The sequence below is a fragment of the Hoplias malabaricus genome, chromosome 3 (genome assembly GCF_029633855.1).
Source record: "Hoplias malabaricus isolate fHopMal1 chromosome 3, fHopMal1.hap1, whole genome shotgun sequence".
Taxonomy (NCBI): Eukaryota; Metazoa; Chordata; class Actinopteri; order Characiformes; family Erythrinidae; genus Hoplias; species Hoplias malabaricus.
The window spans coordinates 27689459-27936988 of NC_089802.1; the positions used below are offsets into that span (position 1 = coordinate 27689459).

The following is a 247530-nucleotide window of genomic DNA, read 5'->3' on the forward strand; positions in this document are numbered from 1 at the left end:
AAATATAACATTAATAAAAGATAAATCTATAATTAAGTAAAAAAAATAACTAAAAGTGAAAAATGAAAATGAATACAGATTTTTTGTATATATATATATTTTTTCAAATGGTCAAAAGAACAAAAATGGAAATTTGTTTCTTTCCTGACAGTGACATTATGCATAAAGCCACCTTGGAAGCAAAAACTATGTAAATATTCTTTGGCATTGTATAATTCAGGACCATAACCCTCCTGTTATCTACAGTTTTCGGTCCTTTTTTATCCCATCGATGAACACCCCCTTAGAAAATAATTAATATGAAAATTGTTAGATGAGTTTAAAGCTCAGCACCTTTGTCTCTTTGTGAATCTCCTGAATACACTTTAAAGCAGCACTAAGTAAGATTTGGGTTTGTTGGTCATGGGGTCCCCCAACAGTTGCAGAGAGTAACTTTATTCTCCCTGTTACAGCTCAGTGGAGCATCATAATGATTTAATGCTGTATTTTTATGGTAGAAATACTATCTAGTGTTGCTTCAAATAAAGGAGGTCATGGCTCTAAAGAAGCAGGAAGGGTTTTTGTAGATTATAAAACTGCATGTCCACAACAACCAAATGTGTTTTATGAAGCTTAACCAGCCTTATTTCAAACTGACCCCGAACAACAGGACACTAACAACACACCATCTGGTAGTTTTATGTGTACACCATTTTCCATGGTGTTAAAACTTGAATGGGTTAAAATGAACTCCACCGTAAAAGGAGGGTAAACCATGTCTGGTTAAATATAACATAAAGGAGTGTGTCTCAGTTTCTTAGAGTGCTCACTTGCTCCCTACTCCCTGTAGAGGCAGTGTTGTAACCAAATCCAATTTTAAAAGCTGTCACTGCAGTTGCACAGAGATTAAATGAGTGGTCAGTTCAACCTCCTGCTCACGTACCTGAGGTCACATTGCCCACAAAGAGAACGTCCAGCAAGTACGAGGTAAAATGTTCACTAGTTTACTGGCTGGTTCAACCTGCAGCCAAAGAGAACTAGCATGACAGTCTACAGACACTGTACCCTCCGTCCACTAAGCTGAAGTATCGATGACATATCTCAACGAGTAACGGGGGAGGGGCCTATTCTTTAGGCTGTGTCCGGAACATGGCCGCCATCTTGAAAGGACCAGTTTTTACAATGGGAAGGGGGTCATGTACCATATCAAACAAGACTATTATTGTGGTTTGAAACAATCTATTGTGGTTTGAAAGTTATCAACCCAGAAATCTCTAAATGTTTGTTGTTTGTTACAGGTTTGACCAGACCCTAAACGCTGGGGTATTCAGATATTTAATTTTCCATTTTGCTTCTGAATGAAAAGTGTTCTGGACTCGGTGAAAGGGTCCCCAGGCTGTAGTTCTTCTTGTAACCTGTGGTTCTGCCGTGGTCTGATCTCACTGCACCTTGTTTTTAACCTGTTCTGCCATTTCTCTGGCCTTCTTCCTCTTTAGCTTCTTCTTCAGCAGCAGGAGGTTGATGTAAACGATTTGTCCGAGTGCCGCGGAGGCACAGAGAAGACCACCGTGAAGAGCTCCTACGATACCACAGCTGAACAAATCCTGACCTGGAAATTACACACACACACACACACACACACACACATATCAATGAATACAAGATCTCTGTTCTCAATTAATTAAGAGTAAAGCTGTGGCCACACTTTTAAAAATAAAAGTGCTACAAAGCCATAGTGATGCCATAGAAGAGCCACATTTGGTTCCATAAAGAACTGTTATAAGCCAAAGTGGCACCTTTTTATTTTTAAGAGTGCATTTTAAGGATTTGCCCATAGGGGTCCCACTTGTACGAGTGTAACACATTAGCACAACACCACCACCACGTCTACAGGGCTCCTGTGAGGGTCCTGACAGAGCAACTACACTCTGTAAAGTAGAATAACAAAGTGCTACTCTGTGAGTGCAGAAACAAGCAGGTGGTTCTAATGTTTTGGTGGACAGGTGTGTACCCACAGATCTTGTGGTACCTGAGATGTAGAGATTTTTGATAGGAGTATCACAGCGGTTCTTGGCCATAACTTCTGCTTTAAACCTGCCTAGGTTGTGGTCAGCTGAGTAAATGGCTCCTCTGTAAGAGTTGAGGTAGTGAGTGTTGGTCAGAGGAGTCGCCACGTCCTGATAAACCAACTGGGACAAACAGGAGAGGGGAATATGAGTAAACGGCATCTAAACTTCCGCAGAATCTGCCGTGAAGACTCACAGCACGCCACTCTGTAAAAATATCAGTTATTAACAGTCAATGTAATGTAAGATTTATTTCAAATTTACCACCAACGTAAAACATGGGAGTGACAGTGTCCTTAATACAGAGCACAGCTGAGCCCCCTCATGGTGCAGGTCCTAAATATGAGTGAGCAGTTAAGTAAATGAGTGTTGAAGTGAGTGAGTGAGTAAATATGTGAGTGAGTGTATATGTCATTGATTTTGTGTGTGATTGGGTGTGTGCTTATGTATGGGAGTTACTGAGTGAATGAGTGTGTGAGGATATAAGTGAATGTGTACGTTTGTGAGTGAATGTGTGAATATGCATGTGAGGGAACGAGTGAATGTGTATGTGCATTAGTGTGTGAAAGAGTGAGTTAGTGAGTGAATGAGAGAGAGAGTATGTTTGTGAGTAAATGAGTGTAAGTGAATATTTATGTATTGATATGCCTGTGAGTTTGCATAGATATTTTCATTCATTCATTCATTGTCTGTAACCCTTATCCAGTTCAGGGTCGTGGTGGGTCCGGAGCCTACTTGGAATCACTGGGCGCAAGGTGGGAACACACCCTGGAGGGTGTGCCAGTCCTTAACAGGGTAACACACACTCACACATTCACTCACACACTCACACCTACGGACACTTTTGAGTCTCCAATCCACCTACCAATGTGTGTTTATGGAGCGTGGGGGGAAACCGGAGCACCCGGAGGAAACCCACGCAGACACAGGGAGAACACACCACACTCCTCACAGACTGTCACCCGGAGGAAACCCACGCAGACTCCTGCTGCTCCAACGTGTGCCCCGTATGTTGTATGTTTATAATATTAATATCTGTGGTCAGTCTCCGTAACCCAGTAACCTCCGTGACCAGATGTGTATTACTTTTAAAAACTGTACCTTCTCTCTGAGTTTGGGGAAGAGGACGCAGGCCCAGTCGAACAGACACTTGCCGAATCTCGTCTTGTACTGCACGTAATCGTCCCCTCGTTTCTTCACAGTCGAGTCCTTCCACTCCTCGAACCACTCGTAGTTGACCATAGTGAGGATGGTCATGCAGGACTTACCTGAAACATTAACATCAGCAGCTGAGTGACCACAGAAAGTTCCAGAATAATCTCACGCTCTTAAACAAACACAGATCACCTCTGACTGGAGACCGTGGTTCTGTCAGAGTCTTACACCCCACACACACACACACACACCCCACCCTCCCCGGCCCGACCCTAAAGCTGAGCAAATGTCAGAGACCACCCTTTCGTTTACTTCATTCAGTTTCTGCAGCAATAAGCCAAGCGTTGCAACGGCAGAGGCTCTGTTCTCCCTATTACAGCTTAGAGGAGCAGTGTTCCTTTAAAGTTTTTACATGTTTGTTGTTGGCTTAATTAGTCTAAAAAAGTGCTATACTATTATAAATGTTTTGATTGGTTGTTTGGTACGTTGTTATTAAATACAAATTCAGGGTTGAATAAAAACACACATATAACAACAGGCTTTTACTCTTATCACATTTGTTTTTTTCCCTGCAAGTAGCCAGCAGCTTCTTGGTTAGGTTGATTCTTTTGTGTCTGTTTCCTTTTCTCAGTGCTGGCTTGTTCTCTCTAGTGCCACGTCCTTTCAGACCCACATTGCTGATTGTTCTCACAGTGAAAGGATCGGATGTTATCTCTCTGATAGTGACAGGTTTGGTGAGTCACTGGGTCTTGCGCGGTTGTTATGAGTCCTGTTTTATCCACAGCTCCAGGTGCCTAATAAAATCTACTTTTATTATCTTGATTAATTAATATCTTATTTTTAAAGATCAGGGTAGTACCTGGGTGACGGATCTGCGATGTGGGGTCTTTGGCTGAAGGGAATGTGAGGAACATCATGGGGATGTTTTCTGGCGCCTCGTCCTTCTCCAAACTGAAGAACTCTTCCATCCTTCACATAAACACAGGTCTGTTAGAGGTGTATACTCCTACAGCTGTCTGTCTCCAGAACTTTATACATCTGTCTGTGGTTTTTGATTAACGTCATTTAAACCATCTTCTTAATCTCTGTATTGGGTTAAAATGTCATGAGAACAACAGAAGTTGTCCAAAATGGAAGAACGGCAAAGGACCCAGAGCTGTGGCCGCCTCTGTTCTAAAGGTTTAGGCAACAGCGCCGCCCTGTGGGAGCTTTGTGTAACAACAAGTAGCGCTTGTAACAGTAGATCAGAGCAGACTGCTGTTTAGAACCCTCTCTGTTTTACTAGAGGGATAAAAAATAGAAACTCCTCTCCACTTCCTTCTTTTACTCATAAACACGTGTCTTTATTTTTTTATGTAATTTTAAATCTTTGATCCTTACGATACCTAAGTGTTATCCTAAGCTTTATCAACTTTTGGAAGTGAAAACAAATGTCTGGAACTAATCTTAATCTATCTAATCGAATCATCTGTCACCTCACAGCTTGTCTTCTCTTCTAGTCCTTCATCATTGGACACAGGACACTGTCAAGACGTTGTTTGCTGTATCTTTCTGGAGGGTGGATTATATTCCCTACTGCTAACTAAGTATGCAGAGACACAGGTGGACTACAGTCTGTAACTGTGGAACAAAGAGCTCCTGTGTGGTCAGGGTGTAGAAGGTGTGTGTATATTGTACATATGTGTACGTATATTTGGTCAGTGTATATAATAAGTATAAGTTAGTGTTGAAAGTGATTGTGAATGGAACCAGACGTCTTCCTCTAAAAGTTCCTCACAGAATGATATTACATTAAATGGTGGTGTGGTACATGCAGGGTGTTGTGAAGTAAATCTTATTGCGTTGTTGTATCTGAGGTTCTTGCGTTCTCACTGACATGCCGTCCATGTCGTTATTCTTGAAGACCCAGTAGCTGGTGGAAGTGATGCCCAGTTCTTCTGGAGTGGCGTCAAAGCCAGAGAAAAGTAACAGTGAAGCTCGTCCAGGTCTCACCATGTCCAGCCTCTGCTGAATCTCTGCAAGATGAGACCAGAGGAGGCTCAGAACAGATTCAGATGGAGAGCCACACAGCAGAGATCCTGCAGAAGTGATGAAGCAATATCTGACCTGGTTTGCTCTGTATTTCTGGGGGCAGGAGCCTCTTGAAGGTGTTGAAGAGTCCACAGTTGGAGATGATGATGGGAGCTCGCACCTCCACCTCTTCCTGCCCTTTTCTAACAGCAACACCTGTCAATAAACCACAGCACAACATACACTTTACCTTACAGACCTTTAGAGGTGGGGGATATAATGGTGCTATTGTTGTCACTGAACAATAAGCAGCATATGGTTTTCTGATGTGGAACCGAGTGTCAAAACACAAGAGGAATGTACACAAACAAAGACTTTACTGAGATTATATTAAGAAAAAGCACTGAGAGCAATTCATGATAACATGATAATTTTAGCCCACTGTTAGTGAACATTACACTTTAATCAAAGTGTAATGCTCACTAACAGTGGGCTAAAATTAGAGGCAAGTTAGGTCCCCAGGATGTGTGTGTGTGTGTGTGTGTATACTCATATACAACTCGTTCCGTCTCACCGTACGCTGCTCCCTTGCTGTCCACCAGGATGCGGCTCACAGGAGCTCGGACCAGGACATTTCCTCCATATTTCTGGATGACTTTTGTGATGTGGAATGGGATCTCACTAGCGCCCCCTTTAGGGTAGTATGCTCCACGCTTGAAGTGCTGCAGCATCAGAGCGTTGATCAGGCAGCTGGAGTCTTTTGGGGGGACCCCTGGTTCCAAAAGGAGAGAGTACAATGTTGCTCAAACCCAACTCACAGCTATGTTGAGCTCACTATTCACTGTAGTCACTGATCGCTTTTGAATGCTTGTTTCACTGCAAGGAAAGCACCTCACCGTAGAAGTAGTAAGCAAAGACAATCTGGAGGTCCTTGTTGGAGGTCAGTCTATTGACCACTTCTGTGGCACTGGTGCCAATGAGGCGGAAGACGGAGGAGCAGAGGTCAGCGATGCCACTCTTCAACAAAAACATCCCTAACCAGCAAGGCATCAGCTTCAGACTGGCCAGAAATGGGGTCCTCCTCGCTGACATCTTTAAGGACACAAGAACACACTTTACAGAGTCCTATTTACCCACGTAGAAACTCAGAAACCGTCCACCTGCATTGCCTTCCCTGGCCAGGTGTAGCTCCAGAGAGAGGTCACTCTCCAGGTTTTTCTTGTTCCCTGCCTTATGTGTAAGTACACTCTTGGTTTTTCAGTGTCCATCGCAGGTCACCAAACACTAACCCAGCCACGCTCACACCCAACACCTTTCATGATCAGGACTCTACACTACCTTCATCATCCTGAAGAACTCTCCCACAGCTCTGACATCAGCAGGGAACTGCTTCTTCAGATGCTCCTCCATCTCAGTTTTGCCTGAGTAGAGAGTGTACTGCCTTTGTTCTTCCCTGGTGCCAATCACCACGGTGTCGAAATGCTGGTCCAGCTCCACAAACTGCAGCTGGCCTTCAGTGATCTGGTCCATCACGACCCGAAACAGGCTGTTCTCATGCAGCTGGCCAAGGTAGTGAACGCCTTTAGAGACAGAAGGAAATCAGGAGAAATTTATAACTTCTCACTTAATGAATGATACTGCAGAGTGTCATATGGTCAGTGCTCAACAAACAACGATAACAGTGACAATAAAAAGAGGAGAGACCAGTTAAAGTGGAGCCAATAAACCGGCTTCACTGCAGCTTATGGTGCTTTTCCACCTACTCTACTCCACTCTACTTGCTTTTCCACTCCTGTACCAGGTAAATCAGGTCCTGGTTCTGGAAGCGGATTCTTGTTTAGTAGCTGTTCTCTCGTGGTTCAGTGCGAGCCGAGTAGGGACTAAACCGTGGCGTGTAAAATTTGCAGAGTGCTGATTGTCCAGAGAGAGTCGTCACTCTTCGCCACGCAGCGCAGACGTCCAGCACCAACTCTCCATCTGTAAAATCTCCATCTGCAGCAGAGATCACGTTTGTTTTTATCCGACTCACAATGGCAGCTCGTAAAATTACGCCGTAGTCTTTTGAAGATAACAACAACAACAACACAATACAGCATGAGTAAACACAGCTTAACGTTACCGCCGCCGTTGTTGTGGTTTGTGGCCCACTGTTCCCCTTAGAGACAGGGTTTTAGAGACGACACCAGATACATTTCAGAGGGAAGCTCTGGGAGTGGAAAATAGTACCATGCAGTGGAAAAGCACCATTAGTGTGGATATGTTTATAATACTGGAGCTGTACTGGGGGGATGGGAGAAACTTCCTCCACATATTTTCTCTCACTTTGCTTTAATGATGTCTTTAAGACCCCTGAAATTCCAGTAATGAGACCACTCCCTTAGAATGTATGATAAAACACAACACGGTGACAAGTAGGGCATATCTGACCACATCTCTTTAGACCAAGGCTTGTGGTTTGCTTGTTTGTGTTGATAATGAGGGGGTTTGCACTGTAGATTAGGTACTGCATGCTTAACGAAGGTTATCTGGACCTCTGCAGATGTTGTACAGGTGTAACTACACTGTGTTTCATTGGCCAGTGAGAAGCACATCTGGCTGAGGTTTGATCATAAGTCAAGTGCTGCTTGTTCAGATTTAACCAAGCGACAACTTCTTACCAACATCAAACTCGAAGCCTTTCTCCGTGAAGGTGTGACAGCAGCCTCCTGCCTGGTCGTGCTGCTCCAGAACCAGAACTCGTTTTCCCGTTTTGGCCATTGTAGCTGCAGCAGTCATCCCTCCAATCCCACTGCCGATCACAATGGCGTCCAGATTCTGTGGGACCTTCTCCCTGGTGAAACCTGAATTAACAAAGCATTGAGAACATGGATTATTATCGCTATGTTACTCCAAGGTCATTTTAGTCACTTTACAACTGTATTAACTTTATGATTTCTCTTTTTAAAAATATATTTTTCCTGTTTAACTATATTTTATTCTATTTTTGCTTTCATTATTATAGATGATTTTTTTTTATTTCTATGTACTGAATGTCCTGGAGGTTGTGGGTTTGAGCTCCGGGTGACTGTCTGTGAGGAGTGTGGTGTGTTCTCTGTGTCTGCGTGGGTTTCCTCCGGGTGCTCCGGTTTCTCCAAAAACACACGTTGGTAGGTGGATTGGAGACTCCGTAGGTGTCCGTAGGTGTGAGTGTGTGAGTGAATGCATGAGTGTGTGTCGCCTTGTGAAGGACTGGCGCAGTGATTCAGAGTAGGCTCCGAACCCACCACAGCCCTGAACTAGATAAGGGTTACAGACAATGAATGAATTAATGAAAAAGTGTTTAAAAATCATATTGTTGTTATTGAAACATTTTATATTGTGATATATATTGATATTGAATTATTGTCCAGCCCTAGTTATTATTAAAATAATTACCTATATATCTACTGTATTTCCTGCATGTAAAATATATTCAGGGACTAACAGCATCACAAAGATATTTACATATCATAAACTGTTGTTATTAATAGTGTCCTGATTCATTCTGTGGCTCTTTGTCTTCTGTTTGCCCTGTTGTAATTAGATTTGCAGATTGTCCACGAGTCCAGAGTCCAGAAAGACTCTTATCAAACGTGTTTATGATCACTGACCGTGGGAGGAAATGACAAGCAGTGAATTCCTTACGCTAAGCTAATACTACCTTGAACTCGTTATTACAACTGACTTTAAAGCTTAGAGACACGTTGTAGAGAGAGAAACTCTGCTGATTTTAAATCATCTCCACCTCAAATCTGCCATAAACTAATCAAGTATAAATCATGTTTTTCATTGTATTAACCAGGGCTTGGACACTCATAATACATTCATTCATTGTCTGTAACCCTTATCCAGTTCAGGGTGGCGGCGGGTCCGGAGCCTCCCCGGAATCATCGGGTGCAAGGCAGGAACTCTGGAGGGGGTGCCAGTCCTTCACAGGGCGACACTCACTCTCACATTCACTCACACACACAATTTTACAGTTAGTTTAAAATTATTAATATTGACAAAACCAAGAGGTTGTTGTCTGATGGTGACGTCATGTTTCTTGTTTGTTCTGTGCAGTTTTTCTGTGGCTTGTTGTTCATATCGATATCAGAATTATACTGTATCAACTGAAATTTAGAGATATATCGTTATCAATTTTGGCCGTATTGTCCAGCCCTAATATTAATAGAACAAATCCACAGCTTTGTAATGCATTTCCTCTGTTCCTGTTCTCTCTTACTTTCTTTAAAATGTATAGTGGCACTTTCCTTTGGGAGACTCTTATCAAACCCCAGTACTTACAGCCCCTAAAGGCACCTCTGAGCAAGAAGGTCTTAAATAGAACCAGCGGAACCAGAACAAATCCTTGTTTTGGTTATTTTGGAGTTCAGTGAGAACCAGGGACTAAACCTGTGCTCTTCAAATACTTCTAATGAAGTTACTGCTAGAGTAAAATCTTTTGTTGTATTTGATATTCATTGCTTTGGTTTGTGTACGTCCCTCTTTGCTGCAGAAGGATGGTGCTGCTGCAGGATGTTTAATGTATACAAAGCTTTCCTTCTTGTATGCATTGTGCACTTGGGTGAATGTCCTCTTTTTGGCCTGTTTTCTATTCTATCAGATAAGATGTAAAATTGCTCTAAGTGTATAAGGAAAAGCTGGACTGAGATTTGTTCTGATTGGTTTTCTGTGACATTTTCAGCATCCGCATGACTCTCTGCATTATCTATCATCTTAAGCACTTCCTGTAAAAGCTCACAGTGACTTGTTTGTCTCTTTTTGGGCCAAGTTCTCTAAAGCTTGACATCTGGGACACAGAGTGTTAAATTAAGGGACATGAATCTCATTGAACTGTTTACTGAAAATAAAACACAAAACACTTCTGACCACTGTGTTTAAGTATGAATATTTATTCTAATGTTACATTGTGTTTTTACCAGCACAAAACCCCAAATACTGTCCAGATTAATAGCTTTAAACAGTCACACAGGCTTCTAAAGACTTCAGCATGGTATTTTATAATCACTGTCCTTTTTTCAGGAACTCCCAGTGTCCTCCGAGCTTTTAATTTAGAGCGGTATAGTGAATAACACTGTGTCTTTAATCTGAGGGTGTAGATGTTCCTGATAAAAAAAAAGTGTACGCCCAGTTACCAGAGTTTCAACTGGTTCATCATGCACTCACCCTGCTTCAAAACTTTGTCTCTCTTCTTCTGGTCTAGTTCCATCGGTCCTGGGGGTCTCACTGACTCCTCCGTGAAGGGGCTTCTTCGGCTAAACAAGTACCAATAGGTTCCTCCAGCCCAGAGCAAGAACCACACCAAGAGCACCAGCGACCACATTTTGCCACCAGAACACGGAATAAAGGATTATTTCTTACACAACAAGCTCGCTGACCGAGTACAGTCACTGTAAATTCCGGAGCAGTGGTGGACACGCAGCTGGAATGGACTCAGAGGCGCTGCCTAGAGCTGATGAAGATCTGATCTGACCCAAAGTTTCACTTAGGACTTTTATCGCCAGCGGGTGCTAAAGGTCTCAGGGAGCTCAGGTTACTTTGCGTTTATTTATGCAATGTTGAATAATCTTTTACAGCCTGGTCCGGGGGGCGTTACGGAAACTCTACGAACTGCCCGTCCTGACATGTTTTACTACCTGACTAGTTCTGCGCATGCGCAAAATAAACGTTGCTAATGATATATCTGCTGCTGAGATTTGCTGTTTAATTTAAACGGATGCAGCGCTGTTTTGTTTTAAAGCAATGTTGATCCTACTGCGTTTGCTTTTTTTACGCTTTTAAGGTTTTATATGCCGGTTCTTAGTTAATAATAATAAAAACACTGCTACCAAGCACACTCAGTTATTTAGAGTTTTCTCACAAAACGCATTGATGACAGTGGACGTCATTATTAAATGTTTAGCATTCATTAAAAAAACAGGAATATATTGCTCTGGTCTTTTGTGTCTCGTTTCTCTGAGGTGGTCTCCACACACAATACACAACATTTTTCAAAATATAGCTAGAGTGAGCTCTGGGGCGTATTCCAGTAGCTTCCTCAGCTCTGTACCTATTGGATAGGCTTGACCTTGAGCTTAAGTTATCTGGCTAAACTGAGAGACTCTGTGTGGAATACCCCGATTTTCAGAATACTGCCTGATGATTTAAGTCAGTGATTGTGAAAAATGAACGAGCTTCCTGAGGTGAACAAGAGTTCAACTGCACTTCTGATGAACTGAAAAAAATAAATAAATGCCCTCAGCCACAGTACGGTACCGTAAGTACGGAGCCCCTAAAGGGACTGGGGGAAATATAAAAAAGAACAAATAGTTTTGCGTTCCCTCGCAAATACATTGCGCTCCTTTGCAAATGTTTTATGATACACAATTGTCTTTGTGGCTCAGTCAACACATCAGGGCACTGCAGTTTCCAGGGAAATCCAGCCACTTCAAACAGATATTATATATGTATTTATTTATCTCTACTAACACAGTGTAGTTGCCAGTGCGAATCGTTCATACATATATAAGGAACTGCCTAACATCAGAGGAAGCTGTAAACAACACGTTTATATACGTTCGGTAGCGTCCTGAAAGTGCAAGTCAGAACGCCATAGTTCCACGTATCTCCATAGTAACAGGTGTCTGAGACGCAGGCGACTTCGTGAAAGAAAGTAAAAGTGTGGACGTTTTTTTTTTTTGTTTTTTTTTTTTTGTCATTGACTGGGGTAGGGGTCAAGCTAAGAATCTTAATGAAAAACCTTTACCAAGCAAAGACTCTCTTAAAAATCCGGTCATTCAATAACAAGGTGGAGGGTGTAAGGTAGTGGCTTAACACACAGAGATCTCAGGGCACGCTGCGGACTGATTTTTACAGAGACGTGGCTCAGCGCGATGACTCGGCCCAGACACGGCTGTGGAGCTCGAGAACCGGTCGCTACACCATGCATTTCGTTTTATCTGGGAATTCTGTTTTTTAAAGCTGCAGTAAAAAAGGATACAATTTCCTGCCAGAAACTTTTACACACATACACACATTACTCCAATACACTACCAATAGCTACACATATATTCAGGTGTTCACTCTCCATACTCGCCCACTGTTTGGAAACTGTGTTCATTGTCTGTATCTCTGTACTGTTCACGTAACCTTTGTCCATGCGCTTGCACTTTAATTTGATCTTGGACTGAAATATAAAGACATAGCATCTCTTCTGAGCATAAAACATGGATGTGTTATTGGGGAGCGCAAACTGAAACATGTGTTGCTGTGTTGTTAACTGCTATGAAATGAGGATGAAAGAATTTAAAATTCAACGAGCTGCTCCACTGTTCACCTGACACGCACAGCAAGCACATAATCAACAGCAAGCACAGTACTACAAAAGTATTTGAGAACTTGTATTGCGAAGTATTTGGGAACGCAAAACTATTTGCGAGGGAACGCAAAATCAATAGTTTTTTTTATTTTTCCCCCAGTCCCTTTAGGGGCTCCGTACCGTACCACAGTCCATACAGAGTGTATCACAGTGTTTTTCCGTCAGATCAGTGTTTATTCACGAGGGATAGACGTAGCATAAATAATTCATTGTATATATTAATAATGAACTCAACATTTATACTCTTTAAAAGTGCTGAACAAACATATCCAAACTGTTCGTGTTTATTACAAGTTGTGTTTAAAAATTCGGTGTGTGCAACCGTTAAATTCTGCACATGCGCAGTCCAAATAAGTCGGGAGGGATTTTTTTTTATTAAAATTAGTACATACAACAAATAAAGGGGATGTACTTACACGTTAAATAAATCAAAATATAATTGCAATGTTTCTTGATTTCTATATATATATTTATTTAATATTATTATAATTTTTTTAAGTGGTGGCAATAATCACATGGAGGAAATGCATAAAATTCTGACCATATGTTATGTTAATGATATTTACCTATACAATTAGATGTTGTACAAAAGAAGTAAAAGTTTAAGTAGTCGTATACACTACTAAAACTCAGAGAGACCAGGCTGGTTTACTGAAGATGGTGACGGTCAGTGACCACAGGGGCAGAATTAGCTGGACATCAGGGCTACATCCCGAATTTGTTCCAGGGTCTTCAATGACCTCAGAGAGTAAGGACAACAAAATTGTACGTCCACGCAGAGCACAGGGACTGCATCCCCTGTTTGGAGAAGGGTATCTCTGCAGGTCGGAGGCAGCTCCAAGTGGGCCGTACAGCTCCAAGTGAGAGCGGAAGAACATTTTAAGCACGACTCAAGCACATCGCTGGCTTCGAGATATGTAGTTTGCATAAAGCCTCTGGAGATAACCCAGAGGCTAAAGAACCCTTTTTATTTGTTTTTGAAAACAGGGCTGATATCGAGCTGTTTCTAAAAGCTTGTGTTGATGAGCAGGGTCTCAGGGTCAATGCAATGTTTGTGGTTACGCCATCCCCCTCACCCCAGAATTTTTAAGGCATGGAAACTAGGCTGTAGCTGGCTCCTCACCTAAATTCTTAAAGCACAGAGACTAGACTGCAGGGCACCACAGTTCAGACAGTGTGTATAGTTTGATACTTTTAGAAAACTAGGCTGTCTGGTTAACTGTGATGTCCTGCTTTGTGTAAAATGCCCTTGCACAAAATAGGTATCCTAGTTATTTTCTTTCTTCTAACAAATTTCTATAACTAATGCAGTTCAAATTGCTCTGTTTGAGCATTGTTTGGAAGTTTAAGAGAATGTCAGTGAGTTCTTTGGTGACCATGTAATAACTGTTTTGTTTTCAGTATTAATATTGTAGTGGATATGATGAATGTGTATTAATTTCTAATAAGAAATTTTGACTTTCTGAAGATGTGATTTTAAATACCCAAGCTTTCGCTAGTTTTCAGAGACATCTCCAACAAAGATCGGAATGTGAGATTAGCATCCAGAACAGGCTCATAAAACCTCACTCCAGGACGTTTACGACCCAAGGCCTAGGGTCAAGAAGAGAATCTCTGCAAAATGCAGAGAGACAAACAGACTCAAACTTGATTAAAACTGTTCTTTCACACCTTTTGAAAGATTGTTAAACAAAACAATCACAAACCTTAATTCCCATTGGTTTAAAACAATTTGAAGTTTTTGTTTATATGAATTTATGTAGTACCAAGGTAGCCACATACTATGTGTTTAGCTGGTTAATAATTATATAGAACATGGTTGTCTTTTTCTTAATGATATTACTTTGTGTTAACATATAATCATTTATATTGCAAAGTATTCACTCAGGGATGGTAAAGTCTTTCTCTTGTCAAGTGTCATAAATTCTATGTGATGCCACTCCCAAGGTACAGGAAACAGCCAATCAGGAGCAAGAAAAGCTCCAATTCTCCCTCATTGAGGACGAATCAGGTATTCGGGGCGGGTTTTATAAACTCTGGTTAAAACTCTGTGGCGCCAAATGACACAGGTTTTTTTTTTTTTTCAGCTTTTTGGGCTTCTGCTCCTTTTTCTCCACTGACTCTTCACTTCAAGGCTCCAGATACTTGGGGCGTTATCTCGCTTAGCCCTTTTCAAGGCTAAAAGAGTAAAATGACCTGAGTTTTGGAAATGACTCTGCAGGCGTCAGACTTATGGCTTTCTTAAACAGTCTTGGACCTTTAAAGCGTGGTCCAGATAGAAACTACAGATAAAGAAAATCTATAGTTTAACCCTAGCAAAGTTTCAATGCCACACCCAGAGCATGAAGGCAACCTGAGACCTCTGACCCTCCAAACGACGACAACGCCACAAAGAGGACGGCTGCACGCACCCTCAGAATGACCTTCTGAGATGAGGAAACCTGCCCAGGAGAGACCTGCATGGATGTGTCTCTGTCTCACCAGGCGGCAGATCAGCGACGACGAAGAATCCCCACAGAGACCTTCAGAACACCACCAGCTCCGACGGCTGCGTCTGAAAGCCTCAGGAGAAAATGAACGCCCGAGGTTGGCAACCTACAAGGCCCGCGTCTGCAATTCTCCAGGAAGTCGTGCCGGAAGGCACCGTCAGCAACATGCTCCCTGTCGATCTCCGGATACATAAGGTCACATGGTCTCATGTTTCTCATAGCTCATGGGTTGGTACTGAAAGTGTGCTGGGATAAACAATAGCCTTTCTTAGACCTTACGGTAATAATTATCATAGAGAAATTCCCTCTTATATTAATCTCCCTGTTCCCTCATATATCGCTGTAATCCATTTTATTATATGAATGTCTAATTAATATTCATTATTTGATATTACAGTTAATAAACCAGCTGTGTGATAAAACCAATCCTTGGTTATTTGTTTGTGTGTGCACCTTTCTTGTATGGAATTATAATTTCTAGTTCAGATTCCATTTCAGAGTCAAGAACACACGGCAGGTCAATGAGCATAATTCATTAATAATAGTTAATTCTAGTTAATTCTGCTGTATAATATGTGAAGATGACCTACTTGTCTAAGCTAAAATTAAGACAGGTAAGGACACTACATATTAGTTAATGGCTCCCAAACATAGAGCTTAGCAAAATGAATTAAATAATTATTGATAAAATAATAATTAATTATCATTGACTCCGCTATGTAGTGCTAATGCCACCGCAACGTGTGCATACTATTTCCACTACAATATTGTACCTTGTAAACATTAAGTACGTTATATGAAGTATATTTTCAGCATTATGTGATTTACAGACTTGTTTGTGTTTGGCTTAATATGTGAAATTCTTGCAATAAAAAGAGAATAACCATTTAACTGAGACCACATGTACTGAGAATGATAATGTTTGCTTACATATAGGCTACTACTCACTTCCTAACAAGAGACATGACAGTAAATATGGGTTCATCAGCACAGCTCAGTACTGGGGTGCTATATATTCCTCGCCTGGCATTAGGTTCATGTTTCTCTACTTCAGAGAATCCAATTCTATTGTCAGTATAGAGATGCAGTGTGTTCACGTTTGCACAGCTGTGTTAGTAATGGGTGCAACTCAGAGGCGATTACTTTAAGACTGCAAGGGAAGCTCAGCATCCCCTAAAATGTAAAAAAAATATGTGATCAAATATATACTGTTGTTTGTACATGTCATTGAATAAATGTGCACTACAACGCGCTCAACTTTTGTTCAGAATCAGCTTCTTATCACTGGTAAATACGTGGCTTTCCTCTCAATCATTCCTGCAGCTTCACAGTGCTTTAAACAGTGTTCAATACTGAAGCAGCGAAGTGCAGCGAAACAAGACGAGTCATTGGATAAATGGTGGTCTTTGTCCCCCCCATCAGACGCTCAGCGTCTCTGGGGGTCTATGGGGCAGTGGGCTGGCCTCGGCTGGCCTGGACGCTCAGCTTCTGCATGATGATCTGTCTGAGGCTGAATCCCTTTTTGATTGACAGCGAAATGAGCAAATCAGCGATCCTTTAGTGTAAAGATCCGTGGGAGCGTTCAATTTTCATTCTGTTCTGAGTTGAACCGGAGACTTTCTTAAACCTCTTAGCGGCATTTTCTTTGTTAAAAGCGACTAGCGACAAATCAAGCTTCTATTTCTGGTGGGGTTTTTTTGTAGCTGCTTGTGTTTGGAGACTGACTTCTATCACTCTTTCTGACTTCTATCGCAGTTTCTATCCAGCGGGTGCTGCTGAGCCCCTCCACCGTCACAAAGCACTCACAGGCGGACACACTTCACATGAGCCAAGGCCGTTTAAGCAGCCTAGCTCTGCTGGTCATTGAGAGGACACTTTTCAAGTCCCTGGAAAAGACGCCTTGTTGGTACGACAGGATCATTTTCCCCTCCTTGAAAGACCAGCATCCGCCACTGGTGCAACTTAATGTAGAATACATTCATTACAAATTTGTCCTCAAATATTTGTACATATGGTGTTTTTCTGAAATAAATGAAACTGAATAAATGAACTGCATTAAAATAAAGTCATAGCCCTTCGGGCAGCACGGTGGTGAAGCAGGTAGTGGTACAGTTACACAGCTCCAGGGATCTGGAGGTTGTGGGTTTGAGCCACACTCCATGTGACTGTCTGTGAGGATTTGGTAGGTGGATTGGCGACTCATTGTTTGTTTGTGTGTGTGTGTGTGTGCCGCACTGTGAGGGACTGGTGTGTTCCTGCCTTGCACCCAGTGATTCTGGTTAGGCTCCGGTCCGGACCCACCGTGACCCTGAATTGGATAAGCAGTTTCAGACAATGAATGAATGAATTAATGATAGTCCTTCTACAAAGTCACATGCACAATCCAGGTAAGAAGAAAGGAAGGTTTTCTGACAGTCTAAGCCAGTGTTATCCAATTCTGATCCTATTCTACCTGTTCAAACAAACTTGATTCAACTAATTTTGTGAGTAGGACCTGGCTCTGATGCCAAATCAAAGCATATGTGATCATCTTAACGCAAAGAGTAATACATAATACTCTACAACAAGGACATGCTTCTTTAAAGAATCATTTAAAACCATGCAAAGGAACTATATGAAGTACAGTGAATTTCTCTGAATGTCTATTTATATTCTTAGTTTTAAGTTGAGCCAAATTTTTGAAAGGTTGCACCACTATCTTGGAATTTATTATTCCATAACTACATTACAGTGAATTTCCATCTTATTAAGTTCACCTAACTTGTAGCTACATGCACTGACTCTATTGTCATATACACTCACTGTCACTGAGTGCTCATGGTAGGTTTGCTGAATATTATGATTATTTGCAAATTATTAGCACCATTTCTCCCATGTTCATTAATGGAAAGGAGCTGTCTTAAATATTTATTTGAAAAGTTGGGCCATTTTTTATAGTGTTACTTAAGGGTTTACACATTTAAACTGATTATAATCCAATACTGTGCTGACTACAAAACAAACAATACAGTCATATAGTTCTGTAATCAAATTAAAATAATGATTGTAGACATGAGAGACCTAATGGATTTCATAAGTTTGCAGTTCACCTCATAATCAAATTACCATCCATCCATCCATCCATTATCTGTAACCCTTATCAAATTCAGGGTCATGGTGGGTCCAGAGCCTACCTGGAATCATTGGGCGTAAGGTGAGAATACACCCTGGAGGGGGCGACAGTCCTTCACAGGGCAACACACACTCACACTTTCACTCACACACACGGACACTTTTGAGTCGCCAATCCACCTACCAGCGCGTGTTTTTGGACTGTGGAAGGAAACCCAGAGCACCCAGAGAAAACCCACGCAGACACGGGGAGAACACACCAACTCCTCACAGACAGTCACCCGGAGGAAGTTATCTGGCTTTGAGGGACTCAAACCCACAACCTCCAGGTCCCTGGAGCTGTGTGACTGCAACACTACCTGCTGCGCCACTGTGCCAAAGTGCTATGTAGTTCGTTTTCACTGAAACCTAATATTTTAAACTATATAACTAGTAGAGGGTACCTAGTTCTGTTGGAGAGAAACTATGCTCTTTTTTCCTCCGGCTGCTTTTCCTACATTCGCCTTACCACAAAACATAGATAGATCCCTACTTGCTGGTTTCCGCCCACTTGCTGTGTATGCCCCTCCCACTTGCTGGCCTCCGGCCTGCAGAGATATGTAGTTGTGCCTGTTTGTCTCACCAACAGTACCTCCAGCAGCCACACATTCATTCATTTTGTGTAACCCTTATATATATGGAAGCAAATCTGTCTCATTAGACTTTGAAAAATTACCACCTTTGAATTTGTAGCACTGAAATTTTTTTGCACTGAAATTATGAATCTGAATATAATTGCTCTTGAATAGAACTCTTGAATTTTAAAGAACACGTTTTCACGGTTATTATTCAAGGTTAATAAATTTAGATAAAAAAAATTCAATCTTAAAAAAATTCAAACAACAATATATTATGAAGTTGCTATATATTGTGGAGTATGTCCTATGGCATTTTCCTTTTTTAGTTGTCAGATTATCAAGAATCTGAAATTGATTTTACAGAAGGTTTAATACAAATATAATATCCCAAAGTGCAGAGTTGTGTTTGCAAAGTTGTGTTTGTTTAAACACTGAATGTCGGTGTGTATATTAACAATGTCTGGTTATTATTTCTAATATTATTATAAATATTTATATATAACTTTGTGTTTGTAGATTATTTATTTGTTGTAACAATGCTTCTTGGTAATAAATCTTAAGCCGATGAAAAGCCTGTTAATTTCCCAATTTATAATTTGTAAGGAACATGCATTTGTGGGATGAGCAGTAGAGCTGAGTATGTGGGTTGCACCCATGAAAATTTTGCCAAATCCTTTCTGCGAAAGACAATTACATTGTACAACCTCTGTTTATAAGTAATTTCTTCAGTTTTATTTGAATAAGCTCCATTTCTTAGTGCTGTTCAAATGAAAGTCAAATGGACATATGTTTAAATATGTTTAAAAAGACAAAGGATTTCATGGGGTGTTGTAATTTTCACATGACTGTATCCCCACAGTTCAGGTTTCCACATTCTGTCAGATCACATGCTATGTTCACAGGGCCATTACAAAAAAAATTCCACAGTAAAATTTCTTCATCTTCAGAATATCAATAGTCTCTTTTTTTGGTATCTGAATTTCTTCTGTCGAATTTGAGCAACTTTGAAATGTATTGTTTGGATTTTTTTGAGCTTGATTGTTGTTTTATCTGAATTTATTAACCTTGAATAATAACAGTGAAAACGTGTCTATTCAAGAGCAATTATATTCAGATGCATAATTTCAGTGCAAAAAAAATTCAGATGCATAATTTCAGTGCAGGGCGGCACGGTGGTGAAGCAGGTAGTGTCGCAGTCACACAGCTCCAGGGACCTGGAGGTTGTGGGTTTGATTCCCGCTCCGGGTGATTGTCTGTGAGGAGTTTGGTGTGTTCTCCCTGTGTCCACGTGGGTTTCCTCCGGGTGACTGTCTGTAAGGAGTTGGTGTGTTCTCCCCGTGTCCGCGTGGGTTTCCTCCGGGTGCTCCGGTTTCCTCCCACAGTCCAAAAACACACGTTGGTAGGTGGATTGGCGACTCAAAAGTGTCCGTGTGTGTGAGTGTGTGTATTGCCCTATGAAGGACTGTCGCCCCCTCCAGGGTGTATTCCTACGTTGAGCCCAGTGATACCAGATAGGCTCTGGACCCACCGTGACCCTGAAATGGATAAGCGGTTACTTATAAAGGATGGATGGATGGATGAAAAATTCAGTGCTACAAATTCAAAGGTGGTAATATTTCAAAGTCTGATGAGACAGATTTGCTTCCATACTTATCCAGTTCAGGGTCGTGGTGGGTCCAAAGCCTACCCGGAATCATTGGGTGCAAGGCAGGAACATGGCCTGGAGAGGGCACTAGTCGTTAATCCACCTACCAACGTGTGTTTTTGGAGCGTGGGAGGAAATCCATGCAGATACAGGGAGAACACACCACACTCCTCAAAGACAGTCAGTCAGCTGGAGCGGGACTCAAACCCACAACCTCCTAGTACCTGGACAGAGACACTACCTGCTGTGCCACTGTGCTGCCCTAAAAAATCTACTTAGCGTTCCTTTAAAGCTTGTAATTTTCCTCTATACTTTATCTTTAAAGTGTTGAGTGTTGATAACCAGGTGTCAGTGTGGACACTGGCTGCAGGAAAGGCTGATGAAGCTCATGCTGTTTATCTTACTCTAATTACGTTATCTCCAAGCTGGCCCTGTAAAACAGATAATCCTCTTTCCAGCACTCTTTACCGGGCTGTAAACGATCCAGGACTGTTCTTTATCAGAACTGTGTCAAATCTTTTAGACTTTACACACACCATATCATCTGGAGGAATATTATACAAGAGCTGGAGTGTTGTTAAAGCTCTGGAGCAGACAAAGACTGGGAACTTGGTCTAAAGTCTGCAGAATGAACCTGAATTACATCAGAGAGAGCACAGGGTCATCACAGTTAGAAATCCTCATCAGTCACACTTATAAAAACATTCAGGTGTTTACAGTATAGACTGTGTATAATGTCAATTTTGGCACAAAAACTTTGCATCTCCCAAATGGATCTATATTTTAAAAAGGAACATATGTATTTTTCTGCTTAGTTTTCATGTAGTTTAATATAAACACATTTATCATTTTTAATCACTGTCCAAAATTGGAGGCAGCTGCGGCCTTAACTTAGCAGCTTAGGAACAGAAGGTCACCATTTTAATGTGCTGGGCCAACAGAAAATATGAGGGCGGGAAAAAGAAGAAACACTTTCTCCTCCATCAACATCCATGGTTAAAATGCCCTTGAACCAGACACCTAATTCCCAGCTGCTCCCCAGGTGCTAGTTGGCTGCTCCAGGAGGGCTCCTAGTGTGTTAACAAATATTGCGCACATGTGTGTGTGTATGTCTATGTGTGTAGTTAAAGCTTGTGTGTAAAGCCTCCAAGTGTTACCAACAAAGTATAATCTGTCTCTTTGGTATCCGTTACAGCATAAACCTTATTGTTTATTGCATGATAATCAAGAGGCTGAATCTGTAGCACACATCATGAACGGTTGTCCAGCTCTTAAAGGACTTTATATTCTTAGACATGACTGAATTGTACATTTATTAAGTAAGGAGTTTGTATCTATGTGTCGTTCAAAAACGGTAATTCATGTGAATGAAAGGGTTAAGGTAGAGTGGTTTTTATCTTTGAACCAGGAGAGGTCACAGGTCGTTTTTAGTAACTGTCCGAATTCTCCCGACATTGTTCTAGTTAATGAAGGGAGGAGGAGTGTGATGATTGTGGAAGTTGGATGTTCTTACGATGGATATATGGAGTTGTGTTACACCACTAAAGTTTTAAAATATCAGCCACTGATGGAGATTCGTAACAAGAGTGGCTATTCCTGTAAAGTAGTTGCCTTGGTGTTCGGAAGTTTAGGGCACGTTCACAGGCTGTGTGTGCGTGGCCTACGGATTGTAGGCCTGGGAAAGAAGAAGGCCAAGCACATAGTGAAGTATTGTTCTGTTTCTGCAGTTATAGGGAGCCTGTTTATATGGAGAAGACGCTGTCATCTGTCTCCATGAGAAATGCATACTGTGAATTTAATTATGAACTGTGCAATGACTCTGAACCATTATTTGGGATTTATATGATATTGTATTTTATATGTTAAATCCAAATAAAGTATTATAAATGTGTGTGTGTGTGTGTGTGTGTGTGTGTGTGTGCGTGTGTGTGTGTGTGTAAAACTCCCAAAAATGGGTTAGACGTGGAGTAAGATTTATTTATACTGCAATGTTAATAAAAGCATGTGTTTGATTTTTATATAAAGCAACCAAGAAATATTTATATGTAATGTAAACAAAGCACTTGCATGCTCTCAGAAATCCCATAGGTGTGCTAGCATAATCCTTTCCTGTCCTTTTTTCTCATTTAGGCTTGAATTTTGAAGTCTTGCCCAAACTGAAGACCTTATAATCTCAGTTCACCACTATTCTAACCATTGACTCAGTGGCTAAACGGCTGTAAACTGGAATACAGGATGGAAGAAAACCAGTGAGAGGGAAAATGAGCTAATAGGATGAAGAGTTTAGAGCTTAGTCCTGAGTTGAGGTTTGTGGAATGAGTTTAAAGTGATGGATGCGCAGGAAATAAGAAAACATGAACAGCTTATTACCATTATAGTTAGCATTACATTGTTTTGTGCAGGCAACATATACATGTTACTCTTTTAGAATTTGGTTAGAAGTGTGTCAGCTACTTCTGACACACTAATTTATCTCAGTCACCCGAGTATAGCATTAGCTATTTGCTGCAATAACTAGAGTAAGCTAAAAAAAGGCTATATTAGCCTTAGCCTAGCCTTAGCAACGTAGTCCTCAGTCAAAGTTATGTAGGTATATAACACTCTTATGCTTTATGATTAAGTGTATATGTAGACATGGGGTTTTAGCTTCTTCGTAAACTTTGTAAAGTTAGTAGTTTTGAGATTTGTTTGTTAGATAGCAACTTCATTTAAAATCCACTAGCAGTGTTAGCGCTACAGCTACCAGGAAAGAAGTGAGGCTTTTTTTGGACAGGTATGCTACCTAGAGGCATTTATTTTTTACAAAGTCACCAGGAAAAAAATATGTCACAGGGGACTTCAAATCTTATGGATGTCCCTCTCTTTCTCTAATATTTATATCGTGTATTTTCAATGGCTGTATATTAACATACATCCAAAGTACCCTCTAAACATTGATGGTTCATCCTGACTGCGGTTTGGAAAAAACATACATTTGAACATTCAAACTTAAAAGAATAAGCTCCATGAAGAACCGTGTTTGGGGTCTCTAAAATAAGAAACACATTGATTACAGGTTCTGTACAAAATAATGTAGATATGAAGAACCCAGGAAAAGGCCAAGCAAGTGGTTATAAAGGTTTTTATCTGGAAACAACTGCCCACAGAAACTCAGTACCCCATCCGATCCATCCAGGAGCTATTCTTTATAAGAGTGTGGCCTGATGAAGTGCCGTCGCTATGTTATGATGCAGCCTCCCTTCTCTTTGAAGGGGTTCTTATCTTCTGGAACTCCTTTAACCAGAGGATCTTCTGCGCCATGGGTCTCTGCATATGAGATAATCTCAGGAGCAGTGGTAGATATCTGAAAAAAAAAAAATAAAATTAATAAATAAACCAGTTGCTAAAGTGTTGTTCGCCATGTCTGTGGTGTTCCTGGTGGTTGCTAATGTGTTGCTTATCCCTTGCTACAGTATTCTTGGTATATTTATGTCTTACCCCTTTCCTATGGTTTCCATGCTGGTTGGTAAATTGATGGCTATCTAGAGATTTCATAGTCGTCGTCAGTTGTGTAAATGGCTGTGGATACAGAGTGAGATACTCACCACAGTTCTGGATATAGTGACCTCCTTCTTTAACTGATCCAGCTCCATCTTCAGGATGTCTTTATCTGACATGTCCCGAGCCATCTCGACTGTCAACAGAAAAGTGTATAGAGTTAATACTTCTCTTTCTGCTTTATCAGTGGTTCTCTGTAATGGAAACCTTTTTTTTTTTGGTGATATTTAAGGCTCATTCTAATATCTGCTACTTTATTCGCATATAGTTGGGCTTTTTTTTTTTTTGGCCTTCGGCACATGATAAACATTTCTCATTTGCAACCCAGGATGAAAGGTAGGTTACTGCCTGCTCTAGTCTGTCTCCATCTGCTGATTTCCTTCTGGATTTATTTGAAGCTTGATGATTTTGTTATAACATGTAGTCTTTAATTTCAAAGGAAATAACAAAATCAACAGTTAACATGAGTTGTCAATTCGAGTAGATCTTTGATAAATAACCAGCCAGAAATAAATTATCCCAAATAAGTATAAAGAAGGACTGGCACAAACTGGTGAAGGACTGGCGCCCCCTCCAGGGTGTGTTCCCGCCTTGCGCCTAATGAGTCCGGGTAGGCTCTGGACCCACCGCCACACTGAACTGGTTAAGGGTTACAGACAATGACTGAATGAATGAAAATAAGTTTAAAATTGTGTTTACTTTTTCAATAGAATGAAAAGGGCTGTACTTGGAACTCTAGCTGTTTTGCATGATTTGCATAAAGAATTTACATTTCAGTTAGTACCTGGCACTTCTTGCCTACTTTAGTCCACCTTTCCATCCATTCATTCAGGTTCATTAAACCATCAATCCATCCATCTATCATTTCATCCACAGAGAAGTGTAGAGTATCTTAACCTCATCCTCAAGTAAAAGTATGTTGGATCCTTTCTGGATCATTCTGGGCTAAAGCTCCAGAGTCTGTGGTGTGACCCAATCACAAAGCAGCACCTCCTCCTTTCATCACTCTACCCATTCCACCATCCATTCATCCATCTATTCCTGTATCTCTTACCTGTTCAATGAAGGGACACCCGGCACTCAGAGAAATGTTCTGATGTCTCCTAGGAGAACATCAGCAGTTCCTCTGGTCTCTCTCTCTCTGCCTCCTTCTCTCTCTTCCCAAGCAGACTGAGCTCCTCTCCCTCGTTCCTCTCCTCTTTGTCTCACATCAGGCTTTTAGGGCTGATCCTGGAGGGGATTGGGCTCTGATGTCATCAGTCCCATTGATCCCATTAGGGCAATCAGAGGAAGCAAGATGGCCCTGAGGGGCGACCTCTAAAGCCCATTTGGATGAAGGGACTGGAAACACAGAGGAGAAGGGCAATTTATGAAGGTCAGACTGTGGTGACCAAACGTATCTCATGGATGAAGCTTTTGCCCAGAAGATGAATCAAAATCCAATCATTCATTGAGGACCGTTGTTCTTGAACTGCTGGATTGTGCACTGACACCTGAAAGAACCCCAGACCACCCTCAGTCATAGGAGACTAGGCGTTTGGTGCTCAGATTATACCTAAGAATGAGTGCATTTCTTTATTTTTTTTAAATTTCACAACCTTCCTACTCATTCTAAATTATGGAATGCATTGCCCGGTATCCTCTGACATTATCACCACTGTCCAGTGAGTTTAAGTGGTGAGTTTGAGGGTCTGGCTGAGCTGGATAATCTATTTGTGGCTCGGGGTTCACCCATAAGCCGGTTTCTCTGGATTTAGGTTAGGCTTATTTATGCAGGATTAGTGACGAAGACATGGCATCCCTGATTTATGATGAGATCGACCACCTTGCACAAACAAACCAGACCAGAAACATATAGATGTCATGTTCAAACAGACTTGAACATGTTTATGTTGTTTCATACGCATTTAGTATCCATTTGATGATCTTTTACAGTTTATTATTATTATTATTATTGTTGTTGTTGTTGTTGTTATTTTTTATTCACATCTATTATGAAACCAGTACACAGTTATGAGACAGAAACTTAAGTGTAGACCCAGTTGTGACTCTTCAGAATTTAATGTGTTAATATTCCAGATGATTAGCTTTAGTTGATGCTGTGTATAATTTAAAGGGAAAGTCCACCAAATCTTTTAACATTTGCCAATAATTCCATGTGTGAGATGTAATCCCAGTGAGGTGAAGTGGTTGATTGTAGTGAAACATGTGCACCCTAATTTCTTTCCAAGGGTGATAAGTGGAACCAGACGTCTGATGATGATGACGATGATAATTCTCATCCTCATTTGTATTAAGACGAATTTCATAAATATATTTTGTCAAAACCCCTTCATAATCATCATGATACAACATACTTAGACATCGGCCAGGAATGATATACATAAAGTTTACTGAAGCTTATAGATTAAGACGTCTGGTTCCATTCACAACCACTGTGAACAACCCTGACTCTGTTATTTTCTCTCAAATGAAGCATTTATCATCACACCAAACCAAAACCATTCTACATCACTGTGTTTGTATCGTAACACTTTAAATATTCTGATGTCTGTTGAGGATGGGTATGATTCCCCTTTAAAGGAACACTAGGTAAAGTTGATATGGTGCACGTTGTACATTTATTAACATCTGTTCTCATCAGTGGGTTCCAGAAAATGGGACAGTCTCCCAGGAATGAGGTCGACTGAGGCTGTGCAGACTGAACACTTCCAAGCCCATGACAAACTTTAAATCACAGGTAATCGAGTTAATGAAAAGCAGTGCTGAAAGGCAGAGAGGATTATGAGTTAGAGGTCTGTCATCAGTAACGAACAGTTTGCCAGAGTCAGGCTCGCTGTCCTTTCACTATTAACAGGATCTAGTCCATCACACGATGCTTAACCTTGAGAATGATCAGAACAATTACAATAAATGAGTAGAATGAATAAGACCAGCCAAATTACACCCGGACATACCCAGACAGGACTTGCAGAGCTACATGCCTGTGCTCTAAGTGAGGTGAGCACTCTCTCAGTGGCACACTCTCCTGGTTCGCTGCGATGTAATTTGGTACAGAGGTAGAAATAGGACTTGTTTTTAGCTTCTCACACTTGCATTGCAGCTTTTATAAAGGAGAAGGAGACAGTTCACTGCTTGATAATATATTGGAAGAGCTATGTCAACATGAATGCATTCATTGATTTTCTGTAACCTCTTCATACTGATTAGGGCCACAGTGTGTTTGGAGCCTATGTAGAATCACTGGGCACAAAGCAGGATTTCATGCTGGACAGGGCAGCAAACAATCACCCAGTTACTCACACACTCATTTAGCTCACTTAAATAGTGTGACCAGATATGAGATGGTGAAAAAGAGGACACGTTTCGGGGGGTGGTGGTGGGGTGATGAGCTCTCACCCCTCGCTGTCGTATGCTTAGCTGAACCTATGTGTGCTTTCAGGTCCTTTAAACCTTTATTTGCTACACATGGGAAAACATGGGAATTTTATTTTTAATTCATCTGAGAATTTGCATTTCGGCATAGCTGCTCCAGATGAGGGTATCCACATGAGCTTTGTCTGACGTAAACAAGGACTACTGATGTGCAGACTGACCAATTAAATGTTTAAAAAAAGAGGACATGTCCGGGTAAAAGAGGACGTCTGGTCACCCTACCTAGTGTTGCTTTAAGTTAGGGTGACCAGACGTCCTCTTTTACCCGGACATGTCCTCTTTTTCAGACTTAAAAAAATGTCCGGGCGGAATTTCACAAACGTCTGGGTTTTGTTTTTCTAGGGCTCACATAGAATTTCGAGAAGTGTTTCGTTCACAAATGAGTCCAGCCCTCCACTACTCCGTTTGGTTCGCTTGAGTGAGAAGGGGGAGTGGTGAAGTAGCCTAAAATCTTCGGATTGGACGGTCTGACTGTAGAGCTACTATTGTTGGTCGATAACCTTCTCTGTAAACATTTAATTGGTCAGTCTGCACGTCAGTAGTCCTTGTTTATGTCAGGCAAAGCTCATGTACCTACCCTCATCTCGAGCAGGTATGCCGAAACGTAAATGTAAGTTCTCGGATGAATTAAAAAAGAAATTCCCATGTTTTGTGCAGCAAATAAAGGTGTAAAGGACCTAAAAGCACACACAAATTCAGCTAAGCATACAACGACAGCGAGGGGCTTAGGGCTTCATTAGGGACAGGGTTTCAGTGAGAGTGTAGAATCGATTCCCACGAGTCATTTAATAGAGTCGGTTCAAATGAAGGATTCTTTCCCGAGTGAAGATGGCGGCCCGGAGCCGTAGAGACGCTCTGCGGTTCCTCTGTCAGTTCGGGGTGTTTATTATCACTCGCTTCAGCTTCTTCAACTGTTTCTGTATGTTAATGCTCTTCGCAGAGAGGGCCGACATCAAGAGGTGAGAAATAAACACCATACACTGCGGGGCCGGTTACTTAAACTATACTCGTCATTATATCAAGCTCAAGTTTTTTTGGAAGTTTTTAATTCCACCTTAAATGGTGCAGAAATTACAGACTGGTGCCTCAAGTTTCTCACTTATTCTAACTTTTAGTTCCACCTTAAATAGTGCAAGAGATACAGTTTAATGTCTTCGGGGTTATTTTTCATATAACTTATATAGTGCAGCAGTTACATTCTGCTCTTCTGCTCCACCTTAAATGGTGCAGCAGTTACGTTGTGCTGCCCTTTTCCACGTTAAATGGTGCAGCTGTGACATTCTGCTAACCTTAAATGATGCACCTGTTCAGTTCTGCTTTCATGTTCCACATTAATTTGTGCAGCAGATACATTCTACTGTCCCGTTCCACCTTAAATAGTGCCGCAGTTATTACATTCTGCTAACCGGTTCCTCCTTAAATGGTGCAGCAGTTATTACTGCAATGTCTGCTACTACCATTTAAGGTGGAGCAGGAGATTCGAATAAGAACTGAAACATGGATCCTAGAATGCGACTACTGCACAGTTTGAAGTGGAACGGGCAATTACAAAAAGGAGGGAAATAAAAACTGCACAACTTCTTCACTTCACAGAATAAAAGTTGGATTATCAAGTGTCCACAAACCTTTAGTCACTGGGTCACTTATGTTTCATTCTGTAGACAGTGGGGCACTAGTTAGGGAAGGAGTAGTCGATTTGAGCCAAAGAATGGTGCCTCTGGCAACTAATGAATGGCCTGAGACCTGTGTGTAAAACATCTGGGAGTTTGTAATCTACACTCAGCTTTTTTTAAGGGCTCTAATTGAGGTATGTATGTCAAGAACTGATCCCAGATCATCTTCTATTTCGAGAGGTTGTATAAATAGCCCCTGATTGCAGTTAACCCACTGTGTGCTGCAGCTGTCTGGATCCAGAAGGGTGTGTTCTCCATTTCTTGCGTCTTTAATTATTTCTCCTTGCAGTTTCGGAGACAGAAACTTTAAGCCACCAGCTTCTTTTCTTGTTGGGTTTTGTTAGATGACACAGAAAAGGGTGGGCCGTCTGTCTTTAATACCTTTGTGAGTGCTCACATACAGCACAGATACATGACCTGATCTGCATTTTGTAGTTGTTTAAACTTTTAAATTAAATATTGACCTGCGAAGGTACATATTGTGTGTTCATCATGTTTTCTCCTCTTGTTCTGAGGATGATTTTCCTGTCAAAGTTGCCTCTGGGGCTTAGATTATGAAGATTAGAGCAGGACGATACGGCCTAAATTTATATCACAATATATTTCTTCATTTTGGTAGATACAATGTAATCTGATTTTGATATGAACAAAAAAAAAAGACACAGAAAAACTGGACGCAACACAACCTCATCTTCAAACAATAAACTCTTGGCTTTGTCAGTATTAATATTTTTAAACTAATTTTAAAATTGAGGGCAGTGAACTAATGACTGTCATTCAGTGACACATGCTGGAAATGTGTACTGAAATATTGAAAATGTGTATAAAAATCATACAATGGTTATTGAAACATTTATATTGATATTGAATTAAAAATTAGTGTCCAGCCCTGTTTTGTGTCACCATTTGTAAAGTGTGCTCTGGAAATAAAATCGAATTGCAGAAAGCTGTACAAAGTAGTTTGATCTTATATTACTTTGTGCTGTGGTGAATTTATTGATAATCGATAATTGATAAACAGTGGGAAACACAAATCTGATGGCAGAAAGATTCATGTAGACCCAGGGTGTTCTCTGTATCAGATTACTAATGGGCGTATAAACTCACAATATTAGATTCAACCTCTTTGATAAAAAGGGAGAGTAATCAGTCTTTCTGTTGATGCTCATGGATTCTCTGTTCATTTCAGAAAGCCAGACATCGAGGTGCCGTACCTATATTTTGATTTGGGAGCTGCGGTGATTTTTGCCAGTTTTATGTCTTTTGGAGTGAAGAGGAGATGGTTTGCTCTCGTCGCAGCGATACAGCTGGCCTTGAGCACATACTTCTCCTACGCTGGAGGACACGTCCATTACGGAGAATGGTTAAAGGTCAGTACGATGAAGGAGGTTATGTATAAAGTGTCAGATAGTGTAAATGCCCTGTCACTTTGGAGGTTCTAATGAAAAGGAGCTTGGGATGCCATTCATTCATTTATTCATTCATTGTCTGTAAGCGCTTATAATTGGGTGCAAGGCAGGAACACACCCTGGAAGGGGCACCAGTCCTTCACAGGGCGACACACATTCACTCGTACACACTCACCTACGGACATTTTGAGTCGCCAATCGAGGAGCTACCAACATGTGTTGTTGGAGCGTGGGAGGAAACCGGAGCACCCAGAGGAAACCCACGCAGACACAAAGAGAACACACCACACTTCTCACAGACAGTCACCTGGAGGAAACCCACGCGGACACAAAGAGAACACATCACACTCCTCACAGGCAGTCACCGGGAGCTGTGACTGAGACACTACCTACTGCTCCACTGCGCCGCCTGCTGGGGATGTCAGTTTGTTATTGTGAAATAAATATACAGATGTCAAAGGTGCTGTGGACTAGAGTTTACATAAAGTTAATATTTTTATTTTATTTATTTTGCTCCTGGTTTTCTCCTTGTGTAATTCACTTTTATAGCATTGTAATTAAATCAGTGTGGAGGGGGCTGGTTTCCTACCCTCCTCCAAAAGTTACATAGTGCATGTTCTGTAGTGCTGAGCCTGGAGTAGCAACAACTGAGGCTCTGAGTAGCTTACTGCTCAGTTTAAAACACAATTCAGTTTTATAACTCTGATGTATAGTCTTTACTCTTTATTATGTTGTAACTGTGCTGTGGTGCTAGATCTCAGTAAAGGTTATAAATGAATGCTTTTTGAATAATTTTTAGTCCTGTATATTTCTATACTTCTTAATGATTTTTGTTTTTATCTGTTTTTCCCCCACATCTGTTGTCTCTCTACTTTCTTGTTTGAATGACCTCAGTGTTTGAAAGGTGCTCTATAAATAAACCTGCCTTGCCTGTGTTTTACCCGAGTTCCTGAAGCGAACTGCCCTGCAGTGCTCCCGTCCGTAATGAGTGGAAGGTCATATTCGTCAGAGCTCAGCACTGAATTCTTACCATCTCGCACTTCCCTGTCTCCTCAGGTCAGGATGTACTCCAGAGCCATGGCGGTTATCGGAGGGTTTCTGGTGCTGGCCAGCGGAGCAGGGGAGGTTTATAGACAGAAACCTCGCACACGATCGCTACAGTCCACTGGACAGGTCTTCCTGGGGATCTACTTAATCTGTTTGGTAAGGCCTCCATTGGGATATAAAGAGCTCCATTCAAATATATCTGGACTATAAACTTTACAGAGGGCAGCAGAGGTTGTGTATTATGAAAATGATCCCAGACACTATATAAAGAATAAACAAAGCCTTTATTAACACACAGCATGTTTAATTTTAAAACTGCTGAAGCCAGTGAATCAGATGTATGCTGCTCAGCCATAAAATTAAAATGACCCTCTGGTTTCTATTTCACTGTCCATTCTCTCAGCACCACTGACCACACAGGAGCAGTGTGTAGTTCTACAATTACAGACTGTTTTCTTTGGTCAATAACTGCACTGAACAAACCCTGTGTCCACATTGTAGATGTAAAGTCAGAGACAGTAGTTCATCTGTCGCTGCACAGTGTGTGTCGGTCCTCCTCTAGTCCTTCATCAGTGACACAGGACGCTGACGGCTGGATGTTTTTGGTCGGTGGACTATTCTCAGTCCAGCAGTGACACTGAGGGGTTTAAAAACTCCAGCAGCACTGCTGTGTCTGATCCACTCGCACCAGCACAACACACACTAACACACCACCACCACATCAGTGTCACTGCAGCGCTGAGAATGATCCACCACCACATCACACCTGCTCTGTGGGGGTCCTGAGCTTTTGAAGAATAGGATGAAGATTTGTAAAAACCTGCAATCTGCATACAGAATAAAAGTGGTTTGAAATGACCAATAAAGAAAACAGATCACAGTGAGTTTATATGTTTTTTTTTTCCACTAGTGAAGCAGGCGTAAGTAGCTCATCACTGGTGGAACATGGATAGATCCCACATAATTTTTCTCCGGCTTTCTCCAGGTTTATTCTCTCCAGAACAGTCAGGAGGACCGCCTGGCATTCCTGGACCACATCCCTGGGGGAGAGGTCACTGTCCAGCTGCTAATACTGGTTTTTGGGATCCTCGCTCTGTCTTTTCTCTCTGGCTGCTACGTGCAGTTATCCTCTCAGATTCTGTCTGTCCTCCTCCCGCTGGTCATCCTCTTCATCGACGGAAACATTGGATACTGGCACCGTACACGGAGAGTTGAGTTCTGGAACCAAATGAAACTGATCGGGCACAATGTGGGCATTTTTGGGGCTGTGCTCATCCTGGCCACAGACGGCTGAGGACTCAGAGAGAGGACTTTTATTTTGTATCTTGGTAGAGAATGCAAAGTTTTGGCGATAGTGCTTATTAAAGGAACGGTTCACTGAAAAATGTAATGTAATGTAGTCAGTCAGCGGGGATTTTTCTGACAAAAAAATATCCTTTTTTTAATTGAATACATTTTTTTCTATTGCCAGCATCAGGGGGCACACGGGGTAAACACGTGTTTCTGCCAAGACCTGGGAGACCAGCCTGCTGCTTTTTTTACAGACTACAGGAGGAGAAAGCAAACTGTCCAGATCTGTCACATCACATATATATACAGTCCTAGCAATGATTAACAGTTTCATTTAGAAAAGTATAGTCTAAAACATAGAGGAAAGTCTCTTGTGCCTGCTTTATTTTAAAAACAGAGCTTTAAACAATGGTGTTTTAGGCTCAAGAAGTCAAAGGGCTCTATTGGTAAAGGGGATGTGTAACTTGGCTGCTCCACAGTGGAACACAGTTCTGCTTCTTAAGAAAACGTCTGTGACCTGCTTTGGTCCAAACCCCACGAGCTCCACAGCAGTGTTCTCCCCCTGTGTAAACAGCCCTGTTCAGAACGCCCGTTTTCAGCACCTGTTCCTTTAAATGATAATGAGCCGTTCGCTGTTCACCCCGACCCCGAGCGCACAGCAGTGAGGAGCAAGGAGCAGAAGCTCTGGTTTTTAGTTGTTTTTGCTTGGTTCTGTTTCTTCTCCGTTTTTACTCAGTGCTCTTATTTCTCCGCACTCGTGTCTGTTTTGCTGCGTTTAACCTCATCTTTGTGCTCTCACATAAACAACTCAGACGAGTGGGCGGGGCCATTCTAAAGTCACTTGACTTCTATTCATGTCGGAAGCGAAGCAGAATCAGAGCGGCTTGTTTTATCCCATGTTTTCTGGCTCAGACAGCAGGAAACTGACTGGGGTCTTGTTTTACAGTGTGTGGGTTGGTGGACTCCAGATCCCAATGATAATGTGAACATGCATCGAACAAGGGGTTTCTTCTAGGGCTGGCCCAGTATATTTGTTCGTTGGTATTCAGTTTTTAATTTTGATGTTTGGAGACATTGATATAAATGTACTGGAAATTAAATAAATTAAATTTTCCATGAACCGTTCCTTTAAGAACGATAAGAATTGCTGCCTGCAACTCAGGGGTTGGCTATAAAATAATATTTTCCACATACTGAGGGGCACAGTACAGAATTGCCTTGAAGAAGAAGATACAATCTCACCTCACTCCAGTTTTGTTAGTTTTTATGTTTGTTTTTCTTTGTTTGTGTCCAAAACAGATCCAGGAACAGCCATACCCATATAAGGAATTCTGGGCATAAGCCTGTTTTTTCTATGGGGAAAAGAATTAAAGGTTTTGTACATTTTCCTTTTGAACATCAGTGGTTTTAAAACTAATGGCTTTGGAGCATTTTCATTTACCACGGTAATGTCCAATGATCTTTCCCATAGAAGGAAACAGCTTATATGGGCATGATGCAGAATACTGGCATGATTTGCAAGGTCTATGGTCATGGTTCACATGACGCCATGTTTGCTGTTATACTTATTGTTTACATTCTGTTTACGCTTTTTTTTTTAATTTAAAACAGGAGAGTTTTACTGTGTCTAAACTGTGGCTGTTTGAATTGGGGTCTTGGCAGCATGGAGCTGTTTTAATGCTCTGTATTCGGGGCAAAAAAAAGGGAAGCTATTGCAGGACATCACTGCTTCTTTCTTAGATCTTAGCACTACGTTTTGTTTTTTTTTCTCATTCCTGACAACTGACCACAACTATCACTGTATCATCTATTAAACAGTTGTTTTTGTATTTAACACGTTGTGTTAATTTATATGTATTATATGTTTAGTTCAGCTGCCCCCCCCCCATGGTCCAGACTCACACATGTGCAAAGGTGAGTGAGTGATTGGGTGAATGTGACTTATTTAACCATGTGCTTTAATCTCAGTCCAGCGTCTCCTCGGAGGAGCTCCTCTTTGGGCTGACTGCATTAAATAAAAGAGTGGTTTCTGGGTTCAGGTCGGGTCGCTGGGTTTACAGTTGCAGGATGTAAACAAATCTTATCTGTGTGTGACCTCATGTACTCCAGCTGCCACTCCGCTTACGACTCACTGAGAAACTGGGTCTCGCTCTATTTTTCAGACCAAGAATCTTTGAAGGACCTGAAGAGGGGGTTGTGCCCAAAACAGGGTTTGAGTTAGCTACAGAATCCAGTTGTAAGAAATTATTTCAACTGAACATGTTTAACTTGAGACTACATTTATCTGGCTAACCTCTTCCAGAAGCTACATATAGCAGTTTCTGCAGTGCAGTCCATAGTGGCTACAACAGAGGCTCTTTTCTCCCTATTAAAATCTAGGGAGGAAGAAACAAATCAAAGACAAGCCCAATCCAGACGGAAATAAAATCCCAGAGGACCCCAGGGCCTGTGGTCATTAAATCCTGTCCCCACGTTGTCATTGAACTCCAGTGCCATCAAGGGCTTATTGAGCAGTGTTCCCAAACATCGAAAGTGATTTTCTTAGGAAAGCTTTCAGAAAAGCAGCCCCAGGAGTACCAAGTTCCTGAACAAATCCAGTGCATTCCTGATCTGGTTCCATGTTTCACTCCACTCCATTTTCCGTTTCACTTCACTCCTAGGCCATTGCTGTGTCATTTGCTGTGTACTATCTCAGGCTCGTTCCCCTGCTTCCCCAAGTTGAGCTTTTTCTTCCTGCGATTGCGTTCTGCCATCGCTATTGCGGCCACCACTGTCACCATGACTGTGGCGGTGATGACTAGCACAGTGGCAGTCTCTGCGACACACAGCTGGCTGTCCATAAGCACCAGAGATGCCCCGGCGAGAGGAGGAGGTCCGTGGCACGTGATGTTCCAGTAGTCGTCAATGTGGAGGCGCCGGACATGGAGGATTTTGCTGAAAACTCTGTGTAACTCACAGTCGCAGATCCACGGGTTCTCTGACAGCTGCAGATGAATGCTGGGCGTCTTTAAGTTCAGGAAAGTCTTGAACTTGAGGTTCTCCAGCTGGTTGGCCTCCAGACCCAGAAGAATGAGGCTCTGCAGAGGCGTGAATGCCTCTGCCTCTATGCTGGAGATGTTGTTGTGGCCCAGGAGAAGGACGCTGAGCCTCTGCTGCATGGTCAGCAAACCGCTCGGAAACACGGGCATCTGGTTCCAGCCCAGGTTCAGCTGCTTCAGGCTGGTGAGACCATGGAAAGCTCCACGTTGGATGACTCGGATGTGGTTGTGACTCAGGTCCAGCTTCTCCAGACTCTCCAGGTGAGCAAAAGAGCGTCTCTCCAGGCACTCAAGGGAATTGTGGTCCAGACGCAAGTCCCTGAGGGCCGCCAAGCCATAAGAGAAGTCAGATGCCAGGGTGTGGAGCTCATTGTTACTCAGGTCCAGCCTCTCTAGGAAAGAGAGAGCTGCAAGAGCCTAGAGAAGAGGAGAGAAAATACATAAGTAATTGTTTCTGTCTGAAATAAACCTCAAACTCTATGACTAAACTTTCTTCTGAAATGTAATGCGCAAATAGGAATAGTTAATTTATGAATGTGTAATGAATATTTAGATATTTTGACCGCACCTGGCCATTTCAGGGGGCGAAGGAAACCACCCAACAGTCAATATTGGAAGTGCTTTTGTTCGGACTGCATTTGACTTTAAAACATAAATGAAAAGTAGTCGTAGGATTTTAAGAGGTTTAGTATCTTTGGGTATGAAAGGAGAAACGTGCACAGCAGTACAATGTAATCTGACCCATGCATTTAACTCACTCATGGTAGTGAACACACACTACGGTTCAAACGATATTTTTGGTATTTAAACAGGTTCTTTAGTCTCCAGTCTATTAAAATCCCCACTGAAGTGGCTTAGAGCTGAGGATACACTAGAGTACACAACCCAGGGAGCCTTTTACACACAGAGACACAAATAAAACAAATATGCAGCAGGTATAAATAGATAAGTAAAGGTAAACAGGTGTTAAACATTCGCAACGTAATTCATAGGACAGAATTGTATAAGCGCAAGCTCTGTGCAGCAGTTGCAATTGTCTCCTGAGCATTAGGAATGAACTTAAAGCAAGCAGTTCTTCAGTAGCCAGTATCATAGTTAAAAGGGGTCGGCTCTGTCCCATAGAGACACACGCCTGCATACAGTTTGACACAGCCAGTCTATTGCTATATTTAAAGGGTTATAATATATTAATATTAATATATAATTAAATGAATATATTTAAATTAAGTTTTATTACTCAGCAACTGCATGGACAACAATGTAAACAGACGAGTGACTGTTAGGTAACGGTAAATAAATAAAGTGCAGCTCATGCCAATTTGTGGCATTTAAAGTCACAATGTGTAGTATTTTTATGTTATAATTAGAGCTTCAAAATCATTAGGTATGTTCCACTGTGTGGTAATAAAGAGAATAGAACCTCTCGTGATGCTACCCAGGGCTTAGCACTGCAGAAACTACATTATGTAAGTTTTGGAGGAGGGTAGAAAACAACGCCTTCATTCCCTCACCCCATTTATTTCAGTATAGTGCTGTAAAAATGACTATAGGGGGAGTCCCTGGAGCAAGGGGGAAAAAAAGACAAATCTTACCTAGTGTTCCTTTAATGGTTTAAACATGACATGTGACACCAAACTTTTGACCAGTGTGTTCTCTGAGCAGAGCTCACCTGAGGCTGCAGCACCTGCAGACTGCTGTTCTGGATCAGGAGGATGCGCAGGGCCCAGATCCCAGTGAAGGTGGCGCTCCGGAGCTCGGACAGCTTATTGTCACTGAGGTCCAGGAGCCAGGATCCATGAGGAATTCCGTGAGGGATGTGGGTGAATCCTCTCCCTCGACAGTCCACCAGCTCAGAGTTGCCGTGACAAAGGCAGTGATGAGGACACAGCTTAGAGCTCGCCATTGCAGACACGACCGAGCACAAGAGACACAGGAGTCTCAGCATGTTGAGTCCTCCACATCAGCCAGACCCTAACGCCCTCAGACTACCTGCTGTTCATCCTCCAGATCTCCAAGCTCATGGCTCTCGAGGGGATGCTGGAAGAGACACAGGAGACACGACCGTGATGCTCTTTTCCGAGCCGATAAACATCTGGCAACCCGAGCCCGAGCAGACGCTCCCAGGGACGGGATTTGTCTCAGTGTTACATAAAATAGGAGAAATTATATAAACAGCTTAATCCCTTAATCCGAGGACCATTTTGCACAATAAGTCTCGGTGGGGTCGGTCATTATACGCCACACACTGTACACGGACGCGCAGATGTGACCACAGCTAGCCAGAGGTTTAATTATAATGGTAATGAGCGCAGTTCATTAGCACTGTGTTTGATCATGTGTCAGGGACAACTATAACAGTACAATCAGCCAATTCAGAAACAGAGAGGGAATCTGTTCAACTCTGGACAAGGATTTTTGTTCCAAGGCGGCGTCACCAGTCTTTTTTTTTTCTGACCTGGAATACGGTTTTGAATCTCTTGCATAAAACATTTGAAGTGAATTTTGGCCCAAATATCCCCATGAATCTTATGTAAGGTGAAAAATCTCTACAGGAAATTTTACAGCCAAGGATCACAGTAAAGTCGTGTTGGGTCCAAAGATTATCCAGAATTATTTTTGCCGCCTGGATTGGGCGCTAGCCAATCACAGGGCATCTCTTTCTCTCACACCTGTGGTCAGTTTCACACACTCACCCAGTGTCTCGCACAAACCTGTGGACAGTTTCACAAACTCACCCTGTCTCTCTCACACACCTGTGGACAGTTTCACACTCACACACACCCCTGGACATTTTCACACTCACCTTGTCTCTCGTACACCCCTGGACAGTTTCACACACTCACCCTGTCTCTCACACACCCCATCTCTCTCACCCACCCCTGGACAGTTTCACACACTCACACACCTGTGGACAGTTTCACACACTCACTTTGTCTCTCTCGTACACCCCTGGACAGTTTCACACACTCACCTTGTCTCTCTTGCACACCCGTGGAAAGTTTCACACACACACCCGTGAACAGTTTCTCACACCAACACAGTCCTTCAGACATTTACTCAGTCATTCAGACGTGCAATTTCACACACTCACCATCATTCATTCGTTCACGCGCATACACAGTCCACCTACCAACGTGTGTTTGAACTGTGGGAGTAAGCCGGGTCACCCGGAGTAAACCCGCATGGACATAGAGAGAACACACCACACTCCTCACAGACACTGACCCGAGGAAAGGACCCCGAGACTTACCGTGGGCTCCATCTTCCATCCTCCAGACTTCAGAGTAAAGCGGCTGTAACCCACAGTGAATCATCCTCCGAGAACAAGAACCCCCCCAGAAGTGCATTAGATAAATATAACACACACTTCATTTCTTGTCTTCTGATGTCTCAGGGACACTGTGTCCTCAGGACATTTCTGACCAAGGCTACGTCCCGACACCGTTCCACTGACACCTCGTCACCCGAGAGGTTCCCCCAGTTTCACCCGCCCCCTCGACATTGACCGTGAAAATCTCCTAAAAGCCACGGGGCTGTAAGGTTCACCATGAGGGAAAACAAAGGGCCTTCAGCAGCACCACATCAATAAAACAACACTGATCCGATTCGCTGTAAATAAACTCACACCTGACAATGGAGAGATCATGACACAGCTTACACCCGTCACCAGGCTTTGATTTACACCACAGTGTATCTCCAGACGCGGAAATATCCAAGATCGGTGTCAGCGGTGATGCCATAGCCCAGATCGCTTTCAGCAGCAAGAGGTCAGGCTTCCTGACTTATTAATGAAGCATTAAATCATTAAACTAATGAGCATGTCAGCTATGGTTTTATCTTCTGAAGTAGCTTATCAATAATTCCTTATCCACCTCCATGTGATTAACGCTGCCATTGGGACCTCCGGATGTTCCTAATGAAATTTGAACCTGCTGTGTTTGTCCTTAAAAAGTTTTTTTAGTAAAAGGTAAGTCTTATATATAGAAGGTAGCTCAAATAAGCACCGAATTGTTTAAAGCAACAATAGGTAATGTTTTTACCTTAAAATTACAGCTTCAAAATCATTGTGATGCTCTACTGAGCTTTAGTAGGGTAAATAGAGCTTCTGTCTTTGCTGTTCTGAGCTTAGCACTGCAGTAACTGCACTGTGTAACTTCTGGACGAGGGTAGGATGTATAGGATATAACATTCCGAAAAACTTGTATATGGTCAAAAATCACAGCAGCAGAACAGGGATCTGACCTCGTAGTGAATTGTAAAACGTGTTTACACGTTAAGTGAATTTGAACGCGTTTCATCATGTGTTTTTAAATCGTCAGTGTGCAAACACACACACCTCATGAACAAATGTAGGATGCACTTCAAAGATATAAAATAGATATAAAAGAGGACCCACAGGTTCAGCCGGAGTTTTCAGAGCCTTCCTTCACCAGGCAGTGTTCAACCCCCGCCATGTTTCTGTTGTGTGAAAGTGTTCAGCAGAAAGTGTTGAAAAGCACAGGATTACAGTCAGAATTTTTGTTACTTTTATTTTAGAAAATGTCCGTTTGTTTTTTGTTTTTGTTTTTTTAAGTGTGGCATTTCAAGTCACGTTTTGTTTAAAATACAGAAAATACAGACACGTAGAACATGAAGACGGCAAAAAAGGAAAAACCTGGGGGAAGAAACAAAAGCTAACAACAAGCTTTTCTGACTGCGCTGTTTCTTTTTCCTTTTTTGACAAAAATGGAATTGAAGGCGAAGGAGGGAGAGATGAAAATGAAGAGGGAGGAGGAGGAAATAAGAGGGGGAGAATGGGCAGAGAGAGAATTTATATTGGAAGTTAGTCAGGGAACTATGGGCTGATTAATAGTGGGTATTTTAAATTATCTTTATAAATCTAATTTAGAATTAACTCTTTCCACCCTTTTTTTTTTTTGTAGTGTTTTTGTTGATCTTGCAGACCCTGGGGAGCTATGGTACCCTCGCCCTCTAACTGCGGCTCTGAGAGAGAGAGAGAGAGAGAACGGCGTTCTGGCATCTCTCTGGGCTCTGATGCCCGCTGTTCCTCTCCGGCCGATCCACGCCCGTCTCCCTCACGCCTCACGAAGATAACGACGAGTCCTTGTGTGTTTGCTGTGCTTGTGAACGCTGCTGCATCGACTTCTGAGATTCCACGTCTCTAAAATGTTTCTCCACCTACAACAGACAATGTCAGCATGTCATTTCAGAAAGGAACTCATCTTTGTAGCTTCAAAACAGAGAACGTTATTTTTCAAACCAATACTGGAGCCACTCGGTGCATTTGTCATGAGACGCTCCAGGTCAAGAGCAGCTGACCTTTTCAAACAATTTCAAACCATGAACAACAGTTGAAACCAAGGCAACAAATACGTACTTGTTTGCAGTCGACAGGTTTGGTATCGGAAATCTGTTTCTTTAATTTTGGACTGGAGAAAAGACTAACCATAACCAACAGAAGTGACAGGCCACAGGAACTAGGGGGCCACACAAACTCTCAATGCATTTGAAAGAATTTTTGATGAAATCTGACCCTTCATTCTTTGAGCCAAAATGACTAAATGAATAACAACTGCTCTTTAACGACCACATGAGCATTAGAGCTAGGGCTGGGCGATGTGGCCCTAAAATATTATCACGATATTTCAGGGTATTTTGGCGATAATGATATTCTTGGTCGATACGAGCAAAACACGGAAAAATACTTTTATTAATGTCGAGTACACACTTTGTAACAATATAATAACATTATATTAAATATATTAATAAAATTTAATGTGTTTATTTACTAAAATGTTTTATTTTACAACAAATGTATAAGTTTCAAACATTCAGAAATAGTGACAAAAAAGTCTTTAAACATTAGTTTATTTTGTAAACAGTAAATTTTGATTATATATATATACTCAGTAAACAATCATATAAAAAAAATAATAACCTTAGAGATTCACAGTAAATAAAACACACATAGAATAGTGTCTGTGCTGAATCAGTGGAGGTTATCTACTGGGATTAGAGCTCATTGGCTGTTGCACTCTTCTAATGATTTTCCCGTCCTCAACCAGGTGTTTCTGCTCGAGGAGGTGAAACAGATTAGTTGTGTTTCCTCCTTCTGTTGTTACGGACTTCTTTCTAATTATAACAATAAAATACACATTGTCAAGCTGAACTAAAGAAAAGGAGTTTGTTTATTTGGTGGTTCAGGTTCTACTTAATGTTATGACACAGAACTCTTTCTTCTTTGTTATCTTTAATCCAGTTGTGGTGTTTTCTTCCTCTAAATTGCCACATGACGACATAGTGGATGCAGATGATGAAACTTACTCTGAAGTGTCTGCTCATCACAGTCCCATCAAATCATGAATAAAAAAAAAATTAAATAAATAAATAATACTAAATAAATATATATCACATCCTGCCCAAATGGCTCCTTTCATTCGAAATATGTCACGTTCAGGAATTACAATGTGTTGTGACTTCCATGTCATTAAAACTTAACTCCTGTTTGGCGTCTACATGTCAGCACAGAGGTTTCAATAAAACCTCATAGATTATAACAAAATAATAATAATCTTTCCCACCAGCCCTGAACCTAGTAGGCATCCTGAACCCAGAACAGTTCTGAAACACCAAGCCTTGGGACTGGAAGAGAAAGTCGGAGGGACTTACAATTTTGCGTATATGACTTAAAGCACTTCCTTCTTTGCCTTTGCAGTTCTCCACCTGATACGGCGGTGAGATTACGACGTCATCCATCACAATAATGTTCTTCTCCTGCCATTTACAGTCTTTGATGCTGGAGAGGAGGGAAAAAGGTGAGTCAGAAATCTTTACATTTTAAGGTTTGTGTGAAAATGTCTCATTATCGTATTATATGAGTCAGTTAATGTTTAATAACACATACACTTTAAGGCCAAATGTTTATGGACACGTGCTCATCTGATATTTCTTCTGAAACGAAGGATATTAAGCAGGAGATTGCCAGTTTTGTGCAGTAACTGTTAATACTCTTGTTTGAAAGAGCATTTCTATTAAAATCTTATGGTATTCAGCCACAGGAGCATGAGTGAGGTCAGGTACTGATACTGGCACACAACTCATCCGTAAGGGTGCTGGATGGAGGTCCATCGATGAAGAGAGGACCAATTCTGGAAAATATCCTCTGGCCTTTGGCTCATGTGCAGCTGCTCCAGAGCATCTCGCTTCACTTTCTCCTTTTCTATAGCGAATATACACACTGCATATGTACCGATGACGCCTGGGTCCACAAATTAAAGCTGCAGAATTCACTCATAATTAGTGTCTACAGAATACAACATACAAAATAAGACACAGATAATACGTTTATATTTATGTACGTGTTATTACTCTGCAGTGTTCTTGAAAGAGCGCGCTTAGTGCAACAATTCTCCAACTAAATGCAATCTCATGTAACTCTGCGGCCTCAAAGACTACAGGACAAAAATATATCCGTCACACGAACATGGACATGGACATCCGACACCGAAACACGTCGGACACACAAGGGCACCAGAGCAGTTCAGATGACCTGGTCACTGGGACTTTGTCACTATAAAAACACAAAATATCATCTGTTAATCATTACTTTAAAATCCAGAAATGGAAATTAGCCCATTTACTGGGTCCCTTCTGCATCAGGCGTACTGACCAACACGTTTCAAACAGCATAGTCACATGAAATATCATAAAATAAATTATATATAAGTTGGTTAGTTTATTTTAAAAGGAGTTAAAACCATATGGACAGAAACATGTAGTTTTCTGCTAATTTAATATATTAACAAATATGAAACCTATAAAACAAATACGGAATCTATAAAAAGTACCATAACTTTCACACAGGACACATTTTAATCGTCCTTTCACCATTCCTTTTAGAGCAGAAAAATGTAGTTCTGTGAAACCGAATACATACTATTCATTCGTTCGTTCATTCATTTCATTGTCTGTAACCTCTTATCCGGTTGAGGCTCCCGGTCGGTCTGGAGCTGACCCAGAAACCAATATATTTAATTTGACTCACACTTTTACATTCGACAGGAAACAGTGACAGGCCCACAAGCTCAACAAAGGTCTGCCTGAGTTTTAAAGTGCAGCAATTTAACGGCTGTTGTGTATTATTTTAAAGTTCCTGCTGTGTGCCTAGTGATTCCAGAAAGGCTCTGCGACCCTGATCAGGATGAAGTGCTTATTGAAGGTGAATAAATGAATGAAAGAAAGTAAGTATCTCCAGTTTGGGAACAAGGTGTCTGGGATGTTTTCTGACACCGATAGTGAAATTATTTTCCTCCAGTGGTGTCTTACGTTTTATGTATAGTCTGGAATAATTGCTGGCCCTCGACTGAAACCCCAGCGCTGATTGCATAGGCTTGGGATAACTTGTCTTCCTTTTCCGTCCTCGCCCGATTGGCAAGCTGAGAGGAAAGAGAGAAAACAAACACACAGACAGCAGACTGTTACACAGAGGAACAATAGCCATGCATTTCAGGAGTGTGATTTTTGTGGCTCACAGTACAGAAATAACATGGCCCCGCAATGTCTCTCATTCTGTAAATAACTGGCAAAACCTTTAATTTACATTGTATGTTATACCACCATCAAAACCAATTGCATTATTAATTGGTGCACCAGTGTCCACATGGTTTATGACCCTGCTTTCCTGACCGTCTACAGGAGGTGCTGGCCAGTCGTGGCCATTCACCAGCTTCAGTGGTAAAGGGTAGACCTCAAAACACAGAGGGACATCTCTTTGAGTCTTCTCTCCTCCGTTCTTCAACCCACAACCCAGAAAACGACTGAAACCTGCCCACTTTAAGGACGAGGAGTGGAGGAGAGAGGGGGCTTCCACAGCGAGGACACTGGGAGCTTTCTGTAAATAGGTCGGTCCCTTTTTTATTTTGATTATTTAAATATTTTATAATCCAATTCAAATGTCTGAATATTCTTAATAACCAAGGTTTTGCTGAAAGTGAATTGCTCTTTAGGAGTATAATTAATTAATTACTTAATATGCTATTATATGGTCATAATATCAGTGACATAATACAAATTGTCTTAAAATGACAATTATATCATTTTTTTTTTAAACCTAAGACGCACTAAATTGGAGACACCCAACCTGAGTAGATAAGACCAGTGTGATATTACAGCCTTCCTGCTACTGTTTCTTTAAGATCATACGGCTCTTAAAGAGGAAAGGTTCTGACCTTACCTTGCTCACATTCAAAGATGCTAGAGGTGGCGGAGTCTCAGTTCGGTCGTTAATGATATCCACCTCTGAAACGTAGGCTAGGTTGACCAAGATGACGTCGTTGAGGTTGGGCTTTCCGCTGGAGGGAGCACATTCTGAGAGAAGAGTTAAGTTAAGGCAAATTATGGATATCTTTTTTTAATCAACGAAGCTTGTTAAGCCTGACACTGCAGTGTTAAATATTCTGGTGGGTCAATCTTCACTTTACATGTAGTGGAAGTTCTAAAACTGATAGAGATCTTTACAAGTAAGCGAACAGAGATATTCAGATAAGAGTGGACAAAAAGGATTAAGTCATGGACTTAATGAAGGAAAATTTAAAAGCAATTAGCAAAGTTTTGTTATTTTTTAAAAGAGAAACCAATCACACTCCAGGAATTTCTGTCCAGGAAACTGCCCCTGAACAAGTTTTAAATGTAAAAGAGATAGACGTAGGACATGTTACAACTCTATGCATGTTTAACTCTGACACCTGCCTCAAATGAATTAATTCTATATGCACAACCTTCCTCATCACCCATAACATCCAAAACTATCCACCTGGCTCATTCAATCTTTGTTTTTCTACAATAATCCCACTGAACAGACCGTCAAAACTGTCCCCCAGCATACTGTAACTTCTTGAACACAACACTGCATCTCATTTACTGAAGAAAGACTTTTTTTTCTAATTTTGTAATGAACAACAACGTACCACAGCTTTGTTTTAAGTCACAATGGGTCGTTTCTATTGCTGTTTGGTTTAAAATTTTAATGGCAGGCAGCATTACTGATGATAAAGAAAAATGGCAATAAAAGTTTTGGTTTTCTTCCAGCGACTATTTGTTGCACATTTATTCTTGTAGTGTGCAGATTAAGGACTGAAGGACTGATTTCCTCAAAGCAAATCTCAAGTCTCTGAACTTCAGAGTCGACTTATATTTTGAGATGATTTAAACTCCTGAATTAGAGGGCAAGGATATTTCAATTTTCATATTTATATATCACCGTTTAAGACATAAACTATGTAATTGAGTGCTTTTATATGAAATAGCTGATTGCGGAAAAACACTGACACATTCATTTCCAGGGGTGAGGAATGGGAACAGGATTCTCCATGTTTACAACACAAATATGGCTCCACCAACACCACCTGTGACCTCAGCCAGTTCCCTTACAACTCTCAGCTATAAATCAACTTTTTAAACTGCCAAAATGTGGTGTCAACCTACTGGCAAAAAAAGACTGTGTCACATCAATGTGTTCATAACCATTAAGATGGTAACAGTACTCGTACATCAGTTTGAAAGAATGCAGAAGAACTGCAGTTTTGTTTCTGCCCTGCGTTATCTACAACATCATCTTAACAATTTTAACAAAGATTTTAAACAAAAACATTTATCCTTTATAACAAGGTTATACCAATTGAGAGGCAGCTGGAAACTGCACCCCGCACATGATCACAAACATGACTGACTGACCACCTGGAGTTCTACATTTAGTGCTCAGAAATACAGCCAGATCTTATTCATTTTCTTTGCTATAACCAGGGGCCTAGATTAATCACAATATCCACAGATATTCGGCCCTCATACCCACGCCATGTATAACATTCCTAGCATAGAAGCGGAGCTTCTAGAAGCAGATGTCTGGTTCCATTCACCAACAACAGTGAACAAAGTTTAGCTATATTTAACAGTTAATATTAAACCACTGTTAATGACTGTTCAAAAGCTTATCCATTTAACACTTGATGAATTAGAGAAACCAGCTTAAGTGTCCTTATATGTCAAAGTTTAGAGACATTGATTCACCCAAACATCAGTAAAAACCGTATGTGGCTTTCAAATAGACGGAGACAGTAGCTACATAAACAGAAAGTAACAGAAATAACCTAAAGAAATCAGAGTTCACAGCAAGAAACCACAAAATAAGGCGACCACCTCTAACCGAGCTCCCACCCAGCACATGGGGTCTACAAGTGACATTTCCCTGTGTTACCTCGGATAACTGCCAAAGGAAGAGATTTTAATGGATAAACGCCTGCAGACAGCGAGTACTCGGAGAATTGACAATAAAAGCAGTGTATTTAATTATGGCAAACCATTTAAAGTAGGTAAAATATGAATAATTAGCTGCTATAAATGCTGGTAGCACAGCTAGCCTCGCCGCCTGAACGGCTAACTCTATAGATAATCGATAAACACCGTTATATGGAAATAAATACACGATATTTTTAGACATATTTTAGCTTTCCGTGCTTTTAACGCCGTGAGAGACTCTAGTGGGATATTTTAAAACCGTTCTCATCCGAAAACGAACAGAAAATGTTTATTATTCGCTGGGTACTTTTTGGATCTCTCCTTTCCACCTTAAATGGCCGGAGGCGCCAGAATGTGACTGCTGCACTGTTTAAGGTGGAACGTTAAAACTCGAATCAAAAGCTTGTCTAAGTTATCTGTGTGCGCAAAGCACGAATAAAATTTATTTAATCCGCATTCCCAGCTCCTACGGCAAAGCTAATTCAACATTTTTAAACCACTAACAGCGGAATTCAAATCTAGAGATAGCCGAAGCATATCGAGCCTGTGGTTGTTGCAGGAATTGTTCAGTCCACCTTAAAATTTACAGAAGCTACTTCTCCATCCTGGCGTCTGTGGTAATTTACATTAAAGCAGAAAATATAGATATAATGCTGTCTTTTATGAAGAAATCCAGATTTGAAGAACATTTATACAAAATAAATGTAATTGGGGATATTACGTACATTACAACTTAACAGTTTTCACTATTAAAAGCTTTTAGAAAATACTTCTATATATTAATATTTATAAATTTAATGCATTCATAGTAAGTTTCTGCAACTTATGTCAGTTTTTATACATTTTTAGATTGCCCATCATTTCATGAATAGTTCTCCTGCACCAGAACTGTGACATTAACGTAAATTCCTGAGCCATTTAAGGTGGAACGGAAAATTCGAAAGAGACCAGAGGATGAACCCATACATAATCATTTAGAAATTGTCCTGTGACACATTATTAAAAACTGTAGCTACTATAGAACTTTAAAAAAATCCAACCGAGCTCATACACAAGGCTGTCTATCAATCAAAGATAGCCCTACATGGAGTACCCAGAAAAAAACCAGTTAGCTGCTGCTACTGCAATGAACAGAAAGGTAACAGTGCTGCAACGTTAACTGGCGCACCATTTAAGGTGGAACTGGACAATTCGATATAGAAGCTAACTCCAGCTCCGTGTTTGAATGAGGACGCACACATTGCGCCGATCTGGATCGTTCCAGCTCCGTTGATTGCCGGTAAATGAAGGATACTGAGAGTTAACATCTTGGTGTGGTAGTCGAAGGCCACGACCTCCCCGTGGAGCCGCTGTCCGAGGCAGGTGAGGCAGGACACACTGCTGCCCACACTGAAATACTCCCCCGGTCCCGGAGCCGCCATCTTCTCCGCCTCGGACAGAGACAGCGCCGCTTTACGGACATAGAGCGAGGGTGCATTCCAAATGACTTCTTACTACCTAGGTAGGGTACGAGGCAGGTCGTCAAAATCAGATTCACTTTACTTTAAACACAAGCAATGTGGGTGTTTTGTTACTTTGAGTGTTGTAAAGAGTTTACCAATGAAAATTGCTTGTGTGAAAAAAAGACTCCTGGGATGCACCGGAGTCTCTGTTGGTTATTTAGGAGTCCAAAGAAAGTGAATCAAAATATAAAATGAATACTCAGAATGTACAAATCTAATATTTTACATAATTGTGTATACTGGAGCAAATATACATGTCTCACATAAAGCCAATTATATGCAGCTGTTCCTATCCTACGTTTAGTGCAGCAGTGAATATTAGTTATAGTCTTATGACCTATTGGAATACACTGCATAGGGAGTAGAGAGAAAATTGGAACACAGCCCGACAGCGCTGCTTTCCGGAGGGTGCAAGGGGCGGAGCACGGAGCAAAACAAACTCACATTCACACGTTCACTCTACTGTTTAACTTTACAGTTTTATATGTAAAGGCCAAATACGTAAAACACTGATTATTTAGGAATACAGCTGTGCGAAAAAAAAATTGGTTAGTATTATTAGCGTGTTTGTACGACGGAGTTTTAGGGCCACAGCGGTAAAAAAAAACAAGATTCCGAGATTAAAGTCAGAATTCTGAGAAAAAAAGTCAGAATAATTCTGAGAAAAAAAGTCGGAATAATTCTGAGAAAAAAAGTCGGAATAATTCTGAGAAAAAAAGTCGGAATAATTCTGAGAAAAAAAGTCGGAATAATTCGCTGCGTATAATGGAGCAGACAGTGTAACTGTGGAACGCAATGTGTTGCTTAAGTTATGCTACGGTATAGATTTCAGGAATAAACACTCTTCTCTTCCACATTAGGGCCACAGTGTGATTAGTGTTTAAACCCTGAATCGGTGCACGAACCCAGGGCATGTAGTTTCAAGATACAATTAATGATCACGAAAGTGATGGATACAGAATGAGTAGAACTCCGGCGCCCACGAAGCTCCATCGCGTTACGGCTCGGACTCGTACAAAAAACTAAAGCCTTATGCATGAATTATTTATTAAACGCATTCACAGACATGACGCAGCCCCTGACTGAGATGCATAAAGGCTTTAGTTTTTTGTACGAGTCCGAACCGTAACACGATGGAGCTTCGTGGGCGCCAGAGTTCTACTCTGTTACACTGTGTCTGCTCCATTATACGCAGCGAATTATTCTGACTTTTTTTCTCAGAATTATTCCGACTTTTTATCTCAGAATTCTGACTTTAATCTCGGAATCTTGTTTTTTTTTTACCGCTGTGGCCCTAAAACTCCGTCGTATGTTTGTCTCTGTGTGTGGAGGTGTTTAATTTTGTTCGGGTTTTACACTTTTTACTGTGCTTAGTTTGTTTGTGGCTATGTTTAGTCTTGTTATTGTGTGTAGTGTTTAGTATTGTGTGTGATTTTTAGTATTGTGTGTGGTGTTTGGTCTTGTTAGTGTGTATGTGGTGTTTAGTTTTGTGTGTGTGGTCTTTAGTCTTGTTTGTGTGTGTAGGATATTGTGTGTATTTGTGTGTGGTGTTTAGTTTTGTTAGTATGTGTGTGTGTTTAGTTTTGTTAGTGTGTGTGTCGTGTTTGTGCTAGGAGGCGTGTCCTAAGTGATTAAGCAGTGATGCCCTGTGGCTGAACATTGCTGCTTTAATATTGCAGCGTTTCAAACACAGTCTCAGAATCACAGATTCAGACAGACAGGATTTCTGACATCACGTATCTTGCAGGGATGGGCTTTTAAGCTGTAGGTGAGCGGTAGAGGAGTGGGTAGCAAGCACAAGCAGAAACTACAAATATTTATACTGAATGAAGGTGAACAATTTGAACAACTTTAAGGTGTTAGGATATTTCTAATCTATAAAATATCATACATCTGTAATCTCGATGAACAGAGACGAGTTTTATTAGTTTAAACTTTTAACTTTCAGTATCAAGCAAGTCCACATCGTACCGGTAGTACTACAGCGATCCCGTCTCAAATAACGCAAGAACTCTCTACCTAGTGCCCTAGATAGGGCACAAAACAATGACTTGTGACATTACCAATGGATAAGTGAACTACTACAAATTATTTGGGACTTGGCCACTGCTGCCGCTCTCCTACCCATACACACCTGATATAACTTGATGGTGATTTGGCTTTTCTGCAGCACACAGCTCTGTTTATTGTTGTATTTCATAGTTTGTCTACAATGGAGAGCGTTTATGTTCATGGTATCAGGGTGGCCGAGGTTCTTCAGGCGAGAACGAGGCAGTTTGAGGATGTTTTTCTCTGCGCCACTCATTTAGGAGACCCAAAAGCAGCTTTCCTCATCGTCTTCCCTTTCGCCTTCAATCTGCACCGGCGGACCGGGGTCGCTGTGGTGTGGGTGGCTGCTCTTTCCGAGTGGCTCAATTTAGTTCTGAAATGGTAAGTTAATAAAGGGCTAGTAGAGTTTTAATTAGTTTAACCTCTGAAGGGTCCTGTGCAGGACAAGAACGATCACTACACGTTAAACCCCCTTAGAATTAAATTAGCCTACACTGTTAAAAGCTACTACGACCTGTGCACAAACATTAAGTCTTTAGTCCCTTAAAGTCCTAAAATATTCATAATGTCTGACACATTTCCATTATTTTCAGTCGTTTTGAGCCTGGTCTCAGAGAACTATCTTTGAAATGAGTGGGAGTGTTAGGCTATGACCATCCATGTCTTTAAAGAACTCTTCTACATTTGTTTTATTTTATTGCCTATCACACTAAACTATTATATTATTATGTTAGCCCTAATGTTCATTTTAACCATGAGTTACTATCCATCCACAAGTTAGAAATACCTTTAAAGGAGTGACTTCATTATTTCAAAGACCCCTGTCCAAATCAAGTGTTTATCCTCATTAGCATGATTATGTATTGATTATACACTAACACGGAGCATGTTTGAATAACTCAAAGGCTCACAGGCTCAAACACACAGATTCAGGCAGTCAGGGTTTCTGACATCACACACCTAAGGAACCAATCCTGTCAACTTATGGCCTGTCACTGGCTTTGTGGCAGGCCAATGGAGGAGTGGGTGGAGATAGAGGCATGGCTTTTTGCATATTCATATATTTGTGTTCTGAATGAAACTGAAAATACACAGAAATCGCTTTGTAAATCTTTAGGGGATTTTACTTTATTGGACAAAACGTCTACAACTGTAATTCTGAATAAAGAGCCGTGTTTAGGGGTTTTCTTTTCTCCATTGTCAAAAACATGGCCCACGTTAACAGGGTTTTTGAAAATATCCCTGTTCTCCCCCAAAAAAGACTCCAAAACACTACCGAGACCACTCAAAGTCATGACTAATTTATTCCACAATATCCACCAACCATCTGCTGGCTTGACTGGACCTGGCCTCTGTTCTCAGAAAGGTTTGCACCTTTGAGAATGTGCATGAAGAAGTACAGAGAGCAGTGCCATCTTTTGCCTCTGCAATGCAGGGTGATGTACAAGTAAAATCAAGTTTAAATGCTGCTGTGGTGTGGACTGGAGGACAGCAGATAAACTACATTTTTCAAAAATAACAGAATTTGTGAGTGGAATTAGTAAGCTTCATTAAAACTGAAATGAAAAACACAGCTCACTTTTAAAAGTGATGGATCACTAGTATCTTTCACTAAATATCATTTGAGATTAAAACCATAGGTTTGTAATAATTATTATTATTATTAGACAAAAGACTAATTCAGACATTATTATCTCTTAGGATCCTGTTTGGACAGAGGTCGTACTGGTGGATCGGCCAATCTGGTTTATTTCGTAAAAACACACCTGAAGTCCAGCAGTTCCAGTCCACCTGTGAAACAGGACCAGGTTAGACAACAGATGATGTTTCACAACGCACCTAATGGCTGATCCTGTAGAAATATCTCTTACTGTGTGTAATTATAACAGCATTTTAAAGGGCTGTTAGCTGAGTTAATATTTCAATTTGAATTTACCCCATTGTTTGTTTGTGTACATAGTTAAAAATATAAAAAATATATATTAAATGTATTATATTTCAAGACACAAAGAATACAGAAATGGTTTGCCAAAATGTAGAATAAGTAACTGCAGTAAATACCAAATTTCCTCTTGAATGTTAGGGCTGGACAATAATATAGAATATCAATATAAAATGTTTCAATAACAATGATGATTTTTAAATACATTTCTATATTTCAGTACACATCATTTACAGCACCTGTCACCGAGTGGCTGTCATTAGAGGGCATTGTCATCAGATAAGCACTTAGTTTTAAAGTTAGTTTAAAAATATTAATATTGACAAAACCAATTAGTTTGTTTGATGGCGATGTCATGTTTCTTGTTCGTTCTCCAGTTTTTCAGTGGATTTTATGCTGTTCATATACATATCAGAATTATATTGTATCCACTAAAATTAAGAAATATAGCATTTTATATATATATATATATATAGGCAGTATCATCCAGCCCTTGTGAACGTTATGACTCCTAAATCCACAAGAGGGCGCTGAGCACACAGATCAATCACCATCAAAGATGGTGTCATAAATCAGCATTTGCAAAACATGTAATGTTTATATCTGCACACTGTTATTGAGATCTAGTGTCATTACCTTTTTCATGAAATACAATATATCTGCAATACAAAATACAATATATCTGCAACACAAAATCTGCAAAGACTTGTGCTATGAAAACATGTCTTTGCTTTTGTTACTTGGAGTGAAAATAAAAGGGGAGTAGAAGTGTGCAGTTTATTCTTATTTGCTTTATATTACTAAAAAGAAGGTGGATATTTAAAGCCACTTCCCCCATTAATTTATGTTCTGTGTGTTTAGTGGTGAATGAACTCTGAAGTGGCGCAGTGAGAATGACACAGGTTTTGTCGTTGGAGACATTTTTATAATAGTTTATTTCTGTTAGATTTGTAGTAGGTGGGACTAAGTTTGTCACATGATGTCAAGTCTGCTATTGACCCAATCAAAGTTAGAGATGTGTATATATATCCCTTCCTCGATAAAGACACTACTTTCACCACAATCTGCCTCTAAACTCCTGCTAGGAGTGAAGTGTCGTCAGACATAGATGTGCTACGTCTGGGCTGTATTATAATCAGTGCAAGACCAGCCATCTTCCAGAGACAAGCTGCAGCACCCTCTTGATCTTACCACTGCCAGTAAAGAAGCAGTGTAGAGCATGGGGGTACTCAGTGCAGTCTTGTTGCTGGCTTTGTCTCAGCTGTCATCTGCTGCAGGGGCGTCCAAACCCTACTACTGAGGCTCATTTGTTTACATTTTGATGGCAGTGCTGCTGTCAAACGTTTTGAGATTTGACCCTCCCTATCAGCTCAGAGCAATGCAGATAGTGTTATTTTTTTTTAAAAGCTTATTATTACGTTATTCAACTGCTTTACTGTATAAATATACATTTAATATAAAATTGAGTTCTGTGTTTATACTGTGGTCTATGCTTAACACACTTGCATTTTTGTATACTTAAAAACAGGTGGACAGTGAAATCACTAATAATGTCGAGTGTCTGCAGATTTTTAGACATAAATAATGTACTTTTTAGATTTTAAAAAATGTGTCAGATTGCTTACATTACAAAATGCAAGTGAAAAATACATGGAGTTTACATTTTTAAAGGACTGGTTATATTCTGTAAAAGGCAGAAGTTGCTATTAATTTGCCTGTGTGTTGAAATTATAATAATCTACATCTGAGTAAGCAGCCGTCTCTGAAAGGTCAGACGATGGGGATTTGTGCTGTAACATTTCTACATTTGTTTTTGTGAAATTGTGCCTGCTGTCCAGGGAGCCCCTCGGGTCATGCCATGGTCAGTGGAGCAGTGTGGTGGGTGGTGGCTTCCTCGCTGGCCTCCTTCCTTCACTCCCGCACCGGAAGGTTAGTCAGAAAGCTATGGAGCTTCTACTTTAAAGATCAACTTTAATTGTGATGTATCTTACACGTATTTAACACGAATGTGTGTCTGACAGTAAGGCTCTGGCTGCGATTCCCTTCTTATTCTACGCTCTGCTGCTGGCGGTGGTTGGCCTCTCTCGGATCTTCATCTTGGCGCATTTTCCTCACCAGGTTGTTGCTGGAATTCTGGCAGGTTAGTGTTTGATCCTATTCTTAACCACACCTTGACCCTCAGGGAAAAAAAACAGTTCCTGTTTATAGAACCATTTTTAGGAGTTGAAAATACTTCATTATAAAACAAATAGTTCCGGCCTTAAAATCTGATTGGCTGAGCCACGTTCGAAGCTGTTGCTTAGCTACCAGAGTTTACATTAGTGAATAAATTGTTATTACAAATACTACTCGCATGTGATTTATGAATTAAACATTCAAGTTCACTGTCAGTTTTATTAAATTATTCAAGAACAGCGTAAATTTAGGAGACAATACAGTGGTTAAGCTAATGCTACTTAGCCAGTTTCTTGAGCTAAAGGCTAAAAACACAGCCCAAGACTAACCCTAAACTTCCTGCAGCTTCTCCTCTAAAGTACGAGTACCTTCAGAAAGAGGACAGAAAAGTAAGCATTTCTACTCAACTAAAAAACCCTGAATATACGTTAACATATTTTGTTCAATGGAGTGACCTCATGTTAGCAACAGTGCTCACCATTAACGGACTACACTGTGTGGCGGAAGAATACTGTATTGTGAATGCTTGTTTATGAATGGAATATTTGTGTATTGTATTTTATTTTCACACTGTGCCAAAACCAACTTTCCCTGTGATAAAATTGCAGTAATGCACAGCCTCTCGTGGCTTATTGCTTTATTATCAGAACAAATGAGTAAAATCACCTGAATGGGAAAGGATGCAGGGATACGTGAAAGTTCTGTATAAACTTCATCTAGGTTAGTGTTCCCCGAAGTGGGGGAGTTATTGTTGGGGAGTCGTAGCAAGGTAAATGAGATATGTAATGCATGTCACTTGTAAATTTCCAGTATAAAGGTGGTTTGTTACTTTCGTTTAGTTCAGTAAAAAATTGCAGTTTTGTATGAATTATAGTTTAAAATTAAATTAATTGGAGTCTGGAAACAAGATGGGTGTGTTTCCGAGTGTGTGTGTGTCCCTCACCTAAAAAAAAAAAAAAAAAAAAGAGGGGCACTGCAGAAACAGTTTGGGAACCACTGATGTAGGTGAACCTTGGAGCCAGAAACCGAAAAATCATTTTTCCATATAATCTTTAATGGATTTTGCACAAAACCTGGTTGTTTTTAAATATTTGGTGAACATCACAGAAAAACATTCCTTGTATTTGGTGTTTATTCATGAGGTTATTATCTTATTACTCCCTCCCCTAGGGGTGATTTTGGGAGTCTTCTTAAACCGCACGGTGCCTGAACAGCGCCTCCTGGTGTTTTTCCTGGTCTCCAGCATGGTTCTGCTGTTGGGAGCACTGCTGGTGTACGCTGGACTGGAGAAGATTGGGATTGATGTCTCCTGGTAAGTGATCTGACCGCTGAACCACAGCGTTACACTCTCTTTTCTTAAGGTGTTTTAGTTAGACAGAGGGCGAAAGACGTGTGCAGGAATCAGGGTTGTATTACAGTATTAAGAAATTATATTACATATATATACATATTGGTCACTGTTATTTAAACTGGCAAAACATAAATGATCAAATAAATGTAAGACGTAATGTAGAGTGACATAGTTTACAGAAAAACTGATCTTTCATAATATGACACTTTACAGTCTCAGTTTTAATTGTGGAACAGAAACACATTGCCTGGAAGTACAATTGAACTAAAGCAAATAATAACAACCACAATATTTATAAACTACATCATACATTGTCATAAAAACTGTCACTTTATATATTCATAACTTAAATTCTATATTAACTGTAGAATATGTGTTGATGTCATTCACCTCATTAAATCTCCAGGACTTTTATTGTGTAATTTCATTTGACACCGTTGTTTAATGAAAGATTACAGAGATCCCCCTCTCCTTCTGGAGAAGAGAATGTAATGAACCTTTAGGGAACACAACTGGACTATAACACCACTGCTGTACTTTTAAAGATACGCTACACTGTTTATAGCTTTTTTAAAAAAAAAACAGTACTTTTTACCTTTTAGTGACAATAATACACCTCTAATGTACCTTTTCTCTGAGAGTGTATGAGTGCGTAAGAGATGTCATTGTGGCCTGTGTTTAGTGTTTGATATTATAATAAACTGTTTGTAGATTCCTAGTAACTGGTTTAATGCCACCTTTTAAGTGCTCTAGAAATAAAATTATTAAAAGAAAGGTACAGAAGAGCTTTTCTGAGGTTTAACCAAAACAACTAAAACAGACAAAATGCACATCAGCACCGCTCTTTTACAAACAATGACAACGCGTTTTTTTTTTTTTTAAAGTAAATGATGAACCTACACAAGCAAACAACTTGTAAACAGTGAATCAATTACCGCTGTAATGTTTATTTTAATATTCATAACGTGTCATGTTGCCCACCCCTGCCTCCAGGTCCATTTCCCTGGCTGAAAAATGGTGCTCCAAGTCTGAGTGGGTCCGAATGGACACGGCTCCGTTCTCGTCTCTGACCCGCGATGCTGGATCTTTACTCGGCCTGGGGCTCGCTCAGTTCTGGAAGCCTGGAGGATGGACCCTTCCCTGGGTCCCAAAAACCCTCTGCCTGGCTCTCTCATCCCTGGCTCTCTTCCACATCAGCAGGTTCCCTCTGCCCACCATCCCAGCGTCGCTCTTTTACTCTCTGTTCTTCCTCAAGTACACCATCGTGCTGCAGGTCGTGATGGTGTTGATACCGGGCTTCGTTCATCTCCTCACGGTCAAACCCAAGAGGGACTAGAACCAAATGTTTCATAATATTCGGGGCCTTTTGTTGTTCCAAGTGAAAATAAGTTAAAACGTCCTCTACAGGGAATAAATATATTACGCTGACACCTAGTGGCCTGAGTCCCAGTGAGGAACCCGCTCTATGGAGCATAAACGGGCTCAGTCAGAGACTGTGAAGCAGTTAGTTTTCCCTCCCTGTGAGCTAGCACTTTTATGAAAAAATTATAGTGACTTAAGAGACATTAAAAATGCTTTATTCCTCTTTCCCCTGTATGTTAAAGGTAGCTGTAACAGTACGCAGAAGTGAGTTCCCTGTAGAGGACGCCTTAACTTTTCACTTAGAAAATAGTCATCAAAAGGTCTCTCAGCCAGAACGTTTGCATGCGATTGTGTTCGAAAGGTCACCAGCCACAGCTTGGCTTCAAAGCAGAGACATGGAGGCTGAGGATGATTTGTCCTTTGTGTTATTGTTCCTTTCATTCCTGTTTGGACTAAGAAAGACTTGATGAAAATGAGTCTGCTCTGTGTACGGAGAGTCGAGTAAAGTACACTCCTCCAGACTAAGATCACAGTCAGTGTTGATCAGACAGCAGCGCACGCCTCAGTAGCTGTTTAATCTCATTCTGCATGTTGTTCGGAGGAGGATTCTGGCTGTGATGACTTGTCAGACTGGATTCATTTAAATTTAAACGGACTTCATAAGTTCAGCTTTCTCACAGTGCTCTGTACAGGATATTAATTTGCTACCATTTATTTTCTTATCCTGTGCTTGTTTTGTTGTTAATGGCTCAAAGTTTACCAGATATTTGCAGATAACTCCATTCCCAAATATCCTTCCTTCTCCTCCAGTTTGAACTCTGGAGAGGCTTATGGCTTAGAGCAGATTAATAACAAAGTTATCATTCATTCGGCAGTGTTTTCTGTTGCCGGCCATAAATTACTCGCGTCTGTTTTTACCTTCATTCTTCTTGCTCTGTTCGTCCATCTTGAATCCTCTGTAATACCTGAAAGTCCATCTTGGTGCTCAAATCATCCTCCTTTCTTTATCATCAGTGTTTCCATTCTTTCTGCCTGTTGATTTGTTTGTTGTCTTGTTGAATAGAAATACTGTTTAAATCTAAAAAGGGATCAGCTGCGACAAAGCAGTTTTAATCCCTCATGGTAGTGTCTCTGTCACAGCTCCAGGGTCCTGGAGGTTGTGGGTTCAATTCCCGCTCCGGGTGACTGTCTGTGAGGAGTGTGGTGTGTTCTCTCTCTGTGTCTGTGTGGGTTTCCTCCCACGCTCCAAAAACACACACTGGTAGGTGGAGTGGAGACTCAAGTGTCTGTAGGTGTGATTAAATGTGAGTGTGTGAAGGACGGTGCCACCTCCAGGGTGTGGACCCACCGTGACCCTGAACTAGATAATCGCTTACAATGATTGAATGATGTTTCTTTAAAGAATAATTTTTGAGTGACAATAAAAAAAAAAATCTCCACATCAGGTACATGTCCTGTACCAGTGTTTTTAAACATACATTTTCCACTCCAATTATTTTTCATGAGTAGAAAGCTGATTGTGCGCCTTAAAATAAAAAATGCTATATTCCTAAAAAGTCTTTGAAGATGCGTTTGTGTTCAGACGTATACATCCTTATGCATAAGCCTTAAAGTGCTGTAGGACGTCACGTGGAAAGTTCTTTTTAAAATCAAATCTCTTACTAAAGTGATTCTACTGAGGAATTGCACCAAGACCTCTTCATTTCTTTTCTGAAAATAGTGCTTTTGAAAGTATTTGCATAAGTCTCAATGGGGTTAAAACGTGGAAAGAAAAGATATACCCTATATTTTCCACATCCATAACTTTGATTGTTAAAATCCATGCATTATGCCGCCTTTCAGATGACTTCAGCGCTCGAGTAGCTTCGAACGTGAACCTCTTTGAGACGGCAGAATAATACACACATTATTCCACGGCGCCACCTTAATAATTAGTCGTCTGAGGAATTCAAAACAGATCACAGTCCCCAATATGATTAAAAACACATTCTGTTTTATTGTCATCATTGAACTTTGTCACAACGCTCTGAAAGCTCACAATTTACAGACAAGAACTCAGCTCAGCAAGCAGGTACAGTAAAAATCAACTCGAAGGCAAATCAAAATCCAACTCAAAAGAAAGATCTATTCAACCGCTCGGAGGTCAGGAGTGTGTTTGTTGGTTAACTTTCGGAGAAATGAGGGTGGAATGAATGATCTGGGCAACGTCATTCGTCCTCTGGCTTCAAGTTAACGTCAGGTTCACTGCAGCCGGCACGCGTCCGCTCACGGGTGGAAAAAACAAAACAAAACCTGCATCTGTATTTACAGCAAAATAATCTACACTTATAAAGACATCTTCCTTTATGGCCCTCTGTTCCCTTTAGTTTTGAATGCCATCGTTGTACAGATCTGACACTAACACACTAGCACCTCTTGGTTGTGGCAATGCTGCGTGAGCTGGGGTTACTTTATCCCTGTGTGGGCATCACCAGGACAGCCCCCTTCTCGAGTGCGTTACAGGGAGAAAATCCGACCAAAGCCACAGTGTAAACACTGTACGTTGGATATATTGCGTTTCGCTGCAGAGATTGTGTTGTTTAATCAGTACTTCTCTTGTATTTAAATGCTACTGATCCACTGCCTCCTCTGTTGTCTGTTCACTCTTAAAACATTAGGCTCCAAAACTGTAGCTGTAACCCTGGAACACTGAAGAATTAGCCATGAGGGTAATGAATTAATCCATATGCATAAACACATCTGGCCAGTATCTACAGCAAAATACAACGCGCTCTATAAAGGCTATTATATACATGTTTTCATCTTTTTAAAAACATAATCTCGCTTTTTAAATTACTGCTTATTCATTTGCTCAAAGAAAAAAAAAATCAGAATTGCACCAAGGACAAGAACGGCTATTTTGTTGTTGGGTTTTTTTTTTTTTCCCTTTTTTTTTCTCTAGGAGGACACCTAATTCACAAATAGTTTTCCAGTGTTTACTGTTTACCTTTTTCCGTTGTATACCCATCCTCCTCACCCCTCCCTCCCCCATAAAATGGTTCACAATCATCAGCGAGAAACTAATAAAGTGCTCTTTCTTCTGAACTTTCACAGGCAGACAGTGCAGCAAAAAGGAATTTAAAATGTTACTGAAATGTTTAAGGTTAAAACAAATGTACTGTAGCTAAATATACTACTGCTTTTCATATGAGAACAATACAGTAACAGTTAAAAATCTCAACTATCAGTTTTCTGTAACTCCCCTGCAGCAGTGTGGAGCGGGGAATGTACAACTTTTGAGTCACTTATAAAACGCAGGTTTAAAACTGAGCAGCCAATTTTTAAATTGTTCTTTAACGGTGTTTCAACTTTTCCACAAATGATTACATCCTCTGTTTCCAGTAACTCCCACAGAAACCAAGATGCATTCTCAATGGAGGGGGTACGTCTGAATTTTAAATGTTAAAACACCTCTGTTCTAATTATCCTCCTCTCGTAAAGAGGCTTTTGAAGTCTTCTCAAAGTGTGTACATTCCCCTCTCTAGTTCCATAAATTCTTAAAATGCGTTTTTCCAAAATATTAGGTACCATTTCTCAGGAAATAAAAAGGAAAAAATAGAAAGAAAGATACAAAAATAAAGGCAACTCAAAATAAACCACGGAAACTGTTAATATTTTAATATTTCTATACATAATCTTAGTCATAAATATTCCTTTGTGTTCCTTCTGCAACTACAGCTTAGTGGTTAGTTATTTCAGAGGTTTTTTTTTCTTTAGACAGCTTTAAATAATCAACGTTATATATGCTGTGGAAGGCCTAGCAGTCCTGTTTTGAATCGTCTAGCAGAGAGGGAAGAAGCTGAGCACGTAGGTTCACTACAAGTCCCTGACTCTCAGTCATGTCCAATTCAAAATACGCACTGTTCCTCAGTCTGTGGCCTTGATTCAGGGAAGGTTCAGAAGTGTGCTTTCATGTAATGTGCAGAGCTGTAAAGAACATTCAGTAGTTAGTATCGTATTCAAGGTATTCTTAAAATCCCAGTGTCTTTTAAGTCTTTCGCACTAGCGCTAAACCTTAACCTCAATGCTAGAACAAGCTGATGCCCCAAGTACGTCCGAGTTAGGCACAGATTGAGGCATCAGCTGTACTCTCTTTGTTTGGTAGATTCAAATACTGACTTGTTACTCGCCTTCACCCACCAATGTCTCACACACACTCCACATCCTGCCTGCTTCTCTACACGTTCGATTCCACAAAGGGTCTCTTTGGTTTGATGGGCGAGGTGGGGCCTTGCCTAGGGTCGCGTGACAGCTGGCGGTACATGTTCTCCTGGTATGCTTGAGCAACAGGCATTGTCCGTGCCACCTTCACGTCCTGGTACGTTGGCACCTGACTCACTCGCTCCAGAAGATCCCGATCCCGGGCGCCCCCGTTGGCCAGCTTGCCCAGGGATGAAGGCTGTGGCTGCACGTAGTACTCGTCCTCCAGCATGTGCCCATTCTGGGCGTTGTTGGTCTTGTTGTAGTAGGCGATGTTGCCTAGAGAAGTGGGCGGACTATAGGAGGAAGCCGTGGACGCCTGGTGAATGAGGTTCCCCGGTGACGTGGGGCTGGTGACGACGTTGTCCAGGGGCCATGCTCGAGACGGCTGGTGCAGATACTGCTGCTGAGTCCGTGCCGTCTTGTCAATGACGCCCATGAAGGGTGTGGTCCTGGAACGCGTCGGCTCTCCGGGGTAAAGCCCGCTCTGTGAAGGCGAGAGCGAGGACGGCTCGTCAAAACTGCGCTCATACGCCACCTGCAGCGGGATCTCCATTTGAGCCACGGAGGACGAGGCCCTGAAGCTGGAACCCAGGGGAGGGTTGGCGCCTGAGCCTGCCGAGATGTTGCCACTGGAGGGAGAGAAGCGCAGGCCCACGCTCTGCGAGTGGATAAGGGGTCTGGGGGTGGGCACATGCTGTTTCAGGTCTCCTGTGTTGGCACTGATGGGCCGACGAACAAGGTGTGGAATCTCAGGTGAGCCTAGCTGGCAGGGGGTAACGGAGGACACTGCCACTGCTCTCTCGAGCTCATGCTTGGAGACAGGGTAGTATGCTGCAGACTGGCTGCGGCTGATCTGCGGTGTCTGGCTGAAGCGCATGCCTCCAGGGCCTCCAGTTGCAGAACGGTAGGCTGAAGCCGGGCGTTGAGGGACCTCATCTTTCCCCACTCCAGGATCGAGAATTCCACCTCGTCCCCCGTGCTGGCACAATGCTCCCACACTCAGGCTGGACTGCACCTGAGACATAGACCTTCCGTCCAAGGAGGGCTGGTACACAAGCCTGGGCTCGCGTTCTCTGTCCCGCTCGATGTCTATGGAAGTGCCTTGGTATCTGCTGCTGAGGGGGCCGTAGATGCTGCCCCCCTGCTGGCTAGTGCGCACAATCTGGGCCACGGAGGGTTGCAGGCGGTGTCCCTGGGCCGTGTGATGGTGCTGGGAGGATTGTGAGCACTGTGACGGGAGCTGGAACGACCGCTGGCTGCCTATTTTGGACAGAGGTGACTTGGGACGCCCGGGCAAAGGCTCTTGTTGGTAGCGGACAGGAGATCCTGACTGGGAACGATAGAGACACACACTCTCTAAGGGTGGGCTCGCTCTGTACGGTGCCCCACGACGAAGAGGGGATGGTGGCGGGCTTTGGTAGTCCATCCCTTGGCCCCCGCCTCCCATAGAAGGAGGGCTGAAGCGGTACGAGGCCTGATGGTGTGCAGGAGAAGTTTGGGGTGGACTGTGGCGGTAGTGGGAGTTCTGGTGAGTGGGAGAGACGCAGGGCGAATTGGACTGGTAGCTCTGGTGAGTTGGGGATGACATGGAAGTGGAGCTGGGGTGGAACTCGAAGGCCTGACCTCCTGTTAAGTAGGCAGACTCGTGAGTGATGGGGGAAAGAGGTGGGCTGTGGATGAGCGTCAAGCTGGAGGGGTTCGAGCGTGGTTCTGGAGGAAGGCCAACGGACACACCTTCAAGCTCCTGCTCCAGAAAGTCATCGTCCTCAAACAAATCCTGAACCGGCTCCATGTCGTCCAGTCGAGGCTCGGGAGGTGGCGTGTGATGAGGAGGCTCCTCCTCTTCCTCCACGGGTAACGGGGACGGCGGTGGGGAGGGTGGGGGTTCCAGCTCAGGTTCCTCAGGCTGTGTGACCTGTCTGCACTCTTCCTCCACCCGCTGCAAGAGCCGCACAATCTCGCGGTTGTTGGGACACAACTTCATGGCTTCCCTGAGGTCCTCTAGAGCTTCGGAGAACTGCCTGCAAGGCAGAAGAACATCAGGTGAATAGGTAGTACCAAAATATTGTTTTCCTATTTGTCTTCCAAAAGTTACACAGTGCAGTTTCTGCAGTGCTGAGCCTTGAGTAGCAATAACAGAGGCTCTATTCTCCTTATTACACCTCAGTAGAACATCACAGTAATTTTAAAGGTAAAAAAAATCAAAACCTAGTAGTGTTATAAATAGCACCCGCTTGTGGAGCAGTTCTTAAACGTGAGTGAGAATGTGAGGTACAGCCAGTTCCATGAGGTTAGTAACATCTAAAAAGCTTGGTTTTGTTGACTTCACGTGAATCCTACCTGCTGCTGCGTTTAGCACGGGCTCTAGCGTAGTACGCCTCGTAAGATTTGGGTTTCAGCTCCAGAGCTTTGGTGGCAAACTCCTCCGCCATCCCAAAATCCTTAGAGGGGGAAAGAATACAAGACAATAAAACAAGTGGTGGAAGCTTGAGTGAATTAAGTAACTTTCCTCAACAGGGTTTGCATATAGATTACTAAGTGTTTTGAATGTTTATTTACTGCGTTTACTTAGTTCATAATAAAGTCCTGTTCTTTGATTACACATCTCTGTATAATCTACCTGTTTAAATGTTAATGTAAAACATCAGAGGAAACATGCCTCCTCAGAGTGGTGCTTCAGGGTACGAGGTGTATTATTTATTAGACTCATACCTGAGCATGAGATGCTTCTGTGCCCTATTTAAGCGGAATTAAAAATCTTTTCTGAAAAATGATTATACATTCAGGCTCTTTTTGCTGACTTCGTGAGTGTCCGAGAAGATCCTACTGCCTTGATTTTGTTGAAACACTCATGGATATACAACCATTTTCTTTACTAAAAACTATCATTTCAAAGTGTGTAGTATGCCATTTACAACCCAGCCATGTCAAGCTCTGAGGAGAAGCAGTGTGACCTTTATTAGGCAGGGTCACATTAAATGTTGCATAAAACATGTCACATTTTATGCCATTGTTGGAAATCCAGGACTTTACCTATGAGTCTAAGACACTTTGTTAACCCACACTCACCTGATTTTGTTACGTCTTGCAATCTTGAATTTAAATGTTAAATAACTGTGTCCTTTGTTTAAGGAATTACTAAAGGTTTTTTTGCCCTGGCACAACAAAGGACCGTTTGAACTCACATTCATTTTCCTGCGACAGCGAGACAGGTTGAGGAACAGAGACACTTTGAGCTCCCGGAAGGTCTTGAGGTCTTCACTGAAGCCTTCACGAGGAAACTTCTTCAAAGCGTACTGATAACGCTGAGCTGCCTCCTTCACTTTTCCTTTCTGAACCACACACACACACAACAACGACGGCTGAATGCAGGGATAACGAACATATCCTAAAATGTCACATCATGTTTTGTGAAGCATAATGTCGCTGTAGGAACCAACCCTGGCCTCTGTTTTTGACATGGTTTTGAAAATGCCAGCTGCGCTTTATGTGGCGTTAAAGCGTCTTATTTAATGAACTGCTTTCAATCAAATTTGATTTCTACATTCTTTTAGATTTAAATGTATGTTAGTGTAAAAAGACAGTTCTGGAGGATTGAACAGGGCCATAAACGAAGAAACATGAACAAAATGTAAAGCTGGCATTTGGCACTTTTGACATTTATAAAGTGTGTTTTTTTTCCCTTCAAACAGTGACCATAAAAACAAGGTAAGCAGACCTTGTAGAAACCATCCCCCTCCTCGATGAGTTTCCTCAGCAGGATGATCATGATGTCAGGTTTGGAGGTTGCCATCGCCCAGGTCGCTGGACCTACGGTCAACAGGATGCATGATGGGTAAGAATGAAGAACAAAAGGCTCGGGAGAGAGAGTGAGACAGCGCAGGGTGGACGACCGAGAAGAGGGACAACCAGACACAAGATGAGGAGAGAGACAGATGTCTTCTGCACTGAGACATTTTTCTTCAGTGATATTTAACCCTTTAGATGACACTTGTTATAGAAGGATTACCTAGACTTATGAGTCAATACCGATTGAGAACCACAAAAACCTACACAGTACATAACACTGATGAAACACTGAATAATGACACAGGGAAACAGTCTGTAACCAATTAAAGATACAGCTTTTAAAGGAGCAATCAGTCACTTTTTACACTGCTGCCTCTTCACTTTATGAAACAGCCATTATACTGACACCTAGTGGCCCGGGTGTGTCAGAGATTCTGTAAAAAAAAACCTGTTTCACAGCATGTCTAACTCGATCTGAGGAGGAAAAACAGGTTCATTCATTGACTACAATGCAATCTGTTAAAAATAATAATTACTTTTATAACTATTGTTTGTGATAAATGACTGACTGCTTCTTTAAATTCTGCTGATATTTCAGCTCATGTTTTACTTCTATAAAAAGAGGGAGATGTTTTCCTGCACCATGCTGTTGTGTGAGTCACCTCACAAACTGGAGAAATAAAAGCAAATGGAGACAGCGGTGGCAGGCAGACAGACGGATGAACTGCTGACAGGCTGAACTTGGTGGACTGGATTAACTTTGCTGTAACTTAGACCTCCACTAAAACACACACTCCATTAGAGGTGAACTTTTGAGAGAAAGGGTCACTGATCTAACCTTGTGTTGTGGCGAACTCTGTTGTTATGGTTCATCCCCATGAATCATGGCTGCTTCAGTTATCGCGTTTATGTTATAGCTGTGCCATTCGCTATCCGATGGCAGTGGTTAGTTAAACAGGGACATATATAAAGCCGAGATTGTGGATTCGAATTCACGATCCTGATCAACAGTCAGAGCCGGCAGTCACCGGCTGCTCTGTCTTTGCCCTGTCTGAGCCGCTATGGTGGCAGCGCTGACAGCTGCCGTTTCAAAACAGTAGATTTTAAATACATATTTCATGCAGATTACAAATTACAACACAGCGAGAGTCACACTATTCCCCAGTGTTCTGTTGAGTTGTGCTTCCTTATCAAAATATGCGACTATAGTTTACCTTTATAAGTACAGCCACCTAAAAAAAACAGTGGGCGAGTAGGTGTCTGTAACCCTTATACAGTTCAGGGCGGTGGTGGGTCCGGAGCCTACCCGGAATCACTGGGCGCAAAGCGGGAACACACCCTGGAGGTGGCACTAGTCCTTAACAGTGCGACACACACTCACCACTTTTGAGTCTCCAATCCACTTACCAACGTGTGTTTTTGGAGCGTGGGAGGAAACTTGTGGTATCCATGTATTTTTATTGTTGGTAGGTGGATTGTTGACTCAGAAGTGAATATGTGAGTGTGTGTCGCCCTGTGAAGGACTAGCAGGATGTGTTCTCGCCTTGCACCCAGTGATTCCGGGAATGATTCCGCCCTGAACTGGATAAGGGTTACACACAATGAATAAATTGATTTTTAATAAAACACACAGTCACCGTAAAATGACAAAAGAGCAGGAGTATGTTACAATTCATTGTAACATTTTAAAACTTTTTACACTCTTAATAAATCAGCTCCTTCCTAAAATGTTCATATAAAATAAACCTTTATAAATGTGGCATTTAAACAAGTTTCTCACTGACTCTAAATGTAGGTAAATCCAATTCCAAATGGAACTAATGCGTAGCTGGCGTCAGGTTACAGCAGGAAGCTAATTCCACCAGCCACCAACGAAGTGAGACCCAGAGACACGCAACACACAGAGAGGGAGGAAGGAGCTGTCAGGAAGCCTGAAGGGACGCGAAGCCTTAACTTCCCGACCATGGGCTTTACCTCCTCTGTGCCGACTCGGCAACGTCTGACATCCTGCAGCCGGCGTGGCAGGGGCGCAAAGGGCAAAGAGCAGGAGCAAGGGAGGAGTGGCATGTGAGCGAGATGGGATGGAGTGAGCGGCAGGTGTGAGGAACAGAGAAGAGAGGAGGGTGTGAGTGAGTGTTCAGGTGAGTGAAAGAATGAGGTGAGAAAAAGTGGAGGAGGATTGAGAGAGAGAGAGATGATGGTGGTGGTGGTGGTGGAGGAGTGGGAGAAGGAACACAAAAAGAAGCAGCTGTGAGAGGCAGGGAACAACAGCTCCAGCCAAAGAAAGAGAAAGAGAAAGAAAGAGACAAACAAAAGAGCAAAACACCAGCACTGTGACAGTCACCTATTACACAGCATCCATCAAGAAAAGCACCATCAGAGAGAGAGAGGGTGACAGAGCAGGGAAGAGCATAACATAAAGCTAGAATCCCTCTCTGCTTTAAGTTGGAGTTTGTGTGATATTCATGACAAGCTGGTGTCAGGAAACCACCCATTTTTATTGTTTATTTTATTAGAGACTCAATTTTCTGAGAAAAACATTTTGGGGAGAGATTTATCATCAGACACAGAAGCTTTAATGAAGAAAATTAAAGCTACAGCGCAGCTCGAGTCTCAAAAAATGGAAACGAGGTGTGTGTACATACGGCCTCTTGCCCAGCTTTCTCTAATCTGGCTCCAAATCACTGAGAATACAGTGATCTGTGACTGTTTTGCCCAGTGGAGAAATTCCTATAATCATTAGAGCTACGTTGGTGGAAGATCCTTTTCTCCTATTGCTGCTAAACTCTGGCACAGATTTACAGAGGACGTTTAGACTCCAGGCCAAACAGGTGTTTTTAAATCCAGATTAAATGCACTGGCCTAGACTACCACACGCAGAGACTATTCAGTTTTCTCCCGTTTGTAATCGTGCCGTTGGTAACTGGGGTCAAAGAGACTGCATTTGGATTAAAGGAACATTTTGTACACTTGATTTATTATATTTTTTTACCAAACTATTTCCTTAAGTCAGCGAGTTTACTTCCTACTTTAACAAGAATTCAACTCCATGCCTTAAAAATCTAGCTTTAAAATACACTACCCTGAGGTGACAGAAAGAGAGAGATCCAGAAGCAGTTGGAGAGAAAGAGACACATCATCCAATATTTTTGTTTTCTCTGACTTTGAGATGCAGACTGATAGAGGACCCATGAGCAGCTGCATCTAACAGTGCTACAGAACCACAGAAGCCAAATTTTTAACAAACAGTGAAAGCAGAATTGCTGAGACACACACACACACACACACACACACACACACACACACACACATCCGCAGTTGCACAATAAAGACTGTAGAGGGCAGCAGACGGGGGTGTAAGAGACAAAGGCAGGCTTCAGTTCTTTCAACAGAGGAGTAAGACGGGACTGGACAAACGCATTTCTTTGTACTACTTCATCTCAGTGATCTCAGACTGTACCTTTGACCCTAAACATGCCTCTAAAACAGCTCTTCGAACCACTTTAAAAGACAAGACTAAGCTCCATACCGATCTTGGCTCCTTTCTTGAGGAGGGCCACCACCACGGACGTGTTCCTGCACCCCACGGCCCGGTCCAGGGGCCGCATCCCGCTGTAGTCCACGTGTTCAATCAGCGCCCCCTGATCCACCAGGAACTGAACCTGAGACGAGAGACAGAGCAGAGGATTTACCGTTGGTAACTGGAGGCTTCTGACAAAGTGGCCAGTGTGTTCCTGCAGTCGTGACAGACACTCACCACGTCTGCATCTCCATAGAAGGCCGCCAGATCCAGAGGTGTGCGTCCGTTTTTGTCGGCATGGTCTGTGGCCGCACCCCTCTCCACCAGACACCGAACCACAGGCAAGTGTCCCTTCAGACACGCCCAGCTGAGAGCGGTAAGACCCTCCTTATCCATTAGAGGCAAGGAGGCACCTGCAGAACAGGCTGTGTTTAGCGCTTCTCATACACTGAGGGGTAAATGAAACCCATTTAAGAGAGTGGTAAATAAGATGGATATAAAATGCAGGTAAAAGAAACGACACATCTTATTTCCTGTTATTTAACGTGCCCTGGCCACACTGTGTTTCACCTTGAGCGAGCAGGTACTCCACGGTCTCCACGTGTCCCTCTGAGGCTGCCATCATGAGGGGAGTCCGGCCCTGCTTATCAGCCATGTTTACGGCTGCCCCGTGATTCAGCAACAGATCAACAACCTGTGGGAGACGGTACGGGTCAAACCTTTCAGAAACGTCCAGAGAGTTCAGTTCAAATGATTAGTTTAGCGCTGCTCGCTACAAAGCTTTACAGGAAACACCCTCTGAACCAGAAGAAGAACCACTGAGTGGAACCAAAAGCAGAAGCTTTAAATAATGAAGCTAAGTAAGTGTCAGTTTATAGCTTTAGATTTAACCTCAAGGTCCTTTTAAAGGTCATGGTAAATGAAGCGAACTTTCAATAGCCAGTAATATTTAAGTTTATTTATTTGGAATAACTAATCATTTTTATATTTAAAACTATGAAGACATAAATTTCTGTTCAGATTGCACATATATGAGGAGTAAAGCCTGGTCTCTCAAACATGAGGAGAACATAAACGTTCTCAGTGTTCAATTTAATGTAATGTAACTACATTTTAGACCAAACGTTTTGTTTCATTTCCATTGCTCTGTTAGTTGTGAAAGATGAGGCCGGTGGTATTTTCAAATTCCATAAAACAATGTAATGAAATACAAGCTCTGAGATTAACGACCGGCACCAGGGATGCTTTGTCCCGTTCTGGGTTGTGTACCTGCCAATGTCCTTGGCGTACAGCGCTGAAGAGAGGCACGAGTCCGCGGCGGTTTGGTTGAGCCACAGATGAACCCTGTTCCAGAAGGAGACGACACACATCCAGCTTCCCCCGGCCTGCGGCTGCGGTCAGAGCTGTGGACGAGGCAGCAATCGGGTCACTCTGACAACATACTAACTACATTTAACTCTGATATCTGAGACTCTCTGTAACTCAGCTCACCTGTCTCACCCCACAGAGTGTCAAAGGAATTGATCTGAGCGCGCACAGTCTCCTCCTCATCCTTCTCGGGCAGGTCCAGCAGGTACGACACAATCTGAGAGAGAGAGAGGGACACAGACAGAGAGAGAGAAATGGAGACAGAGGTGAAAGAGATATAAAAGTGAGAGCGAGAATATTTCTTTCCACCACATTAGACAGAAGGGAGATGCATTCAGTGTTTACCTCTATGTAGCCCATGCTGGCTGCAGCTACCAGAGCCTGTTGCACTGCGAGGCTCTTATTAAAAGCTGAAGGAGACTGAGGCTGTGGCTGAGTTGGTGTCTGCTCTGGAGCTGGAGGCGGCGGAAACTGTTGCTGCGATTCCTCCTCGTCCTCTGGCTGTTGTGAAGCTTCCTCTGACTCTTCCTCCTGCTCTGGACTCTCCTGCTCATCTGTCTGTGGTTGCTCAGGGCTAGAGGCCTGCGACTGCGGCTGTGATTGTGTTGGGGACGGCGTCTGCAGCTGCTTCTTTCCCATCCCCCAGTAGCACTGCAGCAGGAACTTCACCACCTCCATGTGTCCCCGCAGAGCTGCGTGCACCAGAGCGCACTGACTGTTCCTGTCCACGTGGTCCAGCTGTGAGGACAGACGTATACAGAACGCAAATGTTTCAGCTCAGAGTGCTTACAGCACCACCTTGTGGAGAATCTTTAAGCTGCTAAACATGAGTGAGTTCCCCCAAAATGTTCCCCCCTCAGTCAAACGGTTTGTTTTAGTTTTATGTGGAAGCTACACAGTGAATGTCCTGAAAGTAATTCTAATAAACACATGTAGAAAAGCAAATCTGTTGTGAGAATGTTGTACCTTGGCCCTCTTCTTGTAGAGAGTGCTGACTATACTGAGATGTCCGGCAGCAGCAGCGTAGCACAGTGAGGTCATCCCGCTCTCAGAGGGAGAGTCCACACTGGCTCCGAACTCCAGCAGCAGGTTCACCATGTCCATGTAGCCCAGGTGAGCGTGAACACACAGCACTGGAGCGTTGTTCAACACCTCAGTACGATAGTTCACGTTCGCTCCTCCCATCATCAGCAGCCGAGACACCTGCACGTTACAGCGACACGGAGCAATCGCAGAACAGAATTAAAACCGGACTGGGTCTCAAATCCAGGACAATCTGATAATAACGGGACTGGCGCTTTAATCAGAACACTAAATGTATTGGAATGTACTAATTTTAAATAAAAACAACAATCATATTAATTCACAAATGTGGAAAAGAAATATTTGTAATGTATAGAAGTCATTTTTAAATGTGTAAAAATTATTTGCAGTTGTGAATGTGTGATTCAGTACCTTCTCAAACGACTCAAAATATGCCAAAGTAAACATTTCTGAGGTTCCAAATGTGACAGTGGGAGTTTTTGAATGTGGTGGAAAAAAAATGCACACATTCACCTTCTCTGCTGCGTGTGCGAATCTCTTTTTGCTGTTGTGGATTTATGACCCTGGTTTGACGGCCAATTGATAGACCAATAGGAAAGCTTTACCTGGACCAATCAGATCGCTAGGTTTGTTTAAGCAATTGGAACATTGATTTGTTGCTGTCAACCATAGCGCTTTTCCATCAAATGAACTCCGGTTCTTGAACCGGTTCCGTTCCTGATTCTTTCCAGTGGTTTATTCTAATGTTAGGGTTTGTTTTTGTTTGTTTTTACTTTTATTATTTTTTAAATCTCATTTTCCTCAGGGGCTTAAGACTTTTGCATGGTACTGTCCCATGTTCACCATAATAGCGTATGATCTGAGATCTGACCTACATTACGGCATACAAAAGCATACAGTACATGAATCGCAACACATGATCCCGTTAATAATAAAGCATATGTACGAAAGCATATGTATGAAAGCTGGTATTAATCCTTATTAAAATTCTGCTAAGCGACCCCTAGTAATATTCCTACATTATTCATATTTTGGAATGGTGTTGTACCTTAATGTTAGGAGTGTAAAGGTTTCTCAGGGAGGACAGTGCAGTGGATAAACTCTCAGTGCTGTAAGACACCCACAGCCCCTGGAGAATGGACGAGGAAACTCCCACCTTCTTACTCAAGCCCTGTAATCCAGAAAGTTTATAACGGTCACCATCCTAGCAGTGATCTCACACTCGGACGAGCCATCCTTTATGGTCTGCTTAACCTTACCTTAAATATATGTGCTTTGAGTATGTGGTGTCCTAGTTCTATAGTCTGCTGTCGGTTGAGTTTGTTCTCCTGTCTGGAGAACCAGAAGGCCAGCAGAGTGTGGCCATTCCTGTAACAAAGGCGAAATAAAGAGAAGCATGCGCATAAACCAGAGTCGGACGAGGAGGGTGAAAACACAGTGCATTATATCACGCTGTTGTGCAACACCTCTTTGTTAAAGTCTGTTGCGCGGTGGTTATCTAACACAAGTATATAACAACAAACAAAAGGATAAGTTCTCTCACATTCATCCAGCACAAAGATCCAGAAACTAAACCACAAATTTCATCCTTTTCTTTATAACAGGCTGCAGCTCTCGATTATTTCTTAGCCATTAATCTTTTATTAGATTCCTTAGCTACTTAATTAAACCATTAACAGCCATCTTCTGTTATCGGTCATTTTGCCTATTATTATTATGATTATTATTCAAAATCTGATTTGTCTTTTATAATGGAGTGAAGCAATGTTGCAATGACATCCCCTATACTTCCTGTAGCGTATTACACTCAGAATGATGTAGGGGCGGCACGGTGGTGCAGCAGGGTCCTGGAGGTTGTGGGTTTGAGTCCTGCTCCGGGTGACTGTCTGTGAGATGTCTGGTGTGTTCTCCCTGTGTCTGTGTGGGTTTCCTCCGGGTGACTGTCTGTGAGGAGTGTGGTGTGTTCTCCATGTGTCTACGTGGGTTTCCTCCGGGTGACTGTCTGTGAGGAGTGTGGTGTGTTCTCCATGTGTCTGCGTGGGTTTCCTCCGGGTGACTTTCTGTGAGGAGTGTGGTGTGTTCTCCCTGTGTCTGCGTGGGTTTCCTCCAGGTGACTGTCTGTGAGGAGTGTGGTGTGTTCTCCATGTGTCTGCGTGGGTTTCCTCCGGGTGACTGTCTGTGAGGAGTTGGTGTGTTCTTCCTGTGTCTGCGTGGGTTTCCTCCGGGTGCTCCGGTTTCCGCCCACGCTCCAAAAACCCACGTTGGTAAGTGGATTGGCGACTCAAAGGTGTCCGTAGGTGTGAGTGTGTGAGTGAATGTGTGAGTGTGTGCCCCCTCCAGGGTGTGTTCCTGCCTTGTGCCCAGTGATTCCGGGTAGGCTCTGGCCCACCGCCGCCCTGAACTGGATAAGGGTTACAGACAATGAATGAATGAGGTATTTATTTTTTTATTTTATTTTATAATAAATAGTCGACATTAGGGTCCGGTGACAAGTGTAGCATCATGGGGTTTAGGGGCTGATGGACACCTGGATGAGGAGAGAAAGCCCCCCCAGAGCAGGTCTCTGTGTCCTGTTCATATGAGCAGGAAATAAGAGAAGCTCTTATTGTCATGTGCTCTTTTTAGATTATTTACCACCAGTTAATAATACACAATAAAAGTCCTGGAAAAAAGGGAGGAATTGACCTGATACCAAGGTTTACCTATTGAAGAGTTTGTACAAATTTGAATACCTTTGTTAAAGAGTATTATATATTGCTTTTTAAAGTAAACAAATGAGAGAGGTTCTGTTCTCCCTGTTACAGCTCAGTGGAGCATCACAATGATTTTGAAGCTGTAATTTTAAGGTAAACATACTACCTAGTGTTACTTTAAATAATGTAGTAGAAGATAAGAGAGAACGGGGAAAGTATTTCCTGTTTCTGATATGAAATCAATAAACGGCTCAGTCCTACCTGGGATCACACAGGAACTTGGTCTTCTCCCCCTCCTCCCTCCAGATGAGCCACTCCCTGAAGGAGGGGTGGATGAACATGCGCGTGTTGTCCCGTCTCTTGACGAGGAACACGGACAGGTTGTCCATTCTCTGCTGGAAGTCGTCCCAGTCGAGCGTGCCCTGCAGGGAGCCGGCGTTTATGGCCTGGTAGATCTGCTCGTCCGTGAGAGGGTGGAGCGAGGCCAGGGAGACATTCAGCAGCGGCAGAGCCCTCTCGAAGGATGACTGCGTTGGGAAACGCATGTTACACTGCAGCAGGTAAACCTCCGCCAGGCTCACCGGCACCACCTTGTACCCCGAGCTCTTCAGCACCAGGTAACCGCGCTCGATCAGGTCAAAGGTCAGCTTCAGGTACAGGTAGGAGCCCTGGCTCAGGGCCTTCAGGTGGGAGCTCAGCTTCCCGAAGCTGGTGTTGTCCATCTTGCCATTGAGGGAGATGTTGTTCTGGATCTCGGCGCTGCTGTGTATGCGGTGCAGGATGTAGCCCTGCAGGTCCTGGTCGATGGCGTCATTCTCCTCCAGGGCGTCCAGGGAGATTCGGTGGAACGGCAGCGACTTGGTGATGTCCTGGAAATGGATGGATGAAATAAGGGTCAGTACTGAAACGAGGGTCTGTACTCGCACTATGTTTTTATTTTTTATACTCAATTTACTTTTTCAAGATACAAGGGTTTTTTCAAAAGAAGAATAAGAAGTTGGAAAAAAAAGGACATTAGAGAAGAGAAATTAACTATATTGTAATTTAAAATAAAATAAATATAGAATACAAAATGGAAACAATAGCAGTAACAGTATTAGTATATAATAGGAATATTAGGAATAAAAATCACAATAATAAGCGAATAGATAGATAAATTGTGTCCAATATCTAGGAAAAAAGTGTTCAGGAATACTGCAAAAAAGAAGGATATCGTGATCGCAGGTTCGAACTAAACTGACAATACACAGAGCAATTTATCTCTCAACAAACATTTATTTATTAATCATCAGATAAATAGACAACAACAAACCTACACTAAAATGTTGCCAATACTTTCAACACAAGAATTAAGGACACTGTTATGAAGCGTGTCACCTGCAGCGACGTTCGTACAGTGACGATCAGTTTGAGCCACGCCGGGAACCTGCTGATGGTTTTACACAGAAACGAGACGATAGTGTCTCCGAAATCCGGTTTGTGAAATTCAGCCTCATTCAGACCGTCGATGAGGATGATGAGGTCCTCGTCCACTGTGATCTTCCTCTCTGAGACGAACACAAACACAGAGATTCACCTCTTTCATGATGAAGAGACCAAAAGAATCGTCTAAACCGATTTTCACAGGGGAGCACAGAAAAATATCCTTCCTCAATAAAGCAGTGAAGAGTAAAGGAGGAGTGTGTGAATCGCTGAACTGAGAGCAGCTGTGTGAATGTATGACTTATTTCCTGAGATATCTCTGCATTGATTTTTGGACTGGTAGTGAGGACACAGGGGACCCATGTGAAGGACTTGTCTTTTAGATTTTTTTAAATATATGATTTAGGAACTTGAAGGTAAACTGTGCACAAACGTGAACTTTAATAAAGCCTAACCCCACACTAAAATGATTATAGGAAAGTGATTCTGCGCCGTCCACTACAGTCCTAGAGCAAGCTCAATTCATCCATGGGTAAAAAAATTATTAGTTAAAATGATTAAAATATTTCTGTTCAGAATACTGAAGTCTTCTAAGGATAAGCACTTTATTTTTGAGAGCTGCTCTATGGACTGGATCTGTGTTGTTTAAAAAGTGCACAGATGCACAGCAGATTTATCAGAACAACTGTTCTTTTATCTGAATCAGTTAGAATATGTATAAAGGGAAGGTACGACTAAGTATCAAAAATTATGCATAAGTTATATCCAAATAAATGCCAAAAAAAAAAGCATTCACCTTTGTAACTGAAGAGGAGTTGAATCATGTTGATTTAAGCAGTTACTCATGTTTGTTGCAGTTGTGTTTGGGATTCTGACCTTTATAGAGCATGTCGAGGGGCTGCAGGACCCCCCGGGTGAAGGCGGTGAGGGGGTCCTGGACGCAGGAGCGGAGGCTAAGTGTGCTCTGGACGTGTGGCTCTCTCAGCAGCAGCTCTCTGAAGGCGCTGAGCTGCGGAGAGCGACACAGCAGCGCAGCAACGTTGTGCACAAACTCTGGCACCAGGCATGTGTACGCATTATCAGCCTGGCAGTAATGATACGCCACCACCTGCAGGGGGCAGCACAGAGCGCATCACTCAGATTCCTATTACAGTGATAAAGTACAACAAACTGACAACACAATACATTTATGATAGTGGTGTAGGATATAAACATTAAGGTTCATTCCAATTACATTATGGAGATTAGACAAATTGTGTGTGCACTTTCACACACGCAAAGAACATTAGTCCATGTTTATATTGGGTGTACAAAGAGGTTTAAAGAGTTTTTGTGAAGTGGTATTTTGGTAATTCAAAGTTCAAACCTTCTCCCGCTCTTTTGTCATTATACAGTGACTGTGTGTCGTATTAAAAATGACTAATGTGATATTATTCAACAACAAAAAAATCACCTAATAATTAAGCAGTGTGAAAAGTGAAGAGTTTATTGGGCGCTGCATTCGGTCTGAGCTCCATCAGGAAAAAGCTGCAGAAGTTTGTTTGGGGATAATACTGTGTCCAAAAGCATGTGTGAGTTGGAAAATGGGAACTTACCATTTTTATACTTAATTTTTAGGTTATTCTTTCATTCATTCATTTTCTGTAATCCTAATCCAGTTCAGGGTGAAAGTGAATGCGTGAGGCGGGAAAACACCCTGGAGGGGGCACTAGTCCTTCACAGGGCGACTCACACACTCAAACCTACGGACACATTTGATTCGCCAATCCACCTACCAACGTGTGTTTTTGGAGTGTGGGAGAAAACCGGAGCACCCGGAGGAAACCGGCAGACACAGAGAGAACACACCACACTCCTCACAGACAGTCACCCGGAGGAAACCGGCAGACACAGAGAGAACACACCACACTCCTCACAAACAGTCACCCGGAGGAAACCCACGCAGACACAGAGAGAACACACCACACTCCTCACAGACAGTCACCCGGAGGAAACCCACGCAGACACAGAGAGAACACACCACACTCCTCACAGACAGTCACCCGGAGGAAACCCACGCAGACACAGGGAGAACACACCACACTCCTCACAGACAGTCACCAGGAGGAAACCCACGCAGACACAGGGAGAACACACCACACTCCTCACAGACAGTCACCAGGAGGAAACCCACGCAGACACAGGGAGAACACACCACACTCCTCACAGACAGTCACCCGGAGCGGGACTCAAACCCATAACCTCCAGGACCCTGGAGCTGTGACAGAGACACCACCTGCTGCAACCCCCCATTATAGGTTTTTTTTTTTTTTAAATAAACTGACAAGTGCCATTTTTAATTTTACACAACAGTTTCCATAAAATGACAAAAGAGCAGGTCATGTTTGAATTCTGAATTACAGTCATACCATATATACAATATATACAAATAGCACGCTAAAACTTATTTGTACAATTAATCCCTAACATACAGTTGGAGCAGCTCTAGCGGGGCAGAATATTTCAGTTGCACCCCCCAGTTTTCTACCCCAGTGTTTTATATGCAGATTAAAAGATTTATGTCGGGTCTCTACACATCTTTGGCCAAGTTGTATTCAGGAGAGTGACAGGAAGAGAGTACAGAGCAGAATTGATTATTAATGCCTGGGTTTAAACAGATCTAATCGCTTGGAAGGGAAACGTTCTGCGTTCTGCACGTAATGAAAATTTCATGTTTGCTCTGTGGCAAAGCTGTTTTTGTCCCTTTCTTTTTAAAGACATCTGCATAATGCAGCGACCTGGGGCTGAGCCCGTGTGTCTGGACAGGTGGTAGACCAATGTGTGTGTGTGTGTGTGTGTGTGTGTGTTTTCATGGTGTGCCTGAGGGAGTGGGAGGGCATCAGTGAACTCGTCTCTGACTGCGTGTGTGTTAGAGAGTGGAAGGCTGAATGGGTTTAATGCGGTTTATTAATTAATCTGATAAACGTTTAAATCTGATAAACGAGTAAAGTTTTCAAACTCACTGTTAACAAAATGTGTGAGTTCTAACCTTTAGATGAAATATTGTACACATTTCTTCTAAAAGATATTTACTACATGGCCACACTTTTCAGTTCACCTTCTAAAACTGAAGGGTATTAATCCTGCTTTTTTTATTACACTTAAGAACCTCAACACAATCAATCCACCCTCCTCCAAATGATACACAGTGCAGTTTCTGCAGTGCTGAGCCCAGAGTAGCAATGACAGAGGCTCTGTTCTCCCTGTTTACAGCTCAGTGGAACATCACAATAAATTTGGAGCTGTGCTTTAAAGAGAAAATTCTACCTAGGGTTCCTTTAAGCTACATTTCTTCAAATGTATTTATCACACCACAGATCAACACTGAGATATTGCATTAAAAAGTGAAGCCTTCTTTCACTGTCAGATCAGGGCTAATGTGTTGTGTTGTTGAGGATTAGTGTCTGTGTCTGTACCTGAGCCGCGAGTCTCCTCATGGCCTCCTCTTGTCTCCTCCTCATCTCCGGAGTCCCGGGACAGCTCCCACTACCCAGAGTTCCATGTGAAGGCTGAGGCTGAGTGAGAGGGAGACTCCCATCTCCGTCTGAATTAAACAAGACAGGAGTTTGGATTATACAGAGCCTCTTTAATACACAGTGTGTCAGAAGTGCTTTATGAAAGGGGGAGGGGGTGGGGGGTGAACACACACTCCCTCAGAGATGCGCGAGACCAGCCCTCTACAACTTTTCACACTGAACAGAGGAGACCGCAAACAGGCCAGATCTGTCACATCAGCTGACAGACACGTGGTGGTGGCGGGGGGTTGTCATACCCACACAGAAAGAGAAAGAGAGAGGCCATGGTGACAGGGCAATGCTCGTTTATATTTTGTTTATATTTGTTCTCATTGGTAGGTAGATGGCGCCGAGGATGGCAGCCACGGTGACGAGCTCCTCCGTGTTATGTTTGTTTTTGTTAATTAATGTTGTCTATTGTACCTCAAACTTGGTCAGCTGGAACAGAGAACAGTTATTAACCGCCAGGGACAACATTTCTCCTGATTTTATGCCGGAATTTATTCAAAAACCTTCAGAGTGTGTGGAAATCTTTACAACGGCCGCGCTGACACTGCTCGGCCTCGCAAGGAGACGCTGGAGTCGCAGACGAAGGGGCAGACGCGCGGGCGCGCTCGTGCGTCTCAGGCGGAGCGGGCCTCGCACACCTCTACCATCATTATTTCTGTCCAACCTCCGATCTCTCAGCAACAAAACTGAGGAACTACTCCTGCTCCACCGGACCAACAAGGACTTCTCCTCTGCTTCTGCCCTCTGCTTCACGGAGACCTGGCTGAACGAGCTGATCCCGGACAGTGCGCTGGACGTACCGGGCTTCCAGCTACTGAGAGCGGACAGAGACGTGGAACGTAGCGGGAAGAGTAGGGGAGGAGGAATCTGCTTCTACATCAACGAGCGCTGGTGTAGTGACACTACAGTATTGTTAACATCATGCTCTCCTCATCTGGAGTCTCTCTTCATTAACTGTCGGCCGTTTTACTCTCCCAGAGAATTCAGCTCCTTCATTCTGGCCGGCGTGTACATCAGGCCGAGCGCGTGCACCAGCGACGCGCAGAGACAACTGGCCGAACAGATAATGGAACTAGAGAGAGATCATCCAGACTCGCTGCTGATCATTCTGGGGGACTTTAACAGCGCTAACCTCACGAAGGAGATGCCCAAATACAGGCAACATATCGCGTGCGCTACACGTGAAGGCAACACACTAGACAAATGCTACACAAGCATCAAGAATGCCTATCGCGCTGTTGCGCGCGCCGCTCTCGGGCTCTCCAATCACAGCCTCGTTCACCTCATTCCCACGTACCGGCAGAAACTTAAAACCAACAAGCCGGCCATTACAACAGTGAAGAGGTGGACCAGTGGAGACATAGAGAAGCTGCAGGGCTGCTTCGAATCCACAAACTGGGCTGTGTTTGAGGAGGCGACAGACGGACTGGACGAATACACAGACGCTGTGACGTCATATATAAGCTTCTGTGAAGACAGCTGTATTTCAACTAGAACATGTGTTAAACACAGTAACAGCAAACCCTGGTTTTCTATAGAACTGAAACAGCTTAGGCGAGAGAAGGAGGCCGCATTCAGGAGTGGAGACAGAGCTGTCTACAAAAAAGCCAAGTACAGATTGGAGAAAGGGGTTAAAGCAGCGAAAAGAAAGTTCTCAGAGCAGCTGGATAACCACATCACAGCTAACGACCCATCGTCAGCCTGGAACAGTCTTCAGCTTCTCACTGGCTACAAGGTGAGAAATACCCCCCTCCACCTGAACGACCGTCAGCTCACCAACGATCTGAATGAGTTCTTCTGCAGATTTCAAACAATAGACAATCAGCAGACTCTCTCACCCCATCATCAACCCACCTCCTCCCCCACACTGGCTCTCACACCTCCACCCCCAGCTTGTCTCACCATCAGCCTGCAGGACGTCCACAGACTCTTCAGCAGACAGAAGGTGAAGAAAGCCCCGGGACCTGATTCAGTTTCTCCATCCATCCTAAAACACTGCTGTGACCAACTAGCACCAGTCTTCACCAGCATCTTCAACAGATCACTGAAGCTTCGTTGTGCTCCAGCCTGCTTCAAGACCTCCACCATCATTCCAGTCCCCAAGAAATCCACCATCACTGGATTTAATGATTACAGACCTGTCGCCCTGACATCTGTGGTCATGAAGGTCTTTGAACGCCTGGTCTTAGCCCACCTAAAGACCATTACAGACCCCCTGCTGGACCCCCTGCAGTTTGCATACAGAGCAAACAGATCTGTTGATGATGTGGTCAACCTAACTCTCCACTTCATCCTTCAGCATCTGGACAGCTCTGGAACCTACGCTCGGGTTCTGTTTGTCGACTTTAGCTCGGCTTTCAACACCGTTGTGCCGCAGCTACTTCAAAGCAAACTGTCCCAGCTGTCAGTGCCGGACTCCATGTGTCAGTGGATTGCAAACTTCCTCACAGACAGAAGACAGTATGTGCGGCTTGGGAAACACACCTCAGACCTTCGAACACTCAGTACTGGAGTTCCACAAGGGTGTGTTCTTTCACCCCTTCTCTTCAGCCTTTACACCAACGACTGTGTCTCCAAGGAACCAGCTGTAAAGCTCCTGAAGTTTGCAGATGATTCCACTCTGGTGGGCCTCATAGCCAATGGTGATAAGTCTGCTTACAGAAAGGAGGTTGGTAAGCTGGTGTCCTGGTGCAGTGACAACCACTTGCTGCTGAACACAGACAAGACTGTAGAGATGGTGGTGGATTTCCGACGCAACCCACCCCCTGTATCCCCCCTCTACATCAATGGCACCGCAGTTTCCACTGTAGAGTCACTCAAGTTCCTGGGCACCACCATATCCAGGGACCTGAAGTGGGAGAGGAACACCGTCTCCATCACCAAGAAAGCTCAGCAGAGAATGTTCTTCTTGAGACAGCTCAAGAAATTTGACCTGCAACAGACCCTGATGAGTCCATCATCACCTCATCCATAACCACCTGGTTTGGTTCCTCTACCTCACAAGAAAGAGCCAGGCTCCAGCGCATCATCAGATCAGCAGAGAAGATCATTGGATGTAACCTGCCAACGCTTCAGGAGATCCACACCAGCAGGGTGAGGAAACGCGCTCGCAAAATTATGCTTGACCCCTCACATCCTGGACATCACCTCTTCCAGACTCTCCCTTCTGGTAGAAGACTAAGGATCATCAAAACCAGCACAACACGACATGCTAACAGCTTCTTTCCTAGAGCTGTAGCTCTCCTCAACCACAGTGAACACCTCTGAGTCTCCAAACCACTGAACTAAACCGACTGGACATAACTGCACTGAACAGGACACTTTACTCACTTGCACTATGCTATTTTGCACAGCTGTACAGAAGTTCTATTTCTGTACTTCTACAACAATATATAATATAACCTACTTTAGGAATATCTGGAAATATTTATATTCATACTCATATCTGTACAGTATAGATTTTATATTTTATGTTATCTAATTTATGTCTTAACGCTCTTTTTTTTTCTAGTACTTAACTGTATTTTTTTAGTCTATTTATTGTTTATTGTACCTCTTTTAGAGTTTTTGTTAACAGTCTGTGTACGTGTTACATGTCATACATGTGTTGCTGTCACCAAGACAAATTCCTAGTATGTTTAACATACCTGGCGAAATAAAGAGATTCTGATTCTGATTCTGATTCTTCACATTATTAAACAGCCACTGTACTGACACCTAGTTGCTGTATGTGTGAGAAATGTCCTAGACCTGGTTCATTCAGTTACAACAAAGCTATTTGAAACTATATTATCGTCACTGTCCAAAATAAAAACATATCTCCAAAACAGTAACTTTACAGTAACTTCCAATTAAAGTCAATGTAAAAAATTGTATTCAGAGTAATTCTGGAGGATTTCTATTGGTCTCTTCATCATGAAATGTTCACAGTGTGAAGGACTGATGTAGTAAGTAAACGTCCTCAAACGGAGGATACACGGAGATATTGGTTTTTCGTTGGACAGTGACAGATATTTTTTGTTAACTCTGACTGAGTCAACCCTTACGTTTTGGAGATGCCTGTGGACTGTCCGAGGCGATCTGTCTCATGCGGTTACCGTGGCAGCTGAGAGCCACCAGACGAGAGATGATGGCCGTCTTGCCGAAACCGATGTTGCCCACCAGGACGACCCCGTGGTTGGTGGAGGGGTTGGTGCTACAGAGCTGAGCATCAATCTCCTGAAAGAGCCAGTCCCGCCCCGTAAACACAGAGTCCATCGTTATACTGGGCACCTCAAACAGCAGCGGCTTCAAGGCTATGTCCTGCAGTCGGTACGGAGCAAACCTCACTGAGAGAGAGAGAGAGAGAGCGAGAGAGAGATATTCTCTTACAAGCATGTCCAGCATTGATTATCTTCCAAAATGTTGTCTATAATTAAATGGAGAATAGTTCACAGCGATGGTGAATGGAACCCAACGTCTGTCTCTTTAAAAAAAGACAGACAAAAAATTATTACATCAATGTAAACAAACATACTTTTGGACACAGTACTATCCCCAAGAACAGAACATACACATCACAGTCTTCTGCAGCTTTTTCCTGATGGAGCTCAGAATGAATGCAGCGCCCAAAAAACTCTTCACTTTTCACACTGCTTCATTTTTAGGTTCTTTTTTGTTGAAAAAAAAAAAGTCAACTGTCTTTTTTATTACAACACAACAGTTTTAAAACTTTTTAAAACACCATTTTATAGCTTACTTTTAAACCTGATATATAGATATGTCCAGATATACATTATATAAAACAAGCATGATATTCAAAGGCAAAATATTTCCCAAAGAAAGTTGAAATTTTCCACAATTTACATCATCATGTTTCCATATGAAGCTAGTGGAGGTCACTGCTGATGGTGGAAAGGGAATAAAATGATCAGTCTGTGGTGTAGACGAGACGTCTGGTTCCATTCACCACCACTGCACAGTAAGAGTCTCTACAATCAACCGCTTCACCCCAGAACACTCTCCGTTACTGTGTTTACGTCTCAGACACTGAACTGTGGAGGTATTTACAGAAACTGGGAGGCTTCACATTTAAACAGAAACCGCATACCTCAGACAGTCGCTGGCCACTTTATTAGAAACCTCTAGCTAGTGTGGACAGCTCTGGTCATTTTTAAATGTTTGTACATTTCCAATTGTGTGATATTAGCATGAATAGATTTAATAACTGAGTAATTATGAAGGTAATAATTTGGCATTAATAACATTATCGGGCTCAAGTTTGGGCCCTTTGAACAAAACAGAACTAAAAAGTAAACACTATCCAAAACCCTGTGGTGTACAAAGTAGCCAGGGACTAAACATGAACAGAGGAATGGCACATATACATAAAAGTCAATTGCAAATGACAGCAATACACACATCACAGACAGAGTACTGTGCAACAGTCAGAGACCACCCTGCATTTATTTAATTTCTGATTAAAACAGCCAATAAATACATGTCATTCATTCTTCAGAAGACTTTTTTGGAGGTTTGATGTAAGATCGCAAGAGATTCCAAAAAACCTTAGAAGATTTATTAGAAGATCATGAGACTCCAACAACAGAGAGAGACCCGGCGTCTCACTTACAATAGCCCTCTCAGGTAATCAGCGCTTAAAGACTAACTACTTCAGGGAGCATCCTCCACAGCTTCCACCCTGAGAACAGCTCAATACTGTGGGTCTGAAAGGACATGGACCAGTTGAGAAGGAGCCCAGAACGAGAGAAGTAACCAGACCTCAACGATCTGGCCCCAGAACCCAGAGCTTAGTTTTAAATAAAGGGTTTGGGACGGAGCAGGACATGAAACCAAAGCCTAAAACTGAGGTTGGAGCTGTGGCTGCACAGTTGAGAAATTAAAAGTGCTTCCTGAGAAGAGAGAAGGTTCGATTGTTTCTCTGTTAGTTCTCTGTCTCTCCTGTTAGTTTCTGTTGCTCGTGTTTTTTTCTTCCTGAAGCTAAAAAATGAGTGACTTGTATTTAACGGCTGCTCTGAGTGTAAATAAAGAAAAGACAAAGTACTGTCCAGTGAAGTTACTGAGCTCTGATACGGCAGGAGCCAGCATTAGCAGGAACTTACGTGACTGAGACTGCCAGGCAGGAGCGTTAGCAGAAGCTGATACACACACACACACACAAAACAAAAGGGCAATGTTGAGAGAGCAGCTGCAAAACAAAACTGAAACAAGAGCTACTTTGCAAGAAAAAGGACAGTGTACATGAGAAGAAGAAGGGTGATCTGGCAACCTCTGACAAGAAGAACAACAAAGCTAAACACAAAACAAATCAGAAGCCAGCAAGATGATAAAATAACCAGCTGCAATGGCTATTTAAGCAAAAAATAAATAAAGAAAATATCAATATGTAACTTCATACACATTAAAGCTGCACAACTGAAGTTTTACAATTTGGCGACCTCTCTGGCGGAAACGTGTAATTGCATGAAACGAGGAAGAACATGTCATAATGGGTGCTGTGCTGAGCACGGTCAGACAAACTCCTGCTGGATCCTGGCAGGAGGTTTTCTTTCCATTCGTTTCAGTTTTAACAAACATTGTTTTGCACAAACACAATTTTACACAGTGCAACAAGTATAACGTGATAAATACCTGCTGTCACATGAAAAACCCCAGATTACTGGGAGCACATGCTGATCAACATCAACTCACATTGTTTCTCCTGTTTTCGCAAAGGTAAGTATTCAGACACTCAAAGCAGTGTAATCTGATTACTATTGAACTTTTAAAATTGTGTAATTAAATGCAGACAAATGAACAATTTAATAAAAGGGAGCAATTCAACAAGAAAAAGTGAACACAAGAAACAAGAAAGTTGCACTGATTTATGAAACCCAGCTGCTTCAAAAGAGCCGTTAAGGTCTATAAAGAAGATTACACTGCTCTGATTTCAGCTTCCCTCATTTCCCTCACTTCAGAACTGATTTTATTTCTGATTTATTAAGCTCTGCATAATCCCACGACTCCAAAAGCACCTTAAAAGAAATGAAAGCAGAATCCAAAGAGGACAGAGGTTTTAAATCACTTTAAAGATTATTTTTTGCAAGTTTTCCTGTTTTTTTTTTTTTTTATTTTTTTTTTTTTTTAAGATGCCACAATTGTTTCATCACAGTGCCACGCTGCAGAGCACAGAGATTACATCAGATTTCACTTTCACTTTTCCTCTCTCCCTTCTTTTCCCTCATCCACCTTCTTTCTGTCTTCTTCTGTCCCCCTCTTCCCCCTCCCTCTCGCCTTCCTTTCTTTTTCCCTCTCCTTCCTCCCCTTCTCTCCCGATGAAAAACGTGTGAGCCGTTTTAATTATTCAGCCGGTGAGAGTGACTCAGCAGACAGACCTGGTGTGTGTGTGTGTTTGTGGCCACATTACAGGTTCTAGCTGAACGTGGAACCTTTTCCCTCCCTTCAGTATGAGGCTAGAACCCGACTGATACTGAACTTGGTGCTGATGCTGATTTCAGGGACTCGGACAGTTTCACTGAGACAGATTCAGACTTGATCACAGTCCGGTTTTCAGATCTGATGAGAGCACCACCGCACCGTGACAGGAAACGTACAGCTACAGGACATGAACACTAGAGCAAAACCGTGCATCTCCATCTCTGTCATTTTCACAGCAAACAAAACAATCAGATACAGAGCAGACAGCGGAGACAGACAAAGAGCAGAATGAGAGAGCAAACAGAAAGACAGAGTATGCACATAGAGCAGACAGAACAGAAAGAGAGAGCAGAAAGAACGGAAAGGCAGAGAGCAGATAAAAAGCAGATAGAGCAGACAGCACAAGCAGATAGAGCAGACACCACAAACAGATAGAGCAGACAGCACACACATGAAGAGAAAGCAGATAGAGGAGACAGCACACACATGGAGAGAGAGCAGATAGAGCAGACAGCACACACATGGAGTGAAAGCAGATAGAGCAGACAGCACACACATGGAGAGAGAGCAGATAGAGCAGACAGCACACACATGGAGTGAAAGCAGATAGAGCAGACAGCACACACATCGAGTGAAAGCAGAAAGAGCAGACAACACACACGGAGTGAAAGCAGATAGAGCACACAGCACACACGGAGTGAAAGCAGATAGAGGAGACAGCACACACATGGAGTGAAAGCAGATAGAGCAGACAGCACACACATGGAGTGAAAGCAGATAGAGCAGACAGCACACACATGGAGAGAAAGCAGATAGAGACAGCACACACATGGAGTGAAAGCAGATAGAGCAGACAGCACACACGGAGTGAAAGCAGATAGAGCAGACAGCACACACATGGAGAGAAAGCAGATAGAGCAGACAGCACACACATGGAATGAAAGCAGAGAGAGCAGACAGCACACACGGAGTGAAAGCAGATAGAGCAGACAGCACACACGTGGAGTGAAAGCAGATAGAGCAGACAGCACACACATGGAGAGAAAGCAGATAGAGGAGACAGCACACACATGGAGAGAGAGCAGATAGAGGAGACAGCACACATGGAGAGAGAGCAGATAGAGCAGACAGCACACACATGGAGTGAAAGCAGATAGAGCAGACAGCACACACATGTAGATAGAGGAGACAGCACACACATGTAGATAGAGGAGACAGCACACACATGTAGATAGAGCAGACAGCACACACATGTAGATAGAGCAGACAGCACACACATGTAGATAGAGGAGACAGCACACACATGTAGATAGAGCAGACAGCACACACATGTAGATAGAGGAGACAGCACACACATGTAGATAGAGGAGACAGCACACACATGTAGATAGAGCAGACAGCACACACATGTAGATAGAGCAGACAGCACACACATGTAGATAGAGCAGACAGCACACACATGGAGTGAACGCAGATAGAGCAGACAGCACACACATGTAGATAGAGCAGACAGCACACACATGTAGATAGAGGAGACAGCACACACATGTAGATAGAGGAGACAGCACACACATGTAGATAGAGGAGACAGCACACACATGTAGATAGAGGAGACAGCACACACATGTAGATAGAGCAGACAGCACACACATGTAGATAGAGCAGACAGCACAAACATGTAGATAAAGCAGACAGCACACACATGTAGATAGAGCAGACAGCACACACATGTAGATAGAGCAGACAGCACAAACAGAGAGCAGAGTGGACACAGCTAGGACTCAGAACATGTCGTTAGTGTGTGAAGGACTGTAGAACCCACAACGGCAGCAGTTCCAGCTCCAAACGACTGAAGCAAAGTGGAGTCCCACAGAGACTCAGCTCAGACTCGTTCACGCGGGGCCTTACCTCTGAGGTCCTGTCCAGAGCGGCCCCCGGCCATGCTGCTCTGCCGGCCCATTCGCAGGGAGGTGCGCAGAGGGGTGTGTCTCTGATCGTCCAGGTACGCCAGGTCCTCCAGGTGAGCCGAACTCGTCGCTGCACAAGGGGGAGGACAGATGAAAGGGGGTGAGTTACAGTGAATTTGGAGGATGTTTATATTCTCTCTCATTAGGACAGTTTCTGTCTCCTGAACCTCTCCAAGGCTCTGTGCGTACAGAGCAGAGTTAGAGAATTTAACAAATACACAGCTGTGCACAGACTCTCTGAGACATACTGAGACACTCAGAGAGATACTCTGGGACTTTTTGAGAAGCTCTGTGTCACTCTGAATATCAATCAACAAAACACACACACACACCACAGCGTCAGTGTCTACCACACAGATAATGTCAGGAAAACAGCGCTCCAGTGGTCAGCAAATGATCAATGAGCCTGCAGGACAAGTGTTTCTAATAACTTCTAATAACACACTTTGCAGAAGTGTTTGTTTGTGTGTGTGTCTGAGAGTGCAGAGAGGAATGTCTGAGAGGGAAAAGGGTGTGGCGTGATCTCTCCAAGAGAAAAGGGCAGTTACGCTGCTGTAACCAACAAAAACATGGTCTAACGAATAACAGACCATTAATAACAAAATTATTAATGGTGTAACTAATTAACAACAAGCTACACAAACACCTTATGGTATCAGTTACGATCAGTAATGAAACTACACACAGTTGTGTAACAAATGAAGGAATGAATAAATAAACTAATGAATATTAATCAGCGGTGTGGCTAATAATTAATGATTAATATATTTGAGTCCCCAAAACCACCAGGGGGCACACTCCCCATTTTGGGAAGCACTGAAGTAACCAATGGTGAAACCAACACTGTAACTAATGGCACAACTAATAACTAATAATGTAATCAATGCTGCTGTGTCCAACAATAAACACTGCACCTACAATCTAGCGCAGTAACCAGTGCTTCATCTACAAACTACTGCTCTGATCAATAGCTACTGATAATTAAAAAACAGATACTGAGGGTTACATCATACACAATAACAATAATCCCTCCACAGTCAGACGCTGTGCGCTGGTCAGGAAAGTCCTGTCATTTAACCCAGGGTGCAGGGCACTTGAGTGTGTGAGTGTGTGTGTGTGTGTGTGTGTGAGAGAGAGAGAGAGAGTGGAGGTAGTTTTACAGAAGAATGCTGTAGTGGTTTTAATAAGGTTCTGTATGTTGTAAGAAAGCGCAGATCAGCTTCTCCTGTATCTGCAATGCAGCACAGAGCCAGTACACACTCAGAGGAGGTCTCTCAGGGGTCTCTGAAAAATGCTGTGTGTGTGTGTGTACTGTCATAAACGTACTTTACACTCACACCACACATACACACAACAGCATGACCTTCCACGAGGGACAGTGTCCAAGACAGGCCCAGATGGGACGGTCCCCACCAGGCATTTAGTCTTCCTCCTGTAGTTTGGTGTCTTTCTTATTATCGAGGGCTTTGAATTGTCACTGTGTGCTCTATAAATAAACTTGCCTTGCCTTATTTCAGCAACTAATGTGCAGCACGTTACACATGGTGTGTCTGTTTGTGGACGGATCTGGACTTTGGCACGAATACTATCCCCCTGCTGCTTTTACATTCACCTTCAGAAAAGTCCTCTATTCTTATCCAGAGCAGTAAACCCTCACCTCCACTCCTTCGTTAGTACTTCGTTAACACCAGCGATGAAACTATTGACAGGGGCAGCAGTAATTAGCTATATTCATTATATCTATGATGGTCTTCACAAATACAACAAAACCAGTGTGTGTGTGAGAGAGAGAGAGATGTCTGTAGAGAGCAGAGTGTAGTATAAAGTCATTTGAATGGAACAGAATGGAACATAACTGACTCTAAATTTCAGTAACAAAATGTACAAGGGGAATTTGTTCTCTTCATTAAACCCAATCCGTGCAGTGAAACACACCTTTACACACACCAGTGAACACTAGGGGGCAGTAGCACTTACAGCCAGTATTTAGTACAAAAGTAATTCATATTTGTACACTTCTGATTTTGTCTTTATACACCACATTAAGCAAGGCTTACCATCTCTCTCTCTCTCTCTCTCTCTCTCTCTCTCTCAGCTGTGAGGGGTTGATTGCATTCTGCCACATGATCAATATAAGAACTTAAACAGGAATTTTCTCTCAGAATTCTGGACCTGCCAGTTTCAGCAAGAGGGCAATATTGTAATATTTTAACACATTTAACCCACTCTCCTGTTGATATTCACCAATTCTCACCCCCTGAGCATCATTCTTCTCCCTGACATGTCATCTCTAATATCATTCCCCTGTTAGAGAGCCCTTTCCCCTCCTCCTAAAGCAGCCAAATCACTCCTAAATCCCCCAAACACTCAGAACTCAAGCTTCTGGCAAATACAACAGCACTGATTACCCACACAATAAGTCAATCAGAGAGGAGGGTGGCGCACGAGGGACTTCATTATAATGTGGCTGCATGGGTTTGGGCTTTTCTTTAGGAAGACGGTGATTGCTGCTCTTAGGCGCCTTTTGTCCTTAAAGCTCAGTTACCAACACTCGAATGCTCTCATACACACACTCTGTGTGTGATCTGTGTGCTGGTGTCATTAAGCTTTGATTGAATGTCATGAGTTTATAAGAGAGCATCACCAACTTTCTGCTAGTGCCCTTCATTTCAAAGGAGACATTACCACTGTCTTATGATGTTTACCCTATTTTCCCCCAGTTCTGTCAGTATCAGTTTAGCACTGATACAACACGCCTGGAAGTGTGGAGCACATTCTTCCTTAGAGACATATGAAGCTAAACATAGTTCTTTTTCAAACTCCTGCTAACAAGGTGCACTTGGAAAACACTATGATCATCCACTCGTCTTTTCTCCTCCTCCACCAGGTAAATCAGGTCCCGGTTCTGGAAGCGGGTTCTTGTTTTGTGGCTGTTCTCTCGTGGTCAGAGCGAACCGAGTAGGGACTAAGCCGTAGCGTGTAAACCTTACAGAGTGCTGATTGTCCAGAGAGAGTCGTCACTCTACGCCACGCAGCGCAGACGTCCAGCACCAACTCTCCATCTGTAAAATCTCCAGCTGCAACAGAGATCACGTTTGTTTTTATCCGACTCACGACGACAGCTCTTAAAATTATGCCGTGGTTTTTGAAGAGGTTCAAACGCTCCTTGGATCGGTGGCCGACGAAAGAATCCAGCGAGAGCTGGACGCTGCAACAAGGAAGGAACAAACTCTACTGATCTGTCTGAACTGATGACGAAGCTGTGTTTAGTCCCAAACAACAACAACAACAACAACAACAACAACACGCCAATACACCATGTGTAAACACTGCTTAACATTACCGCCGCCGTTGTTGTGGTTCCCAAAGCCCACTGTTTCCCTTAGAGACGGAGTTAGAGACGACAACATATACATTTCAGGGTCGAGCTGTGGGAGCGGAAAACCAACCAGGGACCAATCAGAGAGTAGAGTCCAGTAGAGTCAGTACCATGCAGTGGAAAAGTGCCATTGGACTCCCAGCCTCAGACGGCTCAGGCATCGACACTTTAACAGCCAATCTAATGTTGTAAACATAACTGCTGCTTGTGGAGAGGGAACAAATGGTTAAGTGTGTGTGTGTGTGTGACAGAGAGAGAGAGAGAGAGAGAATGTTTGTGTATTAGAAATCTGGTTCCATTCACCACCACTGGAAAACAATCTTTAAAGTCCAGGAGTTTCTCCATCACCAACTTCTACACACCAGACACAATAAGAAAAAGGGGTGGAGCATGACTCACCTGCCACAGAATTGGGGCGGGGCATGAGGTACAGGGGGGTGGGGTGAGAGAAGTGGTGGGAGGAGCCGGGCTCAGGGATCTTGTTGAGGCTGTGTGTGGAGGCAGCCATGTTCTCGTCCACTCGGTAAAGGCTGGAGTCCAGTGTGGCGCGGTGGGAGTGCCACAGCTTCAGGCTGCTGGCCCTTGACCCCTCGCCATGTTTACGATCCACAGCCTCGGAGTAACTCGTCAGAGTGGCTGAGGGACGGGGAGCGGGTGAGGGACGGGGGTAGAGGACAAGGGGTTAAAAACAGAGGAGAGTACGGCTCCTTACACTGATGTACATAAAACTTACACTTAGACCACACTCTCCACAGGGAACACGTTTCAGTGTGACGTTCTCAGCTCTGAAAAAACATGCACCTCCGTGTTCGTGGATATGTAGTTTACTACATCGTTGGAACACAGCACCTGCCCTACACAGTGTGTGAACGTTACATGAGGAATGGACCAATAGGAACGCTTCAAAATTACTCTGAATAACATCTTTTACATAGGTTTTTTTTTCTTCTCCTTAAAAGTTACTATTTTGGAGGCACAGGGTTTTCTTTGGACAGCGTTTATGTTTGATAAAAATATGTTTGATTTGTTCCCGTTTATTACATTCTGCTAAATGTGCATCAAAATGGTTGAAAAAGTGGGCTCCATCCCCATGACAGGCAGGAAAACTAGGTTTGTGTGTGTGTGTGTGTGTGTGTGTGTGTGTGTGTGTGTGTGTGTGAAGGAACAGTGCTGTCCTCCTCCCTCAACATCCACAGATGAGCTGCCCTTGATGTGGCTGTGTGTTGTACGTTCTCTGTGTTCAGTTACTTTCGCTGAGACAATCCACACAATCTTTTCATTTGACCAGAGGCACTACAGTGTTTCTACACGACTGCAGACACTGCAACTGCACCCTGTGTCTAAAACATTCCACAGCTGAAGCCACGGGTCAGCTCTGTCCTGTGTGGAGTTAAGAGGTTGTGTCAGTGTAAGGCTGCAGTTTGAGGAGCAGCTGCTGGTTTATGATTATTCATTAACATACTCCAAAAGCAATGTAACATATTTGAAAATATAACTAGTATTCGCGTGCGTGTGTGTGTGTGTGCGAGAGAGCAGCATCAGGTGTGTGTGTGTGTGAGAGAGAGAGAGCAGCATCAGGTGTGTGTGTGTGTGTGTGAGAGAGAGAGAGAGAGAGAGAGCAGCGTCAGGTGTGTGTGTGTGTGTGTGTGTGTGTGTGTGTGAGAGAGAGAGAGGGAGAGAGAAAGAGGAAGCAGCATCAGGTGTGTATGTGTGTGTGTACTCACCTATAATGCCGCTGTCTCTGCTCTCCAGTGTGGACGTGGGGCTGTTGAGGGGCTTCTCCGAGGCTGTGGGGGGCAGTGTGGAGCAAGGGCTGCAGCCTGGAGGAGACGCTGTGCTGCTGGTCAAAGTGGAGCACGGACTCATTCTTCCACTCACTCCTACACCCTACACACACACCCAAACACACACACACACACTCAGCATGAAGTGTGTTTACATACAAGCAGAGCAAAACTGCAACTGCGTGTGTGTGTGTTAGTCTAAATAATCAGCACAGGAAATCCACTGCACGCTAGGAGCCCACCTCCTCCCCTCAGCATGCACTCCTCCCTATGAGCCAGATGCTGGGAGACGGGGTTGTCGTGGTGCCCTGTTGCCGTGGCGCCTTGTTGCCATGGAAGCTACAAGCTCAGCTGGTGTTGGCTTGGTCAGGCAGAGAGGGTTTAGTGAGAAATGGCTTTAAAACACACAAGGTCTAAGCATGTTTATGCCTTCACGCACGCACACACACACGCACACACGCATACACGCATACACGCACACAGCTGAAAGAACAGCTAAGAGACAAGAAAGACAGAGGAACAGAAAGAGAACTGGAGAAAGTGACAGAGACAGACAGAGGAAGGGGAGAGAGGCAGGGAAATAGGGACAGCGAGAGAGACAGAGAGAAAAACTGCTGCCCACAGAACGCCACCAAAAAGCTGAGCGACGGAGAGGGGAACGGACTCCTGTTACAGACGGCTGTGGCATCACCGCACTTATGTTTTTATTTTATTTCCTTTATTTAACCCCTATTTAACCAGAAAAGTCATTAGGAACAGCTCTGAATTTATGATGGTATCCTGAGCCTCGTAAAAACACAACACTTGGACAGTTCCACTACTCGGTGAGCTTTGGGTACTTTATGCCTTCTGCGGAGCTTCGAGACATTTACCTGTGTATCATCAGACTCCTCCATGCTGTACTGTGGCCCCTGGGGGCCCTCGCTCACTTTGTCTCCAAGCAGGAAGCCCAGCCGGGTCATCAACGTGTTGGCAGCCTCGTCCACGGAGGGAGGGGGGCCGAGCTCCTGACCTAACCCCCCTGAGAGAAAGAGAGAGAGAGAGAGAGAGAGAGAGAGTTTTAAACTGAACTTTATTAATCCATCATTTCACATTATTCCCCTAGTTAACACAGACCCACAAGAAAGATAACAATAAATTCAGATTGTCACTCAGTTCACACCAAATTTAGTATAAAAAATGTAAACAAAATTAATTAATTCATTCATTCATTCATTTTCTGTAACCCTTATCCAGTTCAGGGTTGCGGTGGGTCCGGAGCCTCCCCGGAATCACTGGGCGCAAAGCAGGAATACACCCTGGAGGGGGCGCCAGTCCTTCACAGGACGACACACACTCACAGATTCACTCACACACTCAAAAATATAATAATAAAAGGTTGGTAAAAGTTAAGCGACTCCCAGAAACATTGCTCAAAGCCTCGCCATAACCCTATACACTTTCAAATCCATCCACATTTACACACACCCTCCTGTTCAGCCTCCTGCAGCGTAGCCCCGCTCATTCCCACTGAGGTCATTAATGCCCCGGGGCAGTTTAGTGAAAACACTGCAGGAGGAGGGGTGTGTTCATGCTATTATTTTGGTTTTGAAGTTCAGGGCTGGGAGCTGTTACTGGATGAAGGTGTGATCACTGAATCAGTTTCAATCTCTAAAACCCTGTTCGGACAGGATTAGTTTGACCTGTGGACACCGCGTAAAGTGATTATTACCCAAGTATCTCAGTAGTTTCAATCCTGTCTGAACATGTATTGGTTATAATAATTGTGTGAAGGATTAGTAAAGCTTTTTGCCACCTTCTTATCTGTTATGAAGGACTAGAAGACAAAGTCGTTGAGGGCTGGATGGTTTTGCTGATCTTAGAACAGTTGTGATAGTCTAAAAACTTCAGTAGCCATGCTGTGTCTGATCCACACTGTGTGATGGCAGTGTGTGAATCGAATAGCCCCTCCCACCTCTTATATTTTTACTGAGATTTCTGATCCAGTGCAAATCCACCATAAACACTATTGACATCTTGAGGAAAAATTACCCCAGCTCCCCACATGAAACTAATCCTGTCCAACATTTCTACCTTTAAATCACATATACCTAACATTATCAACATTCTGCACTTCACACTCCTTTAGATTTCAGTGTAAAACATACAACTCTCAAATTTCTTTTTGCAAAACAAGACACAACAGTAAACTCTGATGTAATGAATTAATAAAATTATTTAAAAAAATGTACTTACAAAATAAAACGTGTTCAGAAGAGCACTTTATTATTCAGACTGTTCTGTTTACTCACGTAATCTCAATTCCTCAATCCAGAAATAGCTTTAGTTAGACTGGCTGAACAGCGTTGCTCTGAGTGTGTGAGTGTCTGATAGCATCTACACTCTTAAATGGCATAGCAGATCACACAAAACAAATCACATGGATACTGATGACATCAAAAGCCTTATTATCTCTCAGCCGCACCCTGAAACATCCTTCTGTTTCTCCACTGCCTCGTCAGGCTCAGGCACACACTGTTCCAGCAGAAAGGAGACGCTTGGAGGAAAAAATCCACCTCCTGTCCCACTGTCTTTTACTGGAGCTATGAGGCTAATGAAGCTAACAAGCAACAGTTAGCATCATGCTAACCATGAGACTATAGCAGCCCACATTTACTCAGCAGAGTCCAGCTGCTGAAGAGATATTCTTTAAATGAACAGTGCTCTGTTCTAGAGTCACAGCAGTGGACAGTGGAGGTGAATGGAAGCAGACGTCCTCCTCTAAAAGCCCCTCACAGAAAGGTTCCATTCACCTCCACTATAAAGGAGTCTGCATCCTCAAGTCTCACTATAATCCACCGCTTCAATTTTCAACAGCTCCAAGAGCTGTAACCTCACAACCAAACACATCCATGTTCTGAACACTGCTACAGTTGCTAATACTGAACTGTGCTAATACACTTCATTCCATGTTTGCATCAGGTGTACAATTAAGTGTACAAAGCATTTTTGTGTAACGTATAATTCATTCATTCATTGTTTGTAGCCCTTATCCAGTTAAAGCCGGCGGTGGGTTCTACTTGGAATCACTGGGCGCAAAGTGAGATCACACCCTGGAGGGGGCGCCAGTCCTTCAGAGGGCGACACACACTCACACCTACGGACACTTTTGAGTCTCCAATCCACCTACAAATGTTTGTTTTTGGACGTGCCGCCCCCTTATCATTTTATTCAACAAAAATCACCTAAACCTGAAGCAGTGTGAAGAGTGAAGAGTTTATTGGGCGCTGCATTCGTTCTGAACTCCATCAGGAAAAAGCTGCAGAAGACTGTGATGGATGGGTTCTGTTCTTGGGGATAATACTGTGTCCAAAAGTCTGTGTGAGTGTTGGTTTAGACCATTTACTGATGGATTTAGTGTTAGAGTCAGGAACGCAGCACAATAATACTTCTTTTTTTAAATTTTGTTGAATAAAATTACAACTGTATATACACACACACACACACACACACACTACAGCCTCAGTCATAAAAGAAAGGATAGAAGGATGTTGTGTGTCAGTGTGTGGGGATGAGTCTATGTATAGACCACCTCCCTGCCCACACAATCTCTCTTTCTCTCTCTCTCCCTCTCTCTCTCTCTCTCTCTCTAAACGTGATCCTCCAATAAACTGAAGAGTCAGGTGTGACCAACCGAAAAACAGCTTGACCACCCCCCCCCTTTTTTCTTTTTTTCATCCTTCTCTCTTCCCTCCATGTCTCTCTCTCTCTGTTGCTCTATCTCTCTCTTCATCCTTCCATTTCTGTGCTGCTGGGGTGGGGGGGGACAGATTGTTGCTATGGCAACAGGCTGTGCTGTAATGTGTAGAGTTTCCTATGCTACCAAGAGAGAAAGAGAGATAGAGAGAGAGAGACAGGAAGAGGTACACAGAGGTATTCAGAGAGAGAGAGGGGGAGAGAGACAGAGGGAGAGGGAGAGTGGGTGAGAGAGAGACAGAGACAGGGAGAGAGACAGACAGAGGGAGAAGGAAAGAGACAGGGAGAGAGAGAGGACAGGAGAGGGGTATAATGTAGTTTTTAACAACAATGCTCTCTAGGGTTTGATGCCCATCTCGGGTGGGAGAACTACTCTACACCAGTAAGAGTCCCTGCTGGCTCCTAAAGACACCTTCTTCCTCTGTGTTTATAAAGATATGTACTGATGTCGCCCTCTTGTGGAGAATCTTCAGCCTGCTAAACATGAGAGAGTTCAAATTCGTGATTAGAGAGAGAAAGTGTCTCTGCCCTGGCGGCTGAGTCATGAGTGTAAATGGAGACAATCATTACACAGACACACACACACACAACAGTCTGTAATACAGTGTCCTACAGTACCAGTTTAAAGGGGCATTTCACAGAATTTTCATTATTTCCCGTACTGTAACATATACTATATATCATAAATATATATAAGATGTAAACAAAGAAAGGCAAAAAAAGAGCAGGAAAAAGAGATGAGAGAGAGAGAGAGAGAGTAAATCTATTAATCTAAGGCTAGTAAATAGGAATATGAATGAAATTCACACAGACAGTGAATGAGTGAATGTGTGAATGAGTGAGTGAAGGGGGGTCCGGCCGGTTCTTACCGGGCCGTTGGGGGTCCGGATGGTGGTTTCGGCCGGAGGGAGGGGTGAGGGTTGTGGAGCTGAAAGCAGACTCGGGGATACGGGGGCTCTCCACAAACTTAGCTTTCCGCACCGGAGCTGAGAGCACACACACACACACACACACACACACATATATAGAGAGCATGACTCATGGAGGGGTCAGGGTCAAGATGTGGACATAAACATACATCACAACATATGATACATAACAACAGACGGTGTAGTAGCGCCACCTTAAGTTCTCTCTGTGAAATACAGCTGAACTAACAGTTGCTAATCGCACATGTGCCTTCCAACATTAAGAATCAGTCAGTGAAAATGCCTCTTCTAATCCGGCCCAGTAGTGATCTAAACGCTGTCTCGGTGCTGGAAAACTTCTCACACCTGCGAAAACAATCGCCAGAACCTTCAGCTCTTACTTCCATTATTCTTTCCTTTCACTGGCACTGCAATTTAATAAAAGCCAACTGATCACCTCAAATAGAAAAAAAAATAAGTTAATCAAAGGAAAGTGTCCCATCTCTGTGACTCACCGCAGAGACAGCACAGAGCTGAATGGACGGATCCTGAGTCAGCGATATTCCACTGACGCCACTCGATCTCAACTAAACAGAGTCTAAATCACTGCGCAGTGACACTTTCAGACATCCAATCTCACACTCTCTCTGTCTTTCTTACTCTCACACACACACACACACACACACACACACACACACACACACACACACACACACACACACAGGGTGACTTTAAAGCTGTGGAGCTGTTTGTGGGGATGGCTTTAAAATGTCTCTAATATTTGTGGACAGAGCCGTATTGTACATTACGCTCAGCCTCGGAAACATCTGTTCTGTCTTCAGCGGCATGGAACAACTGGCCCACGTGTGTGTGTGTGTGTGTGTGGTGGGGGTCATTTAAGGACAAGCACAGTGTGCATTGTGTCTTCACTCTGGAACAGCTGACCTCATTTGACCTTATTGGTTGGTTAAAAGTCCACATGTAATTTTCCAGGTATTATAATTAGAATCAGGCTCTACACAAGAGGTGGCAACACTCCTGTGAGGATTTGATAGCATTCAGCATTAAGACGTCGTCAGTACCGGGTAAAGGCATGCTGGCATCTGCCTGGTGACTGCCGCTTCTGCCTGTGTGTCACTCGTGATTTGTTTGTTCAGTCATTTTGTGAGTGACCTGAGTGTGGTGGGGTTTTCTCCATTGCTACTGTCTCACAGTTGCCTGCCTGTCTTCGCTGCCCTGTCCACTAGGACTGTAGACCGAGAAGCCTGCTGCCGTAGCCTGTACCCGGTGTCCTGCTGTGGCTGCTGCTGGCTTTCCCTGGTGTCGACCGAGGGAATGTTTGCTAACAGGAGGAGGTGAGGAGTGTGTCCCTGTGTCGGTACTCTGCAGTGAGATGGTTTTTCAGGTGCTGCTGACTGTGGCTAGTGACCCGTGGACTCTGCTGCTGTGTCAATGGTGGTCCATATCCATATACTGGCCGCTACAAATCTGCTACTATTTACAATGACTTTGAATTCTTGCTTTACCTTGCCAATGCTGGAGGCTTCAGACCATCTCTCTTAGTGCACACTTAGCATGGAGCTTGGTGAATGTAGGCTCATGTGCAGCTGCTCCAGAATCACTCTCCCCCAGCAGATAATTTCAGAGGTCGGCTTGATGGATGTTTGCAACAATATGAGAGTTTAATGGAAGCATAAACACACAGATTTGATTTGCGAGTGTTTATGTATGTGCAGGTCTCAAGTGTGAACGATGAGGTACGTGGAAACTTCATCAAAACTGTCCTAAAGAGATTTACAACTGTACAAACACGCTTCTGCAGCATCCTGCATCCAGCGACTCGTGTCTGATCTCAGTATCAGTATGAGACTAGTAAAGAAGTAAAATATCAGTATACACACCACGACTTACACAAAACCACAGCTTTCATTTCAGTGTAGCTTTTAAATGACCAGCAGCCCACCAGCAGATCCATATATTCATTACACAATTCTATAATCGACGAGAAAACGAGTTAATTAAAGAAAACACCTTTATGAACTTTGATCACACTGTAGTCCACGCAGTTACTGAATAACAGACAGAAACACAGTGCTGTTCAGATCACAGGGAACAGAGAATCTGAGCATTTTCACATTAGAAAACATTCTAGGAGCTTTACTTTGGCCAAAGACACACTTCATAACCTGCACTCACTGCAGGAAGAACTACTCCCAGGAGTAAAGGATAAACTCTGATGCCTCACATGAACTCTGAAGAAATTCTAGAGAAACTTAGGAGTATTGGGTCTGGAGTTCATACATGCAGTGCACATCAGGAGGTTTTCTGCATCAAACAGGAAAACAAGCAGGAAATTAAACACGTGATTTAGACGTGGGGGCGGAGCCTGTGCAGCGCATGCAGGAGAAACTCCGGAACATTTCCGGCTCTGTTCTCACATGCGCTGACTTCACACTGAGTCTTTACCAGGGCACGAGGAGGATAGAGAGGAAACAGGATCCAGAAGAAGCCACTTAGAACAACATTTCAGAGAAATCAAGACTCAAAAGAACCACTGATGGGAACTAGGAAACATTGAGAGGAACCAAGATGTAGAATCACTCTGAGACTAACCAAGAAACCATTGAGAGAAACTGAACTCAGAAGGAGAATTAAATATTTCAGACAAGTCATTCAAACAGTCCAGCGCTGAGGTCTTTACACGCCTCCAGCAGACTGTCGTCATTGGGCATGTTGGCTGAATTTCTGTCTCAACACTGGATGAATCTCACACTCCAAAGCCCTGGTGATGCGTGTGATTATAATCCACAGTCTCCCCTCTCTCCACATCACAGCAGGTTCATCTTCACCAGAGAAGAACCAAGAGAATTCTGAATAAACCCAGCGCTTCTGACGTGTCTTGTACTTTGTGGAGTTCCACAGCAATGGAGGTGACATGATGGATGAGGGTGAGCTTATCTAGAACACGGACGAGTGCAGGAGCTTGTTGAGCGGTTGTAAAGGGAAGAATGGCTTTTTGTGTTTTTGTTTAATAAACATCGTTATTCCGCTCCAAATCTGTTTTTTTAAAAAACGTCTTTGACTCCAACTCCTCCCAGAGGCCCTGGACAGAGCTCTGTCTCTCAAGAGAACACAGTTCCACTGATCTGCTGCTTCGCTGCCCAAAACAGGAGGGCTTTATACGCCTCTAGCCCACAATTTTCTTTGGGCTTGGTGACATTAGGCTCAAGTGCCGCTGCTCAAAGCCGGTCTGTGGTCCAGAACTCATCGTCCTACCATCATATCCTGGTCTCACTTGTGTTTATGTCGCCAGAATACCATCCAATCCTCACAGAAATATTCCAGGAGCTGGTGTGAAGCCCTCACAGATGGGCCACTGCTGGAAAAAGGGGCAAATGTTCAATAAACACCCTTCATTTATGAAGAGAAAAAAGAGAAGCAGGTGTCCACAAACTTTTGGTCATATGGTGTACTACAGTACACATGCTGCACAGAGGAGACACAGGGACGTCTGTGTGTTATCACCAAACAGCCTGCACCTTTCTGCAACATGAACACACACACACACACACACACACACACACACACACAACACATATCAGGCACAACAAGCTGGTGAACGTGCAGCCCACATCACCATGACAACCAGGGTGAGAACGTGATCACCAGCAGGTCCTTGTGCACCTTCTCTGGATAAACATTCATTTACAGACCTAACATGCCTCTCTCTCTCTCTCTCACACACACACACACACACACACACACACACACACACACACACACACACACACACACACACACACACACACACACACACACACACACACACACACACACACACACACACACACACACACACACACACACACACAGTGCTTAGTCCTACTACAGAGAGCCAATCAGAGTGGACACCTCTCAGAGGCTTCATCACAGCTGAGTGTCTATATTAATAAAGCCCATGGGTCACACATGAGCATGAGGTCAGAAAGCAGCAGCTCTCCACAAGCATCTACTCTGTGGGTGGGGGATAAATTGGAAATTATATAAAGAATCTACAAAGTTTGCTGTTTACAACATGTACCACAGCATTAATTCATGGCAAAGTGGTTTATTTGCAAAAGGTTTGAATGGTTAAAATGTATAATACGAATTATGCACCCTATTAAACCATCAGTTCTTAAACTGCGGGTTGTGACTGCTTGGTGAGTCGGCAAGAACCACCCCATCCCCCACCCCCAGAAAAAAGAAAAACCATAAATCAACTGTCTTTGCCAATGTTAATATTTTTAAACTAACTTTAAAATCGAGTGCTGAACTGATGACAGTTCCCTCTAATGACCGTCAGTCAGTGACAGATGCTGTAAATTATGTGTACTGATATACTGAAAATGGGTTTAAAACTCATATCGTTGCTATTGAAATATTTATATTGCGATATATATATTGATTTATTATTGATATATATTGAATTTTTGTCCAGCCCTAACCTAATTGTCTGCGTAATTCATTTTTTCAGTACTGTACTGAAATCATCAAGAGGTAGTGGAGGGAGTTGGGGGGGGGGGGTTCCTACCCTCCTCCAATAGTTACATAGTAAAGTTTCTTCAGGCTGAGCCCTTTGTTGATTAGTAACAACAGAGACTCTACTCTACTCTTCCTATTACAGCTCAGTGAAGCATCACACTGATTTTGGAGCTGTAATTGTAAGGCAATAACATTGCATAGAGTTACTTTAAGGTGTTAGGGCATAATAAAAAGCACACTTAAGCTATAATGGCTGTGTCTAGCGACCTCCCTTTGATGCCCATTACAATACAGAGGTAGTTCTGGGGCTGTGATCCATGATACTGGAAATAAATGAACACACCATGGGTCTGTTTGTTTGTATCTACCCATAATAAAAAGTAATTAACCAAGCATTAACTCTGTAATGTCCGTAATGTTTGGGCATGAGTCACTAGACAGAGAGGGCGAAGTGGTGGGCCGCAGCACACTGAGCTCTGATGTGCTGATGCAGTATTTAAGGCGGAACTGGGAGATGGTTACAGCGCAGGGTGAAGAAGGGTGAGTGTGGAAAGCGCCTGCCAGGGCCTGGCTGTGATTAAAAGAAAGAACAGTGAGAAATAGTGGAATGATCGTTTGGAGCCAGATCCCATTGGTTTAATTATTAAAACATTCTGGGGCTGAAACCGTCCTGATGGGCTTCCGATTCCACTCACACATTTCAGAAAGTGTCACGGCTGAATCAGATTTTACTGTAGACACTGGACACATCTCTGTTAAAATACTAGCCACAGCCATAACATTAACACCACTCACTGTCCACCACCACAGGGTGAAAGAGGGGTTAACAAAGTATGCAGAGGAACAGATGGACGGTAGTGTGTAACTGTAGAACTATGCAGTGCTCCGGTGTGGTCAGTGGCGCTGAGGGAATGGACAGAGTGTAGAAACAAGGGGGTGGTCATAATGTTACGGCTGATCAGTGTATACGCTGATACCTTAAGGCGCTTTTGTGAATCAGAAATGCCAATGTGAACCGTAACCACATCAGAAAGTGAAGTGAATCAGAACTTCCAAACCCAGTGTGAACACAAGCGCACAAAACAAGATGCTTCTCGCCATCGCACATATGAGCCAAAAGACGGCCAAAGGGAAGGTGTAAGGAATGCGATCTCTCATACACCCACCAAGAGAGTCCAGAACACACACACACACACACACACACACACAGTAGCACTAGTATTAGCTGAGGAGAGAGATGTAACACACTGGTAATCCCACTGCTCTGTTTTGTAAGCAAGTCATTATCAAGTCTATTAATAGCACACTGCAGATCTCTCTCTCTCTCCATCTCTCCCTCTCTCTCTGGTCTGAAATTGTCTTCACTTCTCCATGTTCCCTTGGAAAAGCAGAATTTGATTTAAATGTGATTCAATGCTATTCAAATCCATTTAAATCCAATCCAGTCTCCCTCTCTCCACCAGCACAGAGCAGCTCTCAGTCCCACTCACAGCCCGGGCAGCGTTTTACTTCAGATGATGAGGACCTTCAAAGTAAAATGGAGGCAGTAGAGCAGAGCCACTCTATAAGCTTTCTACCATCAGTTGTTATAGTAGAGGGATCATCAGTCACCTCTGAACTGCTAATTACAAACACATTCCTCAATACTTGGATGAAACTGGGACAAACAGCTGTGGACTGCTCCACAGTGACGTTCTCTAATGTTCTGCTCATGTTTTAGCAGTTTTAATTTTTAGTCGTTTAAGGGTCTGCAGTTAATACGGTAACATGGTAATAATGCTCTAAATCACAAGTGTGTGCGCTGATGCAAATAAATATGGAAAAGTAAAACATTATAACAGATTTTATAAAGATTTTTTAAATTTGAAATTGCACCTCCACCTTTAAACAACCTGTGGTGGGTACCACACAACAAAAAAACACTTTGTATAATATTCAGAAGATATTTCCTCACTATTTGCTGCTCTCTAGTCTCTGCTCTGTAGTGTCAGTAGAAGATTAAAAAAAACAAAGTGGCTCAGTCAGACACACAAGGCTTCCTCTCTCTGCTCATGGCAAAGAGACTTCCAAATGTTGAAAACCACAAACAGAGGTGAGGATATTGCTTTATTCCTGCTCCATGGGTGGGTAAGACTGACATATTTTGCTGTTTTAGATGACTGAGGTAGGAATCCATTCTAAATTCAGGAGAGCGCTAACCATATGAAAGTAAACAAAAGCGAAGACGTAAAAAAACGTAAGCGAAAGTGTTACAAAACTAAACAGCTGGAGTTACAAAAAAGAGTTTCTGTAGGATCTCAAACAGCGAATAAAAACTTAAAGACAAGTTACAGTTCAACCGTGCACAAACAAAAGTCGTTTTTCTCCTTAAACACACCATTCCACCGTTAAAAACGCAGAGCTTCTGACCATAAAAAAAACAGAGAGAACTGAAGTAACCCACAATCGTACATGTTACTTTTCAGTGCCATGATTTCTTTATTAATGCACGGCACTGTACTTCACCCAGTTAAACCACACTAATTCTGCTCTATCTGTAATGGGAAGGGTTATTAAATACTGATGAGATTCGCCGTATAAAGAAAGTTTATCATTCTAAAATATATACATCACTATAACGATATCATATCATCATATTCCTCACATCTACAATATCCCAGTTTCTGTCCAAGCTCAGGGACACAACACTGTAAAGATTTAAGGCTGAATATCTGCGTAAGTTTTGATATCATTTAAACAGTAAGTGTGGAAAAGCTGGTATCAGCCGATTTATCACCAAAGCAATATATCGCTCAGATTGTAGAGGAGCGGAGGGTATCCTCTTACAGTTCAGTCAACTCCTCTCTCCCAGCTCCTACACGGAGCATTGTTCTACCCTTCTGTGCTTTGACAGAGCAGGAGCAGGCGCGGAGGTGCTGAGGCGAGATGTGGACAGGTCAGAAGCCCAGTGGCTAATTTAAACAGTGCTACTTTAGAATAAGACTACATTTTTAAAGGTATATACACGCTTTAAAACCTGTATATTAATGGTTATTAATCATGTTGTTAATACAATAAAAGTCCTTAATAATCAGTCATAACACACAGATAGAAAGGGTAACAGTGACCTGTTGTTTGCCAAATAGTGAACCCACATTCATCTACAGTTAAACCTCAGATCTTGCTGAATACTGACCCAGCTGTGTCTCCCCCATCAGCCGACGTTTACCCCGTCTGCTCCAGCACATATTTATTAATAAGTTTATTATGACACTTTCAGTATTAGACAAAAAACTGTCTGTCTCTGTGTTACAAATTATTATTAATGACCTGTAAGGTGTTTACCACCAATTAATAATGTAATAAACATGTGTTAAACCATTTTTAAACCTGGCAACATTTTTCAGACGGCAGAACCTCACGTCTGCTCAGGTTCATCAGTCAGTAAATGAATCTACGTTCCCCTCAGTTCATATTCCGTCTCTAATTATTTCTCTGCATGTAGTGTGATGAATGAACGATGGTTACACCTAAATAGCTCAAATTTACATACGTCAGGACATTATGGATTCGCCTCAACCGCTGTCAACATGCAGCCTCCACCTGGACGAAGCAACAGCAGCCGATCGGAGCCGGTCCCCTCACCACAGACGAGAGGGAGCGACTGAGCCAGGTGAAGATGGGGATGATTAAGAGGCCGGAAGTGACCACAGCGTGACGGTGGCGATCAGGTCGCACCACTGACTCTGGAGCTTTGGCATTTCCTTTCTGAACAGAACAATCCAGAAAGAAAAGAGTGGTCCACACTTGGGTTCCTGTGCTGAGAGACGCCAGAGCTTCTGAGACGTGCCCCCGATTTCACACAGCACACTTCCTCAGGACTTCAGGAGCTTACTGTGTGCTGAAACTCAAGATACTTGAGTTATCTTGAGTCATTATTTTACCAGAGTATTAATATTTTTACTGGAGTGTGAGTTTAGGACACTTCCAACCTCTTGTGCTATAAAAATTCTCTTCCTTTCTGACTGTTTACTGAAATGTATGAAATGAAATGAAATGAAATGCAGCCTCTACATCAGAACTGAATGTACATCTTCGCTTGTGAAGGTTTCAGAAGACACAGAGAAGGAGGAACAGTTCCCCACATTCGCCCAGAGAAGTTTAGAGATATATCACCAAACAGAGGGTTATATAATCCTGTTATATAATCATACGATGCCTTTCGCACTGGTGTGGGTGCACTCTTCTCTGCGATATACAGGTAACTGGAGCAGAGGCTCTTCTCAACACAGATTCCTTCACTGAAAAGTGCTTTTAGAGGGAGTTGTGATTAGCAGAAAAACACTTGTACACTGTGCATTAACATGGGTTTCACACAGACATTGGATCTGGAAACTTGGGCCGTGTCCTTTGTTTAGTAAAATGTGTCCATAGTGACTAGAAGAGATTCAATTCCTACATAAAATAATGTTCTCCTTCCTGACCCCTACTGTAAACATGGTTTTTCCCAGATTGTTACAAGCCTAATATACACCATCATCGCATCTGACTGGCAGCTGGTGTAATTCCTACATTGGCCAGGTAGTGAAGCTTCTGTCCAGAGGATATTTTGGACACAAGACGGAACTCAGAAACAGGGGTTGGTTTAAACAGTCGCAGCTGACCACAACCACCTCAGAACATTGTTTATAAACCCTGTGTCCACTCTCTGTCCACTCCTCCCTCGTTGGTCCACCTTGTAGATGTAAAGTCAGAGACAGTAGCTCATCTGTCGCTGCACAGTGTGTGTCGGTCGTCCTCTAGTCCTTCATCAGTGACACAGGACGCTGTCGGCTGGATGTTTTTGGTCGGTGGACTATTCTCAGTTCAAACACTGAGGGGTTTAAAAACTCCAGCAGCACTGCCGTGTCTGATCCACTCGCACCAGCACAACACACACTAACACACCACCACCGCAGCACTGAGAATGATCCAGCACCACATCACACCTGCTCTGTGGGGGCCCTGAGCGCTGAGGGATGGGGGGAAAGGGGGCTAGCAAAGTATGCAGAGCAACAGACACCAGACTACAGCCTGTAACTGTAGAACTACAAAGTGCAATGTGAGTCTGTGTGATGTGTTATAACCAGTGACGTGTACTGTATGTTACAGAGGACGGCAGCAGCAAACATTGCTTTGTTAGAAATGACCCAGAAAGTGGGCAACTTTTCCTACGATGAACTCATACGTAGAACTGAGGTGGGGCTGAGGGCTGAGGACCATCTGTGTAGAAGGTACAGCATCACAGACCTAACTCTATAAACACACTCCATAAACACAGCGGCCCATTTTCTCTTCACCTGTGGAGCCTGCGCTTGTGGCTTAGCGTCCAAACGGCGCGTCATGTGTGTATGAATAGCTCAGGGGCATTCACACTACACAAATACGTACACAAAGGGGGACCATTCAATAAACACATCATCGATCAGCCCCCGCAGATCAAAACACACAGGTTAGAGCATCTTCCTGACCACACACACACACACACACACACACACACACACACACACACACACAGACAAAGCAGAAGCACATCTCTCACCCACTCTTAGTTCTGATTCATCCGGAGCAAACTGAACGCTTGGTGAAATGATTTCGCCACACACTCCACCACCTCCCACAGGTCCTCCACTTTCGCATTGTTAAGTTTCTGCCTGTCACTTACGGAGCCTTAACGAAGCCCGTTCAGCTCCAGCAAACACAACTAACCTCCAGTTACACACTGCACTAGCAGCTGCTTTGTATTGGCTTCCGCAGAAGAGGTCGGTTCTCACAGGAGGAGCGACACTGAACACATTCCGCCTTCAAATCTCAAGCCTAAAATCCAGCTCTTATTTCAGTTTCAGAAAAATAAATCAACATTTACACCACTATCGCAATTTTGTTTAGAAATATCGTGTGGCTCTAAGTCTACGTGTCCACTACAGCCCACCAACACACACTCTACTGTGACAGAAAACACCTAGCATCATTTATTATTTAAATAAAAGGGACATATTATGAAAAACTCAGTATCTGTATCTAACACCAACCCACACACTGTGAAACAAGACCCCAGTCAGTTTTCTGTGTGCTCGAAGTCACAAAACACGGGATAATACGAGCCTTTCTGATTCTGCTATGCTTCTGACGTCGAGTGCAGAAGCTTTAGAATGGCCCCGCCCCCTCATCTGAGCCTGTCCAATCACAGCGCTGGACCGGCGTTTATGTGAGAGCAGCAAAACAGACACAACAAGCGAGGAGAAATAAGAGCACTGAGTAAAAACGGAGAACAAAGAGAACCAAGCAAAAACGGCTAAAAACCTGAGCTTCTGCTCCTCACTGCTGTGCGCTCGGGGTCGGGGTGAACAGCGAACGGCTCATTATCATTTAAAGGAACAGGTGCTGAAAGCGGGCGTTCTGAACAGGGCTGTTTACACAGGGGGAAAACACTGCTGTGGGGCTCTTGAGGATTACTTGTTACCTCACTTCTTCTTAAATGTGTTATAAATATGTGATACAGGGCAGGACACAGATACAGATATTTATATATGGTTCTGTTCTGACTATAGACCTCCCCCACACTCTGCAGTGACGTGAGCAGCAATATGAGAGGGGGATATTTATAGAATGAATGTATGGAGAGAAAGGGAGTATTGGAGTTTTAATAGAGAGGTAGATAAAGGTATATGTTACATAACTAACAGCTATAGCCACAGATAACAGCCTGGTTAACACGCAGCTTCTATTAATATCTGAAAGGACGCTTGTTATGTCACTTTGGTCTGAATTAGGTATGTCCCCTAAACTGTTCAGCTCCAACTCCAGGCGTCCCACACACTCCACAGTGACATAAGCAGCAACAGAGGAGCGGAAATAACAGCCTGAATCCAACAAAGATTCAGAGAAATATATATCTGCTTGTCATTCCATCTGTGTGTGTGTGTGTGTGTGTGTGTGTGTGTGTGTATATATATATATATACTAACACATACAGTGAGAGAGAGAGAGAAATGGAGAGATCCAGAGTTAGTTTAGAATGTAGTTTACATCTTTTTCCACAAGTTATCCTCCACACTCTAAGAGACAAAAAACAGTCGGAAACTCAGTTAGAAAAAAGGAGAGAGAGAGAGAGAGAGAGAGAGAGAGAGAAAGAGAGAGAGAAGGATACAAAATACAGAGGGTGGGGTTCAGCTTACCATGATCATACCAGTTTCCGCATTGGGCAGAGAGACTGGCATAGGGCACCAGCTCCCCTCCAGCTCCCTCCCTGTCCAGAGACACACACAGCCCCTGAAGCTGCTTCAGCGATGGCCAGCTCATCCACAACGCCTCGTCGAGCGCCCACAAAAACACACACACACACACACACACACACACACACACACACACACACACACAAAAACAGAGCCCGAGTTCCAGCCGATACGATGTTTACGTCCAGAGAATCAAGGCCAGCTCACGAGTGGAGAAAGCTCAAGGACACCTCTACCTTCTCAGATACAATCCACGGCTGATAAAGAGGTGGCTGAGGACCGCCGGGACAAACTTCAACCCCTGTCCTTCATTCAGGAGAAACGTCAAGGAGACACCTTCCTTCTCGGAGATGAAAAAAGGCCGTCTGCAAGGTGGACGATGAAGACCACCGCCATAAAGTTCAACCCTCTGTCCTCCCTTCCTTCGCTTCCCGAGGCCTGTTCTCCACGCACACGTTTTAAATGGGTTCTGAGTGGAGAACGTTACGATGGAATCTGCACTGTCGGACAGAATCAAATGGAGGGGAGAGCTAGAGGGACAGAGAGAGAGAGAGAGAGAGAGAGAGAGAGAGAGCTCCAGTCTCAGCCGCTACAGACCATGAATGGCGCAGTGCTGCTGTTGTCATGGCAACCAGTGGGGAGGCGGCCAAGGCAGAGAAAGAGAGAGAGAGAGAGAGAGAAAGAGAGAGAGAGAGAGAGAGAGAGAGGGCTCGCAGGGATATGGGATAGTGTATGAATAGCAGATTAATAACAGTTATGGATATGGGAGAAGCTGGCGGCTGATGACATCAGCTCATCTAACATGACACTGCCTTTAGTCCCAGAAACCTCAGCTCACCTCCAGAACCCTGAGCCAGACAACAAGCCCCAGAACCACAATAAACACCCGATAGCTCCCTGTTTACAAGAGCCCGGTCCAGTCAGCCTGGGATCACTGTCTGAGTGCCACGCCTCACCCGTAATCCACCCATTCATCTTCAGATGACAGGTCTCATACTCTGGGCATCCCACGGTCTGATCTGTTATACACATACAATCATGGCCTGTGGAGCAGCTGCACATGATCCTAAGCCCACCATGCCCAGTGGTAAGTGTGGGCTAGATGGTAAGGGTACAAAGCCCCCCTTTATTGGTTTGTGAAGCAATGGATCTGAGTTTTCTGGAGAGATGGTGTGACATCCCGTACCTTTGGGATGAGTCAGAGTGGCCAGAACTAATCACCCAACACCAGCAATGCAATCAAATTCTCATAACATAACATACCATAACAGTGCAAAGACTGTTGAAAGCCTCCTGCTCAGATAAAACCAGGGAACAATTCAATAAAACATTACATTAGATGACAAATGGATCACTCACTGACCCAAAAAAAAAAAAACTCTTGCTACAAATGCTTCCTCAAACGTCTGTTGTAGCACTTTTCCACCAATGAGGAACCAGCAGTGTTCCTGTTCGTTAACCTAATTTGGAACCAAGAGAAATATTTTCACAAACCTTCCGCTGGAACCGTGACTATATCTGTGGACAAGATAAAGAAGCTCCAGAAAGAGCTCAGAGCCTCAAATAGAGGGTTATTGTGCAGTGGAGCTGGACGGGTCCTTTACAGGGTGTTACATAAACAAATAACAGGAAATTATTATGGGGCTGAGCATTTATGGGACCACTTGGGACGGCAGCTTCAGCAACCTAAGAGTGTGCAGGATTTACAAGCCCAGCCGCAACACACATAAGCTGTCACATCCAACTGCATCTCATCTTGTAGTATCCGGGCTTCGTTGTATTTAATCAATATTCATTCCTTTCCTACAACTCCTTCTTGGTGCATTTTTATTGGACAATGTGTGTATATATAAAAGTCCCCCTCCAGTTGTAAATTCACCCCAAAAATCCTCTCTGTTCAGAAATACAGAAGTAGAAGTTATTATTTAGAGAACAAAAGTCCCTAATTCCTTAAAAGTGGTTTAGATGTAACTCTGCACCATCTCCTTCATTCCATACACGCAGCTCTATGAATACGCAATGAGATTAGATAAAAACATTATGATTTTTATGATTCAAAAGTTGTAGTCACATCAGTCATATTTTTATAAGAAAATACAACCCGCAAAGTCACTCTCTCGACAAATCTGAAGGTCCCAGATACATTATTAATGAACACTGATATATTATTATTAATACATAGCTGATATTAACATGCAAACGCTATCTCCATGGGGCTCTAGCGTTCATCTCTCCATCAGCCCGTCCATCTCCCACTCAGAATCATTTAAAGAGCAGTGGGCTGTGATGACTAATCCGAGTTGCTATTTATTACAGCACATTTAAATATGTATAACATCCATCTCAGCGTCTAGCACAGAGTTCGGACTTCTCACTTTCATTTTTCTGTTTTCTCCGCACTGCTCTTTCCCGCTCTGGCTCTTTTGTCTTCTACTGAGAGATTACAGACTCACTGCTCACACTCGGGCTCTGTTTGGAATTATAATGTGGAGCTCTGCAGCCATCGCAGGGTCCTCTCTTTTTTTCCTCCAAATAACGTCTCCTTCTGCCTCCATCCTCCGTCAAAACCAGCCTCCCTCCCTGTTTGACATTCTACTGTGTCACCCTAATGCTCAAAGTCAACATAATTACCCTTTTGATGCTGGTTTAAAGGGGCAGAGCTGCAGCCTTTTCCGTCAGACGGCAGAGTCAGGTTCATGAAACACAATGGTGTTGATAAGTTGAAAGAGACAGCGGTGCAGAGTTTCAAATTGAAATAATACAGGAAACGATGAACGCAGTCCTTCTGGTGCAGTCTGTACTCATCACAGAGCACTAAACACAAACACAACTCCATTAATCCTGCTCCATTTAATGAAGAAGGTAGTTACAACGACATCCTGACAACATTCATAGCAGCTCAGAAACGGACAAAGAGTGATGGGCTTAAAGCAACACTAGGTAAGATTTTGTATTTGTACTCCTGGGCTCCCCCTAGAGTTGCAGTTAGTAATTCACTTTTACAGCATGGTCCTGACTTCAAGGAGGAGGCGAACGGCAGGGGAGTGTTTCTCTACCCTCCTCCAAAAGTTACATAGTGCAGTTTCTGCAGTGCTGAGCTTGGAGTAGCAACGACAGAGACACTGTTCTCCTTATTAAAGCTTAGTGGAGCATCACAGTGATTTTGTAGCTAGAATTAAAAAAATATATATACTACCTACTGTTGCTTTAAACACGATAATACTCTCATACTGAGAAAAGCTCTCGTTCTACCAACATCTAAGCTCAGTTCGGTTGGAATTATTAAGCCATGTGGAGAAAGATGACCACATCCACCCTTACCAGGTTTTTGACTGGTTTATTACTGTTAGATTCCTGTGTAAAAGAGCACATAAAAAAGTGACTCTGCTTTACAAACACGAGCAGAAAAGAGATACCAATCTATTCAAGTCCTTCATTACCCATTGTCCAAGAGACACCAAGAATAAGACACTAATTGGTAAATAATTTTCTGGTAAAAAAAACTGTCGTATTCGGACAGGATTACATTGAAATAGGGTGCTGAGGTCACTCCTGTTTTACAGGTGCTCCTCTGTGATTTTATTTCCGTCCAGATGGTTTATGTCTATGTTTTTCTCTCTCCTCCCCTGAGAAAATTACAGAGACACTCCTGAGTCGCTAAATAAAAAAAAGAATTATGCTTTTGAAGTGTCACTCATCCTTTTACTCAGTCCGGATTAACCTTCAACTCCATACGCTCCCCAGGACAGCATGATCTGGAAGAAAGTCAAACTAAAATTTAAAAAAGAAAAGCAAGATCTCACATGATGGCAAGGCTAGAAAATACAACACACCAGAACCTCGCCAGTGCTGCAGTGATTTCAACACCGTCCGGAGACATGAGGAAAATCTTTCACTGCAAACGTCCCCCTGAGAGACTGTTCCCAATATGGCTGAAGACATGTCACTCTGTGTGTGAGTGTTTACAGGATTACTCTTCAGGGTATGCTTCAGATTCAGCTTTAATTAACAGACTGCTTCGTCTGAACAGAGCAGAATGCGACCCTGGATCGCTACACAACACATAAAACATTGAAAAGCAGGAGGCCAAAGCACATCAATGATTCATATTCCACCACAAACAGTTCACTTTTCTCCAAACCTGGGATGAATACTAACACCCCGTCTGGCCTGTGTTTATCCAGCCTTTCTGTTCAACCGATAAACCTATTTGTTTGAGTTAAATGGACAGACATTTCTGACTTTAATCTCACCTGCCCAGCCCTCTGTGCTCTAAAGGTCAGTTATCAGCTCAGACACAACATCAACTTTATTCACCTGGAAAGGTTTGGACACACAGGGTCAGATGACATGGTTTAGTGAAGTCCAAAAAAATCAAGAGTACTTAAAGGGAATGTCTACTATTGCAGGAAACGTTGTTTGTTTACGTTCAGAAGTGCTGCATCTTTTAATGTGGAACGGTGTGTTTGAAGAATAACAACTATTGTTTGAACGCATCTGAAGTTTTTAATCACTTTTTGAATTCCAACAGAAACTCATTTGTGTTGTTTAGTTTTGTAGCACTGTTGCTAATGCTGTTAGCCATCTCCTGAGTTTGGAGACATTTCCACCTTAAGTGATCCAAGACAGCAAAAATAAGTCAGTGTTACCCCCCTATGGAGCAGGAATAGAGCAACCTCCTCATCTCGGTTGGTGCTTTTCAGCGTTTGGACTCTCTCCGTTGTCTTAAAACCTCCAGATGGCGTTTCTCTGCCGTGAACAGAGAGACAGAAAGCCTAGCACCGGACCCAGGCACCATTTACAGACACTGGGACTTCGTAAACACAATTTTTTAGGAATGATGAATTTTAGAAAAAGTGTTTTTTTGCACATCAACTGTTTTGTGAACTTTGTTTCTACATACTTCTGTACAAAATGTGCCATTTCTTTTGCACAGGACACATTTTGTGCCTTTCACCTTCCCAGTGTTTTTTTTTTTTTCATCAAATAAATGGTAAGTGTGTATTAAAATGTGCAGGAGTGTGTAGTGGAGCACACTGTAGTTGTACAGTTAAGGCTCGGCATACTTTGTTTGCCTCTTTTCACCCTGAACTGGTCAGGACCCCCACAGAGCAGGTATTAGTTGGTTGCTGGATCATTCTCAGTGCTGCAGTGACCCTGACTGAGGTGTGAAGTGGATACACACTTCCACAATGGTCATGTTTTATGCAATGTTTGTAGTATTTTCTCCAGGCTTTTACATAAACCCCTGAAGCTGGCCCCTGAACGTAACAATATTTGATATTAATCCATTATATTCATTACTTGTATTATTATTATTATTGTATTTATTTTCCCTTTATTAATTTAGATTTTATAAATGTATGTACTAAAGGCAGTGGTTTTACTTTATAAATGCATTCTTTTATCTCCTTAATCTGTACACTCCTCTATCTTCTCTACTGTGCTGCTGTAACATCTAATTGCCCCCTCTGAGATCGATGAAGTAATCGATCAATCAATCTATCCATCCATCTATCTTCCTATCTACTTAATCAAAAATAAAAATAAATAAAAAGCATGTGCCTTACAAAATCAATCAAATCTGACCCTGCCATCCCATAAACGTCCCCCTTCTTTCTCTGTCAAGGTCTCATCAGGACCGTTCTGTTCTAAATGCCCTCCTTTTGCAAAAGGCTCCATCGTCTGGTCACATTTCCATTCAGCTACAAATGACGGGCGAGGGCGGGCCTGGAGGGGGGCAATCAGGTAGGGGGAGTGAAAGGTTGAGGGATTAAGTGGCTGAAGGGAATAGGACGCAGAGAGGTGCATCCACAGAAAATCACAGTCACTGTGGTGGTAAGGGTTTGTCTGTTGGATCGTTAGTTTGGGGAGAAAAAAAAAACACTCCATTGATGTTGCTCCGATTTCTCATCCCCCATTTGACTCCAGGATTTTATTATACTTTTCTATTTAAATATATATCACTTAAATGAGGAAAATTAATTTTGACACTTCTTTCTAGAAAGCAGCACGAGGACTAACCCGTAGAGTACACAGCTGGACTTTCAGAGCACTGTTGCACCTGTAAGGTATATTTAAGCTTGGGTAGATCTGTATGTACCTGTTCAGGACCCTTATTCTGAAACCGTACAGCCATTAGCACCCCTGCAGTTAATCACCCTGAGACAAAGAACGAAGGACGGCGCGTACGGGAGACCACAGCGCTGAAAACAAGACAATGCTCTAATAATAGCATTTTAATTGTGGAATGGATGGCGGGGGAGGGTGGAGGGAGAAGGGTAAAGAATAGTGGAGGTGGTCTGGGTGGTTTAATTTCATCATGTCGGCTAATGGCTATGAAGAGGCTAATGCAATTTTGCCTGCTTCTCGTACGGATCCATAGGGATGGCGGTAACGGTATTGATTGTGGTGGTTAATTAGCGTCTGATACGGGGAGAAACGGCAGGACTGGGGACTCGAGGGCATCGGCGGAGCTTCTGAACTATTGAATCAGCAGCTGACTTAGCACTGAATCACACTCACACTGGTGACAATCTGGAGCTATCAACAAGTTGTCCATCAACTCTCCGTCTTTCTAACAGCCCTACGTTATTACTGATGGCTGGACAGGAGTGCACATAGTCATTTAGAATATACCTCATACTCATCTGTGGCTGGCAAATCTATTAGCCCCTATAACCACAAGTATAACAGAGCTTTTCCACTGCAGGGTGCCTACTCGACTCTACTGTACTATTTTCCACCTGGCAAAACAGGTCCTGGTTCTGGAAGCGGGTTCTTGTTTAGTGGCTGTTCTCTCGTGGTTCAGAGCGAGTCGAGTAGGGACTAAACCGTGGCGTGTAAACCTTGCAGAGCGCTGATTGTCCAGAGAGTCTCGTCACTCTACGCCACGCAACGCAGACATCCAGCACCAACTCTCCAACTGTAAAGTCTCCAGCTGCAGCAGAGATCACACTGATCTGTCTGAACTGATGACGGAGCTGTGTTCAGTCCCGAAGAACAACAACAACACACCAATACACCATGAGTAAACACCGCTTACAATAAAATAGCCACAGAAGCTAAAATAGTGGTTATTCCTGATAAACCTGTGCTGCCATTGTGGGCAATAACACAGAGCTGGATTTAGATGCTACAGAGAGTCTGATTAAAGGTCAATAAATCAGCCGAGTCCAGCTGAGTGTGTATCAGCCATGACACTGCTGCATTCAGAGGTGCATTAAAGGCTGCTCTACAGGTGCCGTGAAGCATAATGGCTGCTGCCGGCATGTATCAGAGGCAAAAGAGAAGTGGCATTCTCGCTCAATCTGAGGTTTTGCGAATTTCTGGACCATATTAAAGCCCTCTGAGTGGGGGAGAGGGAGGGCTGGCGGGACAGGGGTCTCCCAGGGCGGACATTGATCCATTTAAAAAGGTCAGGGCCCTGCGCTTTGTTTTGCCGCTGAGGCGAAAGGGAGGCCGTTTTCCCTCTCGTCTTTGGGTAATCACTGAGCGATGGAGAGATAGAGAACAGAGAAAAAAGAAAAAAGAAAAAAATTAAAGGAGGGTGCATTCAAGGACACAGCCTGGAGTATACTTGAGTTCTCCCCAAACTCACAAAATACGAGACTCTAAATATAAAACCCCTCAGAACCACTGTGGAAATGATGATAATGCTACGCTAGCACACATCACTCCACAGGTAGCGCACACAGGTGATAGAAGGTGACGTATCCTAGCACAGCTTTTTCTTTAGAGCCCCGGTCTTCTGCTGTTCTCCGTTTAATGAACACACAGAGCATGAATAAGCAGAAGAGGATGAAAAGGCTCGCTCATAAAGCTTGTGACTTTCATTAATGGAGATGAGGAGCCCTGCACGGCGGCTCACACCAAAGAATTACAAATTAGCTGCAGAGAAAACACTCAGAATTACTGCTTGATGGGGTTAGCTTCGAATTAAAGCCACATACACCTTCACCAACATAATTCCATGAGGTTTCATTAGGCACACAGCCACAAAAAGCTCACTCTCCAAAATGATTTAATATTTTTTAAGGCCTAGGAAGAACAAACTCATTATTATGAATATCACAAACACAGCAAATAAAACCAAAATAAGATTTACAGAAAGGACTAGCCACCTTTCCCTCTTTTACCTTGAGCTGACCAACATTACACCATCATCTATCTATTCTTTTTAATATTTTGCTTTAGTACATGGCTTTAAGGAGCACTAGGTCATATGTTTACGTTAAAATTACAGCTTCAAAGTCATTGTGATGCTCCACTGAGCTGTAAAAGGGAGAATAGAGCCTCTGTCATTGCTGCTCTGGGATCAGAACTGCAGAAACTGCAAAAGATATTTATATCCTGCATATTTCCTAGTGTTCCTTTAAATAATGCTAAGCAATATGTACGTTTAGATCAATAAAACCCTCATTTTAGATCGACTGAAACCTCAAATACACCTTAAAACTACTGCTGCCTTATTTTAAAGCTACGGTCACTGAACACATTCCATGCCACAACTTCTCGCTCGTGTCATTCGAGTCAAGGGTGGTTATTCCCACTATTAGACAGGTGGTCTATTAGTCATAATACTCTAATATAACTGTATATATGCAACTTTCTCATACACAAAAGAGAAATATGCAGAATACAATAAAAAACATGAGCACTACACTTGCTCTAATAATATCCATGTATTTGAAAGCACAAAAAAAATCACATATCTTCAAATTTAACACATTTGTCACTGTCTCTTTAAGACTGAATATGTAAATAAGCACAGACTCCTTGATTTGATTGGCTTCTCTGTATTGCAGTGCATTTAAAACAGTCTGGATTAAGCTTAGCTGAAGTAAGCTGGGGCTAAACTGCTGCATGGTGGTGATTAATGGTGATTTGGTGAAAGAAACCTGTTATTACTACTATTAATATCTATTCATGTGTGTGTGTGCGTGTGTGTGTGTTGTCACAGTGCTGCTATTGATGGGGCTGCACCACTGTCTTTGGAGTTTCAGCTGTTCACTTCAGACCCAAGCAGAGTGGTCCACACTTCAGCTCCTGGGCTGAGAGACGCTGGACGTTCTGGACGCTCCACTGACCATGGCTCACTCTCTCGGGTCTCACTTTGGAGCTGTGATTATTTTACTTACTACTCAACAGTGAATTTTGCTGGAGGGAGGATTTAAGAGAGTAAAGCACAAAGGCACAGCGACAAAATCCACAGCGACATGTGAGAGGAACACACACCCTGACACACATTACCCTCCCACAATGCAATTAAGAGAGCAGCAAAAAATTATTCACCTCCAGTTTACGATGCATTTAATTAAAGCATGATCTTAGCGCACCCTAGTGGACACTGCATGGAGCAAACTCTAGAGGCATTCTCAGCACAAACACCATCCTCCTGCATCTCAACCTCATCTCATTATTCTGACACAACACCAAAAGAAAACTCACATTTAACAGTGAGAAAATCCAGTGTGCACCGTACGCCTGGAACAGGCAAGAGGACAAAGCCTAGGGGCATAGCACTGTGCAAACGTCAGAGACCACACATCCTTTATTTCATTTCTATCCAAAACAGCCGGTTATTAAAGGATGTTTATTTTTCAGGAGATCAGAAATAAGACAATCCACTTACGGAAAGATGTGGAAGGTCAAAGGGGAAGAAAATAGATCCCAAAATAACCGCTCAAGACCTGGCATCACACTACAACTACAAACGGCATTTAAACTTTTCATATTTGCGAGAGAGGAGAAGCGCAACCTCTACTTTCGCTTTAGATCTGACCACATCCAAAGCCGTGTGTCTGTGTCCGTGCTCTTGGCCGTCAGATCCCTTTGGAAATTATAGTCAGTCCAGTTTATGAGCTTTTCCTCAATTTAAAACCCTTTATTTATGATTGTGCTCTATGTTAGGGGTTTAAACTGCACTTCCACAGTGATGTGCAAAGTCATGGTAACAAGACTCAAACAATACTAAAATTTCAATAACACAAACCCAAAAATACATAAATAAATTAATAAATAAAAATGGAGGAGATTGAGGACCAGAATCAGCATTCTCCCGATTCACCTCCTTCAGTGCAACACAGCACCAGAACTCCTTCTCTGAGCCTTGTTTTCATTCATTCATTTATTTAAGTATTATCTGGCAATCTGGTCTGAATGCTGCCCCCTAGTGCAACACGTTCATTTTCAGTTAAAGCAGGAGTGCACAAATATTTTGGCTTAGAGCTACTTTTCCAGAACTATCATGATCTATCTTTATGGGGGGTGGTGGATGACTGTGTGGACTACTGTTCCTTTTCATTTTATTCGTTTGGTTTTATTGTACCCATTGTTAAATGGGCTTCAAAGTAATCCCCAGTGAGTGTGGAACCAATATTTGGAGTTAACTGTTTTCATGTGGGAAAAGGATGATTCGCATTATTTAAAGGAGGCTCAAAGTGCACAGTGCGATCAACTGGTCGACTGACACATATGTGAATGTCTGCGTATTGTCCTCGGTCTCTAGGCACAGACGTTTTCCTAGACCTTCGCCATCTTACATTTTGCTTGGTATTGTTGAACTGAACATTTTCAAACAAACCTAACTTTAGATTTTTACAGGGTTTTCTCAAACTGACGCCAAATGGCCCAAAGCAACACAACACACACCGACACAGCACTGTGCTACACTCTCCTCTATAATACTGAATGGGTTCTAATGGTGGAGCCCTTTCTGCTGCCATACAGAACCAGCTTTTTAAGGTTTCCAAATAAAGGAAGAATGTTAACGCTTTACTGTAGGCCATTATTCATAAAGATTCATGACACTTACATAAGCCTTTCAAGACTACTGGCATGAGCATGGGTACAGGCTTATTCCCGTGAGTGTCAGTCACCTTAAAAGACTCAACTCAACTCTGAGTTAAAATTTTCCCAGACACAAAATTAAAGGAGCAGTCAATAATTTTGTCCAATGATTATTCTTGGCGTTGTGAAGCAACCATTATACTGACACCTACTGACCAGGATGTATCAGAAATTCTGACACATTAAACGTAATCTAAATATGACAGCCCTCATGAGGGGGACCTGCTCTATGGAGCATAATCTAGTTCAGTCAAGGACTATGAAACAACCTCTTTCCTCATTTAATGAGTGGAAATTACTAAACGTTAAAGTAAAAATCTTATAAATCTTTCTAAATATGGTTTGCTTTCAGGGCATTTTTACAATACACAGCAATCTAAACGGAGTTGGGCATAGGATTAGGCTTCATTCCAATCTGAGACACCAGACCCAGGGGTCCTTTAGTAAAGGCACTGGTTCTACAAAGAAGCAGCAACACTTAAAGACTCCTGTAACCCCAAAAGTCCTGAATCTTGGGCTGTACCTGTGGCTGCGCCGCTTAGTTTGCTGACCGGTTGTATCCGGACGTTGACTGTTTGATGAGCGAGGAGCGGCGAAGAGGGCAAGGAGCGAGACACACCCTCCATCATCCGGATGTGCTGAAGCCCCTCGGCCACGGAGAGAGGAGGAACGCCGTAATCCCCCTCGAAGGCACAGTCACTCTCTATACTGCCCCCTACAGCATGGAAAGAAACAAAGCATAGTAAATAGTATTCACAAGAAGGGCATTTGCAGCAATAACAGCCTCCACTCTTCTAAGCAGGCTTGCCGTTAGACAGCGAGACATTGCTGTGACAATCTGATGGCAGGATTAGTGAAGACTGCTACTCTAATGCGCTCTGGTTGAAGCTCCATCACTCCATCACTTCACAGAAGTCAGTTCCACTTCTCCACAGCCCTAAACTCAGTGGATTTACCCCTTTAACCCACATAGGTGACCTTAGGCTCCTGAACACTGTTACAGCTGTAAAAAGGAGCAAAATCAAAGTTAATATTAATACATTTCAGACAAAAATATAGATGAGCAAGTGCTCACACACTTCTGGACATCTACTGTGGGTGATGATAGACACACACAGACACACACACACACACACACACACACACACACACAATCTCAGTAAATAAATTACGATCCTCTCTTGGCTGAACACTGTGGGGTGACTAAAAAATTGAACTTGGGCTGCTACACAAATACGAAACCCTCAAGGCTAAAACACACACACGCACACATGCACGCGCACACACACACACAGTCACTCAGCTATATTTTCTGAAACCTAAAGTGTTTCTATACTTCCTTAAAATTCATGGTTTTTTTTAGCTTCATTAGAGAGAGAGAGAGAGAGAGAGAGAGAGAGAGAGAGAGAGAGAGAGAGAGAGAGAAAAGACATTGAGAGACAGAGACATGAAGACAAAAAGACAGATGGGGGACAGGGACAGAAGCAGACAAAAAAAAGGGAGAAAAGTTAGGCAGATAGAGAGAAAAAGAGGGTGAGTTTGTGTGTGAGAGAGAGAGAGAGAGAGAGAGAGAGAGAGAGAGAAGAACCAGACAGAGAGACAGACTGAAAGAGCGAGTCTACCTTGTCCGATAAGGCCGTGCTGGGGGTCCAAGCTTGTGCTCCTCAGTTCGCTGGGTTCTTCGCTCCCTCCATCTACAGAGGAGGAGTGAGAGAAAGAGGAGAGAGAGTGAGTGCGAGGAGCAGAGGGGGCTCCCGGAGGCTGCTGGAGGAGGAAGGCCATGTGGACGTCCAGGAGCCATGTGCGAGTGTGCAGTATCCCCAGCAGCGTGCTGACGCACAGCCCTTCCACGCTCCTCCGGCTCTGCAGTGACCCCCCTCTCAGGGTGGCGAACTGAGAGATGGAGGGAAGACGCCTTTTCCTCGTTTTCCCCATCGTTGGCTCGTTAATGCGGCAGGTGCGGTGTAGCAGTCCCCTGCCTTCTACAGCAAAGAACGGGGTTCGACTCCCCACTCAGGTAACCTCACCATGCTGCACCAAAGGTTGTAGGAGAGTCTGCTAATCCACTGAATGTTGAAGCAAGCTGTGGATGACCAGCACAACCCCAGAAAGTGATCACAGCGCCGGTCAGTATCTACAGTGAGAAAGGGCTGTGCTACAGTAGCGAACAGCTCTCAGCCAATCACTGATGGAGCAGCATGGTGTCAACTACAGCAAGATCAATTTCTGGACGCCCTGAGGGTGCGGAGGGCAGTGTAGAGGTCAGTTCTCTATTCTATTGGACGACACCGGGTCACTACACTGATCTAAAAGAGCCCATGTCCAGTCAGAGGTGCTCAAGTCAGTCAATCTCCAGAGAAAAGCACTGACCAACTGAATGGCATACTCTGGAGCAGCTGTACATGAGCCTAAGGTCACTTTTCCCAATAAGCTCTGGTTAGAGGTGGAAACTCTCCCAGCATTGAGATATAGGTCAGCGAAACTGCTTTCTTTAGAGTAATGGAGCTTGAGGAGTGTTTAGAACTCACAATTAATCATCCTATATCAGCATCTGACTTTCCCGTCCACATTAAATGAAATGTCTATGATTTTGGGTAATCACAGTTCTCTCTGGTTGTTTACATTCAGAAGCTAGGCCTCTTTTAAAGGTGGAATGGCTTGTTTGGGGACAAAAACCGAACTGTTGTTTGTATGTGGCTGAAGCTGAACTCTATACTTTTTTACTCACTGTTTAAATGATCATTTATTATGTTTTGAAGCACAGTCGCTAATGCAGTTAGCCATCTCCCAAGTTTGGATACATTTCCACCTTAAGAGATCTGAAACAGCAAAAATAAGTCAGTGTTACCCCGCTATGGAGCAGGAATAGAGCAACATTCTCATCTCAGTTCGTGCTTTTCAATGTTTTTAGCCTCTCTGTTGTCTAAAAACCTCCAGATGCCTCTGCCGTGAGCAGGAAGAGGGAGACTAGCATACTGGGCTGAGGCCATTTGTTTTTTTTTTTACCCATTTACAGACACTGGGGCTTCGTAAAAACATTAGACCGGTTTCGAGCGCAAACCGACTGCAGAGTAGCACATGGAGAGGAAACATCCTCAGATTTTTATAAAAAGTGTTTTTTGATTACAATCGTGTACTATGCCTTTAAATCATATATAGTATATGACACTGTCTTCATTTATCTATATTAGCAAACCACTAACTGCACAGTGTAAAAGTTTTAAACAAATAGTGTTCTTGTCGCTTTGACACCATTAATTTTTCTGGTACAACTAGCTTAACGTTAACCCAGTCCCCACAATGTGAGTGTGTAAACAGGTTTTGGTCCCCACAGTGTGATTTATTCCTGACACACACACACACAGTTCCTGAGAGCTGGTGGAAAGATCAAGCTCATCGACAGATGAATATTAGCCGCCTGAGGCCAGACACTGTAGCGTAGAGCAATAAAGTTAAGTCAGCCTTAGCCTGGCTAGCGGCTAGCAACAACCTCATTACCCAGTCTGTCCTAGTGCTGGGCTGAAATCTTGTTTTAGCGCCTCTGCTAACTCAAAGGACAACATGTAGCTTTTTCTTAAACACCACACAGGCAGCAGAAACCAGAGGAAATGTGTTTCAGGGCACTAATGCTAAATCAGCGTGGACAGGCTCAGGTATGCCAGCAATGCTCCAATGCCTCCAATTTTATGGGAAATTGCCATCTTTTTATAAAACATTAAGCACCAATTTACTGCCACAAAACGTCCCATTACAGACCGAGTAAAGGGAGCAAGGAGATAAGCGACAGAAAGGAGATATGTTTTATTTAAATGTAACTATATTTATCAGCCGCCCAGGGCCAGGTCTCAATCTCAGTCTGTCTCTCAAATGGCCTTATATCTTCCCCCAGCACAAACACAGTGCTAACCAGCATGGGTGTGTTAGCTGGCATTCTGGCATTACAGATCTGGGCATTTAGTGTTCTCCTCCAAGCATGTTATCAGTTAATTCACTTAGTGTTAATAGCAGTGCTTCAAAGCATTTAGTGTTTGGGATCAAAGGAGGAGGATTTGTGTAAATTTGATTTTATTTGTGAATAATGTATTTTTGAATAAAGACTTGTTTTGAAGCAAGTTTAAGGTTTAAATTGGTGTACAATAAATATTTTGTTAATCTAAATTGAAGCAGTTGAATTGCTTGTTGCCATGTGAGTGTAGTATACTTAACCTTGTAGTGTTGAGCCATCTTGTTAGTTTTAAAGCAACAGTAGGCAGTATATTTTTATACAAGGACAAAAATCCCAAATCTCACTTGTCAGTGTTGCTTTGAGTTCCAAAGTTTGAGCTATAACTTGATATCATGATGACTACAGTACCATTAAACTGCATCTCGCTGTAAATGTAGAAGACCTTTAGTGTTGAGCTGGTAATGACCCACTCTACAGTGTATGATGTCTGGGCGGACTATGGCCACTTCACAAGCAGAGTGCTTTAAATGAGTCACAAATCAGACTCCCTGCTTTAACTACGAACCTACAAAATCTATATCCAGCAGTGTATTGTAGGTCAGTGATGCCATATATGCTGAAAAACTTCTGTGAAGATTTGGCTGAAGCCATGAGGGTGTAGTCACCTTTTAATAAGTTGTTTATCCCATTCTTCTGTGAAGCCTTTACATTTGATATTAGAACAGTTCTGTGAGTAGGATTTAAACACTACTGAGGTCAGGTGCTGATGCTGAGTTATTACACTATTTCACTATATTACCCAAACACTATTCTATTTCATCCTAAAGATACTACAAGTACTATCTGGAATTATATATTTTTACAAAAAAATAATATAATACAACCATTAATACAATAAGAAAAGTGGTGTGTTCTACCTGTGTCTGCGTGGGTTTCCTCCAGGTGACTGTCTGTGAAGAGTGTGGTGTGTTCTACCTGTGTCTGTGTGGGTTTCCTCCGGGTGACTGTCTGTGAGGAGTGTGGTGTGTTCTACCTGTGTCTGCGTGGGTTTCCTCCAGGTGACTGTCTGTGAGGAGTGTGGTGTGTTCTCCCTGTGTCTGTGTGGGTTTCCTCCGGGTGACTGTCTGTGAGGAGTGTGGTGTGTTCTCCCTGTCTGCGTGGGTTTCCTCCGGGTGACTGTCTGTGAGGAGTGTGGTGTGTTCTCCCTGTGTCTGCGTGGGTTTCCTCCGGGTGACTGTGAGGAGTGTGGTGTGTTCTCCCTGTGTCTGCGTGGGTTTCCTCCGGGTGACTCTCTGTGAGGAGTGTGGTGTGTTCTCCCTGTGTCTGTGTGGGTTTCCTCCAGGTGACTCTCTGTGAGGAGTGTGGTGTGTTCTCCCTGTGTCTGCGTGGGTTTCCTCTGGGTCCTCCGGTTCCCTCCCACGCTCCAAAAACACACGTTGGTAGGTGGATTGGAGACCCAAAAGTGTCCGTAGGTGTGTGTGAGTGAGTGTTGCCCTGTGAAGGACTGGCGCCCCCTCTAGGATGTATTCCCGCTTTGTCCCCAATGATTCCAGGTAGACTCTGGACTCAGCGCCACCCTGAACTGGATAAGGATTACAGACAATGAATGAAAGAATGAATATATTATTAAAAAAAAAATAGTCCACTAAAAACCTCCTCAGTGTTAAAATAGTGTCGTGCAGCACAAGACTGCAACCAATGATTCACCACCACCTGCTTCATAAACTCAGCTGCAGCTTACCGTTTTTTCAAAAGAACATGAAACTCTTCCCTTACTATTTATACCAGATCGCAGGTGAAACAGATGAGAGAACTGCAGTAGAATAGAAGTACACAAACAGGGAATATGAAGAGAAACAGGAGTAAGTATAAACTGAAAAACGTGGGTGATGTCTATACACTTCCGAAACAGTAGCGCATTAGAACTACACTATCTTTATTTTTTGACATTTTAAATCAACATCCATTTCCTTCCGCGTGTCCAGAGAGGTTTTGCCAACACTGAGGGGTGTTCGGTAAGGTTAACAAATGTATTAGAAAGATAAAATATGCTGAAAAAACAGGGAACATGTCCAAAACTGATCAAATATCATGTGCTGCTGCTGCTGTTTTTATCATTGTGAGATCTCAATCTCTGGGGATGCCACGGCCATGCAAAGCCAGCCGCTGTGTCTGCCTCCCACCACCACATCAATCAGCAAGATCCTGGCCACTGCAGGTGTCTGTTTGCTAACATAACACAACTGGGCTGTTAGTGTACTCCTACAAGCGTCTTGAGCTCCAACACCATGGTAAATCAATGTTTAGGTGTACTGATGTTTTACATGTGTTGTGTGTGTGGGAGAGTGTATTAAACTTGTGGGACTGCAGAGAGGGTCGGCGAGCCTTCAGTAGACACGCTTTAAAGTATAAAGAGACGCACTTGAATGAATCACCGCTGATAAACTGCAATAACACAGACATCTGCTCAGACAAGAGCACGGCCAAACTCTGATTACTCACTCTCTCTCTCACACACACACACACACACATTAATGCTGATATCTGTATGTAAATATTCCACATATCATTTACAATGTGATTAAAGATGCTGAAGGAGATCTGGATGAGACAAGATCTAAAGCATTATATATTCACCACTACATTCTGTGGAGAGATGTAGTCTATTATCTATCATTGTCATAACAGTATTTCTACATTTCAGAGTTAATCATTTTCATCATCATTTAAGTCAATAAATCTGTAACAGGTTGATTCCAGCTCCACCCTCAGCAGCATCCACTTTAATGGGGACCTGTAGTATAAAACGCTTTAAGAGAAAAGGTCACCATTTACTCTCTGTCATTCTGACAAATAGCCACAGCCCACAAACGCTTCAGAGCCGTGCACACTCCAGAGGATTCTGAGCTACAGGCCGCAGAAGCTGATTTTCTAAAAAGATAGCAGCTGTTTCAGGATGTTTCTGAACGCTCCATCTGTTTTGCTGACTCTTTCTCAATGCTAATTTGGGGAATACATGTCACAACTCTGTTTTACAAGAAGCCAGATGTTATTCCATCTCAAATAGGTAGAGATAGGAGGATAGTTCTGGAACAAATATACAGTGTTAGTTTTGCATAAATATGCATCGCAGCACAATTTTAAACATATATTTTATACAAATGTCAGTCATTTCCTTGTGGATAAATACCATATATAGCATTTCTGTGTGGTGGTGAATGGAACCAGACGTCATTATGTCTATGTCACATATAAAGCACTGCATTTTCTCTCCACCACCAGCAGCAGTGACCTCTAGTCCTAAGAGCTTTATATGGAACAATAAATGAGGAATATCTTGACTTACAGTGGCTCAAATCTATAGTAAGCCATTTCTCTGAGGAGCTTTTAGTGGAGAAGGTCCGGTTACCTTCACCATCACTGCCAACAAAGGACTCTGAAAGGACTCAGTCACTTTGTTTACATCATTAACTTTTTTATTATGCAGAATAATTTTAAAATCTGTGGATTGTCCCTTTAAACTTTGCTAGCCTGCAGCAACAGAGCACATCGGTCTAAAGACAGAATCTGGAACAGCGGTCTAATAACCTCCATTTATATAGAAAGACACATAATTGACCCCAATAAATCTATGAGTGCACAAAAATATGTTTAGGGAACTTTAGAGCCAATAGTGACGTTCAGAAGAACAAATTATATCCAAAGAGTTAAAGGACAGAATAAAGGAGAAGCAGGAACATATGCAAAAGCCAGATGCCAAAATATAAGTCAAAAAGGCAAGAAAAACACTGTTAGCTAAGATCATGAAGGAGAAACTAGCTTCGTGTACAACAGGGGGAAACTATAAAATCCATAACAAGGAGTTAACCCCCATTTTAGGACTGCTCTGTGTTAAATCCTGTATTAAACCCCTTCATAAAATCAGCAGTTCTTAACTGTACCCTGTGAGTGCTGAGGAGTGTAGAAACCGCTTAGCGCAGCTTAGCATAATGAATGGAAGATTATAGGATGAGCGACCTAGCTCCTCAGATATAGTCTGATATGTCAAAGGATGAGGTATTTAGTCACATTTGTGGTCATAAAACTGAAAATTACATGCGTTTTTGGGATTATCTTATTAGCAACATTCTTACTTTTGTTTTTTTAAGAAGGCTATCGCTAGTTAGTTTACATTTAAAAAATCTGCAAATAAAAGCTCTGAAAAATTAAATATTCAACTATATGAAAAACATGAAATGATAAGTTACCAACATTTTAATTAAGCATTAAAACAATAATCCTACTGCACAAAAAAGCTTTACTGCAAATATGTCAAAATAAACGCTTTTAAATATGCCTGTTGCTACATTTTACCACCATCATTGCTGAGATCTTTACTGGACAAATTACTCAAGCACTCCTTTATTCCCAGAGTCCACTCCTCCTCTCTTTCTCACTTTAGTTTCTCACTCCACAGCACATGGTGTGAGTGGGTGGGAGAAAGAAAAAGGAGGAAAAAAAGTTAATTAAATCTTATATACACCTACCAAACCATATTAAACAGTATTATGCACTCGCTCCTGGATTTACCCAGTACTCAGTCTGGATAATGTTAAACTAGACACACAAAATTATGCCTGGACATGTGTATAATCCCAGACCCTGGATTCTGTATTAACCTCATCCACAACAGAAAATGAATTAATTATTTTATTCTAAATATTAGCGACTTGTAAACTCGATTTAGTATATTATATAACGTACTAAATCCACATAGTGAGGGATGGGCAAATCAGAGCCGACCATCATACTCCCGGTATTGTCAGTGCTTCAGTTCCATTACAGAGAATACTTGTTTAGTCCGGTTTAGATATTATACACTTTAAATATTTTGGGGGAGAGGGAGCTGGCGGTGAATAAACTGCACGCTTTTGTTATCGCTGGTATGAAGCGCGACTTCCAAGGGTTATAGTGTGTAATTTCTGATCATTATCGATGTGCACTGTGTGGAAGGGAGTGAGTGGAAATGTTAGGGACTGATTCGTGGTAAAACAAGCGAAGGCCTGAGGAGGGGTTTATTCGTCTGTTCAATTCTGTGATGGTTGTGTCACCAGCGGCTCAAGGGTCAAGAGCGTTAAACAAGTGGAAACCAAAATACTGCCTTTTTGAGAGAGGGGGGGGGGGGGAGAGAAAGAAAAAATAAAAGAAAACAGAGAGAAACAAAGAGAGAAGACAGAGAAGAGTGATAGGGACGTAGTGAGAAAATGAAAGAGAGACAGAGAAAGAATGAAATAAATCTAGAAAAAGAAAGAAAGAAAAAAAAAAACATTTTTATATTTATATTTGTAATATCTGGGTGAATTGTGCTGAGGTGAGATGGAGCCCAACTGTGTGTGTGTGTGTGTGTGTGTGTGTGGCAGCAGGGAGCTCAGTGATGTAGGCTAATTGCTCTGAGCCTCAGCGTCCACCATATGATTGTTGCTGAACAGGTGCCACAAACATGAAGAAAAACAGTTTTTCTCTGTCTCTCTCTCTGCGCCCCTCTCTCTCTTTCTCTGCCTCACTCTCTCTGTGTCTTTCACTTGCTCTCTCTCTCAGTGCCTCTCTCTCTCTCTCTCTCTCTCTCTTGCTCTCTCTTGCTCTCTCTTGCTCTCTGTTGTATTTGTGGAATTCACAACATGTCCTAATAAAAACAGCTGCTCAGATCTGTATTAGATATAAATACGTTTGTTGTGGTCTACCTTGATGTTCTCGAGTAATGTGACACAGCACTAGTGCTCCATATCTGACTCCATTACCGACCAAAGCTAAGTTCGAAATTAGAGTGGAGAACTTTTATAAACGCCTACACATTAGTCATTTAATCACTCGGCTCACAGGGAAAGGTCAGCAGTCTTTAGGGGGTGTCTAGACTGTAGGAAAATGCAACCTTCGTGTTCCCAGGGATGCAGAAAGTTGGACAGTTTTAAGTCTTGAAGGTTTAAAAGCCAACCCTCCAGAACTGAGAACCCACTCAGAAACCAGCTACCCCTAACTCTGATGGTATTTTGAGTTTAAGACTGTATTTGTACTTTATTCTTTTGCATTTAAATATTTTTAACAAATATTTAAACAACCGGAACTTAAAGATCATTTATTTATACATATAATGTGTAAAATGACACTGTGTAGAGTAGAGTGTGTGAAGAGAGACTGACCGCTGCTGTTGCGGCTCTTCCTGTTGGCTTTGCCCCCGAGCAGCATCTTCAGGCTGTTCCTAAACATGGTGGCGGTGCGTGGAGGGGGCTAGAGAAACACCTGCAGACAAGAAACAATCCTGTGATTAAACCACACTGCAGCAGGAAAACACAGCTCCTGCACTCAGACAGCATCCATTTTCCCCTGGAACACATAGATGTGTTCACTGCCTGGGATTTACACTGAAGGAGTTCACACAGATTATTGAACAGATGATTATAGGACAGAGACGGGCATTTCAGTCAAAATATTCAAATCCGTGAGGTGGAAATATTCATAAAATACACCCTCACTGTGTTTAGTACAAGGGAGGCAGCATAAAGACCACCAAACACTGGAGGAGAAGCTCTGTGTACAGCACAGCTTTAGCACTGATTCTTATTTCAATTTAATGTTTAAAACCTACGCCTGGAAACCCATATCTAACTGCTTCAACACATTCATTCAATCATTCATAGTCTGTAACCACTTTTCCATGTTCAATCTAAATATCGTTATCACAATTTCACCAAACAGCAGATATTTGGAGGAAGAAACTCCACAAACACTTCCAGAGAGTTGCTACAGCGTGGACAGGCTGTTTAGAGGAAAGAGAGGAGTTTCATAGAGTTATTAAGGTGTTTAGATCAGCCCCTAAGGCAACTCCTGGCACCTTGAGATTTGCTCATTTAATGTAGTTGAATATAGTTGTGCTGCATGGCTTCTAAGGCTTGTTGGACGATCTGGGGCTTGGATTTTTTTGTCAAACATGCTCTCTTTGAGGTCTTCACAGTTCAAACGGTCTATAAAATAAAAATCGACTTTTCAAACAGGCTTTGATAAGGATATTGCTTCCTCTAAATCCAGTGTATTTAATACGCAGGCTCACTGCCCGCCCTAACTCATGTCATTTAATCCTGAAACAGATAAAAGCAGTGCACAAACACCCCTAAAATTTCATAAGGAAGCAATACACTCCACGTTAAAGGTATGTCAGAAACCAGCATTTCCTTTACAGTATATCACTCACAGTCACTACAGACATTAGCTACTCGTTTTTCAGTGCCAGGAAAAGAAGTAAACATTTACAGAGCAGTAAATATCAAAAATTTCTTCTGCTTTTATAGTTTATATAAATAAATATAATATTTTTATAATATGTACCTGTTGGCATGGATTTAAAGAGTAAATAGGTCCTGTCAACAAACTACTGTATTTTATTGTTTAAAAATAAAATAAACCCTCTCTTGCTTTAAAATTGTATCCAAACATATGACGTTGTATATTATTTCCACTATGAAATATTGGCCAGTTCTGCCTCTACAGCGCCCCCATCAGCATCAAATCTGCTATAGTCATGGTTCCTATAGGTTCAGACTTATGCATGTAGTTTAGCCAGGGCTCCCAACCCTGACCCCTGACCTTGACCCCTGACCTTGACCCCGATGATGCTTTCTCTGTGCCATGCTTTTCCTGGAAAACAACGTCCATTTGAATAGAAAATCTCTCTTATTTTTTTATGTCTTGGATTTGAAAAATCAGTCGACGTCTCAACTACGATTATTCCAGGGCTAAACGAGTCAAACCGGATGAAGAGTCTTGTCGGGACAACTGGAAACGTACAGCAAATCTGGCATATCTTACATCTTACAGTGAGTGCATGTGTCTTGTTATATTCTCCACACACTGTTCTACTCTTCACTTTATAGAAGTGTCTTTTGGTGTTTAATTGGCTCATCTGCAGAGATGCTGGAGTCATGGTCATTAGCCCTGTTCCTCCGCTGTCAACACATTCTGGAGCTTCAGCCATTGCAAAAAACATACAACTCTACACTGAACACAACACTAACACTCCTCTTAGAAACCGCTACGGCTGAGCCACACGGCGAGGCAAAAGAGCAAAAACAACATTTCCATAACGTACCAGGGTTTAGGGAGAGGTGAAGTGAGAAGAGACAAGGTCTAGCGAGTGTCAGAGGATACGTTAGTGTGAGACGGTGTGTGAGACGCTGTGGGATAAGCGCTAAATTCTTGTTCATAGCTCCAGACAGTCAGGAGGGAAAGGGAAATTTTGTTAGTGATTGAGTGACAGGGTGAGGGACAGCGTGAGCGTGTGAGGGACTGGGCGAGTGCGTGAGGGACTGGGCATGCCCGTGAGGGACGGAGCGAGCGCGTGAGAGACAGAGCGAGCGTGTGAATGACTGGGTGAGCGTGTGAGGGACAGGGCGAGGGACAGGGTGAGCGTGTGAATGCCTGGGCGAGCGTGTGAAGGGACAAGGCGAGCGTGTGAAGGAACAAGGCGAGGGACAGGGCGAGCGTGTGAATGCCTGGGCGAGCGTGTGAGGGACAGAGCGATCGTGTGAAGGGACAAGGCGAGCGTGTGAAGGGACAAGGCGAGGGACAGGGCGAGCGTGTGAATGCCTGTGCGAGAGTGTGATGGACAGGGCGAGCGTGTGAAGGGACAGGGCGAGCGTGTGAAGGGACAGGGCGAGCGTGTGAAGGGACAGGGCGAGCCCGTGAGGGACGGGGTGAGCGTGTGAAGGGACAGGGCGAGCCCGTGAGGGACGGGGCGAGCGTGTGAATGCCTGGGTGAGCGTGTGAGGGACGGGGCGAGCGTGTGAATGACTGGGTGAGCGTGTGAGGGACAGGGCGAGGGACAGGGTGAGCGTGTGAATGCCTGGGCGAGCGTGTGAGGGACAGGGCGAGCGTGTGGAGGGACAGGGCGAGCGTGTGAAGGGACAAGGCGAGCGTGTGAAGGGACAAGGCGAGCGTGTGAAGGGACAAGGCGAGCGTGTGAAGGGACAAGGCGAGCGTGTGAAGGGACAAGGCGAGGGACAGGGCGAGCGTGTGAATGCCTGTGCGAGAGTGTGATGGACAGGGCGAGCGTGTGAAGGGACAGGGCGAGCGTGTGAAGGGACAGGGCGAGCCCGTGAGGGACGGGGCGAGCGTGTGAAGGGACAGGGCGAGCGTGTGAGGGACGGGGCGAGCGTGTGAATGCCTGGGCGAGCGTGTGAGGGACGGGGCGAGCGTATGAATGCCTGGGCGAGCGTGTGAGGGACGGGGCGAGCGTGTGAGGGACAGGGCGAGCGTGTGAATGCCTGGGTGAGCGCGTGAGGGACGGGCTGAGCGTGTGAAGGGACAAGGCGAGGCACAGGGCGAGCGTGTGAAGGGACAGGGCGAGCCCGTGAGGGACGGGGCGAGCGCGTGAATGCCTGGGCGAGAGCGTGAGGGAGGGGGCGAGCGTGTGAGGGACAGGGCGAGCGTGTGAGGAATAAGAATGAATACACTGAAAGCGCACCTGAATTATGGAGCTATTCTGAGACTTTCTTTATTGTTTACGAAGCCTGTTTTAAACTGTGTTTATTCCATTAATTAATAACATTCGGAATTACATTAAGCCACACGATCAAATCCTCTTTTTGCTGAAACCCTCAGGGCAGTACTGACCACAATTTAAAGCACCGCGGCTTGCAGCAGTTCATTTTCACCACAACAAAACGTTTGTGATGTGACGACAACACACCACACAACTGCAGATAATAATCTGACTTCCACAGCTGTAAAGAAAAACACCACGTGCAGTGGATACGCAATTAAAGCCTATTGTCGGGAAAGAAAACTGGAATTGTGAATCATTAGTCAAGGCTGTGATTATGAATTTGACCGGAACCGCTACATTCTCTCTCTCAATCAGTTAATTACATCAGATCTTGCGAAAGGTCCAATGACTCCATTAATGAGTGACTACTGAAGCTCCTGGTGAATTCTGTAATGTGGTTTAGGTTCAGATTAAATCAAATGTCCCCTCTGTCTTTTCATGTACTGTCCCTTTAAAACCACACTACTGTGCCACATGGAAACAACACAGAGGAGAACCTAAACACAGAGGCAGACCGAGCAACTCAGAGTTTTGACTTTAGTGAAGACAACTCTGGACATAAATACATCAAATGTAAACACTGAGGGGAAAAAAATAGTTTCAGACCAAAGTGAATCCCCCGTACTGTTTCACACTGAACACAATCACACACTGAATATAAACACCCAGCCACATCAGAAACACATATCCCACCTTTAATAGTGGAGCGTATTTACAGCACAAGCCTCATCAGTGAACTATGAGACAACAAGCAACAACTAAACAGTCCTTCATTAATCATAACTGAGGTAAAATGTTCGATTCATCGTGATACTGACTTGTGGCCCAGCACTACCTTCCTGGTCATTCGTAATGAGATATTTTCCCCAGACCGTTCAGCCCCACAGACAGCTGAAGTGAATAGTATTAATGATGCAGTGCCCCCTGTTGAGAGGGATGTAAAGGGGTCAGTGCAGGATAAGCATCTGTAGATGAACATGGGATAAACTTTAAGTAGCTAAAGTGAAATCTGGGCTAATTCCCTGCTCAGACGGAGCAGAAGGGAGGAGGCTGTGACAGGGGCTGTACGGACGCTGCTGGTGGTTATATAATCGTTATTATGAATGAAATCCCCCTGGTTCTGCATGTACCTTGTAGAAAGTGAAACCAGCTCTAAAGCACAGTAAAAAATAGTCTTCACCTCCAAATGACTCACAGCAACTGGGCGAAATGAACCCCCCAGATTCTGACACATTCAGGGTTGTAACAGTGAATCTCACACCAACATGAGTTTTAAAGAACTGCAGATAATTCACATGTAATGTATCAGGTTTTTATTAGTCATATTTATGACTGATTATTGATTATGTTCCCCATGGTCTTCTATCTCTGGCTTGATTAAAAAGAACCTATATTCATATTTGTTCTGCTCCAAAAACACTCATATGAACTCTTTTTCCAACTACTGTCATTTAGGGATGCACCGATCCAATATTAGGATCGGATATCGGTCCAACAAAATTAGCTGGATCGGGTATTGAACGAATACATTCACTTTCAATTCAAGTACCTTAAGCTACTTATTTTTTGTCTTTTTTTTAGCTGCTAAATTTTGTTAAGAATCACACCAAATGTTTACAGTGTCTGATTACTGACTTTGGATTTCTGTTTACTCTATATATTTATAAATAAGTCTTTGGCAAAGGAAAGTTACTTTTCATTTTCAGTTTTGACCAATACATTATTTATTTTAATATATTTTAAAGTTTAACTCTGTGCCAAGGTCCTGCAAAACTGTTTTGTGAGAAATAAATTGCATTTGTGTTCTCCCTGTGTCCGTGTGGGTTTCCTCTGGGTGACTGTCTGTGAGGTGTGTGGTGTGTTCTCCGTGTGTCTGCGTGGGTTTCCTCCGGGTGACTGTCTGTGAGGAGTGTGGTGTGTTCTCTCTGTGTCTGCGTGGGTTTCCTCTGGGTGCTCCGGTTTCCTCCACCGGCCACGCTCTTTGGTAAATCTGCTGGTGGCGAGTGGGAATCTCTGCAGAAGCCCTCGGACAGTGAGTGCTGGAGAGTGAAGTGGAGATTTTTTTTCTTTTTGCTGTGTCATGGCTCTGATGGGCAGGAGAACCACCTCCTACACAGGCCAAAGAGCTGCAGATACATTAGACACACTGGAAACACTCATACAGCCATAAGGAAAGATCTCTCTCTCTCTCTCTCTGATAAAGAACACCACACAATCCACCTCAGTCCTACTCTTTTACTTTAACACACCACACAAAAACATGACGTTATACTGACACCTAGTGGCCTGATGTATCAGATTCTGTACAGAGCTGATCTGAACTTGGCTGCACCTATCTATGTGGAATGTTCTGAACAGAACAAAGCTAAACCTGAGTGTGTTCGATAAAGCAATTCTCAGTGCTTTTCCACTGCAGGTTCCCTACTCCACTCGGCTCTAATCGTCTGTTCTCCTCCTCCACCAGGTAAATCAGGTCCCGGTTCTGGAAGTGGGTTCTTGTTTAGTGGCTGTTCTCTCGTGGTTCAGAGCGAGCCAAGTAGGTAACTTGTGGCGTGTAAACCTTGCAGAGCGCTGATTGTCAAGAGAGAGTCGTCACTCTATGCCACGCAACGCAGACGACTAGCACCAGTTCTCCATCTATAAAATCTCCAGCTGCAGCAGAGATCACGGTTGTTTTTATCCGACTCACGATGGCAGCTCGTAAAATTATGCCGTGGTCTTCTGAAGAGGTTCAAATGCTCCTTGGATTGGTGGTCGATGAAAGAATCCAGCAAGAGCTGGAAGTTACAACAAGGAAGGAACAAACTCTACTGATCTGTCTGAACTGATGACGGAGCTGTGTTCAGTCCCAAACAACAACAATAACAACACGCCAATACATCACGAGTAAACACCGCTTAACGTTACCGCCGCCGTTGTTGTAGTTTCTAAAGCCCACTAGAGACAGGGGTTTGAGACGACACCCAATACATTTCGAGTTTTGGCAGTGGAAATTGAAGAAATAGAGCGTAGAGTCCAGTAGAGTAGGAACCATGCAGTGGAAAAGTGCCAAGAGTGAAGCATGTGAACGGCTGCCAAACTGACTTTAATTAACATTGACCAGTCCAGCAGGATACACCAGTTTTTCAAGGCACTGAAACAGAAACCTCATTGAGGTCTGGAACCGATGTCAGAAGATTAGTTCTGGATCTAAAATACCACTTTAAACTAAACCCAAAAGGTACTGGGGGATTTATACGCTTCTGGTGGAGTTATACTGCCATTGGTGACTTCAGGCTCATGTGCAGCTGCTCCACAGCATCTTATTCCATACCATGCTGTTCTACAGAGTATATATTCACTTTATGCGTATATACAAACGACCAAGGATTAACCCTAACATAGCTGGATTCACTTGTTCCAATGGGTGTCTACAAACTTTTGGACATAGGGTGTATATAATCAGAGCACTTGTCATCACACATTACTTTGGATATAACAGAAGAAAATAGCTCTGAGTTAAGCAGGTAATTGTATATAAAACCACACAAACCCATGAGTTGAAAGGAGGTGGTCATGACTCAGAGCAGCACAACAGACTGAAACTACTGTATTATATCTTTATTAATCAGCATCATTTGTTATTAGGCTCTTAATGATACAGGCGTGTGACAATCTCCTGAGAGTAAATATACAGCGCTCTCTCTCCCTCTCGATATATGTATATAAACGATGAGGCTACGGTTGGACGAGACCTTTATGCTGAAACTGATGATTAAAGGATTGTTGTAGGTATTAACAGGATTGTGCTAGAGGTTACACCACTGATCCCAGACAGGTCTGTTTGGTATTCTGTATGTGCCTCTGTCTGCCTGATCAGACAAAGAGAGAGAGAGAGAGAGAGAGAGAGAGAGAGAGAGAGAGAGAGAGAGAGAGAGAGAGACAGAGAGACACAGAGAGAGCGAGAAAGAGGTACAGAGAGAGAGACAGAGAGAGGGAGAGAGAGAGAAAATGAGAAAGAGAGAGCGAGAAAGAGGTACAGAGAGAGAGACAGAGAGAGGGAGAGAGAGAGAAAATGAGAAAGAGAGAGCGAGAAAGAGGTACAGAGAGAGAGACAGAGAGAGGGAGAAAGAGAGAGACAGAGACACTGCCTGTGAGAGAGCAGTCTGTCTGAGAACAAATGAAGTTGTGACATGAGGTGGGAGAGAGCTCTTCACAATAAGGAAAAGTAATCAATCTTGGCAGCAGGAGTACATTAGCATTGAGATGAAGGCATTTTTATTTATCCACGCCTAAAACGATCAGCTGCTTTCTTCTGGGCTTGGTGCACACTGGAATTGAATTCCCTGGTCATCACAGTGGGCGCACGCGTGTGTGTGTGTGTGTGTGTGTGTGAGAGAGAGAGAGAGAGGTAGAAAAAGCCTTACTGTGTGCTCCGTGGTGGGCTGCAGGTCCAGGTTAACTCATCCACCTCCTTCTTCACCTCCTTCTTCCATGCATCATGCAGCAGTAGCAGCAGCAGCACCCTGCTACAACAGAGAATAAGCCAATAAACCTCCTTCATGCCACGTTATAAGATGTGACTTTACATTCAGTTGAACAAACACAAATCAAACCAATGAGAAATTAAATCAACACTACATAAGATTTGGGTATTTTGCTCTTGGGGCGCCCCCTAGTGTAATTCATGTTTACAGCACTGCACTGAAATCAATGTGGAGATGCAGGGAGTGAGGGGGTGTTTCATACCCTCCTCCATAAGCAACATAGTGCAGTTTCTGCAGTGCTGAGCCCAGAGTAGCAATGACAGAGGCTCCACTCTCCCTGTTACAGCTCAGTGGAGCATCACTGGTTTTGAAACTGTGATTTTAAGGTAACAATACCTAGTGTTCCTTTAACTGTGGACGTCCAGAGATATGAACATCTGTATGACCACAATACACTCTCACTGCGGTGGTGGACATATACTGCACCTTAATTAGGGAACGTAACTGTACCTTATTCTTTATTAACTGTAGACGTTAAAGTCGTGTTGATGTCATTCGTCCTGTTTCATCTCCAGGACTTTTATTGTGTTCTTTTATTCTCCACAGTTGTATAATGAAAGTTTACAGAGATCCCCTTCTCCTTCTGGAGAAGAGAATGTAATGAATATTTAGGGAACACAACTGGACTATAACACCACTGCTGTACTTTTAAAGATACACTACACTGTTTGTACGTTTAAAGATACACTACACTCTTTGTACCTTTAAAAGATACACTACACTGCTTGTACCTTTAAAAGATACACTACACTGTTTGTACCTTTAAAAGATACACTACACTGTTTGTACGTTTAAAGATACACTACACTGTTTGTACGTTTAAAGATACACTACACTGTTTGTACCTTTAAAAGATACACTACACTGTTTGTACCTTTAAAAGATACACTACACTGTCTGTACCTTTAAAGATACACTACACTGTTTGTACCTTTAAAAGATACACTACACTGTTTGTACCTTTAAAAGATACACTACACTGTCTGTACCTTTAAAGATACACTACATTGTCTGTACCTTTAAAGAAACATACACTGTCTGTACCTTTAAAGATACACTACACTGTCTGTACCTTTAAAGATACACTACACTGTCTGTACCTTTAAAACATACACTACACTGTCTGTACCTTTAAAGATACACTACACTGTCTGTATCTTTAAAGATACACTGTATAATGACAAATAAATGCACATTTTTCACATCACAGTTCATGACGAGAGATTCCCTCTGACATCGGTTTGGACATCACAGTGTACAAAGAGGTGGATGAACTTGAGGGACATCCATGGCCACCTCCAACCAAACCTCGCTACAAGAAGCAAGGACCCAGGCGTTATTTGTATTGTATTTGTATCCATCCTGACTGGCACTGCATGTCGAGCACAAGGACCCAGAGTCATTGTGGTGTATCTGCAGAGAGAGGCAGACCCTCACAATTCGCAGGCTATGACCCGGACTCCACACAGACACATAAATCGGCTTTAAGACTGTAAAACGCGGTCCCAAAACAGTGGATAAGGGGCAGTACACATATAAAACCATGCACTCTGCAGTGGCCAATACAGATAATAACATACATACACTAGTGGAGGAAAAATACCGCACTGGGTGCTTAAAGTGATCTGTGAAGAGAACACACAAAGAAGCACATCGCACCACGGCTGGGAGTAACACCAAAATTAAAGATAAGAGTCACCTAGCATTAAGATGCATCAGTAACGGGTGTCATTTTAGAGGAAGAGGGAGCTTCCATGACGCATCCCAAAGGCTGTGGCACACTAATTCCAGTAATATACATCACTTAGCCCTGATTAGATTTCAGCACTCAGCTGTAATTTTCTTCTCCTTATTCTCAAGAATATCCCAAACGCTCCGGGTGAGAGGAGGGGCCCACGAGGCTGAGCGTCACTCTGTGACATACAGAAGCATTTAAAATGCACACAGTGTATGACTGAAAGTTGGTGGGCTCCTGCTCATTCAACACTGACAGCCACACAGCCATCAGAGAGGTGTTGGATTACTGCTGGGGATCACAAATCATCCTAAAGATACTGGATGGGGGTCCTTCACTCCAGAGAACACCATGTCACTGTTTCACAGCCAGATATTTAGGCTTGTGCTTCAGCATTCCTAGACTTCTCTAGTCTCAGTGATGTTAGCCCCATGTGTAACCTCATGTGCAACTTTCTGTTTAGTCCCTGGTTGGTTTTCCACTCCCACAGCTCTCCCTCCAAAATGTATTCATCAAAACTGGGAACAGTGGGCTTTGGAAACCACAACAACGGCAGTGGTAACGTTAAGCAGTGTTTACTCATGGTGTATTGGCGTGTTGTTGTTGTTATTGTTGTTGTTTGGGACTGTACACAGTTCCGTCATCAGTTCAGACAGATCAGTAGAGTTTGCTCCTTCCTTGTTGCAGCGTCCAGCTCTCGCTGGATTCTTTCGTCGGCCACCGATCCAAGGAGCATTTGAACCTCTTCAAAAAGACCACAGCGTAATTTTATGAGCTGCCGTTGTGAGTCGGAATCTCTGCTGCAGCTGGAGATTTTACAGATGGAGAGTTGGTGCTGGACTTCTGCGTTGCGTGGCGCAGAGTGATGACTCTCTCTGGACAATCAGCGCTCTGCAAAGGTTTAAACGACACGGTTTAGTCCCTACTCGGCTCGGTCTCAACCACGCAGTGGAGGGCCCTTGGTGTAACTACAATAAAACAAATGATGGGGGGGGGGTCCTCATATGACATTTTTTGTAACAAAACTAAACTCTCCACAAACTAACAACCAGTCAGCATTCATATATTACCACACGCCATGCAGAGGCCCCGAGCGTTTCTTGTTATCTCACACTGAGCTCACACTGGAGGTTGTTATGTAATGTTGAGATGGTAGGAAGTATGTATATGATGCAGAGTGTTAAGAAATGCAGCTAGGACTTGATGAAGACCTTCATTCACTGTTCATATGAACTTCAATCCACCTTCTGGAACACTGCTACCGTGTTTCCCCGAAAGTAAGACAGTGTCTTACATTCTTTTTACCCCCGAAAGTCCCACTATGTCTTACTTTCGGGGTATGTCTTATATTGGTAAAAAATGTCGATTTCTGTTTTAACCATAAAATTAACATTTATTAACAACCTGAACAGTATGGTATTCACCATAAACCAGTTTTATAAAAGCAAGTGCCAAGAATGTCTTGTTACAACTGTATCATGACGGTATTTCCATGTATAACATGTAAAACAATGAAAAACGGTAAGAACGAACAGTTTGAATATGTTATACTGGAAGATAAAACAGATTTATTCCATGATCAGAGCGGCCACCAGCGGCTGCACGTGAGGGCACTGAGGCTGCGTGTTGGACCACGGACAACATTACTGCTGCTCCCGCGGCCTCCACATCCCTCCGCTCATTCCGCTCCAGATCCGTCCGCACCCCGCAGTTAATGCAGCAAAAGGTACCGGTACTATGGCTTATATTTTTCCAACGTACAGTTTACTATGTCTTACTTTCGGGGTACGTCTTACATTAGCCGACCCCCCTAAAACCCACACTGCGTCTTACTATCGGGGGTGTCTTACTATCGGGGAAACACGGTATCACTGGATAGAGACTGATGGACAAAGCTTTGTGTTTACTGCCCCCTTTAGGCAGGATTAGCACTGTATTCCAATCTAGTGCTGCATATGCTCTAACAATGCTGTATGTAAACAAACAAACAAACAAGTGCACAGAATTTTAATATTGTCACTGTCCAATTAAAAACATGTATCTATGTGTTTGTGGATGTGTAGTTTACTACATCATTTGAACACAGCAGCTGTCTTTCACACTGTGTGTAAATTTCATAATGAATGAACCAATAGAAACGCTCCAAAATGACTCTGAAGAAAATCTTTTTACATTGACTTCCATTGAAAGTTAAGAAGGTTGTTTCCTGCTCCTGTAAAGGTACTGTTTTGGGAGATACATGTTTAGCTTGTATTGTCTATATCAGTACAGTGATATATTGCTTATTATTTTTAGCTGTGTTTACTGTGTTTAATGTGGACAACAGATAACTCACACTTACTCCATACATCCTTACTGACAGATAATAATATACTAGGTATTCCTTTCAATGAAAATAATGATAATTGGACAGTGATGATATGAAAACACATCTGCCACAACTTTATTATAACACACGTACGTTACATTAAGTGCTGTTTATTTCTTCTGCTTCTACCAAGTTTGAGTTAATTTGAAAGGATTATTCATTCATTCATTCATTCATCTGTAACCTTTATCCAGTTCAGGGTCACGGTGGGTCTGGAGCCTACCCTGAATCACCAAGCACAAGGCAGGAACACACCCTGGAGGGGGCACCACTCCTTCACAGGCCGACACACACTCACACATTCACTCATACAGACATTCTTGAGTCTCCAATCCACCTACCAATGTGTGTTTTTGGAGCGTGGGAGGAAACCGGGAGCACCCGGAGGAAACCCACGCACACACGGGGAGAACACACCACACTCCTCACAAACAGTCACCCGGAGGAAACCCACGCAGACACAGGGAGAACACACCACACTCCTCACAGACAGTCACCCGGAGGAAACCCACGCAGACACGGGGAGAACACACCACACTCCTCACAGACAGTCACCTGGAGGAAACCCACGCAGACATGGGGAGAACACACCACACTCCTCACAAACAGTCACCCAGAGGAAACCCACGCAGACACAGGGAGAACACACCACACTCCTCACAGACAGTCACCCGGAGGAAACCCATGTAGACACAGGGAGAACACACCACACTCCTCACAAACAGTCACCCGGAGGAAACCCACGCAGACACAGGGAGAACACACCACACTCCTCACAAACAGTCACCCAGAGGAAACCCACGCAGACACAGGGAGAACACACCACACTCCTCACAAACAGTCACCTGGAGCGGGACTCAAACCCACAACCTCCAGGACCCTGGAGCTGTGACAGAGACACCACCTGCTGCACCACCGTGTCCTCCCATTGAAAGATTAGCCAACAATAAATTAACACAAATATAAATAACTAATAAAAGTGTAATTTTAAGTAACTCTGATAAACAAAGGCTGCTGTGTGTAAGAAAGTGACACAGAAACAGAACAATAAATATATCAGTTTGCATAAGGCAGTTTGAGGGGAAGTGGTTTAAAACGTTAAAACGTTAGTGTCCTCAGGGTCCATGCTGCATCAGGTGTCACCACAGAGAGAAATAAAGAAATAAAGAAGAGCATCAGGCACCAAGCCCAGTCTCTTTTATGTGTGGCTTTGGTTTTAGGCCCTCTGAGAAAATTAGCCTCAACAAAGTAAATCCACAGCTGCCTCCCGAAGCCAATCTGCGGCTCTAGCTTCATTTCTCAGCTCTTACACAGAGCTGTGTCACACAAACGGACTAACACAGGCGTGAACCTCCACCTCTACCACCATCAGAGTCCTTTACAGTTCACATGGAACAGATTTACTGCTTCAGTTTTATTGATTTATTTGTAGTTACCTTTAATTTGACCTTATTTTTTTATGTGACTTGTATTTTTATTCTTTTTTCTTCATATCTGTATTAATTTGTATATATGTTATTAATTTATGGTTTAATATTGTTAAACAAAGCACAATCATGCAACAAAAGTCCAACGCACTATCACTAACCCTCTCATCACACACAAATCGATGTGTATAAACTGAGTTAAACAAGCAGGTTATCAACATTCCCCTCACAATTCTCCCTCTGTCTCGCTCTCCAAAGGGACTGGTTTTAATGGGCTTACACTTCCACTCCATTAGCCAAACACTGTCTTCCTCGCTCCTCTGTGTGTGTGTGTGTCACCGCTGCTGTCACTACACATTACGTGGCCACTTCCTCTGCAGTCCAGCCAGACTTGGTCAGATTAAATTTAAGCGGCGAGCAGACAGCTGACGTTGAATGGCTTGAGCCGGATCCCTAACTGCGCTCATATTGCAAATCAGAGCTTATGAAACTATTAATGGCTATTATAAATCTCCATTAAATTCACAACTGCCACCGTTCCCCTTAACGCCCCGCACTGCCTGCCTGAAGAGCATCATCTGTCATCACACATTCTTTCATCCTTCACTCATCTCTTCTGCTCCCTCGCCTCGTCTTTATATTCCACCATTTCCTCCACAGTCCCTGTAAATCAGATTTTAAAGCCAGTGTATTATTGCGTTCCAGTTTGCGCTCCATCTCTGCATCTGGTGAAGGAGTAGGGGTGGGCGATATGGTCGAAATATCATGATAGTAAGACGTATTCAAATATTTCTAGCTGAAAACACAAGTAGTGACATATTTAAAAGGTGCTATATTCAACATTTTAAGCATTAATACAGCAGTAACCACTTATTTCAATTTAAACATCTAGTGGATTAAAGTCGTCCAGAGCTGGGCATGAAGATACGCACACTCTGTGTGTGTTGTTCTCTGCCCTTTGTTTTCATCGCCGGGCTGGCCCCGCATGCTTGTTAGTCCAGCCCTGTGTCAACACTTGCCCTCCCCATGTTTAGTTTTGCCCTCCACAAGAGTCAATACAGTGACTTATGTTCAGGTGAAAGCAACCTCTGAGATATTCCCCCACCAAAATATCCCTGGGTAAACATGCTTTTAGAGTGCTTTTTCCTGATGTAACTCATAACGAATGCAGTGACTAATAACTTCAACTCACTCAACATTTTCAAACAAGTAAATTTTTAGTCCTTTTTTTGTTGAATATAATAACAATTGTCATATTCAATACTACACAAGTAACGTTTAAAAAAAACACACAAAAAAATTGGAGAATGATTGATTTCTGAATTACAATGATAAGTTACAACAAAAACGCTTTAAAAACGAATATGTACACGTGTATATGTGAATATGTGTCTTACAATTTTCTTTCTGGTTTCACCTACATCATCCCACTGGATCCATGATGCTCTTTTAAACTATTAATAGAGTGGGGTGTAACTACAATGATGCAGTTTGAAATCCAGTAACGGTTTTAAGACTCAAGTGTCAAATCTGAGACCCGTGTGGGAACATTAATCCAGAGCCACTAGCCTTGGCTGGAGGACCCTGTGACTGAAAACCAGCGGCGGCTCGAGTGAGTCTCTAGTGCTCTCTGACTCAGACCTTCTCTGGAAAACACAGCCGTGGTGATCAATTAGGCGCCACCAAATGGCAGGAATTAAGCCTCCTCTAATCCGAGGATAAAGAGGCGGCAGACCCGGGTGACTCACCTGGCCGCGTGGAGCGTGTGCTAACACGACTCTGATGCCTTTTATCTACGGATCCGGATTCGGCCCAAACTCTGAATGCAGACGCACAGATCAGAAAATGAGTCATGAGGACCGGCAAGGCTGGGAGCGAGAGGAAGCGCCACCCTGCATTGGCGCTGAGGATTAGAGAGAGGGCAGCTGGGAATTCCACCTCTCACAGATCAGACGTTCCACTGTGGAGTCAGCGGGAGGCTGTGGAATTTCAGCTGAGAAGGAAAAGGATTTGGAGGGAGACAGAAAGGTCAGCCACCCCCCAGCGAGACTGTGGACTCTGGACTGATGGAGCCCCCTCCACAACCTCTGCCATGAGCTGGTTTACGTGGTGGAATGCAATCAAATCCTCCTCATAATGTTCTAGTGTCTGTAACTACAACATTCACATGTATATTATACAGCGCCCCCCTGAGGTTCAGTTCTGCTGTAGGCACAGATAGACAGAGAAAGAGATCTATCTATCTATACAACAACACACTATGCAAATCACAATATGCAAATGAGCAGAGCATAGACATGGTTCCCACCCCCTGATGACACTCTCCACGCATGTTCTCCCTGTATCTGTATGGGTTTCCTCCCACAATCCAAACAACAGGTGTGTGTGTGTGTGTGTGTGTGTGAAACTGTCCACAGGTGTGAATGAGTGACTGGGTTAATGTATGATACTGTCCACAGGAGTGTGTGTGTTTGTTCCTGACTTGCACCCAGTGGTTCTAGGTCAGCTCCAGACCCACCGCGACCCTGAACAGGATGAAGTGCTTACAGAAGACGGATGAATTAATATTATTTAATTGAGTATATTTGTTGTCTTCAAAGTGGAGCCTCGCCTGTTCCAGTCTGCGAGCAGAAAGTTGGCGAAAGAAGTTTACAGAAGAGAAAGGCCCTACTTTCTTCCCTTCTATAAACTGCTGGATTGTTCTAAGACACAAAACACGGATTTTCAAGGCAAATAACGGCCACAGTGAGTGTATCACTTATGAACTTATCATGAATACGCTCTTCATAAACCACAAAAATCCCACTGAGTGCTTTTCAAATCGTGCAAATTTACCTCCGTGAAGTGTCAGAGGTCACATTCGTCCCTTCAGTGTTTTCAAAGGCCCTCTTTCTGCATGGCCATGTCTTTCTGATGTCATGTATTATTTCGGCTTGTCTATAAGAGCCTTATTCTAAGCTCCGAGACCTTGCGCCACTAGCGGTCTCATTCTCTTCTCAATGGTCCGGCTGTCATTCCCAACACCCACTCCAAATACCATCCTGGTGAAGCAGAGATAGGGACAAAATAAGAGAAGGGACGCAGCAGGAAAACAAAAGCATCCTTCAAACCAAACTCAGTCCCATCGCGTTCATAAGGCAACCGACTGTCTTCAATAGGCCCAGTGCACTCACACATACCACTCATTCACTCACTGGGCTCTTTAATGATGAGCTTCTAGAGGGACTTTCCCCTTTACATGCTTTTCTTTCTTCGCAGCTGAGATGAGTTTATTGTGTCTCTAGTCTTTAGCCAGTGACTAATAATGAGTTATGGTCAAACTTGGCAGTCGGACTGGTTCTCTGAGTTTATCAGCAATGCTACTTCATAGTCATGATGTGTAAGCAACTATTAGACACAATAAAAAGAAAGTTGAAGCAAATCTGATGTACACAACTCCAGCATCACAATTTCCAGTGAGTTTCTGTGAGCTATAAGAGGCATAGACAATGCTACCTGAGCTCAACTATTTTGGAGGAGAACACTAATAGCACTTTTCAACTGGTTCGTTCCCCTCCCCCGAAATGTGTTCCAAGGAGCATTCGAACCTCTTCAAAAGACCACGGAATAATTTTATGAGCTGCCGTCGTGAGTCGGATAAAAACAAACGTGATCTCTGCTGCAGCTGGCGAATTTACAGATGTAGAGTTGGTGCTGGACGTCTGCGTTGCGTGGCAACTTTCTCTGGACAATCAGTGCTCTGCAAGGTTTACACGCCACTGTTTAGTCCCTACTCGGCTCGCTCTGAACCACGAGAGAACAGCCACTAAACAAGAACCCGCTTCCAGAACCAGGACATGATTTACCTGGTGGATGAGGAGAACAGACGAGTAGAGCCAAGTGGAATAGGGAACCTGCAGTGGAATTGCTTCTCGAACACACTCAGGTTTAGCTTTGTTCTGTTCAGAACATTCCACATAGACAAGTTAAGATCAGCTCTGTATAGAAAAACACGCTTCCAGAACCAGAAACTGATTTACAGGACCAGTAGAGCAGAGTAGAGACCCTGCAGTGGAAAAGCACACATCTGATCATTCTGAGTGAGGTGGAAGATTTAGGGACATTTGACCTTACAGTACCCAGAGAGACAGGGAATATTAATGATCACTTGCACTTGAGGATGACTGGGGCATCATTGAGAACCTAATTCACCATTCCACAGCCTAAGATTCCCCATAAAAAAAACATAAAAGACATTTTTGTGGCACAGGATGGCAGAGAAATAAAATCTGCCTGAGAATAAGACTGATTTGAATAAGAATAAGCCTATTTGCATGTGTATGGAGGGTACGGTGCAATCAGAGCGAAATGAAGGCTTCCTGTGAAACCTTCACAAGCAACAATAAATCAAACCCTGTATCATCTTCCGGACATCAACCTAGTCATTTCTCCAAGTGACATCAGAGTGCTGTACTGTCTTCAGTGGCCTGAAATAGCAGAGACATGAGTAATCGTATCAGAAACATATCAGAATCATGTCTCGCTGCAAAAAACAGGAAACTTAGGAGAAGAAAACGCACATTAAACACCTGTTTCTATGTATTCCACTGGGTTTCTATCTTCCTCTCTGGCTGCTAAGCTGTTCCACAGAAATACTGCGAGCGTTACCTGTCCGTGTAACTGATATGAAGCTGCTGTCCACCAGCCTCTATCATCATATTCCTCCCGAGCCGAGAGGTGTGATATCCTGCTGGCAGGCAGATAGGTTAAAGCCGCTTATTATCTGGACTCAGTGATAATGCCACTTTCTTTCTCACCAGAGCCTAAAGCGAAACACTCATCACACCCTTTTCTCTGTCTCTCTCTCGCTGCTGCTCTGCACTGCCTTTCCCACCGACGGTGCGACTCCCACTGTCTCATTTTTCACGAGGAAAAGAATATTGGGATTTTTTTTTATGCCATTTCTTTATATATTTAAGTGTTTGGCTTCAGAGGTTTTCTAAGTTCCTTCAAAAGAACTGTAGCACAAAATTACTGTTAAAAGGGCACATAGTCTATCTCTACTCCTCAAGAAAACAGTTCCGGGGTCTTAATGAAACGTCTGTGATTTGCTCTAGTCAAAACACCACAAAGATCAATACGCACAGCAGTCTAAACAGCCCTGTTCAAAACGGCCTCTGTTCAGCGCCTGTTAATTAAAATGATAATGAGCCACACACAGCTCACCCCACCCCAAGTGTTTCGCTTTCACCGTTTTTGCTGTTCCTCTTATGTCTGCCTTTTGTGGTTTAACCTCATGTCTGTTCTCGAACATAGATGTGGGCTCTGTGCAGTGGGGGGTTGAGTCCCATGGTCTCTGACTTGGGCAGCCCTCAGAAAAGGGTCTGGGTTGATTTTTATCACAGTTTGTGGGTTGGTGGGCACCAGTACTTGGCGTTTCTGTATCACCACACTGGATTAATCCCAGAACACAAAAGATGTGTCTCAAGAAATTCAAACAAACAAAGAAATGTTTCTTGAGGAAAAGTAATTTTACTTCATCGAGAGCTTCCTGCAACCTTTTGCCCCCAACAGAGAGTTCAAATTATTCAGGCCACCTCTAATTTTTCATCAAGAGCATGACACAGACACCGCTGACACACAAAATCACTGATTTATTTTAGTGCCATTCCAGAAGCACCTAATCCATTCAGCAGCTAATTTAATCTGCGGTCAGCTCAGTCTAAGGGAGGTCAGGGGTGAACCTTTGGGGCGAAAGGCTCTCTGTCTGCCCCTTTGTCTTCTGGAGCCTGAAGTTTAGTGCAGTAAACACAGAGAACCGTAAAAACCCCACACAGAACTGAGCCAATTTGTCAAACACTAAAGCCCCTCGCTCCTCAAAGCAGAACCCCCCGCAGCTTTTACAGCTTCTTTTCAACAAAGAACCTACAGTCCACACACACCATCTTCAACTCTTCTGACCAGCAAGACAACTAAGACTGCTATGGACACTGAAGTTTGTACGGTTTTGGTTATGAAAATGACCTCTTTAATACATTAATGTTCATATGACCCACGTGATCTTCCTGACAGATTGTCATACCCCACAGGAAGTGTAGGGGGCGATATGGATCCTATTTACAAAAACACTGTTTCAAAACTGTTGGAGATCCTGCAAATTAGAAACAGCACTAAAAAAAGTGCCAGTCCTTTACAGGGCAACACACACTCACACATACACTCACACCCACCTACGGACACTTTTGAGTCGCCAATCCACCTACCAACGTGTGTTTTTGGAGAAACCGGAGCACCCAGAGGAAACCCACACAGACACAGAGAGAGCACACCACAATCCTCACAGACAGTCACCCGGAGGAAACCCACACAGACACAGGGAGAACATACCACACTCCTTACAGACAGTCACCCGGAGGAAACCCACACAGACACAGGGAGAACATACCACACTCCTTACAGACAGTCACCCGGAGGAAACCCACGCAGACACAGGGAGAACACACCACACTCCTCACAGACAGTCACCCGGAGGAAACCCACGCAGACACAGGGAGAACACACCACACTCCTCACAGACAGTCACCCGGAGGAAACCCACGCGGACACAGGGAGAACACACCACACTACTCACAGACAGTCACCCGGAGCCCACAACATCCAGGACCCTCGAGCTGTAACAGAGACACTACCAGCAGTTGAAACATTTTAATTTTAATAGCAGTCGATAGTTGTCTTCCAGTTTGAGCACAAATAAACAAACATTACTCCTCTCTGCCATCTTCTACCATCAGATGTGTCTATACAGGAGGGCCCTGGTTTCCTCTGTTCACACACGTTTGCCTTAACCCGATAACAAACAGCATAATGAAGTTTTATTTGTTGCTTTGTAAATACACGACAGAGGAAGCTAAAGACTGTGGGCAATAATCAGGATTGTTTTATGTTATTAGGTAAAACCTGAGCCCACAGGAGTCACATAAAAGCCTCCATCCCCTAAGAGATTTAGAGACAAACGCAAGCGTACGCTCTCCTCTCGCGCTCTCTCATTTCAGCACAACAGAACACGTCCTGCTGTGTCACTTCCTTTCTCCGTCACAGCGTCCTCCGGGGAAATCAGGAGGGTTTTTTAAGCAGAAAGTTGCTTCCATCTCCACTCCATCGCACCCTCCATATCAGCCCTGAACCAGCCTCACATTTTAATCTGTGATGAATATTCAACACATCTTATAAACAATCTCAGGGGGAGTCGCCACCAATGTACAGCTGAGGTCTGAATGGCTGGGAGGTTACACAACTCCCAGGAGAGCTCTAGAACGCACAGAGCTAAACACAAACTGAACTCTGTTTAGCTTTTAAAATGTAAAAATATATATTACATAACCCATAATCCTTATATTCACAACTTACAACTGCGTAAACCAGTAAAACCTGTAAAATAACCTAAAGGAATAGTAGACAGTGTATCTTCTGTTTCACATAAAATGTGCACTATAATGCTACAGAATCATTATTATAATGTCTGTAATGATCTATTCTGATCAAGTGTATCCCACTACAGGTAGTGAAGGAGGCGATGTGGCTTTTATTATTAATTGTGTGATATTATTAATAAAGACAAATCTATTCTAATGCTGTAATACACTACAGGAAGCACAGATGTTGAAATGACTTTTGTTGATCCTTTTAAAATATGTTTTATAATCCTCTATAATGTTCTGTAAGTTATATAGGATCTACACAATCTTTCTGACAGAGTGTAATACACTACAGGAAGCACAGGGGGCGATATGCTCTCTATTTTGTTTGGACTGTGAAATGGAGCTGAGGAAGTGCTTGCTTTCCTCACTTTTATTTTAACAAAAAATAAAACAGGACGGATGCACACCAAAAAGTGATTTTATATATCGCCGCTGTCTGATTTGCTATATCATTTGAACACAACACTGTGTGAACATTTCATACTGAATGAACCAATAGAAACGCTCCAAAATAACTCTGAATAAAATATCTTTACATTGACTTGCATTGAAAGTTAAGAAGGTTTTTTCCTGCTCCTGTAAAGGTACTATTTTGGGAGATACAAGTTTCTATTGAACAGTCACGATATAGTGTCTATATCAGTATAGTGTGATATTGTTTATTATTTTTGGCTGTGTTTGCACGCTAACGTACACAACAGGTAACTCACACTCACTGCCAGATAAAATCATCCTGGGTTTTTCTAAAAGGTTGACTTTAAAAGGACAGAGAAAAAACTTTCAGTGAAAAGTCATTTTAGTGCATTTCCATCGCTCCATTCATTAAGATATTTAAGATTAAGCAGGTATTTCAGACTATTTTAGTACATACAGTATACAGTATACAATAGGTTTATCATTGTTAGTTCCCGCCCTGACCCTCTAACCCTCCAGTACAGAGTAATTAAGTCTCCAGCAGAAGCTGTGATGTGGAGGACAGGACGGTGGAGTCTGGAGTCAGATGAACTGGACTGAATCAGACGGAGTGAGTCAGACTGTACTGTGGGTGGATAACAACACCGACCTGAGAAAGTGCTCCTTTTAACACCCCCCCGGCCACAGAAACATCATTTAACTCTCATCCGCTCCCCGACACAGCCCTGTTCACCCAAACGGGTCAGTACTCCATAACGGGAAGCTACTGAACTACACGACCTGGTATGAATCAGCAGTTTGTCCCTATTTGCAGCTGTAGCAGTCTCCAGTCTTCTAGAAAGATGTGGGAACACTGCTGTGAGGATCTGATTGCTTTCTCTACACGTAAACATTAGTCTGAGCCCAGGTGCTGATGGTGACTGACGGTATCTCCATTCCAAACATTTTCACAGGTACTGCATAGAGCTTCATCTCTCAGAGAACGCCGTTCCACTGCTCCTTTGCACCACAGGGTGCTCTAGCCCTTACTGGGCATTGAGCCCGGTGAGCTTAGGCTCATGTGTAGCTGCTCCACATTGAGATCCGACCTTGACTTCATTACAAATGCCATCAAATCCTCACAGCAATTTTCCAGCCTCCAACGTGAAGTGAAAGAGCTGATGCTGGTCACGATCATGTGCACAAGAAACTGGACAGAGCTCACCCTGGTCACCTCAGGGACAGAGGAATGGGATAGCTCCATCCGTTCTGATTGGCTATCGTCAATCTAATCATGTTTATCAACCAAATTTTTCCTCGGTCCATCCATCACCCGACGATGTGTGTTTATATGGGTCCAGGAATTCATCCTTATCCATCCTTCAAGCTACCGATCTGTCCATCCGTCAATCTTACCACCCCCAAAAAAACTCCTCATGCTTTACAGGGAGTCCATTCAGACCCTGAAACTGTTATTCAAAATGTCTGTGTGAGACCAATGAAACCAAACCCTGTTCTGAAGGTTGTGAGGAAGCTGGAGCTTATTCTGACGACTCAAGGTGAAGAAAATTAAAAATCCCTGTCTTCACAGAGCCCCAGAGCGGAATAATGAAATGATTTATGCCGAGTTAGGAGGGCTTCACGAGCTCAGGTTTATGAGAGACCACCACCAAGCCCCTTCTCTCTCTCTCTCTTTCTCTCTCCACCCTTACATCCACTGCATCTCAGGGAGGAATTCATCAGGAGTTCAATTAGGAGCTCATTAGTTGCTGCATGGCCACATTCTCCAAGATCCCTCTGTTGTGTCCAGCAGGGAAAGGCAGAGGCCCTGACCTCTGCACAAGAGGGGGGTGGGGTGTGTGTGTGTGTGTCTGTGTGTGGGGGGGGTTCTCTTTTATCCCGAACCCACCTCAGTGTTCAGACCAAAAGCTAGTGTATCGCAACTGAAGCATTCTGAATAAAAACTAGTGATGCTTCACGGTGCAAATCATTTACTAAAATCAAGAACTGAAATCTGAATTAAACTGCAAAACTGAGAATTGAAACATGACACAAATCACAGCAAAAACCGAAAAGGCATACTTTAGTAAATATCACTATCGTCATCATCTTTTCCAGTTATCCATTTCAGGGTCGTAGCCTTAATTAAATATACAAAATACATTCTGTCACCAACGCTTCTTGCAAGAACTGAACGCTCCTCCTTAAAGAAGCAGCAGTTTAATTCTGATGCCACGCCACCTTAAATGGAACAGTTAATTCCAAGAAAATTCTGTTCCACCTTAATTCGAGAAGCAGTTACATTCTGGTGCCAGTCCACATTAAATGAAATGGCAGTTACATTACAATACCAGTCCACCTTAAATGAAGCAGCAGTTACATTCTGGTGCCAGTCCACATAAATAGAATGGCAGTTACATTATGATACAAATCCACCTTAAATGGAGCAGCAGTTACATTGTGGTGCTGCAGTTTCTTATTCAAATTCCATAATGTTCCACCTTAAAACCAAAACCAAAAGAGCCACAGTGACTGTCCTTCAGGGTCATCCCTTGAAAAATGATTACAATAAACAGGTGAATTTAAAAGTGACTCATAAAACTCCAGAACTAAAGATGTACTCTGTCCATATCCAAAAACAAACACTCGCTGTCGGTCTGGCCTTCAATAATTCGAGAGTCTGATCTTTGCTGGTGCCACAGGACAGCTGCAGAAGAACATTGCATTGCTGCATTAGTTCCTGAAACCAGCTGTGCTGTCTTATGCTGTGCCTCATGGAAGTGTGTTGAAGTTCTTCTTGCACCGTAAGGTAGGAGCACGTACTTTTTGGAGGTAGATTTCACTGTGAACTTTACAGAAAGTTCTGAACAAGGGTCCGATTAGTGGGTCAAATTAAAGCACAGCCTAACCCTCGTCTTGCAGAGCAAATTCAGGCCTTCTGATCTGCAGAATGAGGTTGGCACACCAGTTTATCCTCATTTTCAGAGAACACGTTTGGCCTGGGGGAAACCACAGGAGATTACACCCACCCCCCCACCCCAACCCTCTCAACCGTGCGCCTAACATCAAAGGACATGTAACGGCTTCTAAAATATAAACCCCTGCAAACAGAATACCTGAAAAGGGCATTAAGACATTTCACAGCAATATCAAAGAGGCCAATAACCACAGAGGCCAAGAAAATGGATTCTACACAGGCTGGTAATTGAATTACGTGAGGAGGGCTATTACTGAACCACCTCCACCACGGAATAAAAACCATGGCCTTACCAGAGAACACGGGGCACACAAGGATGTAAAAAAATATTCATGACAATTCAGGAACATTGATTTCAAGCTGTCTCATGTTTGTTAGAGCAGATCCCTTACAGAGCAACACAGACAGGCCATTTAAGAACACACTGCTTTTAGAAAATTAGAGAGCTGCTCCTTATCTGGTTATGGATCTATATTTCCATAATAACAAAGAAACGACGACGCGGCGTGCAGGGTCCTGTGACATGGTCTAATCAATAATGCGAGAAGCAGCAGAGATTCTGTAATGTCAACATAATATCTCCCCCAGGGAAGGGTCTCTGGAAAAAGTGTAGGTGGACGTTCACTGTTAGACGAGAACTAGGGACAGTTCACAGATAAAATTAAGGTGTGTGTGTGTGTGTGTGTGGGGGGGGTGATGTACGCAGTTAACTAAAGCATATTGCAATATAAAATGTTTTATTAATATGATTTTTAAACAAATTTTCAATATTTCAGTACACATTATTTACAGCATGTCACTGACTGATGTACATTAGAGGGCGCTGTTGTCATTTCTGCACTCAATTTTACAGTTTGATTATAAATACTAATATTGACAAAGCCAAAATGTTTATATTTGTTGGTGATATCATGTTTCTTGTTTGTTGTGCAGAGTTTTTCTGTATCGACTGAAATTTAGAAATATATCGCGCTACAAATTTTCGCAGTATCGTCAAACCCAACAATTAACATCTTAATGTAGTAACTCAGTATTGACATGTTAAATCTGACAATAATATTATAAATATTTATTTTTGCATACATTCATTTTCTATAACCGTGTCATCCTGGTCAGGTTAGTAAGCCTGTCCCAATGACCATGTTTGTGGTCAATATATTGCACCAGAAATAACTGCGATTTTATTGTTGTCATTTGGCGACTATTTTATGACCATAATATGAAAATAATACTGTATAAGAGCATAAAAACACAAACACACCACTTTAAAGAGTAATTAATTTTAGTTAATGAGAATATACAGGCATTGGAATTGGAATATCTATAAAATGTTTGAATACACTAAAACATAAATAAAATAAACAACTGTCAAGTAAACACAATGGAGCAAAAGTAATGAAGTAATGTCTATAGATTGTATATGGGAACATTTATCTCCCTTTTTTAATGACGTTTTGTTGATTGCACACTCTTCTGCAGATTCTTAACATAATATACTGGACTAGGGGGTGTTAGAAATTGCACATATGACGGTGTACGTGTGTGTGTGTGTGTGTGTGTGTGTGTGGAGGTGGCGATGGGGGATTTGCAGAGTATTTTTAGAATGGCGTGTGCGCTCTTAGTTCATACATGAGATTGCTGAAATACAGTAAGCTGAGATTTGGACACCGATATCCCGTCATGTTGGTCACACATGTCCTTTACACATCAGACTCACTCAGCTGACCTCACCACGCTCCCCTGACTCTGGGCCAAAAGAAACCGGACGCACTTTCACCTACCACTACCACAGTAATCAATATGTAATACAATGGTGTAATACAAGAGAAGGGGCTGTGATGCTGCTGTTGTAGTTTGATTTAATTCTGATTATAAAGTAACAACCATTGCCAACATTTATATGAGAAACAAGCACCTGCCTTGTGCTGAAAGCTATGAATCCACTGCAAAACCTAGCATCATGGCTAATGGGTTTAGTCATCACTGCGTTATGCTTATACCATACGGCCCAGAGTCTCCTCATCCAACATCTACTCCAAAACGAAGGGCATTAATAAGCAGTGTGACCCCTCTTCACTGCAGTAACAAGCTCACCTCTTCTGGAAAAGGCTTTACAGATGTTGCAATGTTCCCAGATGTTGGACATTGCTATGGGAATATGACAGTTGCCACATAACCATCAGGGAGGTCAGGTACTAGAATGGAATGATTAGTTTTCAAGCTTGACATTACGTTTGGTTACCTTAGGCTCATGCGCAGCTGCTCCAATGTAAAGTGCAATATTCAAATCACAGTAGCTACATCTTTAAGTTTTTTTCCACATTATTTAACTACGTCTTTAAAGTTTTTAATATGTGGCACTATCTTTACATTCAGTGTTCAAATCCCAGGCCGATCTTCCTGAGGAAATAAAAGGCCTGGAGCTTCCTTTAGGTAAAAAGGACTGCAACAGCCAGCCCGATCAGAAGATTTGCAATTAGATATTTTCCCAAAATCGCTCAGCCCGATCTGTCAGGAGCAGCTGGTCATCTTCTCCAAGCTCAAGGTCGAGGTAAACAGCTCTGAGAGGGTCGAAGGTTATGGAGCTGCTGACAGTCTCGGAGGGAAGCTGTGTCTGAGAATGTCCCGCATTAATCCTGCCATGGGGCGACCGCTGCTCGCTGGCTTCGGTGCTCAGTCATGAGGAAAAGGGCCAGATTCCTACTGCCATTGCAATGCTGGACACATCCAGAGCACACAGGGCTTTGGCTTGCTTCAAAACAGAAGAGTTACACGGATGAGGAATTTGTTTTTATATCAAAACCACAATATTGATAAGTGCACTTTTTAAATAACAAGAGCTGCCATTTTAATCCAAGGCTGGGTGATCTATGAAAATAATTATCATAAATATCATACCTTTATTTAAAAACTTGCAATAATGGAAAATATTGAGAGTTCAAATTGTGCTGTTATTTTTTTCTGACCTCTGTTCACATTTATTTCCCAAATGTTATGGTTTTTCCGACAATTAGGATTTTTCATTTCACAGATCAAAGTTATTTTTCTGTGAGTACTTTATTGTTGTGTTTGTTAGCTGTGGAGTTAAAGGCACTTGCTACCACTGCTAATGTTAACGTGACTGATTAGTAAAACAACTCCACTCCTCTGCTTTGTGTGCATTTTAAAAGGTGAAAAGTTATGATTATGGTGAGCATGCATCATCTTTATTGCAGTGGCGAGGGCCATGTTGCATTCACTGAGAACTTTTCCTGCAATGCTATAGTCTGCGTTAGCTCCTCGTCCTACGCAGAATTGGCAATTGCTGCACGTCAATCATCAGCATCGGCTCATGGAGTCAGTCATCACCGATATCCAATAACATGTCCCTGTCACGGAGGCCTGATACATTATCAACAACAAGTAAGAATTTAGCCCACAACAGCTTGTGATTCAAGCTTTAAGCGAGTTTACACACTGGTGTTCCTGACCAAAACAGCCCAGGTTTCCTTTATAGAATATAATCCAAATTTAAATGACCACCACAATGACATTCTCTTCAGATTTCTGATATTTAACGTCTATGACTATATGAAGTATTTCTGGAAAGTAGGTGTACCACAAGGTTCTATGCTGGGGAAAATTTTGTTTCAGTACATATGCATAGAAACTCTCAATTATGCATGCATACAGACACACACACACACACAGACACATATCACACAAGTACAAATCCTCCAGTTTCCCTGATTAGCAGTTGGGCCAACACAGGCAGCTGGCTAATTGGCTAACAGGCAGGCCACATAGAAATTGTGTGCTTCGGAGTGAAAGGTTTATTAGATACAGCCAGTTATCTCCACTTTCTTGCAAACCCTAATGCGAGTGCCCTGTCTGAAAACACAGAGCATTCACACACACCTCTTATTCACGATTCAGATATAACAGTGGCCAAAAGAGTCAAAGCACGGCAGTCTGCATGAAGCAAATGATGTACAAGGACTCAACAATAAGCGAGAACACCATATGCTTCAGACTTCTGGCTTTTTGAACTTGTGATTTAGTTTAAAGTCTGGATTTTATCGTTTAAGATGATGCCTTGATCTTGTCTTTCCTTGATTAGCTCCCCAACCACCAACAATGAAATTGATAAGAACTCCAATTATTAACAAATCCAATTAGATCTCCAATTATTATTATCGCCTAGTTATGTTTTCCATCAACTATTATCATAACAACTATTGTGTTTATATCAGTACACCTTGGTTCCTCACCTGACGTGATGGTGGTGTTGTGCTGGTCTGAATGGATCAGACACAGCACTGCTGCTCAAGTTTTTAAAGCCCTCATTGGAGGTGTTAAAATGAACAATAAATGTAGGTACAAGGTGGGTGTTCCTAATCCACTGATTGTTCAGTGTATAAAACTGCTTCACAAAAATGTCGCTTATAAAAATCACTATACAAATACATTTTGATTCGTTTATTGATTTCCTTTGCATAACATGCCCTGTCAGGTTTTGACTCTGAAATATAGTTCAACCTGGATCCAAAGTATACACTTTTATAGACTGCTGGTGCAGACTATGAGGAAGTGAAAAGGGTTCACTAGGACACTAGCCTCTGAGGCAGTGATAAGAGGACAGAGGTGTGACAACGTAACCGAGGTCATAGTGGGTTTGTCAAAGCTGGGACAGCATCAAAATCTCTTTTCCCTCTGTGAAGACACAACTCACAACAAGACACACACACACACACACACAAAAGAAAAATATTTATCTTATAAAACGATTCTACAGATTAAGGTTATACTTATACTTAAAGGGAACATATTATCCCCTTTTCCCTAAGGGACAAAGTTCTGTTTCTTAATAAAAACGTCAGTGACCTGCTTTGGTCCAAACCCCACGAGCCCCACAGCAGTGTTCTTCCCCTGTGTAAAAAGCCCTGTTCAGAACGCCTGCTTTCAGCACCTGTTCCTTTCAATGATAACTGAAATGCTCGCTGTTCACCCCGACCGCGAGCGCACAGCAGTGAGGAGCAAGGAGCAGAAGCTTTGGGTTTTAGCCGTTTTCGCTCTGTTCTCTTCCTACTGTTTTCACTCAGTGCTCTTATTCCTTTGTGCTCATTGTGTCTGTTTTGCTGCGTTTAACCTCGTCTTTGTGCTCTCTGGCTTCGCGGTGTGTAAGTTGGTGGGCTCCACTGAATATGCACTGAACGTGAGATTTGATTATTATTTTTTTTTTCCATATGTCCCCTTTAATATCTTTAATGGATGATCAAAAGAACAATTGAAATGTATCGCTCTACAAACTCCAGCTGTTTACATTTATCAAATTGATATAAAATATTCCAAGAAAACGTCAGAAACTGTCACAGTGGTGGTGAATGGAAGCAGACGTCCAACTCTAAGATCCCTCACAGACTGTTTATATATGACATGGCTGAGGTTTGATATTGATGTATCCTTACTGCCAAGAGTAAATAAAGCATAATACTGCTGAGGTGTACATGGAAACGTCTGGTCCCCATCTCCACCATTTCACATAAAAACACTCTCAACCACTTTGTTTATATCTCAAAATTTGATGGAGGAATCCTCTCTGTAAAGGATCAGCAGGAGAAGCCTTGATCTCCGGAGAACTCTGTAGAACCTTAGGTCCGAAGACTTGTTTGGTTTTCTTCTGTCTTGATCTCTCCATCTCAGAAGCACGTGTTGATTGGAAACGGCGCATTCTCCTCATTACTGTAGGAATCGGATCAGTGTCTGAGTGAAAGAATGCGCAGAAAGTGCTGGAAGGGGCTAACTGTGATTGCTCCTCATTAAGAGAATTCACATCAGCGTCAATTCATCGAACAAAGCAATTAGCCAACATCAACAGGCGAGCGTTCGCCGCCTCGCATTTATACCAGGTTGTTCTTTCATCTCGCGCTAAAAGACAAGTAGGAGGAAGATATGGGAATGTGCTGTCAATTTTTAGCACCTCTCTCAGCTCCAGCCTACAGTGGAGGTTTAGGTTTTGATGAGGCCTAATTATTGAGGCAACAGTTCGATTGAAACCAGTACACAACAATAAAAGAGTGCACAGCCAAATGTGGCAATGCAATTTATTTATTCTCTCTCTCCCTCTAAACATGAGCACAAAAGCACTCCAAAAACACATCAATGCACATTCACGCACCCACTTTTAAAACAAGCTCATACACCCAAGCTGTGCATATTCAAGGTCTAAAAGACCCCTGACTGCGGCGTCTGATTGGCTGTTTAGAGAGAGTCCCATTTCTATCAGAGCCACGAGAAATGACTCGGCGACGGCCCCCCCAGAGACATCCCACCTCTGCCTCCACTCCTGGCATTTTCCCGAACATTTTCTTCTTTGATTATATTTAGTCTGAGGGAGGGAGAGGACGGGGGCAGGAGGGAGAGGGGGCTACAGTATGATGCAGAAGAACAGTGAGAGATGAGAAACACGCATCCCTCAGAACTGTAACAGAAACAGACAGAACCTGCACCAAATTCAGCCTCAAAACTGCTCTAGAAAACAGCAGTGTCTATTAAGGCCAAGTTCATGACTGTAATTAAAAAACACTTTATTAAATTCACTATTTGCTGCTCTCGAGTCAGTTTGTGCGTTCGATACTGGTCTAATGTGTTTACGAAGCCTCTGTGTCTGTAAACGAGTAAAAAAGTAAACAGGCTTGGTCTGGTATGCTAGGCTCTCTCTGGAGTTCTTTCAGACCACTGAGAGACTCCAAATGGTGAAAAGCACGAACCGAGATGAGGATATTGCTCTATTTTTGCTCCATAACTGGGTAATATTCACTAACTTTTGCTGTTTCACATCACTGTAGGTGGAAATGCCTCCAAACTAAGGAGACGGCTGAATTAATGAAGAAGACTTTAGGCTAGATGTTGGAAATTTGGACTTCCCTTGAAGTGGAGTATGGAGCTCCATTACACATGAGAACACAGCTCTACAGTGCACAGTGGAACCTAAAGAAACTACATTCACTCATTATTAGTGGTATTCACAAACCTGTTGATGTACAGTATTCATGTAGTTTTAAATCTTTATGACTGAGATCTTAAAATCTGGATCTTGTGTCTTTGTTCCTTGTCTGCCCAGGTATAGTGTAATACCAGCTGGACATGGTAGAATCCCTGCCTTTGAAGTCCTATATGAGCATGAGGACAGTGGAAGGCCACAACTGATGCTGATAACACTTACATAATGAATGACCTGGGAGTCAAATGTCAGATGTGCTCTCACAACAGGAAATGTTCTGCATGCTTTAGGCATGGAACGCTGCCTGTGCAGCATGTGCAGGAGATACAGTGAATGCTCCGGGATATTAGAGGCTGTGTTCACACATGCTCTAATGCTTCCCAACTCCCAACGGAAGATTTCTGGGTTATGGGGCTTTAGAGTAAAACAAGGTTATACATCACTCCTTTCTCTGAGCACCACTCTGTTACAGAATAGACTTTAAAAAGTGCTGTTTCCAGTCTATGAATCTCCTCAAAATGTAGGAGCAGTGCATATTTATCAGATCAACGCAGTTTAAAACTATGGTGGCTCTGCAACACTTCTGTCCTGTAACATGGCTTTTTATTTCATTTTTATGTTTCATTTTCTTTCTTTTAAATACTTGTGTTGTATTTCAATTCTCCTTCATAGTTTTACATTTTAACTTGAATTAACATTGTATTTTCTCATTTGTAAAGCGCTTTGAATGACCACAGTTTACGAAATATACTCTACAAATAAAAATGGCTTCCTGCCTAGCACACACACACACACCTCTCTTACACTGACACAAATTAAAAGGTCACAATTAGAAAGAGGGCAGGGTGTTTATTACGGCTGTCTCATTAGTGTGTTATCACCACACACCAGCTCCCGCTCGGTTCCTGTTTGCCTGATGGAATGATGTCTGGCCGAGAGCATGGAAACTGGACCCAGCCTCTCTTGTAGCAAGAGATAAAGGTTAAAACACTGCCCCCATAACTAGGAGAGTCCTTATAATGGAAAGGTACTGGAACACTGTGTATCCGAGAGAGTGAGAGAGGAGGTGGTGGTATCACAGAAGAAAAACAACAGAAAGAGCTTTTAAAAACACGATGCATGATCAATGTCGTCACTTTCATTCAGCAGAGCTCCACATATACCCCCCCAGTGGTCATAATGCAACACACGAGATACGAGACCTCCACCTCTAACATGACTGGTGCCCACTTTTAAAGGGACAATCCACAGATGTTTTCAAAATTCTGCCTAGTTCAGTGCTTAAAATGGTTAAGACCATTTTAACTTCAGCCAGAATGAAGGTTAACCAACAGAAACAGACAAGGAGAATGTTCCTACACATTTCAACTCTGTCAGAACTCATGACAGTGGTGGTGAATGGAACCAGACGTCCAGCTCTGACTGCTCCTCTAAGAAAGGTATACCATAAAATGTTAAGGGATACACAAACCAGATTTTCTGGCCTTAGACGGGTTATTTAAAATCTGTTCATGGCAGAGAGGTACGTGACATCAGGACCACTTCTATGAGGTGCACTGTAATAAGCATATCATCTGTTGTGAATGAGAGAAGCCCCCACTTTTCAGAGGGGATCTAGGCTATGAAACCATCTGCAATTCTCCTCAAGCCTTCACAGCATTCACAATAATCACAAGCACAGCAAGAAAGCATAGCAACAGAGCCATGTCCATCACAGCCTACAGAAACACTGCTCATTCATGCAAACACAGACTGGACTAATAAGGATGAGCTGCAGGGTATATGATGTTTCCCAGGCTTTTAGTGACGAAGAAGAGCCTCGCTGGACATGTATAGGGAGGGGACGTGTGTATTATTGATTTATCTAATGTTGTAATGCAACAGCAGCCTTGGCAGTGCCAATAGAAACGATGGGCATCAATGGTTGGAAGTTGGCTTTTTATTGGAATTTCTAGTTCCACCTTAAACGTTGCAGCACTTGCATTCTCGCGCCTCGGGCTCTAGAACGTAACTACTGCAGCGTTTAAGGTGGAACGGAAAACTCGTTAAAAACCAAGTTCAGCTTCAAAACCAAGACTCAACCTTCTCTCTGTCCTTCACCTTTCACTCCTACTTTCCGTTTCTGTGCACCTTCTGTTTACCTTTCATTTCTCAGCTGCTCCCCAACGCCTCCTCGCTACGTTTCATGAGGTAAACTGCGAAAACGTACTCACCCTTCATGTTTGTAGCAACAACATCGACTCCGAAGGCTCCTGGAAGTCTGTTCGTAGCCAAAAAACAGCCTTTTTATGCGACAAAGTCTTAATATGCCTCCGAGACGCCGCAGCGGACACCTATGCCTTCACCCAACTGTAATGTCATGGATTATTCATGAGTAGGCGGGGCCAGAGACGGAGCTACTTGTTGGAGGAGGTGCCAATCAAGAAGGGGCTGTGAATCTTTGAGGGGAATCGATTCGTTTCATGATTCATTTATTATTATTATGAAGTTATATTTAAAAAAGGATTTCTGGCTGCGTCCCAAACCACAAACGAATGTATCACACATACTATACCTAATAATACACATGTGTACGATTTCTGATTCCTTATAAAATATGGTTTCATGCTGTTTTAGAGAGAATTAATTTAAATAAAACTTAATTTCACTTAGAAGGGTGACACACTGCTATCACAGGTGGTGCTTCTGTCACAAAGCTGCAGAGTCTGCGGGTCCTTGGTCTGTGAGGATCTTGGTGTGTTCTCCCTGTGTCTGCATGGGTTTGTTCCAGGTGCTCTGGTTTCCTCCCACAATCCAAACACAGTGGTAAAATAAGTGGTTAATTCTCAGTGGACTTCATTGGTTCTTGTCATGGAATTACTATGGAGGGGCTACCTATTAGAAATAAAATTCTCTCTCATTAGTATTCAGGTCCAGTCTATCAGCTTCATTTTCTATTATCTCCATTCTATGCCTTGTTTATATGATCCTCCTCCTCCTTGCTCATAAATGGCAGCATCAATTATGCAGGCGTTTGTGTGACGGATTGTTCTCCAGCTCTTGGCTTGCTGTTTTGGGGAGGCCTGTGTCTGAGCGCTGGAGAACCAGAAGCAAAGTGACATCAGCTGTCAGAGAAAATCCACTGTTGACTTAGCCAAGATTATGAGCTACATTATTCATTCAATCCATCTGCTCATCCAGTCCCACTTGCGATACAAGTCATTAGCCCCTCTCTCTCATTAAGTACAGCTTTATTTTTTCCACCTCAGTTGTCTGGGGATCGGAAATTAAATCCTCTGGTTGTTGTGGAGGAAAAATCGGGTAATCGTTTAATCACGCCTGGCTGGGCGTCTGGCTGAGTTATGATTGACAGCTCAGAGAAGTGATGATTGATTTGGGACAGGTGCAATTTCTAGCCATTCCTCAAAAATCGTGTGATATCAAAGTGAATGGCATATTTATTTACTTTACATGTATCTGAGAAGATATTAGCATTTGGACAGATATTTCAAACCAATGATTGTATAATAAAATAATAAAAAGAATCTTGTTCAATTTGTTTTTGTAATGTTTTGTCTTAACAAAAAAAGATGTGGCTTTAACACTGTTATAATTTCACAGTAAACACACAAACAAAAATTATCCAAAGCTCAGCAAACTTGGAGGAGAATGCTGAGTGTTCTTGTCCTCCCTCTGACCCCTGGCCTCTAAAGAATGAGACATTTTGGGGGGTCAACATAGCTATCTCATGACTATGGGGCCAACACTTAGGCCTCAGCACAACTCCAGAGCCTGGGAGTTCAGAGCCATTCAATGCACTCAGTAAAAATGATAATAATCAGACGTGGTGCACATAAGTGTTTAACATTTTTTAAACTTTTAAACCATTGACAACAATAATAATTAAGGCGTGAACAGGTTATAACAATAACATCCGCCCTTCCTGTTCTGACCTTCATGTCATCATTTAGCCACATGCTCAACTGCCTTCATGTCCTGCCAAAAATCACACTGGGTAAAACATTGAAGAAGAAAGATATATTCAGCCCAGCAGGAGGAAATCAGCAAAAATGTGAGCTGGAAAAATACAGTGAGCAGCTTTGCACCACGTACAACCAGCAAAACAGGTGACGGTCACCTGCAAATAACAGACGCAAGTCCTGAAGAGACCTGTCGTATGAGGAAAACCTTGTATCGCTAAAGGAACACATCGCAAGAAAATGAAAGGAAACAATATTTCAATGAAAAGTAATGCTAAATATTTACATTTCAATATGCAAAATATTCTATTTCAATTTGGAACATTTCTCTTGGGTCAAACACCACAGCTGGCACCTTTTACCACCTCACGCAGCTCTTTTTTTAACAGTATAAGGTCCTGAAGAGACAGAGAGCGGATTAGGAAAGTGGTGTGTTTGGGAGTGCAGGGGTTAAACTTGAGCGCCTCTGAGCCAAGGACCAGCAGGGTGCAGCCTGTCCACAAATCCTCCACTTAATCCAGTCAAAGTAAACTCACTTGTCCCCAGGTCAAGCTGGGTTTCTGTGGAGCAGTGGCCTTTATCCACACAGCCACCGCTCTGCTGCAGAAGAGATGTTGAACTCTATAGATTCACCTCTCTACAGGAACGTGGACACAACTGACTGCTTTGCTACACACACAAGTTTATTCATTTTGAAGAGGGATCAAACACCAGTGCCTGAGGGAACCATCAATCAAATGAAAAACTTCTATAAAACATCTATTAAACATTACTCTACCTTTAGAGAAAATATGTCAAATATATCTCTATACCCCTCCAGGGTGTGTTCCCGCCTCCGGACCCACCCCGACCCTGAACTGATTAAGAGGTTACAGACTATGATGAATAAATCTCTATATCTTGATCTCTCGAGTAGCTTTTCGTTTCACTTCAGCAGCTGTTTAGGAGGCAACTGAGGCTCCCCATTTTTCTGTATCATAGCAGGACTATATTGTGAGCCGCAAACCACATACGCTGCTATTATTGCCATGGAACAAACTGCAGCATCTTTGTCTCTTTGTGGGTGGCTGTAACATCAATTCCGCTTTTATTTATGTGGCTGTAAAACGAGGGGGCGGGTTCAGAGTTGCGGCCTGTTAACGTTTCGCAGCACTGGCCTGTAAACCTTGTGTGATTAAGGAGAAGGTGGTGCCATCGCCAAAAAATACGACATTTCATTCGATCCTGAAAGCCTCCAAGCCACATTAACATGGCAGCAGTAGCAACCTAGCAACCGGTTGCTAGGGAGAGGCAAAAGGCAGGCCCCTGAAGAGCTGACTTGCGTACTTGGCAAGTGAGCCGTGCAAAACCGGAATTCCCCCCGGAATGGTGAAGGGCCGGGGTTGCCATGGCGACCGCATGGAGGTGATGGAGCTTCTCCATGTTTATTTATTTATTTTTGCTTCTTTTTTTTCAAACTCATGCCATGGGATTCCTATGGACAAGTTAGCGCCCACCCATCCCATGCTCACTTCACATGAAATACACAGCCTCCTCTCCGTATCAGAGGGAGATTTGTATCAGGACTCCTGAGGATTTCCAAATCCAAAGATGCTGAAGTATAACCTCCTCACATCCCCGGTACACTCAATCATCTCTAGATCACTGATCATCCCGGACACAAGGGAAATACTGTGAATATTTACATGCTCAGCACAGACACAGCCATCGCAGACTACACAGTACACTTGGAAAGAGAGGCAAGGTGAACAGTGCCTAAACTATGAGCACTGGAGAGGGAAGGAATATGTGTGACAATGTAGGACGGCCGCAGTAGGGTGTACCACACATCACTTCATTCCTGTGGACACAAGTGAGCCCACAGACAGAGGGCCAAATCTACTTCACAGTACTTCAACATAATTTATACAATATACCGGTGACTGTCAAAAGGTTCGAGACCGAAACTGAGGTAATTTCCAAATATGTGGGATTTAAAGAGAGGAAAGCTCAAATTTATAATGTTATTAATATGTCTGAGTGTTTGTCTTGTTTCCGGACGCAAACAAATAAAAACAATTAAAAAGAAAAAAAAAACACTTAATTGTACTGTGTGTATAAATTTAGGGGGCTCTATGAGCAAAAAGATAGGAAAGAAACATAGTTTACACAGCCATGTTTTCATTAGTGTAGAAACTGCAAATAGCTGTGTTTCCATGAGGTCGGAACAAAACCCTGTCTCTAGAGACGTCCTCTTGCGTTATGTTGAAGTGTCAGAAAGAGGGGTGTATTCAGCCGTTACCACACCACTAGAGAAATTGAATCTTGCACACTGCACCTTCAAACACACCTTAAAACATACGTCAACTTCTTTTAGCTTCCAGTGTGCACTTGAAGGCAACAGAAAGAGGTCATTCACATTTGTTTATTAATGTACCTTGTCATTAAGTTGCCTTCTGAACCAAGCGACACTAAATTAACACATTTAGGTAGGGTGACCGGGTGCTGGGGGGGGGGGGTGTTGATGAGCTCTCGCCCCTCGCTGTATGCTTAGCTGAACCCATGTGTGCTTTTAGGTCATTTACATCTTTATTTGCTACACAAAACATTGGGATTTCTTTTTTAATTCATCCGAAAACTTACATTTACGTGTCGGCATAGCTGCTCCATATGAGGGTAGGTACATGAGCTTTGCCTGATGTAAACAAGGACTACTGACGTGCAGACTGACCAATTAAATGTTTCCAGAGAAGGTTATCGACCAATAACGGTAGCTCTACAGTCAGACCGTGCAATCAGAAGATTTTAGGCTACTTCCCCACGCCCCCTTCTCACTCAAGAGAACCAATCGGAGTAGGGGAGGGCGGGTCTAGTTTGTGAACGAAACGCTTCTCGAACTTCTTTGTAAGCTCTAGAAAAACACAATCCCGGACGTTTGTGAAATTCCGGCTTTTAAATCTAAAAAAGAGGACATGTCCGGGTAAAAGAGTACGTCTCGTGACCCTACATTAGGGCGTTTGAAAAAGTCCCGTACGCGTTTGCTGACGTCCCCGAAATTTGCACTCCGAGGAAGATCGTAGGGCGTAGGGCACGTTATTTGGAATGGGACTTCCGCGTCGTGACCGTGGTCGCCGTGGAGACGGAGACGAGAGTAAAATAGTTTGATTTTTTAATCTGAGCCTATAACAACTTACAATCTACAAACTCGACAAAATGACGACTTTAATAATCACCAGACTGCTGTAGGTCAAGACTAAATCAGTAAAGTTTAAGTTCCGGTATCATTAGTTTGAGCTGCTCTATTTTGTTAGTTTATCTTTTTTTTCTTTCTCGTTTACATTTTAAAAGCTTTCTAACTCAGTTAAGTTTCCCATAAATGTCATTAGTACATTTGTAAATTGTGTAAGCATTAAATTGTAATACCAACACACAAACCATCCTCTTTATTAATGTTATGAACTTTATTTTTAGAAAATAACTAAAGAAACTTGGACTGAATCGTGTAAAAGCAATGTTTCCAAGCTGGGAGAGAAGAGCGGCTGAAGGTCTGAAAAATGCTGAACATATGCGAGAGCTGAGGAACAAGATTGACCTGCAGCATCAGGTAAGACTGGGCTGAACAGGTCTGCAGTAACAGGTAAGACTGTGCTGAAAAGGTGTGCAGTAACAGGTAAGACTGGGCTGAACAGGTGTGCAGTAACATGTAAGGCTGGGCTGAACAGGTGTGCAGTAACATGTAAGGCTGGGCTGAACAGGTGTGCAGTAACAGGTAAGACAGGGCTGAACAGGTGTGCAGTAACAGGTAAGACCAGGCTGAACAGGGGTGCAGTAACAGGTAAAACCGGGCTGAACAGGTGTGCAGTAACAGGTAAGACCGTGCTGAACAGGTGTGCAGTAACATGTAAGGCTGGGCTGAACAGGTGTGCAGTAACAGGTAAGACAGGGCTGAACAGGTGTGCAGTAACAGGTAAGACCATTCTGAACAGGTGTGCAGTAACAGGTAAGACCGGGCTGAACAGGTGTGCAGTAACAGGTAAGACAGGCCTGAACAGGTGTGCAGTAACAGGTAAGACCACGCTGAACAGGTGTGCAGTAACAGGTAAGACCGGGCTGAACAGGTGTGCAGTAACAGGTAATATCAAGTTGATCCAAACACCAGAGACTCTCAAACACTAGATCTCAAACACTGCAATAACTGTTTGACAGGAACGGCTAAATCCCAAGTGGAATTTTGTGGGTGTAAAGTTGGCATTGCATAACGTAACCGAAGAAGCGCACTATGTAGGGAGTACAGAACAATCTGAGGTTCAGCCAAGCCTCTTACCTCCTCTTATATCACTGTTGGGATCATCACTATTCAGTTGGTTAGAGCGTAGTGTTATTAACTGCATGTGTAAACAGTAAACTGAGTGAAAATGTTTTATTAGGAGCAGCTGCGCAGAAGAGAGCGAGAGAGGGAAGATGTGGAGATGAAGAGACGGGCACAGAGAATGATACTCATGCCTTTGCTGACATCCCCCAGGAAAAGCAAGTTTAAATCCCACTCCTATGGAAGGCCATGGACAGTAGGGAAACCGGCTTCTAAAAAGGTACTGGATTTGTACTTATTCTGCATCACTGGTAGTTCAGATGTGAGTAGAATATGTTCTCTCACCGCTGCTGATTTTGCCACCTGCAGACTTCACCCACTTCTGTCAAGCGCAGCCGAGCAGATGCTAAAAGAAGCTCAGTCGAGCGTCTGCCAGACCTTGTCAGTGGAGCACAAAGTCGCCCTTCAGAGCAGAAGGCCTCCAAGACATCGCGGCGGGCTCAGAGCAACTCTTCAGTCCGATGTGACCTGATAAGACTTACAGAGAATGAGATTTACACAGCACAAATGCACACGTATCATTTTAGAGGGACACTAGTGGTTTAAGTGTAGTCTGACTTCAACACGGCAGAGTAGTGTTCCCTGCCTTGGTAAGCCCTCCATGCTTCACCAATCAGAGGCCTTGGGCAACTCATAACACTACAGTTACCTGCTTCTGCAACACTGGAAACTAGTAAATGTAAATGAAAACGAGAAACATTACCACACATAGGTCTGATTTTTAAATGTTTTGATTATATTACAGTTGCTATTTGCAGGTGTGACATTATTTTATGGGGTTTTTTTTATAATAGCAAACATCAGGTGGGTAAGAGATTAGGGGCTGCTTAGGATTCATTTTCTAACATTGTTTTCGTGTGTTTTTTAAAGTTAAGGAACAGGGGTCTCCATGCCCTCAGCCTGCAGCAGTGAGCCCAACGACAAAACACAGCAAACATGTACCAATCACCACGAGAAGAATCCAGGGCCGAAAGTCGGACACCACAGCAACTCATGTTCCTCATGGAACTCTTAGGGATGCTGGCATTCAGAGAATAGACAGCTCCTTTAATCCACAACCGCTGACCACTCCAGACCACAGCCTCATTGACTGGACCAGTTTCCCTAGTGTGGAGAACATTTCTCCATGTCCAGACAGAGAGCCAACCCCAGAGCTCCAATATCCTTTCCAAAGCCTCTGGGACATCAGCAGCATCTCTGAAGAAAGCCTAAACACCACAGAAGACAGCAGGACCACACCCACCAGCTCTGAAGACTCTTTCCTTCAGGAGTTCCTGCCCTTTCACTGGTCTTCTACCAGCAGTGAGTTGGAATCCATCAGCCCCAGTGTGGGAAGCTCAGCTGTGGAACCTGTGGAGGACCTAACTTTAGAATCAGAAAGAGAGGATGAAGATGAAGAACGTTTTAGACCTTGGCACGACCTAAGGTCTGAATCTAATCCACTAGCAATGTCAAGGTCATCCCCAGCGTATTTACGGAGCCCTTTATCAACACCAAGGATGATCCCTCCACGTTCATCTTCTGAATCCACTCGACAAGGATATGCCACTAGGCTGACAGCGGAATTAGCAGGGCCCTCTACTGCCCCGTCTGGAATCTCTTTAAGCAGAGGAGGCACCTCCAATGGTCACGCATATTGCCATCTTCCAGCTCTGGACAGTCCAAGGAGGCCTCCTCCATCTTCTTTAAATGAAGAAAGGATGGAAAACAATTCATTGGACACAGCATTGGAGGATGAGGAGGGTGCACATGGAGGAAGAACCCTTCCAAGTCTGAGACCCCTGCCGAGAACAATCGGCCTGAGACACGATCTGAACCTGGCCATGATGGCATTCCATGAGCTTCGCCTCGAAGTGACACAGAGTGACAGGGAGAGTTTGCACTCCACAGGTGACTCAGGAAGTCCTGAGAACAAGAGGTCAGCGAGTCCTGAAACACTACGCAGAATTACAGCAAGGTGTGTGAGAGGAGGTTTCAGCAGCATGACTTAAAGTCAGTGTCTTACAGGTAGAAGAGTGGGGAGAATTCAGAAACGGCACTATGTAACTCTCTCCAGAGGAGAGTACCAAATAACTACATGTCCCTCTCCCTTCCTTGATTTCAACACAATTCTGTAAAAATTAATTACCCTCTTAAACTGCAGGGGGAGCCAAGAAGCAAAAATATCATGTTATCTAGTGTAGCTTTAAATGGCCAATTCTATTAGAATCAGTAAATCAATTGATAAATAAATCAATTCAATAAAGCAAGGGTAAGGGACAGTAAAGGACCCTAAATCACGCTTTCTGTCACTGTAGGCTGTTAGAGGAGGAATCGGATGAAGAGAACGAGGACATGTGTCGTATCTGCCAGTGTAAAGGAGCTTCCCCCATAAACCCCCTCCTGTGCCCCTGCCAGTGTTCTGGCAGTCTGCAGTACATCCACCACGACTGCCTGAGGCGCTGGGTCCAGGCCAAAATAAAGTCAGGTCAGTAGGAGCGTCTCTCTGTGGGTGAGTGCAAACACAAGAAGAACCCTCTTGCCTTAAGGCCATGGGGAAATGGGAACACATCCTCTGTCCTTGGGAGGTGATAGTGAGGTGAGCGAGATGGTTCAGTTAGGACAGAGGAAGAAGATATAGTGAAGGAGTAAGTCTTCACATTTAACCCATCCATGGCAGTGAACACACACACACACGCAGACACACACACGCACACACACACACACACACACACACACACCCAGGGAGGAATTGGGAGGGTACAAAACAGCCACATTCAGGTCCCAAACCTACTGCGCAGGGGCGGGTCTAATCCCAGTTCCGCCAAAAATCAGCAGCATTTGTCCCGCTCCTGGCCTCTACCTTGAGGTTTCTGCAGCTCCCACCCACAGTCCCACATACTTAACAAAAAATCAGTTTGAAATAATAGAGTACAGCTGCCCTGAAGGGAAAGTCACAGAAAAAAGGTCCCTCGCAAATGTTACACAGAGATGCAGGCATTTGAGAATTGGGCACACACACACACACAAACACAAAAGAGCCTGATTGACCGTCTACAGGCTCCGCCTTTTCTGCAGCACAGTAACACACAATACATGTGATGTTTCTGTGATTGTGTGCTTCACAAATATTTCGAATGAGTTTATATTTTCTCTTATGTTGATTATGCATTGGTAAGTACTGCGAGATTATGATCTTTTAAGACTCGCGCTGTCACTGGACTGGTTAACCCTCTGTTTCTATACTAAACGATACCACGCTGCGGTACCACGCTGGTGGAACGAGCTTCCAAGCACTATCAGAGCAACAGAAACCCTCTCTGCATTCAAGAAATCATTGAAAACCCAGCTCTTCCAAGAGTATCTTTTGCACTGAATGTCTTTCTTTAATGCACTTATTACTTCCTGGCATATTGCACTTAATGTAAGGTATTTTGTATAATTTGTGCTGTAGTTCGAATGTTAGATCCTCTTTTGTATGTCGCTTTGGATAAAAGCGTCTGCCAAATGCATAAATGTAAATGTAAATGTAAATGATGCTGGCATCTCTAACTCTGATCTTTCTGCTGTGTGCAGGCACTGAGCTCACGGCGGTGAAGACCTGTGAGCTGTGTAAAGGAAGCCTGACTCTGGATATGGACGACTTTGATGTAGTCCAAGGAAGCCACTCAGGTACCACCTTAAACCTTGGGGCGTTTCTGAGGTCTCTGATATCGTTGTAATTAGGGTCCTAGCACATAGTGCGGGAACCCTATTGCAATTGTCGGGTTTTTCCTTATTATTAGGGGTTCGATCACAAAGTGCTTGAAACCCTGTTATAATTGTTAGGATTTTTATTATTATTATTATTATTATTATTATTATTATGGTTCTTTTTCTGCACTACGAACGATCGCACAGCCCAAACCGTAAGGCCTACAGACTTGAGGCTGGGTCAGGTAGTAAATCCTCCCGCAACTCAGGCGCAAAATAATCAGACTGATTGGCCTCATGGGGGCGCTACAGCGAAGGACAACACGTTTTCTTACGGGGCTCCTACCAAGTGAGGCATAGAGACGAAATTTTTTCCCTCCTAATTCTTTGGGTCCTGCCGAATCAAAAAGGTTGATACAACCACTAAGCTCCGCCCACTTAGATTTTTTGCTATTTTGCATAATTTGCAAAACCTACCATGGATTTTTGTCCAATTTTCTTGAGCTTGGTGTCAAAACGTTCGCAGGAGTCTGAAGCTTAATAATCATCATAAAAAACTTACAATTGGACAATAACTGATTAAAAGGTTTTTTTTGTGTAATAGCGCCATCTAGGATTGCAGTGGCACCCCAATTTAAATATGACATCTGATCCTCAAGCTGATCAAGTATGTGAAGTTTTGAAATTTTTTGGGAGAGCATGAGTTATAGGTGTATATATGTGTACATATATAGCATATATTTGACTTGTGGAATACATGCTTGATTTCTGTTATTTGGAGGGGCCTGTAAGCTACATAGTAATAAAAGTGCAAAATTTGTTTGATAATTATTTAAGTTCAGGTCCTTATGATTCAGCTGATACCACATGTCCATGTTAGGTAAATATCCACTTAGAAGTACACGCTCAAAAATTTCTGTATGTGCATTAATGGCTGAGCAAAAAATACGGGAAAGTAGTTATTTCTCACCAGCAGATGGCAGTCTAAGACTACACATTGTGCTGTTGAACTGCTGTGGATCTGAGCTGTTATGCAAAATGCAATGTGGAGCAATGACAGTAAGGCTCAGAAACACCACACTTGGCAGCAAATAAAGCAGGTGTGAAATGACTCAGTCAAGGAAAATGACACTCTTTGGCCAGATGATGGCGCTATAGTAAAGGGAAATGCATTGAGGTCTATATCTATATCTATATCTAAGGCCTAGAGACGAAATCTTTTTTCCCCTGATTCCTTGGCTTAAGACAAACTAATTTGCTATTTGGATCATTTAGCTCCGCCTACTTCTAGCTAATTAGCAAAACCTACTTTTGTCAATAAGTCTTTGAATTTTTGTCCAATTTTCTTGAGCTTGGTGCCAAAACATTCACATGAGTTTTTTTTTCTTGGCTAAAAGCTAAAAGGCTGGAGCAAAGACCGTAAGGCCCAGAGCCACCAAACTTTAAGGTACAGCTGCAAGGTACAGCTGAGGTGCAATAAGAGAACTATCGAAAATTACACCTATTGGCCTCAAGGTGGCGCTATAGCAATACCAAACGCGTTTACGTCCGTATCTCCTAAACTGTATAACGTAGAAACAAAATTCTCCTGAGCAGTAGGCGATTAAAAAGTCAGTATGTGCATTTCTAACATGAATGACTTAACTGCTCAGCAGCACTATGGGTCAAAAGTAAACTCTTTCACCAGCAGGTGGCACTCTAAGACCAAATATTGCTTGTTCATCTACATTCATGAAATCCTATTTATCTGCACAAGTGAAAGGTCATAACAAATGAACATAAATATTTATCATAATTGAAAACAGCGCTCACCAGTCATAACATGTCTTTTGCTAAACATTATAACAACACCTGTAACAATATTTTATACCCAATTGTCCCTTGTTTGGCCAAACTGGCCCATGCTCCCTAAGGCCTCATTGTTGGCTCAGATTGTCAAAGTACTCCGATGTGGCTTATTTGTGTATTTGTGTGCTAGGACCCGCCATTGCTGCATGTGGCCATATTTTTAATATTGTAATGGAGCTGCCTCTCTCAGTCTGGGCAGAACACTCCCGAACTGCTTCTGCTGTTGCGGCAGAAATTTTCAGAGCTTTTACAGCTGACTCAGACCCACAACGCCACCACGCTGATGGTCAGTGTCACTCATTCACAGCTGCACACTGCAAACACACTCCGCAGACATCTGCTCGTCCAGCTTTTAATCAGGACTTTCTTCCTCTTCACTGCAGTAACAGTCTCTACTTCGATGAGAAAACGGTATACTAAATGTATAGTTGATGTTGGAACATTTCTGGGAGCATTTGATGGCATTAGTCCATGGCAGAGGTAATGAGGTCAGGTGCTGATGTTGGAAGATTGACTAAAAGTCATCCCAAAGATCACTGGATGGAGCTGCATCACTCCAGAGGACATAACTCCACTGCTCCACAGACCAGCACTGGGGGCTTTACACCCCTCTGGTCTGTGCTTGGCAATGGACACACCACACAAACACCCAGGGGCGAGGGTTACACCCAGGACTCAGAGACTCTGGAGCTGTGTGGGAACCAATACCAATGACTGTATGAATGAATAAATAGGCATTATAGATATTGGCCACTCTAATGTCTTATAATTCAGTCAGGTTGTAGTTTGTATTAAAAACAGAACATTAGCTTCTTTTCAGTGAAAATGTCAATCTTGTTTTTCAACACGAGGTGATATTTGTACCTTAAAATTACAGCTTCGAAATCACTGTGATGCTCCACTGAGCTGCAATAATGAGAACAGAGCCCCTGTCATTGCTACTCCAGGCTCAGCACTGCAGAAACAGCACTATGTGACTTTTGGAGGAAAGTAGGAATTCAGCACAGTGCTGTAAATGTGAACTGTAGTGGGAGCCCAGGAGTAGAAATACCAAATATTACCTTAGTGTTCCTATCTTAGTGAGCTGTAATGTGACAGTGACAGTGTTCTTCTTCTTCTTCTTTATATTTTTCTTCTTTCTCAGACTGAGGGATCCAGAGCTAGACCTTTAACCCAAAGATCTGACCACTGACCACAACTCCTCCAAAAACCTTCTTCTGATTATTCACTGGGGAATCTCCCATGGATACAATTTTATTAATTCACAAAATAAAATCATTATTGAATGGCACATTAATTTTAAATGAATATTATAGAGACTTATGAAGGAATAAGAAAAATGTAGAAGGAAAATCATTGTAATTTAAAGAGTTTATTATTGGTTTTGAAATGGTTAACACAGTTTTCTCCAAGAGGGGTTTGATTTGTTGTGTTCTTCTCAAACAGAGTGTGAAAGCTCCAGATGAAACTGAACTGAACTCACTATGTTTATTTTCTGTCTTGTTACAAGTTTGAACAAATCCTGAACTGCTTCTAACACAATATTCGGAGACATAACTTAAACATATTTGTCTCCGTCTCCACAGTTACCTCACAGGTATGGGAGCATGGTGCTTTGTTCTAGGTGATGTGTGCCAAAGTCATTTGAGCGAAGTTAATGATGCTCCTCACTGAGATTCCTGTGATCAGCGCAAGCTCCTTCGCCACCTACAGCGTAAACCGACAGGAACATGGAGGCAAAATTCACTCTGGTGTCCATCAGGAGTTTTTAGTGCTGACAAAGGGTTTACACTCTTGTGCAGTGTTGTGACAGTTGGAAAAGAAACGTTGGGTCGGACTCACATGTCTCAGGAGGAAATGTGCTTACCTTTACCCTTACAGGCATAATTTGCAACTGAGGGTTCTAGCTCTCAAGGGTGTTATTGGTGACAAATTTGGTATAGAATACAATAAAAAACAATGTACTGTGTACAATCAAACTTTCACTGAAACAACACAATAATATTCCATCACTGTTTGTGTCGCTGAAGTGCAGCTGTGGTTTACCTCCTTCCAGGCAGCTCTATGGGAAAAAAAAGCAGAAACAGCGATAACTCCAACCCCTAACAGCATGCAGTCCTCAGTCACAGATGCAAACTTTGCCCTGAAACACACACCAGAACATAGTCCACAGTCAGAGAGATCAGCCACGGACCGGCAGCACCCAGTGGACCCCTGCTGTACTACAGCAACATTTACAATGGACCACTAAAGCAGTGTGTGCAGTGGTTGAGTACACTCTAACTGTCTGAACAAAGACTCATTTTCGAGTATCCTCTCACCCCTTGGAGCTACAGTGGGTAGTGGTTAAAATCTCCCCCTACAAAACAGGATGATCCTTCAAGACTGTGATGCGTCATCAGAACACAAACAAAAAAAGAGCAGCAGCTCTGCACCAGTCTGCAGTGATATCAGAGGAGCTGCTGGACATTAGTTACATTTAGGGCCTCATTCTCCTTCAGAAGAGTTCCACAATCAGAGGTTACCCCCCTCTCCTCACTCTTCTGTGATATGGAGCTCAGTGCAGATTCTTATTCTGCAAATTCTTGCTCAAACCCTCAAGTTCCACCTTAAATATTGCAGTAGCTTCAGGTGCAAGAATGTGATTGCTTCACTATTTAAGGCGGAAGTGGAAATTTACAGCTAACGACGAAACGTACGCACTTCTAGTGTAGTATCATAATACAATTAAATACATTAAACTAAAATAATACACTGGTTATCAGTTTTTAAAGATAAAATACTCACATTTGTGGGTTTTGGTTGCTGTGGTCCATGCCACTCTAACACTTTACGCTATCATCTATCCCACCAAGAACTGAGGCTCCCCACCCCAAGGCAACGCAAAGAGGTAAGGGCTAAGTGGTAATGGCAAGGGGTGAAAGGGGATTCACACATTTTTCATACATTTTTTACCTCATCAGAAAACAAAACACTTTCAGCTGTGTCAAAAAACCTTGGAGATATTAGGTTTTGTTCCACGTGTGAGATATTTCTGCCCTGAACATGCTTAAATAAACCCCCAGAGGTTCTGGTTTTACCTCTGCTCTGAAGAAGGGCTGTGAGATCCAGTAGCAGCCTCGAGCAGAGACTGGTAGATCTTCTCTCTTTGCAGGAAAATAAACTGGAGGACACACCTGCACACGCGATGCAGCTGAGGAACACGAATGCTGGGGTCATTGTGTCCTGTGGTGAAAAAAACAAAGTCAAAACGAGGCTACTTTCACTGGAAGTCACAACCAACTCCTGCTTTCCAGACAGATAAAAACATACCCAGGACTTCCAGGAGAGTCTCTACGTACAGCAGAGGGTTGGGAACGCTCAGCTGGAAATCCAGAGTCTTCAAGATGAGCAGCTCAGACTTCAGGAGCTTTTGTTTGGGACAGCTGATGCCGAGCGAGTGCAGAAGCCCGGATACAGACCTGTTGTCGAGGGCCTGCATTAGACAGAGAGCTGTAGTGTTATTCTGCTGTAACTATCACTTTATAATAGGATGTGAAGCTCTTACACTGGAATATGAGGCCAGTTTGCTGGCTATCTGCACACAGGAGAAGAGGAACACTGGGAAATTTTCACCCAGTCTCTGAAGGATCCGGTGTTCATGGTTTTCTTTGGCTCTGTATGAGTCGCCTTCACTTGATGCGTTCCTCTGGACAGAGAATAAATTCTCAATATGCTTCACCATAAACCTGGAGGTGGAAAATCAGAACTTTTAGTGAACTGCAATATTTAAAGGTGCCATATTCTTCCTCCTTCTCCACAGTGGAACACAGTTCTTGTTCTTAAAGAAACGTCAGTTACCCGATTAGATCAAAACCCCAGCGCCTTTCAGCACCTGTTCCTTTAAATGATAATGAGCCGCTCACTGTTCACCCCGACCCTGAGCGCACAGCAGTGAGGAGCGAGGAGCAGAAGTTTTTAGCTGTTTTCGCTCTGTTCTCTTTCTTCAAAGTTTTTACTCAGTGCTCTAATTTCTCCGTGCTCATTGTGTCTGTTATGCTGCATTTAACCTTGTCTTTGCGCTCTCACATGAACAGGGGTCCAGCGCTGTGATTGGACAGACTCATACGAGGGAGCGGGGCCAATCTAAAGTCTCTGCACTTGACGTCAGAAGCGGAGCAGAATCAGAACTGCACGTTTTATCCCGTGTTTTCTAATTTAGGCAGCGCACAGACAATTGACTGGGTGGTCTTGTTTCATAGTATGTGGTTAGTAGCTTCCAAATCCACAGATTAATGAGCACAGGCAACTAACAATGTTTTTTTCCCCAGAATATGTGCCATTTAATTGGAATCAATCAATGATTAGAAATTTTAATTCTTACTGTGAATTTTGCTCTACAACAGACCCACCCACTCTCCATCACTCTGTTTGAACCATGAGCATTTACATCATGGTGAACATTTTGAAGAGTCAGTGGAGCTCCTCTTTACTATTTTTTAAGTGTGTTGACTTGCCTGTCCAGGATTTCAATGGCGTGATATCCAACTAAAGGATCCAGTTCCAACTCCTCACAAATACAAAACACGTGTTCTGTAAAGTAGTGAGGAAAGTAGACACATTTAGACACAATAACTCAAAATGTATATGTAAAGTCAAAGACAATAGCTCATCTGTTGCATTTGTCGTCATCTAGGCCTTCAACGCTGCCCACAGGACACCACACTTTCACCCAGTAGTGACACTGAGGGCTTTAAAAAAATCTCCAGGAGCACTGCTGTGTCTGATCCACTCTTATCAGCAGAACACACACTAACACACCACCACCACGTCAGTGTCACTGCAGCACTGAGGATGATCCACCACCACATCACACCTGCTCTGGGGGGATCAGGGGGAACGGGGAAAGGGGGCTAACAAAGTATGCAGAGCAACAGATGGACTGCAGTCTGTAATTGTACAAATAGACAATGCTCCTATATGGTCAGTGAAGCTAAAACACATTGACTTTGGATTTCTATATTCACATTATTTGGAAAATATAAAGTTTTAAGGGTATGTTATTATATTTTACGTACAAGCTACAAAACCTTTATAAAAGGCTTAAAAATTCACCAAATAGCGTCCTAAAATTTAATAGGGAGTTTTAAACTTTAGAAAACTGTACTTACCCACCACTCTTTTGACTTTGAAATTACCACAGAAACCCGACAAATTCTGCAGGTTGGATTTGTTTTGAGTGTTGAGGACTGTTAAAAAATCTGATAAAATTTCAAATGAAACTTCACCAAAACCCATCTTCATCTCAGCGTCTGCTTTAAACTTTGACGCCATTTGTACACGTTTCACAGACATATCTTAATAATAATAATCACTAACAAGCAGACAGAAAACAGGAATGACGTGAACAATTGCTTTTTAAATCAATATAGAACCAAAACGATGGCGTGTTATACCCACATTAAACTCTAGAGTGCGACTTCGGCGTTTCTAACGTTCTGCTTTAGCAAACTGCCCTCGAAACATAACGACGCATGCGCATTACGAACACAAAGGCGATGTCCCAATATGAGTAGTGCAGACTCTGTAGAATACACTAGAGTAATCCATTCTCTGGGCTGCCACTCTACACATTACTGTCGTAGGATAATCCTATATTTTTATTTTCTCGTAAGTATTACGGTTTAATTATCAATATATTACAAACTTATTAGGAAAATATATTTTTTTCATTCTCGATATTTTATTATTATTATGTTTACAAGGACCCTAAAACGATGTTACACAGTGGTATTACAACACATTCAATTATTTTGTACCTTATAATATCTTAATTATGAGTGATATAAGCAACCAAATATGAGAGCTATAAAGTGGCAAAACTTGGCTTCATTATTTAAAAAATAAATATTTTTTTAAATTCTTAAAGTAGTTAATAATTAGGTAACTTAGCAATTATGGGTGCTTTCCAGTAGTTCTGTACATTATTAATTATAGGAATCTTTCCTATTATTATTATTATTAAGTTAATATTATTTCCAAAAGGCGGCAACGATTTTCCATAGGAACCACATTGAGGGCACGTGTTGCGTGGGTAGGGGCGAGGGCTCGAATTGAGACGCAGCCGCTTATCTGTAACTGTCTAAAGTGAAAGCATGGCGGAGAAACAGGGCAAAGCTGGGGGTGAGAGCGAATTCGCCAAGAGAATACACCCAGAAAAGGAGTCTCTGACTCGGGAGCAGCTGCAGTTTATCCGTCAGATGGAGCTCGCTCAGTGGAAGAAGAAGACCCAAAAACTCCGCACTCGAAACATTATAACCGGCCTCACCATCGGAGCCTTGGTGATGGGGATCTGTATCCTACAGCAACCTTACACAAGGTTATCTGTAACTCACACAAACCTGGGGTTTACTTCTTATTCTGTATTAACCGTTCCACCTTAAATGGTGCAACCCTTGACTTATACATTCTTATTTGCCTGCTTTTTCTTAGTTTCCCATTCCACCTTAAATGGCGCAGCTGCTAACTTTCTTATATGAATCTTTTTTTGTTTTTCACATTCCACCTTAAATTGAGCTGCAGTTGACGTCTGATTATTCGTATATATCAGTTTCCCATTCCACTTTAAATGGCACATGAGCTAGCTACATTCTTATTTGCTTATTTACCTTTAATTTCCAATTCTACCTTAAATTGAGCAGCTGTTAGCTAGCGTACATTCTTAAACAATCGTTTCATTTTGAATCATACATTCCACCTTAAATGGAGCAGAAGTTAAACGATAATTTTCCTATTTCGTAACTAAATTATCTTAAATGATACAGTATGTTATTTTAATCAGTCGTCTTTTATTCGACAGTTCCATTCTGTCGCATTTTGCTGTTTTTTCATGTTATCACATATAACCGGTGTATTATTTAAGGAGGAATAAACGTTCGTATAAGAAACCAACCTGAGGCGCCGGAATGTGACAGCAGTATTTAAGGTGGAACAGAAACTTGGAATGACAAGCTAAAATATGTTTAGCATAGTTTAGCTGTAACATTTTATTTTAAAGTAACTTTTCGTGATTTTTTCACTGATATGTGACCAGTGGGTGCACCTTTAATAAACTTTAATACATTTTAAGACAGGAGCCTTTTAGGGTAAATATGTCTCTGTGTAATTACCTCAAAAGCTATTGGTTCTCTTGCATTTGCCTTGACCGCCTTCTTCCAGACGGCTACACGTTTTATTCCGTGTCCCAAGAGCGGATTATGGACGAACTGGATGAAGATGCGAAGACAGCCTCCAAGTATCGAGTGCCAAAAACAGGAGCCAACTGAAAATCAGCTTAATCAACACAGACATTTTGGGTCAAGAGCTAGTCCTCAGTTACCCCAGCGACAGCAGTGGTTCAACAGTTTTGGAGGCGAGCACTCAACAATCAGCATTTTCCATTCAAGTCTCTGAATTGGACGGTGTCGTGAATGATATTTTATTCCGAGACTTCAGCAGGGCAGTGCCTCACAGCCCAGTAACCACCAGAGGGCAATGCTGCACCACAAATGGACATTGTAAATAAATAACATTTAAAGGAGAATTCCAGTTTTTTTTCTTCGGTACTTCTGCAATAATTTGAAAGCTGGTTAGGTGTGAAACCCCATTGTGTCAGAATTGTTCACAGTAGTGGTAAATGGAACCAGGCGCCTGACTCTAAATGTTCCTCACGTTTATCACATGCGGAGTAATTACCCGTACACTACTTGCTTTATCATCATCATCATCATCATCATCATCATCGTTTCCAAATAAATCTCTTTAATTGGGTGGAGGTCATGGTGGCGTCTGGTTCAGTGGTTCACCACCACTGAAAAGAGTCCACGTTTTTCCCTACAGCAAACATTTCACACCAAAACACCCTCCATCTCTGTATTTAAGTCTCCACTGAGGAATCATAGAGGGATTTTGAAAAAAATGGTGGAATTCCCCTTTAAACAAGTCTCTGTCGGCTCTGATGTGGAGGAGTGTGAGAATGAATATTGGAGATGATCCATGTGAAGCTGAGATTTGTTACTGTGGAGTCTTTAAGTGTAATGTAATAAATGCTGCATGCTCTTAGTGTGGTGTATCTTGGAAGGAAAGATGAAATTAAAAAATAAAATTTTATTTTTACGTTTATTGTACAAATACAATTTGAAGCACGATACATAATTCATCTTAAGTACAAAAGAAGAAGGGAAAGAAGAGGCACGGCAGTGTAGCAGCGTTGCACTCAAAGCATCACATTCAGAACAATGGCTTACTCACATATTTTTCCCTCAATCTAATATATATATATATATATTTCTCTATAAAGGCTCTATGTATTTGTCGGGTTCACTGTGCATTTTTAAAGGCAATGATAAAGTGTTTCACAGCTTGGGGTTAATTATAGATCCACATTCTGGACGCTTTGGACAAAGGGTGAATGTACAAAATAGTAATTAAACACCTTTATAACAACCACGTTTTAATCTCCTTAAGATAAACCCACCATAGTTTCCTTTAATGATCCCTTTCAAATAAACATCACAGAAGACCGTTAAGGTAAATAAGTACAAATCATTTCATCGTTGTGAACATTAAACAACACATTCCACACTGGGATAAATCTGGCTTCCAGCTACAAAATTAAAACGTAAAGATGCTCAAAGAAAGTGCACTGAAACCCCAAATAAATATTATCAGGAGCGGAATTAGTAAAAGCTCCTCACACTTAGAGTAATACAAAGAGTCGGTAAATCTCTGACCTTAAATGTCTTTAGTAATGGCTCTGAATTAAACGTGAAAACGGCCTCTCGAAGGTTTCTCTCCTGTGCTGTGTGCGTCTCTGAAACCGTGAGAGTAGTACTAGTGCTGAAAGATGAATTGTTTAACGCTGAAATCACAGTTTGAAAGAGCTGCAGTTTAAATTCTACTCTGCGTTATCAACAATGTATTAAACAGGGACGTAAGCTTCAATAGCACAGCTGGACCACTCAGAGGCAGCAAAACACTGCTCTGTAAGTGACCCCAACCACAGCAGACTGACCGCACGGTGCTGTACAATCATCGCTCAGAATTAAAACCATGTCTTACTTATAAAAACAGACCTGGCTCTTCGTATAAAGAAGATCATTCAGATTAAAATTGTGATTGCAATATTGGACTGAAAAATGTCTCTTCGCAAAAATGTTTCCCAGGTCTGTAAGATCTTTAAGACTCTGGTGCTTTGGGCAGTTCATATGTAAAATCCTGGGGCTCAAACACTATGAAACGTTTGTGTCTGATACTGACATTAATGGTGTGTAAATTCTGGTCAATAGTTTGTGTGATTTATGTTCTAAAATTATACTTTAGAAGTTACACAGTGCCTCACTGAGTGTGATGTGATGGTCACTTCTCGTTTATCACGCTGTAAAGAGGGAAAACCCGGTTCAAACGTGTTACAGCACTTGGGATGGAACTGCTTAGCATTTTTGAAGTTTTGATCACAGCTCTCTCTACTTTCATTGGTCCTCATTATAACAAATGCAGTTGGCAATATGTTATTGTCATAGGACAGGTGAGGGTTCGATATTTATGAGTGTATTTGAAACAATTTATGATGGTCTTCTTGAGTTGAAATAGCTCAACCAAACATTTCTGAGGATATTAAAGATTAAACAGTTGCTAATTAACAAGATATCTGGCTAATATTATCAACGCTGGCTAATATTGTTTGTGGAAGGATACATCAGTCAGGCCCTCTCTCGCACACACCCCTGGTGTAATAAAACACTCGAATGAAGAGTAGAGTTTTAACAGCTTTTCAGAGTTTTTCGAATGGCTTAATAATGCTTGTATAATGATTATTTCACATGAAACCGCACTCTGCATTATTTACATCGGCTCCAGTTTCTGTTCACATTGACAATATTGTAAAATACAAAAAAGAGACATTTTAAAAACAAGACACAAACTGGACAAAGCAAAACACATCTGTACATAAGGGCTACAGTAAGACGAGCAGGAGTTGAAATGTTAGCCTTAGCCTTAGGGTCAGGTGTGATCATGTAGCAAGAACAAACATCTGGAAGCAATTAGTTCAACTCCTGGCGCTGCTAACGAAGATCATTCTCTGGCAAACCCCTCGCCCAGTTTACTCCGCTCCGTGCTCCTCTAACGTCCAGAGCACAATCGATAACATGTGCAACTAGCTACTGAAACGCTGCCATTAGCCAAAGAGGCTGTTTTACCGTGTGAGGAGTGTGTTCTCTGAGCTTAGAGAACGCATCAGCAGCTGAGCTGGAGATTCTGAGGGATATTTTAGCCTTGGTAACTCATGCCCTGTCCCTATTGGAGCACCAATGTTAAGGTGACAGTTTTAGGAGCGAAATAACCTCGTTATATAAAGCATAGAGTCACTCTCTAATGAGAAACATAACGTGTGTCTCCATGTTTGAGGATGTTTAGTTCACTGCATCACTTGAACACAGCTGCAGTCTTTCACACAGTGTGAAACTATATTAAAAATGGACCAGTAGAAACGCTTCAAAATTATTGGAATAAAATCTGTTTACATTGACTTTCACTGAAGTTAAGGTTTTTTATAGGAGATGTTTTTCCTTCTCCTATAAACGTACTATTTGGAGATTCATGATCTTCTTTGGACAGCGATGATATATTTCCATTTCTTCCCTGCAATTTTCATCGAGAGGCATGTGCACATTTAGCTCACAGTTTCTCCTGGTCATCTCCAGATGTTTTCGTCACAAAATCACATCTGGCCCTTTGAGAGTACTGGAAACGTCTTAGGAACTGAAGAGAGTCAGTGTCCAATGGACGTAGTCGAGCCCCTTCTACACACAGTGTATGTGTAGGCAATTTACTTGTGAAAGTGCAAAGCACACGCTAATGAGCCACTGTTGAGCCATCGGAGAAAAAGCCGAGCATCGCTCTCACCTCACGGATCTCAGCGGGGCTTCGCCGATCGCAGCGGCATCGTCAGATTATACACAGTGTCCCGACCTGCGCCCAACAGAGGCATCTATCTACATTAAAGCTGGACAATACCGGTCCAAAGCTCGGACACACCTGATTAGAACGATTCAAGCTAAAATTTAAAACCTGACCAATGTAGAGGCTACTGAGATCTCTTGTGTTTTCTCCTCACACTGTTATCATGTGGTGAGTGGAATCATCTTAGTTTCTGGGAAATTGACCAAAATATGACTTTAAAACGAGACTGAAGAGTCTTATATTGAGACAAAGCCTTCTGTTCATAGGTGTGTCCAAACAGGAACTGTGCTGTAAATACATTCTCCTTTTCAGTGAGAGTCCAGGCTTGTTTCACTCAGGGTAAATACAGGCTGGCTTTTTAATACAACTGAGTAAACTCTGTAAATTCACTGCTGTTGGTCTTGAGCGAAGAGTGATGAGCGAGCGTGAAGGTGGGAGGGCACTGGCACCATGTGACCGTCCGAGCAGGACGTAGCGCTGGCCCTCGCTGCTTTACCAGCAATAGAAAGTCCCTCTGTCTGTGGCTGTGGCGGGCGTGTGAAGTCTTCAGTAGGACATGGGGAGTGAAAGAGCAGCAGTGGTGTGGATGAGGTAGTCTAAACTAGTCGTGCCAACAAGGTGTGGATTTTTTTACTGTGAAAAGAAAAGAGAAAAAAAGAGCAATGTCAGATTCGAGCGGAGAGCAGGGAGTGGTCGGAAAGCAGCCTAAACCCGGACCTGATTCCAAAACGAACCTCTAACATTGCTTCTGTTCTGCTTCTTCTGGGAAGGAGTTAAACTAGACACTGGAACATTGCTGTGAGGGTCTGATGGCATTAGGCTGTAAGAACACGAGTGAGGTCAGGTGCTGGGCTTGGAGGATTAGTTCTGGGTCACAATCAGCACTCCAAATGTGTCCCAAACGTACAGGATGGAGCTCCATCACTCCGCACCCTGATCCCGGAGGGCCTTATACCCTTCTGGCCCAAAACTGGCAGCAGCCTTGTGTAACATCTCCAGAGCATCCCATGGTTTTGAATACTTTGCTGCGTCTCCACTGTGCCAGTATAGGTACCTACGCTACGTCATGTGTATATCGGATTGGGACAGGGCCCAATAGGAGCTGGAATGAGACGAGTGGAGGTGGCACTAGTTGGAACATACCATTCTGGTGAGTTCAGGGGCGAAGGTGACCCCTTTGGTCGAGCGCTCTTGTGAAATGCTACTGCTGCTACTGCTGCCACCGCTCAGAGAGTTTTTTCTCATGATCCCTGTGTACCAATCACAGCAAAGGAAACACATTACACAGTGGATATTAAATAGTGGCTCATGTCAAAGCAAGTCCTCAAAAATGATAAAATTCTCCCCAATTTAGTCATCGCCAGCTCCACCCCAATTTCACCGGGTGCAAACACATGCCTCCTCTGAGACACATGAAGCCAGACACCACTCTTCTCTCCTCTCCTCTTCTCCTTTCTCCTGTCCTCCTCTCTTTTCTCTCTATCTTTTCCTATCAAGCTGCTACTAATGCAACACGACGGGCCTGTGTCCACTACAAGGTGCCGGAGGAGAGCACCAAATATCCAGAGGAAGTTTCTCTACAGTCCACCATTTCACATCAAAACATTCTCCACCATTTGTTTACATCCCAAACACTGAAACATGAGGGTCTTCCCTGATAAGACTAACTTAACCATTGCTTTCAGTGTTGAGTAATTTAAGAGGGTTGCTTGTGTAACTGTAAAATCGTATTGTTAAAGTTGCTTGACTATATTTAAAAGTGTCTACAGCTCAATCCCTGACTTATGCAGAGACTCTTAATACTTGGCTATGAGGCTGACTCCAGATCAGCAGCAAGGGGTTATTTTTATTACATTTTCTCTGAGCTGTACCTGTCATAGGCAGAATGTCGAGTCTCTGAAGGCTGTTTCTGCGAGAGGATGAGAAGCCCCCTCCTTTAGACAGACGCCGCTGACGGCTGGACAACATTGCCGCCGGGGACACGATGCAGGGAGGAGGAACCTTCCCCATTCGCTCGTACAGCTCCTCGATCTCTCGCTTCTGCACGGCCTGGAGAGTCTGCACCTCACACAGGTGCCTGAGAGAGAGAGAGAGAGAGATAGTCCGTTTTACAGTGTAAACTATATATTCACATGCATTTAAAGGAACATTTTAAATTTTGCCATTTTGTCTCCTGTGCTCCCCCTACTGTTACACCAATGTCCTGAAGCCGGGACATTCTGTATAGTAATACAGAATACAGAAAGTAGAGCCTTTAGAACACTGTAGAAACTGCACTATGTACTAATAAGTTTCAGAGGATAGTAGGAGACCTTTGCCCCTTCTACCTTGATTTCAGGAGTGATGTAAAACTGAACTACAGTCTGTAACAGTAGGGGGAGCCCAGGAGGGAGGAGTGGTTTCCTACCCTCCTTCAAAAGTTACATCGGGCAGTTTCTGTAGTGCTGAGCCCAGAGTATCAACAACAGAGTCCCTATTCTCGTTATTACAGGTCAGTGAAGCAGCACAATGATTTTTGTAATTTTAAGATAAAAGTTCTACCTAGTGTTACTTTAATAATTAATTAATTACTTCTCAAGATGCAAAAATTCCAGATACAGGACTTTTGTCATTCTAAAATTACAGACGTGGGTCAGTCTGTTGCTCTGTATACATTATTTGCTCATTTTAACAACTAAAACTCCAGTAGTCACTGCTGTGTCTGATCCACTCCAGCGCAACACACACTAACACACCACCACCAGGTCAGTGTCACTGCAGTGCTGAGAATGGTCCACCACCACATCACACCTGCTCTGTGGGGGTCCTGAGCGTTTAGAAACAGGGGGAAACGGTGCTAAAAGGGTATGCAGAACAACAAAAGGACTACAGTCTTTTTGGTCGCTGGAGCTGATCACAAATAGGTTTTGACACTCTGCCCACATTCCCAAATGAACAACAACCCCATGGGATGCTCACTTCTCCCTGAGCTCCTGCAGCTCGTCCCACATCTCCTCGCCCTCGCTCTCCGACTCGTCGCTGCTCATGTAGGAGGAGGTGCGAGCGTAGCTCGTCCACAGATTGTGGAGAGGTGTGGGATACTGAGGGCTTCCCAAAACCCCGTCCCACAGACTCGCCTCTGTGTCCATGGCAACAGAGAGCCCGCTGTCCACCGAGGTCCCCATTACAGACTGGCCACAGTCGAGCTTCCGGCCCTTCTTCCTCTGCTGCTGCGGCTGAGGTTGTCTGTGGAGCTGATACTGCTCTCCTTCACCTCTCCTCTGCTCCTCCTCATCTGCTGCCCTCTCTTTAGTCCACTCTGGATGGATGAGAGATTGTTCACTGAGGCAGGGAGCGTCAGGAGGAGCCGCAGATGAGAACGGCTGGTTCAAGGAAACGTCTACATGGAGGCGATGAGGGGTTAAAGAATGGAGATCCTTTCCCTGAGATCCCCATCCTCCATCGTGTGGGTTCTCATTGGAGGAGGAAACAGAAGGGCTGGGACACTTCAGTTGTGGTGATGTTGTTGTTGGTGGTGAAGATGCTGACGATGAAGTGGGTGTGGGTGTGATTTTATTCCCAGCTGGAGCTGGAATCTCCTTGGATGGAGAAACCTGGAAGCGTCCGACTGTAACAATGGAGTTTGGCTCTGGAGGAGGAACAAAAGGGGAGGGGTTTATGCTCATGGCATATGTAGACAATAATAAAGTTTTAAAACAAACCATCCATAAACAGCTGTATGCACATGTTGACACGCTCCATGTTATATGTATTCCCAATATGTTTTATTTAGGGGTGGCACGGTGGCGCAGCAGGTAGTGTCTCTGTCACACAGCTCCAGGGTCCAGGGTTCGAGCCCTGCTCCGCCTGACAGTCTGTGAGTTCTGTGAGGTGTGGGTTTCTTCCAGGTGCTCCAGTTTTCTCGAGAGGCAACTCAAAAATGTCCGTACGTGTGAGTGTCTCGCCCTGCGAAGGATTGGCGCCCCCTCCAGGGTGTGTTCCCACCTTGCGCCAGTGATTTCGGCTATGTACCCACTGCGACCCTGAACTGGATATGTGCTTAGAGCCCATTAATAAATTAATGAATGTTTTACTGAATAAATAAACAATAGATAACTGTGCATTAACACGCACTGAAGGGTGGAATAACAAAATAGAGTAGACTTCAGGGTAGAAATACACTAATAACGACTTGCTTTTGGACTGTTTTTCACGCTCTAATATCCGTAAGAATTAACAAACTGCTCGGTTAATCACAAGAAAGAAAAACAAAATTAAAATACACTCAGCTCTCTGTATCCACAGGATGTGGAAAATTATCTTGACTTTGTGGCTGAATTAAGTGATGTGTAGCGCACCCTGCTGTAGCCTCCTGCTATTTTACACCTCCTCAGACTCTCTCCAGCACTTGTTTGAGCTCTGCCTCCCATACTGTTCATCTCTTGAATGCAAACCCTGTATTCGGTCTACAATGGCTGTGTCTGTGCTGAACATGTGCATATTGTTTTCTTGTAACTATTCTATAAACAATACGGCGCAACAACTTTTCACATCTAGAGATGATTTAAAGTGTACAGGAGCACGTGCCAAAGTTATACACAAGTACTACTCCATTTCATATAAGAGACTTGGGTGTCCGCAGATGCTGGTATCCAGGAATGAGTCCGGTGTAGAGATGTTAGGATGATGGAGTTATAATAAAAAAATACAAAACTCTGAGAGAAATCAGTATGTTTTTGTACTGGGTGAGTCTGCCTCTTCAGATGAGCTAATCGTATCCTCCTCTGAAGGCCTAGAAGGTTCTGAGGGATCTCCACTGTGTAGCGTACGCCTGGGTTTAATTGAGTAAATGTGCTGAAAAGGCCAACACACAACCTTCTTTAAGCAGTGAATAAACTCCAGCTCTGTATTCTTCTGGATCCTGTCCACAACATTTAGACTAACATTTCATTGCGCCACTGGTAAAACAACACAAGAAACACGTGAGCGAGTGAGTGATGGTTTAGGCCGAGAGCTTTCACAGTGATAAATGGTGAGGTATAGGCTTCCACTGCTTACATTAGACACTTTCAAATTAAAGAAGCAAAACTCAGATGTGTCTTGACCTAAATGACTAGCTTCGGCCTAAATAAAGTCTTTGAGTCTGAATTATTCACAGTGTTGGTGAATGGAACCAGATGACCACCTCAACACTACAGTCCGTCACAGAACACACTGCTGATGTCTGAGACATTCATTTAACTGAGATTTCTTCTGTTTCGAAATCGAAGTTTCACTTAGATGTGAAAAAAAAAACAGTGGAATTCCCCTTAAATATCTACAAACCACTCCTTTATTGTCAGCGATGTGGATGTACAGCACCTAAGATTATTCATTCATTCATTCATTGTCTGTAACCCTTATCCAGTTCAGGGTGGCGGTGGGTCCAGAATCACTCGGCGCAAGGCAGGAACACATGCTGAAGGGGGCGTCAGTCCTTCACAGGGCGACACACACTCACTCACACCTATGGACACTTTTGAGTCGCCAATCCACCTACCAACGTGTGTTTTTGGAGCGTGGGAGGAAACCAGAGCACCCAGAGGAAACCCACACAGACACAGGGAGAACACACCACACTCCTCACAGACAGTCACCCGGAGGAAACACACTCAGACACAGGGAGAACACACCACACTCCTCGCAGACAGACACCTGGAGGAAACCCACGCAGACACAGGGAGAACACACCACACTCCTCACAGACAGTGACCCAGAGGAAACCCATGCAGACACAGGGAGAACACACCACACTCCTCACAGACAGTCACCTGGAGGAAACCCACGCAGACACAGGGAGAACACACCACACTCCTCACAGACAGTCACCTGGAGGAAACCCACGCAGACACAGGGAGAACACACCACACTCCTCACAGACAGTCACCCGGAGGAAACCCACACAGACACAGGGAGAACACACCACACTCCTCACAGACAGTCACCTGGAGGAAACCCACTCAGACACAGGGAGAACACACCACATTCCTCACAGACAGTCACCCAGAGGAAACCCATGCAGACACAGGGAGAACACACCACACTCCTCATAGACAGACACCTGGAGGAAACCCACGCAGACACAGGGAGAACACACCACACTCCTCACAGACAGTCACCTGGAGGAAACCCACGCAGACACAGGGAGAACACACCACACTCCTCACAGACAGTCACCTGGAGGAAACCCACGCAGACACAGGGAGAACACACCACGCTCCTCACAGACAGTCACCAGGACCCTGGAGCTGTGTGACTGCGACATCTACCTCCTGCGCCACTGTGCCTTAAACCCATAAACATAAACACAGTAAAAGCAAAAGGATAAACAGCTTTTTATATCTCATTTCCTCAGGAGCCTAAACCTTTTGCACAGTACTGTATGCTCTGTGTGGACACAGATAGGTGGATACTACAGGCTCTGAGGTGGATGTAAACACACGTGTGAGGAACGTGGGCTTTTTATTTGGCAGAGTCGATGTGGTTTGGGCAGCACTTCCATGGAACATTACAAGCAGACACGTTGGTTATGCAACACCTTCCGAAGGCACGGCTAATGGGCGATAATGTCTTCCAACACCAGTGTGGGCACAGGCCCAAAGAAAGTGCACAGGAAAAAAGCGCAAAAATCCAGAAACACAGAGGGACTTAAGCTCGCCCCTTAAGCCATTACTTAATGCTTAGCTTGAATCAATACATAATAAACCAGCCTTACGTAAAAGCAGAAAAGGTCTTTTGTTGCTGTTTGTGCGTGTTTTTGCATGTATCTCCTTACCGGAGCTGACGGAGGATCCTCTGGGCTCGCTGCTGCTCGGCTCTGGAACTGCTGGCGGGGAGAGAGATCTTGGACTTGAGGAGGAAACCTTGGAAAGAAACCAGAGCATTCACATCATCCTTGGATCATGGACGGCTGAGAATCATTTCATAACAGAGAATTTCTCCATTTCACGGCCTGGCGCTAAAGGACACATATGTCAACATTGAGAGCGGTTTGTCTGAATGTATCATATTCAAATTTGGAGCATTTTTATTGGTCCATTCCTCTTGAAAAGACAGAATGTAGTAGTAGTATGTCTAGCCTTTCGCCTAGAGCTCATACCTGCTCTGATTATCTGGTCTCCTACCCTCCTCCAAAAGCTACAAAGTGCAGTTTCTGCAGGGATGATCTCTGAATAGCAATGTTACTCTCCCTATCACAGCTCAGTTGAACAGCACAATGATACTGAATACCACCTAGTGTTGCTTTAAGGAAAGTGAGACTCACCGTGCTCTCAGGGCTGGCTCTTGGAGAAGAGGATAACCCAGAGGAGGAGGATCTGGAGAGGCTCGCTTGGCCCAGTGTGTCTCTGGGGAAGGCTTGTGTGCACCCCTGAGGCCCGGAGTACTCATTTGGGACATGATGGATGGGTACAGTAGGGCTACCTTGGCCCATTTCCTGTGTGTACATCTGCTGCATGTGAGCGTCAGCATGTGTTGACATAGTGGACATATTTGGGCGCAATGTGGATGGTGGTTTCTGCGTGAACCCATAGATGGCTTCCCAGTTCTGAGCTTCTGGATAAGTCATGAGCCCAACGTGTGGGTATGATCCATCCGCACGCATCGGCGGGGCAAACTGGGGTGCATACATCGGAGGATATCCGTTCGGAGGTGGAATGGGGTGGGTGAAATGAGGAGGGAAGCCAGGGATGGAGGGCATGGGCTGCACGAGAGGAGACGGCAGGCTGAAGGAGTGCGCCATGCTCATGGCCATGGATATGACGTTGGCCAATGAAAAAAGGGGCGGAGTCTGTGGTGGCCACAAGGTGGGTGTATGGGACTGAAGGGCAGGGGAAGGCAAGGGGCTGTTGATGTCACTACCTGGGCTAATGATGTCAGAAGGAGGTGAAGAGAGGGAAGACATGGAGTAGGAGTTGCTGCTGTGGAGACGAGAGAGAGGAGGATGGGTGTGTTTCGGAGAGCCGGAGTGGGGCGGGTACTGGAAATGCGTAGGAGTGCAGGAGCCCGCGTAGGGGTACTGCTGTAGGTGGGCGAGTTTAGAGAGCGGTGCAACAGACTCTGAGGGGTATACGGAGGTCGGGTGGGTGGGAAATGGATGTGACGTTCCTGGGAGAGAGAGAGAGAGAGAGAGAGAGAGAGAGAGTTAAACAGAAAGTATTAATTATGACAATTAATTGTTATAATTAATGAATTTAAAACCAGACTATGTTCTTCTCACAGGCACATTTCTGTTTCTCTTTTAACTACACGGAATGATCAGTGGCTTAGGAACACCTACCTTGTATCTACACTCTCCACTGACCACTCAGGAGCATTTTGGAGTTCTACAATTACAGACTGTAGTTCCCCCCTGTTCTTCCGCGCCCAGGACCCCCACAGAGCAGGTGTGGTGGTGGATCATTCTCAGCGTTCCCAACGAGGGAGGAGTCTCTCACAGTGTGGACAGAGGGTTTAAAAACTCCAGCAGCATTGCTGTGTCTGATCCACTCGTACCAACACATCAGTGTCACTGCAGCGCTGAGAATGATCCACCACCACATGATACCTACTCTGTGGGGGTCCTGAGCACTGAAGAACAGGGGGAAAGGGTGTAACAAAGTGTGCACACAATCAGGTGGACTACAATCTGTAATTGTAGAACTACACAGTGCTCCTGTATGGTCAGCGGAGAGTGCAGATACACGGCAGGTGTTCCTAATCCAGTGATTGCTCTGTGTAGTTACCATTGTGTATATTAGTAGTTCATAATTCTTTGTTATTACAATGATGTGGCTGTTTAAAGCGTGGGGAACAGATGATAAAAAATGATTCCATCTATGAAGTGCACAAGTTTCCGGGCTATAACAGATTGCCGGATTTATTTAAAGGAAAGATAAACATCTTCAGACATCAGAGTAGAGAAACAAGAAAAATCTGTTCCTCCACCAAATGTTTACATTTCGATAACAGCAGTGTTATTGACTTCATGTCTTCCTAAACACACGAACAAAGGCAGGGAATTATCGCATCATGCACAGCATGTGAAGACTCATGGAACAGATCCCATGGACATGAATGAATCACACCTGATTCTCATAGAACCACGAGGGGGACGTGATGTCCTGTTGCGACTTGAACAAAATAAAGGCCCTGCCACTCTCTCTTGTCAGGTGTCATTGATAAACAATGAGGACTTTTGATCCTATAATGCCCCCGTTGCACAATATTAGGCCTGGTTTCTATGGCCTTGACTATGGCGGTGACAGGTTTGATGAAAGCTGTGGAGCTGTGTAATTTCCAGTCTTTTAAGACAGAGAAGCTTAATTCCTTCTGACATTCACAGAGCAGCAGTAAACAATCTGTGCATTAGCAGCTCTTAACTTCCAGCTATTAACTAAAGAAACGAAGGTGGTCTCAGGGCACAAACGCTTGGGCTCCTTCATTGACGGAGACGTTTTTACAATGAGCTTTGAGTTGTAAACCAGACTCCGGCCTCTGTAAGACGACTTGTGCTGAATACCGCACAAAAGCACGATCAGGAAAACGCAACTCTGGGCAAACACTCCATAAAAGTGTCAGAGGGCCAGAAGGCGGCAGGACAGAATGTACTTTAAGAGACACAGCGCGGCTCTGACACTGGAGACGGAGTGGAGAGCAGAGGGAGGTGGGGGGTCTGGATTGGATGGGCTTGTACTGGGGGTGGGGGTCTGGTTTTCTGTGTCTTAGGGGCTGGAGGGGCTCGACAGGATGGTAGGTGGTCTCTGGTTTTCAGGGTTCTAGCGGTTGGATGTGGCTTTGGGGCTGGGGGTGGTGTCTGCTTTTACTGTTTTTGAGGTTGTATGTGCTTAGGGGGGTGAGGGAGGGGTCTGTTTTTTCTGAATTCTAGGGGTTGGTTGGGTGAGTTCAGGGGGATGAAGCGGGGGGTTGGTTTGGTCTTTGTAAGGTTGAATAGGCTTAGGTGGCAGGGATGGAGAAGGTCTGGTATTCAGTGTTTTTAGTGTTAGATAAGCTGGGGGTTTGAGTTGGGGCTGTTTTCAGTATTTTTGGGGCTGGATTGGCACAGGAGGCTGTGTGTGTGTGTGTGTGTGTGTTGTGTGTGTGAGGTCGGGGGAGAGGGGGAGTGTGTTGATTTGCTTCGCTGTTGCTGTGGTGCTGCACATGATTCCAGAAAACAGGAAAATGAACAATTTTGGCGTGACTTGGGGACCAAAGAGGCATCTCTCTCTCTCTCTCTCTCTCTCTCTCTCTCTCTCTCTCTCTCTCTCTTTCTCTCTCTCTCTCTCCATCTGTCTCTCTCTCTCCTTCTTTCTATCTCTCTCTCTTTCCCATCAACATATCTCTGTCAACTTCCTCTCTTCTCCCTATTCCTTGTTCTTTCTCTCTCCCCCCATTCTTAATCTCCACTTTCGTTCCTCTCCCACATCTATGTCTCTCTGTTCTTTGTCTGTTTCTCCTCTCTCTCTCTCTCTCTCTTTCTCTCTCAGTTCTCAGGTGAGGTAATTACTCTGGAGATGGAGGTTTGCAGGCGCCAGCAAAACACTTTCAGAGTGCTGCGCTGTTTCAATCACGGCCAGGTTATATACAGATGGAGAGAGAAAGCAAGAGAAGGAGACTCTAGTGTGAGAGAGGTGTCACTCACCCTGTGTGGTGTGGAAGGACTGAGAGCGTAAGAGTGGTCGTACAGGTGAGGTAACGTCTCCCCTCACTCCCAGCGATGAGCCGCCCGGGCCACACTCTGATTGGATACAGACATATATTTATATCTATATGTTTATATGTTTCTAAACACACATTATAACAACATTTTTGCATAGTTATTCTTTGTACTCTTTGTAGCTACTCAAACCCCAACTCACACAGAGCAGTTCAGCTCCGCCCACTAATTCTGAAGTTATAAGGAGTACTAAACCCAGCTCCTGTCATTCATAATATCACAGTAACATATACGGCTGGTTTAATGGTCTCTAAGGAATTAAGATTATGTAATTATCTGGTTTCCCAAACCCTCACAACCCTGTAGTGGTGAGGGGCTAAATCGCTGGAAACTGAATCGTTGGGTATATGAAAATCTGACATGTCATAACATCGTCTTAATTCTATCGCGATAATACAATAGTCATCATTCATACGAGTGACATTACCCGTGTTCTGCACTGTGTTTTATGGCTGTCTCACCTGGCAAAGAGGAGGAGGAATGTGTCCGAGCAAGACTGTGGAGGTTTGGCTGCAAAAAGCACAAAAAAGAGTATATTTTTATCAATCTATAAATTTTTTTGACAATTAAAATACATTAAAATAAATGATACGTATTTATATACCAATGCATTTTATATGTTTACATTTAAAACAGGCTTTTACACATTTAGACATTCAACCCTTTGGGCTTCTTAGTTTTACGTTGTTATATTATGTTCATTATTTGATCCCCAATGGAAAAATGGACACAGTTCCAATTGATTAACATTTAATTCCAATTGATAAATCAATAAATCATTATATCATTAATTCCATGGGGTTATCAATGCATTAAAATGAGTAATACTTATAAATATTTTAGTGTAGTAACCCATAAACATACTGCATATGTTTAATAATGTAATGATAATACAATTATCCTGTCGAATATATTGCCATGGAACAGAATTTATCTATTGTCGATGTTTGTCCATTTTTTTAATACATCACTGGGACACAACACCAAAAGAAATGCGCCAAAATTACTTGAAAACAATCCTTTTTACATTGAAACAAAGCACTAAACAGCACCCCCTATTGGTGCATCTCCTAACCATAAAGGAGTGAGTGAGTGAGTGAGTGAGTGAGTTACAAGGCAGTTCCATGAGGTGCTTAACCTAAACATTTATTTAAAGACCTGCCTTAAACTTATATCTGGAGTTGACTGAAGAAGTATCTGTTCATATAACTTAAGAACCATGATATTTATTTAACTAAATATTCTATATTTGAACAATAACAAAACTATATTTAAAACATGACATTTTTACACAGAGTTTGTAAATCTCCGTCTGAAGTGTTTAACGGCTGGTAATAAGTTGATATTAAGGTCGAATTGAGATAAACGATAAAATCTGAAGTAGTCAGAGCACTGAAGGCTTATTTATTACTGTAAACTTGTGTAATGAGGAGTCTTTAAGCTTGATTAAGATGCCTGCTGATGTCTGCTGCGAGGTAAAAGTAGGGCAGTCACTCACTCAAAGAGCCGGAGAGTGTTTAGCTGATGATTATAAAGAGTTCTCTAAGGCACTGAAGGGAAAACGCTACCAGTCTGACACAGAAACGCAAACACACCCCACGGTGCCTACGTGCACCCACACACATATGGAGCACAGACACATGCGCGCACACACACACACACACACACACACACACTGCTTCATTTAGACAAGCTGAACAGGGCTGTGGTCAACTCTTACAGAGCACTTTCAGCCATGTTCTGGTTTGGTACACACAATGCTGGTTTTGGTACAAACTTAGGACACTGGGTCAAATGATCCACATATATACATAAATAAACAAATAAACAAACAAATAAATAAATAAATAAATATAGTAAGTATATATATATATATATATATATATATATATAGAGAGAGAGAGAGAGAGAGAGAGAGGGGCAAAACTTTTTTAATATCACTAAACGATGTTTGTCCCTGTGAACCCTGCAAAATGCCTTCACTTGCACGTTTTCTCGCCATGTTTCAGTGTCATATGGCCTTCTCTCTCTTTATGTAAAAGAATCAAAACAACCCGATGTGCTCCAAACAGAAGCGGACAAGCTGCAGGGTGCCTTTTCCTGAAACTCTAAACTCAACATGGCTGCTGCACCTCGTCCGGTTCAGGTTTGTGTGCACCAGACTTGTTACTCTGAACACAGAAGAGATCCACTGTGCTGAAGAGGGGTGTGTGTGTGCTGATTCCATGTCCTGACATCGTATAAAAACAAACCTGTGTGTGTATGAATGTGACTTTGGGCCATAGCTGCGCTGCAGTGTCTGGTTCTAATCAGGTTCTGGACCAAGACCAAGAGGGAGAGAAGAGAGAGAGAGAGAGAGAGAGAGAGAGAGAGAGAGAGAGAGAGAGAGAGAGAAGAGGGGAGGGGTAGTCTGATTGTAATTAAGCGCCCCCTGGGTGTGCATGTGCATGCGTATGTGAGTGTTACAGATCTCTGATTCCACATGAAACAGGCCATTGTTCTGCTCATTACTCATTAAAGGATATCTGAGATCAGTTCACTGGAGAGAGAGAGAGAGAGAGAGAGAGAGCGGGGAGACAGCGTTCTGTCCACAGAGCTGTGGCAGGATGTTACCTAGAGCATGGAGACCCAGAAAAGAACAAGCGTCTTATGCCAGTCACTCAAACTAATGAGGAAACGGAGTCAGACCTTATTGATTAGACGTACAGAACAAAATGGATCTGCCTTTAACACGTGCCACTCTTTACAGTTCGCAGGCATGACTGCATGATGGCTCTGCGCGTCTTATCTTGTTCGGGCCTTAATGAGTGTAGGCGCCGTGAGGTGCCCGTTAAGGTGGACACACAATCCCTAGGGGTGCACAGGGAACTGTTTTCTAGTGTGTTCACATGGAAAATGCTGTGTAGTCCCAGGCTTGTGACGCAGAAGCTGAAACGGGTCATTTTTGAAAAAGAAAACACACACACGGTGAGATAACTCCGGCACTTGAGGGTCAAAATGTCCAGAAGGTTGTAGACACACTTTAGACACTGTAGACACTAATTTAAAGTGCATAAGCTGCACAAAAACGTGTGAATAATCTCCACAGACTCCTCCAGACTGATGGAGCTCCATCCAATATTTTTTGATGACTTGCAGAGCAGAATGAATCATCCAAAAACAGTATCTGCCCTCGTTTATATCTATGTGGCCATCAAATTCTCACAGCAACTTTAAAAAATCTAGTTGAAAGCCTCCCCAAAGAGCAATGGCTGCTGCTACTCATTATTAATAGGCATTTAATTTCATTTCATTTCATGGTCTAAAAGTTAAGAATCACTTTTTTTCACTTTTCAGAGCATTTCTCCCCTGGTTTCAATGAGGTTTGAGTCTAAAATAATTCAAGAGAAACGACAGTGTGCGTTAGTTCCTGCCGAGTTAATAACCTCAGCATTAGTAGCTGGAGGAGCCCATCGAGAATAAATAGCATCTCGTTATTTTTTGAAGCTCTTTCCAAAACTACTTGCTCAGCATTTACATTTGTTTCCTTTCTGGCCTCTTTCGCACTGACTCAGACTTTGGAGGGATGCACCCTCTCTTTCCTGACAGACCACAAAGCTGAAGAGTGGAGGTGTTAGAAAAAGGATTGGGAGAAAAATCTGGAAATCTGTCCAAAAATATATAAATAACAAAGCATCTCTCTCCCAATGGCTATCTTCTCAAGGGAAGGCAAATTCTTTCTTACATTTTGATGTAAGTTCATTTTAACAGACTTTAAGTGAGCACAGGAGCACTTCTGTTCTACCTGTTCCTCATGACATTTCCATACAGTTTTATATGGATAATGGAGGTTTTGGACAGTGATAACACCTTGTCATGATAAGTCAGGATACGCAGACCAATAAAAATGCTTGAGCATTCCTCAGAATATAATCTTTTTGCATAAACTTGCACTGTAAATCTATTCTAAAGTTATAAAATAAAGACTTATATCAGGCTTGTTCGATACTGATTAGTCCTTTATTGCGATTTACCATTAAAAATATTGATTAACGATTTAATCTCCCTAATGCAAAAAAATAAACATAAAACCCTAAGTCACACATTGGTGCTGCTGTGTTTCAGATAATACTCACAGAGCTGAACGATACGGGCAAAATCGTGGTATATATCATGATATATTTACTTATGTCGATACAATATATTTCCGATATCGATTTTAACAATATAAAGCTTCAGACAAACTGCCAAGGACTGAAAGGAGCAAATCTAAACCTCTTAGATTTATTGACATTAATATTTTTAAACTAACTTTAAAATTGAGTGCTGTGAACTTAGGGCAGAGCCCCCTAATGACCATCAGTCAGTGACAGATACTGTAAATAATGTATAATGAAATATTTTAAAATGTGTATAAAAATGATTTAGTTATTGAAAATGTTATATTGCGATATATATTGATATTGAATTATTTTCAAGCCCTGGAAGAAAGAACCTGTTTAAAACCAATCTAAATATACATAGATGAGCCCTGAGTGCACCGTTGAAGTTTATCAGCACATAGTTTAGTGAAACTACTAAGTAGTTTCTTCAGTGAAACTACTAAGAAAAAACGAAATCGAAAGTATGATCTAATATAATCTTCTTATTTATGAGAATGCAAAAAGTTATAATAAGTATTAAACGACAAAACACACAACTCATAATTGAATATATACTATATAAAATAATCAAAAAATCAGCGTCACTGTACGTCAGAACAGTTTAAACCCATAGGGAAGATCAAATATAAGCCTGACCTATATAAGTACGTTTGGGCTCGCTGTTTTCTCACGGCATGGCCTGCAGGAGCTCGGTGTCAGAGAGAGATGTGTTCTCAAAGATCTGTCATTGTTGAAAGAGAAAGAGCTCTCGCGAAGTTTGACAGTTGTGATGCTCCCCTGTTTTACCCCCTCAGGCCGCTTTACAGCTGCAGAAGCTCAAATATCAACTTGAACTCCTGCTGTAGCTACATGAAACAGAGAAGAGGTTATTTTAATCCTCTCCTGGGAAATGGATGTTTGAGAGGCTGAAGATTGCAAAAGATTTTCCCCCACGGCAGTGACACAGAGTGCCCATTAGGGCCGGAGGTTTAGTCAATCTTATATTGCAGTCCCGAGGTGTGTGTGAGCTGCAGTTTTATCATATTATGGTGTTATCATCGACTATGATGCGGAGTTAGACCTACATTTGGAAATTTCCCTCACTGATGATTTTACCTGAGACGCTGAGAGCGGTGCGGCAGGGGTATGATGAGGCTGGTGAGCCACTGCATGACTGGATGGTGGATCAGACACAGGCTCCTTGGCCATGAGAGACTCGGCACGTCTGATAACATCCCGCATCTGGTGAATGAAGCCTTCACGCTCAGAGGGAAGGATGAATTCATTATGCACCTGGAGGAGAGAGAAGATTGTAAGCAAAGACATACAGAGATCACGTTTGTAAAAGGTTCTTGGGTGGATTCAATGAAACGTCCTCTTGTTTTTATTACATTTATCTTAGTAATTATTTCAGGTATTGGTTTGTTTAATTTCACAATGTTTTACATTACTGTAGTGAGACAAGTCTAATAAAGGATCTCAGGGGACCACTTTGATTAACATAAGTGAAGGGAACTGAACGGAACTGAAAGGTTGAATTCATCTCAAATGATTTAAACCTCACTGAACTGAACTCAACTTTCAAGCATGTAGCTCCAGGGCCCAGCATACCTCATCATATCCAGTAACCACAAATAAACGATACAAACCGGCTTACTCCTAAATTACAGAAGTGAGGAACAGAATCCCGGACCCACTCGTGATTCTTGGCCGTATCTGAATATCAGTCACTAAAGAGGTTGATGAGTTGAGGTTGAGCAACACTGAATCCACCACATCTCTGGATATTCCTAGACATCCCAAATAAGCATGCGGTTGTGTGTGAGTTCATTTAAACTTGTACGCACTTTTAATAGCTGGCGGTTTTTAATTCAGCTCGTTCTGTCTTTGTACTGCTGTACACCGCTAATAGCTGAGGGTGTGTACAGAGCGACCAATAACACTGCAGCAGAGCTCCACACTGCCAGAGCTCTCTGTTTTAACAAAGAGACTTCTGTATATGAACACACACACATAAACGTGTGCCCCAGAACAGATACACACTCCAGCAGACAACTCCAGCCAGAATCTGCACACAACAATAACACAGTACCTATTAATACAGGCTGATATTGATCTAATTCAACATTGCGTTTTCTAAATAGGTCATGTGACCCAAGTATTAGACATGGTTTATTTGATCATGTTACAGAGCCTGTGCTAGATGAATGCCGTACAAACTCAATGACCTGCTTGTTCTGTTACTGAGTGTGTTCATCTCTGCAATCATTTCAACTAATAGCTTTCTGTGAGGCGTGTTTCGAGCCGGACGTCTGGTTCCATTCAACATGGCTGTGAACAAAGTCTGACTTTGAAGGTTTGCTCTTGAACTGGGCATTTCACACCAAACCACAACACGGTCAAATAGGGAGCTTAGGGCTTTAATCATTAACTGATGCAGACAATTTGAACACCTGATGAGTTCTCTTTATTAAACCCCCACAGAAACTGAACCAACACTGATCACTAAGCAACACCGTGTACATTAATGTTGTTAAAATCACGTAACTCTCCAGGTCCAAAGGTCATCAGAAGAAGAAGAGAACATGGTCCTTTAGCCTTGCTTCACTTCACAGAGTTTTGCAGTTCTCAAGGTGCAAGGGTTGAAGTTATTATTAATAACTTCCCATGGCATTTCATTTGTATAAAACTACTGCCATTTAAATAGCAGTTGAAACGCTGGTTTGAAAACAGCAACTAGATATTTTCCTCAGGTGATTCAGCCCTGGTGAGTGTGTCTGAGAGTCTGAGCTGATAAGAGCTGAAGGTGGCACACAGATCGGCTATTTCTGATTATTTTCTTTTTTTCCATTGGGAATCCACATACAGCAACAATGCGGAGTTACGAAACCTCTGATGTTCGCTATCAGGTGCTGTTTTTAAACTCACTGTACAAAACGTCCTGACAAGCTGCTGACATGTCCTATCATTCTCTGCATTTTGAATGAAAAATGAGGCCTTTGTAGTAGAGTGAGGTCGAGCCAAGGATCCAGGAATGTGAGAGTTGTGTGTGTGTGTGTTTGTGTGTGTGTGTTACAGATTATTACCTGATACAGCACTAGAGTATGACCGGTATAATCATTTGTGAGTTTTTAAAGGTACATTGTGTGAGATTGTGAAGTTGCAAACTGCAACCAGCTCAGTTCCCCTCCCTCACCCCTCTCTTTCCAAGCAGATGCTAGGATCCATAGTTTCTACCACTTGCTCTTTTATCTCCCCTGTGTTTGAGTGTGTGATAGAGAATGTCCTACCATAACTGTAGCAATGTCCTCGGGGCTGTCTCCTTCGAGGTCAAACTTGAACGTGACCATCTTATCGTTGTGAGTCTGAAGCTGGCACTCCACCACACGGTCCACTTTATCAGAAAACTGAGGAAACAAGAACAACGACTATAACACCAGGACTCAAAATACACTCTACACCGATCAGCAGCACTGCTGTGTCAGATCCACACGTCCCAACACAACACATTCTAACTCATCAACACCACCACCTCGGTGTCAGAGCAAGGTTCCTATGGGTGGCTTCCTGTGTCACTGATGAAGGACTAGAGGACGAGCGACACACACTGTGCAGCGACAGATGAGCTACTGTCTCTGACTTTACATCTACAAGGTGGACCAATGAGAGAGGAGTGTCTCACAGAGTGGACAGTGTGTGGACACCGGGTTTAAAAACTCCAGCAGCACTGCTGAGTCTGATCCACTCGCACCAGCACAACACACACTTACACCACCACCATCTTAGAGTCACTGCAGCGCACCCAAATCATACCTGCTCTATGGGGGACCTTTGGGGGTCCTGACCATTGCAGGACAGGGTGAAAGGGGCTAAAGTATGTGGAACAGGAGGTGGAGTACAGTCTGTAATTACAGAACTAGAAAGTGCTCCTGTATGTTCAGAGGAGCGAGAACGGACAGTGAGTGTAGAAACAAGGAGGTGGTCATAATGTTATAGCTGATTGATGTACGCTCAACAGCATCCAGACACCCTTAATACTGAGTGAATTCAGCTACTGAGTTTCAGCCGTCGTATAAACTCCACAGGAAAGAATTGCCCAACAGAATGGACAAGAGCCTAGAACTAGAGGGGTATTAACCCCTCCATACACAGAGGAACTGTGAGTGTATGGATGAATGAACAATTGAACAGACAGATGAATCATACCCCTATGATGCGAAGGCGAGCTCGAGCCCTTTTCCTGAACAGTTTCCCCGCTGTCCGCCGTGCAGCTGATTTACTCGCTTTCTCTGATTGGCCCTCGCAGCCGTCACTCAACCCCGAGGTCACATCTGAGGCATAGCTGTGGTGATTTAACACAAATTCAGTAAAATCAACAAACAAGCCACACTTCTCTAACGTGCAGCACTTTACATGACACCTTTCAGTTACTCATCACCAGATTATAAGTTTTCTTTTGTTCTATTTCATATTCTCAGTGAGAGCTTATTTACACATCCTTTCAGACCCACAGTTTTGAGTTGTTCTTCTCCCAGTGGACATTTGTGGATGTGAAGAGTGTGTGGAGTTTGATTTGCATCTCTGTCTCTCTCTCTCTCTCTCTCTCTCTCTCTCTTGTCTCTTTCTCTCTGTTTCTCTGTCTCTCTCTCTTTCTGTCTCTCTCTCTCTCTCTCTTTCTGTATCTCTCTCTCTCAGTCTCTCTCTCTCTGTCTCTCTCTCTCTGTCTCTCTCTCTCTGTCTGTCTCTCTCTCTGTCTCTCTCTCTCTCTATCTCTCTCTCTCTCTGTCTGTCTCTCTCTCTCTGTCTGTCTCTCTCTCTCTCTCTATCTCTCTCTCTTTCTGTCTGTCTCTCTCTCTCTTGCTCTCTCTCTCTCTCTCTCTCTCTCTCTCTCTCTCTCTCTCAAAGAGCAGTTCCAATTTCTATATATTCTATCTTTTTTGTTTTCTTCATGCATGTGATTAATGTTGAAACCAATCTCCGAAATAGCTCCTAAATTATGCACCTAACAGCTGCTTTAAATGGACATTAACAAATAAATGGTGGTCTCTGACTTGTGCACAGCATTTCTACTCACTGTTACAAAGCAAAAAACAAATATTTAGGGCTTTGTTGAAAGGCACATATTGTTGCAATGATGTGAGGAATTTGCTGTGTCCCAAAAGGCCTTCAATGGCGAGTTTGTCCAAACATTAGCCTGAAAGTATTTAATGGCAGGTTTTATTTACGGCGAAGAAGGGCGTGTGGAGCTTTTACTTTTCCTGATAGGCGCTTACTCAATGCGATAGGTCAGAGGTCAAATACAGTGGGAAGGGGCTATAACTTTATTCGGGGATATTTAAAAAGGCCTGAGGAATTTCTGCGATACTTTACAGGCCTTTAATGAGGGGTTTGTTCCTCCTGTAATAAATATTTACTAGTTTTAAGAAAGCAAACTTTCTCCATTCTCTCATCAGTGAACATTTTTATATGGTCCTCACTTCGGAGATATAAATATGTGCATGAGATTGTTTTGGAAAGCCTTGCCACAATTAGGAAACTAAATGTCAAGAAACACGTAGAGAAATGATGCTTATGAGTTATACAGGCCCCTGAAAACAATGTCTGGCCTAGGAGCGCTTTGCTTACACAGCCTGTTTTCAGAAGGCCGAGTCTTTCGGCACACGAGACACCACAACATCTAAATCCTCACCCTCCTACAAGGCACATAAACGTTTACGGGCAGTCTACTGCTTGGCAAACTCAGGGCCGTGCTTTAAAAAGCTCTGCCTGCTGAGGTACGCGAGGTTTTTGAGGCTGGATTTAACAAGCCACAAGCAGAACACCAGAGGAATGTGTTGTGTTATGAAAGATGAGAGGAGGAGATGAAGCCCAGAGGACAATGTGATCTCCTGCCAGGCCGACTCACACATATAGACACACACACACACACACACACACACACACACACAGAGACACACAGGCATTCGGCCCCGAGGGGTAACAAAGCTGTTCTTTCCAACAGGGAACCGTACTTTTGATGCTCAATCTAAACAGCTCAAGGAGCATTGTGTGGGGATAAACAGGGGTTTGAGGCTGACTTTGATTTGAGATTCTATGGGTGGCTTTAGTGGCTCATGTGTGAGCAGTGAACGTGATGAAAGCTAAGCTGAGGGGCTTTTCTTTTACCTGTCCACAGGTGAAGAGAAGGGACTCGGGGGTCCTGACACTCCTTTCTCGCAGTTGTTAGTCACAGCAATGCTCTGAAAAGAATGGATTAGAGAAAAAACACATCATTAAAGAGATACTCCAGATATTGTTAGCCTAAGGTTAAAGTTTAATGTTAGAGTGTTAGAGTGTCACAGTGAGCGACCCAATAACAATGAATAACAAATTCCTTGGAATAAAAGGTTAACTTTCATCACAAATCTGAATTTATTTGATTGTTTTTTAAAGCCCTGGTTAAGGGAGACAGGGATTGTCAGCTAGAGCCCTTGACTACATTATTTCTTACAATTTTTGACATTTTCCGACCCTCACCGAAGAAAAACGTAGAGCCAGAACTGGAGGGGTGGAGATGTGTGTGGTCGTAGAGGGCGGGGTCATTGTGGTGGGTGTGGTCATGGCAGCGGTCGGGGCTGGAGGACTGCTTACATTACATTTAGCAACATCAAGTCCATCCTGAAAGCTGGAAGGACTGAGATAGCCATCTGTCTCACAATCAGCTGGAAAGAGAGAGAGAGAGAGAGAGAGAGAGAGAGAGAGAGAGAGAGAGAGAGAGAGAGAGAGAGAGAGAACAGTAGATAAATGCACAATTCTGAATAAAGGGTTCTTAATATTACATTTTGGGTTTTGTTGACCTTGACGCCTAGTCACTTTTAGTGTCTTAACTCTGCTTCCAGTTAATCCTAATAAACAAATATTTAGCAATATTTCTATATATCAAAAACAGAATATATGGAATGTGCTCTATTTTTGTGCAGATGTTTCTCTGTGATAAAGGTCAGTGAATAAATACTAATTGCTTTAACAAAAGCACACAGCATCATTTAACTATAGAGCCCAAGGCTGTGGCACAAAGACTAAAAGGCGGCCGAAGGAGTATCACCCAAAGGCTTCATTTAACCTGATCATAACAAACTCGGGTCAGATCACTTCTGAAAGCAGAGATTTCCTGAATGGTTGGTTGGGCTTTGTGTTCGGCCTGTTCACTCGCAGCCCCTGTTCATTCACTAAAACCTGTCTGTCCTCTCCGCGAAAAACAAGCCCAGCACGTCCCTGATGCACACACAGCAGAATGGTGCATGATGTAAGGCCAAGAGGGAGTGAATGATTGAATTAATCTCCCTCTTCAGGTTTCTCTCTGCTCTACTTTATGTTCACTTGGCAGAAGAACACACACACACACACATACACACACAAACAGTTAGTGAATTCAAATACAGTTAGTATACTCTCCATAGAAAAGCATTGGAAATATACAGTGCGATGCTCTGAAGCAGCTGCACATGAGCCTAAGGTCCCCACACTCAATGGCCTGGGCTTAGTTTCTCTGTACTGATGGACCCCATCCTGTAATTCTAGGATAAGCTGGAGTGCCAGAACTAATCACCCAAATTCAGTGATCTCACTAGGGATCCAATATAAGTTGAATACAATCAAATATGCAGAGCAATGTCCCAACATGTTATGCCCCGTGTTCCTGCCTTGCACCCAGTGATTCCGGGTAGACTCCGGTCCCACCGCAACTGAATAATGAATGACTGAATAATAAACTAAAGTGATATCTCTTAATTTTACTGATTACTTATTTAACTGATCATTTTAGTAATTCATTCCCGGACTGGGACTCGGACCCACAACCCCAGGTCCCTGGACCTACCTGCTGTACCACCGTGCCGCCCCTGACCATTTTATAATGTGTTAAATATGATTCGTTATTATAAAACTCTGGAATTGTGTGGAATATGAAGCCAATAATTAATACATTTTACAGGAGACTCTTCATGATTCAGATCTACAGAGAATGATAACGTCTGAACTTATATATGTTAGTTTATGGAAATATTTATTAAAATAACTATTTTATAAAGCATTGTTTAATCTTTGTTTTATGTCGTTTTTAGCCCACACTTGGCACTGAGCACGATGACTTTAGGCTCATGTGCAGTTGCTTCAGTGTGGCCTATTAGTTAATGCTGTTTAAACCTTCAACCGTTGGACATCTGTGTCCAAAAATGGTGAACTTTAAAATAGTTGGAGTTAAAATAGTAATGCTCTTATTATGAAGGGTACGTGAGGTGTATAGTGCTACTGTACAGGGTCACTTGATCTCCTTTGATGTTTATATCATATCACTAATCAATACTTTAATGAACATAGCAGTGCTCACAGGTCACCGACGAGTAGCTGGTATGGCGGAAGTGGAAGTGCTGGTCAGCCTCCGGTTCCTCCAGCTCCTGAGCGAAGCCCCTGTGGCCGCTGTGATCTGGAGAGTTCGCTGGGGAGGCCGCGGGCCGCTCGGGGAGTCGTGGAGAGAGGGGAGCGAGAGGGGTGAGGGGAGTGGTCTGAGTGGGTGGGATCTGAACAGGTGACGAGGCGAGGCTGCCGGGGGCTCGGCCGACTGGTCGCGGCGATGAAGGCTCTAGCTCCTCCTCCTGCTCCTTCTTCTTCTGCTCCTCCTCCAGACGCCGCTGTCTCTCTCGCTGACGCTTGAGGGACGTGACTCGGTCTCGCATCGCTTTGGCAACCAGCTTGTAGTCCGCCTCGCATACGAATCCCAGCACCACCTGGGAGAGAAGACAGAAAAGTTCTAACACCCTGTAACCAAGAGCAGTGTTTGAATCATGTTTCAGTGTCTTCTTTTCTAATGGGAGGTTCTCGACAGCGGCACATCCTTACAGACCCATGGTGGGGGGTTGTTCATCTCACAATAGAAGGAGCGTCACGAAAAACTGAGGATGTGCTCAAATCTGAAGAGAGAGTGGAGCTTGAATTCCTCCTCCTGTCTAAAAGGTGAATGATTTAAGCGCTGTTGACCCACCCACCTCCAGAAGTTACATAGTGCAGTTTCTGCAGTGCTGAGCACAGTGCAGCAACAACAGAGGCTTTATTCACTCTATTACAGCTCAGAGGAGCATCATAATGATTTTGAAGCTGTAATTTTAAGGTAAAAATACTACCTAGTGTTACTTTAATGTCCGTTTTGACTGGAATATAAATCAATGCATGGACGAAGTGTATCATTCTCTATAATCTACACATGTTTGCTTCAGTTTCTCCTTTCCCGGACCTCCAAAGTAGGCCAAGGTGACCTGTCCCGGGTCGTCCATCAGCACCGGGGGCCAGCCAGATTAAAGCGATAACCCACAGTGCGTCAGTATTTGTTCTTGATGAAAAGTGCATGTGATGAAGGAGAAAGGAAGGATTGTGGAAGTTTGAGCTAATTAAGGAAAGCTCAGCGTGGAAGAGGGGTGTCGGGGGGCAAGGGTTGTTTTGGAGTATGCTTCTAAAACCATTTTATCTTTGGGCATGTGACCTCCTGTTCTTCTTGAGTCCTGCCTCTCACATTACCACAGAGACGAACAAACCGAACGTGCTGCCCGGCCGCGTCCTTGGGCGCTGTTATGCAATCGAACAGCCATCATGGCCAATGGGCTATATGTCTCTGCCTCGGGAATAACTCTGTAAATGGTAATTAATATGTTCCACCACAAAATAAAGAGAGGAGTCCTTCCGAGGAGATTCTCCATAAATAAACTTTAACATATGTGCCCTAATGGAATTTAGGCCTGAAAGCTTTAGGGCTCAGAGACGGCCCTTTAATTATTAACACAAGGAAAGTGGCTGATGTGGGCTGAGTGAGGACAGACAGAAATCTGCACAGACCTGAAAGGACAGAATTTGTGTTCATCAAATTTAACTCCTATTAATCTAGACACCAAAAACCAATTCCTCTTTATTCCAACTTCCCATCAGTCCACTTGCTTCCTTAGACTTTTTTTATAGATGACAATTAAAGCAACACTAGGTAAGATTTGGTATTTGTGCTCCTGGGCTCCCCTTCAGTTGTAGAGTCACTTTTTTCACTTTTACAGTACTGTCCTGAAACAGTGGTGGGATGGCTTCCTATACTCCTCCATAAGCTACATAGTGCAGTTTCTGCAGTGCTGAGCCTGGAGTAGCAATGATAGAGGCTCTATTCTCTCTATTACAGGGCAGCGAAGCATCACCATGATTTTGAAGCTGGGATTTTAAGGTTAAAAAATACTACCTACTGTTGCTTTAAAGGGCCTTTAACATATGAAACAAATGTTTCTTTGAAGGGAGTTTTCTGAAATACATCTTGTTCCCCTAGAACTTATCTTAAGGAATGGTTTCCCAGACCTCGCTAAAGCCTAAGCTTAGACTAATTCTGAACATACTCGAAAAGACACTGAAAAGACTCTATAACTCCTGCAAAACAATAATAATAATAACAACTATATTCTGACAAGAAAACAGACATTAATCCCTGCACATGATTTAATACGAAATGTGTAGCTTTTTCAGATCACTACTGAGACTCATTAACCCTTACCATCTCCTGCGCAACCTCCTCGGGGACGTCCTTGTAGAGCTCAAACAGGAACTCGATGGCGTTGTTGTCCTTGTATTTTCCATGAAGTTTCTTGTTGTCGTCCATGCGGAGCCACAGCTTCAGGCTGGACTTCTGCATGTCATCCTCCTCGGCCAGCTCCACGTGGACCCCCGTGTGCTCCTGGAAGAACGAGTGCTCCAGAAGGTCCTGAATCGTGTATCTGTACGTGGAAACGAACTTAGATTAACGGCGTAATCCTGTTCTAGTGACAGCCATTTGTCTGAGATGACTCAGGAGAGAGGCTTTTCTGTTTCTGTGTTTGGCTGGAGCCTGAGCTGCCTGAGGTTAGACTGATAATATGTGGACAAATGATGCTACAAATTTAATTAAAGACCCACAGATTGTTATCTCGAAGGAAAATTGCTTGCTGGCATGTGTGTAAGCAAATGAATCAACCTTATTACATTTTAAACTCAAGCTCAATACTTTAAAAAAATCCAATTTCACAGTATTTCACTGGAACAAGGAAGTTGAGGTGCTGTTGGGTGATCGTGTGGATAAATATGATCCCACACAGCCGCTCTCTCACAAACACACACATATTCACACACAAATACATGTAGGTGCTTCTGTCAGAGTAAAGCCACATAACTCCAGAGTAAGAATGTTATAGTAGATGGAAAAAGGCACTCCTTAAATTCCAGTTTAAATCTACACAATTTAATATATTTTATTAGTAATTTTTTGAGTATTTCTGCTGGTCCATTTGTCATGATGTCATGATCTGGTGCTTTTCCACTGCACTGAACCAACTCGACTCGACACGGCTCGACTCGTTTTCCATGGGCCAAATCCTGTCCAGGTGCTTTTTTAGTCCCTGCTCTCTTATGGATCCAAACCGAGCTGAGTAGGTAATAAATGTGAGGTGTAAACCCTGCAGATCTCTGATTGGCCGGAGAGACCTGTCAATCACCACAAAATACAGAGCTCCAAACACAAATTCCAGCTTGTAAAATCTCACAGTGGCAGCTCGTAACATTCCCCCGAGGGGGTTTTGAAAAGACTCAAACACTCCTTGGGTCGGTGGCTGAGGAAAATCTCCAGCAAAAGCCAAACACGTGACAAGGAAAACTGATCTGTGAGAACTGGGGGCAAAGCCATGTTCAGTCCAAACAACAACAGCAACACGCCAAACAACGAGTAAACAGCACCTGACTTTACCGCCCGCGTTGTGGTTTTCAAAGCCTGCAGTTCCCGTTTCACGACGTCACCCACAACATTTTGCAGGAGAGCTATGCCAGTGGAAAAGCGACCAGCTAAAAGCGAATTGAGCCGAGCCAATGCAGTGGAAAACCACCAACTGGGACACAGTATTAATGGTAGTTGCTATCTACCAAAAACAAAAATAACGAATAGTTTTTGGTTCCATCCGAGACATAAGTGATTTTTTTCCTGAAGCAAAGTCCATTTTCTTTAAAATACAAACTGATTGCAGGATAAATAGTTTTGCTGAGATATTAAATTAAAAGTACCTTTCATCCTTGTTCATACGTATACATCCTTCAATGATCTCCTTCAGCTCAGGCACTTTGACCTTGTAGAAGCTGTCTGGCTTCATTCCCTGAGATACAGAAACACATCGGATATTAGGGGATAATTTAAGTGAGAGAGAGGTTAGCGGAGGTCAGACGTAACATCTGAACATTAGGCAGAGGATCATGGCTCACTGCGGCAATCTCACGTCTCAAAGACGTTCTACATTTCTGAAAACCGTTAGCAGGCCAAGTGTGTGTACTTACGTGTTTATGACTGCTCCACAGGACGACATACACTTACACTGCTTTATCACCTTTATTTAAAGTAGCTGTTCTGTGGTCAGATAATATTTACAGAGAGCTTATTCTAAAAAAGTCAAAGAAAGTGTGCTGTAAACTGAACGCAGCCTAAAATCTCCCATGTTTGTTTTTTGGTTCCCGTGGTCCAGACCAAACAAGAAAATCATACATTGTTACCTTTTAGTCCTGGTTTTCTTAGCATTCACATTGATACATTTACAAGTGATCCAAAATAAGTTTAGTAAAAAAAATTATTTAAAAAAAGATGTATGAAGTAAGTTTTGTGGTGAGACAGTCGCCAGAAAAATGCCCCACACTGAGCTTAAAGGAACACTAGGTAAGGTTTGGCATTTTAGCCCCTGGGCTTTCATTAGAGTTCACTCATTTATTCCCGGAATCACCTGGTGCATTCAGTCTTATAGCACTGTTCTGTAATGAAAAAGAACGTTGGGTCCTCCAAAAGTTACACAGTGCATTTTCTGCAGTGCCGAGCCTGATGTAGGATCCACAAAGGCTCTATTCTCCTTATTACAGCTCAGTGAAGCATCACAATAATGTTGAAGCTGTAATTTGGAGATAAAAATACTAAGTAGCGTACCTTTAATGCACCTATTAGTGCTGTGTGAACCTGGTGATCTTTTTACCCAACGGAAACAGAGCAAGATGGAATACAGGAGGCCAAACAAACCCAAAGCGCACTCTGTTCTCATTGCGTGCATTTAGTGTCACATCCTGTGACTTCACGTCCTGTGTTTGGTCTCTTTAGATGCATTTAGTTTGTATTTTTTTCATGTTTCTTTTTAGTTTGAAATGAAACGTTCACTTAATTTAATGAATCACATTAAGCACCAGGGTCTGTTTTAATTGAATCAAAGCTGACAATGTGAACACATTTACAATAGTGAGTGTATCTCTGTATCTTTAAACATAAAAGTGTCTTATATGAATCTGTTCCATGTGAGATCTAATTATAGAGAGATACAAGTTTGAAATCAAACTACTGTCAGCGATATCATAAGCTGGTAGTTCAGTCACATAAACGTTTTTTCATTTTTGTCAAATGTCCTGTTTATTCTTAGCACATCGGATCTGTTCATTTTATTTCATGAAGGTTAAGTTGAAAATAAGCAGCTACATAGCTGGCTTGGTTTTTTGAGGGAGTATTTGTGTTTGTGTGTGTGTGTGTGTGTGTGTGTGTGTGTGTGTGTCCATTAGGCCTCAGCGCCTCTGAGTTTGAATTAAACCTTGTTGCTAAGTCATCACCTCACACTCTTTTCTTTTTCCTCGTGATGTTTGTGGAGCCTCCGCAGAGCTTGCAGCCTCATGAACCGTGGGATTCACGGATCGATTGCTGCTCTGTTTTGCCGGCTTTGTCGTTTACACTGAACAGAACAGAACACTCTCTGTTTGTACAGCACGAGTCCCCACATTTTAAAAAACCTAAATATAAAACCAGACCTTTGCTAAAGTTAAAGAACTCAGAAACATTGTACACCTTCAACAGAAACTGCTGTGGATGTGAAGTGATATTTAAATCTCGGTAAAGGATAATGTTACATGTACATTACATTTCACATGTTGTTTTAGATCTTCCAAAAACATGCAGTGTACAGGGTCCAAGTAGCTGAATATTACAGTGACATATACATTACACTGTATTTGTTTCATTCCAAATCAAAATGGTCATTAATTACATTATTCTGAGAAGATTAGATAAAAGATAACGCACATCCATACGGAAGGAAAACTACAAAGGGACAATAAGAAAACATAAAGCATTATTAAAAGGCTTGGGGTGACACCAAAACTCTTCTCGCTCAATAAACATTTTTATCTAAAAATTTCATGATTGAGGTTTTTCAAAACTGTGTGTTTCTGTGTTTTAATTGATTGTTTGTAAGGACAAGCAAATTATAACTTTATCTTTTTAGAAAGCTTTATGCTGAGTAGTTTTGTCTTCCGAGGCTGATGACTGGATGTTTACGTGGCCATTTCAGGTTTAATAACGGTTTACGTTTGGATAATATCAGTAAAATCAAGGTTGTTTGAGATGTTACCAATCACACAGAAAGAAAATAAATATATGTGATATTCCACAATAATTCAGCCAATCAGATTTAAGGATCAGACACAAGCGTTGACTTTTCATCAATCTCCAGTTCTCTGAAGGGTTATATAATAACAAGCGAGGCACGGCTCCAAAAGCGAAGGAGGCTATGTTTTCGTACGACGACGGGATCCTTGCAGGGGACATACCAACACAAGGTTTAATCTAACTCAGCTCCAGACACAAGGAGAATTAAGTCTCCACTCAAGGCTTATCTAGGGCAAGCTCTCAAGGAAATGAGCGGAAATGAGGAAAGACGAGCAAAGGACAAAAGAGCGGGAGCGAGACCTACAGAGGCATGTTTACTGCTGGTTTCCATGCAGATTTAAGGCTCCAAACTCAGGGCAATCCAATGGGGGCCCCCATGGTAGGGGACCAGATAAGGACATCCAGATGGACTCGTGTATGTCTGCTTATGTAAAGTATGCTCACGCTGGGCTGCACATGGCTGATCGGAACAACAAAACTGTGGAATGTGGTGAGGGGCAAAGAATTCAACTGGATTTTAAAAAAAACAGCTGTGTGCCACTGAATAAAACAGCTTCTCATGAATCGCCTCTTTAGATTGAGTTAGTCTCGTCATACATAGTTCTGGATACCAGCAGGAAGTCTCTTAGCTTTTGTCTTGCTTTGAAAGAAAGAGTTTGTTTGACATATAAAGCAATCAACTGCAAAATCCTTGCTGTTGTGTGGTGTATAGGTGCAGCCCATTTTCAAACCGGTGCTGCAAGAAAAACACACCCACCGCAAACAAAATGGGGTTAAAGTAAAGGCAATGGTTATCTGAAGTTTACGATGTGTTTTGCATAATAAATGCTTATCTCGATGATGGAGAAACCTTTAGGTGCAATTCTGTTTATAACCTTAAGTTTTAAATAGTCACCAACTATGGTTTATAACGCTCTATAAATATTTAGATATTTAAAATCCCAATCATTTACTTTATTTGCTCCCTTTTCATTGTTGCTCATTGTCTAGTTTCTCTTCATAATCTTTTATTTCTTGTCAATTTCCCATTCATGTACAGTCAAAGCAAAACTGTTTATAGATGTCTTCAGGGCTGACCTTTAAAGGGAAACTTAAACACTGTAATCAGGGCGCTGCACTCACGCTTGTGACTTTGCGGTAGATCTGTGCTGCGTTTTGACACTCGGAGTAGGGGTATTCTGAAGTAGTCATCTCTAAAATACACATTCCAAACGCGTACACATCCACCGCCTCGTCGTACTTCTCCTCGTACATCTCCGGAGCCATGAACTCTGGGGTTCCTGCAAACAGTGTGAAGGAAAAAACATTCTTAACGTTAAGTGAGAGTCAGTGGAATAATATTTTTTCCAGATAATTCTGCACTGTTTCAGTTCGTACAAACATTATCAAATGCAATCACTCTTCCCACAAACTTGTAGTTTAAGACGTCTCACCGATCACGCTCTTGGCGAAGGATGCTCTTTTGAGCGTGGCCAGTCCCAGGTCACCGATCTTCACACTACCGGTGGGTCCGGTGATGAAGATGTTGTCACACTTCAGGTCTCTGTGGATGATGGGAGGAGTGCGAGTGTGGAGGAAGTGAAGACCTTTCAGGATCTGACGGCTCCAGCGCTGGAGGAGCTTCAGCTTCATTTCTTTAAACCGCTTCAGGTACCTGAGAGCAGGAGAGAAATGTGAGCATGTGACTTTCAGCGACTTTCCAAACAGGGAACCTAACCTTGAGACTCTGCAGACTCACGTTTTGAGCGTTCCTGAGGTCATGAGCTCGGTCACCAACAGGATACACTTGTGTCCTTTCACGGTAGACTTCCAGGAGTCATAGAATCTGACAATGTTTGGGTGCTGCAGGTTTTTCAGCATCTCCACCTCCTCACTGAACCGCTGACGCTCCACTTTGGTCAGTTTCCGTGTCTGTGGAGAGAATTAGAGAATTACAAAATAAATCCAGAGCTAATATTTTTTTATAAGAATGTGTGCTTTCAGATTCAGGCTGCACAATATGAAAAAGCACAAATGGAGATGATGACAATGATGACAAGCTTAGCATGAATGACATGAACTGCAAAGACTTTAGAATGGCCCCGCCCCCTCGTCTGAGTCTGTCAAATCGCAGCGCTGGAGTGTTTATGTGAAAGCACAAAGACAAGGTTAAACGCAGCAAAACAAACACAACGAGCGCGGAGAAATAAGAGCGCTGAGTATAAACAGAGAAGAAAGAGAACCAAGCAAAAACAGCTAAAACCCACAGCTTCTGCTCCTCGCTCCTCACTGCTGTGCGCTCGGGGTCGGGGTGAACAGCGAGCGGCTCATTATCATTTAAAGGAACAGGTGCTGAAAGTGGGCATTCTGAACAGGGCTGTTTACACAGGGGGAGAACACTGCTGTGGGGCTCATGGGGTTTGTACCAAAGCAGGTCACAGACGTTTCATTAAGAAACAGAATTATGTTCCACTGTGGAGACTGTGGAGGGGAATATGTCACATTTAATACAATTTTAATATGCAGTATTCTCATTTTCCAGTCAGTGCTTGGATAAATGGAATTCCTCATACATCATAATGATAAGCAAATACAATAACAATGCAGAAAAAGAAACTGACGTAAGGCCTGGAAGGTTGTCAGATTCTTGTGCCCACTGTAAGTAAACTCTTACTGTTTATCTGATGCACTGACAAGTTGCTACAAAAGCCTGAAAAAGCCAAAATTCCAAATGCACCTGTCAGAGCAGCCCTCTGCATGGCTCAGGTGGGCCTCATAAAGACAGCTTTATATTAATGAGAATGCATCTTACAACAATCTATGACTCAGTGTTTGTCTTGGCTATGAGTCACTATTCAAAAGTTGCGTCAAAGAACACATCAGCCATCACGGTTTGGCAGAAACACAAACGCACCGAGGGCAGGCAAAGACCTGTGGAAGGGAGAGAAAAGCTTACATAATCGTATTTTTCCGTTGTCACACTTTTATAATGGACTCCAAACTGAGGTTTCCCTAATAAAACAGACTTTAGCAACTGTTTCAAGGCACAAATTACTTCTCAACACAGTCTTTTTTGTCCTCCGAGCCAGTATGAAAGGCCCGATTTAGCTCGGGGCCTCTTGGCCGCAGCAGGTAGGTGGAAACGTCGTCCCGAGAGGCCGACTCAAAGCACCATGAATCCTGCATTGAAGCAGTTCCTGGAAAAAGTGTTTGTGCATGTGTAAGTGTTGAACAACCTGGTCTCTAAAGGTGGAGCACTATAGCTAAAGGACTGAGAGGAATCGAGGAAAGTCCACCTGACTGGTGCAGTGGCCACAACACGCAGAAGGGTCAAAACTAGAGATCTGCTTTAGTTCGGATAGGTTACAGGGGTAAAAGGGATATCGAGATGGCTGTGATGGCTAATGTCACGGCAGGAGACAGTCGACCTGTATGACACCTCAGAGATTAGAGACGGTCATATGAGAATTTCAGCCAGTGCCTATATCTGATATATTTCCTTGTCCATATCTACTGTAGAAATTAGAACTACATTGATTAGCGCTATAGAGAAATATAATGCTTAAATATCCAACGGTTTTATCCCTAAACCTGTCTGATACGGAATTTCCAAACTGGATATATTATAACAAAAATCTGTAGTTTACTGCATGTTCACATTAATGTGTGTATCTGGAGACTTCCAACCCCCACACTGTGAAACAAGACCACCCAGTCTGAAAACATGGGATAAAACAAGCAGTTCTGATTCTATTCCGCTTCTGACATCAAGTGCAGAGACTTTAGAATGGCCCCGTCTGAGTCTGTCAAATCACACCGCTGGACCCGCATTTATGCGAGAGTGCAAAGACGAGGTTAAACGCAACAAAACGGACACGACAAGTGCAGAAAAGAGAACTGAGCAAAAATGTCTAAAAAACAGCTTCTGCTCCTCGCTCCTCACTGCTGTGCGCTCAGGGTCGGGGTGAACAGCGAGCGGCTCATTATCATTGAAAGGAACAGGTGCTGAAAGCGGGCGTTCTGAACAGGGCTGTTTACACAGGGGGAGAACACTGCTGTGGGGCTCATGGGGTTTGGAGCAAAGCAGGTCACAGACGTTTCATTAAGAAAGAACATGACTGTTTTAAAGCGAATATCTCCTGCTATAGACATGATTCACCCAAAAAAAAAAAAAATCAAAAATCCCTACTGAACCTCCAAAAAAATCATACATAATCACATATATACACTCGTGGAAAATCCCCCATCGGAATCACTCTTCTCATTATAAACTCAAACATGGCTGCACTTCCAGCAAACAAAGGGAACACAGTGAGTCTGGAAATGTTTTCAATCAACAGAGAAAAAGACCATTCTCTTGCGCTGCAGCATGTTAACCACACGGCACGTTTTAACCCCCTCTAATCTCATTTCCATCTACAGTACAACGTCCTGTATCTCCAGAGCTAAGGCTGTGTAGAGAAAACAGACTGATTACAGTGTTTTACTATAAATAACACTTTTAACAGGGGGATACTCGCACTTAAACAGGGCCTATAAACCTGGGGAAGTGGGAAAGAAACAGAGCACACTAAGGAGAACCACTCTGGGTTCCTCAAAAAACCCACGATGGGTGCGAATAATGTGGAAAATGGTTATTTATAGGTTCAGAGAATGTCAAACAACAACACGTCTTTGCTGATCAAAAAGGGGAGGAATATCCTTCTCAGTGAACAGCTCCTTCAAACACCTTTTAAATCCATAATAGCTGGATGCATTCCCATAAAGCTGTGATAATGAGCACCGTCCATCAATATCTGACACTTGATTTCAGAAAACAGGTCAGAGGAACTGAAGCGGCAACAGCCTGAAGGAGTCAAAGTGAAGGTAAATACGGTGTTTAAGAGCTGAAATTATGAATGGGAGTGGGACGGCCTGTGGGAGAGAGATAAACCAGATAAATACTAGCGGGCTGAATGGGAGTGGAACGGCCTCCAGTTCAGGCAGGGAACAATTACAAAATGACACATAAAAGCCTGCACCATTTAGAGAGAGAGAGAGAGAGAGAGAGAGAGAGAGAGAGAGAGAGAGAGAGTTAGAGAGAGCGATCCAGGGTGAACAGTACATGAAAACGTATAAAAAACATGACACAACTTGAAAGTGACAGATAAAGGAGTGTGTACTGTACACATCCAGGAGGAACAAGCACCAAACATCCATTCCTGATCAAGAAGTACATGCAGGGTATTGTGTGGCAAATTGGTCTCCAAAGAAAACACACTGAGCTGAGATTGCCCACTATTTTCAGTCATCACCATATCCATCCTGAGACGTCTTGGTTCCATTCATCTCCATTCAGAAGAAACCTGAGTGCGCAAGTTTCTCTACAAGCTTGATGTCTAAGGGTTAAAGGCAGAATCTAGGACATGGGGTTTTTGCCTGGGGATGGGGGGTGGGGGGTATGTTTGAAAAGTGAGTGATAAAAGTACAGAAAAACACATGGGTGGAATTAGCACACTTCTGCAGGGGTCCTGAGTGCTTTACAGCTGTGCCGAATCAAAGCCTGCACAGCCAGTCCTCTCCGTCTTTCTCCAACTCTCTCTCACTCTCTCTCTCTCTCTCTCTCTCTAAAAAATGATGAGCATTTGCTATAAAGTTTTCCGCAGCAGTGGGGAGTCTGACAGTTTTCACCACAAAGGGAGGAGGAGAAAAACTCATTCCCATTTTCCAGGAGAGTTTTTTATGCACAGTGAGGCAACAGTGACGGCTTCACGCTGCAATGTTTCAGCCTCAATCTGCATTCGTTTACGGCCAACTCTGTGTTGACCACAAAATGAAGAATTATGACTTCAACGAACAGTACGTGGAGACTTCTTAACTGAATTAGCAGGAGAGCAGCTGAGGGCTAAGCATCAGTCTTCAGGGATAAATGTGGACAGTTTGACTTTGATGAACAGCCGTGGCTGGGAAGAAAGTGTTTGAGCTCAGAGCACGTTAAAGCTGCACTAAACAAAATGGACAACAATGAACACCTCACCTGCTCCTGCTACATGTCCTTTCAAATGAAGGGCATTATTCAGGAGTCTGTTCCTCTTTCTGTTGCAGTAACTTTACAATATTATTGTGAGGCTGTGATGGCTGACAGACACCTACACATTAGTGAGATCAGGTTGTAATCATAGATGTTTGAATGATTAGTTCGGGACCACAAACCCCACTCTAATGCATCCCCTAGGGCTGGACGATACATGATATATTCGATATATCACGATATATTTCTAAATTTCAGTCAATACCATGTAATTCCGATATTAATATAAACAACATAAAACCCAGAGAAAAGCTTCCCACATCAAACAAGAAACATCACCAACAAACATCACCAACAAACATAAACCTCTTGGCTTTGTTATTATTAATATTTTTATAGTAACGTTAAAACTGAGAGCAGTGAACTGGCAACAACGCCCCCTAATGACTGTCAGTCAGTTACAGATACTGTAAATAATGTAATCATTTAAACATTGAAAATGTGTTTTAACATCATATTGTTGTTATTGAAACATTTTATATTACAATATTTATTGATATTGAATTACTGTCCAGCCCTAACCACCCAGGAGAACTCAGCTCCACAGCTCAGTGCTGGAAGCCACTCTTGCCCACACAGGATAACAAACAGGCTCATGTGCAGCTGCTCCCGGGTTTCCTTTTTCATTCCACACTTTTTCTGTGGCAATTATAATCACTGTGAGTGTAGGTACAACACAAAAGGAGGGCTCACAGACATTTGATGTTGCAGTTAAATGAAAGCAGTCCTTCAAAATAAATCAAGGCCCGTTCTAGACTCATGATTAGTCAAAGTCTGGGAGGCATCCTAATAGAAATCGTTAAAACAAATAGCAAAATTGGATTACTTTGTCGACTTGACTAATCACACTTAATGACAAGTTTTTTGAATGGTTGCCATGCCATGGCTGAGGGCCAGGCGAGCAGCGTCTGCTGGTTTTGAGCTCTCGCTGGAAGAGCAGTCAGAGCGCCCGGTGAAAGAGCCTTGATTGCTGCCTGCGGGGTTTCACAGTTAAGAGAACATTTTGAATACAGTAACAATAGGAACACAGCCCTCCTGAGAGGCACTGCTTATCAAAGCTGTCAAAACTTTGTACAGACAAATCTGGTCGTGAAATGGATGTGTGCCAATTTCGCAATGGACCTTCTGCTTTAATGTTTCTGAAGAATTAAAGTCATGTCCGCTTACCTCTCTCTGTATAAATGTGTAATATTTTAAAGGCGCCAAAATTCATTCAGTCTACTCCTCAGTACCTCAGTACAACACATTGTGATGTGTTTTGTTTGCAGTTACATATATTAGCTGTGTACAAATAAGTTTATGCGTGTGTGTGTATAGTGTAAAATTGTAATTCAAAATTCAATCATTCTCCCACTGTTTTGTCATTATACGGTGACTGTGTGTCGTATTAAAAATTACTAATGTGATTTTATTCAACAAAAAAAATCACGTAAAAATGAAGCTGTGAGTAAACGGTGAGTGAAGGGTTTATTGGGTGCTGCATTCGTTCTGGGCTCCACCAGGAAAAAGCTGCAGAAGCCTGTGATGGATGTGTTCTGTTCTTGGGGACAATACTGTGGCCAAAAGTCCATGTGAGTTTGGGTTTAGACTATTTACAGATGGAGTTAGTGTTAGAAATTTGGAACTTACCATCTTTATACTTAATTTTTACGTTATTTGTAAATTAATTCATTGTCTGTAACCCTTATCCAGTTTAGGGTGGTGGTGAAGGCGCAAACAAACCCTGGAGGGGGAGCCAGTCCTTCACAGGGCGACACACACTCACACACTCACACCTATGGACACTTTTGAGTCTCCAATTCACCTATCAACATGTGTTTTTGGATTGTGGGAGGAAACCGGAGCACCCAGAGGAAACCCACACAGACACAGGGAGAACACACCACACTCCTCACAGACAGTCACCCGGAGGAAACCCACGCAGACACAAAGAAAACACACCACACTCCTCACAGACAGTCACCCGGAGGAAACCCACGCAGACACAGGGAGAACACACCACACTCCTCACAGACAGTCACCCGGAGGAAACCCACGCAGACACAGGGAGAACACACCACACTCCTCACAGACAGTCACACGGAGCGGGACTCGAACACACAACCTCCAGGACCCTGGAGCTCTGTGACTGCGACACCTGCTGCACCACCGGGCCACCCCTTATTAGGTTATTTTCAGTTGAATAATAATTAAAAAAAAACACTTAAAATTATTATTTGTACACTTCACACACTCACACTAACACACAAACATATAGCTGATACGCTGATATTCACAAAGCAGACTCATCAATATAATTGTATTCCTGAGGTGTTTTCTGGTCAGGGGCCTTTTGTGTAACCTGTCTGACCACTCCACGCTCCATTCAGCTACACTGTGAAACTCTGCTCACGTTTACAGCTCGCAGTAAGACGAACCTTTCCTTTAAACCACACCGACAAGTCTGTGCAACCTTAACCAAGAACCGCATGCAGATTCTGGGTTGTTGTATTTGTTTTATGATGTTTTAGGAAAGGTTTTAAATGACTACAGGCTTGTAGTGTGTTCTGGCTCTGGTTCTCCTCATGGCTCAGGTCTAAACCTAAAGTCTTGGCTCACTGAACATGTCTAGGCCTGGATTTTTGTTCTTTCTCCTACAAAGTTACCATCTGGACAAATGAGATTTAGTTACAACACTGGAGATACCCTCAAACACCACCCAGTGAATGTTTACCGCGGTGAGCTGTACCTCAGTGTGGCCTCACGCTTCAGGAAAGTGGGCGGACCCCTAGGAGCTGTAATGGCCCTGTGGGTGAAATGGGGGGCTAATGATGTGGGGGTGGGTTGGAGGAAGCTGTGAATAGCACGAGTCAGGCTGGAAATATTCTGGCTGAGTTTCATTTAGAAGGGCATTGCATAAGTACAGCTCAGGGTACGGAGCTGAGGCAGGGAAGGATGGGCCTGTCAGCAGCTTTATTATGGCAAATAGAGAAAGGAGGGGTGTGTGTGTGTGTGTGTGTGTGTGTGTGAGACAGAGAGGGGGAGAAAAAGAGTGAGAGTTCAGTATGTATATAGGAGAGATATGCAGGAAAAGGGCCAATATCAGCACAAACAGAGTGTGGAAAGCACATAGAACTGCAGGGTTTTGGGGGTCCCGCAGAGTCTGGTGAAATTTACGGGCATTAACCACCACCCCCTTTCAAAAAAAGGAAGAGACTGAGAGAGGGAGAGAAGATTTCAGGACTTAAATAACATACAGAAGCAGTTAAAACCACAGACAGAGGTGCCAGCATTATTAAATAGCTGAGATGGAAATAAAATAATAACCTTATTGAGTTCCAATTACTCACAGTGGTGGTGAATAAAACCAGACGTCAACTTTTAAAAGCTCCTCACAGAAACATATTAAATTGTTATGAATACACTTTTCTAGGTCTGAGATTTTTCTTTATTATAGTTTCCCACTGAAATGCATTATTCCAAACCATTAATAGCAGATAGAAACAGGTCAGGCACCAATCTCTGAACATCGCCTATTCATAAAAAAATTCAGGAGACTAGCGCACATCGTGCTGGATATGAAGAGGAAATTTAATGTGTGTATTTATGGTGTATACATGGCAACCCAATCCTATGCTCTATTTCTAATGAAACATACAGTGGCCAGTGTTCTTCAGGCACTGATTATATCAACAATATTCTCAGAAAAGTAAGGAGATACTGCCCACCTCAAGTAAGAAGATAAGACCACACCCCTGAGAAACTGAGCTACTAAAATAGGTGCCCACTTTCAATTTATCCATTTATTTTAAATGGCCACTTCACTTGGTGCGTTGCTGTCTGTGACGTGTCAAATTCAGACTCAGCAAAGTTAAAATTTCTGTAAAGTTAATTGGAAGCAGCAGGTTCGAGCACAGGAAACCGTGTCTGCTTTAATTCATTAGCATGATCTCAGAGAAATGCCCACGCGGCAAGCGGAGCCATGCACCACCATAAAATGCAGCAAGAAAAAAGAGCAGGGAGATTTCTAAAGATTTAAAAAAAGATTTGAAGTCTTTCTCATGATGACTGAACAGTTAAAGTGTAGTGGTCAGCATATTGAAGGACTGGCACCCCCTCCAGGGTGTGTTCCCCAGTGATTCCGGGTAGGCTCCGGACCCACCGCGACCCTGAATTGGATAAGCGTTTTCAGACAATGAATGAATGAATGATTAGCAGAATTTTGTGTCATTTCTATTGGTTGATGTCAGTGAAAACATGAGGTGTTTTAGAGTAATGTAAGTCTTATACAAGTCAAATACAAATGTTAAACTAATAATTCACAAAGGGAATCTTAAAGCCCTGATTTTTGATGACATTAACCGCTGAGAAGCGAAGCTGCTGAAGGAAAAGAAGAAATATCGGCTGATTTAAAAAGCTCAAGTCTTCCTCGCAATATTTGAAGTCTAAATCCCAACGATCGGGGCCGGCTGATCTTCAGGAAATCCCTTAGGCACAGATGCTCCGTGGGTTCTGAAGTGAACCAGTAGCGCTGCATTGCAGGGGCAGATTGAGACTTGAGTGATGTTTGGGGAGTGCTGAACGCCCCGCAGGTGTTTTGATGTGGTAGCCGAGTATCCAGGCACCCACCCAAAATTAGCCCAAGTGCATAACTTCAATCAAGATCTTTACTACAGCTGTGAGCACACTTCTCCAATAATATCTTTGTTGAGGAAACAGCGCAGCGATGGACTGCCCAGTGATATGAGTCAGAAAGAGTCATATACTTAATGAGTTTGTAAAGTTTAAAGTTGTGAGTATATGCATTTGCAGATGTTTGAACAACTCTACTTAACAGTGTCTGTTAATTTACTGGGTGAGTTTAATTGTAGCTTAAATAGCATCAATCATTTTCATTCCGTTTATTCCTCTTTTTATACGTAGAAATCATTTAGTGAATAACTTTATCCGTGTGGTCTCACATCTGTCATATATTTAAGGCCTGAGAGGTTGCTTGCATGTGACGCGCCATCATCAGCATCATCATCTTCATCTTTAGACAGTTGGAGGTCACTGGTGGAGATGGAGAGGGAATAAAGAGCTGTGTGTGTGTTACAGATATGGAGACATCTGGTTCCATTCACCATCACTGTAAAGAAACCTGAGAACACAAGTTTCTCAATAATCAACCGTTCAATGCCAACCATTCTGTATCATTCTGTATCAGACCCTGAATTATGAAGAAATATTTTCAAAAATGGGGGGAGTTTCCCTCTGAATTGCGTCCGCTCTTCAAAGTTGTTCAAACGTCTCTGTACCAACCCTAGCAATTATCCTCCTTTCAGTGTAAGGGGCACTTATAGCAGAACCAATTGTCCCACCTCTCTCTCTGTGTGTGTGTGTGTGTACATGCCTGGAGACTGTGGTTTTAGGACAGAAGACTGAGAACCATTCTGGGTTTGGAGAAGGAGCCATGTGTGTTTTTTCATGTTACAGAAAGTGTGAATTGTGCTGCGGAAATGCGACACCTCTCCAAGGAGAAGAGTCTGCAATGGAAAACGCTATGTGTACTGTATGTGTGGGTGTGTGTGCGCGCCCAAGTGTGTGCATGTGTGTAAATGTGTGTGTGTGTGTGTTAACACATGTTTTAAGAGTAGCTAGAAGCAAGAATGTGAGAACTATATATCTAGAAATCCTGTTTCTAATAAAGTGGCCAGTGAGTGTCAGTAGAAGGGGGGTGTTTCTGATAAAGTGGCCAGTGAGTGTCAGTAGAGGGAGGGCGTTTCTGATAAAGTGGCCAGTGAATGTCAGTAGAAGTGGGGTGTTTCTGATAAAGTGGCCAGTGAGTGTCAGTAGTGGGGGGGGTGTTTCTGATAAAGTGGCCAGTGAATGTCAGTAGAAGGGGGCTGTTTCTGATAAAGTGGCCAGTGAGTGTCAGTAGAAGGGGGGTGTTTCTGATAAAGTGGCCAGTGAGTGTCAGTAGTGTGTGGGGGGGGGGGGTGTTTCTGATAAAGTGGCCAGTGAATGTCAGTAAAGAGGGGTGTTTCTGATAAAGTGTCCAGTGAGTGTCAGTAGTGGGGGGTGTTTCTGATAAATTGGCCAATGAGTGTCAGTAGAGGGGGGTGTTTCTGATAAAGTGGCCAGTGAGTGTCAGTAGTGGGGGGGTGTTTCTGATAAAGTGTCCAGTGAATGTCAGTAGAGGGGGTGTTTCTGACAAAGTGGCCAGTGAGTGTCAGTAGTGGGGGGGTGTTTCTGATAAAGTGTCCAGTGAATGTCAGTAGAGGGGGGTGTTTCTGACAAAGTGGCCAGTGAGTGTCAGTAGTGGGGGGGGGGGGGGTTCTGATAAAGTGGCCAGTGAATGTCAGTAGAGGGGGGTGTTTCTGACAAAGTGTCCAGTGAATGTCAGTAGAGGGGGGTGTTTCTGACAAAGTGGCCAGTGAGTGTCAGTAGTGGGGGGATGTTTCTGATAAAGTGGCCAGTGAATGTCAGTAGAGGGGGGTGTTTCTGATAAAGTGGCCAGTGGCCAGTGAATGTCAGTAGAGGGGGGTGTTTCTGATAAAGTGGCCAGTGAATGTCAGTAGAGGGGGGTGTTTCTGATAAAGTGGCCAGTGAGTGTCAGTAGTGGGGGGGTGTTTCTGATAAAGTGGCCAGTGAATGTCAGTAGGGGGGGTGTTTCTGATAAAGTGGCCAGTGTGTGTCAGTAGAAGGGCAGTGTTTCTGATAAAGTGGCCAGTGAATGTCAGTAGAGGGGGGTGTTTCTGACAAAGTGGCCAGTGAGTGTCAGTAGTGGGGGGGTGTTTCTGATAAAGTGGCCAGTGAATGTCAGTAGAGGGGGGTGTTTCTGATAAAGTGGCCAGTGTGTGTCAGTAGAAGGGCTGTGTTTCTGATAAAGTGGGCAGGGATCAGGGCTATTTCCTTGGTTACTAACTATAAAACACCAGGCCTGAAATAGATATGAGAGGAGGTGGGGGGGTGTTTCTGATAAAGTGGCCAGTGAATGTCAGTAGGGGGGGTGTTTCTGATAAAGTGGCCAGTGTGTGTCAGTAGAAGGGCAGTGTTTCTGATAAAGTGGCCAGTGAATGTCAGTAGAGGGGGGTGTTTCTGACAAAGTGGCCAGTGAGTGTCAGTAGTGGGGGGGTGTTTCTGATAAAGTGGCCAGTGAATGTCAGTAGAAGTGGGGTGTTTCTGATAAAGTGGCCAGTGAGTGTCAGTAGTGGGGGGGGTGTTTCTGATAAAGTGGCCAGTGAGTGTCAGTAGAAGGGGGGTGTTTCTGATAAAGTGGCCAGTGAATGTCAGTAGAAGTGGGGTGTTTCTGATAAAGTGGCCAGTGAGTGTCAGTAGTGGGGGGGGGGTGTTTCTGATAAAGTGGCCAGTGAATGTCAGTAGAAGGGGGCTGTTTCTGATAAAGTGGCCAGTGAGTGTCAGTAGAAGGGGGGTGTTTCTGATAAAGTGGCCAGTGAGTGTCAGTAGTGTGTGGGGGGGGGGGGTGTTTCTGATAAAGTGGCCAGTGAATGTCAGTAAAGAGGGGTGTTTCTGATAAAGTGTCCAGTGAGTGTCAGTAGTGGGGGGTGTTTCTGATAAATTGGCCAATGAGTGTCAGTAGAGGGGGGTGTTTCTGATAAAGTGGCCAGTGAGTGTCAGTAGTGGGGGGGTGTTTCTGATAAAGTGTCCAGTGAATGTCAGTAGAGGGGGTGTTTCTGACAAAGTGGCCAGTGAGTGTCAGTAGTGGGGGGGTGTTTCTGATAAAGTGTCCAGTGAATGTCAGTAGAGGGGGGTGTTTCTGACAAAGTGGCCAGTGAGTGTCAGTAGTGGGGGGGGGGGGGGGTTCTGATAAAGTGGCCAGTGAATGTCAGTAGAGGGGGGTGTTTCTGACAAAGTGTCCAGTGAATGTCAGTAGAGGGGGGTGTTTCTGACAAAGTGGCCAGTGAGTGTCAGTAGTGGGGGGGTGTTTCTGATAAAGTGGCCAGTGAATGTCAGTAGAGGGGGGTGTTTCTGATAAAGTGGCCAGTGGCCAGTGAATGTCAGTAGAGGGGGGTGTTTCTGATAAAGTGGCCAGTGAATGTCAGTAGAGGGGGGTGTTTCTGATAAAGTGGCCAGTGAGTGTCAGTAGTGGGGGGGTGTTTCTGATAAAGTGGCCAGTGAATGTCAGTAGGGGTGTGTTTCTGATAAAGTGGCCAGTGTGTGTCAGTAGAAGGGCAGTGTTTCTGATAAAGTGGCCAGTGAATGTCAGTAGAGGGGGGTGTTTCTGACAAAGTGGCCAGTGAGTGTCAGTAGTGGGGGGGTGTTTCTGATAAAGTGGCCAGTGAATGTCAGTAGAGGGGGGTGTTTCTGATAAAGTGGCCAGTGTGTGTCAGTAGAAGGGCTGTGTTTCTGATAAAGTGGGCAGGGATCAGGGCTATTTCCTTGGTTACTAACTATAAAACACCAGGCCTGAAATAGATATGAGAGGATTAGGAAACCCTTCGTGGCAGCAGATAGATATGCTCCCTTCACTGCAGCACTGATAATATTACAAAGAGTGAGAACAGACAGACAGTGTGTGTGTGTGTGTGTGCGTGTGTGTGTGTGTGTGTGTGTGTGTGTGTGTGTGTGTGTGTGTGTGTGTGTGTTGCCGGAAGTGTTCTAAAACACATCAGAGTTACAGATAAAGCTGCCACTCAGAAAGTGCCCACACATGCAGTGAATATGAGGATAGGGGTCAAACCTTTGAACACTGTCAACACACAGAGTCGGCAAAAGCATTTAATTTTATTTTATGTTAAAGCTCCTATTTTAGATTGAAAATAAATAGTTAAAGAGTTTGTTGTAGTTTGTTAAAATTTCAAATATACCATTCTGCTAAAACAGTTTAGTTTTTCTGTGCCGTCACAAAAATGAAGCATTTACATTTATAAAAGCATACAATAGTTTACCTTCTGCTATCCCCCAAACCACACTGAGCAGCCAATCACAACAGAACATATTTACATATGTCAGTCTTCAGTAACAAACACATAGCTTCTCAAATTAATGTAAAAAGCATCTGAATTTTTAAATGATGGGGAGTAATTGAAATGTAGACTGTGGAAACACAATGATGACAATGTGTTAATGTGGCTAAAGATCAAAAAAACCTGTGACACATATTATTCAAACCAGATCATACTAACTGGCACGTGCCGGCTCATCTGCGTTCACAAATAGCCTTGAAAACACTGAGCTTCCTGACCGTAGCAGTCACGCAATCGGTTATAATAGGTGGGTGTAGAAAGGTCACATCACTTATGTCTCTTAACCTGGGACAAGTTCACATCATCTCAGTTAATAATTACAGCGTACAGCTAACATGGTTTGGAAGGTGGAATTATCCCAGAAGAAAGATTCCCACCCAAAACATATCTTTAAAGTGGACTGGTAACATTTCATCAGACGGTCTACACTCTAATAAACTATTCTGACAGGGCAAGCACAGACACACTAGCGCTGATTATGAGCTCTACTCACATATTATAATAAATCATAAAGTGTCAGGTGATATAAAGCCCAGGCTTACACCCAATAACAAAGCTTTTTAACGGCACTGTTCGAGTCAGTGTTAGAGCTCTGACCAATAGCAGACAAACCCACATCATCCAGCTCCGACAATAATAAATACTCTCTCAACCAGTTTACAAACGTGTTCTCGTAATCTTATTTTAGCGCATGTAAACAATGCTACGCAATGGTTTTGTGCAGCAGTGGTTTCAAACTCAATCTCAGCACATGGAAATACCAAGCAAATATAATTTTTGGATACTTTAAAAAGATGTCCTGACACAAATATAACTCCTAAAGTTTGTCTTGGTTTCTAAAGGTATGTTTTTTTCAAACTAAAGGGACTGTGATTGGTCGGTATTCAGGCGGATTGGGCGGGCATTGTTTAAATTGAACCAAAGAACTACAGAAACATTAACTGCTCTCCACACACAGATATTTCCTCAGACATGGTGTGGGCATCAGGGATGAATAAAAAGGTTGAACAAAGGAAAATTATGGATGTCTCCAGGAAAAAATAACACAACGAGAAGCAGGACCACATGGGAAAAATATACCGGATTTGTATTTGTGTCTTTCCTGGAAACTCATGTAAGCTACGTTCTGTCCCAAATAAAAATGTGCACTTTAAAGATTTATAAAACAAATACTACTCCACCATGACATTGTGTACTACACACTGTAACACTGTAGAGGAAGATGTTTGAGATTCAGATTCACACCTAGTGGTGTGGCGGTGTAACTGCAGAGTGACGCAAACACAGACGCAGAAGAATAAACACTCACAATGACGTTGGGTTCATGCGTAGCCTGCAGAGTAGGCTCTGTGTTGAGTCAACAAATACTTCAGGCTCAGCTCTCCAGAAAATGCACTAGTGGTAACTAGTGGAAGAGGGTAGGAGATGCCCACCCCCCTCGTCACTTCCCTCTGACTTGATTTCAGAATAGTGCAGTACAATTAAATTACACTCTGCAACTGTAGGGGGAGCCCAGGAGCACAAATACCATACCTAGTGTTCCTTTAAAAGGTAGATATAATCAGCTGTGTGTCCTGCACAAGGGGTTATTATCTGGCAAAGATTTTTTTTAATACTGCAGAGTATTGTAGAACTATTGGTACGGATGAATTAAAAACAAGCAGGGAGCACAAGGCGCAGATAGGTTTCAGTGAAGAGGAGTCTGGGAGCTGTGTGTGCTCAGTGCTGTTTGCCCTTGGTGTGGCAAGACAAAGCAAAGCCATCCTGCAGTGCCAGGAATTCAGGGAATACTGAAGATATTCAGGACACATCGGGTGATCATAACAAACCATGTATCAGCCACTAATTATATGACAACACTAATGAAAATGTCACCCACGGATTCTACAGCTGTATCACTGTCAGTCGTTTTATAAGCTCCTGAGTAGGCCAGAAGGCAGAGAGGGAGGGAGATAGCATATCTTGTTTAGCTCCCTCTAACATGTAAGGAATGGCACAGGAAGAGAGAGGGGAGGTTTTATGGGTCCGACTGAGCTTACAGACTGAGCCCAGAGGCACTGCGAAGCGTTACCACCTTTAAAATAGTAGAAAGAACAGATAAAACAAACTTCAGAGTCCATGTCATTTCACTATTCTAATCTTTGTAATATGTTGACGAAATATATGGATCCCACATCATCCAGAATGTATATTCAGCAGCATGTTCACTAAAGCCATTTTTTAATACTTCAAGTGCCTATTTCACAACAGATGTAATTTTTTACACTACTTTGAAATCAGCAGATTTTTGCAACATGCAAGAAAATTGTTTGTACTAGGGCTGGACGATAATTCAATATCAATATATATCACAATATAAAATGTTTTAATAACAATGATACAATTTTTTAACATATTTTCAATATTTCAATATACATTATTTACAGCATTATATTGACAAAGCCGAGAGGTTTTTGTTTGATGATGATATCATGTTTATGGTTTGTTTTGGCAGTGGATATTTTTTTCTCTTTCCTATCAATATCAGAAATAGGGCGCCACGATGGCGCAGCAGGTAGTGTCTCTGTCACACAGATCCAGGGTCCTGGCAATTGTGGGTTCGAGTCCCGCTCCAGGTGACTGTTTGTAAGGAGTGTGGTGTGTTCTCCCTGTGTCTGCATGGGTTTCCTCCAGGTGACTGTCTATGAGGAGTGTGGTGTGTTCTCCCTGTGTCTGCGTGGGTTTCCTCCAGGTGACTGTCTGTGAGAAGTGTGGTGTGTTCGCCCTGTGTCTGCGTGGGTTTCCTCCGGGTGACTGTCTGTGAGGAGTGTGGTGTGTTCTCCCTGTGTCTGCGTGGGTTTCCTCCGGGTGACTGTCTGTGAGGAGTGTGGTGTGTTCTCCTTGTGTCTGTGTGGGTTTCCTCCGGGTGACTGTCTGTGAGGAGTGTGGTGTGTTCTCCCTGTGTCTGCGTGGGTTTCCTCTGGGTGACTGCCTGTGAGGAGTGTGGTGTGTTCTCACTGTGTCTGTGTGGGTTTCCTCCGGGTGACTGGTAGGTGGATTGGGACTCAAAAGTGTCCGTAGGTGTGAGTGTGTGAGTGAATGTGTGAGTGTATATCCCCCTGTGAAGGACTGGCCTTGCCCCCAGCGATTCCTGGTAGGGTCCGGACCCACTGCGGCCCTACATTGAATAAGGGTTACAGACCGAATTAAGAAATATATAGTGATTTAAATTTTGCCTGTGTCGTCCAGCTATAGTTAGCACTGACATTTTAGTCTTTTTTATGTTACTTTCCATATTATTCACTACCCTCCAGTGGACCGGAATCTCTTCACTTACAAATAAAGCACAGTGCATTTGTATCCTAACTGCACTGAGGTCATTACTGAGCCAAGCGGCAGCTCCTAAAGAAAAACGGTAACTTAGAGCCGATCACATTGTGTTGTGGGGCTAAAATATCGATGTTTCCTAAAGAGATTTCAATTTAAAAGTGGAGCACTTTGAAATCGCAAGAGTTGCACATTTCAACTCAGCCAGCATTATCAAGATCAATGTCTTAATCAGTTTTAAATGGGGACATTTAGCATCTATAATAGAGTTAGAACAATCAGTAGAAGCCAAATACTGTGCTGTGAACATGACCCCAACCACTTTCAGTGATCTGAAATAAGTCCTCCTGGGTTTCTTGTATTAAAACAGACCTGGATCTTCCTTTATAAAAAAAATATCTGCATTTTATTCACATTATTAGTGAAAAATGTGAACTGATACCAAATTATTTCCAGGAATAATATTAAGTGGATAAATTGATTATGTATGTCTAAATAAATTAATAATAATAATTTGATTATTGGTGTATGTTATGAATACCAAATATTGCCTAAATGAATTAGCTTTATACAAAGCTTGTGAAATGCACCACGGTGAGGGGGGGGGTGACCCTTAAGAACAAGCATCAATGCCCTTATTCATACATATTTACAGTTTGGAAAACGAAGGCTTTATATTTTGTTGGCCTGTTCTGGCTGGTGTCCATCTCGATTTATTGAAATTTGGAGGCAGAAAGTTTTCAGAAATCAGAATGACTTAATCAGGCAATAAAGCCCAGTGAGCAGAGAGAAGCACATGAAAGCACAATGGGCAACAGTCAGCAGCTGGCAGGGTTTAATGTGACTCCAACAGTTTGGAGAGTGAATAGTCTCGCTCTTTGTTCTCTGTGTGAGCCTGTGCAACTCTCACTGGAGCTCGACAGACCTCCCGCGGTTCAGTACGAGTCCAGACTTTAGCCTGAGCCTTGATTGGACAGTGGTTTATTAGCAAACTCCATTAGACCACTTTCTCCAATCCTTCACTTCCACAGCTCTGAAACAACGACCCGTTTAACCCGTACTCTCACGCAGTAGGATGAACGTGACTCACTCATTCTAGTGGAAACGTGAAGACAAAGACAAAACACTAAACAGATCACACAAGGAAATGGCTCTGACACAACAGGGATGCTCATCTTGGACATGAATGGTAAACACAAGCAGGAATCGTTTCCTCTGAACAAAGAGTGAAAGAAGAAAGTTGTGATTCAGCTGAGCAAGAGGTGGGGCTGTAAATGATAAAATCACAGACAGTACACTGTTGCATTGCCCTAATCAGTGTTTACAGGCTGAGACCTGGAGTCTCTCACCTACACCGTTCCCAGTTTTGAATTTTCATTCACCCTGCAAACATCTAACTGAGCCGTAAGTAGGGCTGTGCCGTATCATATAATTTGCAATAATATCATCATAATTCCTAAAACGATAAAAAAAATCTATATTGTGATAATCTGTCTTCTTTACGCAATGACATCATGCAGTCACCCATAATGTGGCATATGTACATGAGTTATTTAGGCACAGTGAAGTACGGCTAAAAATGGTTCTGAAGTGGAGAAATTTGTTCCAAAAAAAGGGGAGTGACTTTAGTTGTGTAGAGGTGGTTTGGTTACAAAATATCAGATGTACAATAAACCATGGCAGTATATAGAATTTAATTTTACATTTAATATTAATATAACATTTATTTTGCTGCAGTAGTGGTTTCTTGAAATAAATCATTTTTCAGAGTTTTGTTCATATCGCCAAGAATATCGTTATCAGCAAAATTCCCTGAAATACTGTGATATTATTTTAGGAACCTATCGCCCAGCCCTAGCCTCAATATGAAATGAAGCTCGAGATCTGACACTGCAGTTCATACTTAATCTCTTAATTATCATGGAGCATTTATCTAGAAACCAGTAACTAAATAACGCTGTAATGTAAGAGCTGGGCATTACATAAATAACATAATGGACATTCTGCATCTCTAATCGACATAATCTTTTCTATATCAATTATTTTTATTCTGTTATGTCCCCACTGTGTGTTCATGTACTGTCCCTTTAAAACCACGCTACCAAGCTGTAGTCACGTGATTCTGCCTCCTATCTGCCACATGGAGGAGAACCTAAATGCAGAGGAGAACCTAAATGCAGAGGCCAACCGAGCGACTCAAGCAGCTCGTACCAAAGATAAAAACATAACGTCTGTGGTTTGAACGTGCTGTGTTTGACTATAATTAAGACAACACTGAACAAAATGTAAACAGAGAGAAAACGATTTCAGCCAAAGCACAATCACACCTCAAATATAAACAGTGCTCAGAAAACAAGAGAGGAACAAGCTCCCAGCGACATTACAGAAATATCCCAGCTTTAACACTGGAGCATATTTACAACACAAGCCTCGTCACTGAACTGTGAGGGTCATAAATACAAACACAAAATAATCGTCCATTAATCGTAATCGTGGTAAAATGTACAATTAATAATGATATTGATTTGCGCTCATATCGCCCGGCACTAGCTGTAATCTTCACAAATTACATACCATTTCTAGGCCCATTTATTCCATGGCAACTAATCTACAGCATGTCCAATCAAAGTTACAGACAAAAACTCACAGCTAATCTACAATGAAATTCATCCATCTGTGGATATCTATATTTCATTTTAAATTATAAAGAGAGACAGGCCTAAAGAACTACCTTTTTTTATTGTGAGTCATGTTTTAGCTTCTAATAAAGCATGCAAAAAATAATAACGGTGTGTTAAATGAAAATACAGCAATGGTGCATAAACCTACATTCTGCAAAAAGAGCTTTTAATATTCAACCCAGCTCATTTTAAGATAAATATTATTCTTAGCGTTGCACTAAGCTCAAAATAGTCATTTAAAAAGTAGTCAGTATTAAAAATGTAATCTAAAAGATAAGCATAACAACTTAAATATGAATGCAGCACAACCTTGGAATTCAGGGGAAACAAAGAATTTGTTGGACATAAGCATGAGCCTGAGTATGAGCTAATGGGTGATGAGTTATGGGTGATGGGTGGGATTTCGGAACACGTTTCACAGTCACGCAACCAACCCTCAACACTCCCCTTCCATGGAAACACACACGTATTCAGGCAGCGGCTGATAAGAGGGCAGTGGACATGCACCAGGCCTCTGATCACGGGCTGGGGACAGAACTGATGTCAGCAAAAGAAAAGCTGAGGCACAGTTCAGTGCTAAAGCTCTGATTATTTAAAGGGGTTAGGGCTGTTGTGCTGGGATTGTCATGTTAGGGTGGTAATGTTTCTGAGCCTTAGCATTTTCTTTACTCAGCTGCCAGACTTTTACATGGCAGGAGATCTAAAAGAACGATCAGTTAATTGATGTCACCTGGAAACATGAGGTGTATTAAGGCAAAGAGCAGAACCACTACATACAGAAAAATATCATTTATATCTTAACTGCTGATGTTTTTTGAGTAATTCTCTCTTAAATATCATTTTAAAAAATCTTGATTTTTAGTTTACTACATCATCTGAAAACAGGAGCTGTCCTTCACACTGTGTGAACATTTCATACTGAATGGACCAATAGGAATGCTCCATAATTATTCCAAATACAAACTTTTTACATTGACTTCCATTGGAAGTGAGGAAGGTTTTTTCCTGCTCCTGTAAAGTTACAGTTTTGCATGTTTTTTCTATGGACAGCGACGACGTATTTTGTGATTAAGTGTCTCTGATTTTGCACAATAATGTACCAGTGCTAATTATACACAGCAAATTAATCTTACGTTCATAACGCACACATATTAAATAAAAAATAAAAAAAACCTTACAAACAATTACAAGTTCCATACAAACCCAGTGTAGGAAAACCAATCATGCAGAATGTTTTCCATATGTGGGTAAATGTAAAAACCATCCTGTAATTATCGCAATTAAAAGGGAGGGTTATCCTAGAAATGATTGGGCAACATCTGTTTGGCATGGCTGGATTCATATCTGGCGTAATGTTAAACCAAAAACAGCAATTTAATGATGTGGCCTGCGTCAGGCTTTGGGTTGTGGGACCGAACAGGCACCTGCTGTTCAGCGTGCGATGACTGACGCACAACTTAGGGCACGGCTAAAGTGTAAATCCCTTACTGAGAAATATTTCTGCTTAAACCGTCTTCATGCCACAGCAGCAGGAAAGAACATAAATTGTGCCCACTCCCTCAGAGTCGACTTTGGACTGAAGAGCGGGTGGATCTTCTGTGGGGGTTAAATAGGAAAGAAATGCTCACAGATACTAAGCAGCTTTTGGAAATATGTAAAATAACAAAACAACACAAAATATCAAACCTCACCACAAGAATTCCCTTTAATTATTATAATTATTATCAAATACTCCACCCCTAATCCCTCCTCTGGAACTTAAACCCATTACACTCCCAGGACAAACAGGCACCATAATGTCCTGGAATGTACTGAATGGCAAACCGTATCATCCAACGTCTCAAGCAGTCCAATTTTCTCATCACTCTGTGGACACCACACAGTCACAGGCATGAACTCATGAGGAGCATAAAGCTTAAGTGTGAACCAAGCAAAACATACAGGTCTGAGCCTCAACAATCGAAACATTTAACATCCACCTCATGTTCTGGATCAGACGCTGGTTAACTTTTCACCAATTAACTGCATCCCAGCACATGCGGTGATGCTGAGGTGTGGGCTCTGGGGTTTTGGGTCAGTCCACTGTTCACCCTTCATTGTTTATCTTCTTTTGTGTTTATTTCCTTTTTTAACCCAAAAAGCCTCTTCATATCCTTTCAGACATTCAGTTGTTCACAGCTAAAGGGAAGATGGACACAAACAGCTGGTTCTGTTTAGATCTGAGACAATAGTGTAGCTTGATTTAAAGAGGAAAGCTTTAGGCTAGGTGCTGTTCTCATGTGGACAAAAGGTCTGACCTGGCTTAGGGTAAATCTGCACATGATGTCTTCACAGAAGGGTTGCTTACAGAATTGGAAGGGCTAGCTGTTCTTGGTCATTGTAGTGAGGTGTGAAACAGAACGAATGCTACTGTAGAGGTTCAAAATGCACCGTCAAAAGGACCATGCAGAGCTCCACCTGGAAGGAGGTTTATGGCTGAAGAACTCAGACAAGACACAGCACTGAAAATCTATGTTTACTCAGGACTTCCACAGTGTACAAGAGCATTGTGTATTCAGCAAAACAAAGACATTTCAGTTGTTAATCTACAGTATTTAGATTTTTAGATATTTATTTCCTGCTTTAATCATATTTTCATTATGATTTTTAACTCTGATTTTATTTTACTTAATTAATTTATTTATTAATTGATTTTTATGAAGTTGCTTGCTCCTCTTCAGCTCACAGCAGCAGAGGGTGAAATTATATTCAATCAAAATAACTGTAAAATGACCAAAAAGTCCACTGTAGAACTATAGGAGCAGGTATTCAGACACCAAAATAATGACTTGAAAATGCACTGCAAAATTCACCTCATTGAACTCGATCAGCGACGAGACATTTAGATAATAACCACCACAGACCTACAGATGAACAGACGACTAAATCAAAAAAATACAAAGTCCTGATAACGCAGGGACCTCAGCTCTGAAACCCCACCTTAAACTGCAGTGAAGTCTTGGTGTAAACATGTGGAGAGACGTGGATGTGGACATCTGTACATCACGTTCGTGAGGGCGTTCCTCTGCGTGTAAGGTCAGGAGAGATAAGGCCAGTAAAGCAGCTGCTCACATTCGACTCAGTGTCATAGTGATGTCACAGAGGACAGCAGCAGCAGCAGCAGCCGTGCCTTTAATCCCATTACCCGCTGATTAAGAACTTTAGGGGCACTCAAGCCTCTTTCTGACACAGAGCAAATGATTTAACCGTTTAAACGCAGAGGAGAAGGCACTGTGCAGCAGGGTTAGGTACAAACTGACCACACATTGGACATCTGAAGAAGTCTGATGTTCAGGCACTTTGAGGATTCTTTAAATAATGAAAATACTTTGGTTTCTTAGTCATTGCTTTATACACAAGATATTCAACACACAGACCCCCGTATTTTCTGATTCTAATGTCTGTATATTCTAAATAACTCTGTTTCTGCTAAAAGTTAACTGCTCTTTAAAGGGGTGTAACTGTATTATAATGCTGTTATATTGTCACTAAATCAGTGGCATAAAACACTGACCACAAAATACCAACCACCGTGACAGACCTAAAAACGTTTGTAGTGTCATAAATATTTCTGTTTTTAGGAATTTACTGAGCACTTCTTCTGAAATTCGAAAGAGCATTTCAGAGCTGGTTAAAAACACTTCGAGCCCTAGATTCATCCAAACAGAACGCTACAAAACCTGTGAGTCCTGGCAGAGAGAGGAAGGCCAGGTGGCACCTCCAGGCCACGGTGCTCCACACCTGCTGGAGCTGCCTGGGGCCAAGTTTAATTGACTATAAGTCATTCTCATCCTCGCTTTGCATCTGCTGAGAGCCTGTTCTACACTGACATCAGCCTCTCCTTTCCCTGGAATATTTAACCATGTATCAGCAACAGGTTAAAAATAAAAGCATCGTTTTCTTATTAAGTTCCACGGCTATGGAAAAAGAGAGCTGCCAAAAAAATAAATATATGTATATAGCATATTCCTTATCAGTGGGACATATACCACAGCATGGTCTTCAAGATCTAGGGCTAATGTGCACATAATCAATAGATACATATATAGAGTTATTAACCTTGCAGTGTGCAAAACAACAAAATTGCATAATCTACTAACAGTGCTTCATTGCCAAAATGTTGTGATGAATATCTGCACCAGTCTGTCATAAAACACGTATACTGATATATTCTGTAGCAAATCCATCTCAAACTGTTTCAGAATTTCTGTAGCTCAACATGAGGCAAAGCAAAGCCTGTCATAACTAAACAACAACAATCATGAAATGTGCTTCGTCACTGAACAGCAGCAATGAAATCTGGGCTCCACAATTAACACACTTGTGAAAATGAACACACACAATGGCTTTTCAGCTTTCACAGGAGGATATCACTCCCCCATCCCCATTTTTCCTGACAGTCCAGGGCAATGAACCAGAAATCTTTCGGGGCCAGGACCACTTTTCTAAAGTTTTAGCCACAGCTGCCGTCACAAATTTATTATTATAAAATCAGAAGAGAACGTGATACCTCCAGTCTCACTCAGACTCAACAAACTCATTCAGGCAGTAAGAGAAAACCAGGAACAAACCTTGGTAAATTTAAAGAACATACTGCCATTAGATTCTGGCTGATATTTAGCTCCAGTTCTAATTCATTATAAACACAATGTTGAACTTAGAAACATAAGATAAAGTCATTTGTTTTGAGTGCTTCATGGTGTCACATCGTGCTGAGTCTAAAGCTGCTGAAAAAGGCCATCATCCAGCAACAGTATCCAACAGCCTCCCAGCAAACTGTCAGAGAACAGCCTTCAAAACTCAGAGAAAGGGAGCTAATGAGGGAATAAGAGAGCGACAGAGAGGGAGGGAGAGGGAGAGAAAATTCACTTTATTAAACAAGCTTAACCCCTGTGTTTACTCTACACCCGAAGGCACGTGAGTTTAAGAAGGGCAGATGCGTCCTGAAAAAAACCCTGCTCTGCTCTTTTAAAAGCTGGTGTCTTTAAAGCAGTGGTTCCAAATAATGAAGCTAAAGTTTGCTCGTTTACCACTGCCTCATTGGTCCTGTACTGGTCAGTGCTGATGAGTTAGTACTCTTCTGCAAGTGTGTTGAGCTATTCAATGACTTCACATTAACAACCATGCAAAAAAAAAAAAGTCTTCCTCCTCTGAGAAACACCAGTGAGAATTGAAAGTCATAAAGTAACCTGGGAAAAAATTGTTGGTCAGTCCTAGCAAAATATGTTAGCTCTTACATACAGAACTAATCAGCATTCTCCTGCCAGCGTGTTGAGCTGTCAAATGACCTGTATTGGCGACATTATCGAGAAAATATGTGTTAGCCCTCATCCTCCTATAACTTTATATGAAATGGGAAAAACTAGCCACCAGGTGTGAAACTGCAATTAAAAACCTTGTATTAGAGCATGTTTAACTCTTTAAATGACCAGTACCTGCTTTCATTCCTTTCTCCTCCCACTGAAAAAGAGCCTGCATTGTTTTCCATGTAGTCACTTACCATGTAATAAGCTTGGGACTCTAAAAGGGTTAACTGAGCATAGCACTCTCACTGATCTCCTGGTTGTATATTGGAGATGTGAGGATTTCTCCACGTGAAAAAAGAGGGAATGCAGAAATGTAGAGACATACCATGCTCTGCACAGTCTAAAGTTTCCAGCATATGCTTCTCAGTATCACCAAGATTAGTGAGCCATATGTGAACAAGTGCTGCTCAGTAGAGTGCAGCTCAAGGACAGAAGGACAGACAGAGTGACAGAGGAGGGGGAGAACTGGATTACTGTTTTACTGTAACAGTAGGAGTGCTAAGATTTATCTTAGGCCTGATTTTCCACTAAGTGTCGATTAATGACAGAAAAATGGTTATAACCAATGTATTAATAAATCAACACTGGCATATACAACTTACATCGTGCAAGCTTTAATTTACATTTCACTGTATACATCAGTGAGACGTTTTTGTGTTTCCCGTTATGTACTTGGGTTTGGGAAAGGCGCTATATAAGTTGAACCTATTATTATTCATTCATTCATTTTCTGTAACCGCTTATCCAGTTCAGGGTCGTGGTGGGTCCAGAGTCTGCCTGGAATCATTGGGCACAAGGCAGGAATACATCCTGGAGGGGCCCTCACAAGGCAACACACACACTCACACATTCACTCACACACTCACACCTACGGACACTTTTTAGACGCCAATCCACTTACCAACCTGTGTTTTTGGACTGTGGGAGGAAACCGGAGCACCACACTCCTCACAGACAGTCACCCGGAGGAAACCCACGCAGACACAGGGAGAACACACCACACTCCTCACAGACAGTCACCCGGAGCGGGAATCGAACCCACAACCTCCATGACCCTGCAGCTGTGTGACTGCGACACTACCTGCTGCACCACCGTACAGCCCCTTTTTATTATTATTATTATTATTATTATTATTATTTTAGTGTTTAATAAGAGTTCAATAAAATTAAGCATCAAATCATTCATTTTCCATCGTATTTGTGTCATACTGTAAGCACAACGCAGCCTGCAGAGTTCCTCTATCTAACAGGACATGTTTATAAGAGATTTTAAGGAATGTCATAATCACTACCTGTAATCAAATATCGTATTTCTTCCTTGTTGTTGTTCCTGTCCCTGATTCCTTTCAGTGAAGACCGACTTTAAAGCTGGATCTTAAAAGAACTTGCCATTTTCCGTTCCTCTGATTCTACACAGCGCAGCTCAAACCCAGCTTGAAGACACACTTTGCACTGTGCATTTTACTCTGCACACATCAAACCAGTGATCTGACATCCAATTTTTGGCATGTCTTTATTATTTTTATTATCTTTATATCTTACCCTTATATAACTTTACGTTTATCTAAGTATCTTATAGATTCTGTCTTATATTGACTTATTTCATGTAAGTGTGCAGTCATCAAAGCACTGCACTGCAAATCGTACTATGTATTCTAACTATGTATGTGACAAATAAACTTTGATTTGATTTGATTAAAGCTTAAGATGTGGGGTTTTGGAACAAAAGTAAAACCATCCTCCAGTAAAAGTGTTACTATTTGATTAAAATAATGGGGGAGAACTTGAACAAAACTATGAGGTCCAAAAACTCCTTTAGCGCAGGATAAAGGTGGAGGATTCTAAAGAGCTGAAGTGTAGACAGCTCTGCTCTGCTCTTTTTGGATTAATTTGACATAAAATAAAAAAACTAAATCCCCAAAGTGTTTAGTGTGTTCAACAATAATGAAAACACCTGGAGCTGAAGCAGCATAGGAATGAAAAACAGCTCTAACTCATGCTTATTTCTCTACAAACAGGGTTCATCTTTAAGAAACAAGAATGTGTTAGGACAGAAGTCTATAATGCACTTAATGGACCCAAACTGTTCAGTGTTCCAGGAAAGCATCAATCCTGCAAAATCGTTTTGGGAAATACGTTTGTATCCAAAACACAGCCATTACAGCTTCTGAACTCGCTGTTGAAACAGAAGAAGAGTTTGTGATCTGACCACTCCACTGTGGTCTCTTTGTTATTCATATGATTCCCTGGAATGACCAGCCACACACTAAGCCTGCTGCTTTAACCCAGGTCCAGCAGCAGCACCCCACAACACTGGAGGTTTGCAGTGGATAATATATGCTTTATAATTTGTTGGTCCCTGTAATACTCATATCACAGATGAGTACAGCATGCAAATGAACCAACAATCCTACCAGTACATTTTGACTATTACTTACACGCTGTAGGATTAGCTGATGTAATTTTCTCCATGTTACAGTATGTCATAGAGTATCTGAGATGACACAGTGTTAAGCATACACAAAGCTAAACGGTGGGCTATAAGCTGCCATTGCTTGTTAGTTACATGCCGGTGCAGACCCTTGGGAGCCAAACACTTCTTGGATGATTGACCCTTTGTAGATTTGAATTCACAAGATTATAGCTTATTTTTCTGTTTAAAATGATTAAAACATACATAATGCGCATGAATTGAATTTAGCTTCAAATTTAACATTGGACCCTAAGACCACTGTTGTACTTTTAAGAGAACAACTGCACTGTCTGAGTCTTTGGCAAAGTAAAAATGTACCTCTGCAATATGAGTCCTCAGGACCTACCTGTAACTCACACCATGCCACCTCCACGGTGGTCTCGGTGTCCAGCCCCTTGTAGACAGTCTTGAATGACCCTCTTCCAATCTCCACATTGAATTTAAGGTATCGTCCATCAGGAGACGTGGCCACAGCTTTGGTCTCGACGTCCTCTTTTTCATCCTGCTCCCACCTGCTCTCCAGTCGAGGAGCGGATTTCTGCGGCTTGACCACTTCAGGCTCAGAGTCCGAGCTCGGGTCATGGCCCGAACCCCTCCAGGTTTCTGTGGTTTCTGAAGGAGAACAGCAGGTCTCTGGAGTTGGAGTTTCTGGGCTGGAGACTGGAGGAGAGTCCACTTTACTTTCCTCTATCCTACTCTCAGACAAAATGTTCTCAGAAGACCACGACAGAGCCTTGGAAAGTGCTCCATTGAAAAACTGAGGCTCAATGTCCACGTTGAGCTTGTGCAGAACGTAAGAGTTCCTCCTGATGGACCTTCTCTCCACACATTCAGGGTCTATATCGACTGGAAGGCTCTGAAAGCCCAGTCCAGATATCTCCACCTGAGCATGAGACATGCTGAGAAGTGAAATATTGCTGTATGTTTTTGTTTATAATGTAGTTCACTGTAAACCTGGTGTCACTGTCCAGTGTTATTCTTCAGCTCAGTCATTCACTGATGGTTGGAGTGTTTGTGATATTCTTTTGAGGAACATCTTCTCGCTGTTTCTCTCACGTACATCTTCAGAAGTCTTGGAATGAAAACCTATGAGAAGGTAAATGCAAAACTATCAGGGGCGAGCATAAAAATATAAATAGAGATCAAGAAAAAAGAATATTATGTAGTACACAGTCTTATGATCTTTATCTGTAGCAATAAAATAGATCTATAGGATGTTTAACATAATTTAGGCTACACATTTATATACCTGAGGAGATAAAAACAGTGAACAGTTGATTATCAATCTAAACAGTGCTGAGTTTTACCCTTCAACAGACCTAATTTCTCATTCCACCTTAAATAATGCAAATGAAATGAAAGCTTCTTCAGGCTTGTTTTAATGTTTTCAAAAACAGAAACTTAAGGGTTTTGCTTTCACATATTGAAAGTTGGTTGATTATTCTACACATAGTAACTCGAATTATTAACTGGAAGAAAAGAAGACATGCTCAGCCTTGCTTTTAAACCGTATGTACAAAATTTCTTACCTTAAAACCGAAGAGAAACTGTCCGAAAACAACGAGACTCTCCACAGTTCACAAGGAACACCACACTCTCCGTCCGCGTGCTGCTCTGATGAGGACAATTCTACTGGCTCGAGCCGAAGCAGCGCTCGAGAGACTCGAGACCCCGCCCCCACCTGAAGAACGAGTTGGATATAATTCCCTCGAACCGATTCCTTCAAATGACTCGGATGTCGGAGGCAAGTGATTCTAACGAAATCGTCTTCGAATGGCGAGCGCAGTTCAGAGATGTAAACAAACTCCCTAAGAGTGTTTTAGACGTGAAATGGTCTGAGAAAATCCCATATTTATTGTTTTGTAATTTAAAGAATATATTAATTTTTATTAGAAAATCAGCGAAACTGTGAATTCGAAAAGTTTTTTTTGGCCAAATTGCTGCACATACCCGCGTACACACACAGTGTTCCCAAAATCTCTAAATACTCCCTTAATATACATTTTTTACACATGAAATCATCTCTATATCACTAAAAACTTTACAAATCTGACATGGCTCCCTTAATATAATCCTTAATACAGTGTAAATGCTGTAAATAGATGTTAAACCGTTGTTTAGAAAATTAAAACACGAAAAACGTCTTTCTGGAATAAAATAAAAAATATTTTCAATCCACTTTTGAAGATGTAGTGTAACAATTAACCCT

The 247530-nt window shown here is 42.8% G+C and overlaps 11 protein-coding genes across 28 annotated transcripts in view; 4 read left to right on the forward strand and 7 right to left on the reverse strand.

Annotated features, from left to right (window-relative positions):
- The window catches only part of LOC136691803 (inactive all-trans-retinol 13,14-reductase-like), an 11173-nt gene extending 80 nt beyond the window's left edge, over positions 1 to 11093 (reverse strand). Inside the window, exons 1-11 of the mRNA XM_066664618.1 lie at positions 10398 to 11093; positions 7868 to 8050; positions 6549 to 6790; positions 6107 to 6302; positions 5785 to 5982; positions 5307 to 5426; positions 5077 to 5215; positions 4060 to 4169; positions 3147 to 3313; positions 2009 to 2168; positions 1 to 1588 (exon numbers count right to left, since the gene is read on the reverse strand). The exon at positions 1 to 1588 is cut by the window's left edge and continues 80 nt beyond it. Of these exons, the coding sequence (XP_066520715.1) occupies positions 1419 to 1588; positions 2009 to 2168; positions 3147 to 3313; positions 4060 to 4169; positions 5077 to 5215; positions 5307 to 5426; positions 5785 to 5982; positions 6107 to 6302; positions 6549 to 6790; positions 7868 to 8050; positions 10398 to 10554 (1842 nt within the window). The 5' untranslated portion in view covers positions 10555 to 11093 and the 3' untranslated portion in view covers positions 1 to 1418. The remainder of the gene's footprint in view (positions 1589 to 2008; positions 2169 to 3146; positions 3314 to 4059; positions 4170 to 5076; positions 5216 to 5306; positions 5427 to 5784; positions 5983 to 6106; positions 6303 to 6548; positions 6791 to 7867; positions 8051 to 10397) is intronic.
- Positions 11094 to 23602: 12509 nt separating this feature from the next.
- Positions 23603 to 25124, reverse strand: gngt2b (guanine nucleotide binding protein (G protein), gamma transducing activity polypeptide 2b). The gene is made up of 3 exons (XM_066666694.1): positions 25042 to 25124; positions 24035 to 24123; positions 23603 to 23793 (listed from the first exon to the last, which is right to left on the reverse strand). The coding sequence occupies exons 2-3, from the start codon at positions 24116 to 24118 to the stop codon at positions 23668 to 23670; spliced, it is 210 nt and encodes a 69-aa protein (XP_066522791.1). The 5' UTR covers positions 24119 to 24123; positions 25042 to 25124; the 3' UTR covers positions 23603 to 23667.
- Positions 25125 to 28208: 3084 nt separating this feature from the next.
- On the forward strand, positions 28209 to 34678 carry tmem101 (transmembrane protein 101). The gene is made up of 4 exons (XM_066662690.1): positions 28209 to 28381; positions 30285 to 30465; positions 31561 to 31707; positions 32537 to 34678. Exons 1-4 carry the CDS (start codon positions 28251 to 28253, stop codon positions 32843 to 32845), a joined length of 768 nt encoding a protein of 255 aa, XP_066518787.1. The 5' UTR covers positions 28209 to 28250; the 3' UTR covers positions 32846 to 34678.
- An 835-nt stretch (positions 34679 to 35513) lies between these two features.
- LOC136691116 (leucine-rich repeat-containing protein 4) lies at positions 35514 to 37824 on the reverse strand. The gene is made up of 2 exons (XM_066663433.1): positions 37549 to 37824; positions 35514 to 36296 (listed from the first exon to the last, which is right to left on the reverse strand). The coding sequence occupies exons 1-2, from the start codon at positions 37822 to 37824 to the stop codon at positions 35514 to 35516; spliced, it is 1059 nt and encodes a 352-aa protein (XP_066519530.1).
- A 2601-nt stretch (positions 37825 to 40425) lies between these two features.
- On the reverse strand, positions 40426 to 48636 carry lsm12b (LSM12 homolog b). 3 transcript variants are annotated; one of them, XM_066664252.1, is made up of 5 exons: positions 48466 to 48633; positions 45112 to 45245; positions 44205 to 44314; positions 42549 to 42675; positions 40426 to 41057 (listed from the first exon to the last, which is right to left on the reverse strand). In XM_066664252.1, the coding sequence occupies exons 1-5, from the start codon at positions 48590 to 48592 to the stop codon at positions 40962 to 40964; spliced, it is 594 nt and encodes a 197-aa protein (XP_066520349.1). In that variant the 5' UTR covers positions 48593 to 48633; the 3' UTR covers positions 40426 to 40961. The 3 variants fall into 3 exon arrangements, with proteins under 3 accessions (XP_066520349.1, XP_066520351.1, XP_066520350.1); XM_066664254.1 differs by lacking the exon at positions 40426 to 41057 and adding an exon at positions 41821 to 42011 and having other exon boundaries at positions 48466 to 48635; XM_066664253.1 differs by lacking the exon at positions 40426 to 41057 and adding an exon at positions 42070 to 42213 and having other exon boundaries at positions 48466 to 48636.
- Positions 48637 to 50780: 2144 nt separating this feature from the next.
- g6pc3 (glucose-6-phosphatase catalytic subunit 3) lies at positions 50781 to 59088 on the forward strand. Its single transcript, XM_066664251.1, has 6 exons — positions 50781 to 51103; positions 52424 to 52530; positions 54503 to 54593; positions 54686 to 54804; positions 56010 to 56151; positions 57184 to 59088. Exons 1-6 carry the CDS (start codon positions 50886 to 50888, stop codon positions 57524 to 57526), a joined length of 1020 nt encoding a protein of 339 aa, XP_066520348.1. The 5' UTR covers positions 50781 to 50885; the 3' UTR covers positions 57527 to 59088.
- Positions 59089 to 59535: 447 nt separating this feature from the next.
- Positions 59536 to 164738, reverse strand: tanc2b (tetratricopeptide repeat, ankyrin repeat and coiled-coil containing 2b). 10 transcript variants are annotated; one of them, XM_066662727.1, is made up of 31 exons: positions 164609 to 164738; positions 138937 to 139038; positions 131133 to 131232; positions 122633 to 122704; positions 121534 to 121725; positions 98344 to 98460; positions 94612 to 94760; positions 93680 to 93842; positions 92355 to 92591; positions 88518 to 88646; positions 85295 to 85330; positions 83240 to 83521; positions 79086 to 79213; positions 76507 to 76738; positions 75586 to 75755; positions 74470 to 75077; positions 72775 to 72883; positions 72564 to 72686; positions 71438 to 71674; positions 70817 to 71209; positions 70595 to 70688; positions 70373 to 70506; positions 69674 to 69797; positions 69341 to 69516; positions 69113 to 69245; positions 67558 to 67590; positions 65513 to 65604; positions 64980 to 65126; positions 64135 to 64235; positions 61732 to 63815; positions 59536 to 61518 (listed from the first exon to the last, which is right to left on the reverse strand). In XM_066662727.1, exons 3-30 carry the CDS (start codon positions 131197 to 131199, stop codon positions 61769 to 61771), a joined length of 6525 nt encoding a protein of 2174 aa, XP_066518824.1. In that variant the 5' UTR covers positions 131200 to 131232; positions 138937 to 139038; positions 164609 to 164738; the 3' UTR covers positions 59536 to 61518; positions 61732 to 61768. The 10 variants fall into 10 exon arrangements, with proteins under 10 accessions (XP_066518824.1, XP_066518821.1, XP_066518822.1 ...); XM_066662724.1 differs by having other exon boundaries at positions 59536 to 63815; XM_066662725.1 differs by having other exon boundaries at positions 59536 to 63815; positions 138937 to 139035; positions 164609 to 164694.
- Positions 164739 to 169420: 4682 nt separating this feature from the next.
- On the forward strand, positions 169421 to 178265 carry LOC136691244 (E3 ubiquitin-protein ligase MARCHF7-like). 5 transcript variants are annotated; one of them, XM_066663703.1, is made up of 9 exons: positions 169421 to 169575; positions 169805 to 169937; positions 170761 to 170922; positions 171012 to 171165; positions 171573 to 172659; positions 173000 to 173169; positions 174258 to 174353; positions 176353 to 176508; positions 177367 to 177507. In XM_066663703.1, exons 2-9 carry the CDS (start codon positions 169845 to 169847, stop codon positions 177369 to 177371), a joined length of 1923 nt encoding a protein of 640 aa, XP_066519800.1. In that variant the 5' UTR covers positions 169421 to 169575; positions 169805 to 169844; the 3' UTR covers positions 177372 to 177507. The 5 variants fall into 5 exon arrangements, with proteins under 5 accessions (XP_066519800.1, XP_066519804.1, XP_066519805.1 ...); XM_066663704.1 differs by lacking the exon at positions 169421 to 169575 and adding an exon at positions 169579 to 169693; XM_066663707.1 differs by lacking the exons at positions 176353 to 176508; positions 177367 to 177507 and adding an exon at positions 177809 to 178265.
- Positions 177610 to 183612, reverse strand: cntd1 (cyclin N-terminal domain containing 1). Of its 3 annotated transcripts, XM_066663711.1 has the most exons (8): positions 181662 to 181804; positions 181373 to 181462; positions 180719 to 180794; positions 179770 to 179950; positions 179535 to 179697; positions 179303 to 179447; positions 178269 to 178365; positions 177614 to 177929 (listed from the first exon to the last, which is right to left on the reverse strand). In XM_066663711.1, exons 4-8 carry the CDS (start codon positions 179944 to 179946, stop codon positions 177843 to 177845), a joined length of 669 nt encoding a protein of 222 aa, XP_066519808.1. In that variant the 5' UTR covers positions 179947 to 179950; positions 180719 to 180794; positions 181373 to 181462; positions 181662 to 181804; the 3' UTR covers positions 177614 to 177842. The 3 variants fall into 3 exon arrangements, with proteins under 3 accessions (XP_066519806.1, XP_066519808.1, XP_066519807.1); XM_066663709.1 differs by having other exon boundaries at positions 177610 to 177929; positions 181373 to 181809; XM_066663710.1 differs by lacking the exons at positions 181373 to 181462; positions 181662 to 181804 and adding an exon at positions 183371 to 183612.
- Positions 182298 to 184296, forward strand: coa3a (cytochrome C oxidase assembly factor 3a). Its single transcript, XM_066663712.1, has 2 exons — positions 182298 to 182555; positions 183420 to 184296. The coding sequence occupies exons 1-2, from the start codon at positions 182357 to 182359 to the stop codon at positions 183524 to 183526; spliced, it is 306 nt and encodes a 101-aa protein (XP_066519809.1). The 5' UTR covers positions 182298 to 182356; the 3' UTR covers positions 183527 to 184296.
- Positions 184297 to 184446: 150 nt separating this feature from the next.
- wnk4a (WNK lysine deficient protein kinase 4a) lies at positions 184447 to 246219 on the reverse strand. The gene is made up of 20 exons (XM_066663702.1): positions 245668 to 246219; positions 218258 to 218430; positions 217953 to 218173; positions 217642 to 217799; positions 214122 to 214210; positions 212590 to 212809; positions 210403 to 210799; positions 208551 to 208735; positions 208200 to 208273; positions 206241 to 206376; positions 205325 to 205441; positions 203151 to 203327; positions 198375 to 198423; positions 197839 to 197934; positions 194485 to 195326; positions 193996 to 194083; positions 190161 to 190830; positions 189074 to 189279; positions 188346 to 188452; positions 184447 to 187835 (listed from the first exon to the last, which is right to left on the reverse strand). Exons 1-20 carry the CDS (start codon positions 246217 to 246219, stop codon positions 187833 to 187835), a joined length of 4560 nt encoding a protein of 1519 aa, XP_066519799.1. The 3' UTR covers positions 184447 to 187832.
- Between the last annotated feature and the right edge of the window lie 1311 nt (positions 246220 to 247530).

Coding starts and splice junctions, on each gene's coding strand:
- gngt2b (XM_066666694.1), bottom strand. CDS start 24,118: ATGGCTCGGGACATGTCAGATAAAGACATCCTGAAGATGGAGCTGGAT. Junction 23,794..24,034: donor TCACTATATCCAGAACTGTG/GTGAGTATCTCA, acceptor TTTTTTTTTCAG/ATATCTACCACTGCTCCTGA.
- cntd1 (XM_066663709.1), bottom strand. CDS start 181,556: ATGTCTGTGAAACGTGTACAAATGGCGTCAAAGTTTAAAGCAGACGCT. Junction 179,951..180,718: donor GCCATTGAAATCCTGGACAG/GCAAGTCAACAC, acceptor TTCCACCTCCAG/GTTTATGGTGAAGCATATTG. Junction 179,448..179,534: donor GACTCTCCTGGAAGTCCTGG/GTATGTTTTTAT, acceptor TTTTCACCACAG/GACACAATGACCCCAGCATT.
- lsm12b (XM_066664252.1), bottom strand. CDS start 48,592: ATGGCGGCTCCGGGACCGGGGGAGTATTTCAGTGTGGGCAGCAGTGTG. Junction 44,315..45,111: donor CATCTTTGAATGTGAGCAAG/GTAAGGTCAGAA, acceptor CTTTCCTCTCAG/CTTGCCAATCGGGCGAGGAC. Junction 42,676..44,204: donor TTCCAGACTATACATAAAAC/GTAAGACACCAC, acceptor CCTCCTCTCCAG/CATCAAAGACTGTAAATGGC.
- coa3a (XM_066663712.1), top strand. CDS start 182,357: ATGGCGGAGAAACAGGGCAAAGCTGGGGGTGAGAGCGAATTCGCCAAG. Junction 182,556..183,419: donor AGCCTTGGTGATGGGGATCT/GTATCCTACAGC, acceptor GCCTTCTTCCAG/ACGGCTACACGTTTTATTCC.
- LOC136691116 (XM_066663433.1), bottom strand. CDS start 37,824: ATGCTGAGACTCCTGTGTCTCTTGTGCTCGGTCGTGTCTGCAATGGCG. Junction 36,297..37,548: donor TGCAGGTGCTGCAGCCTCAG/GTGAGCTCTGCT, acceptor CCTCTTCTCTAG/GCTCTTGCAGCTCTCTCTTT.
- g6pc3 (XM_066664251.1), top strand. CDS start 50,886: ATGGAGAGCGTTTATGTTCATGGTATCAGGGTGGCCGAGGTTCTTCAG. Junction 52,531..54,502: donor CACCTGTGAAACAGGACCAG/GTTAGACAACAG, acceptor CCTGCTGTCCAG/GGAGCCCCTCGGGTCATGCC. Junction 54,594..54,685: donor CTTCACTCCCGCACCGGAAG/GTTAGTCAGAAA, acceptor TGTGTCTGACAG/TAAGGCTCTGGCTGCGATTC.
- wnk4a (XM_066663702.1), bottom strand. CDS start 246,219: ATGTCTCATGCTCAGGTGGAGATATCTGGACTGGGCTTTCAGAGCCTT. Junction 218,174..218,257: donor ACCTCAGGAACGCTCAAAAC/GTGAGTCTGCAG, acceptor TCCTGCTCTCAG/GTACCTGAAGCGGTTTAAAG. Junction 197,935..198,374: donor TTCCTCCTCCTCTTTGCCAG/GTGAGACAGCCA, acceptor GTATCCAATCAG/AGTGTGGCCCGGGCGGCTCA.
- tmem101 (XM_066662690.1), top strand. CDS start 28,251: ATGGCGGCCCGGAGCCGTAGAGACGCTCTGCGGTTCCTCTGTCAGTTC. Junction 30,466..31,560: donor ATTACGGAGAATGGTTAAAG/GTCAGTACGATG, acceptor CTGTCTCCTCAG/GTCAGGATGTACTCCAGAGC. Junction 31,708..32,536: donor GGATCTACTTAATCTGTTTG/GTAAGGCCTCCA, acceptor GGCTTTCTCCAG/GTTTATTCTCTCCAGAACAG.
- tanc2b (XM_066662727.1), bottom strand. CDS start 131,199: ATGTTTAGGAACAGCCTGAAGATGCTGCTCGGGGGCAAAGCCAACAGG. Junction 92,592..93,679: donor CAGAGACAGCGGCATTATAG/GTGAGTACACAC, acceptor CCCGTCCCTCAG/CCACTCTGACGAGTTACTCC. Junction 70,507..70,594: donor CACTCTGTGGGGTGAGACAG/GTGAGCTGAGTT, acceptor CCTCGTCCACAG/CTCTGACCGCAGCCGCAGGC.
- LOC136691244 (XM_066663703.1), top strand. CDS start 169,845: ATGTTTCCAAGCTGGGAGAGAAGAGCGGCTGAAGGTCTGAAAAATGCT. Junction 169,938..170,760: donor AGATTGACCTGCAGCATCAG/GTAAGACTGGGC, acceptor ATGTTTTATTAG/GAGCAGCTGCGCAGAAGAGA. Junction 170,923..171,011: donor GGAAACCGGCTTCTAAAAAG/GTACTGGATTTG, acceptor TGCCACCTGCAG/ACTTCACCCACTTCTGTCAA.